General features: G+C 44.5%; 12 protein-coding genes across 26 annotated transcripts; 5 read left to right on the top strand and 7 right to left on the bottom strand.

Moving 5' to 3' along the window:
• The first annotated feature begins 3,954 nt into the window (after window positions 1–3,954).
• VWA1 (von Willebrand factor A domain containing 1) lies at window positions 3,955–25,672 on the top strand. Of its 2 annotated transcripts, none has more exons than XM_066563867.1 (7): window positions 3,955–4,443; window positions 8,918–9,481; window positions 17,614–17,892; window positions 18,958–19,230; window positions 20,592–20,743; window positions 21,253–21,370; window positions 23,834–25,672. In XM_066563867.1, the coding sequence occupies exons 1-7, from the start codon at window positions 4,299–4,301 to the stop codon at window positions 23,881–23,883; spliced, it is 1,581 nt and encodes a 526-aa protein (XP_066419964.1). In that variant the 5' UTR covers window positions 3,955–4,298; the 3' UTR covers window positions 23,884–25,672. The 2 variants fall into 2 exon arrangements, with proteins under 2 accessions (XP_066419964.1, XP_066419965.1); XM_066563868.1 differs by lacking the exon at window positions 3,955–4,443 and adding an exon at window positions 4,511–4,604.
• Window positions 25,673–26,686: 1,014 nt separating this feature from the next.
• LOC136565466 (ATPase family AAA domain-containing protein 3) lies at window positions 26,687–55,461 on the top strand. Its single transcript, XM_066564065.1, has 16 exons — window positions 26,687–26,900; window positions 28,452–28,528; window positions 29,257–29,358; window positions 30,701–30,760; window positions 31,542–31,611; window positions 32,429–32,594; window positions 34,277–34,346; window positions 37,287–37,442; window positions 37,643–37,699; window positions 38,626–38,751; window positions 39,788–39,912; window positions 42,588–42,639; window positions 44,010–44,080; window positions 46,275–46,442; window positions 47,087–47,195; window positions 55,089–55,461. Exons 2-16 carry the CDS (start codon window positions 28,484–28,486, stop codon window positions 55,266–55,268), a joined length of 1,557 nt encoding a protein of 518 aa, XP_066420162.1. The 5' UTR covers window positions 26,687–26,900; window positions 28,452–28,483; the 3' UTR covers window positions 55,269–55,461.
• A 1,441-nt stretch (window positions 55,462–56,902) lies between these two features.
• TMEM240 (transmembrane protein 240) lies at window positions 56,903–75,907 on the bottom strand. 3 transcript variants are annotated; one of them, XM_066563947.1, is made up of 4 exons: window positions 75,767–75,907; window positions 74,433–74,539; window positions 64,776–64,984; window positions 56,903–61,184 (listed from the first exon to the last, which is right to left on the bottom strand). In XM_066563947.1, exons 2-4 carry the CDS (start codon window positions 74,522–74,524, stop codon window positions 61,036–61,038), a joined length of 450 nt encoding a protein of 149 aa, XP_066420044.1. In that variant the 5' UTR covers window positions 74,525–74,539; window positions 75,767–75,907; the 3' UTR covers window positions 56,903–61,035. The 3 variants fall into 3 exon arrangements, with proteins under 3 accessions (XP_066420044.1, XP_066420042.1, XP_066420041.1); XM_066563945.1 differs by lacking the exon at window positions 75,767–75,907 and adding an exon at window positions 74,826–75,027; XM_066563944.1 differs by lacking the exon at window positions 75,767–75,907 and having other exon boundaries at window positions 74,433–74,689.
• A 3,969-nt stretch (window positions 75,908–79,876) lies between these two features.
• Window positions 79,877–102,613, bottom strand: SSU72 (SSU72 homolog, RNA polymerase II CTD phosphatase). Its single transcript, XM_066563943.1, has 5 exons — window positions 102,462–102,613; window positions 96,108–96,251; window positions 83,543–83,682; window positions 81,645–81,763; window positions 79,877–80,512 (listed from the first exon to the last, which is right to left on the bottom strand). Exons 1-5 carry the CDS (start codon window positions 102,539–102,541, stop codon window positions 80,411–80,413), a joined length of 585 nt encoding a protein of 194 aa, XP_066420040.1. The 5' UTR covers window positions 102,542–102,613; the 3' UTR covers window positions 79,877–80,410.
• Window positions 102,614–104,517: 1,904 nt separating this feature from the next.
• FNDC10 (fibronectin type III domain containing 10) lies at window positions 104,518–107,415 on the bottom strand. The gene has a single exon (XM_066563897.1). It carries the CDS (start codon window positions 107,260–107,262, stop codon window positions 106,588–106,590), a length of 675 nt encoding a protein of 224 aa, XP_066419994.1. The 5' UTR covers window positions 107,263–107,415; the 3' UTR covers window positions 104,518–106,587.
• Window positions 107,416–112,643: 5,228 nt separating this feature from the next.
• Window positions 112,644–131,225, bottom strand: LOC136565319 (Golgi integral membrane protein 4-like). 3 transcript variants are annotated; one of them, XM_066563839.1, is made up of 13 exons: window positions 130,586–131,225; window positions 126,941–127,015; window positions 125,936–125,985; window positions 125,161–125,214; window positions 123,391–123,541; window positions 121,740–121,822; window positions 120,892–121,044; window positions 119,675–119,835; window positions 118,660–118,841; window positions 117,803–117,864; window positions 117,068–117,232; window positions 115,064–115,135; window positions 112,644–113,163 (listed from the first exon to the last, which is right to left on the bottom strand). In XM_066563839.1, the coding sequence occupies exons 1-13, from the start codon at window positions 130,770–130,772 to the stop codon at window positions 113,053–113,055; spliced, it is 1,506 nt and encodes a 501-aa protein (XP_066419936.1). In that variant the 5' UTR covers window positions 130,773–131,225; the 3' UTR covers window positions 112,644–113,052. The 3 variants fall into 3 exon arrangements, with proteins under 3 accessions (XP_066419936.1, XP_066419939.1, XP_066419938.1); XM_066563841.1 differs by having other exon boundaries at window positions 113,031–113,163; window positions 115,051–115,135; XM_066563842.1 differs by lacking the exon at window positions 120,892–121,044.
• Window positions 131,226–142,232: 11,007 nt separating this feature from the next.
• On the top strand, window positions 142,233–188,662 carry MIB2 (MIB E3 ubiquitin protein ligase 2). Of its 3 annotated transcripts, none has more exons than XM_066563910.1 (19): window positions 142,233–142,482; window positions 155,158–155,481; window positions 157,226–157,397; window positions 163,939–164,045; window positions 166,423–166,617; window positions 168,336–168,478; window positions 170,228–170,335; window positions 171,398–171,502; window positions 172,400–172,562; window positions 174,125–174,258; window positions 176,017–176,165; window positions 176,801–176,957; window positions 178,006–178,160; window positions 178,642–178,768; window positions 179,378–179,608; window positions 181,022–181,200; window positions 182,323–182,483; window positions 184,337–184,402; window positions 186,072–188,662. In XM_066563910.1, the coding sequence occupies exons 2-19, from the start codon at window positions 155,235–155,237 to the stop codon at window positions 186,311–186,313; spliced, it is 2,841 nt and encodes a 946-aa protein (XP_066420007.1). In that variant the 5' UTR covers window positions 142,233–142,482; window positions 155,158–155,234; the 3' UTR covers window positions 186,314–188,662. The 3 variants fall into 3 exon arrangements, with proteins under 3 accessions (XP_066420007.1, XP_066420008.1, XP_066420006.1); XM_066563909.1 differs by having other exon boundaries at window positions 142,234–142,482; window positions 182,299–182,483; XM_066563911.1 differs by lacking the exon at window positions 171,398–171,502 and having other exon boundaries at window positions 182,299–182,483.
• Window positions 188,663–193,981: 5,319 nt separating this feature from the next.
• Window positions 193,982–208,106, top strand: MMP23B (matrix metallopeptidase 23B). The gene is made up of 8 exons (XM_066563793.1): window positions 193,982–194,286; window positions 197,688–197,797; window positions 199,189–199,328; window positions 200,241–200,408; window positions 201,928–202,092; window positions 203,236–203,346; window positions 204,831–204,957; window positions 206,125–208,106. Exons 1-8 carry the CDS (start codon window positions 194,116–194,118, stop codon window positions 206,297–206,299), a joined length of 1,167 nt encoding a protein of 388 aa, XP_066419890.1. The 5' UTR covers window positions 193,982–194,115; the 3' UTR covers window positions 206,300–208,106.
• Window positions 208,082–227,495, bottom strand: LOC136565290 (cyclin-dependent kinase 11B). 5 transcript variants are annotated; one of them, XM_066563787.1, is made up of 20 exons: window positions 227,441–227,495; window positions 226,067–226,198; window positions 224,767–224,882; window positions 224,344–224,468; window positions 223,042–223,180; window positions 222,414–222,544; window positions 220,517–220,639; window positions 218,841–218,939; window positions 218,608–218,736; window positions 217,801–217,866; window positions 216,717–216,892; window positions 215,979–216,069; window positions 215,646–215,767; window positions 215,090–215,195; window positions 213,892–214,013; window positions 213,643–213,750; window positions 212,239–212,355; window positions 211,725–211,873; window positions 210,343–210,532; window positions 208,082–208,853 (listed from the first exon to the last, which is right to left on the bottom strand). In XM_066563787.1, the coding sequence occupies exons 2-20, from the start codon at window positions 226,175–226,177 to the stop codon at window positions 208,761–208,763; spliced, it is 2,313 nt and encodes a 770-aa protein (XP_066419884.1). In that variant the 5' UTR covers window positions 226,178–226,198; window positions 227,441–227,495; the 3' UTR covers window positions 208,082–208,760. The 5 variants fall into 5 exon arrangements, with proteins under 5 accessions (XP_066419884.1, XP_066419886.1, XP_066419885.1 ...); XM_066563789.1 differs by having other exon boundaries at window positions 216,717–216,886; XM_066563788.1 differs by having other exon boundaries at window positions 218,841–218,936.
• Window positions 227,496–228,610: 1,115 nt separating this feature from the next.
• On the bottom strand, window positions 228,611–241,547 carry SLC35E2B (solute carrier family 35 member E2B). Of its 4 annotated transcripts, none has more exons than XM_066564033.1 (10): window positions 241,437–241,547; window positions 240,346–240,679; window positions 238,411–238,933; window positions 237,390–237,525; window positions 236,405–236,532; window positions 235,266–235,386; window positions 234,734–234,787; window positions 233,962–234,034; window positions 232,814–232,959; window positions 228,611–231,138 (listed from the first exon to the last, which is right to left on the bottom strand). In XM_066564033.1, the coding sequence occupies exons 3-10, from the start codon at window positions 238,724–238,726 to the stop codon at window positions 230,898–230,900; spliced, it is 1,215 nt and encodes a 404-aa protein (XP_066420130.1). In that variant the 5' UTR covers window positions 238,727–238,933; window positions 240,346–240,679; window positions 241,437–241,547; the 3' UTR covers window positions 228,611–230,897. The 4 variants fall into 4 exon arrangements, with proteins under 4 accessions (XP_066420130.1, XP_066420133.1, XP_066420131.1 ...); XM_066564036.1 differs by having other exon boundaries at window positions 228,611–231,096; XM_066564034.1 differs by having other exon boundaries at window positions 240,346–240,567.
• Window positions 241,548–241,638: 91 nt separating this feature from the next.
• Window positions 241,639–251,996, top strand: LOC136565476 (uncharacterized). The gene is made up of 9 exons (XM_066564080.1): window positions 241,639–241,724; window positions 241,877–241,958; window positions 243,108–243,261; window positions 243,870–244,015; window positions 247,000–247,176; window positions 248,197–248,310; window positions 249,527–249,613; window positions 250,428–250,575; window positions 250,941–251,996. Exons 1-9 carry the CDS (start codon window positions 241,714–241,716, stop codon window positions 250,970–250,972), a joined length of 951 nt encoding a protein of 316 aa, XP_066420177.1. The 5' UTR covers window positions 241,639–241,713; the 3' UTR covers window positions 250,973–251,996.
• A 1,133-nt stretch (window positions 251,997–253,129) lies between these two features.
• NADK (NAD kinase) lies at window positions 253,130–275,884 on the bottom strand. The gene is made up of 12 exons (XM_066564110.1): window positions 275,831–275,884; window positions 271,638–271,932; window positions 267,732–267,815; window positions 264,086–264,215; window positions 263,267–263,375; window positions 262,917–263,002; window positions 262,551–262,653; window positions 261,598–261,749; window positions 260,323–260,422; window positions 259,318–259,475; window positions 257,627–257,709; window positions 253,130–256,568 (listed from the first exon to the last, which is right to left on the bottom strand). The coding sequence occupies exons 2-12, from the start codon at window positions 271,808–271,810 to the stop codon at window positions 256,421–256,423; spliced, it is 1,326 nt and encodes a 441-aa protein (XP_066420207.1). The 5' UTR covers window positions 271,811–271,932; window positions 275,831–275,884; the 3' UTR covers window positions 253,130–256,420.
• Between the last annotated feature and the right edge of the window lie 588 nt (window positions 275,885–276,472).

The raw sequence follows: 276,472 nt of genomic DNA, 5'->3' as shown, positions 1-276,472 counted from the left end.
AAATGAGAAATGAATTTTTTTGTGAAGAACTTTTGAAGCCCTAAGAGAAGGCCCGGTGGTTCCTGCTGCCCTCTGCATCCCTGCAGAGGAAAAAAAAGCAAAATAAACAAAAAAAACCCACCACAAATTGTTGGGTTTTGGGGGTTTTTTTCTCTCTTCCAGATGCACAAATGATGGAGATCAGAACTCCTGAGGGAGGCCGGGAGCTCTCGGCTCCTGACGTGGGTGGAAATTCCTCAGGAAACTCAGTCCTGAGGAGATTCTCCTAAATTTGGCTTTTCCAAGTGCTCTGGGCTCTCCTGACAGGATGGAGACAGGACAAAGCAGTCAAGAAATAAAGGAAATTATCCAAAGAATAGGCTGGGCTAAAAATGGAGCTGTCCCTGCAGAGCTCCTTGGGCTGCTCACAACTGAATCCAATTTTTGGAGCTGTTTGGGTTCCTGGCGAGGAAAGGGGAAAAAAAAGGGACTCAAATCCTGCTCCTGAAGGAAATGAAGCAGGAATTTCAAATTTTAAGGATTTTTTTTTTTTTTTTTTTTTTGCTGGAGGTTCTCAGGGTGGAACGTGAAAGGTTGGGTTTGGATTGAAAGAATGATGAGCTGCATGGAAAAGTCGGTTCAGGCAGATCTGAATCAGCCTCTCCTCCCTCAGAAACTTTCAACACAGTCTTGAAGCCTTTGGAAAGAGGGGAGGCAACTCAGAGAGGTGCAGTTTATTAAAATTTAATATAAATTATAATTTTATGTTAAAATTATACTATATAATGTAATATATAAATTATAATTATTAATTTAAAATAGAATTTATAGAATTTAAATGGTAAATAATATAAATTTTAATCTATTAAATTTAAATGTATTAAAATCAAAATATAAATATATATTCACTATATAAATTTATTTTTATATATTTATAGTATATATTAATATTTAATATGATGCTTATACTATATATTAATAATTATATATTATATTATATTATATTATATTATATTATATTATATTATATTATATTATATTATATTAATTTAATTTAATTTAATTTAATTTAATTTAATTTATTAATATAAATGTTAATTAGGATTTAGTTCATTATTATATAGATTATTCATTATGTATTTATAATATATTATACTATAATATAAAATATATAATAGTTATATATTAATATATTGTAATACTAATAATATTATGTTATATAATATATAATATGTACTATATAATAGTATATATATTAATATATATTATATAATACATAGAATTATAATATTAATAACACCTATTATAATATAATATATATTATATTTTAACATATTATTTATAATATTTATACTATTATTCAATTAATAGCTTTATAATAGTAATATAAATTTTAATATAATTTTAATATAGACATTTTAAAATATACATTGTAAAAATCTAGCAAATCACTCAAAATCTGTTCACAAAAACAAGGAAGAGTCATTCCCAGCACTGCTCATCCTCTGAGAAACATAAAACTGGTGTTTGTTAGATGTAAACACATCTATTTTTGTAGTTTGTCTTCCAAGTCAAACAAAAATAAGAGATGACTCCAGGCTGAGCCCTGCATGACCTGGTGGTAACTGAGAAGTGACAAACCCAGGCCTGACCCCAGGCTGGCATTTCTGGGGTCAGGGAGATGAAGCTGGAGCCCTTGGCCTGCAGCTGAGCAGAAATCAATTAGCAGAAATTAATTAATTAGCAGAAATTAATTAATTAGCAGAAATTGATTCATTAGCAGAAATCACCTTCAAAGTGGGCGAACTTGTGAGAAGTGCTGCTCGCTTCCAAAAAAACTGAGAAAATCAAAAATACAACAGAAGAATGAATGGAGAAAATACAACAGAGCCAGGAGCAGAAGATTTTTCCCCCCAGGATTTTTTGCCTTTTAACCCTTTAAATTCTGCCCCAAAATTCCGCCCCAAAATTCTGTCCATCAGCTCCTTCTTGCCTGTCCGTGGTGGAGTTGAAACCCTTAAATCTTGATTGTTGATCAGGTGCTGCCACAGTGCCAACCCCACCCTCCCAAATGTCCCAAACCCTGATAACAACACAAGAGGGGTAAAACGTAACTAAAAATCTATAAAATATAACACAAAACCTATAAAACATAACAAGAAATCTATAAAATATACCTATACATCTATAAAATATACCTATACATCTATAAAACATAACTATAAATCTATAACATATAACTTTAAATCTATAACACATAAGTATAAATCTATAACACATAACTATGAATCTATAAAACAAATCTAAAAATCTATAAAATATAACTATAAATCTATAACACATACCTATAAATCTATAAAACTTCTCCTAACACCTATACATGATATTTGCCTTTTAACTGTGAGAGGGATCTGGATCAGCCTCTCCTCCCTCTGAAGAGAGAGGGGCTGCAACTCAGAGAGGTGCAGTTTATTTAGTATTTAAATATATATTGAAATAAATTAATATTTATTATTAATAATATTATTTAAATTACTGTTTAAATAAATATTTAAAATTTAGTAGAAATTATCATTTTAATTATAAAATTGGGAAAGGAGGAATGGAAGGAAATCATCTCCATGGATCCAGCAAGGGGCTCTGGATGGGTCTGGAGAGGATGGGATGGGATTTGGTGGGATCTGATGGGATTTGGTGGGATGTTATGGGATATAATGGGAGCAGGTGGATGTCTGGGTTAGGGATGCAGGAATTTAGGGATCTGAACCCCCCTCCTCCCTCTGAAGCTTTCAAGAAATCCTTTGGAAAGAGGGGCTGCAACTCAGAGAGGTGCAGTTTATAAAAATTTAATATTAACTATTTTTAAAAATGTAATAAATTTTTATTAAAATAATATAAATCAATTAATAATTTTTATTAAACTTATTATGAATTACAATTTTAATTATTAAATTGGGAAGTGAGGCATGGAAGGAAATAATCTCCATTTATTCAGCAAGGGGCTCTGGATGGGTCTGGAGATGGGGCAGGAGGAGGATATGGTGGGATTTGGTGGGATTTGGTGGGATATGGTGGGATTTGGTGGGATATGATGGGATTTGGTGGGATTTGGTGGGATTTGGTGGGATATGATGAGATTTGGTGGGATATGATGGGATTTGGTGGGAGCAAGTGGATGTCTGGGTTAGGGATGCAGAAATTCAGGGATCTGAATCAGCCTCTCCTCCCTCTGAAGCTTTCAGCAAAGGGGTTTGTGCATTAACTTTCTGGTGTTTGTGGATTAATTTTCTGGTGGTTTTGGATTTAATTTCCTGGTGTTTGTGCATTAATTTTCCTGGTGTTTGTGCATTAATTTTTTGGTGTTTGTGCATTAATTTCCTGGTGTTTGTGCATTAATTTTCCTGGTGTTTGTGCATTAATTTTTTGGTGTTTGTGCATTAATTTCCTGGTGTTTGTGCATTAATTTCCTGATGTTTGTGCATTAATTTTCCTGGTGTTTGTGCATTAATTTTTTGGTGTTTGTGCATTAATTTCCTGGTGTTTGTGCATTAATTTCCTGGTGTTTGTGCATTAATTTTTTGGTGTTTGTGCATTAATTTCCTGGTGTTTGTGCATTAATTTCCCTGGCGGGGGGACGCAGGGGCCGCAGCCCCGCGTGTCCCCAGCGCTGGGAGGGCCCCGTGGGCAGCTCCGAGCTCCCCGTGCTCCTCCCAGCAGATTGGCCAATATTCCCGGGGCAGGGCAGCTCCCTGCCTTCCCCACTCTTCCTTTCCTTTATAAACGCCTTTTTCCCTCTTCCAGCTCATTCCAGACCAGCAGGACTTTGGATTTCTCTCAGTTTTCTTTCCCTTTTTTTTTCTCTTTCCTTTTTCTTTTTTTTTTTTTTTTTGGTTTTTTTTTTTTTTTTTTTTTTTTTTTTTTTGTTTTCTTTTTTTTCTTTTTTTTCTTTTTATTCCCTGTAGTTCCTGGCCTGCTGCCAGTGCCTCTCAGGTCCAAAGTTTTATCTACAGGGACATATATATATATATATATTTTTTATTATTATTATTTTATTTTTATTTTTTTTCCAAGCCAAGCCCAGCTGCACACGGACGAAACCCCCGCTCCTGGGGCGAGCTCAACTCGGCAGAAGAGGAGGAGGAGGACGAGCACAGCAGGAGCTGCCTCCCCTCCAACCCTCCCTGTCAGGATGGATTTATGGCTTTAAAAGGAGTGGGGGGAGGAAGGAAAATTCCCTGCAGGAGCCAGAGCTCGCAGCCCAGCCCAGCCCAGCCCGGACGGAGCTGCAGGATGGCTCTGGGGGCCGCCGGACCCGGACTATGACTGAGCTCGGGCTCGGCCGGGCCCCCTCAGGTGGATTCAAGGCGGTTTGGGCAGGACCAGGCTCTGCTATGTTGGCCAAGGTGGTGTTTTCACTTTTTCTGTGGCTGCATTTTGCTGCAGGACAGGACACACCTGAGCCAGGTGAGTGCCTGAAAAGGGAAACGTTTCTGCTCTGCTTTTCCCTGTTCTTTGCCTCCTGCTCGCCTCAAAAACCCTTTTTAGAATAAAAACTCAAGCTATGGTGCTGCTTTCCCTTTTTCTGCCACTGCATTTTGCTGCGGGACAGGACACACCTGAGCCAGGTGAGTGCCTGAAAAGCAAAACATTGCTGCTCTGCTTTACCCCATTCCCTGCCTCCTGCTCGCCTCAAAACCCCTTCTCAGAATAAAAACTGAGCCCAAGGTGCTGCTTTCCCTTTATTCTGTGGCTGCATTTTGCTGTGGGACAGGACACCCCTGAGCCAGGTGAGTGCCTGAAAAGTGAAACGTTCCTGAGCTGCTTTTCCCCCTTCTTTGCCTCCTGCTGGCCTCAAAAACTCTTTGCAGAATAAAAACTGAGTATAAGGTGCTGCTTTGGGTGTTTAGAAGTAGTTGTGCGCAAGAAACCTGTCTGTAATCGCAGCAAGAAATTAATTAGAATGTAATTTTGTCGCTTTTGCTCCCGGCGGGGAAGAGGAAATTGTTCAGAAATTTACAGAGTTAAAGCAATCCCATGGAAAAGTGCTCGCTCCTCACTGAGGGCTCTGAGAGGAGCCAGGCGGTGATTAACGCTCTGTTCTCTCCTGATCGCTGTAATTCAATCACTTCGGCCTTAAAACTTCAGCTTTTCTTTCTCCTGGGAGCTGCTGATGGGAAATGATAACGGGGCAGTCCTGCAGAGCTGGAATTGGGAAAGGGATGGACGGACAGGGATGGATGGATGGACGGACAGACACACGGATGATGTCCCAATCCTGAATCAGGGCAGGATTCACCCTTCAGCGGTGGCTGAGCTGCTGCAGTTCAGTCTGTCCTGGTGTGGAGAAGGTTCTGAGGCTGCAGGGATGGTTCTGGTTGGTTTTCAGTGCCTGTAGGGATGGTTGTGTTTGGTTCTGAGGCTGCAGGGATGGTTGTGTTTGTTCTGTTTGGTTCTGTGGCTGCAGGAATGGTTCTGGTTGCTTTTCAGTGCCTGCAGGGATGTTGTGTTTGTTCTGTTTGGTTCTGTGGCTGCAGGGATGGTTCTGGTTGGTTTTCAGGGCACCTTGGAACTGCAATCCACTGGGGAACCAGAGGGAACCTCGTGTCTGTCCCTCCGTGTCCCACTGGGGTCTGTCCCTCACAGGGTGCTGGCTTCTGTCCCTCCGTGTCCCACTGGGGTCTGTCCCTCACAGGGTGCTGGCTTCTGTCCCTCTGTGTCCCACTGGGGTCTGTCCCCGTGTCCCAGGCTGGATTTTATCCCTCAATGTCCCAGCTGGGTTCAGATCCCTCACAGGGTGCTGGGGTCTGTCCCTCAGTGTCCCAGCTGGGGCAGGAACAGTGCTGCAGCTCCTGCCATTGTCCCAGCTCCCCAAGTCCACCCCGGCAGCAGCAATTCCCATTGTCCTGCCCTGCTGCCACCCTGGGAGCCCATGGCACATTCCCATTGTCCTACCCTGCTGCCACCCTGGGAGCCCGTGGCATTTTCCCAACCCGTGGCATTTCCCAGCTCTGAACAATGCTCAGGCCTTCAGGGGCTGTGACAAGGCAGCCTTGGCATTCCACAAGGGTTGTGCCCTGCTCCAGAGGCTGGGTGTGGGCTTGGGGCGAGCTGAGCTGGGTTCAGGGGGATCAGTGTTTGGGATGAGCTGGGTTTGGGGCTGAGCTGGGTTTGGATGAGCTGAGTTCAGGAGGATCAGCATTTGGGATGAGCTGGGTTTGGATGAGCTGGGTTCAGGAGGATCAGCGTTTGGGATGAGCTGGGTTTGGGATGAGCTGGGTTTGGGATGAGCTGGGTTTGGGATGAGCTGGGTTTGGGATGAGCTGGGTTTGGGATGAGCTGGGTTTGGGATGAGCTGGGTTTGGGATGAGCTGGGTTTGGGATGAGCTGGGTTTGGGATGAGCTGGGTTTGGATGAGCTGGGTTCAGGAGGATCAACGTTTGGGATGAGCTGGGTTTGGGATGAGCTGGGTTTGGGATGAGCTGGGTTTGGGATGAGCTGGGTTTGGGATGAGCTGGGTTTGGATGAGCTGGGTTCAGGAGGATCAACGTTTGGGATGAGCTGGGTTTGGATGAGCTGAGCTGGGTTTGGATGAGCTGAGCTGGGTTTGGGGCTGAGCTGGGTTTGGGGCTGAGCTGGGTTCAGGAGGATCAGCGTTTGGGGCTGAGCTGGGTTTGGGGCTGAGCTGGGTTCAGGAGGATCAGCGTTTGGGGCTGAGCTGGGTTTGGGGATGAGCTGAGTTCAGGCAGATCAGCGTTTGGGATGAGCTGGGTTTGGATGAGCTGAGCTGGGTTTGGGGCTGAGCTGGGTTTGGGGCTGAGCTGGGTTTGGAGCTGAGCTGGGTTCAGGAGGATCAGCGTTTGGGGCTGAGCTGGGTTTGGGGCTGAGCTGGGTTTGGGGCTGAGCTGGGTTTGGATGAGCTGGGTTCAGGAGGATCAGCGTTTGGGGCTGAGCTGGGTTCAGGAGGATCAGCGTTTGGGATGAGCTGGGTTTGGATGAGCTGCCTTTGGCCTCCCCCTCTCTGGGCAGGAGATGCCCATCCCAGCCTGGCACAGCTCCTGGTGCTTGTCCAGAGGGGCTGTGGTGCCACGGGCACAGGAACATTTTACCCATGGAGAAGAAGAACAACCTGCCTCCACCCTAAAACCTCCATCTTGCTTCATATTTATTTCCATATTCTAAAACCCCAAACTCTCAGTTTTCCACCCTGTGATTTTACACACTTCTAACCAACTCCACACCCACAATCCCAGTTCTGTCACTCCATTTTGGAACACTGCATTGACCTGGGGATGTGGAGAAAGGTTCTCTTTGGGGTCTGTACATTTAAAAGCACAGAAAACTTAAAACCCTCAGCACCCAGAGTTCCAACACGAGCAGTGAGAGAAGACAACAGTGGGATGTCAAGCAGAGCTACCCCGGACAGGAGCAGGTCCCTGCTGGCTGTGAGGGAGCCCCAGAGCCCGGGGCTGTGTGAATCAGGCTGTCCTCAGCTCCCAGCCCGGATCTCTCCTGTCAGCATCAGGGGAAGCCTGGCCAGCTGCTCTCCTCCTCCTGGAAAAGCCAGCAGGCAGCGTTGTGTTTCCATGGGGACATTTTGCTTCCCAAATCCAGCCCTTCAAAACACTTCTGAGCTCGGGGCATCGACCCAGGCTCACGTAGGGGGTGACAGCAGGACCCTGCTGTGTCCCTGTCCCTGCCCAGGCTCCAGCAGAGCTCAGGGATCACATCTCAGTTATCCCTGACACTCCAGGAGGCAGGAAAATGCTCATGGGTGCTCCAGATCCCCCCTGAAAATGAGAAATCCTCATCTGGCACCTGGCCACGCCGTCTGAAGCGCCCGAGAGCAGCAGCTGCTTGCGTGAGCAGGGATTTGGTGGTTGCAAACCTCCACCTCTGGCACGGATGGCATGTTTGTGCTGGATGCAGGACAAGGAGCAGGAGGAAGGATGAGGGAATTGGGAGCCTGGACCTGCTCAGGATTTCAGTGTCTTGGTTGCTTTGTGAGCCTTGCCACGCTCCTGATGGGGGCAGAGCCTTTGTCTCGATTTTTTTTTTTTTTTTAATGGATTCTTTCTGCTGAACAGGAGGAATTTGTTTCCATCTCATGCAGGAGTCAGCGTCACACATGGGATGGGGTTGGTGGGGGCAGAGCCTTTGTCTCGATTTTATTTATTTATTTTTAATGGATTCTTTCTGCTGAACAGGAGGAATTTGTTTCCATCTCACAGGAGTCAGTGTCACACATGGGATGGGGTTGGAATGAAGGAGAAGCTTCTGCTCGGCCCACAGAGGGTCCCTTCAGCTCCAAACACCCCCCTGCCCTCCAGCTGCTGGTTTGGTTAACCAGGGCAGGGCCCTGTGGGGTCAGGATGGGGCTCTCCCTAATTAACAGCAATGAGTAATGGAGAAAACCAGCATTTATGGGATGGTGCCCCCAGAGCTGCAGGGTACAGGAAAAAAGGACAGAGCTGTGATTCCCCAAACCTTTGTTTTTTGGGGTTTTACCCAAAAGGACATGGCTGTGACTCCTCTTTGTCCTTTTGGGGTCTCACACAAAAGGACACAGTTCTGACTCCCCAGATCTTTGTCCTTTTGGGGTTTAACCCAGAAGGACACAACTGTGTCTGTACTTTATTCTTTTGGGGTTTCATACAAAAGGATTTGGCTGTGACTCCCCAAACCTTTGTTCTTTTGAGGTTTTACCCAAAAGGGCATGGCTGTGACTCCTCTTTGTTCTTTTGGGGTTCCACCAAAAAGGACACAGCTAGGACTCCCCAAAGCTTTGTTCTTTGGGGTTTCACCCAAAAGGACACAGCTGTGACTCCTCTTTGTTCTTTTGGGGTCTCACCCCAAAGGACACGGCTGTGCCTCCCCAGCCTGTGCAGGTTTTGGCCTCACAGCACTCCACTGATGCAGTTCCCTCTCTCTGCCCTGCCAGCTCCCCAGCCATCCACCTCCAACACCGAGGGCGACCTCCTGTTCCTGCTGGACAGCTCTGCCAGCGTCTCCCGCTATGAGTTCTCCAAAGTCAAGGAGTTCATGTGGGACCTCCTGCACCCTTTCACCTTTGGCCCTCGGGATGTGCAGACCAGCATCATCCACATCAGCACCACGCCCAGCATGGAGTTCCCCTTTGACCAGCACCTGAGCAGGGACTCCCTGAGGAAAGCCATCGGGGGCACGCGGCAGCGGATGGGTGACACCAACACGGGCAAGGCGCTGTCCCTGGCCAAGGAAAAGCTCTTCAGCAGCGAGGCTGGGGCCAGGCCAGACGTGCCCAAGGTGCTGGTGTGGGTGACAGACGGCTTCTCCACGGATGACATCTCAGAGCCCATGCAGCTGCTGAAGGACATGGGGGTGACCGTGTTCATCGTCAGCACCGGCCGCGGGAACTTCCTGCAGCTCTCGGCGGCTGCCAGCCCGCCCTCGGACACGCACCTGCACTTTGTGGACGTGGATGACCTGCCCATCATCACCCAGCAGCTCAGGGACGCCATCCGAGGTAGGCTGGCACGGCGAGGGGGCAGCAGGGCCCGGCGTGGGGCTCGGATGGTGCAGGTTGATCGCTGTTGGTGTAGGTGATCACCCGGCTCTGGAATAATGCGCTCTGACCCCGTGGTTCAGAACAATTGCTTCATTAAAACTACATGACGTTAATACTGTATTATAACTACACTAAAGAGAATAATTTGCTCTGACCCCATGGTTCAGAATAATTGCTTTATTAAATTGTATTATATGACATTAATACTATATTATAACTATACAGAAGGGAATAATGTGCTCTGACTCCATGGTTCAGAAGGCTGAGCAATTGCTATATTATATTATACTATTTAACACTATTTTAATACTATATTATTTTAATACTATATTATATTAATACTATTGATATAGTATTAATATAATATGGTATATATATAGTATTATATTAATTGTATTATATATTATATATAATATATAATATATATTATATATGTATTATATATTATTATATATATGGTATATATTATATGTAATATAATATCTTATAGTAATTATGTATATAGTATTATATTAATACTATATTATAACTATACTAAAGAGAATAACATGCTCTGATTTCATGATTCAGAACAATTGATTTATTAAAACTATACTAAATAACATTAATATTATATTATAACTATATTATAACTATACTACAGAGAATAATGTGCTCTGACTCCATGATTCAGAAGGCTGAATAATTGTTTTATTAAACCTATATTATATTAATAGTATATATACATTAATAATATACATTATACTACATATAAATATTATATAAATATATAATATACATTAGTATATTGTTAATGTATATATTATATATTATATACCTATATAATATACATTAGTATATGTATATAATAATATATGATATACATTAGTATAATATAGCTATACTAAAGAGAATAATGAGCTCTGACTCCATGATTCAGAAGGCTGAACAATTGCTTTATTAAAACTATACTATATTACATTAATACTATATTATATTATTATATATATTTATTATATATTATTAGTATTATATATTATAACCATACTATATTACACTAAAGAAAAATCTGTGACTGTCTCCAGACAGGCACAGCTTTGAGTGATTGGTTAATTAATATAAGCAATTATCACCAGAATCCAATTACCAAATCCCTGCCACAGGTCTGACTACAAACCAAGGCTTCTGGGAGGTCTGGGATAAATATTTGCCCTTGGAATATTTGTGTGAGTGGGACAGGTTCCCTTTGGTGAGGTGAACTTGTGTTTGTGAGGAACTCAAAATATCTGAATTCCTTAAAACCCCACAAGTCTTTGGGATGAGTCATGCAGGTCAGGCATCTGCACACCCCAGGCAGAGCTCAGAAATGCCCCACCTGCACAGGCTGTTAACCAAAGATTTCCCAAACAGGAGTGATTTCACCTCAGTAAATTGTGGACACAAAGTGCCTGAGCCCCCTGAGCTGATTTTCACACTCAGAGTGGTTTTTATTTTTTCCTCTCAAAAGTTTCTGTCTCTGTGCCAGCTGATGGAGGAACACAAACGTGTTGAGCACATCTAAAACGGGATGTGTGTCCCTGGCAAGGATTTGGTCCTGTCAGCTCCTTCCAGCTCTTGTTTGGGATAGATCTGACTCCCTAAAATTCACCATCAGGGGCTGAGACCTCCAACTCCTGCAGTTGTTCTCTTACAAAACACAGTTCAGGACAGTGCCTGCTGTCAGCATTGAGGCTATAGGAAAGGAATGTTTTTGTTCCATAAATCCCTGTTCTAACGTGTTCCACATCTGCCAGATCCCTGGACTGACTTGGCCAGCAGAGCCTTGGAGGAACAGCCCAGCCCTGCCTTGGCAGGCCAAGGTTAATTCACAGGGCTGCAGAGAGGGAAATGCCACTGGAAATGCCCCTGTGCCACAGCTGCCTGCCCTGTGAGACCCCAAAAGGGCAAAGGGGAACCACAGCTGTTTCCTTTGGGGTTAAACCCCAAAAACCAAAGATTGGGGCAGTCATAGCCATGTCCTTTTGTGTGAGACCCCAAAGAATGAAGGTTTGGGGAGTCCCAGCCATGTCCTTTTTTGTGAAACCCCAAAAGAATAAAGGTTTGGGGAGTCACAGCTGTGCCCTTTTGTGTGAGACCCCAAAAGAACAAAGGTTTGGGAAGGCACAGTCATGTCCTTTGGGGTTTCACCCCAAAGGAATAAAGGTTTGGGGAGTCACAGCTATATCCTTTGGGGTGAAACCCCAAAAAACAAAGGTTTGAGGAGTCCCAGCTGTGTTGTTTTATCTGAAACCCCAAAAGAACAAAGGAGATCTAAAACCTGCAGAGGTCAGGACTGCTGTGCCTGAGGGTAATGTTCATTCTGTGAATCCAGCAAGCCCTAAAACCTCCTGGGCTGGGATTTTAATGCTGGGTGAGATTCCCACAGGAACCCAGGGCTTGCAAAGTGCCAGGTTTTGGTCACATCACCTGATTTCACCTTAATAAAGCCACTTAATCCACTGCTCCCTACCTGGAGGAGGCAGCCCTCAGCCAGCACCCCTCCTGGCATGGCAGGGACTGACAGCATCTTGGCAGGCAGGAATTAATTAATTCCAGCTCTGGAATGGCCCAGACTGGTTTAATTATCACTCCTCTCTTATCTTCATCTCCTGCTACTCTTAAAAAAAAAACAACAAAAAACCAAAAAAACCCAAAAAAACAGTGGAGGCTTTTGGAGAGGCACAAACAAGCTTTGTCAGGAGCTGCTCTCCTCCTTCCATCTGCTCTCCAGGCTGGGCTGTTTCCTGCCTGCTCCGCAGAAATTCCAAACCAAGGCTCCCTGCCAAGCTGCTGCTGCCTCAGGTGGGCCCAGCCTGCACAGGGAGACACCCCTGAGATGTGGTGGAGCTGCAATGGCTCCAGAGATGCCCTGGGAGGGGGGCAGGACAGGGGCTGGGGGTGCTCACTGCCTGTTTTTCCTCAGCCCATGCAATCCTGGAGTCCCTCCTGCTTTTTCACAGCTTTTCCCACAGTTGTGTTTATGGGCCATGTCAGCTTATGGGGTATTAGTTTAAGGATGAGCTGTTCAAGAGCAAATGTTCTCTACATCTATTTCTGAAATCACCTTCAGCTCTGAGAGCAGAGATCTTCTCCTCCTCTCTGTGAGGGCACAGAGTCTCACCACTCTTCTCTTCTTCTCTGTTCAAATTTCTCATGGCATCACAGCTACTTTAACATTTGCTTACTTTAGCCTGGAGCTCTTTGCTGAACAAATCATTGCCCCAAACTTTTCAAGGCCTTACAAGGAAAAGGGGACTCTGATGTATCAATTGCATCCGTCTCCATAGCTTTACAAGAGGTTTTCAGTCCTAAGATCAGGACATCTCTTTTTTTTCCCTGCAGAAAGCAGCTCCCAGCCAGCCTGGCTGTGGCACAGCTGGCTCCTGGCAGGCACCTCCACCCTGCCCAGAGGGAGGGGAAGGTTCCCAGGCTGTGCAGGAGCTCAGGCTCCTTCTGTTGCATCTCAGATGTGCCCAAAGTGTGGCATTTGGTGCTGGGGAAGGACCCTCAGTCTTGTGAAAGCAAGGCATTCCTCTGAGCTGACATCAGCCCCGTGCCTGCAGCCACTTGCTCTGTGCTCAGCCCAGTTAAGCTGGGGCTGCTGACTCCTGCCAGCCTTTGGCACCAGCTCCTGAGCCAGGCTTTGCAGGAGCCTGCAAGCCCTGAGCATCACCACGTCCCACATGTGCTCAGAGCAGAGCGTTTCTGACCCCAAATGGGTCCTGGGTGAGTCCTGCTGCAGGGAAGGCTTTGAGCTCTGTCCCCCCTGCCAGAACCAGAACCTTGCCCCACTCACATCAAACAGAGCCAGAAGTGATTCCTCCCAAATCCCAGCTGCAGCTTCTCTGACCCAGTTTAGGACAGGTTCTTCTGTCTGGCTGCAGGAGAACCTGTCCCAATCTGGGTCTGAAAGCTACAGGAGAACCTGTCCCAATTTGGGTCTGAAAGCTACAGGAGAACCTGTCCCAATTTGGGTCTGAAAACTACAGGAGAACCTGTCCCAATTTGGGTTTGGGAAGCTGCAGGAGAACCTGTCCTAAACTGGGTCTGAAAGCTGCAGGAGAATCTGTCCTAAACTGGGTCTGAAAGCTACAGGAGAACCTGTCCCAATCTGGGTCTGAAAGCTGCAGGAGAACCTGTCCTAAACTGGGTCTGAAAGCTACAGGAGAACCTGTCCCAATCTGGGTCTGAAAGCTGCAGGAGAACCTGTCCTAATCTGGGTTTGAGAAACTGCAGCTGGGATTTGGGACAAATCTGTCCTGTTCTTGCTGTTCAGCTGTTCTTCCTGCTGTTTTGTTTTTTCCTTACCCTCATCATGAGGCCAGCAGCATTCCTGCAAGTCTGATTTTGTGAGTCCTGCTGCAGGGAAGGCTTTGAGCTCTGTCCCCCCTGCCAGAATCAGAACCTTGCACCACTCACATCAAACAGAGCCAGAACACAGATTTGATTTGTCCCAAATCCAAGCTGCAGCTTCTCAGAGCCAGATTAGGAGAATTAGAAATAGAATTAGAAATAATTATTCTAGAAATAATCTAGAATTAGAAATAATCCAGAGATTAGGACAGGTTCTCCTGGAGCCAGGCAGAAATCCTGGCTAATCTGGGTCTGAGAAACTGCAGGAGAACCTGTCCTGATGTGGGTCTGGGAAGCTGCAGCTGGGATTTGGGACAAATCTGTCCTGCTCTTGCTGTTCAGCTGTTCTTCCTGCTGTTTTTTTCTTACCCTCATCATGAAGCCAGCAGCATTCCTGCAAGTCTGATCCTGATCTCTGCAGAGCTCCTGGCTGCAAAATGGTGTTTGGAGTGCCCAAGAGGCAGGAGGTGGAGGGAGAGTGTCACCAGCTGAGTGTCACCAGGCAGGCACTGCCTGGGTCCTCTACAGGATATTAATTATTAATTATTAATAATTATTATTAATTAATATTAATTAATATTAATTATTGCTGCTTCCCTCTGGGAGCAGAGGGGTTGGGAAACACTGTGTATTGGATTCAGCTTTTTTCTGACTTAGAGATGGAGCAACTGAGAGGTGTTTGAAAAACTTTTATTTTATTTTCAGTCTCATGTGAATGGTGAGACAATACAGATGTTATAATTCATGCTATTACAACCAGAAGTTGATTATTTCTTAATTATAGTACATTGTAAGTGGTTTTTTTTTTGCTTATTTGCTTTAGCTACACTATGTTGTACATGTTTTAAGGCCAATCATCTAAAATTACCCCTCATGGCTCCTACTACAAGGCATCTTTCATAGTTCTATTTCTCCAAAGTGTCTAATCTTTTCTGTAAGGTTATCTTTTGAAACTTTTTTTTTTCTTGTTCCATTTCTCTCTCCACAATGTCTGTCCTGTTCCATGGCATTTCTAAATCAGCATTTCTTATCTCCAGGTTTGCACACAGATGCACACTGTGTGAGCCTTGTGTTTGAGAACTCTCTATAAATCCATTTCTCACAATTGTGGGCTTTTATTTCTCTGTTTTCTGTGCTTTATTGCCCTCTTTATATGCTGAAACTTCCAGGGCTCTGGCAAGAAGGGGCAGAGCTGCTTGCTGTGGGCTCCCTGCTCCTTGTCCTTTGATCTGCCCCCTCCATTCACAGTTTCCCTGCTCCAAGCTCACTCATTTCCACTCCCTGAGCTTTTGGCAGGATTTTTGGCAGCACTGAGACCTTTCCTGTGCTCCCTGTCCCTTTGTGGCTTGGCCCCTGGGGTTTGTGGGGCTCCCAGAAGGGTGCAGGGCCCCAGGACATGGGATGGGATGGGATGGGATGGGCAGGGCACAGAGCAGGGAAATGTTCCTGCCAGGGAACAGCTCAGAGGAAAAACTGAGCCTGTTTTATTTGGTACAGGGAAGCTGGCAGGGCTCAGAGCAGCTCAGGGGAGGAGAGCTGATCCTCTCCCAGCTAAAGGACGAGTCTGGGAAGGCAAAGCAGCCCAAATTTGCAGCTTTGGGAGGGATTCTGTGCCTCCCTTCACCTCTGTGCAATGGGGAGCCAGAGAGAGCTACCTGAGCTTCATGAGCTGGAAGGTGCTTTTATAAGGATTTAGGAGCACTTCAAAGCTCTTAAAAATCATTGAAAACCAGAAGAGATCTCCATGCCACTCCCCTGGAGTTAGAAACAAAGTCCTGTGTGTTTGTGCCCCTCTGGAAGACCAGAGAACGGTGGAATTGTGCCCAAAATGGACACGTCAGAAGGGCCAAGGAGCAGAGGGAGCTGCCCAGCACCACCAGAGGGATTTGTGCCTGGAATTTGTGCTCTGGAACTCCGAGGTGGCACAAAAAAAAGGCTCAAAAAGAAGCAGTCACCATCCCTGGGTGTGTTTAACAAAGCCTGGGTGTGGCACTGGGTGCCAGGGCTGAGTTGAGGGGTTGGGGCTGGGTGGGACTCCGTGGTCTTGAAGGTCTCTTCCAACCTGGTAATTCTGAGAATTCTGTGGTTCTGAGAGTTCTGTGATTCTGTGGATTCTGTGATTGTGTGATTGTGTGAATTCTGTGGGTTCTGTGGTTTTGTGCATTCTGTGATTCTGTGGATTCTGTGATTGTGTGAATTCTGTGGATTCTGTGATTCTGTGGTTTTGTGCATTCTGTGATTCTGTGGATTCTGTGATTGTGTGAATTCTGTGGATTCTGTGGTTTTGTGCATTCTGTGATTCTGTGGATTCTGTGATTGTGTGGATTCTGTGGTTTTGTGCGTTCTGTGATTCTGTGGTTTCTGAGAGTTCCGTGCCCAGGGGCAGGGAGAGGTGAGGTGGCACAAGAGGGCCCTCTCTGAGTGTCGAATGTCACCGAACAAGGGAGCTCTGTGAGCCCGGCAGGAGGGAGTGACCTCAGCTGGGCTGGCACTGCCCGGGTCCTGCCCTCTCCCCTGGGCACAGAGCAGGAGAAATGGAGCTCTCCACGCTCTGGGCTGCTTCTTGCGCAGGGCTTTGCTGGTTTGGTGTCACTGGTTGGGGATTTCCACAGGGAAATTAATCTGTAGAGAATTAATTCTCTACCCTAGATTAGAGATCCAGACCAGATCTCTCGATCTAGACCAGATCTCTCAGATCTAGACCAGATCTGTAGGCTGGGTGCTTCAGGGAAATAGAAATGTAAAAATACATTTTAATATGACTCATAAAAGGTAATTTTAGATAATTAGCTGTAAGATATTTACAGCATTTTATTTTAAATAAAAATGTACAAAATATTAATACATAAAATAAAATATAATAAGGTATATAAATACATTTAAGTATATATGTAAATATATATTTAAATAAATACACAAATATATAAATTTAGTGTTATAAACACTTATAATGTATTATAATTAAGAAATAGTTGGCTTCTGATTGTGATAACGTAAATTATAACATCTGTATTGTCTCATCCTTCACATTAAACTAAAAAATAAAAATGAATTTTAAAATATAAATATGTAAATAAAATATACAAAATATAAATATATTAAATAAAAATATAATAAGGTATATAAATATATTTAAATAAATATATATTTATATATTTAAACATAATATAAAATAAATATAAATATACATATATAAAATATATAAATATAATAAATATATAAAATATGTTAAAGTATAAATATCAAATATAAATAGATACGAATATATAAAATAAAAATAAAATTATGAAATATAAAATATTGTTAAAATATAAATGCATATAATAAATATATATTAAATATTTATATATTGAGTATATATAAATTATAAAAATAAAGTAGACATAAAAATATATTAAAAATTACTATAGAAAATATAAAATATATTAAAAAATAAAACATATTAAAATCTATTAAAATATTAAATAATATATTAAAATATAAATATATTAAAAATAAAATAAGATAAAAATAAAAATATAAAAATAAAATAAAAGTCTTTAAAACACCTCTCAGTTACTCCATCTCTGAATCTACAAAAACCCTTAATCCACCACCGCCCCTTGGTGAGTCAGGGCTGCTGCCAGCTGCATCTCTGACCCAGAAGGGCGGGGACTGCAGCTGCTCCTGCTCTGGGGGTTGATGCCCGCAGTGATTTCTGTCCCCTGTCCCTTTTCCAGATGTCATCCAAGCCAACCGCCTGCACGCCACCGACGTCACCTCCAGCAGCTTCCGCCTGGTGTGGCCGCAGCTGCTGTCCCAGGACAGCGGCTTCTACAGCCTGGAGTACGGCCCGGGGGGGGACCCCGCTGCCAGGAGCACCCTGCAGGTGCCCGGGGCTCAGAGCAGCCTCGTGCTCAGCCAGCTGGCGCCAGGAACCACCTACGAGGTGGCGCTGATCCCCGAGTCCAACGTGCACTACTTCCCTCCCCAGAGAACCAGGGTCACCACCCTGCCAGGTAAAGGGGCATGGCTGGGACCAGGGTCACCACTGTGCCAGGTAAAATGGGCATGGCTGGGACCTTGGGGCACCAGGGTCACCACCCTGCCAGGTAAAATGCCATGGCTGGGACCTTGGGGCACCAGGGTCACCATTGTGCCAGGTAAAGGGGCATGGCTGGGACCTTGGGGCACCAGGGTCACCACTGTGCCAGGTAAAATGGGCATGGCTGGGACCTTGGGGCACCAGGGTCACCACTGTGCCAGGTAAAGGGGCATGGCTTGGGCCAGGGTCACCACTGTGCCAGGTACCTGGGTCACCACCCTGCCAGGTAAAGGGGCATGGCTTGGGCTGTGGGGACAAGGACAGGATCCCACCTGGGGCTGGAGGTGGAGATGGAGGATGCTGGGATGACCTAAGGGAAGTCTGGGTTTGAGAGGGGAAGAACTCGGAGCAGGATCATCCTCTCTGTGCAGAAAATAATAAAAATCAGCCTCTCTGTGCAGAAAATAACTCAGATTTATGCTGGGGACAGACTGCACAGAGGGGGCAAACTGAAAACTGGGCAGGGATGGCAGAGTCAAGGTGGACTTGTACACAATATTAATTTTCTGCATGTGAGAACAGCTGTGGCTGAAAGGCAGAGAAACTCTTTGCTTTGGGCTGAGCTGTGGGATGAGCATCAACATCTGCTTGCTGGGCTGATTTGAATTCCTTGCTGGGCTGATTTGAATTTCAGTGTGCTGATATTAATTCCACTGGGTTGATTTGAATTCCTTGCTGGGTTGATTTCAATTCAACTCTGTTGATCTTAATTCCTTGCTGGGTTGATTTTACTTCCTTGCTGGGCTGATTTCAATTCCACAGGGTTGATTATAATTTTACTGGGTTGATTTGAATTCCAGTGGGTTGATTTTAATTCCACTGGGTTGATTTTGAATTCCTTGCTGGGTTGATTTCAATTCCATAGGGTTGATTGTAATTCCACTGGGTTGATTTGAATTCCACACCCCTGAACCCCAAGATGCTGCAGGTCAATAATTCTCATTAAATCCTCATTCTCACCTCTCTCCACTGTTCCCAGAGGAAATCAGCCCAGTTCAGGTTCTCATCTCAGACTCTGGGCCCCGCAGCTTCCAGGTCAGCTGGGCTCCTGTGCTGGACAGCGTGGCCTCCTACCAGGTGCTCTATGGGCCCCTGCCAGGGAACTCAGCCAAGCTGCTGCAGGTGGATGGGAGCCACAACAGCACCCTGGTGCAGCACCTGGCACCCAACACCACCTACCTGGTGACAGTGACGGCCATCTACAGGTCTGGGAAGGAGAAATCCCTGTCAGCCAAGGCCTGCACCCTGGAAGGTGAGCGGGGGCAGCACAAGGAGTGCCCCTAGAGGGTCTCCTGCCTCAGGGTGGACTCAGAATCCAGTCCCTGGGTGGATTTTTGTTATTCAGAATCCAGTTTTTTATTATTCAGAATCCAGTTTTTTATTATTCAGAATCCAGTCCCTGGGTGGATTTTTATTATTCAGATTCTGTAAATAAAAAAATGTAGAATCCGTTTTTTTATTATTCGGAATCCGGTCCCTGGGTGGATTTTTGTTATTCAGAATCCAGTTTTTTATTATTCAGAATCCAGTCCCTGGGTGGATTTTTATTATTCAGAATCCAGTTTTTTAATTATTCAGAATCCTGGTTTTTTTTATTATTCAGAATCCAGTCCCTGGGTGGATTTTTATTATTCAGATTCTGTAAATAAAAAAATGTAGAATCCGTTTTTTTATTATTCGGAATCCGGTCCCTGGGTGGATTTTTGTTATTCAGAATCCTGGTTTTTTATTATTCAGAATCCAGTCCCTGGGTGGATTTTTATTATTCAGAATCCCCAGTTTGGAAGAGACCTTCAAGACCAACCCAGCCCCAACCCCTCAGCTAAACCCTGGCACCCAGTGCCACACCCAGGCTTTGTTAAACACACCCAGGGATGGTGACCCCAGCACCTCCCTGGGCAGCCATTCCAGAACTTTCTCACCCTTTCTGTGAAAAACCTTTATCACCTTTCTGGAAAAAACTTCTTCCCAATATCCACCCTGTATTTCCCTTGGTGCAGCTCGAGGCTGTGTGCTCTGGTTCTGTAATTTCCTGGAGAAAGAGCCCAACCCCAGCTGAGCACAGGCACCTTTCAGGAGCTGTAGGGAGTGACAAGGTCACCCCTGAGTCTCCTTTTCTCTTTTTTCTGGAAGGGTTTGGTATTCTGCAGTGCTGGATGGGTGGTTCTAAGAGCCTGATTTTCCCTGGAATTTGTGTGGATCTCAAAGGTCTTTTTCACAGAATTCTCAGAATCCCCAGGTTGGAAGAGACCTTCAAGACCATGGAGTCCAACCCAGCCCCAGCCCCTCAACTCAACCCTGGCACCCAGTGTCACACCCAGGCTTTGTTAAACACACCCAGGATGGTGACCCCAGCACCTCCCTGGGCAGCCATTCCAGAACTTTATCACCTTTCTGGAAAAAACTTCATCACCCTTTCTGTAACAAACTTTTCCCCCAATACCCAACCTACATTTCCCCTGAGCCTGTATCCTCTCATCTCCTCCAGCGGGAAGATGCAGAGTGATTTTCTCTCTGCACCAAAGCCAAGCTGTGTTTCCAGCACTCCCCGGGGCGGGATCGGGGATCCCTCTGGAACAATCCCCTGCACCAACAGGGATTTTCTCTCCGCAGAGGGCTCCAGGGTGAGGCACCTGCGCTTTGAGGACGCGGGTCCCAGCAGCGTCAGAGCCTCCTGGGACTCGGCGGCCGGGGCCGTGCGGGGGTACCGGGTGCGCTGCCGGCGCCAGAGCGGCGCCTCCTCCGTGCTCAGCGTGTCCCCGCAGGTGCGTGAAACAAGGACCGAGAACCTCCCAAAACATCGGCTGTCGGGAGGTTTGCCTGCAGTGAAATGCGGGGAAATCTCGGGGAGTTCGTGGGGAGGGAAAAGCCCGCGTGTTACGGGTATGTGTTATGATGTTGGGGGGTTTCTGCAAATGTTAAAATGGATTTTATAGGGTGACGTGTTTTGGGTTTGGTTTTGGGTTTTTTGTTTTGTTTTTGTTTGTTTGTTTTTTGTTTTGGGGTTTTTTTTTTGGTTTTTTGGGGTTTTTGTTTTGTTTTGTTTTTGTTTGTTTGTTTGGGGGGTTTTTTTGGGGGTTTTTTGGGTTTTTTGGGTTTTTTTGTTTTGTTTTTTTTGTTTGTTTGTTTGTTTTGGGGGGCTTTTGGGTTGGTTTTTTGTTGTTGTTGTTTTTTGGGGGTTTTTTTTTGTTTTTTGGGTTTTTTTTTTTCTCTCTCTTATTTTATCCCCTACTAAAATTTACCAGAATTCTCCCTGTCCCGCCGTGTTTCCCAGGTGCACAGCGTGCTGCTGAGCGACCTGCCCCGGGGCAGCAGGGGCAGGGTGTGCGTGCAGCCTCTGTACCGCAGCCAGCCCGGCCCGAGGCTCTGCCGCACCGTGCGCAGGCACCCAGGTGAGCTGGGGCACCCTTGCAGTCACCAGAGGGTCTGGGTCACTGGGCCGGGCTCTCTGCACAAATCCCCAATGGGATGGGACTGCTGGGAACGGGCCTGGGGCTGTTTTATTGTCCAGCATCACTGGAAATTCCATGGTTATGGCAATGGGAAGATGCCAGCAGGTCACGTCCCCGGCAGCAGGCAAAGAACTTCATGTTACAACTCACTTTATAAGTTTTTTGACCATTCACACAAAGCAAAAGCACATTGACAGTATTTATATCTGTATAGTATATATTCTGTATTGACAGTGGTTCCATCCAACCATTATAAGCACAAATCCCTTTGGTTAAACAGCGCTTGCTTATTTTGAATACAATACCTGCTTGTAAGCCTTAAAACACAATGCACAGAGCTCCATTATCAAGCTTAAAACTTCCTAATATCTTGCTAGATAAACTTTTCTGTAGCTTAGGGAGTTATTCTAGCCAAGCGTTAATACACAGGCCATTGTTCTATTTGTCCTTATTTTCTACATTTCACATTTCTGCTGCGCAATCTCATGGCTCCTGCTTAGCTCCAATCACAGTTCTGCTGTCTCTGAGGCCTTTTGCAGCTTTCCCGAAACTTTCTGATTTTATGGATTCCCACAGGTTTGGTCTCTTCAAAGAGACAGAAGCTGGTGGTTATAAAGTTGTTTATTGCATGAGGATATCAGTTGTTTATTGCATGAATACCTCAGTTCTTTATTGCACAAGTGTGGTGGTGTCTGCAGGGGTCCCAGGATGAGGGAAGAGATGAGAATCTTGACTCCATGTTTCAGAAGGCTGATTGATTATTTTATGATATATATAATATTACAAGAAAATGATCTATTAAAACTATACTAAAAGAATAGAAGAAAAAGATTTCATCAGAAGAATAGAAAGGAATGATTATAAAATCTTGTGACTCTCAGAGAGTCTGAGCCAGCTGGACTGTGATTGGCCCTTAATTAAAAACAACCACATGGGACCAATCAAAGATTCACCTGTTGCATTCCACAGCAGCAGATAATCATTGTTTACATTTCATTTCTGAGGCCTCTCAGCTTCTCAGGAGAAAAGATCCTAGCAAAAGGATTGTTCATAAAATGTGTCCGTGACAGAGGCATCCTTGCAGTCAGGAGAGGGTTTTTGGTCTTCAAAGAGACAGAAGCTGGTGCTTATAAAGTTGTTTATTGCATGAGAACATCAGTTGTTTATTGCATGAATGCCTCAGTTGTTTACATCAAGTGAATACATCACTCGTTTATTGCGAGCGTGGTGGGGCTCACAGGGGCCCCAGGACGAGGGAAGAGAGGAGAATCTCGACTCCATGTTGCAGAAGGCTGATGTGTTATTTTATGATATATATCATATTAAAAGAAAATTAGATATTAAAACTATACTAAAAGAATAGAAGAGAGGATTTCATCAGAAGGCTTGAAAGGAATAGAAAGGAATGTAAGCAATTTCATTATGTCTGGAGCTAAGTTAATTTTGTGAAAGGGAAAACTACTGAACTTTAAACTGGGCTTTAGGGCTTTTACTCATTAACACCCTCTCTTAAGACACTTAAAATATATTTCTACTTACTTAAAATGAAAACTTCCACTCCTACTGTGTGGCTGAATATATTTCAGTTTTTCTAAAGGTTCCAATTCAAACCCTGCATTCTTTTCTCTCTCTGAGGGGAGAGAGAAATTCTGCTTCATGCATTCCAAAAGCACAGAGGAGCCCCCAGGGCTGGGATATTCTGTGCCCATCACCGCTCTTGTTTCACCACAGGGACTGATCAAAATTGGGTTTTTTCCCCTGTTTTTAGGAGTAAGACTCCTCCTAGTGGAGTTTATTGCAGGCAGGAGGAAGAAGAGTAGAGTGGAGACATATGCATAAAAATATATTTATTCATTTATTTATTTTATTTACTATTTTGATATTATTTAATATTATAGTAATTATTATTAATATTATTTAAATATTAAACAGATAAATTTATTTATTGAAATTTATTTTTGCATTTAATGCATAAAAATACATTTATTTATTTATTATCTTAATATTATTTAATATTATATTATTGTTATTAATTTAGTAATTAATATTGTTAAAATATTAAATAAATAAATTTATTAAAATTTATTTGTGTTTAATGCATAAAATGCATAAATTAATTTATTCTTTAAACATTATTTCATATTATATTAGTTATTATTAATTTAATCATGAATGTTATTTATTAATTAATATTATTAAAATATTAAACATATAAATTATTTATTAAACTTTATTTATGCATCTAATGGATAAAAAATAAGGGGTGAGATCTGTGACTCAGATGTGGAGAATGGGTGGCTAAAGCTGACATTTGTATTGCTCATGTCCTGACATTTTAATTCCTTGTATTCTGACATTTTAATTCCTTGTATTCTGACATTTCCATTCCTTGTGTCCCTCCAGCCACAGAGGCCCACGGATACAGGCACAGAGAGCAGGACAGACTGCAGTGAGCTCATTCCCAGCACAGCAAAGGTCTGGAATGGACAAAGATTTGGACAAAAAGGAGGAGTCAGGGGAGGAACCAGCTCCTGTCCCAGGCTGTGCTGTCCCTGCAGGTGTCCAGCCCAAGCCTGGCCCCAGCCAAGCTCTCCCAGGTTTAAAGGCTTGGCTGGATGCATGGAACGACCAGTGTGACTAAAAACGTGACTAAAAGATGCCAAATCTGTCCCCATTTCACAGAAACACGAGTAACAAACAGAAGGCAGAGTTGGTGGATCCTCACTCTTGCTTGCTGTTCTCTATTTATTCAAGGTTGATGCAGGTTTCTTTTTGCATGAGCACATTCAGGATTTGGCTGTTCATCTTCCACCTGGCCAAATCCAGTCCTGCATCCAACCCATCCCCTGCAGGTTCCCTGGAAGGAATGAGAGAGCAGGAAACCCAAATTCCTGGGAATGTGCTTCCCTCCAGGAGCAGCTGAGAGCTGATTCCAGATTTCACAGAAACACGAGCACCAAACAGAAGGCAGAGTGGATCCTCTGGTGGATCCTCAAAGTGGATCCTCACTCTTGCTTGTTCTCTATTTATTCAAGGTTGATGCAGGTTTCTTTTTGCAGCTCATGAGCACATTCAGGATTTGGCTGTTCATCTTCCTTCTGGCATTCCTGAATCCAACCCATCCCCTCCAGGTTCCCTGGAAGGAATGAGAGAGCAGGAAACCCAAAATCCTGGGAATGTGCTTCCCTCCAGGAGCAGCTGAGAGCCCAGAAAAGCCAGACAAAAGCATCTAAAACATTTATTTTTTGTTTCTGTGCTCCTGCCTGGATCATTGCTCTGGCATTCCTGCAACCCCTCTTCAACGAAATGGGAGTGCTGCTGTCCTTGTGGAGATTAATTAGCCTGTTCTGTGACTAATTACAGGCAATAAGTCTCCAGCACTATCATTCCTCTGCACTCTGAACACACACAGCACATCTCTGGTGTCTTGTCTTGGGCTTTCACCCAGTGCTAAGCTTGAGCTACACTTAAAAATCAGGGTTTTTAAGGTAAAAAAGAGTAAATCTGATTATTTGATTATTTCCCTTTGCCCCTAAGTCTGAACTCGCCGCCTCTAAGCCACTCTGGAAAGGGGAGCTGGGAAAAAAAAAAAAAAAAAAAGAAAGATAATTAATTATAAATACCTGGTGACCAAGCAAATGGTTTCAAAGTTCAGGGCTTAGGGCTGTAAAGAAATGTAGATATTTCTCTGCTAAACGCCAGCATCAGTGGGAACACCCTCCCTCAGTAACTCTTGCTCTATTTTAAATTTATTGCTTATTTTCCCTCCATGTGGAACTTGGTTTTGAAGCAGAGCTGTTTGTGGAGAGCCCCATTCAGCCTCAGAAACCCTTCTTAAAACAGCTTAAATCAGCTCCTTTTGGGGCTGAGAGGAACTTTTATCCCTGACTTTGTCTCCTGAGAGCTGAATCCTTCATCTCCACCTTTCTGGAGCATTTTTCCTTGGGCTGTCTTGTTCAGGAGAGAAGGGAGGTGAGTCATTCATTAACTCTATAAGGAGATTTTCACGTGATTTTTGTCCTCCTCTGAAATGTGCATTTGTGACTGATTAATCTCAGTGTTGAAAGGATCACAAAGCCCCTGGAACTGCTCATGCAATAAAATGATTTTGTTTCTTCTCGCTGTAGGACAGAAATTAAGTTTGCACAAAACTCACTGCATAGTTTATTAATGCATTAATTTTCATCCCCCCCAGTTGTAACACAGCCTTTTGAAGACAAATAAATATAAATACAAAAGCTACTGAATGTTTCCTTTGTGCTTGCTGGAAAACCTGTGGGGTTTTTGGGGGGGGAATTGTGGGGTTTGTTCCAGGGGTTGAAAAGCTGGAATTCATAGAATCATAAAAATTGGGAAAAGCTTCTGAGATCACCCTGTTAAATCATAATTTTAAATGAAGAGCCTGTTCCACCCATGCCTGAATAACCTGATTTACTCCAAACTTTACTCCCATCCCTCAAAAAATGTGTGGGAAATGTAAAAAACAGAAATATGTTGGTATTGATGATTCCAAAATGATGATTTCCATGGGAAATCCTGCTCTTTATCCCAGATAACCGCAGCAATGGGTTTCTCCTCACTCCCCTTTTCTGCTTTCTTATCCTCTCTGCCATTCCAAGGAGAGAATTTTGAGGGAAATCCAGGATAACCCCAAGAGAAACCGGGGGTAACTCCAAGAGAAACCTGGGATAACACCGGGCTGGGGCCGATTTAAGAGGAAATCCGGGATAACCCCAGGGGAAACTCGGGATAACGCCAAGGAAAACCCGGGATAACACCAGGCTGGGGCCGATTTCCAGGGAAATCTGGGATAACGCCAAACTGGGGCTGATTTCCAGGGAAATCCGGGATATTCCCAATGGAATCCCGGGATAACCCCAAGGGAAACCCGGAATAACGCCAAACTGGGGCTGATTTCCAGGGAAACCTGGGATAACCCCAAGGCAATCCCGGGATAACGCTCAGGGCGCGCCGCCTCGCGGCCCTTAGCAACGCCCCTCACTCCCGTTGCTATGCGGAAGCGCCGCCCGCCCCATTTGTCCCTCCTGGCTCTCCGTCCCTCCACCCTCCTCTCCCGCCCCTCCCGCCTCTTCCCACCAATCAAACCCCACACGCGGCTCCCCTCCACCAATCACCGCGCGGCGCGGCGCTCCGTCTGCCCAATGGGAATCCGGCCCTCCTCACCGCGCATGAGCAGTGACCGCGGCGCGTCCTCCGCGTGCAGCCGCCGCCGGCGCCGTCCTCATGTCGTGGCTGTTCGGGCTCAACCGCGGCGCCGCCCCGGGCGGCGGCGGGGACGCGGCTCCTCCGGGCACCGGCAGCGGCCTCTCGCTGCCGCCCGGCCCCGCTGCTGGTGGCGGCGCTGGTGGAGGCGCCGGGGACCGTCAGACGCCCAAGGACAAATGGAGCAACTTCGACCCCACGGGCCTGGAGCGCGCGGCCAAGGCGGCGCGGGAGTTGGACGCGTCCCGTGCGTGAAGGGACGGGCGGGAGGGCTCGGTGGGGTGGAGGAAAGGGGTCTGTGTGAAAAATGCGTGTGTTTTATGATTGGCTTTTCGCAAATATTCAAATGTATGTTATATGTGTTGTGTTAGGAAGTAATGCTGTGTTAATTCTCTTTAGTAGTGTGTAAAATATATTTTAGGTTATAAAAAATGTTCAAATAGAAACTGTGTTATGGAGGATACTTTTCTTTAAAGAATAAGGGATTGAGGGGTTATTCCACTCTGGAGCAAAGAGCACAGAGGGTGTGTGGAGAATCAGACAAATAGAAACTCCCACAGATACTCAAGGATTTAATCGACAGCCTTGGAAGAAGCTTAGATTGGTGTAAAACTACGATACACAGACATTAAGCAAAAAAAAAAATTCATAAACTTATGCTTCTGTAGTTATAAGAAAGAATATGCCTTCCCTTATAGAAAAGGCAATGATGCATTAATTATCCCTTTCATTATCACATTAATTAATTATTACTTTTTGGAGAAAAGGGCTCTGGGGGTGTTCACAGGTTGAGCCCCCGTTGTGTCCTGGCTTTGTGATGTTGAGCTGGATTTTTAATCGTCCTGGACTTTTGTTCCCAAGTTCTTGAGCATCCAGAGGAATTGGTGGCAGCAGTTTCTGTGCTCTCACTGTGAAGCCCTGTGAAGGCTGAGCCAGAACAGAGTTAAAGAATAAAGCAGGGATTTATGAAAAGTTTCTCCTCCATGGATCCACCTTGGGCAGCACAAGAGCCCAGCCAGGGCTGCACCCAAGATGAACCAAAATGGTCCCAGGATGAACCCAGGATGAACCAAAATGGTCCCAAAAATGGATGATCAGTCACAAAATTATAAGTTCTGCTCCATTTGCATCTTGGAGTGTCCCATTCCAGCTTTAGCCCATGCAGTCCCATCCTTGTTTTTCTCTCTCCAGCCCACGGTGTTTGTGCTCCTGGGCTGAGATTTGGATCATTTGTCCTTGGTGCCCAGCTGGAGCAGGAATTGTTTTGTCTCCCTGCTCTGTGCACAGAGCTCACCATCCCATAATGTGAACCCAGACCCACACACTAAAGCAGCACAGAATGTGAAAAACAGAAAATCTAAAACCTGAGACATCAGCACAGAATCTGGAAAATAGAAAAGCCAAAATCTGAGATATTTGTACAGAATCTGAGAAATAGAAAAGCCGGAACCTGAGGCATCAGCACAGAATCTGGAAAATAGAAAATCTAAAACCTGAGGCATTAACACAGAATCTGGAAAACAGAACTGTTAGAACCTGAGATACCTGTTCAGAATCTGGAAAATAGAAAAGCCAGAACCTGAGATATCAGCACAGAATCTGGAAAATATAAAATCTAAAACCTTCGGCATCAGTACAGAATCTGAAAAATAGAAAAGCCAAAACCTGAATCTGGAAAATAGAAAATGTGGAAAACAGAATCTGGAAAACAGCAAAGCTAAAACCTGATCTATCAGTACAGAATCTGGAAAATATAAATCTAAAGCCTGAGCCCTGCCCTGTCTCTGTTCCCCTCCAGGCCATGCCAAGGACGCTCTGAGCCTGGCCCAGATGCAGGAGCAGACCCTGCAGCTGGAGCAGCAAACCAAACTCAAGGTGGGTTGGGATTCCTCACCTTGGAACTCCTCAGGCAGCTGCCAGCTTTGGGAGGGACAAAAATTAAAATCTTTCCTTTGCAGAGGATGATCAATTTGTCTTTCTGTTCAGCTTCGGGAAATTGTAGTTATTTGCCTTTAGGAGAAAAAAAAAAAAGTAATTCTGGAAGGTGAATCTCAGCTAATTTGGCCAATTTTGACACATTTTTTGTGGCTTTGAATATCACTGCTATGAATATCATCATATTATAGTATCATTTTATTATAATATTATAGTATAATATTTTATTATAATAATTATTATCATAGCTTATTATTCATATTTATTTTAATTATTTATATTTACTATCATATTTTAACTTTTTAAAATTTAATTACTTATTTTTACTATCATATTTTAACTGACACTTTGTGTCAGTGGTCATCTTTTAAAGGTACCCCTCTAAATACAGAGGGATTTCTTGGAATGTGATTGTCAGCAGCATTTCTGTACAGATGATCTGTGAATTTCTGGTGATGAAATTTCTGTACAGATGATCTGTGAATTTCTGGTGATGACATTTCTGTACAGATAATCTGTGAATTTTTGATTATTAAATTTCTGTACAGATGATCTGTGAATTTCTGATGATGACATTTCTGTACAGATGATCTGTGAATTTCTGATGATGAAATTTCTGTACAGATGATCTGTGAATTTCTGATGATGAAATTCTGGTTCTGCCCCAGGAGTACGAGGCTGCCATAGAACAGCTGAAGAATGAACAGATCCGGGTGCAGGCAGAGGAGAGAAGGAAAACACTCAATGAAGAAACCAAACAGCATCAAGCAGTAAGGGAATGAGGGGGAAAAGGCAATGATGCATTAATTATCCCTTTCATTATCCCTTTCATTATCCCTTTATTAATTATCCCTTTATGGGGAGAGGGGGTTCACAGGCTGAGCCCCTGTTGTGTCCTGGATTTGTGATGTTGAGCTGGATTTTTAATCCTCCTGGACTTTTGTTCCCAAGTTCTTGAACATCCAGAGGAATTGGTGGCAGCAGTTTCTTCTCATTTTGTGTTTTTTTGGGGTTTTCCCAAAGAGCCTTTCAGGGAAATGTTGAGAAATGCTGCTTTATCAACTGTTTATGTTAGCCTGGACAGTGAAATGGCTCTGAAGTTATTTGGATTTCAGTCTTAAGTATTCTATTTCTTCTGAATTAAACAGGAAAAAATATCTTAAGAGGAGAAGTGATGCAAATCTGAGTTGTTGTGAGCAGTGTTGGTGCTCCCTGGTTCGTTTTAGCTTGAGTGGCTGATGTGGCAATAATCCTGAAACAGGGAAAACAAAGGCTGGCCTTAACGTTAAAAATTCCCTAAATTATGGGGATTTCTGCCTCTGAGAGCACAGGAGATGAAGGAATTGATTAATTCTAATGGATTCTCCAGCTCGGGGAGTTTGCTAGAATTGTTTATTTGGCACGTGGTGCTTTTACCCTGGCAGAGTTTGGACTTTGAGCAGGGCTGGCCCAGGAAGCAGCTGCACACTCAGGGGTTGGTTCTGCACCTCCTGCTGCTCACAGGGCATCATTTGAGGTCACAGCAAACTCAAATATTCTTGGTAAATAACCAAAATAGACTTGGTTTATTCCATGATGTTTTGCTGTTCTGCTGTGTTTGGAATAGAGAATGGTGTCACCCGCTGACATGTGGATCCTCATGTGGATCCTCAGCCCCCTTCCAGTTCAGTGGAGATGATTTGGGTTTATTTGGAGTTCCAGTGATTGATAAGGGTAATTAATGAGGAACAAGTAAATCTTCATCAAAACCAGCAGCACATCCTGACAGTTCTATTGCTTGTAGTCACCAGTCCAGATAATGTGGTTTAGAACATGAAAGCCTTATTTTTCCCACTGAAATCTCCTTTTGTGGGCCAAGAAACCTTTGCTTTTTATTTTGGCATCTGTGGTACCCTAAAATGAAGTCAGACTGTAGAGATTCCTCAGCACAGAGAAGTTCTTAGTGCTGACTGAGGATATTTTCCCCCGTTCACATTCAAATCCAGGATAACTTTTTATTTGTATGGATTTCCCCATTTTATTTGCTTTTTTTACCTCCTGAACCTCATTTCCCTGAGGAGCAGGCTGTTTTTTAACTGCCTAATCTGTGTTATTCTGTTTTGTTTTTTGAAGAGAGCCCAGTACCAGGACAAGCTGGCACGGCAGCGCTACGACGAGCAGATGAGGCAGCAGGTAGGGTGGGTTCCTGCTCTGATCCAGCTGGGAACGGGCTGGGAGCCCTCTGAAATCCCAGAGATGCTCTGGAGCTGTGCCCTGTCCTGCTGGGCACAGTTTATCTCTGTTATCTGCTCTGCAGCAGCACTGCACATCAAGGCTTGGGCATTAGGAGGAGAAATCTGGGAGATGGGGAGAGGAAAACACACTTCAAGCTGAGCAGCAGCTTCTTGGAAATATTTGTGAAGGCTATCCTAGAACAGACCAGACAGATTTAAAGAATAAAGCAGGGAAGTTTCTCCTCAATGGATCCACCTTGGGCAGCACAAGAGCCCAGCCAGGGCTGCACCCAAGATGAACCAAAATGGTCTCAAAATGAACCAAAATGGTCCCAAAAATGGATGATCAGTCACAAAATTATAAGTTCTGCTCCATTTGCATCTTGGAGTGTCCCATTCCAGCTTTAGCCCATGCAGTCCCATCCTTGTTTTTCTCTCTCCAGCCCACGGTGTTTGTGCTCCTGGGCTGAGATTTGGATCATTTGTCCTTGGTGCCCAGCTGGAGCAGGAATTGTTTTGTCTCCCTGCTCTGTGCACAGAGCTCACCATCCCATAATATGAAACCCAGACCCACTAAAGCAGCACAGAATGAGAAAAATAGAAAAGCCAAAACCTGAGACATCAGCACAGAATCTGGAAAATAGAAAAGCCAAAACCTGAGGCATCAGTAGCACTTCAGTTTACACTTGATGGAGTCATTACAACATCAACATCTCTTCTGCTGTCATCTCTCCCTGCAGCAACTTGCTAATGAGGAGAATCTGAGGAAACAGGAGGAATCTGTGCAGAAGCAGGAGGCCATGAGGCGAGGTGAGTGTTGAGTTCAGCTGCTGAGGGTGTGAGGGCATTGTGGAGTCCTTGTGCTGATCTTTGTGTCCTTGCTGGGTTTGGTGGCAGATTGGCAAAAACAGGTAAATCCCAGGAGTGCTAAAATTACCAATTGCTCCCAAGGTTAGTTTTAGAAAAGGCTGCACTCCTAAACATCTGCCCTGGATGTTTAGGAGAAATCTGAGAAATCTGGATTTCTCAGTGAACTGTCAGCATCTCCTGAAATTCTGATTTCATACTGGAATTCTTATTTCATACCTGAAATTCTGATTTCATACTTAAGAAGAGAAAAGAAACAAAACATCTTCTGGGAGGAGTGGTTGAATCTGTGTCACCTCATCTCCATTCAGTTTCCTGCAGAAAATAAAAAAGTTGTGGTGTGAAACTTGCTTAGCTTCTTTTTGTTGTTGAGAATTGCCAGAATTCCTGGGTTTGCACAACTCCACTGGGGTGCAGGTCTCAGAAATGTTAAGAAATGTTAATGTTAATTAACTGAATGGGATGGGAAGGTGGTTTGCTCCAAGCACAGATGTGGCCTCCTCCAGTGAGGGAAGTGTAGCCTGAATAACACATCCCAGTGGTGAAACCCTGTAGGGTTGGGTTATTTCACTCCTGAGTTTCTCATTCATTCTCCCTTCACCACAATTCCATTGAATTTTGGTGAAGGGGGCAGCAGCGCTTCCAAAATCCCCTTTGGGACCATTTTGCTTCTCTTCCTTCCAGTACACAGCAACTTCCCTGGGGTTTTCCTTCTCCCAGGCCAAAATTTGACCTCTCTGCTGTTTATTTTTCCCCCAAGCTACCGTGGAGAGGGAGATGGAGCTGCGGCACAAGAACGAGATGCTGCGGGTGGAGGCGGAGGCGCGGGCGCGCGCCAAGGCCGAGCGCGAGAACGCCGACATCATCCGCGAGCAGATCCGCCTCAAGGCCGCCGAGCACCGCCAGACCGTGCTCGAGTCCCTCAGGTGGGGCACAGAGGGCTGGGGGTGCTCTCTGTGTGTGGGGGAGGACCTGGGGTTTGTTCTTCTGGAGCTGCTCCACGTGTGGGGGGAAACCTGGGGTTTGTTCCTCTGGAGCTTCTCCAAGTGTGGGGGAGGACCTGGGGTTTGTTCTTCTGGAGCTGCTCCACGTGTGGGGGAGAACCTGGGGTTGGTTCTTCTGGAGCTGCTCCATGTGTGTGGGAGAACCTGAGGTTTGTTCTTCTGGAGCTTCTCCAAGTGTGGTAGAACCTGGGGTTTGCTCCTTTGGAGCTGCTCTGTGTGGGGGGAAACCTGGGGTTGGTTCCTCTGGAGCTGCTCCACTTGTGTGTGGGAGAACCTGGGGTTTGTTCTTCTGGAGCTTCTCCAAGTGTGTCCCAGCACATGGGAGAACCTGGGGTTTGTTCCTCTGAGGAGTTTCAGCCTGGTGCTTTTCCCACATGTGGGAAAACCTGGGGTTTGTTCCTCTGGTGTTTCTCCAAGTGTGTCCTCACATGTGGGAGAACCTGGTGGTTTGTTCCTCAGCAGCTGCTCCACGTGTGTCCCAGCACATGGCAGAACCTGGGGTTTGTTCATCTAAGGAATTTCAGCTTGGTGCCTCTCCCACATGTGGGAGAACCTGGGGTTTGTTCCTCTGAGGAATTTCAGCCTGGTGCTTCTCCAAGTGTGTCCCCATGTGTTGGAGAACCTGGGCTTTGTTCCTCTGGAGCTGCTCCAAGTGTGTGGGAGGACCTGGGCTTTGTTCCTCTGATGCAGTTTCTCTCTCCCAGCCTGTGGGAGGACCTGGGGTTTGTTCCTGTGGTGCTTCTCCAAGTGTGACCCCACATCTGGGAGAACCAGGAGTTTGTTCCTCTGAGGAATTCCAGCCTGGTGCTTCTCCCACATGTGGGAGATCCTGGGATTTGTTCCTCTGGTGCTTCTCCAAGTGTGTCCCCACGCCTGGGAGACCCTGGGGTTTGTTCCTCTCAGGAATTCCAGCCTTGTGTGACCTCTCCTGCTCGTCCCGCTACATTGTCACCTGAAATAGCAACCAGAGACATTTAGAGTGATACAATTTTTCTAACAGATTATTTCAAGCCTTTTCCTCCAGTCCTGGAGCTCAGTAGCTCTGAGAACCCCACAGTTCTTCCAGAACATCCATCACAAAGCTGTCATGCAGTTTGGCTCCTCAGGGCTGGCTGTTTTACCTTTGGAATTGGTTCATTTTAGGTCCTTTGAGATTTTGAACAAAAAGAGCTTTCAATACATCCAGTTCAACACAAATAATGCATTAAAGTAAATTGATACCATCTTAGGGCCAGGTGCTTTTCTGGACTTAATCCCAGCTCAGGTGTAGGCATCAGATGATTATAAATATGTTTTCAGATGGTTATAAATATGTTTTCAGATGGTTATAAATTTATTTTCAGATGGTTATAAATTTATTTTCAGATGGTTTTAAATATATTTTCAGATGATTATAAATATATTTTCAGATTATTATAAATATATTTTCAGATGATTATAAATATATTTTCCATGTTCACATTCCAATTCCGACGTGAGCCTTCCCTTTGACTCGTTCTGAAGAAGATGAACAACTTTAATGCAATCTGAAAGCCTGGTTTAAAATGGATCAATTCATTGAATTCCCTTTCTCTCCTGCTTGCTTTGCTGTTTGCTTGCCACAGGACAGCTGGGATGCTCTTTGGGGAAGGATTCCGTGCTTTCGTGACAGACTGGGATAAAGTCACAGCCACGGTAAGCTTGGGAAACCTGGCAGAAACTTCCAGAAAAGCCAGGTTGTAAATGTGTGTTAAACTCCTGATTGTGTCACAGCTTTAAATCTAATTTTGATGTAGCCTAGAGAGCACTTAGAGAACTGCTCTATGTGCTAAATAAATTGATTAAAAGCCGGAGCAGCATCTTTTCACAGGACAAAAGAGCTTGGGAATGGAATCTTGGGGACAGAAAGTTGTTTCTCAGTGTAAAACTAAACAAAACAACAATGAAAATATATTTTTGGTAGCATGGCTGGTTAAAATAGAAATTCTGCTTTGAATCAGTCACCACCATCTGCTCCACCCTCTGATTTTATACACACAGGCTGATACAAAACATCCTTTGAGAGCTCTGGGGAGAACAAGACAAGCTTTTAGTGGCTCCTTTTGTCATCTGCAGCATTCAGAGCCCTTTGTAGATCAGTGCTTGGTGCTTTGAGCTGTGCATTCACTTGACCCACATACAAATTGTCATTTTTGCTTCTGACATGTTCTTCTCTTGTGAATTTGGGACATTTAGCTTAAAAAAAAAAAAAGAAAAGAAAAAGGCAGGTGTATTTTTGGAAAGGAGATAACACAGCTGGAAGTCATATTTTCCGTTGCTTTAAAAAGTTTGGAATTACTATAAGGTAAGAACCAGTCAGTTATTTTAAGGTTCTTGTAAATGAAACCTGAATTTTCAGCTCTAAGTGCTGCTCTTTCTCTACCCCTTCCCAGCCAAGCAGAGCCCCAAAGGTTCTACCTTGAGATTTTTGGTTCATTGTGGTTTTAGTGTAATTCACTTTTTTACTGATCAGAGACCCATTCCTTTGATACTTTATGATAAAAAGGTGGGTAAATGTCTCCCATGCAAAACCATGACACCCTGTAATCAGACTGATTTTTTAGGGTGGTCAGTTGGGTTCTTGCTTGATACAGAATTCATTTTTAAAGCTCTGCTTCTCTGTATCTTGTGACATGAACATCATCAAAAACCTGAGAAAGTGACATCAGCTCCATCCAGGCACAGGGAACTTTGTGCTGCATGGTCTGGGAGAGCATGAGATCATGGCTCTGTTTTTAGAGGGAGGCTGCTAAAAAGGTGAAATCTGTTCTGTGTTCTGCATCTGAGCTGAGCTGAGCATGGAGATCCCTCACTCTTTGCATCCTGGAACTCACAGTTCTGATCCCTTGGTGTTCCCACCCAGAGCAGAGGTGATGTCCCACATTCCAGCAGAGTGAGAGCTACCAGATGGTGCCTCATGGTTTATTGAACAGTGCCACCCTTGTTGTCCTTGAGGCTTTTCACCCTGCTCTGTACTTGCAGGAGAAGTCAGCTTATTTTAAAAGCAATTGCTGCAGTTTGCTCTTTTCTCTGATATAAATTATTGGCATCAGCTTTAAGCTGACTCCAGAGCCTGGAGTCTTTCTGCTTCACTGGCAGATCGATGGGAATGGCTCATTTTGTGGGGTTTCTGGAGGAACAGCCCAGTGAGTGATGTCATTCCCATTCTATGATGGTAATTCCCATTCCCATGGTGGTAATTCCCACTCCATGGTGCTAATTCCCATTCCATGGTGGCAATTCCCATTCCCATGGTGATAATTCCCACTCCATGGTGATAATTCCCATTCCCATGGTGGTAATTCCATTTCCATGGTGATAATTCCATTTCCATGGTGCTAATTCCCATTCCCAGGGTGACATTTCCCATTCCATGGTGATAATTCCCATTCCCATGGTGGCAATTCCCACTCCCATGGTGCTAATTCCCATTCCATGATGGTAATTCCCATTCCATGGTGACAATTCCCATTCCCATGATGGTAATTCCCATTCCATGGTGATAATTCCCACTCCCATGGTGACATTTCCCATTCCATGGTGACAATTCCCATTTCTATGGTGGTAATTCCATTCCATGGTGATAATTCCCATTCCCATGGTGATAATTCCCACTCCCATGATGGCAATTCCCATTTCCATGATGGCAATTCCCATTCCCATGATGTTTTTTTGGTTCTCCTCTGGAGCCCCTCATTCCCTGTGCTGTTGGGGCTGGCACAGCTGTCACCTTTAGCAGAAATTCCCTTTTTTGTTCCCCACTGTGCCCTGCCTTGGTGGCAGCCACAACTCAGCAGTTTCACCTTGGCACCTGAAATTCAGCTGGCATTCTCTGGTGTGGTGAGGGGCATTCTGGCAGGCAGCACCTGCCTGAGGGGGCTGGTTTATCTTCATTACTCAATTCACTTGAAAATTCAGCCCCACACTTTTTGGTTTATCTTCATTACTCAATTCACTTGAAAATTCAGCCCCACACTTTTTGGTTTATCTTCATTATTCAATTCACTTGAAAATTCAGCCCCACACTTTTTGGCTGATGGGGCTGTTTAATCTTCATTACTCAAATTTACTTGAAAATTCAGCCCCACACTTTTTGGCTGCTGTGGCTGGTTTATCTTCATTACTCAAATTTACTTGAAAATTCAGCCCCACACTTTTTGGTTTATCTTCATTATTCAATTCACTTGAAAATTCAGCCCCACACTTTTTGGTTTATCTTCATTACTCAAATTTACTTGAAAATTCAGCCCCACATTTTTGGCTGCCGTGGCTGGTTTATCTTCATTACTCAATTTACTTGAAAATCTGGACATCCCCTCACATTTTTTGGGCAGGATGTAGTTTTGGATTCAGGACTAAATGCTTCACTTGTGCTTCCTCTGCTTTTTTTGCTGTGCAAGAGCAATCAGTGAACAGGGAGTGTGAGACCTTGACTGTCTGAGCAGGGATAAAAAACACCTTACCAAAAATAAACCCCTCCTGCTCAGCATTTGTCCTGAATCTTAATTCCCCACCACAGGGCAGCCTGCACACAGCAGCACTGCCTTGCCAAGTGGTTTTTTCTCATTTTTCTCCTTTTTTTTCCTTTTTTTGCAGGTGGCAGGCCTGACCCTGCTGGCAGTGGGGGTTTATTCTGCCAAAAATGCCACGGCTGTAGCGGGGCGTTACATCGAGGCAAGGCTGGGCAAACCCTCCCTGGTGAGGGAAACCTCCAGGATCACAGTGCTGGAGGCTCTGAAACATCCCATCAAGGTAAAATTCACCTTTGCTTCTGTGGTACACGCAGCAAAACTCAGGCTGGGATTGTCTGTGGGTCTGGACAAACAGAATAGTGGAGGTGGAATGGATGGGCTGAGCCCGCTGGTAATTCTGTAAGGTGTTTTAGTCCAAGTGAGTTGTTAAAATGTGGGGGTTTTTTTCTGCCTGTGAGTAACTGAATTTGTCCTCTCAAGGTCGGTAAACGTCTCACCAGCAAGGCTCAGGATGCCCTTGAAGGAGTTGTTCTCAGTGTGAGTACTCTGTTCTCCTGCCTTGGGCTGTCAAGGATGACTTTGGATTCCAAATGAGAGCTGCTGGTGCCTTAAACTCCCTTCTAAAGCTGTAATTCCAGCAGTTTTGGAGGTTTTTTGTCCCTTGGGACACTGGGACCATCAGTAAGCTCCTGTGTTCACTGTGACATGCATTAAGCAGCTTGTTCACCTTTTTTCCCTCTGTGAAAAGCAGTTGGAAGTCTTGGTTCAGTCCTTGCTCTGCTGCAGTTTCTCTCTGTGGTCAGCATGTGAAGATTCAGAATTCCACTTGTGCCCTCTGAAGTTAAGGATTACTGAACCCAAACCAGCTTCTAGGCAAAAAAAAAAAAAAAAAATCTAAATATTCTGTGCATTTACCCACCCTGAAATTGGTTCTTAACTTGCTAATTAGTGCTACTTCTGTGTATTTGCTTCTGAATTGAAATCCTGGTTATCTGGCAAATTTAAGAGCTGCTTGAAGCTGCTGAGAGAAAATGCTCCTGCAGGAATATCTCTCTCCCAGTATCCCCAAATGCAGTAGGAATATAAATATGAATTTATGACTTGAGCAGGAATTAGCACTGCAAAGAGTTGCTGATGTTTTGACATATCCCTCCCAGGGCACCCATTAGGAAGTGAATATTTAGGTGTTATCTGTTCCTAGAGTAGTCACTGCACTCCTTCCTGCACTGCTGCTTTTTCTTATGAAAGAATTGTAGCCAAGTGGACAGAAAATCAAGTAAATCCTCACATAGGACAGGAAATGACCTTGGTGTGGAGTCATGAGCAGCTGAAGTTAAGACTTAAAAGCTTGAGCCTGGAGTGCTGCCTCCTTCCTGCAGGTACTGATTTGGGAACCTGGTAGGTGCAGCTCTTTTTGGTACCTTCTGATCCTTAAATTGAATTTTTTTTTTTTTTTCCTGCAGCCCCAGCTGGAAGCACGTGTGAGAGACATTGCCATAGCAACAAGAAACACAAAAAGGAACAAAAGCCTCTACAGGAATATTCTGATGTACGGTCCCCCTGGCACTGGAAAAACTCTTTTTGCCAAGGTAAAAACCCTGCCAAGATTCTGCCAACCTTGCAAAGTGTTCTGAGAATTCCAGGGCCTGTGGAGCTTCCCTGGGCTGGAATCTCCTGCTGGAGTGTTGCACAAACATTTTGTTCCCGTTGGGGAGGGAGGGAGGAAGGGGCAGCCTGCCCCAGCTCTGAATCACTGCAGCCACTTGGATCTGGATTTTCCACCTGGGAAAGGCCCTTGGAACTGGGATTTATTTGTGGGAATCCCTTGGAACTGGGATTTATTTGTGGGAATCACAGCAGCAGCCACTTGTCCACGAGTCCTGAGGTTTCATCAACTTTTTAGCAGTGGCAGATTTGCCAAACTGGTGCAAGTTGATTTTTTTCCCCTCTCTCAGTACATTAAACCCCTACCCCAGCAGTTTACTGAGATTATGGCACCTAAAGCTTTCTATGGCACCTGCTGGATTTCTAAAACCACCTAGTTTGGGTTTCTAAAGCCCATAGAGATGGATAGAAATGGAACAAATAAATAAAATCACAGCAGCAGCCCCTTCATATCCACCTGTGTTGGGTTTATCCCCTTGGCCTAATGGCTCTTTCCTGAGAGAGGCAAAGGCACTGCCAGGCTGATTTTTACATGGATTGCAGTCAGAATTTGATTTTTTTCCTTGCTTTTTACTGCTTGTCCACAAGACCTGAGGTTTCATCAACTTTCTAACAGTGGCAGATTTGCCAAACTGGTGCAAGTTGAATTTTTTTTCTTATATCAGTAAACTAAACCCATATCCCAATAGTTTTCTGAGATTATGGCACCTACTGGATTTCTAAATCCACCTAGTTTGGGTTTCTAAAACCCATAAAGATGGACAGAAATGGAAAAAATAAACAAAATCACAGCAGCAGCCACTTCCTGGCCACCTCTGTTGGGTTTACATGCTTTATTTTTTGTCCTAAACAAAAAATTGCAACCAAGTGATGAAGAACACAAAGAAGCCAATACTCCCCTCTGCAAACCAGCACTGACAGGACTAAATGTTGAATTTGGTGGTTTTTGTTTCCTTGCAGAAATTAGCTGTGCACTCAGGCATGGATTATGCCATCATGACAGGAGGGGACGTGGCCCCCATGGGCAGGGAAGGGGTCACAGCCATGCACAAACTCTTTGACTGGGCCAACACCAGTAGGAGAGGGTAAGTTGAGCTTTGCTTTAATCCTCAGCCTGGGTTTTTGTCTAAAAGACCCTCACCCACAACTACAACAGTGTAGTTCAGCCCTAATATAATATATAAAAATTATATTGTATTATATTATATTATATTATATTATATTATATTATATTATATTATATTATATTATATTATATTATATTATATTATATTATATTATATTATATTACATTACATTACATTACATTACATTACATTACATTGCATTATATTGTATTACATTATATTATATTACATTACATTCTATTTTATTACATTATATTACATTATCTATAATAGAATATATTACATCTAGTATTTTATATTATATATTATATATTATATATTATATATTGTAAATTATATATCATATGTTGTATATTATATATTATATATATTTATGATATATAATAAATGTATAGTATATATTTATTATATGTAATGAATATATATTTATTATATGTAATAAAGGAATATTTAATGAATATTTCTTTATTAAAATAAATAAATTTTATTTATTTTAAAATAAATAAATTCTTAGAAAGCAAGATGTTGATCCTGCAAAAGAACCTTGCTTTTCCCTTTGAGGGGACAGCAAATCTCTTCTGAAATGATCCATGGAGTTGCTCTATAAATTGCTCAGTTTAATTATTATTATTTCATCATATTTGCAACAATAATCACCATAAATGAGTTGCTGTTATTGAGTGACACACAGAATCTCCTGAAGATTTTAAACACTGATAGTATTTGAATCCAGCTTCTGGTTTACTTTGGAGTCTCAAGCAGGAAAAGTGAATAAAAGAAATAAAAGAGGATAAGGAGGACATAGATGCTAAAGGTATTGACATAAAAATCACAAACATATATAAAATATCAGGTATAGAAAACACAAGCACAAAAAAGAACTTTTGCTTTTTCAGTCACCTTTAAAATCAAATTTTTATCTGCAGAGACTCCTCAGGTTGAGGCTGAATTTTGCTCCCTGGTTTTGTGTGGCTGTGTGGTTCATTTGCTCCTACCAATATAAATGGATTTTTGATTTTTGCACTGCAGAGATCCTTGTCCAGCCAGGATGGTAAAATTCAACACTGAACTTTCAGGGGTTGTCACTTTGGGTTTTGTGCTGGTTTGAGCTCAGATCTGTGCGTGTGGCTGCCCAGTGATTTATGTGTTCTCTGATTGCCCCAGATGGACATCATCTTGCAGTGTCTCTTTTAATCCTTGCTTCATTCATCACCTCAATCTTTCTATTTCCCCATACCAAGAAAAAAAGCAGGGATTTAAAAGCAGGATTGAAATTTTTAAGCTTCTATTCTGAGGAGCTATAGAAGGGAAGGTGTTAGAATTTAAGTGAGCTTGGAAATTAAGTGAGAAGTTGGAAGAGATGTGAGAATACTCAGCTGGATGCTCCCATCAAGGAATTCTCTTACAGCACTGCCTGGCTCTGAATTTCTCTGCTCTGATAAAAAATTTCTGTGCATTTCAGCTCCCTACACTGCCTGATCAAAGCTCACATGTGTCCATAAAATCAATATTCTCACCTCCAGTAGCACTGAAGTATTTAAGCACATTTAATTCTGAATATCCACCAGTGTTAGCTGTTTCTTATTTAGCTGAAATTGTGCTAACAGACATTTTCTGCAGAGAATATTTGGGAGAAGATGTTAATAGGCCTGAAATGCCCTGGAAAAAATGCTGGGTTTGAAGTTAGGCAGGGAGGTAATACAAGCTGTGACAGCTTTATGAGCAACCTGCTTCTGTTATTGATAAACATCTTTACAGGCTCAGTCCCTTGGGAAGAGCACTGCCCTTGGGTTAGAAGTGAATTTATTTTGGTGAATAATTCATGGGCTTTATTAATTCACTTCTCCACAGGTAGTAAAGCCATTACATTAGTGCTGCTGTGGTTTGGGAAAGAAAAACCTCAGAAAACAACAAAGCAAGCTGAGGACAGGACTCTGCTTTGAGTTTTTTAGAGTGGCATAAGGAGGAAAAATGGCAGGGAGGTGTCACTGTCACCAAGATTTCTGTACTGTGCCCTGCACACATCTCTGGAAAGAGGAGGGAATGCTAAAATAGCACTCAGACTTGAGCAGGTCTAAATTTCTGCATTTGAGGCTGTGGAGAAGCTTCTAGAATGGAATGATGGAGCTGGGATTGTGGCTGTGGAGTTTGGGTAGAAGGGTGTGAGGTCACAGGGTGGGAAGATTTTGGGGCTTTAGAATATAGGAATATATAGAGAGCAAGATGGAGGTTTTAGGGCAGAGGCTGGGTGCTTCTTCTTCACCTTCTCCTCCTTCTCCTCCTCCTCCATGGGTTTGGGTGGTTTTGTGCAATTGGATAAAAAACTCCACATTACAGACCACAGGTGGTTGGTTATTTGGTTAAAAGTAAAAATAATTGAGGTGTCATTTCTTAATTGGAGAGTTTATCCTTAAAAGGCCTTGTAGAGAGAGAGACAGGGCTCCATTTTTAGTTTGTTAAAGTGCTGCAGAACTCAGGGCTTGTGAGACCCTAACATAGATAAGAACTAAAAAACATTTGAGTCCAAACACAAAATTCCATCTTGTCCATTTAATCCCAACCCTGGCTAAAAAAGAAGCAGAGGCTCCCCAGGCCTTACCCTGTGCTGTCACTGTGGTGCTTCCCTTTTGCAGCCTCCTGCTCTTCGTGGATGAGGCAGATGCATTCCTGAGGAAAAGAGCCACAGTAAGTGCTGGGTGTGTGTCTGCTCCTGCTCCTGCTGCTCCTGCTGCTCCTGCTCTGCTCCTGCTGCTCCTGCTCTGCTCCTGCTGCTCCTGCTTCTGCTACTGCTACTGCTACTGCTCCTGCTCTGCTCTGCTCCTGCTCTGCTCCTGCTCTGCTCCTGCTTCTGCTCTGCTCCTGCTCTGCTCCTGCTCTGCTCCTGGTCCTGCTCTGCTCCTGCTCCTGCTCCTGCTCTGCTCCTGGTCCTGCTCCTGCTCTGCTCCTGCTTCTGCTCCTGCTCTGCTCCTGCTCTGCTCCTGCTTCTGCTCCTGCTCTGCTCCTGCTCTGCTCCTGCTCCTGCTCCTGCTCTGCTCTGCTCCTGCTCTGCTCCTGCTCCTTCTGCTCCTGCTCCTGCTGCTCCTGCTGCTCCTGCTTCTGCTACTGCTCCTGCTCTGCTCCTGCTGCTCCTGCTGCTCCTGCTTCTGCTACTGCTCCTGCTTCTGCTCCTGCTCTGCTCTGCTCCCGCTCTGCTCCCGCTCTGCTCCCGCTCTGCTCCTGCTCTGCTCCTGCTCTGCTCCTGCTTCTGCTTCTGCTCCTGCTGCTCCTGCTTCTGCTTCTGCTTCTGCTCTGCTCCTGCTCTGCTCCTGGTCCTGCTCTGCTCCTGCTCTGCTCCTGCTTCTGCTCCTGCTCTGCTCCTGCTCTGCTCCTGCTGCTCCTGGTCCTGCTCTGCTCCTGCTCTGCTCCTGCTTCTGCTCCTGCTCTGCTCCTGCTCTGCTCCTGCTCTGCTCCTGCTCCTGCTCCTGCTCCTGCTCTGCTCCTGCTCCTGCTCTGCTCCTGCTGCTTCTGATCTGCTCCTGCTCTGCTCCTGCTCTGCTCCTGCTTCTGCTTCTGCTCCTGCTCCTGCTGCTCCTGCTCTGCTCCTGCTCCTGCTCTGCTCCTGCTCTGCTCCTGCTCTGCTCCTTTTCCTGCTCTGCTCCTGCTCTGCTCCTTCTCCTCTTCTGCTCCTGCTCTGCTCCTGCTCTGCTCCTGCTCTGCTCCTGCTGCTCCTGCTCCTGCTCTGCTCCTGCTGCTCCTGCTCCTGCTCTGCTCGTGTTCCTGCTCTGTTCCTTCTGCTCCTGCTCTGCTCCTGCTCCTTCTCCTGCTTCTGCTCTGCTCTGCTCCTTCTCCTTCTCTTCGCCTGTTTTGCTCCTGCTCCTGTTCCTTTTCCTTCTCCTTTTCCTTCTCCTTTTCCTTCTCCTTTTCCTGCTCCTTTTCCTGCTCCTGCTCTGCTCCTCCTTAAATAAAGGAATAGAAATAAATAAATAGTCAAATACCAGAATTCCCTTTGTCCTTAATGCTGATTAAAGCTCTCCAGCCCTCAGCAGCTGATTCTCCTTTGGGTTTCATCTTTGCAGGAGAAAATCAGTGAAGATCTCAGAGCAACTTTAAATGCATTTCTGCACAGAACAGGGCAGCACAGCAACAAGTGAGTACCCAGTTCCAGCAGCTGATATTTCCCTGGGTTGAGGAAAGTCTTTAAAGGGTCTCTGGTGTACAAATGGAAGTTGGAAATGATCTGTGCTGCTGAGGGATTGAACAAAATCTGCAGAGAATTTCCCCCTTTCCCTTTATGTGCTGGATGTAGCTTGTTCCTCCTTCAGCTTTTGCTGGCATTTGGAAATCAGAACAGAAGGAAAATTTTTCCTGAAACTTTGATGGTATTTGGACATCTTGAGTATCTTGATGTTTGTATTTTCTCTCTTGGCGAGTTCCTGTTTATACAAGAGCCCAGGAAAATCACTCCCACAAAAATTCAGAGTTCTCCTGGCTGGGAGCTTCAAATTCCCTGGAAAAACACTTGAGTGGTGCTTGCTCCTCTGCAGTGACCTCTTCCCATCTTGTGCTTGTGTGAGGCAGCTGAGTTTCCATTTCTTCCCCCGTGTTTCAAATCCCTGTGGGGATTTTAAATTGCCTTGGAAGAGCTCTGGGAGTTTTTTGGGGGTGCTGGGGATGTTTCATTCTTTCCCCTGATGTTAAATTACCTCAGAAGAGCTCTGGGCTTGCTTTTTGGGTGCTGGAGATGGCTTTTTCTTTCTTTCCCCTGCTTTTAAATTGCCTTGGAAGAGCTCTGGGGATGTTTTTTGGGTGCTGGGGATTTTAAATTGCCTTGGAAGAGCTCTGGGGGTTTTTTGGGGTTGCTGGGGACGTTTCTTTCTTTCCCCTGATATTAAATTACCTCAGAAGAGCTCTGGGGATGTTTTTTGGGTGCTGGGGATGTTTCTTTTCTTTCCCCTGATTTTAAATTGCTTTGGAGGAACTCTGGGGATGTTTTTTGGGTGTTGGGGATGTTTCTTTCCCCTGATGTTAAATTGGGGATTTTTTTTTGGGTGTTGGGGATGTTTCTTTCCCCTGATGTTAAATTGGGGATTTTTTTTGGGTGCTGGGAGCTCTGGGGGTGTTTTGTGGGGTGCTGGAGATGCTGAGAACAGCTGAGTTCTCGTTTGCAGTGAGCTCTGCCATTGAATTCAGCCCTGATTTCACCCATGAGCCATCTGAGGACACTGAACATGCCCTGGTGATTCATGCACTGCTTTTTACTTCTGAGCAGCCTTATTGCTGCTCTGGGCAAGGAGCAGCCCTGCATCCATCAGTGGGAGCTCACTGGGGTGAAATGGGTGAAATGGGCTGTGTAAATGGGGTGCTTTGGTGAGACCCTGAGGAGAGCTCTTCCTTCAGCAGGGAATTGGCACCAGGACTGGGAACTGCTGCTTTTCAACTTCCCAAAAATCATTTGTGGGGTAGCAAAGCGCTATATATATATATAAAAATAGATATATATATATATTTTATATATATATATATATATAAAATATATATATATAGATATATAATAATATAGATATATATACAGATATATATAATATATATGTGTATATATATAATTTATATATATAAAAATGTATATATATAAAATTTATATATATACATATAAAATATGTGTACATATATATATAAAATATGTGTGCATATATATATATGTATACATATAAAATATGTGTATATATATATATATATATAAAATATAATATAATATCAGGCTGCATGGCAATCCTTAATCCAGGCTTGTTTCTGCAAGTTTTGATGGTAAAAATGCCACAGTGTTGGCTTGGCCAAGTTATCTCCAGAAATGACAGCAGAGAACACGGCCCCTTGTAGGCAATGATTCAGCCAGACAGCAAGAACATCAATATTCCAATAGCTGTGCTTAAAAGCCCATTTCAAATTATTAGGCACTGTTAAACTGGTGACATCAATTAGAGCATTAAAGTATTGGCACAGGGAAGGAGCATCATTACAAAGCAATAAAAAAAAAAAGAATTTCCAGCTCCAAAATGCAGCAGGACCTGGAGCAGCACATCTGTCCCATGGAGCAGAGCTTGGTCTGCACACTTCAGGCTGTTCTAAACTGCCCCAAACACATTTTATTGTTTTTTATTTTTTATTTTTATTTATATGCTAAGCAATTTCTAAGGAATCCAGGTTTATTTTTTTCATGTGATGAAACATCTTTGATCCCAACCACGGCAGCTCCCCACGTTCAAACTCAGCTCATCGATTTTGATTTTTAGGGCTTTGTCAGTCTATCCTTTATTGATTTTTTTTTTTTTCCCTAATTCCAGGTTTATGCTTGTTTTAGCAAGCAACCAGCCAGAGCAGTTTGACTGGGCCATCAATGACAGGATAGATGAGATGGTGAACTTTGAGCTGCCCCAGCTGGAGGAGCGCGAGCGGCTCGTCAGGATGTATTTCGACCAGCACGTCCTGAAGCCAGCCACAGAGGGCAAACAGTGAGTACCCCTCACAGCTCTCATACCCTGGAGAATTCCCTTTCTTTTTTTTTTTGATTTTTCCTCATCCCCTTTCTTGTGTATTTTGTCTATAAACCCTCTTTCAACAAGCAAAAGACTTGGGAGGTGCCTCTCGCTGTGAGGTCATCCCAGATTTTTTGTTGTGCCCTGTGGTGCTGTTCACAGGGGTCCCAGGAGGAGGGAAGAGATGAGAATCTTGACTCCATGTTTCAGAAGGCTGATTGATTATTCTATGATATATATACGATGTTAAAATGATAGATTAAAACTATACTAAAAGAATAGAAGAAAGGATTTCATCAGAAAGGAATAGAAAGGAATGATAACAAAATCTTGTGACTGACCAGAGTCTGAGCCAGCTGGACTGTGATTGGCCATTAATTAAAAACAACCACATGAGACCAATCAAAGATTCATCTGTTGCATCCCACAGCAGCAGATAATCATTGTTTGCATTTCATTTCTGAGGCTTCTCAAGAGAAAAGATCCTAGCAAAAGGATTTTTCATAAAATATCATGCCTACAGTGCCCTTAAAATTCAGGAGGCAGAAATGCAAGCAGGAATCTGTAGGAACTCCTGTGGTGTGGCTACACATCGACCAGAAGCTCGTTCTGCCTTTCAGGAGGCTGAAGCTGGCCCAGTTTGATTATGGCAAGAAGTGCTCAGAGATTGCCAGGCTGACCGAGGGCATGTCCGGCCGGGAGATCTCCCAGCTCGCTGTGGCGTGGCAGGTGAGAGGGGCTTTTCTCCTTCCCTTCCCCTTTCCCTTCCCTTTTCCCTTTTCCTTCCCCTTTTCCTTCCCCTTTCCCATTTCCTTTTCCTTCCCCTTCCCTTCCCAAACCTTCCCAAACCTTCCCTTTTTCCTTCCCTTTTCCCTCCCTTTTTTCCCTTCCCCTTTTCCTTCCCCTTTTCCCTTCCCCTTTTCCTTCCCTTTTCCCTTCTCCTTTCCCTTCCCCTTTCCCTTCCCCTTTTCCTTCCCCTTTTCCTTCCCCTTTTCCTTCCCCTTTTCCTTCCCCTTCCCTTCCCTTCCCTTCCCTTCCCTTCCCTTCCCTTCCCTTCCCTTCCCAAACCTTCCCAAACCTTCCCTTCCCTTCCCAAACCTTCCCAAACCTTCCCTTCCCCTTTCCTTCCCTTTTTCCTTTCCTTCCCTTTTCCTTCCCTTTTCTTCCTTTTTTCCCTTCCCCTTTCCTTCCCTTTTCCCCTCCTGGGTGGTTTCAGCCTTTGACTCTGGAGTCCCAGCTCATCTCTCCCTGTGAAGGTTTCCCAAACTTGGGATCAATTCCTTCACTCATTGTCCATGGGGTGCTCCCAGATCGATCCCTGCTGCCTCTGGGGTGGGTGTTACAATATCAGCTCAATTCCTCATCCCATACATAACAGCAGTGTTGATAATTCCCAGTAGGAAATCCCTCATGGGATTTAGGTCAAGCAGGTGAGTTTGGGCTCAGTTTGGGCTCAGTCTGGGCTGGCCACACTCCTGCTCCAGCTCAGGAAGCTCAGCAGAAGAGAAACCTGATTTTGGTGCCTTCATTAGTGCCCTGAACCATCCTCCTCCTCCTCCTCTCCTTTGTTCCAAACCCTCTCAGTGCAGTTTGAGCTATTAAAGAAACAAAACTGGAATTGGAGCTGAAAAAAAAAATAGATATTTGTACATTTTATTTATACATAAATTTTGTACATTTTATTTATACATAAAAATAAGGAATGCAGGACCTGGAGTACAATTATTCACATGCTCAGCAAGCTTTAGTGTTGTTTTTTTAATTTACATCAGGTTTTCACCTTGTTTTGTCACAGCTGCCAGTTTCTTACTGGATTGTGGATTTTCATAAACTAACCTAGAAATATCAAGTGAAGGAATGTGCTCCCATTTGTGTGTCATGTAACCTACTCATGTCAGCTGCCTTGTAAAAACAAAGTGGCTTCTTGTTTGGTTCTTAAATTTTTAATTTACTTTAGCAGCTCACAAACATCTGAAGAAGTTTGTGCATTTCATTCCTTCTACTACTGATTTTCCACCTTTTAAGGAACATAAATATTTGTCCTTTCTAGTAGGAATTAATTTTAATTGCAGCAGTCATCAGCTGAGGTCCAAATTTGAGTGCTGTTAGTTCTTATTTTATTCTTTGGTAGCACACAGCTGGTTAATTTTCCTGTATAATTTTTATGATATTGAATCATATTTCAAAATACACGCTGTCATCTATGAAAGGCTTTGCTGCCAACTATTTCCTGTAATAAGAAGTTGTGATAAATGACGCTTTGCTTTTTATCACCCCTTATCAGCAAGTTTGTCATTTCTCCCCAGGAATGACCTCAGCTTTTATCATTTCTCCTTTAAGTGCTGCTGAAGGAAGGAAAAAGGTGGGGGTGAATAATTTTCCCTGACAGCTTTTAAAAATGTACCTGGTGCTGCCAGCACTGTTAACAGGGTTTGGTGTCAAACTGCAGCAGGAAGTTGTTGTGCTCCTCTCTGCTCTCATGAGACACTCAAAGGGCTTAAAAAAAAATATAATACTCAGGAGAGGGGAGAAATATTTGAGTTGGTTGGATGGAGCAAGAAACTTCATTTGTGGGAAAATCAGAGTGGGAATCAAGGTGGAAATTAGAGTGGAAATCAAGGTGGAAATTAGAGTGAAAAGTGAAAATTGGAGTGGAAATTAAGGTGAAAATCAAGGTGAAAATCAGAGTGAAAATCAAGGTGAAAATTAGAGTGGAAATTAGAGTGGAAATCAGAGTGAAAATCAATGTTAAAATTAGAGTGAAAATCAGGGGGAAGATTAAAGTGGAAATTAGAGTGGAAATTTGAGTGGAAGTTAGAGTGGAAATCAGAGTGAAATTGGAGTGAAAATCAAGGTGAAAACCAGAGTGGAAATCAGTGAAATTACAGTGAAAATCAGGGTGAAAATTAGAGTGAAAATCAGGGTGAAAATCAATGTTAAAATTAGAGTGAAAATCAAGGGGAAGATTAGAGTGGAAATTAGAGTGAAAATCAAGGTGAAAATCAACATTAAAATCAAATCAAAGTTAAAATCAAGGTTCAAATCAAAGGGACCTCATTAAAGTTAAACAAAAATGAGTTTGGAGGGAGCAAACTTGGAATAAATTCCTTCATTACCTCAGGCTGTAATTGGAAGATTAAACCCCAATATGCAAATGGATGAAAATGATAAAAATATGAAAACCTGTAACCTGTGGTCCATTTTTTGGGTGAATTTGGAGCTGGGACCAACTGGAGCTGCTGTTCCTGCCCCAAAAAGTGAAACAAAAATGAGTTTGGGGGGAGCAAACTTGGAATAAATTCCTTCATTACCTCAAGCTGTAATTGGAAGATTCAACCCCCCAGTATGCAAATAGCCCAAACCTCTAAAAAATCCATAAAAAATATGAAAACCTGTGACTTGTTGTCCATTTTTTGGACAAGGAATTTGGAGTTTGGAGCTGCTGTTCCTGCCAGCAGCCCTTTGGCTTTTTCTGTGTGAACCCTCAGCATCTTTGGGGAGAATCCCCTCTCCAGGCAGGCGAATTTCCTCACCCCAGCTGCTCTCCTGGGTGCTGCTTTTATTTTATTCCCCTTTTTTTAGCACTGGTGACTCTTTGTAGGATCAGGGAAGGTTTAAAGGTGCATTTTCAAGCCTTTCTGGCAGTGTTTTCCTGCCTCCCAGTCTCCTTCCCGTGGTGCTGGTGCACCCCTGTGGATGGCTGTGCTCTGAACTGGGTCAGGGAGCTGAGCAGAGATAAAAATAACTTGGCAAGAAAAGTGTGAACTGCACAGCTCCAGTGCTCAGGGTGGGAATTTACTCCAGAATTTCTTCAGGAACCAGAAATTACTCCAAAAAAAAAAAAAAAAAATCCTCACCAAGCTGGATGCAGCAGCTGCAGGGTGTTGTGCACCACAGACACTCTGAACTATATCAGTAGCTCATTTTTGGTCTTTTAATTCCCTGTTAGTTCAAGGTGCTGCCTGAAAAAGGTGGGAAATAATCTGATATATCAATATCTCATTTTTGGTCTTTTAATTCCCTTGTAATTCAAGGTGCTGCCTGAAAAAGGTGGGAAATAATCTGATATATCAATATCTCATTTTTGGTCTTTTAATTCCCTTGTAATTCAAGGTGCTGCCTGAAAAAGGTGGGAAATAATCTGATATATCAATATCTCATTTTTGGTCTTTTAATTCCCTTGTAATTCAAGGTGCTGCCTGAAAAAGGTGGGAAATAATCTGATATATCAATATCTCATTTTTGGTCTTTTAATTCCCTGTTAATTCAAGGTGCTGCCTGAAAAAGGTGGGAGATAATCTGATGACAGAATAATCTGGTTATTCTGTATTTTTTATGTCTCATATCAGTATCTCATTTTTGGTCTTTTCATTCCCTTTTAATTCAAGGTGCTGAGTGCCAAAGGTGGGAAATAATCTGATATATCAATATCTCATTTTTGGTCTTTTCATTCCCTTTTAATTCAAGGTGCTGCCTACCAAAGGTGGGAAATAATCTGATGACAGAATAATCTGGTCCAGAGAGTCCGAGACAGCTGGACTGTGATTGGCCATTAATTAAAAACAACCACATGAGACCAATCAAAGATTCACCTGTTGCAGATAATTATTGTTTACATTTCATTTCTGAGGCCTCTCAGCTTCTCAGGAGAAAAGATCCTAACAAAAGAAAAATTCTCTATTTACGTATTTTTCATAAAATCTGTGACAAATTCCCATCTCAGTGAAGCCGAGCAGGAGCTGCAGCTCTCAGAGCCCCTCACTCCACCCTGAGCTGCCTGGAGATGGATTTGCTGTCACTCCCATGCAGTTTTACCCCACTGCTGCCTCAGGCTGGCTCTGGCTGTCCTGGATTTACCAACAGAATTTCAAAATAAGAAGCAGGAAAGCCAAGGGTGTAACCTCCAGCACTGGGCAGAAACATTGCTGGCACAGGCAAGGGTGTGCGTGCTAAAAATCCATTTTAATCTCTCCTGCAGGAGCCTGAGCATTCCCTTTTGTCCTTGTGCTTTGCCATTGTCCTTTGTGGCCCTAGCATGGACTCAGTGCATTTTCACCTTATAAATTCCCCTCAGGAAAAATGGAAAAATTCCCTTGCCAGCCTTGTGCAGACTTCCCAGCCCTGCACTCAAAGCTGCTGATGTGCTTTAGATAAAATGTCAAAAGCTAAAAGCAAAAAGCAACCTTTCACTATTCCAAGCTGTAATCTTGGAAAATTGTTTTGGCAGCACTTCAGGAGAATTCCCAGGAGTTTTATATCCCAGTGGGAGCTTCCTGTCATTTCCTTGCCTTTTATGCCACTGACATAAATGCCTTTTTTTTTTTTTTTTTTACTCCCTTGTTTATATTTTAAAAATAGCTGTTGTATTTTTGTGGGATGATTTATTTTTTTTTTTTTTTTCATCAGGCTATTTTCATTATAAATGGGATTTAAATGATACAGATGAGTCTGGCCAGGTTCAAATAAACCACGAATCTTGGCTGGAATGAAACATGAGGTCATTCAGGCTGGACTTGTCATCTGTTCCATCCTCACCAAACACAATTATTTCATAATTGGCTTGGAGGGCTAAAACAGGAATTGCTGCACTGGAGAAAATGGGTTAAAATTTGCCCATGCAGGAGGCAGAGGTATGAATATAAATGAAGCTTGGTGCCATTTTTATGTGTGTGCAAGCTACTCCCAGAAGGGGCAGCTGCTTCTCCCATTTGCTTTCTTGACAGTGAGGGCCTGAGGCTTTCTAAAAATAGAAAGTCATTGAGAAAATCAGCAGAGCATGAACTGCACAGCTTTGCAGGAGGTTCCACTGTGGGCTGCATGGGCTGTGCTCTGGCAGCACAAAAATCCATCCCAGAAAAGCTCTTTTTTTCATTTTCAAACACCCCACAAGGGCTGCATTGAGAGCCCTGGTTTTATTTTTATTTTACCAAAAAAAAATTTACAAAGAATTTTTATTTTACAAAAAATAAAAACGTCAAAGGGGGGTGAGGGAGGTCTGAACAAAACCTTTGCAGTGGTTTCAGGGCTGCATTGAGAGCCCTGGTTTTATTTTTATTTTACCAAAAAAAAAAAATTATGAAGAATTTTTATTTTACAAAAAATAAAAACGTCAAAGGGGGGTGAAGGAGGTCTGAACAAAACCTCTGCAGTGTTCCCCTTTTTGCAGAGAGGACAGGAGAGGTGCTGAGGGAATATTTGGCAGCCTCAGTGCTCAGGATCCTGCTCAGGCAGTGAGAGCAGCACAAGAACCTTGAAGAATAAAGAAATAGAGAATAAACAGAAAATAAATAATAAATAAATAATAACTTGAAAATTCTCTATTTACAGACCTGCTCCTTCTCAAGGCCAGGCTTTACTCCTGGTTTTAAGTGTCAGATTTTGCAGAGAGGACAGGAGAGGTGCTGAGGATCCTGCTCAGGCAGTGAGAGCAGCACAAGAACCTTGCAGGATAAATAAATAGAGAATAAATAATAATAACTTGAAAATTCTCTATTTATAGACCTGCTCCTTCCCAAGGCCAGGTTTTAGTCCTGGTTTTAAGTGTCAGTCCTGCCTGGAGGAAGGATTGCAAAGGGTTTGCTCAGGGAAAGGATTTTGCAAGAAAAACCAGCACCTGCCAGCTCTGAGACCTTTTGTGGTGTAACCAGTTCTCCCCCTAAAAAAAGGCTGGAAATAGGTTAGAGGACCTGAAAAGCAGCCTGAGGAACCTCTTGCTTATTGCTGGAAATGATTATTCCTCCTTCCATCTCCTCAGTGATGCCAGGGGCAGCTCTGGCCCTGTGGCGGTGGCAGAGCTGCAGCTCACCCTGGGCTTTGTGTTCTGCCCCATGGACACCCCTGAGGTGTAGAAGGGTCACCCTTGAGTTGGTTCCTGTGCTGCTTTTGCTGTCAGGCTCCTTCCTTGCTGGAATGGATGTTTTGCAGCATCAGTGATGGATGGAGCCTGTGTGTGATGCCTCAGGATCACTGCAGTGTGTCCTGAATCCACGTCAGACTTGCTGGGACACGGGACTGAAGGGTTGGCACTGGAAATCCGGGATGGGGGAGAAGTTTGGGGTTCTTGGGGTCAGGCAGGGTGGCTGGGGGGAGCTGCAGGGCTCCCAGCCCTCACCCCAATCCCTGTGTGCATCAAAGGGATCTGTGTGCATCGAAGGGATCTGTGTGCAGCCAAAGGGATCTGTGTGCATAGAAGGGATCTGTGTGCATGGAAGGGATCTGTGTGCATCAAAGGGATCTGTGTGCATCAAAGGGATCTGTACAGCCAAGGGATCCCTGTACAGCCAAGGGGATCTGTGTACAGCCAGGGGATCCCTGTACAGCCAAGGGGATCTGTGTACAGCCAAGGGGATCCCTGTACAGCCAAGGGGATCTGTGTACAGCCAAGGGGATCTGTGTACAGCCAAGGGATCTGTGTACAGCCAAGGGGATCCCTGTACAGCCAAGGGATCTGTGTACAGCCAAGGGGATCTGTGTACAGCCAAGGGATGCCTGTACAGCCAAGGGGATCTGTGTACAGCCAAGGGATCTGTGTACAGCCAAGGGGATCTGTGTACAGCCAAGGGATCTGTGTACAGCCAAGGGATCTGTGTACAGCCAAGGGGATCTGTGTACAGCCAGGGGATCTGTGTACAGCCAAGGGATCTGTGTACAGCCAAGGGGATCTGTGTACAGCCAAGGGGATCTGTGTACAGCCAAGGGGATCTGTGTACAGCCAAGCTCCCTCGTTCCCTGAGCTGCTCACGGGAGCACTTGCAGAGGGAGGAACCAGATTTAGAAATCTGCAGCTCGGGGGCTGCTCTGTTACCTTGGAGATGGGTGCAGCTGACAGCACCAGCATCCAGCATCCTTCCCTTGTGTGCTGAGCTGGCTGTGCCCGCCCTGCACAGGGGACAGTCCCTCTGCTGCCCCACAGGCCTGCTCCCCTGGGGGATGAAGGTGGCAGGAGCTGCCAGGCCTTTCCCCAGGGAGCTGTGCTCGCCTTTGTGCTGCCCCTGCCAGCAGAACTGCACTGGGGAGCTGGGATTGGAGTGCAGGGTGGGAGCTGCCACAAAAGGGATGCAGGGGAGGTTCCTGAGGGAGTGCACGAGGAAAGCAGGATAAGGCACATTCAACATCATTCTAGAGGCACATTCAACATCATTCTAGAGGCACATTCAACATCATTCTAGAGGCACCACGTTGCCCATGTTGCCCCCAGCACTGCTGTTGGTTCTGCTGTGCAAGTGTTCAAACAATTTTCTGTAGCTTTGGATGGAGTGGTTCCATCACCCTCCTGCACCCACCTCTCTTCACTTTATTGACTTCACATGTGCGGCTCTTTTACAGCAAGAGAGGAAATTTAAAGGACTCTAATGTGGATTTTTTCTTCTCAAAACCAGGCTTCTGTACAGCACTTTTAGAGCAGGAGAGGAAATCTAAAGAAGCCAAATGTGGTGTTTTTCTTCTCCAAACAAGGGCTTTTATTCCCAGGAACCCAGAGGTGGGCAGAGCTCGTTGGCGATGCCCGCGCGCCGCAAGGAACGAGAGGAAAACCCACATGGGGGAGGGCACAGCAGCCTGAGGTGTGCCCTGCCGGTGGCCCCTGCCATCCCTGAGGTGTCTGAGGTGTCCTTGTCCCCGCAGGCTGCAGCCTACGCCTCGGAGGACGGCGTGCTGACCGAGGCCATGATGGACGCGCGCGCGGCCGACGCCGTCAGGCAGCACCGGCAGAAGATGGAGTGGCTGAAAACAGAAGGTGCAGAAGCAAACAAAGAGACTGCCAGGAACCCCCTGCTGCCTTTCCCCAAAGGGACACCAGTGTGAGGAACCTGCAGGATTCACCTGAGCAGAGAAAAGGCAAAGGTTTGGTGGGGTGGCCCGTGGAGAGCAGCCCCTGGTGCCAGGGAGGGGCCGCCGTGGGCCCCCCGTGGGTTTGAAGTGCAAAACCAGAAAAGCAAAATGGGTTCAAAAGGCAGAAACAACTGAATTTATTAAAGGACCCCTTGGTGAAACACCAGTGGCTGTGTTGGTGTCTGTGGCCTGACCTCAAATCCTTCTGAGCTGTTCCTGCACGTGTGGGAACCCAGGGATTATCCAAGCCTGACCTCCCATACATGTAAATCTGTAGGGTTTGTGCTCCAGCAGAGCCATTTCTCACCCCTTTATCCCCAAATCCTCCCTGTGACACAGCTCCTTGCTCACTTGAGTTGCCCTTCCAAGTAAATTTTTCTTAAAAAAGTGGATTTGGGGGGGATTCACTGTTTACCAAAAGTGATCTGAGAGCAGCCCCACATATTTTTCCCCCAAGTAAATCCCCATATTTTTCCCCCAAGTAAATCACTTTTCTCCATCGAGAGGTGAGTTTGGGGCACACAGATGCAGCATGGGCTGAAGAGAGAGATGAGTGGAGCTTGTTTGCTCCCACTGCTGCCATCAAGCTGCTCTTGCCACACAAATTCTCTGCAACAGCTGGGAAAATGTGCCATTGTCAAGCCCTGAACACGAGCCTGTCTTGATGAGATGACATTTGTTCTTCTGTGCATATGAGAGACAGGTTAGAAAATCTCCTGATTTTTTTTTTTCTGTGTTTGAACTGGATTTGAACTCTGTGCTCTGCTCTGAGGCCTCTTGTGTAGCTACACAGCTCCAGCACATTGGCCTGACCTAAATCTGTGCCCTTGCTGAGCTGTTGTGCTCACCCAGGAGCTGCCACCAGCTCCACTTTGTCCACCCTGAGCTGTTCCCTGGCACTTGGCCTGAAATTCCTCCTTTTCCTGCTCTTCCTGCCCTTCCAGGTAATGGGCACCAGAGGCCCAGGCTCCTCTCTGCAGGCAGCTTGCACCCAGAATTGAACAAAATTGAAATATTTTCCTTTGAAATCAGTTTTGGATCTCGGAGCTTCCCTGTTTTCCCAGCCAGCAGGAGCCAAAAATGTCCCAGAATGTGGGGAAATCTCCCAGCCCTTCCTCAGAGGTCAGGAGAGCTCTCCCCACACTTTCCCAGCCTTTTTGCACCCCCCTGCCCAAAAACTGGGGAGCTGCTGCTCTGGGGTGCCCACTTTGTCCACCCTGAGCTGATCCCTGGCACTTATCCTGAGATTCCTCTGCTCTTCCTGCTTCTCCTGCCCTTCCAGGCATTGGGCTTGAGAGGCTCGGGCTCCTCTCTGCAGGCAGCTTGCACCCAGAATTGAACAAAATTGAAATATTTTCCTTTGAAATCAGTTTTGGATCTCGGAGCTTCCCTGTTTTCCCAGCCAGCAGGAGCCAAAATTCTGTCCCAGAACTTGGGGGAATCTCCCAGCCCTTCCTCAGAGGTCAGGAGAGCTCTCCCCACACCTTCCCAGCCTTTTTGCACCTCCTCCTGTCACCCCCTGCCCAAAAGCTGGGGAGCTGCTGCTCCCAGAGGGAATCACTGACTTCAAAGGGTTGGGGAAAAAAAAACCACTCAGATGCAAAACATGCAAAAAACTATTTTACTGACAAACAGCAAAGGATGGGCTTAGTTCCAGGAGCTGAACTGGTTCTCTATGATACAAACATCTTCTTGAAAGGGAAGGAATGGCTGAAGTACACTCACTTGTTGACCCAAAATAAATCACAGTGTGCTTTTTTCTATTGCCTCCCCCAGCCCAAGCTCTCTGCACCTTCAGCTGCTCCCTTCAGCACAGGCTGGAGAGCACAAAGCCCTGGCTGAAATCTGCCTGTGCAAGTTTTATTTGATAAAAAATAAAAATGAGCCATTATTATTGCTTTTCAACCACAGTAGAGATGATTCTGTGATAGACCCAGAGCAGAGTTGGATCTCTCTGGTAGAGTCTGGGCTGTGCCTCTCCCTGCCTGATGCATGCAGAAGTGGTTTGGGTGCAGGAAAAAAGAAATAAAAGGATGGGAACCAGGGCAAGCAGCACTGCAGGCTCTGTCCTGGTGCTCCAGGGGTGAAAATCCTCCCCAGTGAGAGCAGGGCCTGGGCTCACCCTGCTGGGAGAGCCAGGAGGGGCTGGGGACCCCTGGGGACAGAAACGGGGGTGCCAGAGGGAGGACAGCTCCATGCAGGGGACAGAGAGACACAGACAGAGCTCAGGACACACGGACACACAGCAGGGCCCCACAGCCCAGCTGGGCTGGGCAGCTCCTCCTGGCTCCTCTGCTTCCTCTCCTCTGCTTCCTCTCCTCTGCTTCCTCTCCTCTTCTTCCTCTCCTCTGCTTCCTCTCCTTCTCTTCTGCTTCCTCTCCTCTTCTTCCTCTCCTCTGCTTCCTCTCCTCTTCTTCCTCTCCTCTTCTTCCTCTCCTCTGTCTCCTTCTCTGCTTCCTTCTCCTCCTTCCTCTCTTCTGCTTCCCACTCCTTTACTTCCTCTCCTCTTCTCCTCTGCTCCCTCTTCTCTGCTTTCCTCTCCTCTTCTTCCTCTCCTTTACTTCATCTCCTCTTCTTCCTCTCTTCTTCCCTCTCCTCTGCTTCCTCTCCTCTCCTTCCTTTCCTCTCCTTCCTCTCCTCTGCTTCCTGTCCTCTGCTTCCCTCTCTGCTTTCTCTCCTCTCTTCTTCCCTTTCCTCTTCTTCCTCTCCTCTTCTTCCTCTCCTTTAATTCCTCTCCTCTGCTTCCCTTTTCTCTTCTTCCTCTCCTTTATTTCCTCTCCTTCCTCTCCTCTACTTCCCTCTCTGCTTCCTCTCCTTCCTCTCCTTTACTTCCTCTCCTCTCTTTTCTCCTCTGCTTCCTTCTCCTGTTTCCTCTCCTCCTCTTCCTCTCCTCTCCTTCCCTTTCCTCTTCTCCTCTTCCCCTCCTCTGCTTCCCTCTTGTCATGTTGGTTTTTTTTTTTCAAAATCTCTTTTTATACAACAGGAACATTTTTATTATGTAGAAAAAATTTTTCCCCCCTCTTCCAGATCCTCAAATTTTTGTGGAATTTTGCCACGGATCAGCCGGATCAACCCTAACAGGTGTGAGCCACCACTTCACCCTTTCCAGCTGCCTAATTTTTAATATTTCTGCTTAAATTTTTAATATTTCAAACAAGCTCAGCTTCTAGAGCAGGGCAGAGCCAGGCTTTACATTCAGTCTGAGTTTAGTCAGTGGAAATTTTGATTTAAAGTGCTTTTTTCTCCCCTTTTTTTTACATAACCAGTCCCAGGGGCTCAATATTTTGTCCTTATCCCGATGGAATTTTCTCCCCTACAAAATGCTGTCCCCACTTGTTGATAACTGCTCAAGGAAAAGTTATTCCTTAGATCCTAAGGAATTTTGGACATCACGGCCAGGAATGACAGACAGACAGACAGACAGACAGACAGACACAAATATGCACCAGGCAATTATTGAGGTCCAGAAAAAACCTGGGGCTCCAAGACAAGAGGCACTAGGGAATAGCAAAAGTGGGAATGGCAGAAAAATGGGAATATTTGGGCAGTTTGGGGGGCTTGTAATTAACTGAACTGGGCGTAGGAAATTAAAAAATGACCCCAAAACACAGAAAGTGGAGCAGGGAGGAAGAGCAGGAGTTGGAGTGTCCTTTTCCCTGCCATCAAACAGCAGGAGGCCACTGAGAGAGTCATGGAATCCATGGAAAAAAAAAAAGAGATTTTTCTGGCAATGCTCAGCATCCTTCAGTTTTGGGTTTTTTCCCCTTTTTCTGCACCATCCCACTGGATACAAAAAGATGAAAGGAAGGGAAATATTGAGGGTTCTCAGATTTCTGGGGATGGCATTTCCCTCCTTCATCCCTGCTCACAAATCCCAGGACAGGATAAAACACCCCAAACCCCCCCAGCTGCTCCTGCAGGCCCTAAAGGAGGTTTTGGGGTGGGGACGCTGCCTCCAGAGCCTTGATCCCAAAAGATCAGACCCCAAAACCCACACAGGAGCAGCACCACAAAACCACTTTGGAGCTTCCTCACACCTGGGCTCAACTCTGGGGACATTTGGGGTGTGTGGGGAGGAGTTTGCTGTGGGTGTCTGTGGTTTTGGGGTTTTGCTCTGGGTGTCTGTGGTTTTGGGGTTTTGCTCTGGGTGTCTGTGGTTTTGGGGGTTTGCTCTGGGTGTCTGTGGTTTTGGGGTTTTGCTCTGGGTGTCTGTGGTTTGGGGTTTGCTCTGGGTGTCTGTGGTTTGGGGGTTTGCTCTGGGTGTCTGTGGTTTTGGGGTTTGCTCTGGGTGTCTGTGGTTTTGGGGTTTGCTCTGGGTGTCTGTGGTTTGGGGTTTGATCTGGGTGTCTGTGGTTTGGGGTTTTGCTCTGGGTGTCTGTGTGTCCCCAAAGCCCAGCCCCACAAGAAGGGGGTGCAGCAGGGGTGAGGCTGCTCAGGGACCCCTCTTGCTGCTCTTTGGGGTTTTGGGGTGTTTGAACCAGGCTGACCCCGCTCAGGACCCTCTTTTGCTGCTCTTTGGGGTTTGGGGGTATCTTAACCAGGTTTTTGGGGTGTTTGAACCAGGCTCACCCTGCTCAGGGCTCCCTCTGTGCCGGGTTTTTGGGGTTTGGGGTGTTTTAACCAGGTTTTTGGGGTGTTCTAATCAGGCTCACCCTACAAGAAGCTGCTTAGGGTCCCCTCTTGCTGCTCTCTGGGGTTTTTGGGGTGTTTTAACCAGGCTCACCCTACAGGAAGAGGACAGAGCAGCTCCTTTTTTCCCAGGCAAGGGCTGGGGTTGTGATGGTGCCGCCACCAAAAGTGCCACCACCAAAGATGCCACCACCAAAGGTGCCACCACCAAAGGTCCCCTTCCAAAGGTGTAACCTCCAAAGATGCCAGCACCAAAGGTACCACCAAAAGTGCCACCTCCAAAGGAGCCACCTCCAAAGGTGCCACCACAGCAGCAGCCCCTGTCCCCTGGCTCTGAGGTGGGCGTGCTTAAGGCAGGTTCAGAGGGCAGCAATGCAAACACAAACCCTGACCCATCCCCAGCCCTTCCTTCCCCCACAGCAACTCCAGAACATGAACCAAAGTAAAAAAAAACCCAAAAAAAAAACCAAAAAGGGGACTCTGTGAAACCTGTGAACCAAAGCAAAACAAACCCCAGAAACCCCAAAAAGGGGACTCTGTGCCTTCCCCCATCCAAGCCTGTGAACCAAAGCAAAAAAAAAAACCCAAAAACCCCAAAAAGGGGACTCTGTGCCTTCCCCCATCCAAACCTGTGACCAGCCAGGCCCTTGTAGCCATGGGAGGGTCAGAGCAGCCAAAGGAGCAAAGAAATTTTGTGGGGCTGGAGCTCCTGGAGGAGACATTTGCATCTTCTTGCTGCTGTCCCACCTCCATCCCCTCGGCCACCATTCCCAGTAGGATGTGCAGGACAGCCAGGAAAATGAGATGAGGGTTGAAATTATAATGCAAATCTTTTGTTGTTGTTGTTGTTGTTGTTGTTGTTTGTCTGCTTTTTTTTCTTTTTTTTTTTTTTACATATTTACACCAGTCTGACAATAAAATGTGGAACACAGTGCAAAGCCTCGGCTGCAGAGCGCCCAGCCCCGGCTCTGGTTGTGCATGGCTGCGCGTCCACCGCGGCCATCCCGACAAAACCGCGACAATCCGTGTCCCCAGCTGGCCCGGGAGCAGAGCAGCGGCTGTCCCGTGAGGAAGAGGAGTCCCGGCTGTGGTTCGGAGGCGCTGCAGTCCCTCACAGGTGCCGCGGGCTGGGGTGCCCGTTGTGGTAGAGCTTCTGTTTGATGTGCACCATGTTCCCCGTGGGCTCCTCGTACTGCCGAGGGTGGCGCTTGCGCAGCTCCTTCAGCTTACACAGCCTGGGGATCCACCACCAGGGCGTGTCTGCAACGAGGGACACCAGCGTCAGCCCTGTCACCCCCCCGGGCTCTGCGTGTCCCCAGGGCTCTGTGTGCCCAGGGCTGTGTCCCCAGGGCTGTGTCCCCAAAGCTCTGTGTCCCCAGGGCTCTGGGTGTCCCCAAAGCTCTGTGTCCCCAGGGCTCTGTGTGCCCAGGGCTGTGTCCCCAGGGCTCTGTGTCCCCAAAGCTCTGTGTCCCCAAAGCTCTGTGTGCCCAAAGCTCTGTGTCCCCAGGGCTCTGCGTGTCCCCAGGGCTCTGTGTGCCCAGGGCTGTGTCCCCAGAGCTCTGTGTGCCCAGGGCTCTGGGTGTCCCCAGGGCTGTGTCCCCAAAGCTCTGTGTGCCCAGGACTCTGGGTGTCCCCAGGGCTGTGTCCCCAGAGCTCTGTGTGCCCAAAGCTCTGTGTCCCCAGGGCTGTGTCCCCAAAGCTCTGTGTGCCCAGGGCTCTGGGTGTCCCCAGCAGAGCTCCTTGACTGCAAGGCAGGGAAGGTCAGGGCTCTGTCCCCAGGGCTGTGTCCCCAGCAGAGCTCCTTGTCCCCAGGATTTTGTGTCCCCAGGGTTCTGTGTGTCCCCAGGACTCTGGGTGAGTCCCCAGGGCTGTGTGTGACCCCAGCAGAGCTCCTTGACTGCAAGGCAGGGGACAGCAGGGTCACAGCTCTGTCCCCAGGGCTCAGGGTGTCCCCAACAGATCTCCTTGTCCCCAGGATTCTGTGTCCCCAGGGCTCTGGGTGTCCCCAGGGCTCTGGGTGAGTCCCCAGGGCTCTGGGTGCCCAGCAGAGCTCCTTGACTGCAAGGCAGGAAAGGTCAGGGCTCTGTCCCCAGGGCTCAGGGTGTCCCCAACAGATCTCCTTGTCCCCAGGATTCTGTGTCCCCAGGGCTCACTGTCCCCTGCCCAGCCCCTCGTCCCCCTGCCAGCACAGCCAGGGCAGCTCTGCTGCTTCTCCTCCCTCCTCCTGGCACCCCCAGGGTCACCCTGGGGGAATTCTCCAAGCTTGAGAATTCATTCTACACCTTGACTAAAGGATAAGTTTATATTCTCTAATATTTATACTGATTAATAATTGATACTAATTAATATTCTCAATATTAGATAATATTTATAATAATTGAAAATTTATAATAAGTAATATTTTATCTCATATTATATTTTATAGTAATAATTTGTAATAATATTTATACTAATTGCTAATTTATAATTTATACCTTATATAATATATTATATAATTATATATTAAACATTACATATAATATATAATCTCATATTATATATTATATATTATATATTATATATTATATATTATATATTATATATTATATATTATATATTATATATTATATATTATACAATACAATACATATCTTATATTACATATATTAACACTTTGTAATAACAATTATTATAATTGCAATTTATAATAATTAATATTTTATATGCTATATAGGTTTGTATTAATAATTCATAATAATAATATTTATAAGAAATATAGTAATTAATACACGTTTCAAATACTAAGTAATTACTAAATATAAAATATGAAATTCATTACTAAAAATAGAAAATACTAAGTACTTACTAAATATAAAATATGAGATTAATTACTAAAAATAAAATAGAAATTGATTATTAAAAATAAAATACTAAATTAATTACTAAAAATGTTTAAAATACTAAATTAATTACTAAAAATTAACTACTAAATAATACTACTAAATTACTAAATAAACTACTAAAATAAACTACTAAATAATTGCTAAGAATAAAAAATACTAAATAATTACTAAAAATAAAATACGAAATTCATTACTAAAAATAAAAAACACTAAATAATTACTAAAAATAAACCACTAAATGAATTACTAAAAATAAAAGCCTCCCATCACAAGGGGCAGGTGATCCCAGCTCCAGGAGAGCTCCTGGCAGCCCTGCTCTGATCTCTGGTGAAATCATGAGTCACAGCCCCAGAATTGCTTCTCAGAGGCTGAAATCTCCCAGGAAAATCAGAATCCCAGCTCAGAAACGGCTCCTGGAGCCTGCTGGGGTTTTGGGAAGATTAATGGGAAATTAATTTCATTTTTATCTGAGTTTTTAGAAAGAGACTGCACGTTTCTAATGAGAATTTCTTATGGGCCTGCAGATAAATCTTCCTGCTGCTCCTTTCCCTGAGCTGGGTTTAGCAGCACCATCAGTCAGGGGTTGGAGAAATGAGATTTTTTGGCACATTTGGAGGGAATTTCCAGTCATTCCCTAATTTTCCTGTCATTTTTATCTCCTCCAAATACGAAAACCCACGGGCTGAGGGGGGAATGGGGCAGAGGGAGGCTCTGAAGGGGCTGCTGGTCCTTCTTGGTGTTAATTCAGGATTTTACTGCTCCAAACCTGGCAACTGTGCCCAAGGTTTTTGTTTTTGATGACACAAGTGAATAAAAACCTCTCCACATCTGGCCAGGGGTGAGGGGTGGGAAGGGATGGAAATGGGAATGGAAATAATGGGAATAATGGAAATGGGAATGGAATGGGAATGAAAATGGAAATAGGAATGGGATTGGGAAGGGAATAATGGAGGACGAAAAGGAGAAGAGGAGGAGGAAGAGGAGGATGAAGAGAAGGAGGAGGAGGAAGAGGAGAAGATGAGGAGGAGGATGATGAAGATGAGGAAAATGAGGAAGATGATGAAGAGAAGACGAGGACAAAGATAAGGAAGAGGAGGAGGAAGAGGAGGAGGAAGAGGAGGAGGAAGATGATGAAGAAGAAAAGATGAGGAGGAAGCTGAGGAAGGGAAGGAAGAGGAGAAGATGAGGAAGATGAGAAGATGATGAGGAAGATGAGGAGGATGTGGAGGAAGAGGAGAAGAAGAGAAGATGAGGAGCAAGAGGAGAAGATGAGGAGGAGGAGGATGAAGATTAGGAGGAAGAAGAGGTAGGTAATGAAGATGATGAAGGTGATGAAGATTATTAAGATAAGGAAGATGATGAAGATGAGGAAGAGGAGAAGATGATGAGGGAGATGAGGAGGAAGAAGGTGATGAAGATGAAGGTGAGAAGATGAAGATGATTATGAAGAAGATGAGAAGATGATGAAGATGGTGAAGGTGAGAAGGAAGATGATGAAGATGAGAAGATGATGAGAAAGATGAGGAAGAGGAAGAGGAGAAGATGAGGAGGAAGATGACGAAGATGAGAAGACGACGAGGAGGAAGATGAGGAAGAGGAGGAGGAGATGATGAGAAGACGATGAAGATGAGGAAGATGAGAAGATGATGAGGAGGAAGATGATGAGAAGATGATGAAGATGAGGAAGATGAGAAGACGATGAGGAGGAAGATGATGAGAAGATGATGAAGATGAGGAAGATGAGAAGACGATGAGGAGGAAGATGAAGAGGAGGAGATGATGAGAAGACAATGAAGATGAGAACAATGCTGAAGAGGAGGAAGAAGAGCAGAAGACGAGAAAGATGAGGAAGAAGAACAGAAGATGAGGAAGAAGAACAGAAGATGAGGAGGAGGAGCAGCAGATGAGGAGGAGGAGCAGCAGATGATGAAGATGCTGATGAAGATGAAGCGGGGTGCGGGGCCCGTACCGTATCGGCGGCTGGCGCGCCAGGCGCGCACGGCGTAGTGCAGGACGCCGTCCATCCACACCAGGAACCAGCTGATGCAGAAGCCCAGCAGCAGCCCCAGCATGAGGTCGATCTCCTGCTTGGTCACATTGTCGGTCACAAAGTAATTCTCCGAGGAGTCCACCACCGACTGGTCCCCGTCGTAGGGGATCACGTAGTGCACGTGGTGCCTGGGCGAAAACGGGGCGGAAAACAGCAAAAATCGGTCAAAACTCTTCTTTTGGTTTCTATCCCACCGTCCCCAGCAGCAGAAGGGCTGCCCTGGCTCTTTGTGCTGCTGGCAGCAGAGGAAAGCATAAAAAAGGAGGGAAAGCACAAGCAGTGCACAGAGTGCCTGGGCAAAACCAGGGCAGAAATGGGCGAAAATCAGTGAAAACTCTTATTTGTTTTTTTTTCCCAGTTCTTCCCACCATCCCCAGCAGCAGAAGGGCTGCCCTGGCCCTTTGTGCTGCTGGCAACAGAGAGGAAAGCATGAGAAAGGAGGGAAAGCACAAGTATGGGATCACATCGTGCATGTGGTGCCTGCCAGGAATTGGGCAGAAAGGGGAAAAATCAGTGCAAACCCTTATTTTGGTTTTTCTTCCAGTTTCTCCCACCGTCCGCAGCAGCAGAAGGGCTGCCCTGGCTCTTTGTGCTGCTGCCAGCAGAGAGGAAAGCATGGAAAAGGAGAAAACACAAAAAAAAAAGGGAAAGCACAAGTAGTGCACAAGGTGCCTGGCCAAAAATTGGGTTTAAAAGGGGAAAAAATCAGTGAAAACTCTTATTTTGGTTTTTCTCTCACCATCCCCAGCAGCAGAAGGGGCCCTGGCAACAGAGGAAAGCAAGAAAAGGAGGGAAAGCACAAGTAGTGCACATGGTGCCTGGGCAAAAACCGGCAAAAATCAGTGGAAATTCTTATTTTGGTTTTTCTCCCAGTTCTTCCCACCGTCCCCAGCAGCAGAAGGGCTGCCCTGGCCCTTTGTGCTGCCGGCAGCAGAGAGGAAAGCATGGAAAAGGAGGGAAAGAATAAAAATCCCTGAGCCCAGGCCTTTTATCCTTATTGGCTGTAATGGTTATTATTATTATTGTTGTTATTATTATTATTATTATTATTATTATTATTATTATTATTATTATTATTATTATTATTATTATTATTATTTAAAACAAACAAACAAAACCCGCAAAGACAAACAAAAACCCAAACAGAAACCCCAAAACTGCCCCTCCCCAGTGGGCACAGGTGGCTCTGTCCCTGCCCAGGAGTGACCACACACCCATCCAGGTGATGTCCAGCCCCAGGTGCCCTCCACCAGCACAGCCCTGGCACCCCCAGTGCCCCCAGTTCAGGCTGTGCCAGCCGTGCCCAGTGTCCCCAGTGCCCGTCCCTGTGTCCCCGTGTCCCTGTCCCCGTGTCCCCCAGTGTCCCCGTGTCCCCGGCCTTGTCCCCCTGTCCCTGTCTCTGTCCCTTTCCCTGTGTCCCTGTCCCTGTCACACAGAGCAGAGCGAGGCAGTCCCCGAGGCCTCTGAATATTCATGAGGCTCAGGTTGCTCCATAATCACGCCTGAGAAACGTCCAAATATTGACACAAACAAAGCTGCACTCCAAGAACCTTCCCAAAAGAGCCCCAGTCCCAGCCATGCCCTCACGGGGCTGGCACGGGGCTGGCACGGGGCTGGCACCGGCTCCAGGGTGGCGACAGCCCCGCCAGCCCCCATTGTCACGGGACAGGGCAGGGACAGGGGGTGGCAGCTCTGGGGGCAGCTCTGCTCCCGGTGCCGCCCAGTTGGGAACTGGGATTGTCCCTCCTCGGGCACTGGGAAATCCGGGCAGGGGCGGCAGGGGGGAGAGGGGACCCCAAAAGGAATGGGAGGGGTGCCATGGGCACAGGCAAGCACTTCCCGTGGGCCACTGTCCCCAGATCCCTGCCCCAGGTTCTGCCTGTGATTAAACATCTCCCGCTGTCCCCAAATCCCCGCACAGAACTCACATCTCCCATTGTCCATGATTTCCCAAATCCCTGCACACGTTTCCCATGTCCCACTGTCCCCAAATCCCCGTGACAGAGGTGCCACTCGTGCCCTGGGCTCTGCCCATGATTATTTACAAGAGAAGGAGGAACTGAACAATTCCTGAGGGCAATTCCTGGGCAGCCCCAGCTGCTGCCGGGTCACCCTGTGCCACCTCCTGTCCTCAGCTGTGCCCACCCGGGAGGATCCCAAAACATCCCAAGCTGTGCCCACCCTGGCTGTGCTGGAGCTTCCACAGGGGACAGAAATTGAGGGACAAGAATCCCAGACACAGGAATCCCAGGGACAGAAATTGAGGGACAAAAATTCCTGAGACAGAAATTGAGGGACAGCAATCCCAGACACAGAAATCCCAGGGACAGAAATTGAGGGACAGCAATCCCAGGGACAGAAACTGAGGGGCAGAAATTGAGGGGCAGAAACTGAGGGACAGATATTGAGGGGCAGAAATTGAGGGGCAGAAATTGAGGGACAGGAATCCCAGCCCAGCTGGGCCATGAGCTCCCGGCGGGGCTGGCTCTGCCCTGCTCTCCGGCTCGGGTGACACACAGACAGACAGACAGACAGACAGACAGACGGACAGACAGACGGACGGTCCGTGTGTCTGCCCGGTGTCCCCAGGCCAGGCTGTGCCACACGGGAGGCTCGGGCTCTGTCCCCAGCGCTATTGTCCCCTGCGGTGACCTTGGGTGAGCGCCACCACCGCTGCTGCTGCTGCAGCCACAGCACGGAGAGACACCGGGGCTGGGACACGGGGACAGCGACAGGGACGGGGATGGGGACGGGGATGGGGACAGCGATGGGGAGGGGACAGCGATAGGGACGGGGACAGGGATGGGGGAGAGGGGCGGGGTCAGGGACAAGGATGGGGACAGTGATGGGGACGGGGATAAGGAGAGAGACAGGAATGGGAACAGGGACAGAGAACAGGGATGGGGACAGCAATGGGGGACAGGGATGGGGACAAGGATAGGGACAGCGACAGGGACAAGAATGGGGACAGGGATGTGGACGGCAATGGGGGACAGGGACAGGGATGGGGACAGGGACGGGCACAGCCACGGGGACGGGGACAGGGACGGGCACAGGGACAGGGACAGGGACGGGGAGGCGCCGATGCTCCGGCTCAGCCCCGCTCCCTCGCGGCAGGTGACAGTGACATCACGGCCCAGCTCCCGCCGCAGCTGCCACATCCCGGCCGGACCAGCCCTTCCCGGGCTTTGGGGCTGATCCGGGCGGGGCTGGGGGAGGCAGCGCCACCCCCGACCCCTCCCCGCCCGAGCCTGGGGCCGCTCCGAGCAGCCCCGGCCGGTCCCAGCACGGGCACGGTGCCCAGAACGGGGCTGGGAGCCTGGCACCGGAACCTGGGAGAGCCTGGGGTTCGGAGAGCCTGGCACAGGGGTTCGGAGAGCCTGGCACAGGGTTTGGAGAGCCTGGGGTTTGGAGAGCCTGGCACAGGAGTTTGGAGAGCCTGGCACAGGGGTTTGGAGCCTGGCACAGGGGTTGGCACAGCCTGGAACAGAGGTTTGGGAGAGGCTGGCACAGGGGTTTGGGAGAGGCTGGCACAGGGGTTGGCACAGCCTGGAACAGAGGTTTGGGAGAGGCTGGCACAGGGGTTTGGGAGAGGCTGGCACAGGGATTGGCACAGCCTGAGGTTTGGAGAGGCTGGCACAGGGGTTTCGGAGAGCCTGGCACAGGGGTTGGCACAGCCTGGAGCCGCCACAGGCTGGCATGGAGGGTGCCAAGCTGCCCCAGGGATCTGCTGCAGCTGCCACATCCCTGCAGGGAGCGTGGCTGCCGCCCCTCCCTGTTGCCCCCGACTGTCAATGCTCGTTGTCACCTGTGGCTGTCACCCCTGGCTGCCGCCGCCCTTTCCTGAGCCAGAAGTGCCCCAGGAGCTGTCCCTGTCACCCCCAGCCGTGTCCAGGTGCCACCCTTGGCTCTGTCCTGGTGCCCCCCAGCCCAGCTCCCCTTCCCCAGCATTGCTCTCCCATGCCCTGGGGGGTGCTGGCAGCTCTGCCCTCCCTGCTCTGCTGCTCTGGAGAGGGAAAACCCAGCCCAGCCTGGTGGCGGCACCTCACCTGCACAGGTGACACATTTGTCACCTCTCAGAGCCCAGGGGAACGCCCAGCTCAGCCACCAGAGCAGGCAGCAGAGCTTGCCCAGCCCAGGCTCACTCAGGCTGCAAACAGAGGCTCAGAGCACCCCAAAAACTGCGAATTTGGGCACCTGGGCAGCTGCAGGCAGCCCCAGCTCCCCCCAGGCCAGGGCAGCCACTCCAGCTCTATCCAAAGGCACAAAAGAAATCACCAAAATCCTGCAAAGAATAAAACAAAATGCCAGTCACCACTGGGGGGATGTGATCTTTGGGTGGTCACCAACTGCAAATGGGATCTTTGATGAGTTGTGTCATCCTATGGTAGTTTTGTTAATATTATTGGAGTAAGGTTAGGGTTAGGGTTATCATTTATAGGGTTATCATTTTAGGGTTATCATTTATAGGGTTTTCATTTTTGGGTTATCATTTAAATTGCTAATTTAGAATCCTACACCTGTGTTCACCTCCCCATCAAACACACAAGGAAAGCACAGGTGCCACAGTGTCACCATGATATTTTCTGAACAATCCTTTTGCCAGGATTTTTTTTCTCCTGAGGAGCTGAGAAGCCTCAGAGGAAAAGAAAAACAAGAATTATCTGCTGCTATGGGATGCAACAGGTGCATCTTTGATTGGTCTCGTGTGGTTGTTTTTAATCAATGGCCAATCACAGCCCAGCTGTCTCAGACTCTCTGAGAGTCACAAGATTTTATTATCATTCCTTTCTATTCCTTCCAAGCTTTCTGATGAAATCCTTTTCTTCTATTCTTTCAGTATCGTTTTAATATATCGTTTTCTTTTAATAAAATATATATCATAAATATAATATATATCATAAATATATACAATAAAATCATAAATCAGCCTTCTGAAACATGGAGTCAAGATTCTCATCTCTTCCCTCGTCCTGGGGCCCCTGAGATCACCAACACACCACAGCTCCCTCCTGACACCTGGACCTCAAAAGCACCTCCCAAAAATCCCTCCTGTCATGAACTGACACAAACAGCCCCAGCCCTGGTACCCCTGAGCCCCAGGAGGGGACCCCAGGGCCCCCCGAGCTGTGCCCACCCTGGCTGTGCTGGACCTTCCACAGGGGACAGAAACTGAGGGGCAGAAACTGAGGGACAGAAAGTGAGGGGCAGAAATTGAGGGGCAGAAATGGGGGGACAGAAACTGAGGGACAGAAATTAGGGGACAGAAATCCCAGGGACAGAAATTGAGGGACAGAAATGGGGGGACAGAAATTGAGGGGCAGAAATTGAGGGGCAGAAATTTAGGGGCAGAAATTTAGGGGCAGAAATGGGGGGGCAGAAATTGAGGGGCAGAAATTGAGGGGCAGAAATGGGGGGACAGAAATGGGGGGAGTGCCCTGCTGGCCGTGCCCCTGGGTGACCCCAGAGCCCCCAGGACGTGGGCACAGCCTGGGCACAGCTGGTGCTGCTGCCTGCCAGCACCCCAGGGACCAACAGCAAATCCTGGGCACAGGGACAGGAGACTCTCAAAGGGGAGCTGGGACCTGGCAGGGCCATCCCAGTGCCAGGGGAAGGGGGATCCAGGCTGAGGATGCACCCAGGGCCCCCTGTCAGGGCTCAGCTCCCCATCCCAGTGCCAGGGGATTGGGGATCTGGGCTGAGGATGTACCCAGGGCACCCAGGGCAGCCTGGCAGGGCCATCCCAGTGCCAGAGGATTGAGGATCCAGGCTGAGGATGGAGCCAGGACAGCCTGGAAGGACTCAGCAGAGTTTTCCCAGCTGAGGATGCTCTCCCACGGCCCTGGCACAGCTGGCATAGCTGGCACACAGCCCCAGCCCCTCCTGGAGGGCACTGCCAGGGCCTGGGCTCACACCCAGCCTGGCTGCAGGACAGCTCCACCCTGAGGCAGGAGACAACCAGGAGAGGAGGGGAGAGGAGGGGAAGGGAGGGGAGGGGAAGGGAAACCTTTCTGCCTGAGTTATTGGGTCTGCCCAGCACTGTGACCCAGGCTGGGGCAGAGGGAGATCATTAATTGCAGCAGCCCAGCCCAGCCCATCAATCTCCATCCACCCATCCCAATTCCTCCTTCCCTCCCATTTCTGCCACATTTCCTGATTTTCCCCATCCCTTCCTGCACCAACACCGAGCTGCAGCTCCCTCCTCCTCCCTCCCCTCTGCTTTTTGGCAAATTCAGTTTCCTTTTCTTCATCAAGCCCTGCCAGGAGGCTCCAGGACCCAGCCCAGCCTGGGGGAGCCGCTCCCGGCCCAGGGCTGGGCTCAGGGCTCCTGGGCAGCTCTCACAGGGCACAGCCTGGAAACCAGAGGGCTCCAAAGGCTGCCAGGGGGGCAGCAGGGCAGGACAAAGAGGTGGCACAGCCCAGGAAGGGTTTGGGACCTCCTGGTCCTGCCAGGGCAGGGCAGGGCTCAACATGAGGGTGGCACAGCCCAGGGAAGGGTTTGGGATCTCCTGGCAGGACCAGGGGGGCAGCAGGGCAGGAAAAAGAGGTGGCAGAGCCCAGAGGGAAGTTTGGGATCTCCTGGTGGTGCCAGGGGGACAACAGGGCGGGAAAAAGCTCAGGATGAGGGTGGCAGAGCCCAGGGAAGGGTTTGAGATCTCCTGGTCCTGCAAGGCAGAGCTCAGCTCAAGGTTGCCCAGCCCAGAGAGGGTTTTAGGATCTCCTGGCAGGAACCAGGGGTGCAGCAGGGCAGGACAAAGAGGTGGCACAGCCCAGGAAGGGTTTGGGATCTCCTGGTCCTGCAGGACAGGTCAGGGCAAAGCTCAGGGACGAGGTGGCACAGCCCAGAGGGGAGTTTGGGATCTCCTGGTGCTGCCAGTGGGGCAGCAGGGCAGGAAAAAGCTCAGGACGAGATGGCAGAGTCCAGGGAAGGGTTTGGGATCTCCTGGTCCTGCAGGACAGAGCTTAGCACAGGGTGGCACAGCCCAGGGAGGGGTTTGGGATCTCCTGGGGGTCAGCACAGGGTGGCAGAGCTCAGCACAGGGTGGCACAGCCCAGGGAGGGGTTTGGGATCTCCTGCTCGGCGAGGAGCAGCTCCCAGGCAGCTCTCAGAGCCTCCTGAGCTCTTTCTGTGGGCAGGAGCCTCTGCTCCCACACGCCTGAGGCAAAGGATAAACTCTGATTTTTGTCTCCTCTCCCATCCAGTCTCGGCAGTTTGGGGAGGTTTTTTTTGTGCCCTCTCCAGGAAATGACCCCGTGGTGTTTGTGGGCAGTGCCAGGGCCGGGTTCTGTGCCCCAAGAGCTCTGCAGGCACAGAGGGAGCTCAGAGGGGTGACCCTGGCACCTCCTCAGCCCTGGGCACAGGGGACACTCAGAGAGCCCTGACACTGCTCAGCCACTCCAAACACCCCAGCAGCTCCTTTCCACCAGCACTGAAGCCAGCTGGGAGCAGGAACAGAAAAACTGGTGGGAGAGGCAGAGGAAAACTCTCAAAACTAGCAAAAAACATCGAGGGAATAAAAAAAAAAAGCAGCTCAGAAAAAGCAAATCCTTGCCCAAACCAAGTGGGAGACACTCTGGAAGTTTTTTGCCTTTGAAATTTGCCTTGAGAGGAGGTGCCCCAGGAGCTGAGGGTGCTGCCACATCCCAGGCCTGGCTGCTCCTGGGCCTGAACAGAGGAGCACCAGGAACAGTCCCATGGAGCAGGACAAAATTCACCTCCCCATATGTATTTGTTTATAATTCTGGGCCTGAACACAGCCCAGAGCAGCATGAGGAACAGTCCCACACAGAAAGGCAGAATTCACCTCCCAGTATTTATATTTTTATAATTCTGTTCAGCCCTGGGCCTGAGCAGACTCCAGAGCAGCATGAGGAGCAGTCCCTCAGAGCAGGGCAAAATTCACCTCCCAGAGCTCAGCCCTGGGCCTCAACGGAGCCCAGAGCAGCACCAGGAGCAGTCCCACAGAGCAGGACCAAATTCTCCTCCCCATATGCATTTTTTTATCATTCTGTTCAGCCCAGGGCCTGAGCAGACTCCAGAGCAGCACCAGGAACTACAGGAACTACAACCAGTCCTACAGAGAAGGGCAAAATTCACCTCCCCATATGTATTTTTTTTATAATTCTAGGCCTGAACAGACTCCAGAGCAGCATGAGGAACAGTCCCACACAGAAGGGCAAAATTCACCTCCCCAGTTTATATTTTTTTTATAATTCTGTCCAGCCCTAGGCCTGAACAGAGTCCAGAGCAGCACCAGGAGCAGTCCCATAGAGCAGGGAGAAATTCACTTCCCAGAGCTCAGCCCTAGGCCTGAACAGAGTCCAGAGCAGCACGAGGAACAGTCCCACAGAGCAGGGCAGAATTCACTTCCCCAGTATTTATATTTTTATAATTCTGTTCAGCCCTGGGCCTGAGCAGACTCCAGAGCAGCACCAGGAGCAGTCCCTCAGAACAGGGAGAAATTCACCTCCCCAGTATTTTTATATTTCTGTAATTCCGGTCAGCCCTGGGCCTGAGCAGACTCCAGAGCAGCACCAGGAACAGTCCTATAGAGAAGGGCAAAATTCACCTCCCCATATATATTTTTTTTATAATTCTCTTCAGCCTTGGGCCTAAACAGAGTCCAGAGCAGCACCAGGAACAATCCCACAGAGCAGGGCAGAATTCACCTCCCCAGTATTTATATTTTTATAATTCTGTTCAGCCCTGGGCCTGAGCAGACTCCAGAGCAGCATGAAGAGCAGTCCCACAGAGCAGGGTGGAATTCACCTCCCCAGTATTTATATTTTATAATTCTGGGCCTGAGCAGAGTCCAGAGCAGCACCAGGAGCAGTCCCTCAGAGAAGGGCAAAATTCACCTCCCCATATATATTTTTTTTATCATTCTGTTCATCCCTGGGCCTGAGGAGACTCCAGAGCAGGCAGATCCCAGTTCCAAGCCGAGCACTCCAGGGATAAGGCACAGAGATGCTGCTTGGGAGGATGAGGAAGGTGTTTGTGTCCAGGCATAAAGTTGTGCACAGCAGAGGCAGCACTCCTGAAGCACAGCCCGGCCTCTTCAGCGTGCTGTGTCCAGCAGGAAAAGCCACAGGGAATGAAAATCTGATCAAAGATTGATTGCAAAGCCTCCGAGTGACTGTCCTAGGTGGCCACATCCCAGCCTGGACAGGGCCAAGCCCCATTCCATTTCTGAGCCACAAAACCAGCACCAACTGCAACACCCAGACCACAAACAGGCTGGGGAACCAGCACGGCCCAACCGGCGACAAAAGGCACAATGACAAACGCTTAAATCAAAGTTTCTCGCTCCCCCAGGGCTCCCAAATGCCTGTACACAAAGGAAAACGCACTTCCAAGCCCACAGAAAACTCTTCTTCCAGAAAAAAACAAAACAAATTTAAAAAAACAACAACAAACAGCACCCCACTCCCTCACCCTGCTCATGCAGGAGCTGCTGAGGAAGGTGAGACACGGCCAGGATGCAGAAATGGTGGCACAGCTGCCACCCTGTCCCTGTCACCTCGTCCCCAGGTGGGCAGGGCGGGCAGGGGGGATGCTCTGCAGGTAGAACTCACCTTCCACAGTTGCAGTGACAAACTCGGTCCTCCCCTCGGAGGTGCGGTAGGATGTAATTGTGAAATCTGTCCAGCAAGGCGTTCATGTCCATCAAGCAAGCTATTGCCTGTAAGAGCCCACAAGCGAGGCACGGGGTCAGCTCTGGGCGCTGGGGTAAAACATCCACTCCAGTTTGATTGCCGGGCACCGAAGCAGTCATCAGGAAAAGACGCGTGTGTGGAGGGACACACACGCACACACAGAGGTGCTCGGGCTCAGGGACAGCGCGGGGGGAAGGTGGAAAGGAGGCGGGGGGGTGGCGGTGCTGATGGAGAGGAGGAGGAGGAGGAAGCGGGGGGGGGGGGGGGGGGACACCATGGATGGGGAGGGGAGATAAGCAAAAAATCTCTTACCATAACGATAGAGGCGCCCAGGATCATGAAAATCATGGTGTTTGCATTCATGGACATCAAGAGGGAACGGCCAGCGGTCGGGTCCGTGCGCCCGCAGCCCGCGGAGCGGCGGCCGCGCTATTCCGCAGCGCCGAGCGCGGGGCGCATCGCGCTCGCTGCCCGCACGCTGCGGTGCGGCGGGGGGCGGCGGGGCGGCGCGGAGCCCCCCGCGCACACCGCGCACCGAGCGCTCCCCCGTGCCGGGGCTGCCGCGGGCTCCCGCGCCCTGCCCTGCCCGCGTTATTATTTTGTAATTCTAAGGATGGATGTGATAGGTAAAAAAAAAAAAAAAAAATTAAAAAATTAAAAAAAAAATTAAAAATATTAAAATAATATTAAAAAATATTTTTAAAAAAAATTAAAAATAAAAATAATAATTCCGGCCCCGGGCTCCCCCCGGCCGCGGTGGCGGCGGGTGCGCGGCTCCGGGAGCGGGCACACGCCGGTGCAAGCACAGCCTTCATGCAGCAACTGGGAAGCGAGGCAGCCAAAGCCGGGGTGGGGGGGAGAGGCTGGGGGAGGAGGAGGCAGGCTGCAAAAAAATCACCCACTCCGGGGGAGCCTCATCGCATCCTCCCCGCCGACCCTCCCCAAAATCATCCCCGCCGCCGAGCGCCGCTAAATAAAAATCGGCGATGAAAAATAAATAAAATAAAATACCCCAGCCTCCAAATCACCGCGCCCACCCTCACCCCCCCTTCACCCCAAAAAAAAAAAAAAAAAAAAAAAATCAGCCCCACAAGCCCTCCCGGCTCGGGGCTGCGCTGTCCCCGCGGGCAGCCCCCGGGCCGGCCCCGCTCGGGGGAGGGATGCGGGATGCAGGGGAGGGATGCGGGATGCAGCGATGGGGAAGATGCGCCCAAGGCAGCGCCGGCCGCCCCCTCCCCACCCCGGGCATTTACCTACGTGGGGAGGCGCTGCTCCGGGAGCGGCTCATGGCGAGCGGCGGCTCCAGCTCTGCGGGCCGGCCCTGCGGGGCTCCCCCCGCCCCGCAGCCGCACGCCGAGCCCCGGCAGCGGCGCTTGGCCGCGTTTCCAGAGCCACACGCCATCCTCACCCCGCCCTTCCTCCGCCCGGGGTCGGCCCCGGCCCCCTTTGCCCCTCCGGGACCCCTCCCCGGGCTCTCTCCGCCCGGGGGTCCGCGCTGGGAGCGGGGCGGGCCGGGGGTGAGAGCCCCGCGTTCCCCCGCGCTGCCCCCGGAGCCTCCTCCGCCCGCGCCGAGCGCGGGAACCGAGCGGGGATCGCGGGCACCGAGCCGGGGATCGCGGGCACCGAGCCGGGGATCGAGGGCACCGAGCCGGGGATCGAGGGCACCGAGTCGGGGTCGCGAGCACCGAGCGGGGATCGTGGGAACCGAGCAGGGATCGAAGGCACCGAGCGGGGATCGAGGGCACGGAGCGGGGATCACGGGAACCGAGCAGAGATCGCGGGAACCGAGCGGGGGTCGCGGGCACCGAGCAGGGGTTGAGGGCACCGAGCGGGGATCGAGGGCACGGAGCGGGGATCACGGGAACCGAGCGAGGGTCGCTGGCACCGAGCGGGGATCACGGAAACCGAGCGGGGATCACGGGAACCGAGCGGAGATCACGGGCACCGAGCGGGGATCACGGGCACCGAGCGGGGATCACGGGCACCGAGCGGGGGTCGCGGCCCCGCGGGCAAAGGGAGGCAGCGGAGCCGCCTGGAGCGGGGAGCAAATCCCAGCCCGGCTGGAAATCCTCCCTGGGAAAATCCTCCCTGGGAAAATCCTCCCTCGCTTGGCCCCCCCCGAAAGGCCGGGCTGGTGCGGAGGGACCCCGGCAGGGCTGTGACACAAAGAGCTTTGTCCCCTCTCTGTCCCTAAGGCCAAGGGTCCGTTTGTTGCACACCGTGCTATCGGTCTGTCCAGTTTAGGAGCTGCTGTGGAAAAATGGAAAGAAAAGGAAAGGAAAAAAAAAAAAAAGAAGTGACCAGCCGGTAACTTTTTTGCTTGTTGGGTTGTTGTTCCTTTTACAGCAAACGGGGCGAGGTGCAGGGAGCAGCACGTGGGGAATGCGTGGCAGCTCAGCTTGGGTGTCCTGCAGAGCCTCCCCTCCATCCCCAGCCTTCCTCAGGGTGAGTTTCTCCTTGCTGGAATCCAGGTGTTCCTTTTTTTGGGCTTCTCAGAGTGACCAAAGCAGAATTTGCTGGTGCTGGGTTTTGCATTTTTGCAAATTTGTTTCCCTCCTGCTCCTCAGGCCACAATCAGCCTTCTTATGTAATGAGTGGTGTTATATAAACTCCATTCTTCAAGGAACAGTCATTAACCTACTACTGGGTATTGAAAATACCAAAATACTGTCACACAATTAAAATCACTAAATGGTGTCCTCAAATTAGAGCACAGATTGCATTGCAGATTTTTTAAATTTTTTTTTTTTTTTAATTAAAACACACACATGAAACATTTGACAAGCCAGGCTCTTCATGCAAAGGAGCAGCAGGGCAGGGAAGGCACCTCTTGCTTTATCCTCTGTCCTGAGCTCCTTCCACTTCTCCCTGAGCTCAGAAGTGGATTCTGCCATGGAAATGCAGAGCTCAGAGAGGAGGCAGCTGGTTACTCTGCCTGCTGTAGGAAACAAAACGCTTCTAAAGTCACAGCCGAATAACACAAGAGGAGGGAACAGTTTGAGGACAAGTCTCAGGGAGTTTTGTGGAGCTGAAGTTTTCCCAGCCCTCCCACAAGCCAGGCTGGGTCAGTCTCAGCTGGCTTCAGGCACTGAGGAGAGATTTTGTTATTGGCTCGGGTAAAGCCATTTCCCTCCCTGTGCTTCTGGAGCAAAAGTCCCCCAGGAATCCCTGTTGTGGTCGGTCCTGGCTGCTGGGGATCCCAGACATCTCTGTCCTGATCAATTCTGGCTCCCAAACATCCCTGTTGTGGTCAGTTCTGGCTGCTGAGAGATCCCAAACATCCCTGTCCTGATCAGTCCTGGCTGCTAAAAGATCCCAAACATCCCTGTCCTGATCAGTCCTGGCTGCTGGGGATCCCAAACATCCCTGTCCTGGTCAATTCTGGCTCCCAAACATCCCTGTCCTGATCAGTCTTGGCTGCTGGGGATCCCAAACATCCCTGTCCTGATCAATTCTGGCTGCTGGGGATCCCAAACATCCTTGTCCTGATCAATTCTGGCTCCCAAACATCCGTGTTGTGGTCAGTTCTGGCTGCTGAGAGATCCCAAACATCCCTGTCCTGATCAGTCCTGGCTGCTGGGGACCCCAAACATCCCTGTCCTGATCAATTCTGGCTGCTGGGGATCCCAAACATCCTTGTCCTGATCATTCCTGGCTTTTGGGGATCCCAAACATCCCTGTCCTGATCAGTCCTGGCTGCTAAAAGATCCCAAACATCCCTGACAGTGACAAACTCCAGCCTGGTCGTGGCCCGAGTGGTGCTGCCGCAGCTGCTGTGAGCCAGGGACGTTCACACCTGAGCTGCCCCCACAATGGGTTTGTTAAACTCGTTCCTAATTAACAACGGGCTTGTTAAACTCCCTCCTAACCACAACGGGTTTATTAATCTCGTTTCTAATTAACAATTAGCAGCACCCCCGCCCTGCCTGTGGCTCCTGCTCAGCCCCAAGCTGTCACCAGCACCCTCACTCACCCTGAGGGGTGCCCGGGTCCCAGATAGGATGCAGTGACCCACGACCCCTCTGGAGATGGGACAGAACCTGGAAAACAAACTCTGAAACCTCACCAAAGCTGCTGATCCAGGTCCCATCCCCTTGCAGAATTCCCGTTTTAACTATTAAATAGCCCAAAAACCCCAGCACAGGTAATTCAGATTATTACACATTCCCAACCCCAAATATGATGCAGTGACCGATCTGGAGACAGGACAGGACCAGGAAAAGAAACTGCAAACCTCATCACAACTGCTGCTTCAACACCCATCCCTGGGCAGAATTCCTGCTTGAAGTGTTTTTAACATCCCAAAAAACGCAGCACAGGAAATTCTGGGTTATTAAAGATTCACAGGAGCCAAATAATGATAAAAAGTTTAACAAATGAATTTGATGCAGTGACCCATTTGGAGCCAGGACAGGACCAGGAAAACAAACTCTGCAAACCTCATCACAACTGCTGCTCCAACTCCCACCCCTGGGCAGAATTCCTGTTTTAACGATAAAACAGCCCAAAAAACCCCCAGCACAGGGAACTTTGGGTTATTAAAGATTCCCAAACCCAACTGTGATGCCGTGACCCATTTGGAGAGAGGCCAGGAAGGCTCGGAGCTGGCACAGGCTGAGTTTCAGAGCAGAGAGCACAGCCAAGCCCCAGGAGCGCAGAGGTTTCATTGAGGGCTCCACTCAAACCTCAGCAGCTGCAGCTGCCAAGAAGGACTTTTATAAAATATTAGAATTATAAGCATCATTATCATAATTAATTATTGTGATTGTTGTGTTAATCCCAATTAATATTATACTTGTTATTTAATGTTAGTTCTTATAATTTTAATTATTTATTATAATTTCTATAACTGTATAAAATTATTTTATCATGTTATGATATATTTTTCTATTATTTATTATAATTTTAGCATATATTAATATAATGTATATCTTATCTCTATATAATATATAAATATATTTATTATCTTCTATATATTATATAAATTGAATATAATAGATAAAAACTTTATATATTCTATTTATTGTATAATATAAATTTATATTTTTATATATTTTATAAATTGTATGTCGTATATAAGTTATAGAAATGTAAATTATTTAAAATTATTTATATATAAAAATTATATATATATTATATCACAATTAATTAATTATTCTGATTAACTGTGATAATAATAATAATCATTACTGTGATGCCACCTAATCACACCTTTAAATTATTTCTATTGACAGGAGTTTGCCCCCAGTTCCCTAAATCCAGTTAAAGCCTCACAGTCTCATTCACCTCACCCAAATATTCCATGTTTTACCCCAAAAAGAACAGCCACACTTCCTCAGTTTCTATTCTGAAATGAGACAAACTTAAAGGTTTTTTCATTTTTATTCGATGCTTCCAACTTTATAGCTAATAATATACAGATATTCAGTTTTTTCATTGTTCCATTCACATCCTCACAGAGTTCAGCCATTCTGTCACATTGAAATAAAATAAAATAAAAAAAAAGAGCACAACTGAAATATAATAAATCAAATAAATCCAAAGGCTGGAAAAATACATTATAAACTTATATTCAAGAAACATTCTCTTTATAATTAAAAACCTACTTGTAATAATTAAAGTAGGATTTAAAGAAAAACTTGATTTGAATTTTTAAATAGGTGGCTTTTGTGTATAATTTTAATTTTATATGTACAAGCCCAACCAGTATCTCTGCCTACCTGTGACAGAATACCTGAAAAAAAACAACAAAAAAAAAAAGACACTGAAAAGGAGTTTTTAAACAAACAAACAAACAAACAAAAAAGATCAATATTCATTTTCCAAAGTACAGTATAATCAGAACTTGAAACACATGCTCCCCTCATCTGGGTTAAGGCCTAAGAGACAGAGGTGCTTTAATAAAAGCAGACAGTATGAAGAAAAGTCCTTCCACTTTTCTCTTCAAATTCCTGTAACAGCTCATCTATTTCATTTTCCATGTCTTCTGTGTGCTGGATCTGGAAGAGAAAAAAAGTCTGAGCAAGCAAACTCCAAGGGTTTGATGGTCAGAAAACTCCAATAATCCCAATTTTGGGGTTTGCTGGGAAATCTCACTGGGCAGGCTGCACCCAGCTGGGCTCTACTGCACTTTATTGAGATCCCCAGCACTGCCAAATTTCTGATTTTATTGAGATTTCCCAAAGGCACAGATATCCTGGTTTTATTGACCATTCCCAAAGGCACAGATATTCTGTTATTACTGAGATTCCCAAAGGCACAGATATTCTGATTTTATTGATAATTCCCAAATGATCAAACATTCTGTTTTTATAGAACAGATTCTGTTTTTACAGAACAGACATTCTGATTTTATTGATCATTCCCAAAGGCACAGATATTCTGATTTTATTGAGATTCCCAAATGATCAAACATGTTTTTCAGGTGAATATTACTGTCCACTCTATAGCTGTCCAGTCTCTGGACTTTACTGAGCAGCAGTGAAGTCCTGAAGGCTGGGAACCCCACAAACACAAGCCAGGAGAATGTGGAAATTTGCATTTTGACGTGGATTTTAATGGAACAACTGCAAAATGCAGGGATTTTCTGGAGCACAAGCAAAGGCCATTGGTGGCAGCTCCAGAATTGGAGTCAGATTCATCATCCACATTCTCCTGGCTTTATCTGGGAACCCCACAAAGCCAGGAGAATGTGGAAATTTGCATTTTGACGTGGATTTTAATGGAACAACCTCAAAATGCAGGGATTTTCTGGAGCACAAGCACAGGCCATTGGTGGCAGCTCCAGAATTGGAGTCAGATTCATCATTCCTGCCTTTGTCTGGGAACCCCACAAACACAAGCCAGGAGAATGTGGAAATTTGCATTTTGACGTGGATTTTAATGGAACAACTGCACATTGCAGGGGTTTCCTGGAACACAAGCACAGGCCATTGGTGGCAGCTCCAGAATTGGAGTCAGATTCATCATTCCTGCCTTTGTCTGGGAACCCCACAAACACAAGCCAGGAGAATGTGGAAATTTGCATTTTGACAGAGATTTTAGTGGAACACCTGCACATTGCAGGGGTTTCCTGGAGCACAGCACAGGCCATGGGGGCAGCCCCAGCCCTGGAGGCTCTGCTGTACTCACACACTGGCAGAGCTCACAGATGAGGAAGGCCCCCAGCGTGGCCTCCTCGTGGTTGTCCTGGATGTCCACGTTGATGACATGCACTGGCTGACACGTCTCCTGCTCCCTGGAGTTCAAATCTGGACAAAACAAAGCAAAACTTGGGGTGGGACGGGGTCGTATCTTACACAAAAAAAAGTAATAAGTAGTAAATTAGTAATAAGATTTTTAAAAATACATAGGTGTTGTCACAATCCAATTTTCCAAAGTATTTTTTAGAATTTATTTCATATTTTCTTAATAATAACAACTTCTATATATTTATATTATTTTTATATTTTATATTGTATATTACATATTTCATAAATACAAATATACTGTATGGATATTTCTATTAAAATATTTCACTATATATTATTATTTATTTTATATGATTTTATAAACATAAAAATAATTTTAATTAACAAATATATATTTTGGTAGATATTTTAAAATATAATTTATAATATATATGAATATATCATATTATATTATATCATATCATATTATATCATAAATATAATATAATATAATATAATATAATATAATATAATATAATATTATATTATATTATATTATATTATATTATATTATATTATATTATATTATATTATATTATATTATATTATATTATATTATATTATATTATATTCACAATCATATAATATTGTGTATATTATATTCTATATTATATTTTACATATAATATATTTTATATATTATATAATCTATAAAATATATTATTGTCTTAATAATCCCTTTTCTTTCAAAAAACAAGAGGTGGATTTTGAAAACCTATGAACTCAGATTTGTGAAATGCTCGTGGCAGTTTATTTTCCCTGCTCAAATGAATTTATTGCTCCTCTTACTCTGACAATCTTTAAAGATCAAGAATCCCAAAAGTCAAGAAGGATTTTGGGCTTCCTCACCTGGAATGTTTTAACTGCTCATTTTTAAAAAAAAAAGCACTGAAACATGGATTTTACAGGACATGGAATAATGGAAAAGAGCAGGACCGTGGATTTTAAGGACATGAAGTGTTATAAAGAGCAGGACCATGGATTTTACAGAATATGAAATATTGTAAAAGAGCAGGAACGTGGATTTTTCAGAATATGAAATATTGTAAAAGAGCAGGAACGTGGATTTTACAGGACATGGAATAATGGAGAAGAGCAGGAAGATGGATTTTCCAGTATATGAAATATTGTAAAAGAGCAGGAACCATAAATACACCTGGCTTCTAAGAATAACAGAACCATGAGGAAGACTTCTTACTTCCTCCTCAAAGAACCCCCTGACCCATCTCAGAGCCCACCACCCCAATTAAAGAGGATAATTGGGCAGCTCAGCTAATTATAACCCACTGTAATTAGAACACAAAGTGGGGCCAGGCAATCATGATGTACCTGGATATGTAAAACCTGCTTGGATAAACACAGAGCAGGAGTTTGTGTTTTTTACATTTCTTTGGGAGGTCATTCCCATGTTTCCAGCACTGTGATAATTAAACCCTCTCGTTAACTTTAATTAGCTGCTGCCTGTGCTTCCCTCCACTGCCCAGGAGGTGTTTCATGGGGATGAACTGCTTGGGAATCCTGCAGGGAGGGCAGCTCCCATCTGTTTTTCCATCAGCTCATCCCCAGTTTGCTCAGTTTCTGAGATCCACGAGCATTTCCAAACCAAACATGGAATTTCTCTGCATTTCCCTGCTGTGCACACGCACTCTGAGGAGCTGCCAGCACCTCTGGGGACAACGATCACTTCTGTCAATAAATCTCCATCAACAACTGCAGCTCCTGGAGGTTTCCAGATTTTTTCAAGGAAGAGGGGGGAAAAAACCCCCAAAATTAATTTGATTTATCAGTTCAAGCTCCTTACCTTCTACTACTTGATCATAGACTCTTTCTTCACACGTTAGGATCAAATCAAAAACGTCTTTGCAGTTCTGGAATCTTTCTGGCCGTGGCTTGATTCTCTTATTTCTGTCCAACATGTGTAAAATTCCATTCTGTGTGTATCTGAAGTTGCTTGAGTTAAGTATCTTTACTTGAAGGAAAAGTCATGGTTTTGAGCAAATGAGCAGCACAAGGTCAATTATTCATTTGTCTTTAAAATAAAAGATTTTGTTGGCAAATCTACAAATCGGTGACCACTAAAGAAATTCTTAAGGTGTGACCCCCATCTTGCAGCTGCTTTTTACAGCTTTAAAAGGCTCTCTTGGGAAATTATTTTTATATCCATAAATATGTAACCCCCCAAACCTTTTTTTAAAGAAATTTTAAGAAATTTAAGAAATTTTTTTTTAAAGAAAAACTTCCTGGCCTGTGCTGTTCTGTGAGCAGATGTCCCACATTCCTCCCAGCCACTGCTCCTCACCCTCCCAAGGCCACCCTGAGGTGTTTCAGGTGCCACCTGCACAAAGCCCTACCTGGAAATGTGGATTTCTGTAATTCTGTGGATTTCTGCAAGTGAAATTCCAAAGGAACCCAAAGAAACCACAGCAGCACATCCCATAAAAATATCCTGAGCTGCATACATAGGGAGGAATGAAGAAAAACAGATTTTGTGCCTGTCAGAGCCTCATCACTGTGCGAAAGGAATCTGTGATGCTGCTTGGGAGCTAAATTTATGCTGCTGCTGTCACCTTGAGGCCCTGATTTGACATCCTGGAGCCCCTTTCTCAGGCAGGGCTCTCTAATCCCACTGCTTTGCCCCTTTCTGGGACTGCACTTCCTTTGGGAGCACTCCAGGCCTGGCTGTCACATAGAGCTGCTGGCTGGAGTGAAACCAAACACCCTCTGAAGGGAAAGTCTGAGGGGGAAATTTGGATTGAGAAAGCCTGGAAGGGGATGCATCTCTGCCTGACTTGACATTCTTGTTTTTCAGCTGTATTTTTAGCCATCTGAGGAGATGATTTTTACAATGTAGCACTGAGGATAACAGCCTGTAATTTCTTGAGATAACAATTCTGAGAATAAAACAATTTCCAGTATTTGTAGCAATATGTAAGAGGTCATCTGGGCTTATTTCCTGGCTGAAAAGGTGACAGACAGGTATTTCTTTTCAGAAACCATTCCTGCTATTTTTATAACAAAGGACAAACAATTTCCTGCCTTCCTTTTAGCAGGAGCTCAAATTCTGCTGCCCAGATGTTCACCTGTGTGCTCACAGAGCTCCTGTTCAAGCAAACACCCTCCAAAGCTCTTAAATCCTTCAAGTGTTTAATTTATATTAAAATTTTCTACCTACAAGAGTCTGCTTCATGTTGGAAACAGATTCAGTTCCTCTGTGTCTGCCTCACTGCACTTCAACTCCTCATAATTTCAATTTTGCAGCCCTGACTGAGTGCTGGGATGTTTATCACAATTAAATCTTGTCAATTAGCCTGACTTCTGCTGCATTGCTTTTCCCCACTTCACTCCCAAGCCTTTTTTTACTCTTTTTTTCCCCAAAGATTTCTCCTTATTTTCTTAAGGAATTGTCCTTTACAGCCCAAAGCTCTCACCAGCAGCAATTGCACACCAGCACCCCTGGGAATTTTCCTGGGGTTTTGTCATGTTTGGGAAAAAAAAAATAAAATAAAAAATAAGAAACACTTGGATGGAGCCATCTCAGCCTTCTGGTTATTTGCAGAGCAGGAAAACGAGTGCATTTTCAAAATGCCATCTCCGAAATATCTGCCATTTCCAAAAGATGCCAACATCTGCCCGCCCAGCTGGGAGGGGAGCTCTGCACTCCTCATTTCTACATCACCGCAGTTCAAGAGGGGGGCAAAAAATAAAATCCACAACATCCCCCACACTTCTCTGGGTTCTCTTCTTTCCTTTCTAGGATAAAACGTTGCTGGCATCCGTCCCCTCGCTTTCCTGAGGGAGCCTGGAGACAGAATTACGCAGATTCCCAAACCCACACAAGATTTCTGTTCCCAGCCCAGCTCTCTGCTGCCAACTTACAGCTATTTTTTAGGTTTTATTTTTTATTTTTTTTTCCAAGGGTCCATCTGCCTATAAAAGGAGACTGAGAGAAGCAGTGAAGGTTTATGGTGCTTTCCTATTTGGTTGCCTGAGATCTTTTTTACCTGGAAAAAGCCAGGAAAAGGGGGGGGGTGTGCACATTATTCATGTGCAGGAAGGCTCTGCACATTCTTATTATTCCAAGGAATTTATTATTTATTAAATTTATCACTTATTATTTATTAAATTATTAATAAATTTGTTAATTTGCTACTTAAAATTTATTTGGTTTATTATTTATTAAATTTACTTTTCCAAGGAATAATAAATAATCCTTTTTTTTTTGCTCTTTGAGAGCTCAGGTAAATGAGAGATTTTAAATTATTTTTAAATGATTAATAAATTTATTATTTTACTAATTTTAAATGTATTGTTTTTATTATTTTCAAAGTTTTTATTCCAAGGAATAATAAATAATCCAATTTTTTTTTGCTCTTTGAGAGCCCAGGTAAATGCAGATACAACAATTTATGAATGGTTTCCACCACATTGGCAGGTTTTGGGTCATTTCAACTTTTTGCTCTTTGGGAGCTCAGGTAAATGAGAGATTTTAAATTATTTTTAAATGATTAATAAATTTATTATTTTACTAATTTTAAATGTCTTGTTTTTATTATTTTTAAAGTTTTTATTCCAAGGAATAATAAATAATCCTTTTTTTTTTTGCTCTTTGAGAGCTCAGGTAAATGAGAGATTTTAAATAATTTTAAAATAATTTTAAAATTATTAATAAATTTATTAATTTACTATTTAAAAATTTATTTGTTTTATTATTTATTATTAATTGTTATCCCAAGGAATAATAAATAATCCTTTTTTTTTTGCTCTTTGAGAGCTCAGGTAAATGAGAGATTTTAAATTATTTTAAAATTATTTTTAAATTATTAATAAATTTATTATTTTACTAATTTTAAATGTCTTGTTTTTATTATTTTTAAAGTTTTTATTCCAAGGAATAATAAATAATCCTTTTTTTTTTTGCTCTTTGAGAGCTCAGGTAAATGAGAGATTTTAAATAATTTTAAAATAATTTTAAAATTATTAATAAATTTATTAATTTACTATTTAAAAATTTATTTGTTTTATTATTTATTATTAATTGTTATCCCAAGGAATAATAAATAATCCTTTTTTTTTTGCTCTTTGAGAGCTCAGGTAAATGAGAGATTTTAAATTATTTTAAAATTATTTTTAAATTATTAATAAATTTATTATTTTACTAATTTTAAATGTCTTGTTTTTATTATTTTTAAAGTTTTTATTCCAAGGAATAATAAATAATCTTTTTTTTTTTTTTGCTCTTTGAGAGCCCAGGTAAATGCAGATACAACAATTTATGAATGGTTTCCACCACGTTGGCAGGTTTTGGGTCATTTCAACTTTTTGCTCTTTGGGAGCTCAGGTAAATGAGAGATTTTAAATAATTTTAAAATTATTTTTAAATTATTAATAAATGTATTATTTTACTAATTTTAAATGTCTTTTTATTATTTTTAAAGCTTTTATTCCAAGGAATAATAAATAATGCATTTTTTTTTCTCTTTGAGAGCTCAGGTAAATGAGAGATTTTAAATTATTTTTAAATGATTAATAAATTTATTATTTTACTAATTTTAAATGTCTTGTTTTTATTATTTTCAAAGTTTTTATTCCAAGGAATAATAAATAATCCAATTTTTTTTTGCTCTTTGAGAGCCCAGGTAAATGCAGATACAACAATTTATGAATGGTTTCCACCACATTGGCAGGTTTTGGGTCATTTCAACTTTTTGCTCTTTGGGAGCTCAGGTAAATGAGAGATTTTAAATAATTTTTAAATGATTAATAAATTTATTATTTTACTAATTTTAAATGTCTTGTTTTTATTATTTTCAAAGTTTTTATTCCAAGGAATAATAAATAATCCAATTTTTTTTTGCTCTTTGAGAGCCCAGGTAAATGCAGATACAACAATTTATGAATGGTTTCCACCACATTGGCAGGTGTTGGCTCATTGAAGTCAGGCTCTGCTTTGCTCCCAACAGATTTTAACTCCACTCTCCCTTTCCTGTGCATCCCTGCTCTTTCCAGGACTGAATTTTCCCTGATTTTCTGCCCTGCCACATTTTGTAGCCCTGCCATGCTGAGGACACCAGAACTCGCCTGCATTTCCCTTCACCCACTGGAAGCTCTTGGCAGAGTAAACCCAGCACATTCTGACAGAGTGCAATTCAGATTTCACCTTTAGCAGAATAACTGTGCTGAACAGGCCCACAGTGAGCTGGAATTCAGGCAGAAGGCTCAGCAGTGGGAAGGTTTGATATAAAAGGATGTTGCAGCACAAAATTGGGTTTTTCCAACAGGCACAGCATTGCTGGTCATTCTCATGGAGAATTTCTGGTACTCACTGTGCATGCTCCCCTTTGAGCTCAGGTTATCCCACACTAGTGATGAAGATTTATTGTAAAAAATAAAAAAATAAAAATGTGTTTAGCTAAATCCCTAAAGTTTTCACTGCTTTCACTACCCGAATTTAAAATTCCTGTCACGGGCACCAGAAATGCCTTTACCATCCAATGGATGGGTCCCTGCTCCAGACATCTGGGTAAGCACCCCTTCCTCACCCCTCCAAATTTTATCATTATTTGTCACTGACCCAAAAATCACTTTTAGCCATGAGCACCAGCCTAGAGATGGCCAAGAGATTCAAGTCTCTATCCTGTAGGATTAAAGAAAAATGATCTCACTGATCCAGGCATTTCCTTTTAACTCCCATGTGAAGCTGAAGCTCACAAGTGATTTGAGCTGGGAGTGTTGGGGTACAGAAATTAATGATACAGATGAATCTATGAATTATATAGATTTAAAACTCCCATCCCTTGAAGGCCCAAGGGCAGGCTGGGTGAAGCTCTGAGCATCCTGCTCTGTGCAGCTGCTCCTGCCATGGACAGGGGTGGAATGAGATGATATTTAAGGTCCCTTCCAACCCAGGCCATTCCTGAAAATATAAAAGCCAATTTATTAAACCTAACTGGGCAAATGATATTTGCTAACATGTACACAACCATGTTAGGGGGAAAAAAATAAACTTTAAAGTAATGGCAGGCACCCAAAGCTTCTACATCTTCAAATAAATCTGATTATTTCCTCAAAAACTGCATTTCTTCTTTGGGAAAAGCAGAGCAGAGCAGAGTGCTTCTCACCAGAGCATGAGTGGCATTTGAAGGTCTCTTTTCCAAATAATCTTTTTTTATTTGTTAGTATCTGCATTATAAACAGAACACCTTGTGTTAGAGTTTGTCTAGAACTTGATGTTGCCTAAAGTGAAATGTGTGAGGGGGGTGAGGCTGCCCAAGCAACTTCCACCTTCAGAATCAGCTCCTTTTGGAGGGAATGAAAGCCTGGAATGGGCACAGGCACCACAAATTCCACTTTCCAGGCACACTGGTTATGGCTGCAGGGCTGCCTTCACTCCACACCCAGGGAACGCTGCCTGTGCTCGGGAATGGAAACTGGGCAGTCTGCAACAGAGCAGAGAGAACTCCCAAGTCTTTTGTTGGTCCTTAAATTAATGAAGCCTTAATGCTGAACCATTCTATTGGATTGAAATAGAAACAGAGCAGAAATCAGAAAAAAATTCCTAATGCAGTGTCCTTTGGAATTGAAACTGGGTAGTTTAGAATGAACCAGAGATTGTGCACAACTTTTGTTGGTCCTTAAATCAATAGAGTCTTAGTGCTGAACCATTCTATTGGATTCAAATGGGAACAGAGCAGGGTGAGGTGGGATATTAAGAAAAAAACCCTAACACAATTCTTGTCCTTTGGAACTGAAACTGCAGTTTGGAACAAACCAGGTATTTTCACAATTCTTCTGCTTTTCTTTAACCTGATAAAGTCTTAAGCTGAACCATTCTATTGGATTCAAGTGGAAACAGAGCAAGATAAGATGGGATATTAAGAAAAAATTCCTAATACAATGCCTGTCCTTTGGAACTGAAACTGCACTTTAGGACAAACCAGAGATTTGCACGAGTCCTTAAATTAATAAAGTCTTAGTGCTGAACCATTCTATTGGATTCAAATGGAAACAGAGCAGGGTGAGGTGGGATATTAGGAAAAATTCCTCCCTGGGAGGGTGGGGAGGCCCTGCACAGGTTTCCCAGAGAAGCTGTGGCTGCCCCTGGAGCTGTTCCAGGCCAGGCTGGATGGGGCTTGGAGCGACGTGGGACAGTGGGAGATGTCCCTGCCCATGGCACAGGATGAGCTTTAAAGTCCCCTCCAACCCAAACCAGTCTGGGATTGTAGAACATGCCATCCAAAACGATCAGGAAGATGCTAAGCTGGGCTCCATGACATTTCTGCACCATTTGTGCAAAATGCTGCAAAAAACCTGCATTGTTTTTCCTAATGAGGGACAAGCACCCAGCATCTGAAATCCACGAGCTGCAAGGATAAATCCAACTGCTCCTAGGAGCTGGTTCAAATCTAAATAACCATAAATATAAATAACAACAAATATAAATAACCACATGGCAGCCCAGCCTGGCTGAGCCCAAAGGTGAGGGGTCTGTCCCCACACATCAGTGAAGGCAGAAAATACCTTGAATTTAGCCCTGAGCTCAAGTGCCAGACAAGAATTTATCAGTGCTGAGCACCTCAAGCTGTATTTGGGGTGAGAATGGACAGATCCAGCTGCCAGAGGGGAAAGAGAAGCAGTAATGGCCAAGGGCACTGGCAAAGAGAGGAGCAGGGATGTCACAGATGCACTGCAGAATGACAAGGGTGACAAGATGACTCGAGGATGTGGCACTGTGTCTGACTGTGCCATCAAACAGCTGAGCCTGCACCTCATCCAAGTGCAAATTCAAGAGGAGTTGGGTTTGGATTGCTGGGATCCAGAGTTTGATCACCTGGCAGAGGTGACACAGAGATGTCACTGCTGCATTCAAGAGTTTGGATTGCTGGGATCCAGTGTTTGATCACCTGGCAGTGCTGACACAGAGATGTCACTGCTGCATTCAAGAGTTTGGATTGCTGGGATCCAGTATGATCACCTGGCAGAGGTGACACGGAGATGTCACTGCTGCATTCAAGAGTTTGGATGGGATTGCTGGGATCCAGTGTTTGATCACCTGGCAGTGGTGACACGGAGATGTCACTGCTGCATTCAAGAGTTTGGATTGCTGGGATCCAGAGTTTGATCACCTGGCAGTGGTGACACGGAGATGTCACTGCTGCATTCAAGAGTTTGGATTGCTGGGATCCAGAGTTTGATCACCTGGCAGTGGTGACACGGAGATGTCACTGCTGCATTCAAGAGTTTGGATTGTTGGGATCCAGTGTTTGATCACCTGGCAGAGATGACACAGAGATGTCACTGCTGCATTCAAGAGTTTGGATTGCTGGGATCCAGAGTTTGATCACCTGGCAGTGCTGACACAGAGATGTCACTGCTGCATTCAAGAGTTTGGATTGTTGGGATCCAGAGTTTGATCACCTGGCAGAGGTGACACGGAGATGTCACTGCTGCATTCAAGAGTTTGGATTGCTGGGATCCAGAGTTTGATCACCTGGCAGTGACACGGAGATGTCACTGCTGCATTCAAGAGTTTGGATTGCTGGGATCCAGAGTGTTTGATCACCTGGCAGAGATGACACAGAGATGTCACTGCTGCATTCAAGAGTTTGGATTGCTGGGATCCAGTGTTTGATCACCTGGCAGAGGTGACACGGAGATGTCACTGCTGCAGTGACTCCAAGGGGCAGCAGGTGAGGGCTCAGGGGTCACACAGGACCTGGGGCTGCTCCCTCAGCTCTGGGAAGCTGGGCCAGGTTCCAGAGAGGAGCAGCAGATGCAGGACTGGGAGGGTGGAAGTGTTTTGAGGAGAAATCTGAGGGAAAGGATGAATGAAACAGGAGCTTGCACCATCATTCCCAAACTGCCTCTGGTGCTGCCACCCTTGTGCTGTGAAACTCAGAATTCCCAGTTACAGCTGAAGGTACCTCAGACAGAGCAAAGCACAAACCCTAAATCGATTAAAAACCATTTAATTGAGCACATTTGGGAAACCTGAGAATACAAACAACAGACAACAGGGCCACTTGGCAGCAGGAGCCTGCAGAGAATGCAGCACTCTGGGTGAGCTGTGCAGGAAACATTCCTGGCCTGCCATCAATGCCAGTCTAAGGAATTACACTTGAAATGAAAATGGGAATTGGTTTGGAATAAAGAAAAGAGAAGCATAAGCATCCCTAATGTTGGCACAGAAGTTTTGTGTTCATGGGAGGGAACTTCAAGGCAAGAAGCATCGACTGTCACCTCGCTCCCTCCCTCAAACTGGGATGAAAGTGCCAAAGAATGAAATCACTGCAGCTCTAAATGGATTTTCCAGAAGTCATCAGCCTCAGACTGGATCCTCCAGTCACAATTCCTCAGAGCATGTTTGGACTCACCTTGGATAAGGAACAAACCCTTCAGAGCACCCAGAAGAGACAGGATGGCAGAGAGTGCTTTATGTTGGTGAAAAGCATTTGCTGTTACATCTGAGTCTGGAGTTTCTGCCACGTGCCACAGCTCAAACAGTATTTAAATAATAGATCTCCAGCTCATCTATTATTAATAATTTGATGTATTTCCTTTTTAACGCGAATGAAGCCAAGATTAAAGGCAGTGTGATCAGAAGGCAGATGAAGAAGCGCTGAAAATTTGCTGCCTTTGAAAGGACCAAGATTTTGTGAAGCATTTTACAACCCTTCACGGAGCAAAAGGGATTGGAATGCAGCCTGTGGCTGGAAGCATGTTGATTTGCAGAAATGTGCCTCTCAGAAGCCTCTTTAAATCCAGTTTAAACACTTCTTTCCACCCTCATCCCTTCTCTCTATTTCTTGGAGCACTGAAGTGCTTTGTAAGACATGGTAAGGAAGAAAATGAGACTTGTACTGCTCTGCTTTTGGAAGAAGTTTTGCCATTGACACCCAGGCCATGATTTTAACTATTTTTAACTATTGCAAGGTTAGGCTTAAAAAAAAAAATGGAGAAGAAAATATCCAAATTTAGCCAAAAAATATAGAAAAAAAAATCCCTCAACAGATCTACAATGAAACATTCCAAAGTGGCTTCCAGAGACACAGCCCCCCTGGAATGACAGCTCAGGAGAGAAGCTGACAAGTGCTTAGCAGTTCAAAATCCATGAAGAAAAACCAGATGAAAATGTTAAGATAAAGACATGCATGAAGAGCTTACCTGAAGCAGAATTTGGGTCAGGTACTCCTCAAGACTGAGCTATACATAAAATATCACATGGGCATCCAACTTCAACAGGAGCTCCCAGAGTTAGAGCCAGATCCCATCACCAAGATCAGCACTACTTTTTGGGGTTTTTTGGACAGAAAAGAATCAATGGCTTCAAGGCAGATGCACAGAGTTCTTCTTCATTTCTGGAATTTTCCTCCTAACTGAAGCAGCTTTAGGGACTTCTTAAGGACACGTTTTCCACCCTCCCCTCAATGTTATAACCTCGTGGAGCTAAGGAGCTAAAACTGGAATCCTGTCTGAAGTTAGGAAGGACAAATTAAGAGAGGAGGTAAAAAAATGTCAGGAGCAGAGTAGGAGGCCAAGATTGCAGGGTAAGTGCAGGCTGCCTAGAAATCCTAATTAAAAATACTCCCCCCCATCTGTGAAAATCAGCTTTAATGTGAGGGTCACAGACACAGCAGTGCTGAGCAAAGGAAAGGAATCAGCCATGGAGTTACTCACATTGCTCAAGAACCCAGGAGCAATTCCTGCAGAATTCTGGCCAAATTTCCACTTGAGCAGCTCCTATCCCTGGGCACAACATCAACTGCTGATGAAGATTTAAACTGAGTTCAAATTTAAACTGTTTAGCAAGTTTCACTCTTGACTAATTTCTGCCTTCACTTGAAGGCAAAGCTCACCAGCAGTTTTGCTCTATTTTTGTTTCAGCTTTAAGGTCACCACCACAGAATTAGAATTAAGTCCTCAAACCTCTTCAGAGAGTTGTAAGGGGCAAATAATAATAAGGACAAATAATCCTGTTGTGGGAAAGGTGGGTTACAAATGCAATACAAGGTGGTGGATGAGAACTACAGACCATGGCTGTGCCTTGCTCAAACCAGGAGCAGAATTCTCTATTGTTGTCCTAGAAATAACAGAGGAATGTTTTAAAAAGCAACATTCAGAATCTTAAATGGTTTTGGGGCAGTCCTTGATTGGGGCTCAGGGAACTGAAATGCTACATACAAGGTGGTGGATGAGAACTACAGACCATGGCTGTGCCTTCCTCAAATTACAGGCAGAATTCTCTATTGTTGTCCTAGAAATAACAGAGGAATGTTTTAAAAAGCAACATTCAGAACATTATTAAATGGTTTTGGGGCAGTCCTCAACTAAGGCTCAGGGAATTGAAATGCTACATTCTAAAAACTCAATGGGAGATGCTGATACTTATTTTAACTCTAAGTTTTAACTGCCACATCTTAAAAGGCTTTGAAGTGCTTCCATTTCAGATCTACTGTAACCACCTACTCAACTGAATCTGTATTCCTGGCTCCATTAATCCCCTATTCCTGTGCTGCTGAAATTCAACATATGCCTTCAAGGTATGAGAGGCTGTGCTCTGTATTTCCCTAATTAACTGCAATGAAGGTGCTTTTAATCTCTGCAGAGTGGCTTTTCAACTGTTGTTGCCCCTCCTCACAAGTGAGCAGCAGAGGCTCAGTGATCTCTTCTCTCTAACCTTGCTCTGAGTGAGGTCCAGCAGCTCAGTTTTGGCTGGAGGCCACAGCTTTCTGAAGCTGGGGGTTGTTTATTTGGGCAGAGGATGCTCCCTCACAGGCACAGTGTCCCTGAGCAAGGAGAGCACTCAAACCTCAGGTGTCTCCTCACTGGAACGTGGGAACAAGCAGAGAGTGTTGGCAGCAAGACTCAAAATTTCCGAGCACAGATGATGAAAGCAAGGCTGGGAAACAGAATAATCAGCTCAGTCATATGGAACCACCCCTCCTTTTGTACCCCCATCCCAACCCCACTCCAAGCCCACAGGTAATTCCCATCCCCTCTCTGAAGTTATGCTCACCCAACAGAACTGAGAGCCCCTGGGACACAAAAATCTCTTGCACAACTCGCTGATGAGAGCAGGTGTGGTTTTGGTTAAAATCTTTACCCTCAAAACCCACTTCTGGAAATGGAGTTACTTTCTGTGCTGCCAGTCTTCAGTCTGAAAACCTTAAATCATCTGAGAATCAAAAAAGCAAAGTCACAGAGGTATTTGCTGTTGCCCTATTTCCCTTGCAGTGGCTTTTGTTTAAAGCTCCTTTATCCTGAGCAAAGGTTTAACTGTTCCACTGCAAAGATATTTGGGGAACACAGCAAAGCATGGGGCAGAACCACGATGGTGCCTCCAAATCATGCTCAGAGGGGGGAACAGGTTGGCTTCCTGTTCTTTTGGTTTTTCTTAAGTACTGCCATATTCAGCACAGCAGCAGTGAAGAATTCAAAAAGGAAATCTCAAGTCGTTGGTGCTTGTTAAAATTAATTCTCAGTTCAAGGGATTTTCTTTTAAGCAGTTCTTTTAATCAGGATATGGATATGGCATACCTCATTAAGATGGGTTTGCAAGATTTTCCTTTTCTCTATAGGCAGAGGGATAAAAAAAAAGAATCAAATAAACCAGCACATCGCATGTGATATATTAAGACCACATCCTACATTTAAAAGGATCCTTGTTGAAAAAACATCTAGAATGAGTTCCCCAAGTTTTGTTTGTGGGTTTTCTTATTTTAAAAAATCAACTTTAAAGGCAGGTACTTTAAAATAATGCAGCTGGGACATTTTTAGTAGTGTGCCTAGCCCTGATCACCTTTGCTCTCCAGGATTAAATGTTACTGGGCCCTCTTCTGTCCATTCTTTATAACCAACTACTGAGTTATTTTTCCTCGGTGCACAGAGCAAATCACATATCACAAAATCCTCAGTGAGAAGGGTGAGCTCTTTAATGAAAGGCATCCTCTCTCCCAGAGAAAGTATTCTGTAAGCCTTACCTGGCAGTTTGTCTGAGCTAAATACAACATTAAAGTCGAGGTGGTCGCTCTTCCCAATCCACACTCAGGACAGTCTTTGCACTGAGAAGGATCCACAGTGCAGGGGAGGCAATGGACAATCTGAGGGTACTGATGTGATCATTCAAGAGCTAAACATGGTAACACACTACAAAAGAGCATTTGGGATGTGTGTAACAATTTACAAGGGAGCATTAGAGGCCCACTGTTTAAAAAAAAAAAACAAAAACAAAAAAACCTCCTATAAACTTAAAATCATTTAAAGTTCGCCAGGCAAGCAACTCTAAGAGATTCTTAATGCCAACTAATGAATTACACCTTTCAAGGATGAACCACAGTGGATTTTTTAAAGAGGCCGTGCCACAGGGATACAGTTCTTTGTCTTTCCTAAGCAGATCATTGTACATCTGATCATATGTTGTTTTGAAGTCATAAACATTTGGCTTGTCCGGGGCTGGTCCTGGCAGTTTCACGTGAGTCCCTGTGCCAAAGGATCGGACGCTGAATCCTCGTTTGCTGAAAGACACAAGGGAGGGGGAGGAGACAGTGAGACTGCATGGACTTGGAGATTCAAGTGCTGACAAATATTAGAGTGAACCTTAAAAACACCTCAGCCAGCAGCAGTTGAGCAACCAAGCTGCCTGGAGTTCCCAATGTGTACTTTCCTTGCAGTCACAATCTGAACTCACACACTATTTCAAGGGAAGCACCTCTATTTGACAGGAATATCCTTACAATTATGGTACAGAGCTATTTGTAAATGTCATTTGTGCTTTCCTTTTGTGCTTTCCTTTTGTGCTTTCCTTTTGCATCCTGGATTTGCAACAAATCCCTTCAGTATTCATGACAACACAGACAAAGATGGTTCTCTCTTGATACAAATAAATAACTGCACTACTGAGCAATACTTCAGTGTCCTGCTGAGACTCTTGGCCTAACTGCATTATTCTTCTCACTTTGTTGCCCAAAGTGTAATTTAATTAGCCCAGGACAGACATTTGTGTGCCTGCCCCTGAAAACCATGCAGTGCAATTACCTTTACACAAGTGCTCTCTGTAACTCTTGGCTAAAGCAGGGATTACTTCATTCCATTCTTATGAACAACTACTTGTTTATTGTTTAAAAAGAGGCAGGAACCTGCTTGTCCTTAGGAGCAATGCCAAAATGTTCTTGCTGATTAACTGAGACACTCAAACCTCAAAACCTCCTTCAGTATTATTAAAAAACACAGCAATCTATGGAATAATGGGAGAAAAAAGAGATTTTCCTGGTGGTCTAATGGACAAAGTTACATGGTAAATTAGTGTTGCTATCACCATTTGGGTCTGTAATGACAACATAGCTTGAAACAGCCAGACCAGGAGTTAATCTGGTTTTTATTCAATTCCAGCTTGAATGATTTTAGCAGAGCCTGAATGGAGTGAACAATGCTGAAACACAAATCAAGTGAGCACCCCCAGCCCCAGAAACAACCCCAGATGTGCAGTGCTTTGCTCTGAGGGCAGTGAGCACAACTGGGGCCCAGGGCAGAGCTGGCCCCAGGCTCCCTGGCCTGCACATCCAGGGAAACTCAGCAGAAAACACCGACCCCAAACTGTCACTTTGCCTTCAGAGGTGTCCCCAAAGTGACCCCAAATGCTTCAGGGCACAGACTGTGATCACCTCCTGCCCCAGCCTCAGACACAGCTCCGCAAGCACCAACACTTGGTTTCCTGCAGCTCCTCCTACAGGAGCACAGCCCCTCCTTTCCCTTCTCTTGCTCCCCACATTTTTCCTCCAGCACCTATTTATAGGAGCCTGTTTCTGTACACAGACAAAATACACGAGGGGTTTTTGCTTCTTTCTGCAGGACTGGTGACTGAGAATGGATACAAGTGGAAAAAAGTGCAATTTTTCTGTCCCTCCCAGCCCTCCATCACATGTAACTGGTGCAGTTATGAGTCACTGTTCATTTATTTTGCCTGCAATACTTGCAGATTCAAGTTTTGATTCTGCTGCTTCTACTGGACGTGGAGAGAGACATAATATGTACAGAAGAAATTGCAGTGCTAAAAAATTCATGTTTCAATTTGATCTTTTCTTCTATGGTTTCATTTTCTTTCTCTTTGGAACAGATCTGCTTGGATCACACACATTAAAACCTCCACCTCTGGTTGCTGTAGATGTCCCTGAAGTTTTTGCATGATCTCATATAAAACAAATCTGAAATCTTTGACATTCAACACATCAAAAATTTGTGCCTTGAAGGCCCATGACCCATTTAAAATTAAATTTAAATTACTTCCCTGAATAGCTGCAATTTGAGTTCCTCACATGGAATTTCATGTTTTGTACCTTGCTGAGTGGTAGTGTCAATTTTTTCCACTATTTATGCCCCAGGTACAATAAAATGTTCTAAAAACATTTCTTGCAACAACTGGGGCACAGGAAAGGGAAAATGCCTGCAGAGAGCCATTAATTAGTCAGGAGCTTTTATGAAATGTTATTCAGCTTTTATAAAATTGCTGGGCACATCCAGTGTAGGGAATCATCAGGTGTTTGTGGAAATGTGGCAAATCTGTAAAAATGAACAATTCCTACAGGACAATGGGTTTGGGTTTGACCTGGTGAAACTACCCAGAAGATGGGAAAAAATGAAGAGTAGGACAGACAAACAGACTGTCTAAATGAAGGTAGGACAGACAAACAGACTGTCTAAATGAAGGGTAGGACAGACTGACAGACTGTCTAAATGAAGGTAGGACAGACAAACAGACTGTCCAAATGAAGAGTAGGACAAACAGACTGTCCAAATGAAGGTAGGACAGACTGACAGACTGTCCAAATGAAGAGTAGGACAGACTGACAGACAGTCCAAATGAAGGTAGGACAGACAGACAGACTGTCCAAATGAAGGTAGGACAGACAGACAGACAGTCTCCTGCGAATGTGAGCTGACCCTTTAACAGGCTAACAGTGACCTTCCTTCAGGGGGTTCTTTCTGTTAATGCCATTAAGGCTGATGTGGATAAACCCCAGTTTAAGGCCAGAGTCAGTGCCCAGAGCTCACCCCAAGCTCATCACAAAGAGGGGCTCAAGTGCCCCTGAGCACTTCCCCCAAAGATCTCAGAGCTCACTGAGAATAATTCTGAAATCAGAAACCAACCTGGACTGCACTGACTGGGACCACTGGAAATAATTATTATTATCATTTCTTCTGGCAGAGTAAATAACAGTAATTTGTGCAGCTTCAGACAGGAACTTTTGTCCACACCTTTCTTTTATTTCAGTGTTATTTGTGGATCTCACAAATTCTTATTAAATAGAATTTAATTAAATCTTCTTTTCAGTTGATTGTATGTTCCTTTCCACAAAAGCTGAAGGAAATATTGCTAAATATTAAAGCAAATGTAATAAATCCTGCAGTGCCACTGCACTCAGAGTGGGGAAGGATTTCAGGGCACAAATTATTAACTTTACCACATCCCTTTCCACAAGAGGTAGCAGGAAAATAACCAGCAACCCCTGTAGGTTATTTAAAAAATATCTCATGCCACCCAATCAATATTAAAAAAACACCCCCCAAAACAAGCCCACACTGCTGAGCAGCAGGACTAAAGCACTGTTAACTCACTTTGAATACCAACAACTTCACAGGAGCAATTTAAGTTCTCTTACACCTCAATGTTGGACTGCAAGTCTTAACATCAATATGAAAACTACATTTTTGCTACAAAGGTTGCAATATTTTAATTTCTCTGCCACTAAGACCTCATGTTCATACTCTTGAATTTCCTGAAGGTTGGTTTTCTAAACCAAGGGATGTGTGGCAGAAGTGTGTATCAGCATTTTAGAACTTTTTATTGCCAGTAAGTGACACAGAGAACTTGAACTCAGTAACTTCCTTCCAAAGCCATCAGGGTACAATCAACCAAACAGAAATGTGGAAATTGCTGCTTAAAAAAAGCTTGGCTGGAAGAGATTCACCCTTCTGCCTTCCTCCTTTGAGGGAGAACAAGTGACCTGGGTCTGCATGCTCTATGACAAAATATAAAATCGCTGATAGACCCAGCTGGTGTTGGCTGGGGTAGAGTGAATTTCTGTCCCAGCAGCTGCGGTGTGGATTTGTGTTTGCAGAAATGTGGAAACTGCTGCTTAAAAAAAGCTTGGCTGGAAGAGATTCACCCTCCTCCTTCCTCCTTTGAGGGAGAGCTGTGACCTGGGTCTGCATGCTCTATGACAAAATATAAAATATAAAATATAAAATCACTGAGAGACCGGGCTGGTTCTGGCTGGGGTAGAGTGAATTTCTGTCCCAGCAGCTGCGGTGTGGATTTGTGCTTACAACAGAGGGATGTTTTTGTTATTGCTGAGCAGGGCTCGCTCAGCAGCCAGGCCTGCTCTGCTTCTCACCTCACCCCGCCCCAGCAGAGCCTGCAAATCAAACAGTGCAGGGCGAGCCAGACCTGGCCCAGGGCGGGGTTCCCCACAGCCACTCTGGCAGCTCCAAGGAGGGCCCGTGGCTTTCTGGCTGCTCTTCCTGCTCCCCTCGGCTTCCTCGGCCCTGTGGTGATGGCTCTTACTCCATCAACAAACTCCTGACAGCCCTTCAGGCTGACTTCTGCTGCAAAATTGCAACAAAGTGTTTAAAACTTGGTTAATTACAAAATAGGCAAGCACACGCTGGACCCCAGGTTTTGTTTTCCAGCAGCACACAGAATTTGTGTCTTTTATAGTCTTGGTCATCCACTAACAAAATACCTTAAAATTTTGTAATTCCTCAGCTTCTTTTGCTGGAAAATTGGAACAAAGTGTTTAAAACTTGGTTAATTACAAAATACTCAAGCACAACTGAATGCTGGACCCCAGACTGTTTTCCAGCAGCACACAGAATTTGTGTCTTTTATAGTCTTGTTCATCCACTAACAAAATACATTAAAATTTCCTAATTCTTCAGCTTCTTCTGGTGGAAAACTGGAACAAAGTGTTTAAAACTTGGTTAATTACAAAATACTCAAGCACACGCTGAATGCTGGACCCCAGACTTTGTTTTCCAGCAGCACACAGAATTTGTGTTGTTTAAAGTGTTGTCATCCACTAACAAAAGACATGAAAATTTCGTCATTTCTCAGCTTCTTCCTGTTTTAATCATGTGTTCTTTCCAACTGCATTGCAACACACTGCCCTGAAGGGGTGAGGCAGCCTGGCTTGGAGCCAACTCAGACATTTTCCTCAAGTTTACTGCAAACGGGCTGTTATTTCCTTTGCTTTGCCATTTATGCTACTGGTGCTGCAACTACAAAAGATGTTAGTAAAATGAAACGTTTTCTAAATAATGTTTTTGTTACTTTTAAATTCAAATCTCCGGGGAGAACAGACTTTTAAAAACCACCCTGCCACGTTTGGGGAACATCAGTCCCACCGGAAGTGATTGATTTCTGCGAAAACACGGGGCAAGGAAAAGGCCAAACATCAGAAGTAAATTTAACTTTATCCTTAACGCTCAGCTTTCAATTCCAACTCAGTTCCAGCATTTTCAGAGGAAAAACAATGTCCTGTTTTCACAGATAACATCCGATGCCAAGAGTGAGCGTGAAGTGCATGAAATGCTGTTACAGTAAGATGGCTGCCAGACCAAATGCTTTTATTATTTATTCCTTTCAAAGCTTTTATTTTTATTTACATGTAGCACACAGCTTACTCACAGTTGTTTTGCTTACTATGCCATCAACGTGTAATTCTAACGTGAATGTTTCTTTGCATAACTTTAATAATAAACATCCTTATCATGTTCCTGCCGTGCAAAGGGAAGATTCAGGGACACGATTTCAGGCAGATCAGGTCTCTCCTGTCCATCTGTCTGTCCCAAGTCTCCCACCTCACCTCTGCAGCCAAACTGAGAGCAGTGGAAGTGCTAAACAGATTAACACTCCTAATCTCAAAGACATTTAGCGCTCTGAACCGAATGTTCTGGTTCTCCTGTGAGAGGAAAGGGTTCCCTTTCAGGGCACAGAGTGGCTCAGTTTTCACAGTGTTAAGGGGTGGGAACGGACCTTAAAACCCAACCCATGGGCAGGGACACCTTCCACCATCCCAGGATGCTCCAAGCCCCATCTAACCTTGCCTTGGACCCTCCACCAGGAATGGGACAGCCACAATCTCCCTGGGCCAGCGTCTCACCACCCTAAAAAAATATTTTTCCTAACATCTAACCTAAATTTCTCCTCTTTCACTCTGTACCTATTACACCTTGTCTATCACTCCAGCTCCTGAGGAAGAGTCTCTATGTCTCTATCCGGCTTCCCTGTGGGGCCCTTTCAGATGGACTCAAGAATTAAAAAAAAAAAAAAAAAGGGGGAAAAAACCCAGGAAAAAAGGGAAAATTTAAGTTTCCACACGGCGAGACACAGGCCCGGCTCCACCCAAGCGCCCGGCCCGTGTTTCCAGCCACAGCTCCGTCAGGAAGGGCCGGGACCCCACCGCGGCCTGGAGCGGGGCGCGGAGGGGACGAGATAAAAACGGGGTAAAAAGCGGATAAAAGGGGGTGAAAAGGGCGTACAAACAGGGTGGCAGCGAGGTGAAAAGCGGGTACAAGCGGGATGAAGGCAGGGTGAAGGCAAAGTGCTGCCCCGCAACCACGGGCCTGCCGGGCCGGGCGTGAGCCCCACCGCACGGCCCCATCCATCCGCGCCTCCCTGACAGCGGAGCGCCGGCCGCACGGGGGGTGAAGCAGGCAGCAGCGGTTACCTGAGGATGTTGTGCGCCTCCATGCTGCGGTTCTGGTTGCTGGAGCACACCACGGCCACGCGGAGCGGCGCGGACGGCATGGCGGGCACGGCGCTGGGGCTGCCCGTGCCTCCCTCCCTCCCGGCCGCCGCTCCACAAAATGGCGGCGGCAGCGCGGCGGGCGGGGACGGGACGTGTCAGCAGGGCCCCGGCGCAGCCAACCGCGGCACGGCGCGGGGGAGGCGGAGCGGCCGCGGCCGCCGGCAGGGGAGTGCCGGGAGAAGGGAACGGAGGGTGCTGGGCGAGGGCGAGCGGAGTGCGAGCTGCCGGCGAGCTGTGGGAAGCGTCGGGCGCAGCGTGGAGGGGGAGAGGGTTGTGCCGCCTCACCCCCGAGGGCGATAAATAATATATTAAAAAATGATATTTTGAAATATGTGATATTGATATATAGATAATGATATATTAATAAGGTGTTGGTGCTCAGAGGAGGAGGAGCGTGAGGGCTTGTTCAGCCTGGAAGGGGCTGGCCTCATTGCAATGTAGAACTTCGTGAGGGGAAGAGGAGGGACAGGCACTGATCTCTATGGGGACCAGCGGCAGGACCCCGGGAATGGCTGGAGCTGTGTCAAGAGAGGTTTAGGTTGGATTTTGGGAAATGTTCTTCCCCCAGAGGGTTCTGTCTTCTCCTCAGGAAATGGTCCCAGCCCCAAGAGCTCCAGGAGAGTTTGGACAATGCTCTCAGGGATGCACAGGGTGGGATTTTGGGGTGTCTGTGCAGGGTGAGGGCTTGGACTCTGATCCTTGTGGGTCTCTTCCAGCTCGGGATGTTCCATGGTTGTAAAGCTTCTCCTTCACCTCATCCAGGAAAGGGAACGGGGCTGGGAAGGGAATGGAGCCCCAGGAGAGGCTGAGGGAGCTGGGAAGGGACTCAGCCTGGAGAAAAGGAGGCTCGGGGGGACATTGTGGCTCTGCAAAACTCCTGACATGAGGGGACAGCCAGAGGGGATCGGGATTTCTGACATGAGGGGACAGCCAGAGGGGATCAGGATTTCTCCCAGGGAACAGGGACAGGAGGAGAGGGAACAGCCTCAGTTCCCTCAGGAGAGGTTCAAGGTTGAAGATTAAGAAGATTTCATCACATAAAGAGCGATGAGGCCTCCACCGCTCCCACCACCAAGCAGCCATTTCGTGCCAATCCCTGAACCCCGCTGCCTCTCGGGGCTGTGGGATTAAAAAGCCCATCAGAAAAGCGGGTTTTTAGGACAAATTTCGCTCAGTTTGGCGCTAGATGGCAGCCGAATGCCGCGGCGGGGCTGGGAGGATGCCGAGGGCAGCGTTTGGATGCAGGATTGAGTCATCCCGAGGAGGAGAATTGGGCTGGACACCCTGGATGAGCCCTGGGCCCAAGGGGATCCACAGGGAGCAGAACGCTGCCAACACTGTTAGGAATAAATTATCACGGTCCTCCTTGCTCAGTCCAGCCCATTTTTCTCTGAGGTTTTTGTCATTTTTTCCCTTTTCCACTTGTCTCCTGACACTATTTCAATGGCAGGAGGAGGTAATGGAGAAGGAGAAATACAGGAGATAAACCAGGACATCAAAGGAACAAATCTATTCCCCAGCTCAGCTGAACTTCACTAGTGAGGCAGGACTCTCACATCAGTGCTTCCTGAAAATATTTTCTGCCCTCCCATTGATATTTTTTTCCCCTTTGTGCTTTCTGAGGATTTTTTCCCCATTATCACCACAGCACTTCCAGAAGAGCCTTTTCCTGCTCCCACCACCACCATTCTCCTCTCCTCCTCGTAAAACCTCTCCCTCTCTGTTGTATTTTCCATCATCCATTAGGGTTATACCATTATTATTATTATTATTATTATTATTATTATTATTATTATTATTATTATTATTATTATTATTATTTAGGGTATCCATTATTACCTGCAAGATGTCTTACTGAAGACAGTCACGTTCCAAACTGTAAATTAAATTTCCATCTCCTCAGACTAACATCAGTGTTACCACCTGAATTACCCAGTTATCTATAATCCAAACCTCTAGTAAATAAAATCAAGTATTCAGAGAATAAATCTGTTATTTTCCCATTAATCCTGTCATAATTTTACAGTAGGCAACGGAATATTATTATGACCAGTTTGGGCAGACTCACTTTGAAGTCAAGCAAGATCTTGAACATTTAAATTTTTATGGAATTTTCATTTCTTTTCATCATCCTCTTAATTTATTAAATTCAATGCCAAGGTGGTACAAGGCTTATTGTTTATACAGCTGGTTTTCACATCTGGCAATTCGTGACAAGATGAGGAACAGAACAGTGACATTGCTTGACAAAAGGTGACAGAAATGTACAAAATCAGTGGCACTCCAATGCTCCTGTGCTGAACTGGCTACAGCAAAAAAAAAAAAAAAAACAACCCTGAAACCTTTAAAAGACCAAAATTTGTCTTAATGTTCTTCAAAATTGCCTTTTCTTCCAGCAGTCCATCTCCTTAGGGATAAAAACCCAAAAATGAGGCATCAGTGAGGTGCTTAAATCCAGCAAGGTAATAAACACAGAACAGCTCGGTGGAGTCAGCTGCAGGTGAGAATGAAACACAGCAGGAATAACAAACAAAGGAAAAGCTGGTGGTGAAATGCAGACCTTCAGCTCCTCAGCCACTCCCAAGTTCTTGAAGAGGGGATTATGTTCAGTACAAATACTGAGTAGTATTAAGGATTCCACACATTTCCTATATTAACCCTCTACCACCAAGTTGAAACTTCACAAACGACTTTCACAAGGAAAAGCAAACAGGTCGTTCACCAGTGCTAAACATTTACACAAACAGATCACACTGAACCTGACAGTCCCTTTACAGAAAAGCCTTCCCCCTACTTTTCTTTTTTTTTTTTCTTTAAGTGCACAGTTCCTAAGTGATAATAAATTAATTTTTTCGTGTTACAGCAGTTAACTACATACAAACAACACGTACTAAAAACTACCTCACTAAATACCTCTCTGAAGGTAACTACTTTGTGTATATATTAAATTTCAAGTAATGCTCAGCCCAAGTTGGTTGTTTGTTTTTTTTTCTTAAAGAAAACAATCAGACAAACCAACAACCACTAATTCCAGAGACGAGAACACGAGGGAGACACACTTAAAACTACAAGGACTACAGGAACAGCTACACCAATAGAAATGGGACAAATTCTCAGCACTAAGGCACAATAGAATCAGTACTAGAGTATGGCTAAAACCTTACTTCACTACAGCATCAAGTGAGGAGTTACCAGGGAGTGTTCCTACGCTCAAAACACTCGGCTACAACATCAGTGAGTTCTGTGGTCAAGAAGCTTCTACCTTAGTGCAGCTGCTTTGCTAAAGGAGGGGATTTTAGGGGGCGAGGGGGTGCTCACTTCTATCTTATAATTAAGGGTTGGTTCCTACTCGCTCAACGAAATGGAGTTTTCTTATTCAATTTATCCCTTTACCTGCACTCTTCGTGAAACTACAACACAATTCTGATGGGAGAAAAGCAGGTGTTGGATGTTGATGGTCGAAAACCCTCGACCAGAAAACCCCCGTGGTTTTTGGACAGTGGCCCCAAGATTTGTGACCACCAAAAAGCCTAATACAAAACCCACCTAAACCACGAGATTAAGTGGGCTTTGCATCAAACACACGCTTAGCTATGGGGTTTGTGGTCCCACCAGTCAGTCCTCCTGAACTTTAAACAACTTTGCCCCACAGGAAAAAAATCAAGCACGGCTCTAAGACCAAGAGGTTTTAGGCTTAAAATAAGGGTGCTCTGGAGAGTCTTTTCAAACAGGCCCTCGGTAAGATCTGCCTCTTGCCCTTAAAAACAGACGATTTCTGGCACTTGGGGACCTCTGCTATTGTTTTTTGATCCGCTGAGATGCCGCGAGTTCACCACGAACGCCTCCGGCCGAGAAGCCACCCCAGGAGGAAGGAGAGCTCCGAGCTCCGCTGGAAACGCGCATCCTGCAAATGTGGGCACAGCGCTGCCAGAACAGTCTGGAAAACCTCTTCCCTCGCCGGAGAGCGCCGGGCGCCGCATCATCATCATCATCATCATCATCATCATCACCATCACCACCACCATCGCCACCATCCCCTCCCGCACTACGCGCGGCGCGCAGCGGCCGCCGCGTGCCCTCCGCGGGCGAGCGCGGGGCTCATGAGGTTCTCGGTGATGTAGGCCACGAGCAGGCAGATGAAGACGAGCATCACGCAGATGGATCCCCCCACGGCCGTCATGGCCACCACGATGTCGCGCATGGCCGCGGGCTCCACGCGGAACTCCACGCACTGCGCGGGCGGCGCGGGGCGCGGCGGGGCGAAGCGCGGCTGCAGGCACAGGCGGTAGCGCACGCTGCCGTGCGCCTCGGCCAGCAGGTAATCGCGACACGCGGCTCCCAGCTCCACGCTGTCGCAGGGGAAGCGCGTGTAGGTGCCGTCCCAGGAGCAGTTGAGCGCGAAGCCGCGCAGGGCGGCGGCGGGGCGAGCCGGCGGCCCCCAGTGCCGCATGCCCCACTGCAGCAGCACGCTGCCGTTCCGCAGCACGTTGGCCACCAGCGCGCCGCCCGCGGAGCGGTGGGCGCGGCACCCCCGCGCCGAGCACTGGAAGCCGCGGGCCGGCGGGCGGAAGCACAGCCGCGCCCCCGCCGCCGCCGCCGCAGCGCCATCGCCGCCCACCTTGTAGGGGCACCACGGCTCGTCGGGGTCGGGGTTGGGCTGGGCCAGCCCGAGGCACAGCAGGGCGAGCAGAGGAGGCAGCAGGCTGGGCGTGCCGGGCATGCCGGCGGCCGCGGCCGCATGGAGCCGCGGAGAGGCGCGGAGCGCGGGGCCGGTGGATGCGCGGGGCTCGGCAGCCGCCGCGGGGCCGCCAATGGAGAGGCGGTGCCGCCGTTAACTCTCGCCGGGCTGAGGAGCACCCGCCCGATGCGGCCGCTGGTGGCCGCCCGGACGCGGCTCTCGGGGATCCGCACGGCGAACGGAGCGCTGAGACCCCGCGGGGGCGGGTACGGGGGTGCTGAGACCCCGCAAGGACCCGCACGGGGGATGCTGAGACCCCGCAAGGGTCGGCACAAGGGGATGCTGAGATCTCCTGGGGGATGCTGAGACCCCACAGGGATGGGCACGGGGGATGCTGAGATGCCGCAAGGGGGGGATGCTCAGACAAGGGTTGGTACAGGGATGGTCAGACGCCAGGTGGGGGCACTGGGGATGCTGAGACCCCTTTAGGGTCGGCATAGGGGGATGCTCAGTCCCCCCAAGTGTCGGTACAGGGATGCTCAGACCCTACAAGTGTCGGCACAGGGATGCTCAGACCCTCCAAGTGTCGGCACAGGGGATGTGCAGCCCCTCCGTGCCTCCCCCGGGCTCTGCTGTGCCCACTGGGGTCGTGTCCCCCAGGACTTGGGGGGCTGCTCAGTCCTGTCTTGGTCGAGTTGCAGATTTCATCCCATACAAAAAAAAAAAAAAAATTATATATTTTTTTAAAATTTGTTTGTGGTTTCGATCTGGTTTTACATAGCATCCTATTTCAACTTTTATAGCAGAACATAAGCATTTGTTCATATTTAACCTGTAAAATACACTCATTCTCACGTTACGTGGATTAAACCCCCCAAAAATGAGCTGGGGATGGCCGAGAGGTTCCTCTGTGCCCGGGGGCTGACACCAGCAGGGCTGGGGAAGGTGACAGAGCTCCAGCTGATGCAAACCTTGTTGGAAGAACCGGAGCTCACACGGATTTTATTTTATTTTATTTTATTTTATTTTATTTTATTTTATTTTATTTTATTTTATTTTATTTTATTTTATTTTATTTTATTTTATTTTTAACACGGTGATAACCACACACCCAGGCTGCTTCAACCTCTTGGCTTTGGGAATTTAAATAAACTCTGCGAGGATGTACTTTAGACCCTCCCAGGAGGTCAGCTGAGAGCAGGAATAGCTCTGGGTCTTAATGCACGCCCTGAGACAGAAGGAACGAGGATATTCCTCTTCCTGCCTTGTCCCAAATTCCCTTTCCTGCATCCCCCAAATTCCTCCTCCTGCCTTGTCCCAAATTCCTCTAATTAATGTTCTCTGAACGACCTTGAGACAGGTACATGAGAGTATTGACTTGTCTAAATGGGGAGAGAAAAGAGCTCTAATGAAAGAATTATAAAAATACAGAATTAAACAATGTTTGGAGATCCTTCGAGCTGTTAAATTGGTAAAAGTTGCTTTAAGTCCTTTTCTGAGTAGCAGGGGAAAAAAAAAAGCAACGTTTCTTTTTGGTTTTGATCAGGTTTTACATAAAGTTGTGCTCCAGATTTTATAGCAAAACAGAAGCACTTGTCTATATTTAACTTGTGAAATAGAATAATTAACATATTATTTTGTTAAAAGCCTCAGAAATGTGCCTGAACACGTTGCTGTAGTTCTTCACTGTTACCTATTTAGAAACACATTGCAGTTTCCTGTGCATGTTTCCTTTAAAAACAACATTTGAATTATGTAACTTGAAAATACAACAAAAATAAGATCCCAAGGCCTATTTTTATTTCACAGCCTGAACAAAACCAAACCCAAATCATACCTGGAAGGTGATGCTTGCATATACACAAAGTATAATTTGAAGCAGTGTGGAATTTGTTTAAATCATTTTGCTTTCTGATGCATTGAACATGAATGTTCTGACATCAGGACACCTTTTCCTGTTGGAAATACTGGATTTTTCAAGTGTATGTTTCCTGAGGAAATCTTTAATTTACCAATATCAAGTATTCCACATCTAATTTTTCACCAGATTGAATGGAGGTGTCTGCTAGCCTATGGAAAATTGCCAGAAATCTCTTTTGATACCAAGAGGGATCAATAAAAAAATAGGATCAGCATAGAAAAGGATGCTGAAGGTGCAGTTCTGGCTTGGAGAACACTCAGATATTGGAGCAGGAAGCGGTGCTGTGCTGCTGAAGGCACTTCTTGGCAAATTTACGTGTGGAATTCAGCCAGGATGCAGAAAACTGGAGCTCTGACAGCCCTTCCTGAGCAATGGGAGCGTGTTCAGCGAGGGGCTGGAGCCAAACCAAGCAAGATTTTCCTCCTTCAAACTTTGTGTCCTCCTCCTGATAGCAGGGAGGAGATCTGGCACCAACCTCTGTGGCTGCTTGTGAGGAACAACTTGTGATGGACAACTTGTGATGGATAACTTGTGATGGACAACTTGTGAGGAACAACTTGTGAGGAGCAACTTGTGAGGAACAACTTGTGAGGAACAACTTGTGAGGAACAACTTGTGATGGACAACTTGTGAGGGACAACTTGTGAGGAACAACTTGTGAGGAACAATTTGTGAGGAACAACTTTTGATGGACAACTTGTGAGGAGCAATTTGTGAGGAACAATTTGTGAGGAACAACTTGTGAGGAACAATTTGTGAGGGACAACTTGTGAGGGACAACTTGTGAGGAACAATTTGTGAGGAACAACTTGTGAGGAACAACTTGTGATCAACAACTTGTGAGGAACAACTTGTGAGGGACAACTTGTGAGGAACAACTTGTGATCAACAACTTGTGAGGAACAACTCACCCTGAGTTCTGCTGGGAGATCCAAGGGTCTAGAGTGTGCTGCAGGGAGGGAAAATGGTTGGTACAGCAGCGAAGGCCCTGAACCCATCAAAAAAATTATAAAACTATGGGTTAACTACACTTCTGCACTTTTTTTGGCCTTGCACTGTGGCTGAGCAAAAATTCAATCATTTTTGCAGAGCCAAGCAGGCCTCCATGCTTTGGCCTGGTCAGCCTGGCTGTGCTGGCTCCCTGAATCCTTTTTTCATTGTTTGCTCTGGTATCAATCCATCTGTTTCCTGAGACTTGTTCTGTGCAGTAAAACCCAGCCTGGGCTTTCTCCTGGCATTGCTTCAGCATTCTGCTGCTCAGACTAAACCCTGTGATGTGCCCAAGCTGAGAAGCCCCAGCAGGATCCCAGATTGCTTCAGAGCCTCCAGACAAACCCAGCACCACAGGCTTTGGCCTTTCTGCTTCTCCTCCACTGGATTTATTGTCTCTTCTCAAGGAAACACTGAAATAGTATCAAAACTCGCTGTGGGCCAGGCAGTGAAGCACTGACAACCTCCAGCCTCACAATTTATGCAGCACTCTGCTAATTTTAGTCTCAGATATGGCCAGGGCAGACAGTCCCCAGGGCAGAGATGTTTGCTCTCAGCTGAGGGCAGCACATGACATATGGTTCCTAAAGCATCCTCCGAGCTGGGAGCTTTGTGTTCAGTTGAGTTGCTACGCTTCCCTCCAAGTCATAACTTTGAGGATTACTCACCCTAGACATGCAAACACAGAGAATCTGCCTCCTAATTTAGATTTTTTTTTTCCTGCATCCTGAATCCACGAGCAGCTTCATCCCCACTGGGCTTCTATTTGCAGTGCTTGATTCACTCCCAGTCAGGGCTGAACCTGCCAGAGCCAGGGAGGGAGAGCTGAGCTGAACACAGCTGGGGTGCTGGAACCCTGGTTGCTGGGAGTTTGAAACTTTCTGTTTAAAATGAAAACTTTCTGTGCTGACAGGCACAGAAAACTGCATTTGACCCGAGGCTGTGGAGAAGAGTTCCAAAATGGAGTGACAGAACTGGGATTGTGGGTGTGGAGCTGGTTAGAAGTGGAATACTTAAAAGAGTTTGGGGTTTGGGGATCAACGGGTGGAAAACTTAAGAGTATGGGGGTTTAGGATATAGAAATAAATATGAAGCAAAATGGAGGATTTAGGGCAGAGACAGGTTGTTCTTCTTTACCTTTTTGTCCTTCTTCCTTCTTCTCCATGGGTTTGGGTGGTTTTGTGTAATTGGACAGAAAAGTCCACATTGAGGATTTCGAGGGATCAGTTATTGGGTTAAAAGGAAAAATAATTGAGGTGTCATTTCTTAATTGGATAGTTTATCCTTAAAAGACCTTGTAACAAGAGATAGTTGGCCATTTTGTGCATCTTAAACCCCACCAGGGTTTGGTAGTGAGCTCATTACTGGGCTCCATAAGCAGCTCTGGCACTTGGCTAAGAGATAATTTCCTAAAATTGTCCCTTTCCTTATTCTGCTCTACTCCATGCCAGAGTTGGACTTGTACAGCTGATTGTGCTGGTAAGAAACACAAGCAGAATGAAAACAAAGAACCAAAAAGTCCTGTGAAATGTAAATTTCAAGCTCTATTACAACCAGTGGAAGAAAACAAAAAATAATCAATGCTGTCAGAATGAAAAAGGCTGAGCTTGTTGGGAAATAAATATTGTTTTCCCCAGTGCCTAAAAGTGCTTGCAAAATATGCCACAAACAAGGGATTAAAAAGAGCTCAGCTAATTCAAATCCAGAACAATAATGCTCTGATTTTTTAGCAGGTGATGAGATTCAGGCACAATTCCCTGTGGTTGGTGGTTGAGGTCCCCGAGTCTGGTGATGAGGAAGGAGGACACAGGGCAGGGAGTGGGACAGCTCTGCCCTGTTCTTATCACTTCAAACAGGTTCTGGGCTCTGAGATATCGTGATGAAACCCATTCTCTTTTCATTTTAAATTCCAGCTGACTGTTCCTTCTTTGTCCCTGAGGTCAGCTAAGTCTTTTGGAGGCTGAGTAAAGTCCCACAGGATTCAACCTACTCCACCAACAATTCCCATCTTGCTGATCAAAACCTCTCTAGAAGAGACAAAATTTACCTTAGCACCTGTTAGGAGACTGGAAATAATCCAACCAGGCTGGAACTGCATTAGTTGGGCTGCAAATATTCCTTTTTTTTTTTTTTTTTTCTCCTGTTTCTTGGCGTGGCTGTCCCTGTCCCCATGGGAAAGAGCTCAGGGCAGCCCTCACCTGCAGCAGGGAGGAGGCACAGAATCCCAGGGGACACCCTGAGGCCAGCAGGAGTGTCCCACAGCTCAAAGGCAGGGCAGGGAGGGCTCTGCAGGGATCTCTCTCTCTCTCTGGAGGGTCTCTGCAGCAGCACGGGGTTCACATCCACACACACACGCTCTGCTCTATGGAATTCCTCCTCTAATTCCTCCTGTGACTGCTCCTCTGCTGGCTGTGGTCGGTGCTCGTGCACAGCTCCAGGGCAAAGAACAGGAAATTTCCTCTGGTGCCCTCCCCACCCTGCTCAGAGGATGTGTTAAAGAAACACAAAATCATTTATGAAGACAGATTCCTTTGTATTAGAGTGAGTTCCAGGGACCAGCTCAGGCACCCCTCTGCTGCCCGGGGGGGGGTAAAAAACACCCCCAAAACCAGCCCAAAAAACCCTCTCCAGCTTAGAAAGGGGACGTGAAGAACAAGAGGGCGAAGAACACAGTAAACCAAAAAGTGCTTCTAAGAAAAGCAGCAGGAGAAGATCATTCCCAGTCTGAGAGATCTCTGAGGCAGCAGTGGCCCCACACTGAGATGGGATTTTCATATTTTCATGTGCAAGCCCCCTGCCAGGGCCTGCGGAGAGTTCCCTCCTGCTGCCTTGGCTCTGTGGGCAGTGTTTCATTGAGGAGGCAGCTCCCAGGAGGAGTTCCCATCCCCTCATTCCTGGAGTTCGTGGTGTTGCAGCAGCTCTCAGAAGTAGTCATCCTTCTTGCCAGCAGCCCCCTGCCTTCCCACAGGCTCCTTCTGCTCTTGGACAAGCTCCAGGTCATCGTTGTCATCCACCTCCCCTCCATGGTCCTCCTGGGGACACGGGGAACAGCCAGGAAGGAAAAAAAAAATCAGCCAAAAGGAAATCCTGGAAAATGAGACCCTAAAGCACACCCCGCTGTCCCTGAGCAGAACTGTCCCACCAAACCAGCCCAGCTTTGGAAACCTGGGAAAACAGGGGAGGACCCACCTCTGGTGGCACCTTCAGGTGTCACTGGCAGGACACAGAGATGTTTGAGGCACATTTTAATGTCCTGGCAGGGCAATGCAGCTTTGGCACCTCAGCCTGTTACCTCTGCTGCGTGAGGGGCAGATGTAAAGAGCAGGAGCTGATATTTTACATCCTCCACATTTCAAACTGTGCCACCAACCCACCCAGGCCATGCAGCAGCCAGCACAGCCTCCAGGGATGATTTCAGCTCCAGCCATCCATTGGAGACACCTACAAGAGGCCTGGAATCACTCAGGGAAAGGAGCCCTGGCACCAACCCTGCTCTGCCCACCCTGTATTTCCTGTCATTCCCAAACCCTCAGCTCCTCAGCAATCCTGGGGAAACTGCAGGAAAACCCCTCAGGAGCCACTCACAAAGGGCAGGGAGAGAATGAATGAGACTGGGAGAGAATTCATTTCTGTCTCTGAAGGTACCAGGGTGATCCTTTCTAGCTCATGCTTGAAAAACACTGATCTGGTATTGCTGCAAGGCACAGCCTTGATTCCTGCTGTGATTGATTCCTCCTGTGATTCCCCCTATGATTCCTCCTGTAATTTCCCCTGTGATTGGTTCCTGCAGTGATTCCTTCTATAATTCCTGCTGTGATTCCTCCTATAGTTCATCCTGTAATTCCTCCTGCATTGATTCCTCCTGTGATTCCTCCTATAATTCTTCCTGTGATATAATTCCTCCTATAATTCTTCCTGTGATTCCTCCTATAATTCCTCCTGTAATTTCTCCTATAATTCTTCCTGTGATTGATTCCTGCTGTGATTCCTCCTGTGATTCTCCCTATAACTCCTCCTGTGATTCCCCCTATGGTTCCTGCTATAATTCCTCCTGTAATTTCCCCTATGATTAATTCCTACTGTGATTCCTCCTAAAATTTCTCCTATAATTCCTCCTGTAACTCCTCCTGTGATTCCCCCTGTACTTCCTCCTATAGTTCCTGCTGTAATTCCTCCTGTGATTCCCCCTGTAATTCCTGCTATAGTTCCTGCTGTAATTCCTCCTGTGATTCCCCCTGTAATTCCTCCTATAATTCCTCCTGTGATTCCTCCTGTAACTCTTCATGTGATTCCCCCTGTAACTCCTCCTATAGTTCCTGCTGTAATTCCTCCTGTGATTCCCCCTGTAACTCCTCCTATAATTCCTCCTGTGATTCCTCCTGTAACTCTTCATGTGATTCCCCCTGTAATTCCTCCTATAGTTCCTGCTGTAATTCCTCCTGTGGTTCCCCCTGTAATTCCTCCTATAGTTCCTGCTGTAATTCCTCCTGTGATTCCCCCTGTGATTCCTCCTATAGTTCCTGCTGTGATTCCTCCTGTGATTCCCCCTGTAATTCCTCCTATAGTTCCTGCTGTAATTCCTCCTGTGATTCCCCCTGTGATTCCTCCTATAGTTCCTGCTGTAATTCCTCCTGTGATTCCCCCCAGCTGCTGTTTGGGAACACCCCACAGCTCAGCTGCTGCAGGTGGGTGCAGACAGAAAGGAGGAGGGCACAAAAAGCACAAAGGGGGCTCTGAACACCTGGAAAAGGCAGCAGTGGGCTCCAGCTTTGTTCTGGACACCTCACTGAGCAGGCAGAGGCACACCTGGAGCCCCTGCTCACCCCTGGCTCCCCAAAAGCTGAGTCCCCCCAAATTCCTGGCTGCCAACCCCCCCCCCCCCCCAGGTGACCCCACAGCAGAGAGGAAAGAGGAAGAACCTTGGTGCCGTACAATTTCCTGCTCCTGATCTTCTTGGTAATCCTCCAGTGGGTCTTCCCTGGGCTTGGCAGCTCTGCCAGCATCCTGAAAAACACAGGCAGGCAGGGTTGGGAGTGCCCAGCTGCTGGAATTCAGGACATCCCCCTGGCTGTCCTGTCCCTGCCAGGGGGCTCAGAGACCCTGGAACAGAGCCCATGATTCTGTGGCTTCGATTATGACCCATGGAAAAAATGACCAACCTTATATGAGGATCTGCAAGCCATGAAAGGCTAAGTAGAATAATAGTTAGTTTGTCATGGGGTGAAAAATAGATTTTTTTGTGGTTTTTAGAATGGGGGTTCAGGGGGCAAGGTGGAGGAATCTGGGCATATCCTGTCCTTCTTCTTCTTCTTCTTCTTGGCCTCCATCTTCTGCTGGGTTGGCACTTTTGGATTGGTTTAGAGTAGAAGCTCAGTGTCTAACATAGGTGATGGGTATTGGAAAATAATTGTAAATATTGAACAGGTAGTTTGTAGTATAAAAGATAACACCAGAGTGCCTCTGTCTGTCCTGCTGAGCAGACCTTGGCAGGTCAGGAGAAAGAATTTTATAGATAAGAAACAATAAACAACCTTGAGACTGAGAACTGAAGAGCTCTGACTCCTTCTTCAAGTGCCAGGCTGGGAAAAGAGACTTTGTGACACATTTTGGGGTGGGTAAAAGAGACTTTGTGACACATTTTGGGGTGGGTAAAAGAGACTTTGTGACACATTTTGGGGTCAGTGTGAGCAGCCAAAGCCCCAAGAGCCAGCCCTGCCAGGACCCAGCTCCTGCCTCACAGCCCCAGGGCTGATCAGGGATCAGGGGCGGCAGAGGGACAATCAGGCAACACAAACTCCATTTATTTTTTCCATCCAGTCTCTTTTCCCACCTGCTGGCAGGAGGGCCCCAGGGCTGTTGCCTCTGGAAAACTTTGGGTTATTTAGGGTAGAGCTTTAGGGAGCACCGCACAGCCAGATCTGAGAGCCAGGTATTTATATCACTAATTCTTTCCACATTTTCACTAATCTCAAGGAGGTGCCAGCATCTCTCTCTTATTTGATTTCATTGCCCTGGATTTCTTTTTTTTTTTCTTTTTTAATCCCCCCATTAATCATGGTTTTAGAGCCTGACAGATAAAACACTCATTTTTTTTTAAAAACAAGCAACGTTCAGCTGCTTGTCAAAACAAATGAACATTTCCCTGATGCAGAGTCTGGCTTCAGGCAGCAAGAAACACTTGGGGAAATAAATGGATTCCATCTGCAAGGAAGCAAACAAGGAGGCAGAGCTCTGAAATGCTGCCAGCAGCCTTGGACAGGGCTGCACTGACCAGAACCCAGCACAAACTCAGGTTATTGTCTCTGGTTCTGCTCCCAAGTGCATCAAAGTCCCTCATGCCACATCTCCCCATCCCTAAAGGTGTTGCAAGTGCCAGGGGGGGACTTCATAAACAGAGAGGACAAGGCCAAGAGCAAGTTCTGGTGCATGGCTAAAAAATAATTCCCTAAACTCTGGCACTTGTGCTTATTCTGCTCCTCTTTGTGCCAGAGCTGGACCTGCACAGCTGATTGTGCTGACAAAAAAACCACCAGCAGAATGAAAACAAAGAACCAAAAATGAAATGTAAATTTCAAGCTCCATTACAACCAGTGGAAGAAAAAATACGTTGGTTTTGACCAACCTGCCAAAGAGATTTCTGCCGCCTGCCACATCTCCAAGGGGGTTATGGATCCAGCAAGGGATCTGGATTATGGATCCACACGGGAATTTGGATTATGGATCCACATGGGAATTTGGATTATGGATCCACATGGGAATTTGCATTATGGATCCACCAGGAATCTGGATTATGGATCCACATGGGAATTTGGGTTATGGATCCACCAGGAATTTGGATTATGGATCCACCAGGAATTTGATGTTTCCCTTCCTTCAGCTCTCTGCCCACCCATCCATCCCCAGCTGGGATCCCTCCCTGGCCCTGCTGGTTGTCACCTTTGGTGGCTTCTCCTTCCACTCTTCTTTAACTCTGGGCTCCTTGAACTTCTCGGAGCCTCCCACCTTCTCCTCAAAGTCAGGCCTCTCCAGCTCAGCCTCCTCAAACTCATCCTCCCCCTGGTTGTTGGGGTCCTGGGCAGGATCTGCAGCATCGTCTGGCATCTGGACAGGAAAAGCCTCTTGTGGCTTTTATTTATTTATTTTATTTTATTTCTTCCCTCAGGAGGCAGCAACCTGCCTCCCCCAGCAAACCTGGAGCACTTGCACCTCTCCAAGCCTGTTAGAGTTTGTTAAAAATCCCCCAAACCATCTTTGTTATCCCTCCACACCCAGGGAGCTTGGAGTTTACAGAAACTTCTGGGTAATTATTGACTGACTGGGCTCTTATTCCGAGCCAGGGTCGCATCCAGGTGAAACAGGGCAGGATGAGAAGATGAAAGCTTCTCCCAGCCAGGCTGGGCAGGGCTTGGAGCACCCTGGGACAGTGGGAGGTGGGCTCAGATGAGATTTAAGGTCCTTTCTCAGCTTTGGAGCAGTGGAAGGTGGGCTCAGATGAGATTTAAGGTCCTTTTCCAGCCTTGGAAAAGTGGGAGGTGGCTGGTGATGGGGTGAGATGAGATTTAAGGTCCTTTCCCAGCCTTGGAGCACTGGGAGGTGGCTGGGGATGGGCTCAGATGAGATTTGAGGTCCCTCCCAAGCCTTTTGGGGGTTTCTGATGCTCTGGTTGCTCACCATGGGCTCCTGGACCACCGGCTCCTTCTGGGACTGCAGCTCCCTGTCGATGACTCCTGCATCTGCCAGGCACAGGGACAAGAATATACAATATAAAAATATAGAAATAGAAATATATAATAACTAATATATCAAAATATAGGTAATATAGATAAATATATATTATATAGTATATAGTATATATTGTATAATATATGTTATAATATATAAAATTATGTGGTTATAATGATATATTATTATATCTATGTAATAGATATAATTATAATATATAATATATAATTGTAATATAGATATATAATATAAATAGAAATATAGAAATATATAATAACTAATATATCAAAATAGAGGTAATATAGATAAATATATACTATATCGTATATAGTATATATTGTATAATATATCTTATAATATATAAAATTATGTGGTTACAATGATATATGATTATATCTATATAATAGATATAATTATTATATATAATTGTAATATATATTATAATAGAAGCACACGTGTGTACATGTAATGGTAACCCACTGGATAAACTATACCCAGTGCAGTAGAATTAGGTAGAGGTGATAGGTTAGAAAAGCAAAATAAACTGTTCCATTGTACTATAATGTTATATATTGTAACAAAGAGACTTGTGACTACTTTTGAGCTATGGCCGTCTGCTTTTAAAGCTTTCAAATCTCATTTTAAATTTAATTTTTTAAAAAAATATTCAATCTCCCAGCATTTGAGGCCGATGCTTCTCTGTAATAAATTGTTTTTAGCCCGGCAGTAGTGGCACCCCTTCAATTCAAGATCACAGCCGGTGTCTCCAAGATAGCAAAGGAATAATAAAGGAATAATTTCCATACCCATTTGCAGCTCCTCCTGGTCGGCCCCGTCCCCGTGCGCTGCCCCCGTCCCTGTCGCTGTCCCGGGGGTTCGGGGGCTGCCCCTGTGCCCGGCCCCGGCGCTGTCCTGGGCACTCCTGGGCTGGCCCCGGGCTGGCCCCGGATCCCTCTGGGCATTCCCGGGGCTCACAGGGCCCTGCCAGCTGCAAAACACCGGGAGTGGGTGGGGTTGGCACGGAGGAACGATCAGCATCCACTCCATGTGCCGAGAAGGCTCATTTGTTATTTTATTATACTATTTTATATTAATGTAGTATCATAAAATAATGATATATAATATAATATAATGTAATATAATATAATGTAATATAACATAATATAATATAATGATATATAATGATATATAATATAATGTAATGTAATATAATATAATATAACGTAATATAACATAATGTAATACAATGATATATAATATAATATAATATAATATAATATAATATAATATAATATAATATAATATAATATAATATAATATAATATAATATAATATAATATAATATAATATACAATGTAATATAATATAACATAATATAATGTAATACAATGATATATAATATAATATAATATAATATAATACAATATAATACAATATAATAATGATATATAATATAATGATATATGATGATATATAATGATCTATAATATAATATATATAATATACCATGACATTTTGAAATTAGCATTTCTTATCTCAAAATTTACATATAAATCCATACTACATAAACCTTCTATACAAATTTTAAAATTCCCTACCAATCCATTCCCCACATCTGTACAGCATCCACTGGATGCCCAGAATCCCAGGAATTCCACCACAACCAGTAAAAAAAATCCCATTTTTCAAGCAAACCCACAATAAAAACAAGAAGAAGGACGCTCCTTTTGGGCATCTTTACCCCAAACACAAAGTAGAAGAATTCTGTGTCACCAAAACCAGTAAAAAAAACCCCATTTGGAAGAATTTTGTGTCACCAACCTGTGCAGTGGCACCGTGTCCCTGCTCCCTGCTGGGGGCTGCCTGCCTGGCACTGGGGCATTTTCTGCTGCAGGTTTTTGTCCTGGCTCAGGCAGGGCCAGCCCAGGAGCCGGGCTCTGCTCATGGCTCCTCACCTGGATGTGCATCACCATCTTCACATCCTGCAAGGAGACAGCCCTGGATTTATAGAAATGTATCTATTTAAAAATATATAGATATAGATATAGGTGATATAGATATAGATATAGATATAGGTGATATAGATATAGATATAGATATAGATTATATAGATATAGTAGATATAGATATAGATTATATAGATATAGATTATATAGATATAGTAGATATAGATATAGATGATATAGATATAGATTATAGATATAGATATAGATGATATAGATAGATATAGATATAGATATAGATATAGATTATAGATATAGCTATAGATATAGATATAGATTATAGATATAGATGATATAGATATATATAGATATAGATATAGATATAGATATATAGATATAGATATAGATTATAGATATAGATCAGCCCCAAATCTGGGCCAGAAATTCCTTTTTTATAGAAAAAACATCCTCAAGTGCTCCAGAAGAAATCTGCAGCCCTGCCCACCCTGCAGTAGAAGACCTCTCCTCTCATGCAGCCAAAAAGGAATAATTCAGATCCAGATTTGGCTGGGAATAATTCAATAATTCCGAAAAAGGAAAAATTCAGATCCAGCTTTGGCTGGGAATAATTCAATAATTCTGAAAAAGGAAAAATTCAGATCCAGCTTTGGCTGGGAATAATTCAATAGTTCCAAAAAAGGAATAATTCAGATCCAGCTTTGGCTGGGAATAATTCAATAGTTCCAAAAAAGGAATAATTCCAAAAAGGAATAACTCAGATCCAGTTTTGGCTGGGAATAATTCAATAATTCCAAAAAAGGAATAATTCCAAAAAGGAATAATTCAGCTCCAGTTTTGGCTGGGAATAATTCAATAATTCCAAAAAAGGAATAATTCCAAAAAGGAATAATTCAGCTCCAGTTTTGGCTGGGAATAATTCAACAGTTCCAGAAAAGGAACAACTCCAAAAAGAAAGGAAGGAAGGACAAGAGCAAACTCTGAGCTTTGTTCGTTTAAGGCTCCAGCAGCCTTGCAGAATGTTCATCCCGGGGCTTTCCAGGGAATGCCACAGGGAAATTCCAGGGAATTCCACACCTTGTGCCTCCCTGGCTGCAGCTGGCTGCTGGCTGGCACCAGGGGCTGCTGCCCCTTCCCTGCTCCTCCTCCTCCTCCTCCTCCTCCTCCTCCTCTCAAGCCTGGCATCTTCTGCAAAGCTTCCTTGAGCTGCCTGAACTCCTCCATCTGGGCCTGAGGGGAGAGAAGGACACAGAGAAACCTCACAAGGGGTTAAACACCTCCCTGCTGGGAGCTGGATTGATTATTTGGAGAATATTTATCATTTAGAGAACATTTATTGCTTAGAGAATATTTATTCTTTAGAGAATGTTTGCCCAGGTGGTTACCTGGGCACTGAGGGGAGGAGGAGAAGGACACAGAGAAACCTCACAAGGGGTTAAACACCTTCCTGCTGGGAGCTGGATTTATTATTTGGAGAATATTTATCATTTGGACAATATTTATCATTTAGAGAACACTTATTGGTTAGAGAATATTTATTCTTTAGAGAATGTTTGCCCAGGTGGTTACCTGGCCATTGAGGGGAGGAGGACACAGAGAAACCTCACAAGGGGTTAAACACCTCCCTGCTGGGAGCTGGATTTATTATTTGGAGAATATTTATCATTTAGAGAACATTTATCATTTAGAGAACATTTATTGGTTAGAGAATATTTATTCTTTAGAGAATGTTTGCCCAGGTGCTTACCTGGGCACTGAGGGGAGGAGGAGAAGGACACAGAGAAACCTCACAAGGGGTTAAACACCTCCCTGCTGGGAACAGGGACCTCTAAATATTCTCTGTTATTTAGAGTATGGATCATTCAGAGAACATTTATTATTTATACAATATTGATTCTTTAGGGAATGTTTGCCCAGGTGCTTACCTGGGCACTGAGGAGCTGGGAGTGAACCTCCAGGTGGGCTTTCCTGAGGAGTTTGCTCTCTTCTCTGAGTTTAAACACCGTGTCTGCAGCAGGGAGAAGAAGAAATTCGTTTAAAAAGAGATGATTTTTTCTTTTTTTTTTTTTCCAAGTGTGGCATCTCCCTTTCTCACCACAAATCCCTCCTGACCTCACAGACCTCTCCAAGCCCAGGGATCACAAACCTGCTCCAGCAATTCCTTCTCTCCAGGCTCTTTCCCCGCTCCTGCTCTCGCTGTGTTTGCCACAGGACTCAGATAATTCGATTTTCATTTCCCTTTCCCTTTTGCAGCTGAAGAAAAGGGGGAGCAGGGACCCAGTGCCCCTTCCTGGGGGAACTGGGAGCTTCAGGAAAAACCCTGTAAAGGTTTCCCAGCTCCCTGAGCCCTCAGGTTTCCTCACCCACACAGAGAAACTCATTTTTGATGCCCTCCCTTTGTGGGGAATGGATTTGTAGGGAATTCCCCAAGGCTGGCAGGAGGCTCACACCGTGAGCATCTGTGGGCAAATTTTGAAATAAAAAATGCTGATTTAGAAATGCCATGGGATGGGACAGACGTTGCTGAGAGAGGAACGGAACCAGAAACAAGTTTCAAAGGATGGCCTTGCAAATAAAACAAAATATTTGGAGAAACATAACTATGAAAGATGTTTGTAGTAGGACCCACAAGGGGTGATTTTAGATTATTGGCATTAAAACATTTACAATATTGTGTAGCAAAACCTGATAGGCCAAAAAATGTTTATAATGTATTATAATTGTAATTGTATAATTGTGTTTATAATACATTATAAACATTATAAACATTTATAATGCATAATAATTATTATAAATAATATAACACTTAATAATATTATAATAATTAATACAATTATTATAAATAATATTATACATGTGTATAATGTATTACAATTAAATAATATTATAAATGTTTATAATGCATTATAATTGTAATTGCATAATTATAATTGTATAATTGTGTTTATAATACATTATAAAGATTATAAGCATTATAAAAGTTTATAATGCATTATAATAATTATAAATAATATAATTAATAATAATATAATAATAAATATATTGTTAGATTATTATAAATGTTAAATGTTAAATATAAATTTAAATGTTTGTAATCTATTATAATCAAATAATATTATAAATGTTTATGATGTATTGTAATAGTATAATTATAATTGTATAATTGTGTTTATAATACGTTATAGATATTATAAATGTTTATAATGTATTATAATTATTACAAATAATAATATAATAATATAATTATTAAAAATAATATAAATGTTTTAAACATATTTTTATTATTATTATAAATAATACAATAATTCATAATAATATTATAATAATTAATAGGATTATTATGAATAATATTACAAATGTTTATAATGTATTACAATTAAGAAATAGTTAACTCCTGATTGTGATGGTGTCAATGATAACACCTGCATTGCCTCGCCCTTCACATGAGACTGAAAATAAACCAAAACTGTTTAAACCTCCTCTCAGCTCCCCCATCCCTGGGTCAGGAAAAGGCTCAATCCAGCAAATCCCGCTCCAGCCCTCCTCAGCCTGGCGCTTTCTGGTTCTGCCCCTCACCCTGCAGGTTGGAGACCTCGCTGTCCCTCTCCTGCTGCAGCTGGGCCAGTTTCTGGCTGTGGCTCTCCAGGCTCTTCCTGTGCTCCAGCCTGAGGCTGTTGTGCTGCAGCTGCAGGTCCAGCAGCTGCTTCTTGACATCATCGTGCTGGTTCTGGGGGGAAAAGGGTCAGGGTGATGCTGAGCGGGAAGGGAGTTACAGAATAAAGCAGGGATTGGTGGAAAGGATCTCCTCAGTGGAGCCGCCGTGGGCAGCGCAAGAGCCCAGCCAGGGCTCCACCCAGGATGAACCAAAATTAACCCAAAATGAACCCAGGATGAACCAAAATGGTCACAAAATGAACCCAAGATTAACCAAAATGGAACCAAAATGAAACCAAGATGAACCAAAATGGTCACAAAATGAAACCAAGATGAACCAAAATGGTCACAAAATGGTCCCAAGATGACCCAAAATGGTCCCAAAATGAACCCAGGATGAACCAAAATGGCCTCAAAAGGAACCCAAGATGAACCAAAATGGTCCCAAAATGAACCAAAATGGTCATAAAATGGTCCTAAAATTAACCCAAGATGAACCCAAGATGAACCAAAATGGTCACAAAATGTACCCAAGATGAACCAAAATGGTCCCCAAAAGAACCCAGGATGAAGCAAAATGGTCACAAAATGAACCCAAGATGAACCAAAATGGTCACAAAATGTACCCAAGATGAACCAAAATGGTAAAAAAATGAACCCAAAATGGTCCCAAAATGAACCAAAATGGCCCCAAAAGGAGCCCAGGACGAACATGCCATTTCCCGGGGGGGACAATGACATTCCTGGCAGCAATGCTGCTCCTGAGCCAGCCAGGTCCACTGGGAACATTTCTGCCTGGGCTCCAGTGACAGAAGTGTTACCCACAGCCTCACCATGGGCTAAAAGCTGCTTTTTCTGAGAAAAAAAAAAATCCCTTTTTTTTTGGAAATCTCCCACAATCCAAGGGCTGGTTTTGTCTTTCAGCAGCTGTAAATGTAGTTAAAAATAAAAAAAAAAGGAGATGGTTGGGGTTGTTTTGTACATTTTTTTTTTCCCACTCCTCCAATAAAAGGAAGCGAGAGAAAAGGAGCCAGGAATACAAAAAAAAAAAGCTCTGAGTGTCCCCTTGAGAGAAGCAGAGCAGAGCGTTCTGCCCAGGCTGCAGTTGCTATGAGGAGGAATTTTGCATTCCCAGAACCCACAGGGCTGGAAAATGCCCAAGAGGCAGAACTGTGCTTCCTTTTTCCCTGCTGGAATCCAAACCCAGCCCGGCTCGGCTCAGGAAATCCAGCCCAGGGGTGCTGAGGGCTGCTGGAACCCAGCCCTGCTTCCCCATCCCAGGCTTCAATCAGCATTTCACTGCCAAGACTCAAAATGGTTTTAAAAAGCCACCCCAGCAGCCTCCAGTTGCGTTGCTCCAAAAAAAAACCCCAAAACTGAACACCAAGATGTGCTTCAGGTAGGGCAGGTGATAAGCTAAAAAATGCTATAAAAATGGTACAAAGTTGTACAAAATGCTATAAAATGCTTTAAGCTGAGCCTCTTCCATGGACTGGAATATTTGGTAGGAGCCCAAAGGTGAACTGCAATGAATAAATCCCATTTTCACACTGAGAGACCTGGGAAAAAACAGCCAAACCCTGAGTGATAAAAGTGCTCAAGGGCTGACGTTGCAGTAAGAAAAATGGTAAAGAAAAACAGAAAAATTATAAAGAAAAACCGCCTGAAACTCATCAGCCAAACCTTCCTTACCTTCAGGATCTTGTGCTGGGAGCTGAGGGCCCCATATCTGTTCATGGAGTCTTGCTGGGGAGAAAAACAAAGATCCAACAGTGCCATTGGAGCCCAGAGAAATCCAGGGGAGGGAGAAAAACCCCACAGAGAAACCCCGCAGAGAAACCCCACAGAGAAACCCCGCAGAGAAACCCCACAGAGAAACCCCACAGAGAAACCCCACAAAGAAACCCCACAGAGAAACCCCACAAAGAAACCCCACAGAGAAACCCCACAAAGAAACCCCACAGAAAAACCCCACAGAGAAACCCCACAGAAAAACCCCACAGAGAAACCCCACAGAAAAACCCTGCAGAAAAACCCCACAGAGAAACCCCACAGAGAAACCCCTGCCCAAATCCACCCCACAGCGAGGGCCCTGCAAGGCAGGAATTTTTATTTTCTTTTTTGCCAGGCTTGGGATGAAATGTGTGAGATGGAATTTCTTGTTTGGACTCAGATGGCACCAGAAAAAAAAAAATTCCCATTGTGGGGGCAAATATTTCTCATTGTGGGGGCAAATTTCTCATTGTGGGGGCAAATATTCCTCATTGTGGGACAAATATTTCCCATTGTGGGGACAAATTTCTCATTGTGGGGGCAAATATTTCTCATTGTGGGGGCAAATTTCTCATTGTGGGGGTAAATATTTCCCATTGTGGGACAAATATTTCCCATTGTGGGGACAAATATTTCTCATTGTGGGACAAATATTTCCCATTGTGGGACAAAGCCTGGCACAAACCACACTCACCTTCTCCTTGTTGAGAGCTTCCTGAGCTTCCAGCTTGTACACTAAAAAATCTGGAAAGGGAGAAAAGGAGGCAGTTGAATGGGTCAAAGAGCTGTAATGTTTGAATACAGCATTGTTCAGCATATATATATATTTATAATTATAGTAATGTTATAATGTTTGAATAAAGCATTGTTCAGCATATATACAAGTATTTATAATTATAGTAAAGTTGTACTGTTTGAATAAAGCATTGCTTAGCATATATAAAAATATTTATATTTACAATAAAGTTATAATGCTTTAATAAAGCATTGTTCAGCATATATATAAATATTTATAATTATAATAAAGTTGTAATGTTTGAATAAAGCATTGTTCAGCATATATATATATTTCTATTTATAATAAAGTTGTAATGTTTGAGTAAAGCATTGTTCAGCATATATATATATTTATAATTATAGTAAAGTTGTAATGCTTTAATAAAGCATTGTTCAGCATATATATATTTCTATTTATAATAAAGTTGTAATAAAGCATTGAATAAAGCATTGAATAAAGCATCGTTCAGCATATATATATATTTATAATTATAGTAAAGTTGTACTGTTTGAATAAAGCATTGCTTAGCATATATAAAAATATTTATATTTACAATGAAGTTGTAATGCTTTAATAAAGCATTGTTCAGCATATATATTTATAGTTATAGTTATAGTTAGTTATAGTTATAGTTATAGTTATACTTACCATTATGGTTATATTTATAATAAGGTTGTAATGTTTTAATAAAACATGGTTCCATTTATATTTATATTTATATTTATATTTATATTTATATTTATATTTATATTTATATTTATATTTATATTTATATTTATATTTATATTTACAGTCATATTTATATTTATATTTAACTTGTGATGTTTGAATAAAGCATTGTTCAGCATTTCTATATTTCTATACATTTCTTCAGCCACCTTGGGGCGCCTTTGGGGACAGCTGGGGACAGCTGGGACTGACCTTCCTTGGTCTTCTTGTGCTCTCCCCTCTCCTTCTGCAGGGAGCGCTCCAGCCGGGACCGGTGCTCGTACACCACTGGGGAGAGAGGCACGGCAGGACCAGCTCCATTTATCCCCACTGATATTTTCCCCACCATTGAAAAAAAAATCTGATTTTTTCCCCCACCATTTAAAAAAAAAATCAGATATTTTTCTCACCATTTAAAAAAAAAATATCATTTTCCCTACCTATTAAAAAATTCAGATATTTTCCCCACCATTAAAAAAAATCTGATTTTTCCCCCCACCATTAAAAAAAAATCAGATTTTTTTTCACTATTTAAAAAAAAATTAGATATTTTTCCCCACCATTAAAAAAAAAATCAGATTTTTTTTCCACCATTAAAAAAAAATTAGATATTTTCCACACCATTAAAATTCAGATATTTTCCCCACCATTAAAAAATGAGATATTTTTCCCGCCATTAAAAAAAATTCTGATTCTTCCCACCTTTAAAAGAATTCAGATATTTTTTCCACCATTAAAAAAAATTAGATATTTTCCGCACCATTAAAAAAATTCAGATATTTTTCCACCATTAAAAAAATTCAGATATTTTTCCCACTATTAAAAAAATTTAGATTTTTTTCCCACCTTAAAAAAATCTGATTTTTCCCCACCATAAAAAAAAAAAAAATAAAAATTCAGGCATCCCTGCAGTGCCAGCATCACTCCCAAGAGCATCTCTCCCCTCTGGCCCTTGCCAGGCTTCCCCCAGCAGCCAAATCCCAAAAACGCAGCTTTGCCTTTGTTACAATCATTGGACAAGTGAGCGTCTGCTCAAAATAAAGAAGGGAAACCATGGCAACAGCTGTGTTTGGGCATGGCAGCTCTGACAGGCTGAGCTCCCACTTTGGGTGCAGAAAAGGTGATTTTGGCTCAGTTGTGGGGCTGCTGTTCCCAAAACTGGGGTTCCCCGAGGCTGCCACTGTGCAGGAGGAGCAGGAGATGCTGGCACGGCAGGGAGGAAAAATTGGGGTTCATTCCTGCCCTGCTGAGCTCTGCACACCCCAGGCTGGGGCTGCAGGTGGGAGCCTCTCACAGACATGGAAAACTTAATGAAAAATTCTGTCACTGATTTTATGGAAAATCCTTTCCTCAGGATATTTTTCTCCTGAGAAGCTGAGAAGCCTCAGAGGAAGAGAAAACCAATGGTTATCTGCTGCTGTGGGATGCAACAGGTGCAGCTTTGATTGGTCTCGTGTGGTTATTTTTAATTAATGGCCAATCACAGTCCAGTTGGCTTGGACTCTCTGAGAGTCACGAGATTTTATTATCTTCCTTTTCCTTTTCCCCTTTTCCTTTCCATTTCCTCCTTTCCTTTCCTTTCCTTTCCTTTCCTTTCCTTTCCTTTCCTTTCCTTTCCTTTCCTTTCCTTTCCTTTCCTTTCCTTTCCTTTCCTTTCCTTTCCTTTCCTTTCCTTTCCTTTCCTTTCCTTTCCTTTCCTTTCCTTTCCTTTCCTCTATTCTCTTAGTATAGTTTTAATACACAATTTTCTTTTAATATAATATATATCATAAACTAATAAATCACCCTTCTGAAACACGGAGTCAACATTCTCCTCTCTTCCCATGTCGGGAAATCCCTCCAGACCCCAAATCCCCAAATCCATGTGAGGCGTTCCCAGCAAACCTCACACGGGGAGCTCAGCAAATCCCTGCAGAACCCCCAAATCCTGTGACAGCTGCCGGGAGCGGGGCCTTGGCAGCCCCGGGCAGGCTGGAGAGAAGAGAAAGGACAGGACAAAGGAGATGAGAGTCCCACCGCGTGTGCTCGGCCCGCCCCGAGGGCTGCGATCCCATTTTCCCACAGTCGGAGTTTATGCAAGGAGGACAAATGAGGGGAGGGAGGGGAGCAGGAATCCACACGCTGGGTTCGCCTTCCGGCCGCTCTGGCCAGGGGAGCCAAGTGCTGGGGGCAGAAAGGACAACTCTTCCTCCTCCTCTTCCTCCTCTTCTCCTCTTTTTAAGCTAAAATCAGCAGCAGCCATCAGCCCCAAAATGCTGGCACGACTTTTTTAGTCCCAGACTTTTTTAGTCCCAGACTTTTTTAGTCCCAGACTTTTTTTAGTCCCAGACTGTTTTAGTCCGGACCAACGTCTTGAGAAGGAGGTGGGTTTGTCAGTGGGATCAGAGAAGCCAATTCTTCCTCCTCCTCTTCCTCCTCTTTCCCCTCTTTTTAGGCAGCTAAAAACCAGCAGCATCCATCAGCCCCAAAATGCTGCCACGACTCTTTAAATCCCAGATCAGCCTCTCGAGAACAAGGTGGGGTTTGTCAGCGGGATCAGAAAATCCAATTCTTCCTCCTCCTCTTCCTCCTCTTCCCCCTCTTTTTAGGGAGATAAAAACCTGCAGCATCCATCAGCCCCTAAATGGTGCCACGACTCTTTTAGTCCCGGATCAGCCTCTCGAGAATGAGGTGGGTTTGTCAGCAGGATCAGAGAAACCAATTCTTCCTCCTGCTCCTCCTCTTCCCCTTCTTTTTCTTTTTAGGGAGCTAAAAATCTGCAGCATCCATCAGCCCCAAAATTCTGCCACGAATTTTTTAGTCCCGGACTTTTTTAGTCCAGAACTTTTTTAGTCCAGACCAACCTCTCTAGAACGAGGAGGGTTTCTCGCCTTGCAGCAGTGGCTGGGACAAAACTTCATGGGAAGATCAGATCCCTTCCCTCTCTGCTCGCTCCCACACGGGGCAGAGAGAGCGGAGGCGCCTCCCTGAGCCCGCCCCGCGTTTTTACTGCCTCACATTTGGCCTGACAGGGGTTGGGATTTGCGGCCAAAGGGAGAAGAAATGGAACAGAGGTGACACAGCTGGGCTCGCCCACCCAGCTCCGACCCCCCTTTGCCAATTCGCACTCAAACGCGAGCTTGGATTCCTGACATCCAAATGGGGGAAGGAAACAGCTCAGCATCTTCAAAGCCAAGGGATGGACGGGAATTGTGGATGGCAGGGAGAGTATTGGGGCAGGGTGTGCACACAGGGACAGCTCCGGAGGGGTCACTCACCCTTGGGGTCACTCACAGGGACAGCTCCAGAGGGGTCACTCACCCTGGGGTCACTCACAGGGACAGCTCCGGAGGGGTCACTCACCCTTGGGGTCACTCACAGGGACAGCTCCGGACGGGTCACTCACCCTGGGGTCACTCACCCTGGGGTCACTCACAGGGACAGCTCCGGAGGGGTCACTCACCCTGGGGTCACTCACAGGGACAGCTCCGGAGGGGTCACTCACCCTGGGGTCACTCACCCTGGGGTCACTCACAGGGACAGCTCCGGACGGGTCACTCACCCTTGGGGTCACTCACAGGGACAGCTCCAGAGGGGTCACTCATCTTGGAGCTTGGGAGGGGTCACTCACCTTGGGGTCCACTCACCTGGGGCTCACCTTGGAGCTCCAGAAAGGGTCACACCTTGGAGCTTGGGAGGGGTCACTCACCCTGGGGCTCCGGAGGGGTCACTCACCCTGGGGTCACTCACAGGGACAGTTCCGGAGGGGTCACTCACCCTGGGGTCACTCACAGGGACAGCTCTGGAGGGGTCACTCACCCTGGGGTCACTCACCCTGGGGTCACTCACCCTGGGGCTCCGGAGGGGTCACTCACTCACCTTGCAGCTGTGCTGACAGCGCTTCCTGCTGCTGTTTGTATTTCTGCGCCAGCGCCTCGGCGCTCCGCACCTTGTGCTGCAGGTGGCTGTAGAGGAGCGCCCCGGAGGCCAGGCAGGCCAGGGCGAGCAGGCAGAGCCCGGTCTGCAGCAGCCCCTTCTGCCTCCTGGAGCACATCCCGGTGCCCATGGCGGAGCGCAGCGCGCTTCAGCCGGCGCCGCTAAACCATCCGGTTATTCTGGCCCAGCGGCTCCTTTCCTCTCGGATCCCTGCGGAAGATGCGGCCGCGGGCTCGGCTCCGCTCCCTGCCGGGCCTGGGGGGCTCCAGCCGGGCTCTATTCCCCGCTGTCCCTCGGGACATCCGTGTCCGAGCGGAGCCCGAGCATCCTCGGGGGGCGAGGGCAGCGGGCGGAGGGCACCGAGCAGCGGCGGCAGCAGCAGCAGGAGGAGGAGGAGGAGGAAGAGGAGGAGGAGGAGGAAAACTTTTGCTTCCCATGTGCTGCGGCGGAGAGGGAGGGGGGGGCGGGAAGGGGGCACCGCCGCCTTTGGCTCTTCCCACCTCCCCCGCTGGAGCAAGCACCGGAAAAAATAACCCGGCGAGAGGAGGAGAAGCCCTTGGGCCCCCTCCCCGGCGGCGGATCCTGGAGGAAGCGGAGGCAGCGGGGCCGGGAGAGCGGCCAGGAACGCAGGAACGCGGCGGCGGCGGCATCCGGGCTGCGGCGGCCGAGAGTCCGCCCTCGGCGGCGGGAGGGGCTGCGGGGACCGGGGGGACACGGGGGGACACGGGGGGACCGGGGGGACACGGGGGGACCGCGGGGACAGCAGAGGGACGAGACAGGGGGGCTGGGAGCCCGCATCACCCGGAGCCCCCCGGCCGCGAGTCCCCTCCCTGCTCCGGCGCCTGTTGCTAACGGGACCCGGGAAGGGATGGAGCGGCAGAGCATCCTCACACGAGCAGCCTCACACAGCCAAAAGCTGCGGGTTCTTCTCGGGAAAACAGGAGCTGATGAAGGCAGGAGGGAGGGAGGAGGGGAAAGCTGAGTTTGGCTTTTTCTCAATGGTGTGGGTTGGAAGGGACCCTAAAGCCGTGGGCAGGGACAGCTTCCCCTGGCCCAGGTGGCTCCAAGCCCTGTCCAACCTGGCCTTGGACACTTCCAAGGTGTTCTGGACATGCTGTCCACGTAGGCTCCTGCGGTATTCACATGCCCTCTGAACAGAGAGAAGTTGTGAGACAAGCAGAGAAGAAGGTTTTTACCTTCTGTGTGTGTGTGATGATTACAGTTTTACCAGGTGTGTGATGCTCATGGTTTTCCCAGGTGTGTGATGCTCATGGTTTTTACCCAGGTGTGTGATGCTCATGGTTTTCCCAGGTGTGTGATGCTCATGGTTTTTCTCAGGTGTGTGATGCCCATGGTTGTACCCAGGTGTGTGATGCTCCTGCTTTTCCCAAGTGTGTGATGCTCATGGTTGTACCCAGGTGTGTGATGCTCATGGTTTTACCAGGTGTGTGATGCACATGGTTTTTACCAGGTGTGTGATGCACAAGGTGACCTGTAAAGGTCCCTTCCAACCCAAACCATTCCATGATTTTGTGCCTCAATGGGACAGACCAAGCTCCTGGAGCCTTGCCCGGGTTCTGAGCTCAGATCCAAGACCCCCAGGTTTGTAATGAACCTTTGACTGCGAGCTTGGCTCATCTCTTACCTGAGCTCACCAGGATATTCCTCCTGGAGTTCTGCCAAGCTCCCTCTTCCAGGCACCTGGGGAATAAGCAACAACCACAACAGTTCTCCAGCAGCAATTCCCCTCTAAGGGTTGGTGGTGGTTTCATGGATGTTCATCCAATGAGCTCCACAGCTCTGCTGGGAATTGCCTGAGTGGCGCTTCTGTCACCCCCACCTGTCACTGGGAGAACTGAGGCCCAGTGTTCCTGTAAGGTTATGATTTATCCAAAATAGCTTTGTTATGGTAGGATTTTTTTTCCCCCTCCCACCTCCCCAAGCATTTTAAGTGGATTTGGTGGATTTGTTCTGCCAGACCTTGCTGGAAATGGGGTGATTTGGCTCTGATACAGCTCCCACTGTACATTCCAGGCTTTCCTTAATGAATTAACTGATTACTGCAGCTCCTTCTGGACACCAGAGCAGCACTGATGGGGTGTTTCATGACAGCACTTGTCTGCCATGGATTGAGTGTGTAGGAGCAGGGATAACCTCATTCCTATTCCCAGATATTCAGTGCAGGACACTCCCCTGTACCAGATTTACTGCCCAGCCGTGTCTTTACAGCAATGCCCAGCTCTGGGGCTTGCTGAATGCTCCAGCACCTCCCCAGGCTGTTTGTCAGCAGCTGGAATGTCCTTTCTGCATCCTGAGGACTGAGCAGGCAGCCCATGGGATGAGGGGTTTCAGTCTCAATTTTGCCTCTATTCAGCACATTCTTATTTTTTCTCTTTTTTCTTTTTTTTCTTTTTTGTTCCCCTCCTGCACTCATTAATTACTTCCTCATGTGCTGCCTGAGAAACGCTGGGAGTTTTTGAGCTTTTTGACATAGAGGAGTCTGGAAAAGGTTAAAATCTGGATGAGGGAATGCTTATCTGAGAAAGATTTGATTGACAGAATGTCTGTGAGCAGGCACTTCACTTTTGTAACAAATAACTCCTGCAATAAACTCAGGCTTAGATTTAACTCCATTTTTCTGCACCAGATTTAAGGCCAGCGAAAGCTAAAGGCTCCATGCTTGTGTTTTACCAATATTTAAATGATTCAGAGGATTCTTCCTCATACAAACCCCTACAACAATCCCACATCTCTAAAGGTCTGCACGAGTGTTTTTGATGAAGATACAGAGGAGGAGAAACCCCTGAGCTAAACCAATCGACCAAAGGTGATTTCCAGCTCCCTGGAGACCCAGCTCCAAACGCTTTGTGCCTCAGGGATTATCTGATCATCTCCTTCTGCTCCCTCTAATCCAGGGGTGAGTACATCTGATGACAGCTTTAAAATAATAATCTGAGCAGAACAAGCAATTCCCACGGGAAAGCCCAGGGTGGGGGTGCCTGTACAGAAAACGCCACTTTCCCCCCTGCAGCACAAACTGTGAGCATTAAACCACCTGTGCAAGCAGCCCAGCCTTTGAATCAGGGCTTTGGGTCCCACAGCAGGATCTAAGCAGCTCTGGGGGTGTTTTCAGCCAGGTTATGTAAACTCTGTCAAGGAACCGAGTGGCTGAGAGGGATGGATGGATGGATGGATGGATGGATGGATGGATGGATGGATGGATGGATGGATGGATGGATGGATGGATGGATGGATGGATGGATGGATGGACTGTGCTGGGAGGAGGCTGCACTGTTTAGGGGTTGAATTTTTGTAAAGATGCAGACAAATGTGCCACATTTCACAGCCGGACACCCAGCCTAAAAGGCTTTGTGGGGTTTGGGTCTGCCTTGTAGGGAACCCCAGTGCACAAATGTGGGAGGGAACAGGGTGAGCAGGGGAGGAGAAGGCAGAGGCAGGAGTCCAGAGGATGAGAAATGCCAGCCACAAATGGTGGAAAGTGCTCCAAGTGGATCTGGAGCATGAGAGGAACCGGCCCCCCTGGAGCTGCCCTTCCCCACACAGAAATTCCCAATCCATCTCCTCCAGCAGCAAAAATGCCCTAAAACTGAACCATTCCTGGGGCCCTCGGCGTCTCCAGGGTTAAGGGGTGGGAGAGCCGGAGCATTCCTGTCTTCCCACAACAAGAAGTGACAGCTCCTCATTAGAATTCATCGGAGGCAGCCCCGGGGAGCTGATGGGACCATTTCTCAGGATGTGTTGCTGGAATTATTTTTCATCTGACGACGACAACTTGGCTCAGTGCTCTGAGCTCCCTTCCCCGAGCCTGCAGACGTCACCTGTGGGTCACCTGTGCCGTGCCTAAATCCGAGGAGATGAAACCCCAGAACCCCCAGCAAAGCCTGGGCACGGCCATGGAGCAAGAGAAGGGGAACGGGGAGCAAAATGAGGCAGAAACATTGGGGTTTTGTTAAAGTTACAAGGTAAAATTCATCATCTAGGTGAGCATCCCATAGAAACTGGAGCACAAGGAGATCCACAGTTACTGAATGTCTGGGTATTCTGGCAGTTATTTGGTATCTACCTTAAAATACCTTAATATATTTACCTTAAAATAATAATATATTATTATATATTACCTTAAAATTATATTATTATATATTTATAAAATATATTATTATATATTTACCTTAAAATAATATATTTACCTTAAAATATATACCTTATATATATTTACCTTCAAATATATACCTTATATATAATATATTTACCTTCAAATAATAATATATTACTTTAAGGTAAATATATTCACCTTAAAATAATATATTTACCTTCAAATAGATACCTTATATATAATATATTTACCTTAAAACAATAATATATTATTTTAAGGTAAATATATTTACCTTAAAATAATATATTTACCTTAAAACAATAATATATTATTTTAAGGTAAATATATTTACCTTAAAATAATATATTTACCTTAAAATATATACCTTATATATATTTACCTTCAAATACCAGCTCCCAGAGTCAAAGTATTCTGAGAAAAACTCTTTTTATTCTTTAAAAAAAAAAACCTCTTTATTCTTTCAAAAAATTTACTGCAAGAATTTACAGTGCAAAAAACTTCCACCATGTGAATCTTAGGTCCAAGTCAAAATATTCTGAGAGAAACTCTTTATTCTTTCAAAAAATAGTCTTTACTCCAAGTGCAAAAAACTCCACCATGTGAATCTTAGATCCTCTGGGGAAAAACCCATCTATGCCTTTTAGTTCCACCTCATCTTTTACAGTTTGGACTGGGAATCTTCCTTCCTTTGAGTCCTGGACCAGTGTGTGATTCTGTGTGATTTGGGTTAGTTTTTTACTTAAAAAAAAGCAATAAAACACCAGGCAGGATTCTGGAGGTGCAGACCTCCAGAAATTACAATTAATAAAACAATTCTATTATTTTCCCTGCTGTGGGTGAAGCACCATTTGCCACTGTGTTGTTGTTGTGGGGGGGGTTTCTGGGGAAAATAAAGAACATTTGGATTGCTGTTAATGAATCAGGCTGGAGCCTGAGCAGGCGATGGTGGGAGGAGAAGGCAGCAGCAGCAGCAGATCCGTTCTGGTGCCTCCTCCAGGATGTTCTGCTGCTCTGTGGCACCTCAGGGTGCCAGGGAGGTGAGAATTGCTCATGATCTCCCTGCAGTGTTTTTCCCTCACGCCTGCACCAGCATTCTGTGGGATCAGCCGGCCTCGTCATCGCCTGGGCTGCTCTGTCCGACCTCATCTCTGCGGATATCCATGACACACCCAGCTGGAAAGATCATTGATGAGCAGCTCAAGCTGGCATTTCTGCACAGAAGGTGTCAGCAGGGAGATTTCAGCCTGGGTTTTAAAACCCCCATAAGCCAAGAGCTGAAATCATCTCTGCTTCGTCACTGTGTGTTAACTGTGCCCATGGACTCACTGAGGGTGAGATTTTAGACATTGCTTAATCACTGTTGGTTTTAAATGGAGCAGACTTTCCTGAGCCATGCATTTGGGTGCTGAAAATCCCCATTCAGCATTTTTCTGCTCATGGAACATGGGAGCACATTCCAAGGGTTTGGGTCCTGAAAATCCCACTCAGCATTTTTCTGCTCATGGAACATGGGAACAAGACCCAAAGGGTTTGGGTCCTGAAAATCCCCATTCAGCATTTTTCTGCTCATGGATCATGGGAACAAGATCCAAAGGGTTTGGGTCCTGAAAATCCCCATTTAGCATTTTTCTGCTCATGGAACATGGGAACAAGATCCAAAGGGTTTGGGTCCTGAAAATCCCCATTTAGCATTTTTCTGCTCATGGAACATGGGAACAAGATCCAAAGGGTTTGGGTCCTGAAAATCCCATTCAGCATTTTTCTGCACATGGATCATGGGAACACATTCCAAGGGTTTGGGTCCTGAAAATCCCATTCAGCATTTTTCTGCTCATGGATCATGGGAACAAGCTCCAAAGGGTTTTGTCAGGGAGATGTGGAGTCTGAGGTTCACATCTGAATCCAGAAGTGATGAGAGGATCTGGGAATCTTCCTGAGGTGGATTCAGCAGCCTCCTTCCAGGGATCCACCTCCAGCTGGCAGGAGTGGATGTCTTTAGCAGCAAGATTTTGATAAGGAGAACACCACAAAGCCATAAAAATGGAAATCAGCTCCTGTTCTGTTAAATTAACCTGTCAAAAATTCTCTCTGTGGCCAACAATCAAGCTAATTACAGAAAGACCTCTAAACACAAAAAGAATCAGATTTATTGAGTTGTTACCTGCCTGCATTTTCCTGCCTGAGCAGCCCACAGATCTTCATGCACGTTGTTGATTTGGTCCCTGTGTGATCCCAGGGGCTGTGTGGGGAGATAAAATCTGCAGGAGCGCCATAAAATCTGTGACTCTCCCACATCCTGGGGCTGGAGGCACCGCAGCCAATTCCCCTGCACAAAACACTCCTTGCACAGAAACATTCCTGCACAAAAACACTCAAAAACACTCCTGCACAAAAACACTCAAAAACACTCCTGTACAAAAACCCTCCTGCACAAAAACACTCCTTGCACAGAAACATTCCTGCACAAAAACACTCCTGCACACAAACACTCCTGTACAGAAACATTCCTGCACACAAACACTCCTGTACAGAAACACTGATCCAGATTTCCTCATTTTTCAGCGATGCTGATCCAGTTTTCCTCATTTTTCAGTGATGCTGTGCCCTGGAGGGATCCTGCCTTAAATATTGTGTGGAGCAGCCACAGGAGGAGGAGAAGGAGGGGACTCCAAATACCCCTCAAAAATCAGAATTGTTGCCACAGGTTCAGGGTCTGTCCCTGCCTGCTCCTGCCACCCTTAATTATTCTTTTTTTGCTTCATTTTCCAGTTGTTTTTCAGTGCTAAAAATAGGGAGGGAATAGAGAGGAATCCCCCTTGGGCTCGGATCCTATTAAGCTGTATTTCTGTTCAGAGGAGAAAATAAAAAGTGGAACTGAATTTCCTCAAAGTTAATTCCCAAAGCTGGGCCCTGGAGGGATGTAGGTCACTTTGCTTTGTTCTGAGCTATAAATAAATTGGTTTTTCCCTGAAAAGTGGGAGCAGACCCGTCCTTGCTGCTTTATCCAGGTCACTGCCTCTGAAGGTAACTGCAGAGGCTCCTGCTGCCACTTCCAGGCTCTGCTTTTAAGGACAGGATTCTCCAAACCAATTTTTTTTTTTCTGTATTAAGTGTGCAAAACAGCACTGCAGGACATGCACTTGGATTAATTTATACTTTATTATTTTTTATTATAGATTTTTTATTAGATTTTTATATTTTTTATTTATTATTTTATAATAGATACATTTATATATTTTATATATTTGTATTTTATAATATACTATTAAATTATTTTATTTATTTCTACAATAATTGTTATAATATATATTTATTATAGTCTATGTTCTATATTATTGTATATTAGTATATATCATTATAACAATAAATTAGTATATATTATAATAGATAATAATATAAATTATATTTTATATAATACATATTATATCAACTATTATACATATTATATTTTATATATTTTATATGAATATAATACATAATATACAATATGCAATATATAATATATAATATATAATATATAATATATAATATACTATATATAATATAGTATATACTATATATAATATACTATATATTATATATAAATTTTAATATATCTATACATAATACATTATTTTATAATTTCTATTTTATAGAGATATTTTATACATCTACAGATCCATAAACCACAAAATTTTTGGCAGCCTATTTTCCCCTCAATCACCAATATATTTTTATCACACCAACATATTTTGATCCCATGAAATATTCACCTTCAAAAAACATCACTAAGGGATCAAGTGGCCCAAGTTTTCCACGTGGAAAATGCAAAATATTAAGGAGATTTCTTTTTGGGAAAAAAGTCTATTATTATTATTATTATTATTATTATTATTATTATTATTATTATTATTATTATTATTATTATTATTATTATGTGTAATATTTTAAAATTTAAATTTTTAAAAGAAATCCACCTATCCTGGCTGACCCTGGAGTGGCTTCCATGGCTGCCAGAAGGTGCTGAAGGAATTTCATGAATATTTCTGTGGAACAGCGGCATCCAGTGGGCAAAGAGCAATTCCTGCTGATTTCCTTGGAAAACCAGGATAGGGCCACAAAAACAGAGGTTTCTCCCCAATATTCAGTGCTTTGCAAACAGTCAATTTTATTTTTATTTTTAATTTTATTTTTAAAAGAGAGAGTAGCTTGAATTTTTTTTTCTGTTTTAAACAATTAATTTTAATTTTTAATTTTGTTCTTAAAGAGAGATTAGCTTGAATTTTAATTCTTTTCAATTTAAATATATTTAGGTTTTAATTTTTATTTTTTTATACAAAGGAGGCTTGAATTTTAGGAATTTTTTTTTTTTAGTCTTAAAACGTTTTTCATTTTTATTTTTTAAAGAGAAATTAGCTTGGAAAAAAAAAAAAAACAACCTGACATAACTCCTGTGCAAGCTCCTGTTTGGAACAAGTAAGTTCTAAACAAAAGTAAGTCCTGAATGATCTCAGTATTTATTGAGTGAGCCCAAAACTCAAAAATAAATGCTGAATTATCTTAGTATCTATTGAGTGAACCCAAAACTCAAATTTAAGACCTGAATTATCTCAGTATCTACTGAGTGATCCCAAAACTCAAAAATAAATGCTGAATTATCTCAATATTTATCGAATGAGCCCAAAACTCAAAAATAAATGCTGAATTATCTCAGTATCTACTGAGTGAACCCAAAACTCAAATTTAAGTCCTGAATTATCTCAGTATTTATTGAGTGAACCCAAAACTCAAATTTAAGTCCTGAATTATCTCAGTATCTACTGAGTGAACCCAAAACTCAAATTTAAGTCCTGAATTATCTCAGTATCTATTGAGTGAACCCAAAACTCAAATTTAAGTCCTGAATTATCTCAGTATTTATTGAGTGAACCCAAAACTCAAATTTAAGTCCTGAATTATCTCAGTATCTATTGAGTGAACCCAAAACTCAAATTTAAGTCCTGAATTATCTCAGTATTTATTGAGTGATCCCAAAACTCAAATTTAAGTCCTGAATTATCTCAGTATCTACTGAGTGATCCCACAACTCAAAAGGAAATCCTGAATTATCTCAGTAAATCCTGAATGATCTCAGTATCCATTGAGGGATGCCAAAACTCCAAGAACGGATCTTCACAATTGGAGCTGGCTGCACTCACCTGCCTCTGATTTATTTTTTTTTAATTCAGATTAACACAAATCCGCCTGGCAACACCCGAGCTGAGGGAGGGAACACCACTGACCCCACTCCAAAACATCCCCCAGCACTCACTTTCCCCCTGTGGCCAAAGGCTGACCTGAGCTGCAGCTGTGTCAGGACCAAGGCAGATCAATTCCCTCACAAATTCACATTTTTTCCCCGGTTTGTGTGCTCAGCTGGCCAGGCCAACGTCCCTTTGACGCAACACAGAGGACAGGGGACACCGAGTCCTGCTGTTTTCGTCAAGTGCCAGTGACCAGCTTGGTTTTGGACAGGTCCTTTGTAGCCACAAAACTCAGGGTGGCAGCTGCTGTGCCCTGACGCTGTCTGAGAAATTTGCTCTCTCCAGCCTGCAGGAGCCCCAGGCAGCGCTGCTGCCCTGATGTCCCCCTTCCCTCAGTGCTCTGCTGGTGCTGGGGTGGCACAAGGGACGGTTTTGGTGACCTTGCTGCCACATTCCTGCTGGGTGTTAGTGCTGGCAAGGTTTTACCTCATTTAACCAGAGTTTTCAAGGTGCCTCTGAGCTCAGCAGGGGCAAAGTCAGTGGAGTTTGTGTCCTGCACCTGACAGGAGAGTGCAGGGTATTAAAGCTGCCAAGGTTTTACCTCATTTAGGTGTTTGTGAGCTCAGCAGGGGCAAAATCAGCAGAGTTTGTGTGTCCTGCACCTGACAGGAGAGTGCAGGATAAAGCTGGCAAGGTTTTACCTCACTTTAACAGAGTTTTAGGCAAAATCAGCAGATTTTGTGTGTCCTGCACCTGTCAGAAGAGTGCAGGATAAAGCTGGCAAGGTTTTACCTCACTTTAACAGAGTTTTAGGCAAAATCAGCGGAGTTTGTGTGTCTTCACCTGACAGAAAAGTGCAGGATAAAGCTGGCAAGGTTTTACCTCACTTAACCAGAGTTTTCAAGGTGTTTCTGAGCTCATCAGGGGCACAGTTAGCAGAGTTTGTGTGTCTTCAACTGGCAGGAGGGTGCAGGATAATGCTGGCAAGGTTTTACCTCACTTAGCCAGAGTTTTTAGGCAAAGCCAGCAGAGTTTGTGTGTCTTTACCTGACAGGAGAGTGCAGGGTATTAATGCTGGCAAGGTTTTACCTCACTTAGGTGTCTCTGAGCTCATCAAGGGCAAAGTCAGCGGAGTTTGTGTGTCCTGCACCTGACAAGAGAGAGTCACATGAACGCTGTCATCACTGTTAGCATCACAGACGTGACACAAACTCCTAAATTGCCTCTGAAGGTAATTACAAAAGTAGTAGTCCCATGATTTAAGGTTCAAGGCCAGGCTGGATGGAGCAACCTGGCCTTGTGGAAGGTGTCCCTGTCCACAACAGGGAGTGGAGCTGGGGGATCTTTAAGGTTGCCTCCAACCGAACCCATTCCACGATCCAGGTGTTTGAATTCACCTCTGGTGGCCCTTCCGTCACCCACGATCTCATTCCAGGCACAAGGCTGGGACAGGAGGAGGAGTTCAAAGCCCACCTGCTGAACAAAAGCATCAATTCCCTTCATGGAATCACAGAACAGTTTGGGTTGGAAGAAGACCTTGAAGATCACCTCATTCCACCCCCTGCCATGGGCAGGGACACCTTCCACTATCCCAGCTTGCTCCAAGCCCTGGCATTCCAGGGATGGGTGATCTACACCTCTCCTGAGCGACCTCTCCCAGTGCCTCACCCCCTTCACAGGGCAGAATCCCCCCCAATATCCAACCTAAACCCACTCTTTTAACAACCAATCCTGCTAAAACAAGCACTTGTCGTACTGAGTGATCCTAAAGACCCCGAACACGCAACCCACGAGCATCCCTCCTTCATCCCCTCCGCCCGGGCAAACCGGGCACTGCCCCGAACCTTCCCGCTCACCGCCGAGCCGGGCCTGGGTCTCCCCGTGGGAGATATTCACAGGGCAGAATTCCCCCCCACCACTCTTTTAACACCCAATCCCCCTAAACCAAGCACTTGTTGGACTGAGCGATCCTAAACACCCCAAACACGCAACCCACGAGCATCCCTCCCTCATCCCCTCCTTTGGGCTGCGCGGCCGCTCCGCCCGGGCAAACCGGGCACTGTCCCGCACCTTCCCCCTCACCCCCGAGCCGAGCGGGGCCTGGGTCTCCCCTCGGGCTCCCCTCGGGCTCCCTGCGGGCTCCCGGGAGTTGTAGTCGGAGCGCCCGGAGCGGAACTACGGCTCCCGGCTGCCCGCGGGAGCGCAGGCGGGGCGGCCCCGGGGCCGAGCTGCGGCTGCGGCAGCAGCACCGCGGGGACGCGGCGGCCGCGGGGACACGGCCCGGCTCCGGGGACACGGCCCGGCTCAGGGGCCACAGCCACACCGGGAGGTACCGGCATAAGGGCGGATCCCAGCCCCGGTGCCCAGCTTCACCCGCGTTCTCCGCCCGCCCGGGCGCCGCTGTGGGCATGGAGGAGGGACGGCGGCGAGCGCAGCGCTGGGCTTGTGGCTCTGGGGATCCTCGGCTCTGCCTTGGCGCTGAGGTACGTGCCTGGCTTTCCCCGGGGTGTTCTCCTCGGGATGGGGCAGCTGGAAGGGACCGGGGTGGTTCTGGTGTCTTTAGCCGGCGTGATTCTGGCCCCTCTGTTGGGGTGGTTCTGGCCCCTTTAGCCTGGATGGTTCGGGCAGCTTTAGCCGGGATTGGGGCCCCTTTACCGGGGTGGTTCTGGCCCCTTTAACCCGAGTGCTTCTGATAGCTGTAGCCGGGATTAAGGCCCCTTTACCGGGGCGGTTCTGGCCCCTTTAACCCGGGTGGTTCCGGCAGCTGTAGCCGGGATTAAGGCGCCTTTACCAGCATGCTTGTAGCCCTGTCAGCCGGGATTGAGGCCGCTTTAGCCGGGGTAGTTCTGTCAGCTTTAGCCGGGTTGGTTCCCGCACGTTTAGCCCGGGTGGTTCTGGCCCCTTTAGCTGGGCTGGTTCCAGCACCTTTAGCCGGGATTGAGGCCACTTTAGCCCGGGTGGTTCTGGCCACTGTATCCCGGCTGGTTCCGGCACCTTTAGCCGGGATTGAGGCCCCTTTATCCCGGGTGGTTCTGGCCGCTTTTGCCAGGTGGTTCCGGCACCTTTAGCCGGGTTGGTTCCAGGACCTTTAGCCGGGATTGAGGCCAGTTTATCCCGGGTGGTTCTGGCCGCTTTTGCCGGGTGGTTCCGGCACCTTTAGCCGGGTTGGTTCCAGGACCTTTAGCCGGGATTGAGGCCAGTTTATCCCGGGTGGTTCTGGCCGCTGTAGCCCGGGTGGTTCCGGCACCTTTAGCTGGGACTGGGGCTGCTTTAGCCCGGGTGGTTCCAGCAGTTTTAGCCAGGATTGAGGCTGCTTTAGCCCGGGTGGTTCCGGCCCCTGTAGCCGGGCCTGGGGCCGCAGCGGCCCCGCTGTGCTCCAGCCCTGTCGGTGTTTCCCTGGCGGGTGTGAGCTCCGTCCTGTTCCCGACAGGTCCCGCAGGTGAGGCCTGGCTGCCTGAGCGGGGAGCGCTCATTCCTGCCGGGAATTTATTTCATTTTCCCTGGAGCGTGTGGGGAAGGAAGCTCGGAGCTGAGGCACGTGTGGCTTTTTCTCTCCCGTGTTTCTGTGTTTCCAGTCTGCCTGGATGGAGGCCAGACTAAACCCAGAATAAACCCAGAGAAGTTGGTGCAGCTGCGCTGGAGGCACTGGAGGTGTTTGCTCTCATTTCACTGCCCGTGCTCAGCTGCAGAATTACTTTCTGAATGTCACAAATTCTGATTTCTACCTCGCTGGGAAGCAAGTGAGCCCTGGCTCACCTTCATGGAGGTCACTTGAGCTTGGCTTTAGTGCTGAACCTTCTCTCTTTTTGGCTAAGAGCCTCATGACATCCTCTGCACTCCTCTGTTGCTATAGGAGGAGTGTATTTGGCTCAAATGAGATACCATTTTTATTTCTGCTCTGTTTAGCAACTCCCTGCTTTCCTGAAACTGTTTGCTATGAAGAATGATGCAGTTGTTTGTCCTTCTAGGACCTTCCTCCGTGCTTGATAACCTGTTGAGTTTTTCATTCATGGTTTCAGGATCTGGAGGAGTGAATTGTCAAGGGATGCAGCCGCTGTAAATAACTCACATCCCCCATTTTTATGGTGGGAATGATGCTGTGTGACAAATAGATAATGGAGATGTGAAAGGGGAAGCTTCCACAGCCTTGGCAGAGCTGGAGAGGTTCTTGCCCTGCTTTGAGCTTTGCTTTCTGCTCTGAGTTGTAGGTGTCCAGGTTTGTGTCTGGAGCAGGTGACATCTTTTGGGCACATGGTGGTTCCTTTGAAAAATTCTTTTTTTGACTTACGGGGCAGTAGTTGGGTAACTCTGTGTAGTCTCAGCTCTACCACTGGTGTATCCTCAGTACCTTGTGCCTGTTTTTCCAGACTGATTTAATTCTGTGCTGGAAGGGCAGGAGTTCTTTAGGGTGCCTGCAGCATTATTAACAGACTGTCATTTAACAGCATCACCACAGGCTCTGTTTTATTGAAGAGTTATTTCCTTTTTAGGCTTCACAAAGGTGATTGTGTTTCCCATGCCTTCCTCTTTGCACAGCTCTGTGAGTCACTGCCATCAGAAGGAGCTTCATATTTGTGTGATACTTGGCTCAGCACAATTCTCTGCTTATTCTGATTTTGCTGTACAGCATCATATGTTTTGACATTTATTTTGAGTGCATGTTTGGAGCTCTGTGGCTGCGAAAATCCTGTGCCAAATTCGTGCATGAAGAATCTGTTATTCTCCTGCTTTGGTCTGCAATGGGCACTGCTGGGATTGTTTGGAAGAACTGGGATGCCTTTTCCACTGAAACTTTGTCAAACGTCTGGGAAACTGCAAAAAAAACCGTGGGAGCGCTGTAAGTGTGGTGGTTGCAGTTGTCTCCTTCCCTTTTTCTTGGGAAGAGGGATGTCCATGGCTTTTTCAGCTGCCTTGATGTGGAAGTGGGTGGCTCCAGGAGCACAGAATGCTCTGCTGCCTCGGAAACGAGCTCATCCCCTGCCTGGTGCTTGTGCAGGTTTGATTTTGCTGCTCACAGAGGCTGGTCCTGGTGCTTTCTCTGGAGCTGAGGGCTTTGAGGTCGTGTTGTCCCTGCGTGTTCCCATCAAATCCGTTTGCCTTGCTCATCATCCCTGCTCCAGAAGTGCTCCCGGGCTCAGGCAGGATTCAGGGCTCTGCTGAATGGCAGCTCTGGTCCTGCCCTTTCCCTTCAGTTCCTGTTTTCCAGGGAGAGAAGGGAGAGTCCTGTTGGAGTGTTGGATGTTTTTCAGGGATTCTAATTCATGGCTTGTCAAGGGCGTTTTTGGAGGGGCCAGAGTTGTAATGCAGTGTTCTCTCACCTTTCCATGCACTCTCCTTGGGAGCTCTGATGGGAGAGAGATCATTGAATTCTCCTTAAACAAAGAGAAAGTGCAGTCTGTGGTTTCTTGGGTGACTTGCAGAATTTAAGTATTTCTTTTCCCTCTGTACTAGTGTTTGAAATTTCCAAGAACGCAGAAAAAAATCCTCCAGAATTCAGTTTGGAATATGAAATCAGCGAAGTTCCACTGATGTGCTGGCAGAATATTCAGCTGATTGATCCTAGACCTTGAGCCACGTTCCCTGATGGAATCCCAAGGGATTTAGGGCTTGAAACTTCCTTCTTTTCCTGTGACCAGGCCGTGGAGAGCAGAACTTGGGAGTTGGGATGAGCTTTGTTCCTGGCTCTGCCACCAACCCTCAGGCTGCATTTCCCATCCGCAGGGTGCTCTTGGATTCTCCAGCACAAAAGAAAACATTTGGATTTGTGAAATGCACGGGCCTGGAGGTGAACTGATGGACATGCTGCCCCTCAAACCTTACTGAGCAAGGAAGCAGGAGCTCCTCCTCACTTTGCTCTGCTCCCACACGGCTGCCTGGCCAGAGGCATGTCAGCAGAGATTAGATTGAAAGCTCCTGATCTGCTTTCAGAGCACACAGAGGGCAAGTTGCAGGCTGAAAGCAGGCAGGAGTGCAGTGCTGACCCTTCTGGGAGCCTGAAGGGGAATCTCAAGTTGGTAGGATGAGCTCTCAAGGCTCATCAGGGATCCAGCAGGTTTTATGCTCCAGCTCCCTCATGCCAGGCTGAAGGAGCTGCTTTTCGTTTGGAAAAATTGGAGGAGGAGGAAAAATTGTGTTCCTGACTCAGAGGATTTGTTAATAATCCCTTTGTGCCACCAGTGCTGAGGGTCCCAGTGTCTGTGAGCCACAGCTCTGTGTTCCCTCAGCCCCACTGTTCTACCCTCAGGACATCAGAGTTAATTCCCCTTGATTTTTTCACTGTTGCAGTAAATCAGGATTTCGATTTTTGAATGGCTTTGGGGGGACACTGCCTGACTTTATGGACAGGCAAGGCAATCATGTCATTAGACTGGGGATTTGTGAACTTTTAAATGCTTGAACTCAGGTTTTAGTGGTAAATAGGAGTTGATAGCTGGTGTGAGGGAGATGCAGACCTGAGCTTTAGCAGGGCTCCACACCATCAGCTCTGGGCCAGATGGTCTTGCCTCTGAGAAATACAGCAGAGCAATGTCAAGGAAGAGCACAGCTGAAATCCTCTGCCAAGACAGATTTCTCACTGTTGGAATATGTTTCTGTCTGATCCTCTATTTCTAGATGATTGAAAATAGTTCTGGAAGGGATTTTGCTGAGGCCACCTAGTCCATCCTTCTCCCCAGGGCATGATAAAGAGCACTGAAACCCTTCCTGATGGATCTGTGAGCTTCTTCTTACAGCAGTGGAGATTTTCCAGCTGCCCTGGGTGGTTGTCTTTGACTTTATTAAACTGTTTTTGGTTTTTTTTTTTAATATTGTGGCTTTGTCACTGTTCTGGGCACAGAAAGAAGGATGCAGGTGGTTGATTGTTGACCACTTAGTGCCAAGGGCTAGAAAAGTGATGGTGATTCCTGGCAGGAAATGCAGAAGAATCACTCAATGCAATAATATTGAGTTTTTGTTTCTTTTCTACAGAGATCTTCCATGGAAAAGTCTAAATACCATTCTCCCTTTTTTTTTCTGTGCAAAGATCTTCATTCAAACTTAGCAAATAATTGGGTTTTTCCCTTAAACAACATTACCTAGTGGTTGTGTGTGTGTGGGCAGGGAGTATTTGTTTTTATTGTAAAGCAATATAAATTTAACTCAAGAGATCTGCTATTGAGGAAAAAGTGGATTCAATGCAGAAGAATCACTCAATGCAATAATATTGAGTTTTTGTTTCTTTTCCACAGAGATCTTCCATGGAAAAGTTTAAATACCATTCTCCCTTTTTTTTTTTCTATGCAAAGATCTTCATTCAAACTTAGCAAATAATTGGGATTTTTTCCCTTAAACAACATTACCTAGTGGTTTGGTGTGTGGGCAGGGAGTATTTGTTTTTATTGAAAAGCAATATAAATTTAACTCAAGAGATCTGCTATTGAGGAAAAAGTGGATTCTCATCAGCTGCTGAGCTTTTTCAAGGCTCCAGGCTCAAATCTGCAAACTGTCAGCTCCAATTAAAGCAAAGGGCTGGAGCTGTTTTTCCTCCCTCCTGGAAAGAACACAGTTCATCAAAAGCCAGAAGGAAATTTCATCATGAGCAATGAGCAATTATCTCATGGGATGTAATAAGAGAGATCCACGAGATGCCCAGTGTGAACTTGCACTTGTAATCACTTTTAATTCTCCACTGGCCACACGAGCACTGATCTCAGCAATTTGGGAGCCTGAAGTTTTCCTGTGGAGCAGGAGCTGGTGGAGGGAACTTGTGCTTTTGTGGGGTTTGATGTGAAAATGTGAAATTTGAGCATCCCTGAGCTGGCAGGAGATAACCCACCCCACACAGAAAGGTGGAATAACCCTGGCAGGCAGCTCCAGTGGGGCAGGGAACAGGACTGGAAAGGTGGAATTCAGGAATTCCTCAGGTGCAAGGATTATTTGGAGAGACAAAGAGACTCCAAACATTCCCCTTTTCTATTTCTTCTCCCATTTTTTATTGCTGAGCACCTCAGGGTGCTCCCTGTGTGATCTTTCACTTGAAATCACTTAATTCTCCACTGGCCACACGAGCACTGATCTCAGCCTGAAATCAGCCTGAATTTGGAGCCTGAAATTCTCCTGTGGAGCAGGAGCTGGTGGAGGGAACTTGTGCTTTTGTGAGGTTTGATTGATTGTTTGACTGATGTGGAAATGTGAAATTTGAGCATCCCTGAGCTGGCAGAGGATATTCCACTTTGCTGTGTGGGGTGGGTTAACCCTGGCAGGCAGGGAACAGGACTGGAAGGGTGGAATTCAGGAATTCCTCAGGTGTAGGGATTATTTGGAGAGACAAAGAGACTCCAAACATTCTCCTTTCCTATTTCTTCTCCCATTTTTTATTGCTGAGCACCTCAGGGTGCTCCCTCCCAGATTCCTGTGCACCCTCAGCCTCAGTGGGAGAACCAGGGAAGGTTTGGATTGTTCAGGCCCGGTTTAACCCCCCTGTCAGCCCTGGTTTGGTCACAAACCCAGAGCAGTGAAGGAAATGGAGGAATCCCAGCCAAGCCCAGTGCCCAGTGCTGTGCCACAGCTTCTGCTGCTTATTTATGGTTTCTGCTGGCGTTTCCTAAAGGCGCTGTTTGCATTTCAGTGTTTTAAAGCAAATATTGACCATTGTGCAATCCAGATTCATTCCATGCTTTAGTCCTGCGCTTAGCAGGGAGCTGATTCATGAAAAACACTGCGCTGTGTCTTTGCTCCTGGCTGATCACTGTCGCTTTCTGTTTAATTAATTCTGGTGCTCGCTGCTCACAAAAAGCCCTTTTTGATCCACAGCTCTCAGTGGCAAAGCCACTTTGGGTTTAGTGCAGATCAGTGTTAACATTTTTGGAGCAGGTTCGCTTTTCTGTGCCTGTGGTCAGCACAGGGGGGTGAAATCTGAGTTAAATTGAAGGTTCAAGGCCAGCTCAGTGCAGGTTTTGTGTCCACTGTAGCCTTTAGGTCCTGCCATACTCACACACAATGAACCCAACATTCAGGACGTGTAAGTTCTCTCTAACTTCTTCCACCTTTAGGTGGGAAATAATTTATTTAGATCATTTATTCCGAGGTTGATGTCCATTTTTTAGGAAACCGGAATGCTGAAATGAGGATTTTGCACAAAGCTCCTGAATATTAAATGTACTGGTGCTTCCTTTAGACCTACAATCCTTTAACAAGGTGAAATTATTAAATTTAAAGGTTTATATCCATTTATTTTTTAGGGAACCAGAATGCTGAAATGAGGAGTTTGCACAGAGCTCCTGAATATTAAATGTACTGGTGCTTCCTTTAGACCTACAATCCTTTAACAAAGTGAAATTAATAAATTTACAAGGTGAAATTAATGAATTACTGGTGCTTCCTTTAGACCTACACCCTCTAACAAGGTGAAGAAATAGCTGAAAAAAACAGAGTGAGAACCACTCAAATATTACTGAAAGGGAAAGAAACAACTCAGTGCCGGTGTAAAAATGAAATGGAAAATTCAGTTTGGGCAGAACAGATCAATGGGCTGGCATTTGTGTAAAGGCCAAGTGTTGATTGCAGAGATAAAATGCTCGGTGGGGACTGAGCCTGGCTGGTTATTTTTAGCATTTCCTCCCTTGTGTTTCAGGATGTGCCTGTGCCTGCTCTCCTGCTGGAATGACAAGATATTAATGCCTGAGCAGAGGCCCATTAATCACCTGCTTTATTCTGTTTATGTCATACAGTTAAATATACTCTGGGAGCACGTGAGGTTTGGGCCCTGGAAATTATTTCACCTCACTCAGGATTTTATTTATTTATTTTTTTTATTATTTTTATTGATTGGTGTCACCACTGGCAGCTGCCCCATATTTGATTTTTTTTTTATTATTTCATCTCAGACTGATTTTATCATTAAAATGGCTTCATTTATCTGCTGTTGGTATTTAAGCCACAAAAGCAGCATCTGCTCCTCTCTGCCTCCCTCCCTCCCTCCCCTGTGCCAGTGATGCCATTTTGCACAATTTTGGACCAAACAAAATTCCTGACTGCACAAGGAAAAGGGAAGAAAAGTGTCCTTGTGGTTTTGCAGGGGAATCTCCTGCAATTCCAGGCTGGAAGGGACATTAAAGCCCATCCTAATTTCCTGCTCCAAACCCTGTCCAACCTGGCCTTGGACACTTCCAGGGATGGGGCAGCCCCAGCTTCTCTGCTGCAGGGTGGGTCAAAAATATTGGTTTTCTGTGTGTTTTGCTGCTTTTCTGCTCTATTTCCATCTAATGGCAACTGTGCTTGTGTGAATTTCAGGTTTTTGGCATGAATGCTAACCTGGGTAATAAACTTAGCAGCTGTAAGCCTTGAGCAGAGGTATTTGATGCTGGTTGTGTTATTATTAAAGCACACAAAAGGGTTTATTTCTGCCTTGCAGGTAGGGAACAATAATTGATGGTGCATTGAGCTGTGAAATTTGTGTCAGGAAAGGGGGAGAACCCTGCTGAGCCTTAATTCTGTAGGGAAATACTCACAGGAGTACTGGGGAAAGTGCTAAAACCCAGCAGATTTTAATTCAATAGGAGCTGGTTAATTCATCCAGGACACCAAAATCATGTTGATATTTTTGGTGTGAGGACATGCAAAATTAAGTCCTGAAATAGTGGAAAAAGTGCTAAAACCCAGCAGTTTTTAATTCAATAGGAGCTGGTTAATTCATCCAGGACACCAAAATCATGTTGATATTTTTGAGGATATGCAAAATTAAGTCTTGAAGCTTTACAGTGGTGGTAGCTGATTAATCTGCACTTCCAATGGCCTCATAAGACTTTATTTAATGGCACTGGAAGAGTCAAAGAGAATGAAAAGAGTAAGAAGTGGACAGTGGTGTTATTTTCAAATGCTCAGTGTAATTCTGGCTGATTTGGGGGCTGATCAGTTGGGGAAATTGGGAATTTTGGGGAAATGTGTGGTTTGAAATGACCTGAGGAAGCATCTCCTGCATGGGCAAATCTCTCTAACGTGGAGCAATTCACCTCAAGACAATTCAAACTGTAAAATATGTGTAAAGGGAAGAAAAAAGCTCTTTTTTTTTTCCTTTTTTTTTTAATTTTTCTTTTAAAGATGTCCTCTGTTTACCATGCTGTTCAAATAATGTGATCACCAGGCACTGATTTTTGTCAGCTGCTTCCAGCACTGGCTTCTGTTTGCTGTGAGGCCACACCAGCAGCAACCTTTGCCTCCCACCAGGTGGAAATTGGGCTGAAATATTGAAATATTGGCAGAAAGTTGCCACAATTACTGCAGCAAACATTTCTGTGGGCTGAAAGCTGGAGTATTTCCCTTTTTTTTCCAATTAACTTTTAGTGGGATTTCCTAAAAGTGAGAGGCTGCTCTTTCCCGTGTCACAGCAGGCAAGGTCAGAATGTTAGATGAGGATTCAGAAATCGGGATTATTCCTTCATGGTTACTTGAAATTCCCATGGGAAACTGATGTTTTCTTGCTGAATTCTTTCTGTCAGCTCTACTTGGAATATAATTATATAATTACAGCCCAGGCAGCATCAAGGGAGGACAATATTTGCTTCAGTGAGTGAAACATTTCCACTCAGGGAAGTCGATAATGCTGAGATTTTGAGCAGCCTTTTCCTCCTGTTCTGCATCTGCCCTGAGGAGAGGAGATGGGAGTGCAGGATGCACTTGTGTGGAAAATGGAATATTCAGGTTAGGAAGGCATCCTCAGGGCACCAGCAAGGGCTGCTGCTGCTTTTTGCAGCACTGACAGCTCCTTTGAAGGATTTCAGCGTCACAGGAGCGCAGCTGAGCTCCAGCAGCATCCAAAAGCTGTGGGAAAAGTGCACAGGGAAATGTGGGTTTATTAAGGATATTCTTGGGTAATTCCTGCTCTTCGTGGGGCACAAAGGATATTCTTGGATAATTCCTGATCTTTGTGGGGCACAAAGGATATTCTTTGGTAAATCTTGCTCTTTGTGGTGTACAATGGATATTCTTGGATAAATCCTGCTCCTTGTGGGGCACAAAGGATATTCTTGGATAATTCCTGACACAAAGGATATTCTTGGATAATTCCTGCTCTTTTTGGGGCACAATGGATATTCTTGGATAATTCCTGATCTTTATGGGGCACAAAGGATATTCTTGGGTAATTCCTGCTCTTTGTGGGGCACAAAGGATATTCTTGGATAATTCCTGACACAAAGGATATTCTTGGATTATTCCTGATCTTTGTGGTGTACAATGGATATTCTTGGATAATTCCTGCTCTTTGTGGGGCACAATGGATATTCTTGGATAAATCCTGATCTTTGTGGTGTACAATGGATATTCTTGGATAAATCCTGATCTTTGTGGTGTACAATGGATATTCTTGGATAATTCCTGATCTTTGTGGTGTACAATGGATATTCTTGGATAATTCCTGATCTTTGTGAGGCACAATGGATATTCTTTGATAATTCCTGCCACAAAGGATATTTTTTGATAAATCCTGCTCTTTGTGGGGCACAAAGGATATTCTTTGCTAATTCCCGCTCTCACAAAGACAGCGCACACCGGTGCACCCCCAGCTCAGCAGTGCCACATCCACCCCCACAAAAACAGATGAAAGATCTGGATGTGGAGTGAAAAGAATGATGTGGAGTTCACAAGGACAGCTGGCTTTGATGCTGTCCTGCTGTGCCAGGTGTTTGGGTGTCACAGCAGTGAGGACAGGGGCAGGCTGAAGCCGCAGAGATGCTGAGGCTGAGCACAGATCATTTTTTCGTGCATCTTTTTTTTTTTTTTTTTTTGGTGGTGGTTTTGCATCAAACCACTCCTCCATGCATTCAAAAGGGGATGTTTGGCTGGAGGATGGGTTTATTTTTAGGGTTTGGTGGTTTCAGATGTTTCTGTTGGTGGGTGGCAGCGTTGGCAGCACATCCCAGGGCCCAGAGCTGCTGCTGGGGCTGCGCTCATCCCCTCAGCTGGAGCAGCTCCCCACCCTCTGTGTCCTGGCACTGGGGCAGCTCTGCTTGTGCCATTTTCATCCCTTGGCAGCCTCTTGGGCCTTTTTTTCCAATTTTTGAGAAAATCTGGGTGTTGTGGATAGCTCAGGAGGAAGATCCAGTGATACCCAAGGATGCTACAGGAGATTTTTCCAAGCTCTGCATATTGAAAGCCACATTCCTCTTCTCTGTCTTGTGCTGGTAAAGAGAGAAACAAGGATTTGAGAATCTGCTTGGTTTAAGAATCTGATTTAATTCAGAATTGAGGATGTGCTGCGTCTGTGTGGTGTTCACCTCATTGTCATGGCAACACTTGGGAAGGCTGGCCCTGTCTGACTGATCCCAGCCCTAAATCTGCTGGGTTTAGTGCAGGTGGAGCAGCCCTGCCCTGTTCCTGCTCTAGCTCGTGGGTAAATAACAGGAAAGGACTGAAATTATTCGGACATTCACCATGGTTTTGAAGCACTGCCCTTACTTGGGCAGGCAGACAGGCAAATGCTTTTTACAAATTTTAAAACTTCCCGTGTCCTCAAATCAAAACCAAAACTGACTTGAAGGGCAAGTGAAACTTGACAGTGCTGTAAAAAGATGAGATGCATGTGAGGAGACTTCCTGAAAAATTGACTGAAATTCACTTTTATTGCTAAAATCCTGCTGCTGGTGCTTTCTTGCTCATTTCTTTCGATTTTATTTGCTGTGCTTGTTTGTTCCGCTGCTGTTGTGTCTCTGTGCTTATTCTTGAGTTTGGAATCAAGGGCTGGCACTGGAATTTTGTAGACTCCTTGCCCAGTTCTCTTCCCTCAAGCACAGCTCTCTGGAAGAAGTTTTTGGATATTATTGGAGATGCTGATGAGCCTTGGAAGCCTGGTTAGTTTTTGTATCACTCCCATCAATGCTAAAGCTGTGAGAATCCCATTTGTGAATGTGAAAAACGCCAATCAATTGTTTTTAAAATTTTCAAAGTTTAGTAATAATAAAATGGTTGTAAAAATAGCAGTATAATTAGAGTAATAATAGTTTGGACAATTTGGATTAGGATAATGTGAGACAATAAAAACAAAGAGTTACAGACATCCAGGTACCTTTTTCTGAGCAAAATAAGCCTGAAAAAGGACCCACATTAACAGAGGATTAACCCTTAAAAGCAACAGCCTGTTGCATATTCATACACCTCATACATGATGCATAAATCCCATTTAAATACAGGATTCTGTCTGGGCAGTGTCAGCTTTTTCCTCTTAATCTTGAGGGCATCTTCATGGCTGAGTGAGGCAGGAGGAAGTTTCTTCTAATAATGGAGCAAAAAATTCTTTTTCTCTGAAAGATTCAGGTGTCCTGTGGCTGCTATCTCACTGTGAGTCCTTTCTTTAGAAAAAAATATCTTACATAGCACAGTTTCTATTTTAACATTATGTTATGACCTAAACCAATAACCTGTTGCATATTCATGCATCTCATTAGTGATGCATAAATTCCATTCAAACACAGGATTCTCTCTGGTCAGTGTCAGCTTCTTCCTCTGAATCCCAATGGTGTCTTCATGGCTGAGTGAGGCAGGAGGAAGTTTCTTCTGATAATGGGGTAATAAATTCTCTTTCTCTGAAAGATTCAGGTGTCCCGTGGCTGCTATCTCCCTCCAAGTCCTTTTTTTAAAAAAGTATCTTACGTATCGTTTCTATTTTAACATTTTGTTATAACCTAAAACAATAACCTGTTGCATATTCATGCATCTCATTAGTGATGCATAAATTCCATCCAAACACAGGATTCTCTCTGGTCAGTGTCAGCTTCTTCCTCTGAATCCTAACAGCATCTTCAGGACTGAGTGAGGTGGGAAGAAGTATAAGAGAGCAATAAATTCTCTTTCTCTGAAAGATTTGGGTGTCCTGTGGCTGCTGTCTCAGTGCAAGTCCTTTCTTTAAAAAAGTCTCTTACATATCATTTCTATTTTAACATTATGTTATAACCTAAAACTATATTTAGCACACTACTAAAGAAAATTAATACAGCATCACTTTCTGACATAACACGTATAATATTCATTTGAATATTTGCCAAAAGCCACTCATAAAATACACATTTTTCACAGCGAGTAGAACAGACTTCTCTCAGCAAGTCAGGCTTTTTTTGCAGGCAGATCATGCCGGGGGGGAGATGTGATGTGAGGAGCGGCACCCCTGACCTGCTGTTGCTTTCCCCCAGGTGTGCTGACCATGCTGAGCCCGCCCGTCTGCGAGACGCCTGCGCAGGAGCGCTTGTAGGGTTTGCTGTGCAGATCCATGGACCTGGACCCCCATGCCAGCATGCAGGTGGGGATGAGGGTTGTCCGTGGAGTGGACTGGAAGTGGGGCAGCCAGGACAGCGGCGAGGGCAACGTGGGCACCGTGGTGGAGATCGGCCGTGCGGGCAGCCCCACCACGCCCGACAAGACCGTGGTGGTGCAGTGGGATCAGGGCAACAGGACCAACTACCGCACGGGCTTCCAGGGCGCCTACGACCTGCTGCTCTATGACAACGCCCAGATAGGTGAGCACAGCAGGGCACAGCCCCTGGCGCTGCCATTCCTGCCCCCAGCACCCCTGCCCCCGTGCCAGCCTCTGCTCGCTGCCTGCACGGCGATGCTGGGGTTTGTTGGTGGCCAAATAACCCAGCAGTAATTTAGAACCTTATTTGTGCGTGTCTGTGTGATTTGTAAAGAATTTCATTTCATGTTTCTCTCTGTGTGATTTGTAAAGAATTTCATTTCATGTTTCTCTCTGTGCTGGAGCAGGGCATGGGCAAGGGCACAGCCCCTGGTGCTGCCATTCCTGCCCCTGTGCCAGCCTCTGCTCGCTGCCTGCACAGCAATGCTGGGATTTGTTGGTGGCCAAATAACTCAGTAATAATTTAGCACCTTATTTGTGCATATCTGTGTGATTTGTAAAGAGATTAATGTAATGTTTCTCTCTGTGCTGGAGCAGGGCATGGGCAAGGGCACAGCCCCTGGTGCTGCCATTCCTGCCCCTGTGCCAGCCTCTGCTCGCTGCCTGCACAGCAATGCTGGGGTTTGTTGGTGGTCAGGGCGTTCCTGGGTTTTTTTGCACGCCCCAGGGGTGTGAAAAATAACTCAGTAATAATTTAGAACCTTATTTGTGCATGTCTGTGTAAAGAATTTAATGTAATGTTTCTCTCTGTGCAAAGGCTCTGCTGGAGCAGGGGCACAGCCACCTCCTGTCCCTGTCCCAAGTGCTGGGACAGCCTTTGGCACCTGGGACACCTTTGGCACCAGAGTGCCAGATTTGGCACTCTGCAGTGCTGGAAGGGTGCTTCTAAAATCTTGATTTTCCCTGGAATTCCTGTAGATATCAAACGTCCTTTTCTGGAAGGGTTTGGCACTCTGCAATGCTGGAAGGGTGCTTCAAAAATCTTGATTTTCCCTGGAATTCCTGTGGATCTCAAAGGTCTTTTTCTGGAAGCGTTTGGCACTCTGCAATGCTGGAAGGGTGGTTATGAAAACTTGATTTCCCCTGGAATTTTGTGTGGCTCTCAAAGGTCCTTTTCTGGAAGGATTTGGCACTCTGCAATGCTGGAAAGGTGCTTCTAAAATCTTGATTTTCCCTGGAATTCCTGTGGATATCAAAGGTCTTTCTCTAGAAGGGTTTGGCACTCTGCAATGCTGGAAGGGTGGTTATGAAAACTTGATTTTCCCTGGAATTTTGTGTGGATCTCAAAGATCCTTTTCTGGAAGGATTTGGCACTCTGCAATGCTGGAAGGGCGGTTCTAAGATCCTGATTTCCCCTGGAATTCCTGTGGATATCAAAGATCTTTCTCTAGAAGGGTTTGGCACTCTGCAATGCTGGAAAGGTGCTTCTAAAATCTTGATTTTCCCTGGAATTCCTGTGGCTCTCAAAGATCCTTTTCTGGAAGGGTTTGGCACTCTGCAATGCTGGAAGGGCGGTTCTAAGATCCTGATTTTCCCTGGAATTCCTGTGGATCTCAAAGATCTTTTTCTGGAAGGATTTAGCATTTTGCATTGCTGGAAGGGTGGTTATGAAAACTTGATTTTCCCTGGAATTTGTGTGGCTCTCAAAGATCCTTTTCTGGAAGGGTTTGGCACTTTGCAATGCTGGAAAGGTGCTTCTAAAATCTACATTTCCCCTGGAATTTATATGGATCTCAAAGATCCTTTTCTGGACGGATTTGGCACTCTGCAATGCTGGTAGGGTGCCTCAAAAATCTTGATTTCCCCTGGAATTCCTGTGGATCTCCCTTTCCCTTTCCCTTGCGCAGGTGTCCGACACCCCAACATCATCTGCGACTGCTGCAAGAAGCACGGCATCCGCGGCATGAGGTGGAAGTGCAAGCTGTGCTTCGACTACGACCTCTGCACCCAGTGCTACATGAACAACAAGCACGACCTGGCGCACGCCTTCGAGCGCTACGAGACCGCGCACTCCCAGCCGTGAGTGAGCCCTCCCGCCGCGGCCACGGGAAAGAAAAAGAATAAATGGACAGGAAAATGATATAGTAAATGTTAGTAATAGTAATAGTAAAGCAAAAATAATAGAGGAAATGGATAAAAAATGATATAGTGAGTATTAGTAATAGTAGTGATAATAAATCAGAAATAATAGAGGGAATAGATTAAAAATAGTATAGTAAATAGTATTAATAGTAATAGTAATAAATCAAAAATAATAGAGGAAATAGATAAAAAATAGTATAGTAAATAGTATTAATAGTAATAATAATAAATCAAAAATAATAGAGGAAATAGATAAAAAATAGCATAGTAAATAGTATTAATAGTAATAGTAATAAATCAAAAATAATATAGGAAATAGATAAAAAATAATGTAGTAAGTATTAGTAATAGTAATGATAATAAATCAAAAATAATAGAGGAAATAGATAAAAAATAGTATAGTAAATAGTATTAATAGTAATAGTAATAAATCAAAAATAATATAGGAAATAGATAAAAAATGATATAGTAAGTATTAGTAATAGTAGTAATAATAAATAAATAATACAGTAAATATCATTAATAGTAATAATAAATCAAAAATAATATAGGAAATAGATAAAAAATAATGTAGTAAGTATTAGTAATAGTAATGATAATAAATCAAAATTAATATAGGAAATAGATAAAAAATGATATAGTAAGTATTATTAATAGTAATGATAATAAATCAGAAATAATAGAGGAAATCAATAAAAAATAGTATAGTAAATAGTTTTAATAGTAATAGTAATAAATCAAAAATAATAGAGGGAATAGATAAAAAATAGTATAGTAAATAGTATTAATAGTAATAGTAATAAATCAAAAATAATAGAGGAAATAGATAAAGAATAATATAGTAAGTATTATTAATAGTAATGATAATAAATCAAAAATAATAGAGGAAATAGATAAAAAATAATATAGTAAGTATTATTAATAGTAATGATGATAAATCAAAAATAATAGAGGAAATAGATAAAAATAATACAGTATTATTAATAGTAATAATAATAAATAAAAATAATAGAGGAAATAGATAAAGAATAATATAGTAAGTATTATTAATAGTAATAATGATAAATCAAAAATAATAGAGGAAATAGAGGGAATGAGGCAACTCAGAGCTGTCAGGCCCTGCCTCAGGCACTGCAGATCTTTTCAAGAACTGAAATTTTCTGCCTGTGGCTCACTGGGAACGTTGCTCACATCACTCATCTCTCTTTTCTCTGTTCTCTTCTTCTTTCTTTTCCTTCTAAATCAAGTAGGCAATAAAACCTTTGGCAGTTCCTTCAGGACAAGAAGAGAAAATCAGAATATTTTCTTTTTTTTCCTCCTGAGTAAAGTAGAAGAGAAAAAAAGAAAAGAAAAAAAGAAGAAAAGAAAAAAAATAAGAGAAAATCAGAGAATTTTCTTTTTTTTTTTCTAATTAAAGTAGACAATAAAACCTTTAGCAGTTCCTTAAGGATAGGAAGAGGAAATCAGAGTATTTTCTTGTTTTGCCTTCTAAGTTAAGTAGAAGAGAAAACCTTTGGCAGTTCCTAAAGGACAAAGAGAGAAAATCAAAGTATTTTCTTGATTGGGGTTTTTTAAGTAGTCACAGGCAATTTGTCTGGCAAATTATGGTGGGGTTTTTTTCCTAAATTAAAATACAAATCCATTAATAGATTAAATCAAATCCAAATTGATAAATTCTTTTGATTCCAAATATTCCTCACCCAGATTTCTTAGCTCAAACTGCCCCTGCAGTTTATAAATGCCTCCTGCTGGGGAGGTTACAGTGTAAATAATTTCCATTATTTGTATTATTGCCCAGAAATCAAACACCCAGCAGTTGTCACCCAGCTGCTGGATCAGCTCAGCTCTCAGAGCCACAGATGGGAATTGGGATTATTAAAACTGCACAGACCTAAATCAGAGCACACACTTGTTCCTGGATCTGATTTCCAGCTCCACCAGCCAGAGCTGGTTTAAGAATTACAGCTGAAAATAACTGCAATTTCTGTTTTGACTACAGGATAAAGCACAATGGGAGAAAATATTTGTATTTCTTGTGCTTGATTACACAAAACATTTCCCTGTGCAGCTCGCTGGCTCCTCCAGCTCCATTGTTTGCCAGCGAGCCAGCTTTGGGGGTTACCATAAAACCACAGTTTTTACTGATAAAGATGTGGATATAAGGATATCCACATGTATGATATAAGGATACAGCTGGTTTTGTCATGAACTGTGTCTTGCCAAGGATGGAGAGGATTGGAAAGGAAAAAATCTGAGTCAAGACAGTTCCTGAAATAAATAAATAGGTTTCTGTGATCCAAATAAATTAGTTTAGGGTTATCAAAAAACCACTGGTAATTAAATATGTTCTAAGGATACAGCTGGTTTTGTCAATAAATGTGCCTTGTTAAGGAAGAAGAGGATTGAAAAGGAAAAAATCTGGGTAAAGGCAGCTCCAGAAATAGGTTTCTGTGATCCAAATTACTTTTGGGGTTACCATAAAACCCACAGATAAATGAATGTGTTTTAAGGATACAGCTTATTTTGTCAATAAATGTGCTTTGTCAAGGATGGAGAGGATTGAAAAGGGACAAAATCTGGGTGAAGGCAGCTCCTGAAATAGGTTTCTGTGATCCTGATCTTAGCCTGGTTCCTGCTTGAGTAGCCAGCAGCCATCTGTCAGAAGTGCCTCCTTTATCCTCTGCTGGAACAGTTTCAGGAGAAGCTTTGCTGGGAGGATTAAAAACCTGGGATTTCTTGCTTTGAGGTCACTTCTGCCTGTAGCTCCTGCAGGATCTTCGTGTTTTGGCCTTTCTGGAGGTGGACCTCGGTGTGTCCTGGCTGGGATGTGGGTTTGTGTCTCCCACGAGTTGAAAATCTGGTTTAGAGCTGTGCCTTTATGAAGGGTTTTGTGTGATATTTATTTATTTATTATCACAGGTTTATGGGCTGCCACTTTACAGGGTGAGCATCCCTTCTACTTCTTGGTCCTCTTAGTTATGTTTATTTCTTCAGATAAGAACTTTGTGCAGCAGAAAAATCCCACTGAACACATCAGCCATGCCTGGTGTGAAGGAGCTCTGCTTGCTGCTGCAAATTTAAAGTAGTTTTTGTTTTAATTTCTCCAGATCAGTCAATTTGGAGGGATTAATGTGATATTTATGGGCTGCCACCTTACAGGGTCACCATCCCTTCTACTTCTTAGTCCTCTTAGTTATGTTTATTTCTTCAGATAAGAACTTTGTGCAGCAGAAAAATCTCACAAAGCACATCAACATGTGGTGTGAAGGAGCTCTGGCCTGCTGCTGCAAATTTAAAGTAGTTTTTGTTTAAATTTCTCCAGATCAGTCAATTTGGAGGGATTAATGTGATATTTATGGGCTGCCACCTTACAGGGTGCCCATCCTTTCTGTTTCCTGGTCCCTTAATTGTGTTTATTTCTTCAGATAAGAACTTTCTGCACCAGAAAAATCCCACTGAACACATCAGCCATGCCTGGTGTGAAGGAGCTCTGGCTTGTTGCTGCCAATTTAAAGTAGTTTTTGTTTGAATTTCTCCAGATCAGTGGATTTGGATCTCCCATCCCTCTCTGTAAAAGCAGGGGTGATGCTGCTGTTCCAGATGCAGCTCAGGGGTGTCAAAACCCAAATCAGCGCCTCAGAGAAGCTGGAGCAGGCAGAAGATCCCCAGGGAGTGGTTCCCAGGGAGCCACAACTTCATTCTGGACACTTCATGCTCCCAAGTGCTCTCTGGGCCCTGCAGTAATTTAATATCCTTGGAATTTGCAGGGCAGAAATGGCTGCAGACTCGTGCTGTCATAATTAAATCTGTTATTACATTTGTTATTAAAGGCAGCACCACAGTGATTAAATTTATCCCAGGGGTATTTTTGCGTCACACTGGGTAACTTTGGTTGTTAGCCAGTATTTGAAGCAAAACATTGAATTAGATTAAAACCTTGATAAGAATCTTTGGCCGAGGAGATTTGGTGCTTGCATCAGAATCGGGGTCAGAATTTTGGTGAGGCACTTCTGGCCCCAGAATTTCAGCAGGACAGGAGATGGAGTTTCTTACAATTTCCTTTTTTAAGGAAACTCAGCTTTCTAAATTGATCAGCTTTGTTTTTTTGGTCTCCATCCACAAATTTCAGAGGAGGTGGCAGGTTAATGTGAGAGGGTTGAGCTGGGGAATGACTGCTGTTACATGATAATCCAAAAAGGGAACTTCTGCTAAGAATAGAACGAGGGGTGGATATTTTGCTACTTAAACATCTTAAGCTCAGCTTGGTGCTTTATTTTACTATCACTAAGAATCTTTGCATTGAATCCCATCCCTTGTGAGAGGAGGCTTTGGAAGAGAGAGTTATATTTTTATCACTTTGTCTCAGGGCTTGGCTCGGACATCTTTGATAAATAATTAGAAAAAGCATTGAACAAAATGCAGTGGAGACATCCAGGCTGTTTCAGAGGCTGTACCCAGATCCATGCTGGTTTTTGAAGCCAGTCTGTAGTGCCTGACAGTGCAATGAAATGAATGCTGAGCACTGGCTCTTTATAGCTGAGCCTTTCCCTCCACTGTCATTATCTTCTTTCATAACAATATCCAGCCTTGATGGTGCTCAAAGCAGACAAAATCTCAACCCTCCAAACACAGGGCCTTCATTTTCCTCCTGCTGAGCTCCAGCCTGGCTAATGAATGAATATTAATTATTATTCATTATAACAGCAAGGCATAAATGGTCCCTCCCTCTTTTGAAACCCACAGGGTTGTAAACCACAGGTGGGAGATCTGCTAACAGGTTCAGAAAAGTAAAAGATTTAAGCATTTGCTGGATAAGTAAACACTTAAGTTCAAGCCTAAGCTTTTTATCCCCCTGAGTCTCCACCTTCCCTCTGGAGGTATTAGAAGGAAAAGAAATGCTCTGAGGTCAGCCCTACCCCCAGGAAGCTTCCCCTCCCCTTGCCCTGTGCAGCAGCTGCTGAACTTGGGCTGCCCTGTCTGGGCTGGGGCTTGCCAAGAGCCTGTCTGGCTCCAGGGGCATGGATTGGGGCACCTGGAAAAGGGATTGGGGCGCCTAGAAAAGGGATTGGGGCACCAAGAAAAGGGATTGGGGCACCTAGAAAAGGGACTGTGGCCTGAAAAGGGATCGGACCCTGAGTGAGCAGCCAGGCAGGACCCTGTGGATTTTGGTGACTGATGAGAAGGCTTTGTGGATTTTACCTCGAGAAGGGATTGTGCCCTGGCTGAGCAGCCAGGCAGGACCCTGGGGTATTTTGGTGGCTTTGTGGATTGTACCCTGAACCTGAGCAGCCAGGCAGTCCCCGTGGATTTTGGTGGCTTGGTGACTCATGAGGCGGATTTTTGGATTGTACTCTGGCTGAGCAGCCAGGCAGTCCCCGTGGATTTTGGTGGCTTGGTGACTCATGAGGCGGATTTTTGGATTGTACTCTGAGTGAGCAGCCAGGCAGGTTTCTGTGGATTTTGGTGGCTTTTTGGATTGTACCCTTGCTGAACAGCCAGGCAGGTGCCCGTGGATTTTGGTGGCTTTTTGGATTGTGTCCTGAAAAAGGATTGTACTCTGAAAAGGGACTGTACCCTGGCTGAACAGCCAGGCAGGTTTCTGTGGATTTTGGTGGCTTTTTGGATTGTACCCTGAAAAAGGATTGCACTGTGGGTGAGCAGCCAGGCAGTCCCCGTGGATTTTGGTGCCTTGCTGGCTGGTGAGGAGGATTTTTGGATTGCACTCTGTGTGAGCAGCCAGGCAGTCCCCGTGGATTTTGGTGCCTTGCTGGCTGGTGAGAAGGATTTTTGGATTGCACTCTGTGTGAGCAGCCAGGCAGTCCCCGTGGATTTTGGTGCCTTGCTGGCTGATGAGAAGGATTTTTGGATTGCACTGTGGGTGAGCAGCCAGGCAGGTTTCTGTGGATTTTGGTGCCTTACTGGCTGATGAGGAGGATTTTTGGATTGCACTCTGTGTGAGCAGCCAGGCAGTCCCCGTGGATTTTGGTGCCTTGCTGGCTGGTGAGGAGGATTTTTGGATTGCACTCTGTGTGAGCAGCCAGGCAGGTTTCTGTGGATTTTGGTGCCTTGCTGGCTGATGAGGAGCCTTTGTGGCAGCCTGGGGACAGCAGAGGGGCTGTCTCTGTGACATTATGGGCATTGGGAGCTGCTTTAACAGGACATCAGACCCCCTCTTCACCATCACGTAGGTGCCTCTCTCCTTCTCCCTGCACTGGGGGGTCTGTGCTGGGCTGGGAGTGCAGGGCAGAGCCTGGAACGTTCCAGAATTCCACAGCCCTGCTGCTCTGAGCTGCTCTGAGCCTCTGCTTGCAGAAGGTGCTGGGCTCCATCCCTGCCTCCCTGCAGGGCCACCCCAAAAATGTCATTACCCTCAAGTGAGGGGGGGTCCTCGTGGCCCAGCCCTCAGCTGGAACAGAGCTTTGGCACTTCTGCAACAACAACAACAAATTCATTTCTTCCTCTGGTTTTGTTTTTGCAGGGTCCTCGTGAGCCCTCGGCAGAATCTGACTCGCATCACCCTAAAAGGGACTTTCCAGGGGGCTAAAGTGGTGCGTGGGCCTGACTGGGAGTGGGGCAACCAGGATGGTAAGCTGCTTTTGGGATGGCCTGTAGAATTTGATTTTTTGTATATATTTAAATATATCTATGTTAAAAATATTTAATTTTAAAATAAATTTTTATTTTATAGTTTATAGTTTAAGTTATTTAATATTTAATGTTTTTATTTTCTTTTTATTTAATATTTGATGTTTTTATTTTCTTTCCATTTTAATTTATATTTTATATTTATACATTACTTTTTATATTTCATATTTTAACTTTAATTCATATTCTATATTTATATTTTCTTTTTATAATTTAAATTGTAATTCTTATTTATATTTTATATTATAATATTTAATTTATATGTTTACTATTTATATTTACATTTCTAAGTTCATATTTATATTTTTGTATTTATAATTAATAATTATATTTTATTCCTATTTTTATATTTATCTATTTTTAAAAATATATAGCTATTCATTTATATATGGTTTTTTAGCTGATTTTGGGGTGTAGTGCCTGTCCTGCTTTCTGTAGGAATTGAAACCTTCAGGCTGAGACTCCAGTGGGACACAAATATTATTTTAACTGTTTTTGGGGTGTAGTGCCTGTTCTGCTTTCTGTAGGAATTGAAACCTTCAGGCTGAGAATGCAATGGAACAAAAATGGGTTTTTTAACTGATTTTGGGGTGTAGTGCCTGTCCCCAGGTCAGTGACAGCAGTTGCTGAGTGCTGCTCCAGGGCTGAGGGAGCTTTCCTGCCCCTTTGTCCCAGAGCCCTGCACACACCCTGTAATGTTTACAGCTCCTTTTCCCCCTCAAGAATTAAGTCAAAAGTTCAAAGGTTTCCAGAGTTGACTCTGCCATTTATTGCAGCCCTGGGTTCAGGGGAGGATGTGGATCCTTGCAGGGCCTGAGAGTAAATAATCAGCTTATTCTCAATACAGCTCATCCATCCTCTGGAGATCACAGCAGCATTTACATGTCTGAGACTTGTGTTGCTGACAGTGCTGCTGACCTGAAAGCAGCTCCGTGAGCAGAAGCAGAGAGAGGAGCCCTGAATCCACCCCTCAGCTGCTCTCTGCTGGGAAAAGAAGAAATTAAGAATTTAGTTTCTTTAAATGGGATAACTTGAATCTGAAATTAAACAGAATTTAAATAGGATAACCCAGAATTTAACTGGGTAACTATAGCTCCAGCACTGGTTCTGGATAAATCATTTAAATGTCTTCCTGGGAGTGAAAAATAAGCTGTTGAGATACACATTGCAAGAATTCTGGCTCTGGTTTTGGTGGAGCTGCCCCATCCACAGCCATGGGCTTGTCATGAGTAGAACTGCCAGCAAACCCCAAAAACCTTTACATTGTGCTGATGAATGAGGAGTTCAGCTCCTTCAGGTGTTGGATTTCAGGACTTTGCAGGTAATCAGGAGTTCCTCAGTGAGACAGATCTTGCTGTCCTTGTTTGGAGAAGTCCTGGGGAAGTGTTGGGACTTGCCCAAATTGGGAATCTGCAAGCCCTGATTGCCTTCACTGCGTTGTCTCTTGGATCAGAGTCCCAGTGCCCAGCCAGATCCACCTCCCCACATCCATCCTCCTCTTCTGCATCCTTCAAGCTCCTTTCACGGGGAAAACCAAGTTTATTTGATGTTCCCCCACCTGGATGGGGTTGGGGAGGGATTTAAAGATCCTGGGTGGATCTCTAAAAGTTAGAGCTTGGATCTTGCACATGGATGGGGTTGGGGAGAGATTTAAAGATCCTGGGTGGATCTCTAAAAGTTAGATCTTAGATCTTGCAGCACATGGATGGTGGTGGGGGGATATTTAAAGATGCTAGATGGACCTTTAGCACTTGGATCTTGCAGCCCATGGATGGGGTTGGGGAGAGATTTAAAGATCCTGGGTGGCTTTTAGCACTTGGATCTTGGATCTTGCACATGGATGGGGTTGGGGAGAGATTTAAAGATCCTGGGTGGATCTTTAGCACTTGGATCTTGGATCTTGCCCGTGGATGGTGTTGGGGAGACATTTAAAGATGCTGGGTGAATCTTTAGCACTTGGATCTTGCAGCACATGAATGGGGTTGGGGAGAGATTTAAAGATCCTGGGTGGATCTTTAGCACTTGGATCTTGGATCTTGCCCGTGGATGGTGTTGGGGAGACATTTAAAGATGCTGGGTGGATCTCTAACAGTTGGGTCCTGGATCTTGCAGCACTGCTGAGTATTTTTGTTGCCACAGTGTGGTGCCATGACACCACGTGTGCGTTCCCCAGCTAGGCCACGCTCCTGCACACCAGGAATCCTCCACAGAATCATTCCAAAATCAACTTTAACACAGAGATCCCCTCCTAATCACCCAAAAGGAGTTGTCTCATGATCCAATTTTCCTGATTTACCTTTTCTTTTCCTCCCCTCAGGGGGTGAGGGCAAGACGGGCCGCGTGGTCGATATCCGGGGCTGGGACGTGGAGACCGGCCGCAGCGTCGCCAGCGTCACCTGGGCAGACGGAACCACCAACGTCTACAGGGTGGGCCACAAGGGAAAAGTGGACCTCAAATGTACCGTGGAGGCTTCTGGGGGCTTCTACTACAAGGAGCACCTCCCAAAATTAGGTGGGTTTGGAGACAAATCTTTGCTGGGTGAAGTCTTTGTTGAGGGGTTGTGGTTCGCGCGGCCGTTGGCGCTGCTGGAGCCGTTTTTTTGTTTGGAAGACAAAACCACCTCCTGGTTTTCTAAAGTTCCCACATAATGAGCAGCATTTGAGAGGATTTGGTTTGTGTGTGAACATCCTGCTTGATCTCAGAGCGATTGATGAAATAGTTTGGACTTTCAGTGTTAAAACCATCAGATGCCCACAGTTCTATCCCAAGGAATGCAACCTCTGCTGGAAATGCAGGAAATTCCCACTCTGCTACAGAGAACCCAACTTTTCTCACTTTTGTCACATTTGTCAATCCAAAGCTTTTCATTCTTCAGGCAGGTTGGTGTTCACTGTGCTTTTAGGGAGCAAACACTCTCCTGGTGGAGCCAAAAGGGGGAATATGACCAAAGGGAGAGTTTGGAGAATGGAACAATCAAAAAAATTAGAAAAAGTGATGTGAAAAAGTGATGACTGTACTGGCAATTTGCTGCAATCCCCCTTTCCTCTTAAGTCCAAGGAGACTCCTTGTGTTTTTGGACTTGAAGCTTTTTTTTTACTCAGTTGTAGTTTAGCTGTGGGGTTGTTTTTCTTTTAATGAGGTGCAGGGACCATCTTTGGCTCCCCTGAAGGAAAACAGAGGGGGCAGTTCTGGTGTTTGCAGCAGCACAATCAGGGGCTTTTATCAGATAAAACTTTTCAGGCAGATTTTTCCCAGCCCTTCTCAAACTTTTCTCTCCCTGAGCACCTTGGCCAAAGGCATGAGGGGAGGGAAGGGTTGGATGAGGAGCTGAATTCCAGGGGTGGGGATGCATGGGATGGGTGGGAGGGGAAGGAACTGCTCAGAGTGAATTCTGTGCCTGCCTGTGGTGGGGAGAACTAATTTTGGGTGCTGTGTGGGCATGTCTGAACAGCACTTGTGGGTGAGTGGATTGCTAAGAACAGCTCCTGGTGTCTGCCACGGCCTGAGAGGCATTCAGAAGGGACAAAATGGCTCTTGCTGGAGCTGTTTTATTAATATAGTGTAATTGCAATAGAATTGTAATTGTAAAATTGTAAATTGTAAAATAGAATTGGAATATCATGTAATTATTAGTATAATTAGAGTTAAATCCTACTGATTTCTCTGCTGCCCTATAGAGTGTATAGGGCATGAAAAGGGGTTTTAATATAGTGTAATTATAATGGAATTGTAATTGTAAATTGTAAAATAGAATTGGAATATCATGTAATTATTAATATAATTAGAGTTAAATCCTACTGATTTCTCTGCTGCCCTACAGAGTGTATAGGGCATGAAAAGGGGTTTTAATATAGTGTAGTTGTAGTAGAATTGTAATTGTAAAATAGAATTGGAATATAATGTAATTATTAATATAATTACAGTTAAATCCTACTGATTTCTCTGCTGCCCTACAGAGTGTATAGGGCATGAAAAGGGGTTTTAATATAGTGTAATTATAGTAGAATTGTAACTGTAAATTATAAAATAGAATTGTAATACCATGTAATTATTAATATAATTAGAGTTAAATCCTACTGATTTCTCTGCTGCCCTATAGAGTGTATAGGGCATGAAAAGGGCTTTGCTCCATTCTGCCCCAATTAAAGTTAATTTTCAGCCCTTGTAAGGCACGCAGGGTGAGTGAGTGCACCCTGCATGCCTGTGGGTGCTGTCCTTGCTGTCCCCAGGGAAGCCAGCTGAGCTGCAGAGGAAGGAGAGCACAGACAGACATCCCTTCCAGCACGGGGACAAGGTGAAGTGCCTGCTGGACATCGACATCCTGCGGGAGATGCAGGAGGGCCACGGGGGCTGGAATCCCAAAATGGCTGAGGTGAGTCCCTGGGTACCATTGCAGCCTCTCCCTCCTTCTGCACTGCTCAGGAAATTACCAGAACATCTTTGTGTGCCCTCAGAGTTGAACTGAGTCACAAATGCAGATTTTTTTTTTTTAGTGATAGGACGCTGGAGTCAGAGTTATTTTTAGGCTCTGTTGGATTAAAATGGCCTTGTGGATCTTTGCAAAAGTCTTGGAAGCAAAAAAGAAAAACCAAAAACAACAACAGTCTAGATTGTTTGTTTTTAAATGAGCCACGAGTCTTTCCTTTGCTGTTCTGGATCCATTCCTTGTTTGGCTTTTTTTACTGGTAATTAAAGTTTATGTTTTATCAACACTGGGCTCTGTCCTTGGCCAGGGATAAAATTTCTCAGCCCATATCAGAATTTTGGAGCTTAATCTTGCCTTTAAATTAAGAGCCATCAGTCTGCTGTCACCTGTTGTTTTAAAAAACCACAGAGAGTGGAGGAAATAAAGATAGAAATGGCACTTATTACTGTAAATAGCTTGAATAAATACCATAAAACTGTAAGATATGTTAAATATCTATCCTGGCCTGACCTCCCCTATAGGTGAGGAGACTTTTTGAAACCAGGCTTTGAATTAATGTCAAGGCAAACTCTGTTATTTCAGTTTCAATGTGGAAACCTTTTAACTGAAATCTTTTAACTGAAATATTTTAACTTTTAACTGAAATATTTTAACTTTTTTGGGGGTTTTTTTCAGCCTGGCAGGCAGGGACTTGGCATCTTCTGATGAACTTTAATAAAGCTGCCAGTGGAGCTGTGAGATTTTTAATTCCAGCTCAGGAATGCACCCCCAAAGTAGATTTTGGGTGTTGCTGTGTCTGTTGCTGGTTATTAAATCTCCGTGCTCCTGAATTCCTGTTTTTTGGGCAATGCAGGGGTAGAGAGGGATATTAAACAGAGAAACAGGAACCTCTGTCACCTCAGAAATTGGCATTTTTTACCTCTTTATAAACCATGAGCTTCTCAGGACCTGATCTAGAGCCCTGCACCACCCAATCCTGTTTTTATTTTGTGTGCCTTGCCCCTTTTTCCCCTCTCAGAGTTTGCCTTGCTGGTGTTTTATAATGCAGAACAACCCTGGGTTCCCTGCCCACCCCTGTCCTTTGCAAAGAGGACGATTTGTGCTGCATTTTCAAGCATTTCTGCACTTTGTATTCCTGTCCCCCTGCTCCCTCAATGTGCTGCTCTTTTAGAGGAGCTTTTAGAGGAGCCTTTCCCTTCCTTTTCGTAGAAAAAGAATGTTTGTATCTCATGCAGGTGTTGGAAATTACGGGATTAACAGGAAAATCCAGAATTTAGGGCTCACCGGAATTTAGGACTCGGAAGTGTTGGGGTTGATGGGAAAATGCAGAATTTAGGATTGGGAAATAATGGGATGAATGGGAAAATGCAGAATTTAGGACTCACAGGAATTTAGGACTTGGAAATGTTGGGATTGGTGGGAAAATGCAGAATTTAGGATTGGGAAATAATGGGATGAATGGGAAAATGCAGAATTTAGGACTCACAGGAATTTAGGAATTGGAAATGCTGGCATTAACAGGAAAATCCAGAATTTAGGACTGGGAAATGCTGGATTTGTATGAAAACAGAATAAAGATTTGGGAGCAGCGTGGATGGGAAGTGCTGGGTGATTTACCCTCGATACCTTCTCTCCCCGCTGTGAACCGAGGTGATTTCTTTAGAAGCTTTCCCCTGTTCTGTTTCTCGCCCCAAGTTCATCGGGCAGACGGGCACCGTGCACAGGATCACGGACAGGGGGGACGTGAGGGTGCAGTTCAACAGTGACACCCGCTGGACCTTCCACCCCGGGGCCCTGACCAAGGTAGGTGCTGGGAATGCTGCAGGAGCTCACTGGTCCTGCTGGGTGGAGCCCAGAGCGTCCCCAGAGGTGCTGAAGGAGCACTCAGCTCTTCTAAACACGATTATCCTGGGTATTTTTTAATTTTTCTATTTGCCAGTCCTGAAGGTAAACTGCATTTCTTAATTCCAGCTTCCAGTCCCTCATCCTTCTGCAGCTGCCTTGCCCTTGTGATGAGCCTCTTCTCCAACAATTTCCCTTTGGTTTTTTCTTTTTGTTCTTCCTTGTTTTGTGTCTCCACGTTGTTCTTTTTTGCATCTTTGTCTCTTTGATTTCTTCTGAGTCTTTAATCCAGCCCTTCTGATTTTGTGGCTGCATTTCTAAAGCTCGCAGCTCTGGCCTTCCCCAGAGGTTTGAGGGCTTTGAGAAGTGGATAATTAGAAATAGAGGTAATTAGGTATAGAAGAAGCTGCTGGAAGACCACAAAATTCTGACCTGAGCAAGGTCACAGTGCTAAAAACTCCCAACACCAGTGGAAAGTGCAGTGTCAGACTGTTCTGCACAAAATCAGTCTGCTCTGAAAAGTGTGTTTTGACACGGCTCCCTTCCTAGCTCAGAGAGCAGAGGGAGCATCTGGCAAATTCCCAGCACAGATGAACCCTGCTTTCCCTTTTCTGTTTGAAACAACAAACATTTCACTTCCTTATTAGAGTGAGTTAAAATCTCCAGGGCCAAGCCAGGTGTAAGGAGGAGATGGACCAAGAAAACTTCTGTGCTTTATCTGGTGTTAATAATAAACCTTTTGGAGCAAAAGAAGCTAGGAAATTGTTCCAAATTATTGGAACAACTGTTCCCAATTATTTCCCTACTTAAATGTTCACTTGGCCTAAAAGAGAACTGGACTGTGTTGATTGTCTTGGTAGCTGCATTTATGTTTTGCAATTCTGTTTTTTGACTCAGTGGGTGTCTCGTTTGTTGGGATTTTTGGGAGTGGGGTGGAGGGAGCTGATCACTGTTAATTTTTTGTCTCTGTGTGTGTGTGGTGGCTTCATCCCCCAAAAGCTTATGACTTTCTTTTTCTTGTAGCTCAACACCTTTTGGGTTGGTGATGTGGTCCGGGTGATAGATGATATGGAAACGGTGAAGCGCTTCCAACCTGGTCATGGGGAGTGGACAGATGAGATGGCACCTGTGAGTGTGCTCCAGTTCCAGGACAGTCCAGTAACCTCCTGACCTTCCCCAAGAAGGACATGGGCTTGTCCCCCACCCCAAAATTCCTGCTGGGAAGTCCCTGCCCAGCCCCTGCTGCTGGTGGCTCTCGGTGACGCCGTCATGGCCGCGGCGCCCAAACGGGACAAGGGCGAATCCAACAAAAAGGATTTGGCTGCCACCAACTCATGGGAGAGGTTTCCATCACCAAAGTCCTCTTATGCCCTCCCTGACTCTCTGGAGTGAGGCAGGGAGGTGGAAAAATCAGCCCAGCATGGCTAAAAATTGGGATGCAGGTTCCTCCAGGAGCAGTTAAAGCCCAGAGGAAACCATCCCCAGTCCCAGCTTGATCAGTTTTTCTCAGCACCTCCCTCCCAGCCATTTCCAGTGTGTCTGGAAAACCCTTCCATGGACAAGGGGGAATCCAGCAAAAAGGATTTGGCTGCCACCAACTCATGGGAGAGGTTTCCATCACCAAAGTCCTCTTACGCCCTTCCTGTCTGAGGCAGGGAGGTGGAAAAATGGCCTGATCAACCCAATATGGCTAAAATTAGGATGCAGGTTCCTCCAGGAGCTGTTAAAGCCCAGAGGAAACCATCCCCAGTCCCAGTTTGATCAGTTTTTCTCAGCATCTCCCTCCCAGCCATTTCCAGTGTGTCTGGAAAACCCTTCCATGGCAAAGCAGTGAGAGAGGAACTGCTGAGAACCTTTTGGTGTCCTCGAAGTTGGAGCTGTCTGTGAATGTGTCACTTGTCCAGGTGCTTCTTTTCACACAGCAGGAGCTGCAGCTTTACAAAAAAAAAACCCAAAAAAATTAAAACATTAAAACCCCTGGTTTTGGGTCTGGGAATTTTTGCATTTTTTTCTTTTCCCTTACAGACCCTGGGGCACATTGGGAAGGTGATCAAGGTCTATGGTGATGGAGATCTGCGAGTGTCAGTGGGGGGACAGTCCTGGACCTTCAACCCTGCCTGCCTGACAGCCTACCAGAGGGAGGAGGAGGCCAACCTGATGACCACAGAGAGTGCCAAGGAGCCCAAAAGTGAGGGACAAACCTGGTCCCACCAGGCCTGGGAGATCTTTGGTCCAGCTCTTGGGGTGGTGGCAAAATCCAAGTGTTCTTCCCTGGGTGGAGAAGGGAAATTCGGCTGTGCTGTACTGGGCAGGCAAAGCTGGGCTTTGGGAAAATGCAGGATTTGGGATTGGGAAATGCTGGGATTAATTGGGAAATGCAGGATTTAGGACTTGGGAATGATGGGATTAATGGGGAAATGTAGGATTTAGAACTCACTGGAATTTAGGGCTTGGAAATGCTGGGATTAATGGGGAAATCCAGATTTCAGAACTCACTGGAATTTAGGGCTTGGAAATGTTGGGATTAATGGGGAAATGCAGGATTTAGGACTTGGGAATGATGGGATTAATGGGGAAATGCAGGATTTAGAACTAACTGGAATTTAGGGCTTGGAAATGCTGGGATTAATGGGGAAATGCAGGATTTAGGATTTGGGAATGATGGGATTAATGGGGAAATGCAGGATTTAGAACTAACTGGAATTTAGGGCTTGGAAATGCTGGGGTTAATGGGGAAATGCAGAATTGAGAACTTGGCAATGATGGGATTAATGGGGAAATTCAGGATTTAGAACTCACTGGAATTTAGGGCTTGGAAATGCTGGGATTAAGGGGGAAATGCAGGATTTAGGACTTGGAATGCAGGAAAATAGACAATAAAAGTTGGCTGTGCCTTACTGGGCAAGCAAAACTGGGCCTTAGGAAAATGCAGGATTTAGGGCTTGGAGATGCTGGTGTTAATGGGGAATGCAAGATTTAGGACTCACTGAAATTTAGAACTTGGAAATGCTGGGATTAAAGAGAAAATACAGAATTTAGGACTCAGTTGAATTGAGAACTTGGAAATGCTGGGATTAATGGGGAAATGCAGAATTTAGGACTTGGAAATGCTGGGATTAACAGGAAAATAGAGAATAAAACTTGGCTGTGCCTTACTGGGCAAGCAAAGCTGGCCTTGACAGGAAAACACAGATTTTAGGGCTTGGAAATGCTGGGTTTAACAGGAAAATACAGAATTTAGGCCTCAGAATTGCTAAGCACAGCTCTGCCCTAGGTTCAGCATTTGCCTCATCCCTGCTGTGTCTCAGTTCCCTGCTCCATCCTGTTTCCTGTACAAGGACACTGATCCTTGTGAAATACTCCAGGTCTGTGCGTGGAGCTGTTGTGAAATCAGCAATTGTTTTTGCCTAATCTGCCCTAAAATCGAGTTTGGGATCACATGCTGCATGGAGGGGATTTTTTTTTTTTTTTTTTTTTTTGGTGCTTTTCACATCTGCTCAGAATTTTTTTTTTTTTTGTGGCCTGACCATCTTTATTTCCTCTGAGTGTCAGGATCATGTGGGAGAGAGCACAGACTTTGCCAGGACTTTTTTTTTGTTGTTGTTGTTTTTTCTGATATAGATGGATCTGGAACTGTTTGCTCAAATCGGACTTGAGGCAGAACTTGCAAATTTTTTGACTTTGCACTTCTGCCACCTGTGTCCCCTCAAACACTGGGAGGTGTGGGGTGAATTTTTGTCTCTTTTTCAGGTACTTTGGTGACTGTCCTGGAGAAGCTGCTGTCCCAGAGGACAGAGTCAGAGCATGCAGGGTGCCTGGTCATTTGTGCAGCCCTCAACAATGCAGCTAAAATCCGGGAGCTCCTCCAGAAATACCCAGACAAGGCAAGTTTGGAAGACAAAAATGCTTATTTTTCCTTTGTTTTTTCTCTTTAAAACATCGTAATCAAATTTTGTACTCAGGCAGGGAAAAGGATGTGAGGAAAACAATACATCTGTCAGGCTTAGTGATATCTCCCAACAGCTGGAATATTACTTTGCTGGAATTTCTGCAAGGAGTGCAGTTGCTGCAAGGATTAAATTCACAAATTAAATGTGCATATTTTATGCCTCTAGTTCGTGGCAATAAATCTGAACTAAAGTCCTTGCAGTACCTTTGCCAAGCTGGCTTTTCCCAGATTTCCTTCAGCTGTGGAATGAGGGAGAGAGGGGTTTATCTATAGGAAAACAGGAGCAGAAATCAGAGATTTGCTGGAAAAGAAAGGCAGGGCTTGTGTCTGGCTGTGCCTGTCCTTAGAGGACCTTGTAAAATCACAGTGTTGGAATCAGGAGGGAGAGAAGCTGCCCAGATCTGTGCAGTGCCTTATCTCACGTCTGACTGGAGCAGGGAGCTGGGCTGGACTCCTCGCTGGACAATTGCAGAATGCCAAAATATCAGGATCACATCTCCAAAACCTCCTCCAGGGAGGGGCTCTGGGTTTAGGAATAGGGCAAACAAAAAAAAAAAAAAAAAAAAGGAACCACCAAATCTTGTGTCCTTGGAAACCATGAGTAACAAAAAGAGGTTTTGTTGGGGGTGTGGTTGTGGGGCTGTGACCCAGGATCAGCTCTGAAGAAGCTGATTTAGTGGTTATTTGTCTGGTATTTATTATACTTCTTTATTTATAAACTTCAGTTTAAGTTTATAAATAAATTTAAGTTATAAATAAACTTCTGGGATGGGAAGGAGACACAAATACCTGCAATTCTCACATTGATCCCAGATAGGAAGGTCCCAAGAGTAAGGAATCCATTATCTGATCAGTTATTTTAATTATACTTCTATTTCTATTTAATACATATATTAATAAATTAGCTGTTTCTGTTAGAGTCTTACAGAGAGATCAGGCTGGATTTGAGGCTGACTCAGAGCAAGTTGGGATTTCTTGGCAGGGTTTTTCCAGTTTATCAGCTCTGTCTGCCTGGTGTAGGTGGAAGAACAGCAGTGACCTCTAATTCCTCTTTGCCCAAAGGACTCTCCCATCATTTTGAGCCTGTCCAGGGAAGTGCTGCCTCTCCTGTGCTCTGACTGCTGCAGGGATAAAACCTTGATTATCAAATTGTTCTCCTTGCCAACCCGCTGAGGTTTTGTGCCTCCTTCTCTTCTCCTTATCCTCCACTGCTTTCAGAAGCTGCTTTGCCTTTTCTGTTACCTCTTTTCTACAGTGCCTTTAATTCTCCAGAACTCTCACTGCAGCACTTGAGCCCTGAGGTGTCCCCTGCAGCCCCTGAAGTGCCTGCAGCAGCACAGCACAGCACAGCAGGGACTTGGCACCTCCAGAGCTTTATGCAAAGCTTCATTTGATTTCCTCACCCATTTTCCTCTGGGGAAGGGAGTTGTTGGCAGAGCTATCAAGGAGCATTCTGCTCTCAGGCACAGAGTGATTTGGCAGCAGGGCTCTGCAGTTACAGAGCTCTGTTCTCTCTAAACATGCTGCCCTCTTCCCCTTCCAGAATATTCTGGGACAAGCTCAGCTGGGCACTGCTGAGACCCAGTGGTCTCGGTGATCCCCAGACCCTGTGGGATTTCTGCGCTGTTCCCACCCTGCTCCAGACACAAATCAAACTCGTCCCTGCATTTCTGTGTCTCTGCCCTTCCCAAAGGTGGATGCCAAGAACCAGGGCAGGACTGCCCTGCAGATTGCCTCTTACCAGGGGCACCTGGAGGTGGTGAAGGCTCTGCTGCAGGCCCATGCCAACGTGGACCTGCGAGACGACGAGGGGGACACGGCGCTGCACTATGCGGCCTTTGGGTAGGACACTTCTGCCACTGCCATGTTTCATGAAAAATCTTCTTGTGAAGGTTTTTTTCCTCTTGAGAAGCTGAGAGGCTTCAGCTTCTCCATGTTTTGTTGTTTTAGAATGTGATTTGGAGAATTGTGTACTTAGAATTGTTTACTTAGCATGTAAAATTGTTTTTACTTGGTGACCGATGACAGCTACTTGTGTCGAGGCTGTGAGCAGTCACAAGATTTTATTATAATTTTATTTTTTTTTATTCTTTGCTAGGTTTTAAAATGAATTTTTTTCTATTCTTTTAGTATAGTTTTAGTATATAATATATATCATAAATTAATAAATCAGCTTTCTGAGATACTGAGTTAACATTCTCATCTCTTCCCTTGTACTGGGAGCACCACCACACACCTCCCCACTCCTGCTGGCCCTGATGGAAATAATAATAATAATAATCCCAACTCTAACAAAACAAACAAACAAAAAAACCCCAAACAAAACAACAACAGCAAAAACTTCCCAAAAACCCCCAGTTTTTTTAACACTAAAAGGAAGCAGGGTGTGGCTGAGAGGATACAAAATTTCTGATTCCTGGAGAAAAAATTGACTGGAATGACTCAAATCTGCTTTTTTTTTTCCTTGCTTTAAACAGAAACCAAGCTGAAGTTGCCCGTGTGCTGCTGGCCAAGGGGGCCAGTGCAGACCTGCTGAACAATGCCAAGTGCACAGCCCTGTACGTCGCCGTGAGCCAGGGCTTCACCGACATGGTGAGAGCCCTCTGTGAGCTCAGCTGTGATGTCAACCTCCCAGTAAGTTTGGGGTTATTGCAGGAATTCGGGCCTGGGAGGTGTTGGAGGATTTTTTTGAGGTGGTTTTTATTTTTTTTTTTTTTTTTGAGGTGCTTCTTCGTGAGAAAAATTTGATTTACAGCCTGGAGGGAAGCTTAGATGAATGTAAAAATTCATGAATAGGCAGACATTAAACAGAAAAATAATAAACTTATGTTTCTATGGTTGTAAGAATATACCTTAAGTAAGAAACTCTATTGATAAAATAGTGAAGAGTTTATAATGTAAAAGTGTAGTTATATAAAATAAGCTAAGAATTTAGAAGTTATAATAGAAACATTTATATAGACATGAGACAGAAAGCCATTAGATAAAAGTGCAACAAAATGAAGTAAAGGTAATAAGTTAGAAAAACAAAATAAACCTTGTAACAACTATTTTGATCTATTTTAATCCAATATATATTAGATTAAAAATTATAAACTATCTTATAACAGAATTTGTGGCTACTCTTAAGCTACTGCTTACTCCTTTAAAATCTCACAACCTCTGAGATTAATGTTTATCTAAAAAATATATCATTCTTAGCCCAAAAATAGTCCTATCCCTTCATTATTAACAGCAATAATAATATTTCTTTATGTCTCACACCATCTGTGGCTTGGAGAATCCAAATTTGTCCTGTGAAAAGGCACGGGGAAATATTCCTGAATTTCAGTACCTGGAATTCCAGCTTTGATTCTGCCCCTTCTTCATCACATCAGCATTTTCTGCTCTGCTCAGCCTTCCAGGGAGAGCTGAGCTGCTGTTCCTGTGTGTTGTGCCCACACTCCTGTTCCCAAAACCAAGATTTTTTAACATTTTTAATGCAGGCAGTGATAGTGACTTGGACCCAGCCTATTTTGAGGGTTTGTTGGTTTTATTGCTCATTATTTATTTGTAGGTTTTATTGTACTGTGTGCTGGGCCATCCCTCAGAGGAGCTGGTCAGGAGTTCCAGCAGCTCCCAGGGGGATTCCTTGGGGTTCCTGGGGTTGGTAACCTGGGTTTGCTTTGCTCTCCACGTGTAGGATTCCCAGGGAGACACCCCCCTGCATTATGCCATCACCCTGGACTACAAAGTGGTGATTGAGATCCTCACTGAAGTTCCAAATATCGATTTCACCGTCCAGAACTGTCAAGGCTTCAACCTGCTCCACTACGCTGCCCTGAAAGGCAACAAGCTGTAAGTTACCTTTATTTTTTTTTTCCATTTTTATGCCTTTTTCAGGTGTTAATTTGTGCTGGCTGGCTGAGGAAGTGGCAGATGTGGTTCTGGGTAGTTGGTTAAACATTTTTTTGGGTTTGGATTGGCTCCTTCAGCCCTTCACAGGAAACTCCTGCCTGCTTTCCCCATCCCATCTTTCTCATGCCTTCCCTGGGCTGGGAAATCTCTGTTTCTGGACAGTCTCAGATATTTGGGTCTTAGTTAAGCCTCTGGAACTCTTCCAAAAATAAATCTCCTCATTATTTTCAAAGCAATGTGGCCTTCCCCTACTTTATTAAATAAGAACTGAAGGGTTGTGTTGTATTCCTGTGATTGTTTGTGGGTTTGAGGGACTGCTCCTCATTGCTGGTGTCATGGTAAAACACGGACCTTGCTGGCTCCTGAACAGGAGAGGCAGAAATTCATTCTTCCATCTTTAATAACCTCTCCAACTCTGCAGAGCCATAAAGAAAATTCTGGCCAGGGCTCGACAGCTGGTGGACTCCAAAAAGGAAGATGGATTCACTGCCCTGCACCTTGCTGCTCTCAACAACCACATGGAAGTGGCTGAAATTCTCATCAAAGAGGTAAGAAATTAAACCAAAATCAAGAAAAAGTTTGTCAAACACCCGTCAGTGAAATTGTCTGACAAGTTGGTGCTCCTTGTGAGGAGCAGATAACTCAGCTGAACCCAGCAAAGGTGCAGGGGGGTTTGGGAGCTGCCAGCCCCCACACCCTGAGTTCTGCAGCCCAGCCCAGCAGCCCCGTGCTGCAATTCCTGCCCCACCTGCCCTGGTGCAATTCCTGCTTTCCCAGGGTCCCCCGAGGGGTGATTTTACATTATTGACTTCAAAGCATCTACAGCATGGTAGAACTAAAACTGATGAGCCAAAAACCACTTATTGCTCATTGTAATTAGGAAATAGTTAACTTCTGATTATGATGGTGTGAATTATAACATCTGTATTGTCTCACCCTTCTCACGAGACTGAAAATGGAATAAAAGTTTTTAAAACATGTCTCAGCTGCCCCATCCCTGGGCCAGAAAAGGATATTATTGTCTGACAGATCAGTGTGAGGAGCAGATAGCTTGGCTAAACTGTCCAGCAAAGGTGCAGTGGGATTTGGGAGCTGCCAGGCTCCACACTCTTGAGTTCTGCAGCCCCATGACCTCAGTGCAATTGCTGCTTTTGCAGGGTCGCTGTGATGTGAACGTGAAGAACAGCAGGAAGCAGAGCCCCCTGCACCTGGCAGTGATCCAGGGCCACGTGGCCATGGTGCAGCTGCTGGTGAGCCAGGGCAGCGATGTCAATGCTGAGGATGAGGATGGTGACACCGCCATGCACATGGCCCTGGAGCGGCAGCAGCTCATGGCCCTGGCCCTGGAGAAGAGGGACGGGGAGATGGGAGCCACCCTCCTGGCCAAGGTGAGCACAGGTCCAGCAGGACACCTGCAGAAGGTGGTGTTCTGGTGATTTTTGGGTGATTCTTTTTGGTATTATATGTGATATATATTTTAAAGTATATATTAATATATGTATTGTTGTTGTTGTTGTTATATTATATTATATTATATTATATTATATTATATTATATTATATTATATTATATTATATTATATATACTGTATTATATTATATATACTGTATTATATTATATATACTGTATTGTATTATATTATTATTATATAGCATAATATATATTATTATAATATATATTATATTATATTATATTATACTATATTATACTATACTATATTATACTATATTACATTACATTATATTATATGTTATTATTATATTATATTATATTATATTATATTATATTATATTATATGTATTATATAGTATATATGTTGGGTTTATATATTATATGTTATTGTATTGTATGTTAATTATCTATTTTATTATATGTCAATGATTTTAATGTTTAATATTATTAAATTTCATAATGTTATTAATTTATTTTATTATTTTTTTTATTTTATTTTTACTTCTACTCTTTTTATTGTTGTTGTTATTATGTTTTATTCTAGCTAATTATTTTATTATTAGTTTTTTTATTTTTATTCTTTTATTCTTTTATTTATTATTGTTGTTATTGATGATGATGATTATTATTGTTATTATTATTATTATTATCATTATCATTATCATTATTGACTATTACTATTATATTTGAAATTATTAGAATAAGTGCAGCCACCCACTGCTCTTTTTTACCTGTTGGTGCCTGGAAAAGCCCAGTGCATTTCTCTCCCATCCTGCTCCTCCCAAACCCCAGGAGATGATGGCTCCAGTGCAGGCCCAAACTCCTGCAAGTCCCCAAGAGGGCTCTGTGCCTGTCCCTCCCTGTATTAATTACAGCATTAATTACAGCAACACCATCTCCAAGTGCTGTAGATTCCTTCCCAGCTAATTTTACTTGCCCTGACTGCCCCACTCTGGCTGCTGAGGTCAGTGGAATTTGTGACTTGACTTTGAATTATTTGGGATCGTGCGCATCAAAATTTGGCTCTTGAGTTTGGCTGTCACTGAGGGCCCTGCAGCAGCAGCTGCTCTGTGGGGCCTCCAGCTTCTTCATTTCAGAGAAATAAATGCCCATTTTCTCTGATTTGTGGGGATCAGCACCAGGTAGGGTCACTCTGAGGCACTCCTGGCCCTGCAGTGTAAAATTTGAACCCATTCTTTACAAAAAGAATCTCTGTGTGCTTTCAGAAAGATGCACTTCCAAGTTTTAAGTACAAGGTTTAAGACTTTATTTAGGTTTTGGTGCAAATCACAGCAGAAGTTTAGAAGCTTGGGAGTATATTTGAGAGTATTTTTCTCAATTTCTTTTAGCTGCAGGCCTCTGGCTTCCTGGGAAATGTGGAGCTGAACGTTGGGACTGCCATTGCCTGCTACTTAGCACAAGAAGGAGCAGATATTAATTATGCAAATCATCGGGGAAAGTCTCCTTTGGACCTCATCACAGATGGGAGGATTGTCCAGATCATCAAAGACTTCTCACAGAAATTCAGGTGAGCCTCAGGAAACCTTGGAAATGAGAGCTTCCCCCAGCCCTGGTGTCTCTGCAGGAAATTCTTAAAATGTAACAGAAAGTTCACATTGTATGCATCTGTATGTAAATTTTGAGGTAAGAAATGTTGATTTCGAAATGTTATAGAATAGAACAGACAATTCTTGAGAGAGAAGCTGAATTAAAAACAAGCTTTAAAGGATAACTTTACAAAAAAAAATATTTAATACTTTAGAGAAATAGAACTATGCTCCAGGAGGGATGGAGAATCTCTGAGACCTCTGCAGGTGCTCCAAGAGAAATGGATTTGTAGAAAATTCTTAAAATGTAACAGAAAGTTCACATTGTATGCATCTGTATGTAAATTTTGAGGTAAGAAATGTTCATTTTAAAATGTTACGGAATAGAACAGACATTGAATTAGAAACAAGTTTTAAAGGATAACCTTACCAAAAAAAAAGGATTTAATACTTTAGAGAAATAGAACTATGCTCCAGGAGGGATGGAGAATCTCTGAGACCTCTAGAGCTGCTCCAGGAGCAATGGATCTGTAGAAAATTCTTAAAATTGAACAGAAAGTTCACACAGTAAATTTTGAGGTAAGAAATGTTAATTTAGAAATGTTATAGAATAGAACAGACAATTGTTGAGAGAGAGAAACTGAATTAGAAACAAGTTTTAAAAGATAACTTTACCAAAAAAAGGATTTAATACTTTAGAGAAATAAAGCTATGCTCCAGGAGGGATGGAGAATCTCTGAGACCTCTAGAGCTGCTCCAGGAGCAATGGATCTGTAGAAAATTCTTAAAATTGAACAGAAAGTTGACACAGTAAATTTTGAGGTAAGAAATGTTGATTTAGAAATGTTATAGAATAGAACAGACAATTGTTGAGAGAGAAACTGAATTAGAAACAAGTTTTAAAGGATAACGTAACAAAAGGGAAGATTTAATACTTTAGAGAAATAGAACAACGAAAGCCGAAATAAAAATTTTTAGAAACGCCTTTTGAGTTCCCCCACCTGTGAGTCAGAGCAAGGCTCCATCCGACATTCCCCATGGCTGGGGGAGCTGCTGGCTCACCCTTGTGCCCTTTCCAGGGACCAGCAGGTTTCCCCCGACAGCTCCAGCGTCACCTGCAGCCTTCGCCGCGTGCACACCACGCCCAACACCATGACCAACCTCAGCGTGGCCAGCGTGGCCGTGCCCTCCGAGTGCCTGGTCTGCTCAGAGCTGGCCCTGCTCATCCATTTCTTCCCGTGCCAGCACAGCATCGTCTGTGAAGGTCAGTCCACAATGGGTTTTTTATTTTTCCCCCCCATTTTTTTTTGTCACAGACGCATTTGATGAACAAATCTTTTTGTTAGGATCATTTCCTCCTGAGAAGCTGAGAGGCCTCAGGAACAAAATGTTAACAATGGTTATATGGTTGTATTATTTACATAATATAATTATAAATTATATATAATACTACTACATTATTTGTATAATATAAATATATCTCTATACTTAAATATATATTAGGAAATATATATTATTTATATATATAATATATAATATTATATATTTTATATTGATAATATATATATTATTAATATATTAATATATAGTAATATTATATGTATTAAATATATATTTAAATATATAATAGGAAATATAATAAAAATATATAATATATAAAATATGTAATATTTTTATATATAAAAATATGTATATACATATACATATTTTATGTACATATACATATTTTATGTATATACATTTACATATATAAAAATATGTAATATAAAAATATGTAATATATATAATATTAAATATATATCAATATATAATAGGAAATATTTATTTATATAATATATCTTTCCTATTATATATATTTATATAATATAATAGGAATGATATAATTATACATATATAATTATAAATATGCTGCTGTGGAATGCAACAGGTGCATCTTTGATTGGTCTCATGTGGTTGTTTTTAATTAATGGCCAATCACAGTCCAGCTGGCTTGGACTCTCTGAGAGTCACGAGCTTTTATTATCATTCTTCTCCTTTTCTTGCAAGTCTTCTGATGAAATCCTTTCTTCTATTCTTTTATATATAATATATTTTATATACATATATATATATATAATATTATATATTTTGTATTATATATATAAAACATATATTACATATTATATATCGTATATTTTAAATAATATATATTTACATTATATATTATATATTATATATCATATATAATATATAATATATTTATATTTTATATTATATATTTATATATTATTTTATATATTATTTTGTATAATATATATCTCATAAACTAATAAATCAGCCTTCTGAAACACGAAGTCAAGATTCTCAGCTCCTCTCTAGTCCTGAGACCCCTGCAAACACCCCCACATTTTTTTTTTCATGGTTTTCTTCCCAGCCTCCCTCTTTGCCCTGTCAGAAACCCAGCCCTGCTCAGACACAGAGCTTTTTTTGTGCTGTTTGTGTCCTGAAGCAACCCCGGCGTGATTTCAGCATCTCGGCAGCCAAAGTTACCTCTGAAGAACACAGAATGTTCTGCCCACCTGCTGCTCGGGACTCCTGGGGAATTCAGAGGGAAAATTCTGGCTGGCCCTGCTTGATCCCCCAGAAACCTCCTGAGAGGGATTTCCCTCTCCTCTGGCTCTCCCAGCTCCTCATTCCTCAGGATTTCAGCTGATTTAGGGGCAGCCTGCTCAGACTTGTCAGCAAGTTCATCTCACAAGAGGGAGTGAGCACGGGGAGCTTGCTCAGAACTCTGGGCCAGAGCTTCCTCCTCTTCCCCCAGAGCTGCAGCAGCTCCAGGGGCTCAGGGCAGAGAGGATTTAAAGCTGTTGTGTTTGCTGCTGATCTGATTACGTAAAAGAATATTAAATAAATAAATTTAATTAATTTATTTAATACTCTTTTATTTAATTAAATATAATTTTTAAAATTTAAATTAAATTAAAGATTAAATAAAAGAGTAAGGCACAGGTCAGAAGGCAGGTAGTGGCCTCATTCCATGCAGGAGCAATCCCTCAATCACCCAGAGAAGCCTCAGGTTGTTCAAATCTCATCTCCTTGAGTCTGTTGTGGTTTAATTGTCATCTCTCCTTGTGGCAGAGTGCTCCAGGAGGATGAAGAAGTGCATCAAATGTCAAGTGACAATAACCAAAAAGCTGAAACAAGGTATGTCCTGCCCATCCTGCTGGTCAGAGCTGTGGGGAGGGTCCTGCACAGGCTTGGTTTGAGGGGCAGCAATGATTTTCAGTCAAATAGGAGTTCATTTATTTTGGCTTTTTGTTTGTGTGTGTGCCTGTTGCATTATCCACCTTTAGAGAGGAAAAATAAGTGGATTTTAATCGATTTTCTCAGGTGTCCTAAGCCAAGCTCAAGCTGCATAGACAGGACAGGACATTTAAGGGAGCTTTGCCTGGGCCTGGTTTATTTTGTGTACTGAAAGCAGTCAGGTTTCACATGGGGTGGTTTAACAGTGAAAATTCATGAGGGAGAGAAAATCACAGCTTGTGCCAGCCTTGCTTCTCCCCTGGCTGAGAAATCAGTGTCTGTGCAGGGCTGGCATGCAGAAATCTCAGAGCTGGAGCATTTCAATAAATGTTTTGAGCCCAGATTTATCTCCTGTGCACATTTCCAGCGTCAGGAGGAGCTGGGATGTCAGCAAGGTTTGATTTTTGCCATGGGGTTGATGCAAGTTGCCCCTGAAACCTTTCCCAGAGTGGTTCTGAGGGCTGAGATCACTCTCAGGGCACGTGAGGGTTTAACTGCATGTCCTGCTGCTCGTGACTGAGCACTGTGGGCTTTGGTTGGAGTCAGCCTTGTGACTTGATGCCTGGAAAAAAAGCGGGAATCAGCCCCGTGGTACTGGACATGTACAGCTGGCAGAGCCAGAGCTCCTCTTTGCAACTCCCATCGTGCCAAAAATTCCACTTTGACCTGACACTGGACAGGAGCATTTGTCTTTGCTGCAGACTGGCAGCAGAATAAGGATGGGAATTCCAAAGAGGACATTTGCAGGCAAATTTCCAGTGGAGGAGGAACATCGAGGGCTCTGAAATACCAGCAGGATTTCCCTGGCACTGATGTCTTCAGTGCTTGCCTTTGACGAGCTCCCTGTCCCCAAGGACTGGGTTGGAAATCCCTTCTTGCGCCACTGATGTGCAGCTCATTCCAGAATTAGGAATGGGACATCTGTAGGGATGTAATTCAGTAAATCACAGTGTAAACCAGTGATTCAGGAGCAGAAAATCAGCAGTGAGAGCTGCTCTGAGAATATTTACCCAAACTCCAGTTATGCAGGATTTGGGATTCTTTCACTTCACAAAATCAACCAGATGACTCTTATTTATGTAAAACTCTTCATTTATGTAAAACTCTTCATTTATGTAAATGAAAACTGCTTCATTTGTGTAAAACTCAACACAGGTGTTCAGACCGTTTCTTTTCGTTTAACCATGTGTGTCCTGAAAGACAAACACACATTGCTTAGACATTTCTTAGGCAGATATTGGAGTCCCAAGTGTGACCAGGAGGCTGAGAGAACACAGTAAGGATCCCTGTAAGGATTCCTGGATTAGTGGGGCAGAATATCACAACCAACTTTGAATATTTGCACTTAAATTGATCAGCGTATTCCAGAGCACCGAGGCAGGAATCTCAGGCAGGATTTTAAAAAACCCAAACACACACAAACCACTGAGCAAGTAGAAAAAAATGCATCACCCCAAGGATTTTTATTTGATCCCTGGCCGAGGCTGAGTGCGGTGTGAGTGGGATGCTGCTGCTGGGAGGGGCAGAAGAGGAGGTTAATGAGTTAATTAAGGCTGAGCTCTGCCCACAGACAGCACGGAGGTGGAGTGCAGCCCCAGCTCGGAGTGCACGGAGCAGAGGAAGCTGATGGAGGAGCTGCAGAGCCGCTACCGGCAGATGGAGGAGAGGATCACCTGCCCCATCTGCATCGACGACCAGATCAAGCTGGTGTTCCAGTGCGGGCACGGCTCCTGCCCGGACTGCAGCACGGCGCTGACCGTGTGCCCCATCTGCCGCCAGGCCATCCGCGAGAGGATCCACATCTTTGTGTGAGGGTGGCTCTGCTCCTGCCTGTGCCCCATCTGCCCAGGAGAGGATCCACATCTTTGTGTGAGGGAGGGTCTGCTCCTCCCTGTGCCCCATCTGCCCAGGAGAGGATCCACATCTTTGTCTGAGGGTCTGCTCCTGCCTGTGCCCCATCTGCCCAGGAGAGGATCCACATCTTTGTCTGAGGGTCTGCTCCTGCCTGTGCCCCATCTGCCCAGGAGAGGATCCACATCTTTCTGTGAGGGAGGGTCTGCTCCTCCCTGTGCCCCATCTGCCTCCAGGCCGTCCAGGAAAGGATCCACATCTTTGTGTGAGGGAGGATCTGCTCCTGCCTGTGCCCCATCTGCCCAGGAGAGGATCCACATCTTCATCTGAGTGAGGATCTGCTCCTGCCTGTGCCCCATCTGCCCAGGAGAGGATCCACATCTTTGTCTGAGTGAGGATCTGCTCCTCCCTGTGCCCCATCTGCCCAGGAGAGGATCCACATCTTCAGCTGAGTGAGGATCTGCTCCTCCCTGTGCCCCATCTGCCCAGGAGAGGATCCACATCTTTGTGTGAGGGAGGATCTGCTCCTCCCTGTGCCCCATCTGCCCAGGAGAGGATCCACATCTTTCTGTGAGGGAGGATCTGCTCCTCCCTGTGCCCCATCTGCCTCCAGGCCGTCCAGGAAAGGATCCACATTCTCGTCTGAGGATCTGCTCCTCCCTCCACCCAGGGGAGGATCCACATCTTTTGTCTGAGAGAGGATCCACATCTTTGTCTGAGGATCTGCTCCTGCCTGTGCCCCATCTGCCCAGGAGAGGATCCACATCTTTGTCTGAGGATGCTGCTCCACCTCCCATCTGCTGCCAGGCCATCGGGGGAGGATCCACATCTTCACCCGAGGATGCTGCTTCTCCCTGTGCCCCATCTGCCCCAGAGAGGATCCACATCTTCTTGGAGAGGATCCACATCTTGTCTGAGGATGCTGCTCCTCCACAGCCCCAGCCCTGCCGTGCTTCCCCACCTCCCTGCCCTCTGCAGGGGTTGGGCTCCCTGGGAAAAGGAGGGAAGCACAGGAGGGATGTGCCAGGGGAGGAGGAGGAGGAAGAGGAAGAGGAGTCCCCTCTGGGGTGTCCCTCCCTCACCTGTGCTGCTCATCCACCGCCAGCACCGGACCGAGCGCGCTGCAGAGCTGGGCTGAGCATGAACAGATCCTGGGGTGCTCCAGGGCTGAACATGAACAGATCCTGGGGTGTCCCAGAGCTGAGCATGAACAGATCCTGGGGTGTCCCAGGGCTGAACATGAACAGATCCTGGGGTGTCCCAGAGCTGGGCTGAGCACGAACAGATCCTGAGGTGCTCCAGGGCTGAGCATGAACAGATCCTGGGGTGTCCCAGAGCTGGGCTGAGCATGAACAGATCCTGGGGTGTCCCAGGGCTGAACATGAACAGATCCTGGGGTGTCCAGGGCTGAGCATGAACAGATCCTGGGGTGTCCAGGGCTGAGCATGAACAGATCCTGGGGTGTCCCAGGGCTCAGGAGATCCTGGGGTGTCCCAGAGCTGAACAGATTCTGGAATGTTCCAGAGCTGAGCAGGCCCTGGAATGTTCCAGAAGCACCCAGGAGTGCTCCCAGCTCCCGAGAGGGTCCCTGGCACCAGTGGAGGTGACAGGGACAGGGACAGGGAGGGGATGTCCCCAGGAGCCCCCTCTGCGCCCTGGGCAGAGCTGGGCTCAGGAGTCCTACAGACAGAGTGTGTGCCTTAGAGAAAAAGTAGTGAACACTGATTGATTGGAGAAAATCTGTTACAACAAATATTTCTGACCTCTAAGTGACACTCTTCTTCTTCTTCTTCTTCTTCTTCTTCTTCTTCTTCCATATTTTATTTTATTTTTTTTTGGCAGAGCCGTGTGTTCAGAGACTCCTGAGCTTTCTATCCATAATGCCAAAGGCAGGTGTTCAATACTCCAATCAAAGTGTAAAGAAAATAAATAGTAATAATTAAGATATGAGGGGGAGGAGGGGGGGAAAAAAAATAAAAAGGGATTTCATTTTTGTTTCTTTGTTTTGCAGCAAAACTTAATAAAATAAAAATATATATTTTCCTGAGCATTAAAAAATGAATGTACAAACAGTAGCTGTATTGTTTTCCAGCTGAGTGAAGAATCATCCCCCACTCAGTCATCCTGTAAAGTGAATTTTGGTGGAAGTGTGGCTGTTTGTCTGGGTGCCCAAACCTCCTGTTTGTTGCATATTGGAAGCAATATTTAAACAAACAAAACAAAACAAAATCTCCAGTGTTCCTCTACTCCCTTTGTTCGTTAGCAAAGAGGTGGAAAATCTTTTAAAGAAATGTGGAACTGTGTAGAGCGTGTGGTGGTTGTGGGAATATTGATTATTTATAACCCTGTGGTTTATTCAGAAAGTTAATTCACCACTTCTTGACTTCTAGAGATAACATTTATCCAAATATTCACTTGAGTTTGTTGCAGTTTCAGTAGATTTTTTTAAAATCTGTGAAAATGGGTCAGATTTAACCCCTAAATTATTTGTGTGGCTCCTACTTAACACCCAAACAAGCTAAAGCTGAATTTCAGAATCACCTTTGGTGTAAAAATCAGAGGTGCAGATTCTCAGGATCTCCTAGAAATCCAAACTGATGGGAATCCCTTTGGAATAATCCAGAAATTTCCCCAAAATCTTTGCTGGAGTAAACACAAGTGCTCAAAAATACAAATCTGAGCCAACTTCGTCCTTTTTTTGTCCTTTTCTACCTTTTTACTGTTGGATTTCTTGTCGGGTTTTGGATTTTTTGCTGCTTTTTGGATTTCCTGCTGGTTTTTTGATTTCTTGCTGGTTTTTTTTTTGGATTTCTGGTTGGGTTTTGGATTTTTTCCTGGTTTTTGGTCCTTTGTGGTCCCAGTAATCTGTGCTGCTCCAAGAGGACTTTTCCACCCACAAATGAATTATTAATATTAAATTAATAATATTATTTAGATTATATTTTATTATAATTATAGTATAATATATAATTATAATTAAATATAATTCTATATATTATAAATATATACAATATTATATATAATTAAATATAGTTTAAATTAATTCGTATTGTATAAATTATATTAAAATTCTATCACATTAATATTTATAATTTATATTAATATTATTTATATTAATAGTTATTAATTTATAATTTATATTTATAATTAATACTTATAATTTATATTAATAATATTAATTAATAATACATTGTGTTATATATAATATAATATATAAAATATATTAATATAATAATATAATATAATAATATATACTATAATATGTATAATGTATTTATGTATAATATAGCATATAATATAATCATATATTATTAATATTTATAATTTATAATTATTAATACATCCCACCAGAGAGCAACAAAAAAAAATCCCCACCCAGGGGAGCAGTTCTTAGTTTACTGTGGATTCACTTTGTTATCTGTGTTTTGGGAAACATTTTTCCCTGATTTCACCCCAAATTTCTGCTCTCAGGTCCTGCCTGGGCCAGGCCAGTGCAGCATTTCTGTGAGCAGCAGCTCAGACTGACAGTGAAGCAAAATATTCCTCTTGCTGTGCCAGCTGGAGCTGCTTTCAGCTCATTTGTTACTCATCAGAGCATGGATTTTTCTAGGAACATCAGCAGATGCTGATCACGAGGGGCTGCAGGGTAAAAAATGGCAAAATTCTCTTTATTAGGCCCCAAACATTCCTGTCCTCCCCTCCCTGGGGAGCATCCAGCACACAAAACCCTTTTTTTAGCCCATAACCCACAGAAAAAATCCCATTTTTCAGTGCCATTCCCACAGGAACCCTGCAGGAATGTTGAGTTGTTCATTTATTTTCTTTTCCCCCCAAGCTGGGGTTGTTGGTTTTATTTTCTTTTCCCCCCAGGTTGTGCAGTGTGTGGTGATTATGGGAATATTGATAATTTATAACCCTGTGGTTTATTCAGAAAGTTATTTCACCACTTCTCGACTTCTAGAGATAACATTTATCCAGATATTCACTTGAGTTTGTTACAGTCTCGATAGATTTTGGGTTTTTTTAATCTGTGAGAGTGGGAGAGAGGCTTCCAAGTGGAGTTGGGAGCTGAAGGGTGAAATCTCTTAAGTTGTTTTTGAGGGAAATTTTCCTGATTCCTGTGCCATGGACCCAGAGGTCAGACAGAGGCACTCTGGTGTTATCTTTTTATACTAAAAAATACATGTACAATATTTACAATTCCATCCCAATATCTATCATCTACGTTAGACACTGAGCTTCTACTCTAAACCAATCCAAAAGTGCCAACATCACAGCAGAAGATGGAGGCCAAGAAGAAGAAGGAGAAAGGCTGGACATGCCCAGATTCCTCCATCTTTTCCCCTGAACCCCCATTCTAAAAACCCCCAAAAATCTAATTTTCACCCTGTGATAAATTCACTCTCATTCTACTTAAACTTTCGTGGCTTGCAGATCTTCCATCTTAGGACCCTGAGCCCCCCATTCTAAAAACCTCAAAAATCTATTTTCCACCCCATGACAAACTATTATTCTACATAAACCTTCTTGACTTGCAATTCTTCATATAAAGGTTGGTGATTGTGTTTTTTCCAAGGGCTAAATCAAAGGCACAGGGGTCTGGGGCTCTGTGCCAGAGTCTCTGAGCCCCCTGGGCAGGGGCTGGAGCTCTCCAGTGCAGCCAGAGGGATCTCCTGGGTTCTGACAGAGTCCAACCCAAACATCTGCACCCCAGGACCTCTGCAGCTGAGCCTGGGGAGGTGTGGGAGCATCCCCAGCAGGGCCCCCAGGGTTCTGTGCCCTGGTGGCTCCAGAGGAGCAGGGATTTCACCAGCAGAGCTCCCCAAGGGTTTCCTGAGGCTCCCTCAGCTGCGTCTGGGAGTCCTGGATCCTCTCCTCAGCTGACTCTCATTGCCCTAAAAGCTGAGGTTTGTCTTGGCCTCAGTGCTCAGCTGGTTTCTCAGCAAATATTTGGCTTGAACTGGAATAATTCTGCAAGCTCCCTGCAGCCAGGGTTTGGTGGGGTTGGATGTGCTGAGTTTCCCTGTGGATGGGCACAGTGGGCAGAGAGAGCAGAGTGCTTCCCTGCTCACCCTTCTGATCCCCCCAGCATAACCTGACAGGATCCTGGAACGTCCCAGAGGTTTTGAATCAGCTCTGCAGGCCCAGGTTCCCATTCAGGCAGCACAAGATAAAACAGATCATGTGCAGCACGGTCTCTTCCCATTCAGAACCGCCTGTGACTCATGGAAAAGTCACAGAACTTTCCTTGGCTCTGCTCGCCCTCGGTGGCTGCATGGAGAAGCATTCAGGAACACTGAGGTCCTAAAAATGCACTTTGCTGAAGCTCTGTGCGCTCACTCAGCTGTGCTGAGGTGGATTCCACACAAACTTTTACTTTATGAAGGGAACTCTTGCTCCCTTCAGGCTCTGCTTGTGTGAGTCCCCAGTCTCTGCTTAAAATTTGGGCTCTTCACAAAAATGAGACCTGAAACCCTCCAGGAATCCCCTCAGTGCCACAAAAATGAGGTACTGAGGGGATTCCTGGAGGGTCTCAGGTCCTGCCAGATTCCACATGGACCTTGGGCAGATCTCCTCACCTGCCCAGTGCTGGTTTATAAACCCAGTTTAATCCTGCCTGTCCAAGGTGCAGGATAAAGCCCTGCCCTAGGCCAGGATTAAATTGCCCTAAATTGGGATTAAACTGCCCCAGGTCAGGATTAAACTGCCCTAAATTTGGATTAGACTGCCCTGGGTCAGGATTAAACTGCCCTGGGTCAGGATTAAACTGCCCTAAATTGGGATTAAACTGCCCTAGGTCAGGATTAAACTGGCCTGGGCTGCTCCAGGGTGTGCAGTGCATGAACTGAAATCTCCCTCCAGCTCTGCTGAGTCCTCCTGGCTCTGGGAGAGGCCCTTGAAGCTGGGACTGAAACTCAATGTTCTTCCAGCTCTGGGGTTGATAACAATATTTTTCTTTCAAGCCAGTGCTGCCTTGCTGGAGAAGAGCTCTTGGCTGGAGGTCTGGAGCCCCATTTCAAGGCAAGTTTTTCCTTCAAGATTCCCCTCTCCATCAGCATTTTTCTGTTCTCTGCAGGCTCTGAAAGAAACCGAGAATTCAGGCATAGCTCAGTTGAGTTTCCCCCTTGGCTGTGATTGCAGCTCAAGCCACCAGCAGGGCTGAATGTGCATCTCTGGAGCTCCAAATGCAGGATTTGTGCAGAGCCATGCACAGGCAGCGCTGCTGGGGAAGGAGGAACCGTCCCTGGAAAGCAGCTGAGGGCAGCCAATTCCACGGGAGGGAGAGCTCGGGACCCTGGGATTCTGCTCTTCCTCCCCTCTGTAATTCTGTCCCTTCTTTCCTTGCCCGCCCCTCCTTATCCTGTCCTTTTCCTGGGGTCTGAGCCACTGCTGCACTTTTCTGCCCTTTTCCTGTTGGATTTCTTGGTGGTTTTTGGATTTTTGTGGTGGTTTGTCTTGGTGAGAGTCGAAAATGTTCATGGAATTGCACACCCAGACTCCCTGGCCTTATTTCTCCTGAGCTGTTTGACAGCTCCAGGCCACTTTGAGACTGAAAATATATGAAACTAATAAAACATTGCAGGCTTGATTATGAACTAGGGTGGAAAAAATTCCAATTCAAGCCTTTTTCATTATTAAAATTACAAGGCTTTTCTGAAACCCTTCGAGTGCCTCAGATGCCCCCAAGGAATTTTTACATGACCTTCCCCCTCCCTGGCATTCGCTGGTGGAACTGGGGAGAATTCCTGCAGAATTCCTTTTCCTCTGAGAGGGCAGAACTGGGGCTGAGTTCACCCCACCTCAGGATGAGACAGAAAAGTGCAGCTGTCTCTGAAAACCTGAAGATTTCTGAGTGAGATTTTTCAGCTGTCTCTGAAAACCTGAGGATTTCTGAGTGAGATTTTTCAGCTGTCTCTGAAAACCTGAGAATTTCTGAGTGAGATTTTTCAACTCTCTCTGAAAACCTTAAAATTTCTGAGTGAGCTTTTCCTAAAAGCCCTGAATGGATTTGGAGATGCCTCAAAGAACCTCCCAGGCAAACCCTCCAAGCCTCTTTGGGACCCAAACCCAGCGGGACACCAGAATAACCCAAGCCCAGCAGAAACTGCAGCTCCCAGCCAGGTTTTCTGCAAGAGGGGCTGCTGTTTATTTCTGTGGGAGTTTCTCATCTCCCCGAGCAGTTTCCCAGCAGAGAGAGCCCAGCCTGCTCTCGTTTTTCACCCAGGGCAGCTGTGACAAATGACGTGGAGCATCCCCAGTGACACATTCCAAGGGGCTGATTCCTCTGGATTCCTCTTGCTGCCCTCTTCCCCCGGTTTTATTTGAGGTTTTTTTCTCATTACACGAAGCTGACAACTGCAGATTTGCCCTGTGTTGCTCACAGAGTTAAAGAGAAGAGTTCACGTCCAACCCCAGCTTGTTTCACTTTGCTGCTGCTCCTGGGCCAGCCCAAATTTCAGCTGCAGTAACACGATCTCACTTGGCAGAGCCTGAGAGAATCTTTGGCACATTGCAAAGAGGCTTAATGTAAAGTCTGCTTTTTTTTTTTTTCCTTTTAGAAAAATCTTTTTCTTTTTTTTTTTTTCTTTTTTTTTAGGGCTTTTTGAAACTCCTCTGGTTGTGCACAGCTCTGGCAGCAGCTGCAGGGCTGCTCACAAATGCGAGCTCAAGGATCACAGATGCTTTCAGTGCAGGGAATGTCTTGAGTGCCTGTCCCCAAAAAAAAAAAAAACCAAATCCTCCAGAAAGCCCTGGAGAAGGACATGGCCCGGGCCGAGCAGCTCCCTGCAGGCAGGAGGAGAAGCTCCCTGGGCCTGCAGCAGAAGAGGAGCAGGGGCTGCGGGACCACGCTGGGGTTCTTGTGTCTGGTGCCTGTGCTGGCCTTGCTGGGAGCTGTGGAATTTCCAGCTGGAGCTGCAGTTCAGGAAATTCAGGTGAGGAGGAGGAGGAGGAGGAGGAGGAGGAGGGATCTGAGCCTCAGATGCCTGGGAGGGGAGGGGGTTGTCCAAGAGAGGTGCAGGTGTGCTCTGGATAGAGGCTGGAACCTAAATATCTACATGTCTAAATAGATAAATATCTAATCTAAATGGATAAATGTGTCTAATAGCTCTATAGATAAATATAGATAAATAGATCTATAGACAAATAGATCTAAACAGACTTAAATAGGTACAAATAGATCTAAATAGATAGTGATCTAAATAGATAAATAGATCTCGATAGATCTATAGACAAATAGATCTGAACAGAACTGAATAGATCTCAAAATAGATCTAAATAGATAAATATCTTAATAGATAAATGTCTAAATATCTAATCTCAACAGATAAATAGATCTCAATAGATCTATAGACAAATAGATCTAAACAAACCTAGATAAGTATCTAAACAGATAAATGTCTGACTATCTAATCTAAATAGATAAATAGATCTGGATATAGAGACAAATAGATCAAAGTAGATAAAGATCGAAATAGATGAATGTCTAAATGTCTAATCTATAATAAATAAATAAATAGATCTCAATAGATCTATAGACAAATAGATCTAAACAAACCTAGATAAGTATCTAAACAGATAAATGTCTATCTAATCTAAATAGATAAATAGATCTGGATATAGAGACAAATAGATCAAAGTAGATAAAGATCTAACTAGATGAATGTCTAAATGTCTAATTAAATAAATAAATAGATCTCAATAGGTCTGTGGACAAACAGCTCTAAATAGATAAGTGTATAAACAGATAAATGTTTTAATGTCTGTGTTTTAATTTAAAGAGAGCAGAGCCCAGGCAGGAGGGTTGGGCTCAGCCCTGCAGCTCCTTTGATCCAGCAGTGATTGATGCTCTGCTTTGGATTTCAAGCAGAAGTCACACATTATTTTAATTTTTTCCCTTTGTTTGTTCAGCCCTAATGGCTTGAAGCTTTTATTCTCAGTAGTTATAGAAAATAAAGTCATTTTTCTCCCCTGGGGCTGCAGTTTTCCCTGCAGCAGGAGGAGCCAGCAGGATCTTCCTGGCTGGAATTGTTCTCTGCTGGTGCCCAGGGGGCTGGGAGAGCTCAGGGTTCCCTCTGTGCTGGAATTTAATTATTTTCATTAAATATAAAATATAACGCATCAATAGATAATAGATAATAGATAATAGATAATAGATAATAAATATATAATATATAATATATAATGTTTATATATAATGTTTTTATATAATGTATTGTATATTATATATTATATAAATATAGTACAATTTATTCTATATTCGATATTATAATATAGAATATCTTTTATAAAATATATAAAATAGATAATCCATATTATATATTATCTATTATATGTATAATGTATGAAATAGAATATATATTACCTATTACATTATATATAATGTATATAGTATATAATCTATAATGTATGATCTATAATATATAAAATATATTATATGCAATCTATAATATGTAATACAAATCTAAAATATGAAATATAAAATGTAAAATAGCTATATTATATATTAATATATTAATGTATAGAATATATATATATAGTATATTAAATATAGAATATTTTCACAAAAGAACTGTCCTCATAAAGCTGCTGCTGCTGGTCTCAGCTGCAGGAAAATCTGAAATTTCTCCTTGAAGGAGAGAAAAATGCTGAGATGTGGTCAGAAGAGAGGGAAATGGGGCTGTCAGCCATGGGCAGGAGAAGTTTTCCAGCCTTTCAAGCCATGGAAAGTTCCTGTGCTCTTCAGGCCCAGGTGACACCAGGGATGTGGTTTGGCCACTGCCTTGGTGCCTCTGGAGCCCAATTTCCAACGTTTTAGCCCCAAAAAAGGGGAGACAGAGCTGGAAAACTTCCCAAAACCCCACGTTGGGTCCCATTCATTTCCCTCCAGGTTCTAAAAGGCTTTTCCAGCTGGAGCCAGGCGTGTCACACGCAATTCCAGGAGCCCCTGGGCTGTTCCATGCTTTAAAGGCACTCCAGGCTTTCCAGGGCTTCTCTTGGCTTTGAGGGCATTTCAGAGCTCTCTGAAAGAGCTCCCTGCACAAAGAGCTCCCTGTTTCAGTCATTTCTCAGATTTACAGCTGGGCAGTGATGGAGGAAATGAGAACTTTCCAGGCAGAGCTGCAGCACTTGCTGTGGCCAGGAGCCTCCTGAGGGCTCATTCCTGCTCTCCAAGAAGGAGAGGGGATGGTTTGGGATGATGCAGGGCTGGTTTGGGATGTTTTGGGCTGGTTTGGGCTGGTTTGGGATGATGCAGGGCTGGTTTGGGATGTTTTGAAATGATGCAGGGCTGGTTTGGGATGTTTTGGGATGATCTGGGATGTTTTGGGCTGGTTTGGGATGTTTTGGGCTGGTTTGGGATGATGCAGAGCTGGTTTGGGCTGATCTGGGATGTTTTGGGCTAGTTTGGGATGTTTTGGGATGATGCAGGGATGTTTTGGGATGTTTTGGGCTGGTTTGGGATGTTTTGGGATGTTTTGGGATGATGCAGAGCTGGTTTGGGCTGGTTTGGGATGTTTTGGGCTGGTTTGGGATGTTTTGGGATGATGCAGAGCTGGTTTGGGCTGGTTTGGGATGTTTTGGGCTGGTTTGGGATGTTTTGGGATGTTTTGGGCTGGTTTGGGATGTTTTGGGGTGATGCAGGGCTGGTTTGGGCTGGTTTGGGATGTTTTGGGCTGGTTTGGGCTGATCTGGGATGTTTTGGGCTGGTTTGGGATGTTTTGGGCTGTTTTGGGATGTTTTGGGGTGATGCAGGGCTGGTCTCATCCCTTGGATACCCCTCAGGTAGAGCCAGAGCTGCTCCCAGCCCCAGGTTTTGCTCCATGGAGGTTTTTATTCCGCCCTCTGAAGCCCCCTAGAACAGAGGCTTTAAGAGAATAAATTGGGATTTATTCAAGTCCTTCAAGAGGTGCCTCCTGGGCAGTGAAAAACCTCTGAGAGTTTTCAGAAACCTCTGGGTTTCCAGCCCAGGGTGGGTGATGGTCACAGGTTTTTTCCACAATTAAAATTTGGTCCATTTACATATCAGGGGTTAACCCTCCAATTACAGCTTCAGGTAATGAAGTCATTTACCCCAATTCTCCCCCAGAAATTTAATTTTATTTATACTTTTCATGGCCTGAGGCTGTGGGGTGTCCTTGGATCTCAGGCCTGGAGGAATTGTTGTGTCTGACAAAATGTGAAAACACTGGCTAACACTTTATCATGAAATTTAGAGTCATGCAGTGCAGCATTTGAGAAATAGAGGCTAAATGAATTAAATATAAAGTCTAAATCTTAAGGCATGGCCTGTCCTGGGTGTCCTGGAGCGTCTCCCATCTCCTGTTTTGTCTTTAAGGAAGATGTGCCAGGCCCAGCTGTGCCCAGCCCGGCCCCTGCCCAGCGCAGCCGGCGCTACACCCTGACCCCCGGGCACCTCCGGTGGGACCACTTCAACCTCACCTACAAGTAAGGCCTGGGACAGCCCCAGAAACCATCCTGGGCCTTCTCCTGCTCTGAAACCATCCTGGGCCTTCTCCTGCTCTGTCTGAAACCATCCTGGGCCTTCTCCTGCTCTGAAACCATCCTGGGCCTTCTCCTGCTCTGAAACCATCCTGGGGCCTTCTCCTGCTCTGTCTGAAACCATCCTGGGCCTTCTCCTGCTCTGAAACCATCCTGGGCCTTCTCCTGCTCTGAAACCATCCTGGGGCCTTCTCCTGCTCTGTCTGAAACCATCCTGGGCCTTCTCCTGCTCTGAAACCATCCTGGGCCTTCTGTGCTCTGAAACCATCCTGGGGCCTTCTCCTGCTCTGAAACCATCCTGGGCCTTCTCCTGCTCTGTCTGAAACCATCCTGGGCCTTCTCCTGCTCCATCTGAAACCATCCTGGGGCCTTCTCCTGCTCTGAAACCATCCTGGGCCTTCTCCTGCTCTGAAACCATCCTGGGCCTTCTCCTGCTCTGTCTGAAACCATCCTGGGGCCTTCTCCTGCTCTGTCTGAAACCATCCTGGGCCTTCTGTGCTCTGAAACCATCCTGGGGCCTTCTCCTGCTCTGTCTGAAACCATCCTGGGGCCTGGATGCTCCTGCTCTGTCTGAAATCATCCTGGGATATTCTCCTGCTCTGTCCAGTGGCTTTGGGTCTTGGTCCTGTGGTTTTTGTAAGAATCTGCTGCTGGGGTCCTGTGGGGTCAGCAGCAGGTGGGGAAAACCACAGAGAATGAGAATGAGAATGAGAATGAGAATTCACAGGTGGGGAAAGTCACAGGAGAACGTGGAGTCAGATTCATCATTCCTCCCTGCCACCATGGGGCACCTGATAAACACCCCAGGTGTGCTGTGTGTCCCTGCTGTATAATATAAATATAAATATAAAATAACATAATGTGATATAATGTGATATAATGTGATATAATATGATATAACATAATATGATATGATATGATATGATATGATATAATATAATATAATATAATATAATATAATATAATATAATATAATATAATATAATATAATATAATATAATATAATATAATATAATATAATATAATATAATAATAGCCTTCTAAGAACATGGAATCAGATGCATTCCTCCCTGTCATGGGGCACCCCATAAATACCCCAAGTGTGCTGTGTGTCCCTGTTATACAATACAATACAATACATAATATATAATATAATATAATATAATATAATATAATATAATATAATATAATATAATATAATATAATATAATATAATATAATATAATATAATATAATATAATATAATATAATAAAGCCTTCTGAGAGCATGGAGCCCGATGCACCGCTCCTCCCTGCCCCTGGTAAAGCCCGTGGGTGTCTGTCTGTGTGTCCTGCAGGATCCTGTCCTTCCCCAGGAACCTCCTGAGCCCCAGGGCCACGCGCCGGGGGCTGGCGGCCGCGTTCCGCATGTGGAGCGAGGTGTCCCCGTTCAGCTTCAGGGAGGTGCCCCGGCACCTCCCCAGCGACCTCAAAATCGGTGAGTGCCCCCCTGGGTCCTGCCCGGGGCCAGGGAGCTGTGGGTGGGGTAATTCCAGCAATTCCAGGCTCTAACGCAGGGTTTGGGAGGCAGGAGAGCCCTCCTGAGCTGAGTGAGCTCTTGGGTAGATTTTGGGGTGTCCTTTGCCTTTAGCCAGGCAAAGAAAAAGTAATTTTGTCTGCTCAAGGAAATATTAATGTCACAGTTAACACCTCTTGTGAAGCTTCAGGCATTTGCCAAGAATAAACCCTCAAATTCTGCTGCTGGGAAAGCCACAGGAGAATAAGAATGAATGAGAATAAGAATGAGAATAAGAATAAATAATAAGAATCCACAGGTGAGGAAAGCCACAGGAGAATGAGAGTAAGAATAAGAATAAAAGAATAAGAATAAGAATAAGAATAAGAATAAGAATAAATAATAAGAATCCACAGGTGAGGAAAACCACAGGAGAATGAGAGTAAGAATCTACAGGTGAGGAAAGCCATGGGAGAATAAGAATGTACAGGTGGGGAAAGCCACAGAACAAGAATCCACATTTTCTCATGTTCTCATGGACATGAGAACATGGAGGTTTTTTGTGGATGACATTTTTGATGACATTTCTGTGGATGACAGATTTTTTGACGATTTTTTTGTGGGGAATTTTAGGGATTGGTTGTTGGTTTGCTGTGATTTTTCTGCAATTGTTTTTTTTTGACTAATTTTTTGGGAGCACCTCATTTTTTTTCTTTTTTTGTTGATGTACTCAAATGGGATTGTCAGTCTTTAAGGTCAGTTTGAAGGTGGTGAGTGCTACAGTGCTATGTCCAAGAAGTGGACGAAGTGTTTTGAGAACTTTTTGAGAATTTCCCTGTCTCCCCTGACCCCCAGGGGCACAGAAAACCCTCAGGCTGCTGCTTTTCCCCACAGGTTTCTACTCCATCAACCACACGGACTGCCTGGAGTCCCTGACCCACCACTGCTTCGATGGCACCACGGGGGAACTGGCCCACGCCTTCTTCCCTCCCCATGGGGAAATCCACTTTGATGACCACGAGTATTGGATCCTGGGCAACACCAGGTTCAGCTGGAAGAAAGGTGAGCACAGGGAGAACGTGGAATAGCTGGGGTTTGGATTTTAGCCTGGGATTTGCCTGAGCTGGGAAAGTGGCAATAAGGAATAGTTGGGGTTTTTATTGTGTGCGGGGTTGGAAGTTGTTGTTCCTCTGCCCTGAGCCCCAGCTGAGTGGTGGAAATTCCATCTCTTGCTGAAATGATTGGAATTAGTGAAATTATTGGATAGTTCAGCCTCATCCATCAGTTAAAATCCACGTGCTGGATGCTGCCAAGAGGCTCGAGCTGGACTCCAGGCTGGGGAGGTCAAACAAGAGCCTCTTTCAGCCTGGAACCTTCCCAAGCCCATTTCTGCAGCTCAGGGCTGTGGGAGCAAAGAGCAGGAAGCTGAGGAGGGTCAGTGGGTCAAACATTGCTGCCCAGAGCAGCTCTCCTGGAGCCTGGCACTGCTCTGGGAATTAGAACCACATGGAAATCATTGGCTGGATTTGGGCCCAAGGAGACACAGAGGAGCTGAACCTGGGGCAGTGTTGCCCATTCTAGTGCTGAAATTGATGCCTTGTGAAGGCTGAGCTGGAACAGGGACTGGACAGAGTTAAAGAATAAAGCAGGGATTTATTAAAAGGCCTCAATGGATCCACCTTGGGCCTGGCCAGGGCTACACCCAAGATGAACCAGAATGGTCCCAAAATGCTCGACCGCTCGTGGGGTCTGTCACTTTTACAAGTTCTGCTCCATTTGCATATTGGAGTTAATTGTCCAGTTATTCATAATTCATTCATAATTCATAATATTCAGCTTATGAAGTCCCACCCTGCTTGTTTTTCTCTCTCCAGCCCATGGTGTTTGTGCTCCTGGGCTGAGATTTGGATCATTTGTCCTTGGTGCCCAGCTGGAGCAGGAATTGTTTTGTCTCCCTGCTCTGTGCACAGAGCTCAGCATCCCCTGATGTGAACCCAGATCCACTCACTAAAGCAGCACAGAATGTGAAAAACAGAAAATCTAAACCTGAGGGATCATCACAGAATCTGGAAAATAGAAAAGCCAAAATCTGAGGCATCAATTTGAGCACAGGTTGTTCATCAGTGCCATCATTGTGGGGAGTCACTGCTCAGTTTTTGGGTCCAGCCTCTGGGCCCAATATATAAATCTTTATATAATATTATATATATATTATATCTTTATATATTTATACAATATATAAACTTTATATAAATATATAAAGTTATATCTCTAAGTTATATCTGAAGAAGGAATTGTTTTGTCTCCCTGCTCTGTGCACAGAGCTCACCATCCCTTAATGTGAAACCCAGACCCACACACTAAAGCAGCTCAGAACCTGAAAAACAGAAAATCCAAAACCTGAATCAGCACAGAATCTGGAAAATAGCAAAGCCAAAACCTGAGTGAGGCATCAGTACAGAACCTGAACAATAGGAAAGCTAAAGCCGAGGCATCCAACCCTTTCCTCTGGTTCCACACCAGGCAGAGCTGCTGCTAAAGCTGCTGTGCAGCCCAGTCCCAGGTGGTTTCCTCTCCCCAGGAGTGTGGCTGACTGACCTGGTGCACGTGGCTGCCCACGAGATCGGACACGCCCTGGGCCTCATGCACTCGCTGAACCCCAGCGCGCTCATGCACATCAACGCCACCCTGACGGGCAGGAAGAGCATTTCCCAGGATGAGGTGTGGGGGATCCACAGGCTCTACGGTGAGACACCACCTCCATCCCTGCAGGTTTTGCCTCAGGTGCCAGCTGGGTGCTGTGGAGCAGTGGTGGTGTCGCATCCCAGCCCGGGCTCCTGTATCGTGGGTATTTGAAATGATGGGGAGGAGTCCATGGATATTTATATACTGTATTATTCTATATTATATTACATTACATCTAAACTGAATCTCCCAAGCACTCAACTGCCCAGAATCTTGTGACTGTCAGCCAACAGTCCCCACACACACACAGACCTGGCCCTGACAGGCCAAGGAACAAAACTCCATCACTGTGGGTAAACAATCTCCACACTGCATTCTGCTTTGGCACAAACACAGGCACAGCAAATGCTAAGAATTGTTTTTCCTTTCCCTGAGGTTCAGAGAATGTGAACCTCAGAAATATTCTTGGTGTTAGGAAAATTAATCCACAAACACCAGAGGTTTATGTCCAAAAAGGAGACAGAGGAGCCCTTGTACTTTATTCCAATACAGGGAGAGGCCATGGGGCATTCCCCTGGGGTCTCTCCAATTTTTGGAGGATGCAGCCTCCTTTTTATCCCAATTTCCAGCCACATTTCCCTTCTCTCTTTCCCCATTTCTGAGGTACTTGAGAGGTTCAAGCCTGATACACCTGATACCAAAGATTTCCCTCCCTTTAATTTTTAATTCTTATGGAATTTAGGGGGTTTTCCCCATTTCTGAGGTACTTGAGAGGTTCAGACTTCCTGATACCAAAGATTTCCCTCTACTGTATAACCCTCCCTTTAATTTTTAATTCTTACTGAATTTAAGGGTTTTTCTTCCCCATTGTTTCTTTCATCTCTCAATGTCTAATTTCATTTATCAGCAAACCTAAAGTTTATTTCTAAAAGCAAATATCTCTTTTCATTCATCAATCGGTGGAATCCTTCCCATTGTTTCTTTTATCTCCCAGAGCTGGTTTTTTTATCTACCAGCAGCTGGTTTGGAAAGACAAATCCACCTTTCCTCTCATGGGGAATCGCTGTGCCTTGCTTTTCTCTGTGAAATGTGGTGTCACTCCTGCTTTGGAGCCCTCCCCATCCCAGCTCCTCCTGGTCCCTTCTGACGTTTCACCTCCAGCTGGTTGTTCAGCCTCCCTGACAGCTCCTCTGCTCCGCTCCAGGCTGCAAGGACAGGTTGTTCATGTGCCCAGCGTGGGCTAGGAGGGGATTCTGTGAGCAGCGCAGGAAGCTGATGAAGAAGCACTGCCCGGCCACCTGCGACTTCTGCTACGGTACCGGGGCTGCTCTGGGGCTGGGGAGGGGGGAAATGCACAGAGAGGGGGGAAAAATGCACAGGGAGGGGGTAAAAATACACAGGGAGGGGGTAAAAATACACAGGGAGGGGGAAAATACACAGGGAGGAGGGAAAAGTGCACAGGGAAGAGGGAAAAGTGCACAGGGACAGGGGAAAATGCACAGGGAAGAGGGAAAAGTGCACAGGGAAGAGGGAAAAGTGCACAGGAAGAGGGAAAAGTGCACAGGGAGGAGGGAAAAGTGCACAGGGAAGAGGGAAAAGTGCACAGGAAGAGGGAAAAGTGCACAGGGAAGAGGGAAAAGTGCACAGGGAAGAGGGAAAAGTGCACAGGTAGGAGGTAAAAATGCACAGGGAGGGGATAAAAGTGCACAGGGAAGAGAGAAAAGTGCAAAGGGAGGAGGTAAAATGCACAGGGAGGAGGTAAAAGTGCACAGAGAGGGGGTAAAAGTGCAAAGTGCACAGAGAGGGGATAAAAGTGCACAGGGAAGAGGGAAAAGTGCACAGGGAAAAGGGAAAAGTGCACAGGGAGGAGGTAAAAGTGCAAAGGGAAGAGTGAAAAGTGCACAGGGAGGAGGTAAAATGCACAGGGAGGAGGTAAAAGTGCACAGGGAGGGGGTAAAATGCACAGGGAAGAGGGAAATGTGCAAAGGGAGGAGGTAAAAGTGGGGCTGGGACAGGCAAAATCTTCATTTCGTACCAGGGATCAGTGACACAAATGATCCAGCTCCAAGCAGCACGACACAACAGAGATGGAGTTTTGTACAGCTGAGAGCAGATCCAGGCCTGGAATGAGGAATAATCCAGCATTTCTGGAGTGGAACATGAAATTCCTCTCTGGAATTTAATTCCTCTCTTCAGCTGAGGCAGGGAATAGCAAGGCAGAGAGAGGGGCTGCAGGGATGGGGCAGAAACAGGACAGAAACATCCCCAGCACAGGACAGGACAGAAAGGTGATTAATAGAGGGTGTTAATCACCTTCTCCAGCCCCAGCTCATGGATCCAGGTAAGGAGCTAATGCAGGGCAAGTTGCTGCAGCTGTGGCAGATAAATTGAGTTCAGATAAAAAATTGCTGGAATAAAAAAAGGAATAAAAAATGGAATAAAAAATATTCCTTAGGATGTCCTGGATAACCACTGCATCTTCAGCACAGGGGGTTTTGGGGTTTTTTGGGCCACATTAATGAAAGATGCAATTGGATAATTACAAAGCCAGATATTCCATACACTGGACTGTTCACATCCTCTTCCACAGCTGTGAAAGGGACAAGATGATTTTTTATTACACCACAAAATTTTTATCTTTGCGCATCAATCGTGTTCTCTGTCCACCCAAGAACCGCTCAGGAAGAGGAGGCGCTTTTCAATTTATACTTTTAAAGCTCCTTAAATGATGATTTTCCGAAAGGCTTTTGGGGGGAGAAAGCTCCTTCACTGCTGCCATTTCCTCCTCTCCCTGCACAGAATTCCCATTTCCAACGGTGCCCCCCACTCTGCCCCCACCAAGGACCAAAACCAAGACAGTGTCTGAGGGCAGGAACGTCACCTTCCGCTGCGGGCAGAAAATCATCCACAAAAAAGGCAAAGTCCAGTAAGTGCTGTCCTCATCCAGGCCCTAGGAAACTGCAGATGCCAAAAAATCCAGGAGGAAAAATCAGAAAAATAGGGTGAAGAAGAATGGAGTTTATAATCTGGAGCTCAAGGAGGATAAAATCCAATATATATATATTTATTTCTTTATATAAATATAAATATATATATTTTGTATATAGCACAAAGCTATTTCCTACTATCAAACTGAATTCCCTGGCTTGAATATTTATATTCTTTAAATTCTGCAAAATAGTTATTAAAATGTTATATATATATATATATACGTCTATATATAATATATATAAATAATATAATTATATAATATATAGTATAATAAATATCTATAAATATAATAGCAATAAATGTATAGTAATATAAATAGATATAGACATAATAATTATGTCTATATATATACTATATATTATAATATAAAACTGAATTCCCTGGCTTGAATATTTATATTCTTTAAATTCTGCAAAATAGTTATTAAAATGTTATATATATATATATATATATATATATATATATATATATATATATATATATATAATATAATTATATATTATATAGTATAATAAATATCTATAAATATAATAACAATAAATGTATAGTAATAGAAATATATATAGATATAATAATTATATACTATATATTTTATATAGTTTATACGTATTTATATTTTTATAATTTTATTTTTAGTATTTTAATATTTCTACAATTTTCTATTTTTTAAATATAAATATTTATATTCTTTATATTCTGCAAAAAACCTGTAAAATTTGAAGTTTACCCTTTCAGGTTTTAATTAGTTGGTTGTTACTGAAGTATGAACAGGTTCTGGATGGATCTAAAATTTAGGTTGGCTCAAATCCATGAGGACCCAAATTCCCATCAACTTTCAGAGATTCAAACTCCAGAATCACTCGTGATTATGCCCTGATTATCCACCTGAAATAAAGAGTAAAACTCAACTGTGTTTTGCTAAAGACTCTGCTCTACACTTATTCAGCAAAATTTATGAGTAGAAATAACTAATATTAGTAGAAATAAATAATAATATTTCTATGAGTAGAAATAACTAATATTAGTAGAAATAAATAATAATATTTCTATGAGTAGAAATAACTAATATTCATGTTTAACTTGAATATTTTTCTTCTGCCAGCTGGTATAAAGATAAGGAACTTCTGGAATATTCCTACCCAGGTTATTTATCCCTAAATGAAGATCACATGAGCATCATTGCAAACGCAATCAATGAAGGAACTTACACTTGCATAGTGAAGAAAAAAGAAAGAATCCTGACTACTTATTCCTGGAGAATCAGACTGAAGCACTGAGCCAGCCCTGGATTCAGCTCCTGCTCCTGTTTCCAGCTGGTTTTTTGGCATTTTAGATTTAATCTCCAATAGTGCAACTGAATTCTTCATCAGCTGCTTTGGTACCTTGGGCTAAGCAGCCTCTGGGACTGGTTACTGGAATGTCAAACTCCTCCAGATTCCTTCGAATGATAAAGAATTTATCAACTATTTGCTGTACAGAGAATTAAAAACGGTTTTTTTTGTAAGAAAAGCGTCAGGTGGAGCTGTGTGAACTGCTGCAAACCAGGAGCAGACTCTGCCCAGCCCCTGGCACAGTGGATGGCAGGAAAAGGACAAATGGAACACTCTGAGTGTTTTCCTGCCATTTTTACAGAACAAATTACACTGCTAAGCCTTAATATCACTTTTCTTTCACTGGTCAGGAGGATGAGGGTCACACAAACCCTGCTTTGCTCCTTGTTCCAGCATGTTCAGTTCAAGAGCCCACAGAGCAGCTCTTCCCCCAGGTGGATTCCTGTGGTTTGAGGGTTTTCCTCTTACCCCAAGAGCCATTTCTTGCTCAGAGTTTGGTCCTTGAGGGGTTTGAGCTGCTCAGTTTGGTCCTTGAGGGGGCAGCACTGCCCAGTTTGGAAATTAAGGGTCTGCACTGCCCAGTTTGGTAATTAAGAGTCTGCATTGCTCAGTTTGGTAATTAAGGGGTCTGAGCTGCTCAGGTTTTGGTCCTTGAAGGGTCTGCACTGCCCAGTTTGGTAATTAAGGGGTCTGCACTGCTCAGTTTGGTTCTTGAGGGGGCAGCACTGTCCAGTTTGGTAATTAAGGGGTCTGAGGTGCTCAGAGTTTGGTTCTTGAGGGGTCTGCATTGCTCAGAGTTTCGTAATTAAGAGTCTGCACTGCCCAGTTTGGTCCTTGAGGGGTCTGCACTGCCCAGTTTGGTAATTAGGGTCTGCACTGCTCAGAGTTTGGTAATTAAGGGTCTGCACTGCCCAGTTTGGTAATTAAGGGTCTGCACTGCCCAGTTTGGTAATGAAGGGCTCTGAGCCTGGAGCCCTGTGGGCCTGGGGTGATTTCCTCCCTCAGGAGGAGGGGACAGTGCCCCATGCAGTGCCCATGCAGTGCCCCATGCAGTGCCCATGCAGTGCCCCATCTGTGCCCCATGCAGTGCCCCATCTGTGCCCCTTGCAGTGCCCCTTGCAGTGCCCCATTTGTGCCCATGCAGTGCCCCATGCAGTGCCCCATGCAGTGCCCCATGCAGTGCCCCTGCAGTGCCCCATGCAGCTGGAGAGGAGCTGGGGCAGGGAAGCTGGGAAGGGAACAGCTCCATGTAAACCCAAACCATGCACTGGGGTCAGGCTTGAATCCTCCACAGCTTCCCTGCACTCCTGGCTTCCTGGGGAAGCTTCTGGAATCAGGAATGCTCAGCTGTTTCTCCTTCAGGCTGAGGGGAACGGGGAGTTTTGGTTTCCCCCACAGGAAAACATCCAGACTGCTTTCCCCAGCTCAGCCCTGCCCCTCTCCAAAACGGACTGAAACTGATAAAACGTTCAGGACTGCAGTCAATCCTGGCTGGCCTGGTGCCCAGCTGTGGCTGCAGGACAATGTGGTGTTTTCCAGATCTCCCTGTTCCCAAAACAAAGTGACAGCTTCACAAATCAGGGGCTCCAGAGGATGAGATTCCAGCAGGATTCCTCCTCTCCTCTTTCCCCAGAAAGGACTGGAATGTGGCCTTGCACAACCACTAAAGCTGAGTTCTTCTCTGGATGGAAAAAGGGCATCTATAAAAAACCAAACTTGCACAGAAAATAAAGTTTCAAGTCTCCATATTAAATCTTTTTGATTTATAAAACAATAGAGTAATTTGTTTTGCACCACTGTAAATACATTTACAGAACAACAAAAAAGAAAAATCTGGTGAGGGAGTATCAAACCCAGCCCAGCTCTCTCCAAGGATACAAACCTCATCATTGTAATTTTTCTTTTTGCCCCAAATATATTCAGACACAAACAATTTATTACTTAAAATAAAAACTCAACTCTCTTTACTGTCACCAACATCCCACTTTGCTGCATGTGAAGCAATGAAATCCTTCACACTATTAAACAATTGAAAATGTGTTTTAATTCTACAAATTTACAAGGAAAAAAAAAACCCAAAACAAAACAAACTCAACAAAAAAATAAACCAGAAACTGTTCTAGGACTGTTTTTTCAAGTTGTCCTTTGTCACAGTTTGTGATGATCTGGGGTTTTCAGGTAACTCCAGTCCTCTAATGGAATGCAGCAGTTGAACTCCACATTGATTTATAAAACAAGAGCCTTGGAATCCGTGATAATCTCTGAGGTTTTTTCACAGGGAAAAACATTTGGTGCCCCTGACACAGAACAGAACTGGGGCACCCCAATCCACTCACATGAATGGTGCTTTGTTTTTGTTTTGATTTTTGGGGATTTTTTTTCCCCCCTCCTTTTTTTAATGTTGAGTTCAAAACTTGAGGCTGAAGCCAGGTCCTGCAGCAGATGCTCCTTGATTGGTGGTGGTCAGATGGAAACCTGTGTCCTTCAGGTCATCATCACCCTGTGAAAAGCAAGCACAGGGCACGGATCAGCTGCATTTACCCACCCAAAAATCCAAACAATCAAAATAAAGTATCTCGAGATGAGAAAGAAATGTTTGATTTAGGGCCATCACAGTTAAGGTTGATACTGGGTTATTCATAATCTTTAAATATTGCTGTTTCAAAATTTGCCATTGCTAAAAGCAGTTGGAGTGTTCCTAGTTCTGAACCCACTTTTGACTGCATGAGAAAGAGAAAAAAATGAGTCTAAATAAGTGTAAACTTCACTCATTGAGATTCTGATCCAACACTCAGTCTCCATGGCAGTGTTTACACCCTGAAAAATCAAGGCTAAATCAACTTTTTGTATTATTTAAACTGTAAACTGACTTTGGAAAGGGAAGCTGGACTCTCCCTGGGCTTTGGGAAGGAGACCTGGACTCTCCCTGCCAGTCCAGGTGAATCTCAGGATCCCAACAAAATCCCAGGGCAGGCCCTGCAGCTGTGCCCAGCTCACCAGCAGTGACTTTGGGAAGGGAAGCTGGACTCACCCTGGCTTTGGGAAGGAGAACTGGACTCTCCCTGCCAGTGAGGATCCCAGGCAAAGCTGAGGCCCTGCCCTGTTCCACACTCACAGTGCCTGTAACCCTGTTCCACACTCACAGTGCCTGTAACCCTGTTCCACACTCACAGTGCCTGTAACCCTGCTCTGTTCCACACTCACAGTGCCTGTAACCCTGCTCTGTTCCACACTCACAGTGCCTGTAACCCTGCTCTGTTCCACACTCACAGTGCCTGTAACCCTGCTCTGTTCCACACTCACAGTGCCTGTAACCCTGTTCCACACTCACCAGCTGGCTGTAACCCTGTTCCACACTCACAGTGCCTGTAACCCTGCTCTGTTCCACACTCACAGTGCCTGTAACCCTGTTCCACACTCACCAGCTGGCTGTAACCCTGTTCCACACTCACAGTGCCTGTAACCCTGTTCCACACTCACAGTGCCTGTAACCCTGTTCCACACTCACAGTGCCTGTAACCCTGCTCTGTTCCACACTCACAGTGCCTGTAACCCTGTTCCACACTCACAGTGCCTGTAACCCTGTTCCACACTCACCAGCTGGCTGTAGCCCCTGTTCCACACTCACAGTGCCTGTAACCCTGCTCTGTTCCACACTCACAATGCCTGTAACCCCTGTTCCACACTCACAGTGCCTGTAACCCTGCTCTGTTCCACACTCACAGTGCCTGTAACCCTGTTCCACACTCACAGTGCCTGTAACCCTGTTCCACACTCACCAGCTGGCTGTAGCCCCTGTTCCACACTCACAGTGCCTGTAACCCTGCTCTGTTCCACACTCACAATGCCTGTAACCCCTGTTCCACACTCACAGTGCCTGTAACCCTGCTCTGTTCCACACTCACAGTGCCTGTAACCCTGTTCCACACTCACAGTGCCTGTAACCCTGTTCCACACTCACAGTGCCTGTAACCCTGTTCCACACTCACCAGCTGGCTGTAGCCCAGCCCTCCCTCGGGGGGCCTGGGGCTGGTGCCCCTCTTGACCCTCTGCTGCTCGCTCTTGGCTGGCCAGGTGGGGAACATGGAGGGGTCGATGGGCAGCGGGGTCTCCCTGAAGTACTCGTGCTTCAGCCCGTCCTCGGCCGTGATGCGCCGCGCCGGGTAGTACGTCAGGAAACTGCCAGGGAGCACAGCAAAAGGAGACTGGAGACCCCAAAACTGCCAGCAATGCTCCTGAGGGCTTTGTGATGAACAACAGGATTCTGGCATTGGGTACTGGGGATGGTTCTGTTAATGGTGTTGGGTGGAATTCCATTGATTTGGTGGAATTCCATTGGTTGGGTGTAATGGGGTGAGCAGGTATTGGGTATAATTCTATTACTTGGTATCATTTTATCACTGGGTATTGGTTGTAATTTATTGCTTTGATATCATTTTATCCCTGGGTATTGGGTATAATTCCATTAATTTGGTATCATTTTATTACTGGGTATTGGGTATAGTTCTATTACTTGGGTATCATTTTATCACTGGGTATTGGGTATAATTCTATTAATTTGGTATCATTTTATCACTGGGTATTGGGTATAATTCTATTACTTGGGTATCATTTTATTACTAGGTATTGGGTGTGATTTATTACTTGGGTATCATTTTATTACTGGACATTTTGTATTAATTTAGTGCCATTTTATTACTGGGTATTGGTATCATTCTATTAATTTGGTACATTTTATTACTGGACATTGGGTATTAATTTGGTATAATTCTATTACAGGACATTGGGTATAATTCCACTCATTTGGTATAATTTTATTACTGGGCATTGGGTATTAACTTGATATCATTTTATTACAGGACATTGGGTATAATTTCATTAATTTGGTATTTTTTTATTACTGGACATTTTTGTATTAATTTGGTATCATTTTATGACTGGGTATTGGGTATAACTCTATTACTTTGGTATAATTTAATTACTGGGTATTGGGTACAATTCTATTACTGGGTATTGGTATAATTCTATTAATTTGGTATCATTTTATTGCTGGACATTTGGAGACATTACCTAGTCTCAGAACTATACCCAATACCCAGTCATAAAATGATACCAAATTCATAGAATTATACCAATACCCTTGGACAGACAGACAGAGCTCCAAAGGGACCCAGGGTAATTCCATTCGAATATTTTACAATTTTTGCTGTTTCAGAGAGATTTTAGCCATTCTCCTAACACACCAGATACTCCTGTAACACAGTGTTAACCACACAGCCTGGGCTTGGCTTTTCAAACCTTTCCCAACACAGAGAACATTTCTGTTTTCCTGCCCAGAAACGCCCAGGGATGCCTGGAGTCTGGCACTCACTTGTTCATGAGGTCAAAGCCCTGGTCAGAGAGCAGAGCCCCGAATCTCTTGCGCAGGTTGTTGTAGGGATATTCTGTGAAGGTCATTTTCTTCACTGCGGGCAGCTCGTTGTAACCAGGCCAGATCTTTTCACTGGGAGTGCCCAGATCCTGCAAATTAAAATTAAAATACCCCTTTAATAAAGGATTGCACTCTTGAGTGTATTAATTTATGTATTTATTCATGAGGAGTTGGGAATTATCCAGAGAAAACAGACAGAACAAATCGTGGTCTCAGCCTACTCAAAGTGTGGTAAAGCAGATTAAATGACTTTTTATTAAATGCCTTTTCATTCAATAACTTTTCATTCAATAACTTTTCACTAAATAACTTTTCATTCAATAACTTTTCATTCAATAACTTTTCACTAAATAACTTTTTCTTGAGGCTGAATCTCTGTTAAAGAACAACAAGCACTACTCCAATGCTCCTGTTTCTAGAACCAGTCAAAATCCCCAAATATTTTGAAAATTACCTTAAAAACTTTGTTAATCTGGTCGATTTCTGACTTCCCTGGGAACAGAGGCTTCTGTGTCAGCAGCTCCCCAAAAATACACCCCACTGACCACATGTCTATGGCTGTGGAATATTCCTGGAAAGAAGGGAAATCAAATTGCACCTCAGGAAAATCAGGAAGATATTTTCCCTGAGTTGTCTGTAGGGATGCTGTGGCTCCTGGGGGTTTATTTGGGGTTTTTTTGAGCAGAACACACATAAGCAGTCCCATACCCAAGGGCCAGGTCTCAATTATTCTCTCAATTAATATCTGACTGTAATTATTTCAAGTTTCTAATGATGGATTATGAGCCATGTCCACCAATCTCTCAGGATGAAAGGTGAGAAGGCTCCTCACTGATCCCTCTCTTTTCCACTCACAAACAAAGCAGCACAGCTGACAAACCAGGAATTTTCCTGGCAGGGCTCTTGAGCCCTGATTTCACCCAGGTTTCAGTTATCAGCAGAGAACATTCCAGAAGAGTGCCACCACCTTGTCCTGCTCAGATGTCACAGGTTTTAGACGAATTTAAAAGGACATTTAGAATCCATCAGCACCGAGCACATCAGCATCCCAAGGGAGAAAACCCACCTGTGACCCTCCCATGCTCTGTGTGGGGAGGATGGAAGGGTTTTAGATGTCATTAGGAGGAAAAATTATTATTATTATTATTATTATTAGTAGTAGTAGTAGTAGTAGGAGTAGTAGTAATATAATATTTCCATTATTAGGAAAAATATATAATATACTAATATATGATAAAATTATATAATGAAAATAATATTATAATAATAGATTATATATTTAATAATAGATAATAATTATATATTTTAAAATATACAATAATTATATATATAGTAATGTATAATAACAAATCATATAATAATAGTGATGATAATGATGATAATGATAGTGATGATAATGATAGTGATGATGATAATAATGATGATAATAATGATGATAATGATAGTGATGATGATAGTGATGATGATAGTGATGATGATAATGATGATCATAATGATGATGATAATGATGATGATAATGATGATGATAATGATGATGATAATGATAATGATAATGATAATGATAATAGTGATAATAGTGATGATAATAGTGATGATAATAGTGATGATAATAGTGATGATAATAAATAATGATGATAATGATGATGATAATGATGATGATAATAATGATGATAATGATGATGATAATGATGATGATAATAATGATGATAATAATGATGATAATAATGATGATGACAATCAGGATTTACAGCTATCCATCCATAGCATTCACTGCTCCCCTTGGATCCTGCTTTCTCAAACCCAGTCAGGCGTTCCACAGCTGCATTTTCCCTGCTCCAGCAGCCAAAGCAGAGCTCACCTTTGCTCCCAGCAGGAGCTCTGGAGCTCTGTACCACAGGGTCACCACCACGGGCGTGTAGGGCTTCAGGGGAGAGCCGTATTCCCTGGCCAAGCCAAAATCTCCAACCTGGAAGGAGAAACAGCAACACCTCCAGCACTGCTCATCACCAGCAGCGCCACCGCACAGGGATCTGGGCACAGCTCTGCCTCTGCAGTTCTGCAGAGGGAATTTATCCTGATTTCATCTTTTTTTTCTCCTAATTCTTACTTTTAAAATGCCTGAATGGCTGAGCAGCAGGTTGGAAGTTTTCAAGTCTCTGTGAAGGATCCAGTTGTCATGGAGGTGTTTGACCCCTCGTAGTAACTGAATCATCAAAGTCTTCACTTCTCCTGGAATGACAAAAAATGGGTGGGAGAAATGAAAGAAAGAAAGAAATGGTTAAAAAATGCACTGAAGAAAATAAATAAATAAATAAATGATTTAAGAATGTATTGAAGAAAATAAATAAATAAATGATTTAAGAATGTATTTAAGAAATAATTCAATAAATGGTTAAAAAATGCACTGAAGAAAATAAATAAATAAATGATTTAAAAAATGCATTGAAGAAAATAAATAAATAATGATTAAAAAATGCACTGAAGAAAATAAATAAATGATTTAAAAATGCATTGAAGAAAATAAATAAATAAATGATTTAAAAATGCACTGAAGTAAATAAATAAATGATTAAAAATGCATTGAAGAAAATAAATAAATGATTTAAAAAAATGCACTGAAGAAAATAAATAAATAAATGGTTAAAAATGCATTGAAGAAAATAAAGAAATGATTGAAAAAATGCATTGAAGAAAATGATGAAAAATGCACTGAAGAAAATAAATAAATAAATGATTAAAAAATTCACTGAAGAAAATAAATAAATAAATGATTTAAAAATTCATTGAAGAAAATAAATCTACCTTTAATTTGTGTTTTATTGGTTTGGAGGGCAGGAAGGAGTGGCCAGTTAAAGCACAGGAAAGCCTGCACTATCAAAATGTGTCACAGAACAGCAAAATTCATTTGGGCAGCTGGAATCCATCCCAACTGTGCTCAGAAATGACTGTCCCTGGTAGGAAGCAGCCAAAATTCAAGGCCAATGGCATTTTCCAGCCCAGCACAGGTGAAACCCCCCCAGTTTCACCCCAAACTGGAATCACCCGCAGCTCCCAGCACCAGGCTCAGCCCACACCTTCAGCTGGGGCAGCTTGTACAGAATAAAAGCACAGGCTCTGTCCTGGATTCCTTTAGGAACTCCATGAAAAACCAACCCCAAAGGCTCCTTTCTGCTCTGGTTTGTAGCTGAATTTCACCAGGGAAAGCCAGGAAACCTCAGTTCCAAGGAAGCCAGGACACGGCACAGCAACACCAGGCAGCGCCCAGGCCCAGCAGGGCCGCCCTGCAGCTCTGGGAGCGCCGGTACCTGGCAGGAACGGCTGCTTCATGGTCTCCATCAGGCTCTTCAGGTCGTGCTCCACGTAATTCATCACAATGTAGATTTTATCCATGTTGCTGCCCACAACGATCTCCTGCAACGCACAACCAGGTGAGCAAAACCCACACACGGCGTTTAAAAAGCACCCAGAGTCAATGTGGGAAAGGTACTGGAAAGAGGGGAGGGGCTGCCATTGGGAAAATCCTGAAAAATGGGATTTTTTCTATTAAAAACCAGCTCATTTTTGGTAAAGCATCAGATTGTGCAGCCTGGGGTGTCTCTACAGCCTTATGAGCAGCACACAACTGTAGTTTTTCTAAAATGTAAATAAAACTAATTTTTTTTTTTTCTAAAATGTATTTTTTCTATTAAAAACCAGCTCATTTTTGGTAAAACATCAGATTGTGCAGCCAGGGATGTCTCCACAGCCTTATGAGCAGCACACAACTGCTCACAGCAGCAAGATCTGCCAGGGTTGCTGATATTTTCATATTTAAAAGGAATATTTCAACCAAATCAAAGCCATCAAAGATTGCAGCCTTACTCTGACAGTGACAATGTTCAGGTGCTGTGCTTTCAGAATTGTATTTATTTCTCTCAGAGATGTGATGGGGAAACCTTCCTTCTCCTTTTCCATTTTCAGTCTCTTCAGAGCCACGATTTCATCTGCAAAGGGAACACATTTCCCATCCCACAGTTAAAAATTCCCATTACCAGGTGTTCTCTCACTCATTGTCTGTGCTGCTCTGCCTCGAAAATCAGCAGCTTGCTGGTGAAGAAATATTTGCAAATCATATTTGAAATATTTGAAATAGCAGAATGGTGATTTGCAGCCCTAAATAAATACCCTGAGGAAGAGGAGGGCTCTGATACCCACCAGTCTTTTTGTCCTTTGCCCTGTACACCACACCATAGGTTCCTTCTTCAATCCTGTTCAAGCACTGGAATTCCTCCACGCTGCGGCATCCCTGAACAAAACCACAGGGACAGCATTTACCCCTCCAGCATTTACCCCTGCAGCATTTACCCCTCCAGCATTTACCCCTGCAGCATTTACCCCTGCAGCATTTACCCCTGCAGCATTTACTCCCCCAGCATTTACCCCTCCAGCATTTACTCCCCCAGCATTTACCCCTGCAGCATTTACTCCTCCAGCATTTACCCCTCCAGCATTTACTCCCTCAGCATTTACTCCCCCAGCATTTACTCCCCCAGCATCTGGGAGAAGGTTTTGCATTTCAAAAACTTCAGCAACTTCCCAGTTAAAATTCACCAGAAGAATTCAGCTACAAACCAGAGGATAAAGGAGTCTTTGGGGATTGTTTTTCATGGAGTTTCTAAAGGAATCCAGGACAGAGCCTGTGTTTCAGCAGATTAATTCAATTATTCCATTCACTTCTGCACAAAGGCAGCAATTCAGCACCTTTCACATGATTAATTAGTAAAAATCTGGTTTTTATTAGTATTTTTACACTTTGCTGTTGGCTACATAAAGAAAAACCAGTTTCTGTTGATGGTAACAGAACTCTCCTCTCACAAGGACCCATTTCCAGACAGCAATAGCAAGATAAGAGATCTCAGTGGTATCAGAAATGCTGAAGGGGTGATTCCCTACCTGCAGGGCAGGGAGATACTTGGGAAGCTCCTGCTTCAGCTCGATGGGGGAGGAGGCTGGAGAATCAGGAATGTATTCCCCTTCTGTCATGGCATTGGAGTGAGGGGAGCCTTCCCCCAGCTCCTCCTCCTCCGCCTCGCTGCCCGCAGAATCCCGGTCAAACCTCGACTCTGGAACTTTAACAGTCAGAATCAGTGCTGGAAAGAGGAGCTGTGAGGATGAAATGAACTCAGCCTGAGGTAAATAGAGGTGGTGACATTGAGCACTGCGGGGCAGAGGAGGGTGGAGAAGCCAAATTTCCCCTCTTGGCAGAGGTGACGCTTTCAGAATTCACCTGCGGTTCCCAGTGTGAATGCAGCAGGTCAGAAAAATCAATCTTTGCACCAGAATGGAAGAGAAAATTTACTAAAGATGTCTCATTCTCATTCTGGGTCTCATTCTCTGATTTTGATTCCAGTGTGAATGTATCAGGTCAGAAAAATTAATTTTGCACCAGAATGGAAGAGAAAACTGACCCAAGATTCTCATTCTCATTCTGGGTCTCGTTCTCTGATTTTGATTCCTGTGTTAATGCAGCAGGCCAGAAAAACCAATCTTTGCACCAGAATGGAAGAGAAAATTTACTAAAGATTTCTCATTCTGGGTCTCATTCTCAGATTTTGATTCCAGTGTGAATGCAGCAGGTCAGAAAAACCAATCTTTGCACCAGAATGGAAGAGAAAACTGAGCCAAGATTCTCATTCTGGGTCTCATTCTCTGATTTTGATTCCTGTGTGAATGCAGCAGGTCAGAAAAGCCAATCTTTGCACCAGAATGGAAGAGAGAATTGACCCAAGATTCTCATTCTGGGTGTCATTCTCTGATTTTGATGAGAAGACAAAAGAACACAAAATGAAAGAGAAGGAAACATCAGCTCATGAGATTGATTCCCTCTAAACACAAAGCTTGAAGCAGATTTCAAGGAGTTTCTGAGTTTGACATGAGAATAGCACTCTGATATTTGAAGTATTTGTAGAAACAGGTTTGTCTAGCTGCAAACACCCAGCCCAACACTTCCTTCAAGCATTCAGTATTTGCATTGTACCAACTGGGATGTGGTTTCCATTCTCCCGTTCCTCCTCTTCGCTCATTTCCTCCTCGCTCACCTCCTCTGCAAAACAGAACCGAGTTTGAGTGGGAAAAATCCCCATTTCTGCAGCTCCCTGGGAGGCAGATCCCTGCTGGAATCCTCTCCCCTCTCACCAGGCTTCTGCACCGTCAGAAATTCACAAACAGAAATTCTGTTTCGCTCCCAACAGGGAACACAACTTTGACCAATTCTCTGGGAATTGGGATGCGGGCAGGTAAATAAATAATTAATATTTCCTTATTCATTGTAATTATTTTAAAGAAAAACACCCAGCCATCAGAGCCTCTACTCTTGTGCCTTTTCTTTACTAATTAATGACAAGAATGGCTGCACTTTTCTGAACTTTGTGTTATTATGCTCATTCATTTGGAAAAAAAATAAAAAAAAATCTGAAATTTGCAACAGAAAAGAATTCAAAATGACAAAAATGACCAAGACCTTTGGATTTCACCACCCCCCAAAGAAGGGCAAATTGTGCTCTGCAGGGTATTTGATGTGTCCCAGAACCACCTGAACTGCTGACAAAAATGGCTCTCAGCTTTCTGCTCTGGCTTCTTAGATGAAAATTGGTATTACCTCTACCAAAAGGATAGAATGGGACTTGGACTTGGGTGTTTTCTTTTTAGTTATCTTGACCTGTGAGGTCTCAGCCTAGCCTAGACTAAGAGAAAAGGAAAATGTTCAAATAAAACAACCAACAGGATGAGGAAAATAAAAATAAAATCACACAGGTCCTGCAGGCCTGCTGGGTGAAGCCCTCACCTGCTGATTGCTCAGACACCTCCTCAGAGTTGCTTCCTGTCTCCTCCTCCTCCTCCTCCTCCTCTCCCTCCTCCTCAGAGCCTTCGCTGCTGGACTCTTCCTCCTCCTCTTCTGAGCCTGATCCAGATTCTGTCCAGGAATAATCAGGCACTTTACACTCACAGTGTTTGCTCAGCAGAGACATGAATTACACCTGTACAGTTAATTACAGCTCCTAAATTGCATTTCATCACCTGAGGAGGACTCTGCTGAGCTGGTTTTTCTCTCACTGTCACTGATGTCTTGCAGGTCTGACAGAGGATCCCTCTCTTCTGGTTTCTCTTCTTTTACTGCTGAAACCACAAAAATTAAAAACACAGTGCTAATTGAGTATCCTTTCCAAGCCTCTGAATTCCCAGCTAACTGCTTCACTTTCTGCTGGCATTAAATCAGTGCTGAATATTCAGTATTGGAAATTCAGAGCACTAAAAGATAATAATAATAATAATAATAATAATAATAATAATAATAATAATAATAATAATAATAATAATAATAATAATAATAATAATAATAATAATAATAATTTCACACTCTGCTCAATGACAAACAGCTTTTCTGAACTGCAGTGGTGCAGGATCAACAGCCAAAAATATGGAATAATACTGACCCGAATTTTAAACACGAGGTGTTCCTAAGATGAATTAAAATAGGGGAAAAAGGGGAAAAAAGCACCATGGTGACAAAAATCACCAGAGCAGGGTCCCTACACTCTGGTTACTGTCAGTGCCCACTGCTCCAGGGAGCACCACGAAAAAAAATCCCTGGTGCTTGATGGGGCAGGAGCTTCCCAGGCCTTGCTGCCTGCCTGCAGCTGGAATTGCAGATGATTCCATCCTGCTGAGTGCCTGCAGCTGGAATTCCAGATGATTCCATCCTGCTCTGAGTGCCTGCAGCTGGAATTGCATTGATCCCATCCTGCTCTGAGTGTCAGAATCTGGAATTGCACTGATCCCATCCTGCTCTGGGTGCCTGCAGCTGGAATTGCACTGATCCCATCCTGCTCTGAGTGCCTGCAGCTGGAATTCCAGATGATTCCATCCTGCTCTGGGTGTCCACATCTGGAATTCCACTGATTCCATCCTGCTCTGGGTGTCAGAATCTGGAATTCCACTGATTCCATCCTGCTCTGGGTGTCAGAATCTGGAATTCCACTGATTCCATCCTGCTCTGGGTGCCTGCAGCTGGAATTCCATCTCTACAATTAATTCCACTGATTCCATCCTGCTCTGGGTGCCTGCACTTCTTTTCAGAGCTGGACATGTCAGCAAGGCAGACTCAGAGCTTTCCTCCTTCTAACAAAGGCGTTTTGGTGTCCCTTGTGCAAATTCCCCACCCCCAGAACCTTCAGGTGGGATCATTTTCTGACTTGGAAAACAAAATTCACCATCTCAGCAGAACTCTGCATTCAGAATTTAATTCTCCTGCAAGATGACAGAACCAGCGATGCTCACACTGATCCCTGTGAGGTCACTTTTTAAGGTAATTTAGCTCCTAACCACAAATCCAACTGGAGCTGGAGTAACCAATCCCTTTTTAACCTGCAAGGCAATTCAACTGCAGGATTTTAAAAATTCAGTCAGCTGCTTCTTTCACCACTGAACAGGGGCTTAACTCCTTTTGAAACTTTTCCAATGGCTCCTCCTACCCCTAAATATCCCATTTATCACTTGTGCATCTCCTGCAAAACCAGCACTGCTTTAGGGAAGAGACATTGGTGAAGATCCCAGCCTTACAGCGAGGGGCTGAGCTGGACAAGATTGAACTGAGCACCTGGGATGTTTGGTTGAGACTAAAAATGAACTGAATTGGATTGGATTGGATTTTTTACCCCAGCTGTCCCCCAGTAGTGTAGAGAGGCAGATGCTACCTGGTTTCCTGCTCTCTCCTTGCTCAAGCTTGTCTCTCTGCTGGCGCAGGGGGCTGCGACTCCAGGGTCTCATTTTTACTTTGTCTCCATATTCTTCCCTCACTGTTCTATGGTGTGCAGAAACTAGGGAAAACAAAACCACAAGAAATTGTTACATCTGCCTAATTAGAGTTGTCCTGGCTGCCACAGCCACCTGATTGGAATGATTTTTTTTTTTTATTTTTTTTTTATTTTTTATTTTTTAAACAGGGTAATAGGGAAGAGTGGGAGAGGAACCTACTTCAATCTGGGAGAATGAAGGGTTTTGGTTGATCTCAAATAAAATATGGATTTGTACTGCTTAGAGAAAGCTGCTGCCACACTTAGAAACAGAAGCAAGCTGCCCTGTAAGTTACACAATAAACACCCTAAATCTAAAGCATTAATGCCAGAGAAAGAAGTGGAAAATATGTAAAAGAATAAAACCAGCTGAGGTTTAGAAGGAGCTGACAGAACATTCAGAACAATAAAATCAATGAAATTAAAAGTTACACAGATTGAGCACTATCAGCATAAAGGCAAGCACAAAAAGGAGCTGTTTGGTATGAGCTGAGCAAGAAAGAGAAAGCAAAAAATATGGTTTGTTCTGCTATTCCTGAATAATCTCTATCACCTGAGCACAGGAATGGGCTCTGATTTTTACCTCTGAAAGCTGGGCCAGAGATCCTTGAACCAAAAATGATCTGAGATTGCAAACACCCAACATGCAAAGAGTTCAGGTGCAGAACCTAAACTGCTCAGGCACCAGATAATCCCACCTGAGCCCCACTGCAGCATCTTCCATGCCTGGAGCACTTACATGACCTCTCCCCCTCTGCAATTTATTCCCCCAAATCCTTAAAACATTGAATTTTGAGGTTTCAACCTCTATCCAACTGAGTTAGACTCAGCCAAAGAGTTCAGAACCACTGGGGTTGTGCTGGGTGCACACAGTGGCACCTCCAGAAATCCTGATTTTATGGGAAATAACCCCTCAGAAATCCTGGTTTTATGGGAAATCTCCCCCTCAGAAATCCTGGTTTTATGGAAATCTCCCCCCCTCAGAAATCCTGGTTTTATGGGAAATAACCCCTCAGAAATCCTGGTTTTATGGGAAATCTCCCCCCCTCAGAAATCCTGGTTTTATGGGAAATAACCCCTCAGGAATCCTGGTTTTATGGGAAATCTCCCCCCCTCAGAAATCCTGGTTTTATGGGAAATCTCCCCTCAGAAATCCTGGTTTTATGGGAAATCTCCCCTCAGAAACCCTGTTTTTATGGAAATAACCTCTCAGAAATCCTGGTTTTATAGGAAATCTCCCCCTCAAAAATCCTGGTTTTATGGAAATAACCCCTCAGAAATCCCTTTTTTATGGAAATCTCCCCCTCAGAAATCCTGATTTTATGGAAATAACCTCTCAGAAATCCTGGTTTTATGGAAATAACCCCTCAGAAATCCCTTTTTTATGGAAATCTCCCCCTCAGAAATCCTGATTTTATGGAAATAACCTCTCAGAAATCCTGATTTTATGGAAATAACCCCTCAGAAATCCTGGTTTTATGGAAATAACCCCTCAGAAATCCTGGTTTTATGGAAATAACCCCTCAGAAATCCTGGTTTTATGGAAATCTGCCTGACAGGGGAGGCAAGGACTCACTGACTGATCAGCTTCTCAGGATATTTCAGGCCCACAACATCATCACACCATTTTATCTCCCCATGTAAAACTTACATTTCCTTTTCCCTCCCACGTCCCCACTTTAATATTTTTTAAATTCTGGTGCTGCTTTAATAGAAACCACTTTCTCCCCCTCCATTGCAGCCGTGTGTAAACAGGTGGGAAAGCGATAGTAAATATGATTTATGCAGAGGGAGTCACCTTCTCTCCTGGCCTCCCTCTCCTTCCTCCTCTCCTCAGCTCTCCTCTCTCTCTCCTTTTGCTCTCGCTGCTCCTTCTGCTGCTCCCGGATTTTTCTTTCCCTTTCTCTCTCCAGTTGCTCCAAACGATCTCTGGAAAATAATTTTTGTTGCTTACAGATTCAGCCGGTGAAGAGAAGGAAAACTGGTGTGCAGCACCAAACCACTGAGCTCAACTTCCTTCTCAACACCCACAGTTGTGCATCAGCCAGGAACAGGGGGAGTTTTGCAGCTGATCCTTTAAAACCCAGGTTTAAAAGACCCAGACCAGGAGTTCTCCACCCTACCAGGATTTAAGAAGAAATGAAGCCAGTCCAGTTAATCAATCCCATGATGATCCAGATAATTAATCCCCTGTGCAAATCTGGTTTGTACTTATTTTTTCAGGTTGATAAAAACCTCTAAGACCATCCCATCTTTTTATTCCAGTGAATTCACCTGGAATATCCACGGTAATAAAGCACTTAAAAATAACTAAAGTGAAGAACCCATTCCCAGGAACACACAAAGTTTTCCCTGTGGATTTTTTTTCTGGTTATTTCCCAATGCTCAGAAGAGGCAGGTGCTGGGGAGGGGAGGGATGGATGTACCTCTCCCTTCTGGAATGTTCCCTCGCCATCTCTCTGCGTTTCTGCCTCTCCCATTCATGCCGGGCTTTGTCCTGCTCTTCTCTGTGTCTCTTCCTACGCTCGTGCTCCCGTTCTTTCTCTTTCACTCTGGCGTGTTTCCCTTGGACAAACACAAATCAGCTTCAATTCCCGACTGTGACTGCTCCAAATAATCACAGAAAGCAAAACTCAGGGGCTGAAACCGATGGGAACCATTGCCATGAGCTCTGCTGTTTTCTCAAAGGGAAATTCCTGCTCTGAAAGGGGGATGGAAAGCCCAAAGTCTGTCAGGCTTTGCATGAATAATTAAAGTAAAAAATGGTTGTTATTGATGGGAATGTCCCTAGAAATGATATCTTTTTCTTTCTTGGCAGGTTCAAAGATCAGAGATCTTTCACTCAGTGAAAGCAGAGAAAATACTTGTATTAAAGTAACAAATGGCTGTTATTGACAGGAAGACAAGGGTAGTATTTCTAGAAAGGATATTTTTTTCCCTTGGCAGGTACAAAGATCAGAGATCTTTCACTCAGTGAAGCCAGAGAGAATCTTATCAAGGAGTAAAAGTGACCTCAGTGTCCCTGGCCCAAAGTGATTTCTGTCCTACTGCCATGAGCTCTGCTGCTTTCTCAAAGGGAAATTCCTGTTCTGAAAGGGGGATGGAAAGCCCAAAGTCTGTCAGGTTTTGCATGAATACTTGTACTAAAGTAAAAAATGGTTGTTATTGATGGGAATTTGTCTAGAAATGATATTTTTTCCCTTGGCATGTACAAAGATCAGAGATCTTTCACTCAGTGAAGCCAGAGAAAATACTTGTATTAAAGTAAAAAATGGTTGTTATTGATGGGAATTTGTCTAGAAATGATATTTTTTCCCTTGGCAGGTACAAAGATCAGAGATCTTTCACTCAGTGAAAGCAGAGAAAATACTTGTATTAAAGTAACAAATGGCTGTTATTGACAGGAAGACAAGGGTAGTATTTCTAGAAAGGATATTTTTTCCCTTGGCAGGTACAAAGATCAGAGATCTTTCACTCAGTGAAAGCAGAGATAACCTAATCAGGCTTCAAGGAGTAAAAGTGACCTCAGTGTCCCTGGCCAAAGTGATTTCTGTGCTCTGAACCAGGCTCACAGCCCCGCCATTCCCCCAAGGGCACTAGAACAGCCACAGAAATGAACATTTTCAATTCCTCTGTCTACATTTTCAATTCCTCTGCCTATGCCCCTGCTGGGTTCCCTCAGCCTGAGTCCCTGCTGTTTGTTCCACTCCCAGGGATGGCAGAAGCACCTTCTGCAGAGTGGCTCCTGTGCCTGCGTTTCTCTTTCCTCTTCTCATCCTTCCTGTGATGGGTTTTTTCCTTCCTGGACATTTGCTGGGGTGGTTTGATGGCCAAGGAATCGTCTTCTTCTCCCCTGGAAGGCAGGACAGCAGTGAGCTCAGGGAGGTGAAAGGGCAAATCCACAGATTGCCTTGGTTGGGAAAAAAATTCCCGTTTTATTTTGAGTTTCCACAATAAATCAAAACTGGAACACGACACTTCAATTGGTTACATCTGGTTCAATCCTAACCAGAGCTTCAAAAACGTGTTCTAGAAAAAGGATTTTCATTTCTAAAAGTTGATTTTCCTTTCAGATATTTGAAACCCTTTTCTCAGGATGTTGAAACGGTAATTTCAGGAATTTTTTCCTTGTTTTATTTCCTCATTCTCACCTGTCTTCCATGGAGTCCTCCCTCCTGTAGGGTGAGTTCCTGATGGTGATTTCCATGCGATGGTCCCTCAGCTCCCCCTCCTCAAGAGAGTCCCTCTTGGAGTCCCTGTCATCTGACTGAGGGAACAGGGGGAAAATCCATTCATTTCTATGGCTCAAAATGAATAAAAATTAAACATTCCTGAACTCTTCCACTGGTGGCTCAAAAATTCAGCCTGGACCGGTCACTGCTGTCAAATCCATTGATTTGTGACAGCAGCACTTTGAGCTGAGGTGCATTAATTTGAGATAATTAGGCAAAATTAAACAATGAGGAGGAGTGTAGTAATTATTGTGTGGTATTTTCTACAATAATTATTTTGCACACAGCTGTACAAAACCAAACAGCAACAGAAAAGTGATTCCAAACCCATCATTTTAACCCATTCTTCTGTAAAACCTTTAAAAGTTATTCCTTCAACTGCAAGACCCAGTTGATTACTTTATTTATATATTTTTTTATTTATTTTATTTTATTTATTTAAACATTGATTATTGCATATAATTATAAATAATTATCTAAATTTAAATTAACTACATTGGGTTTTTTTCTGACCAATAACCAGACAGGAAGATAAAATTTATTCCAAACCCATCATTTTAACCCATTCTTCTGTAAAACCTTTAAAAATTGTTCCTTGAACTGCAAGACCCAGTTGATTACTTTATTTCTATTTTTTTAAATTTATTTAAAATTAATTTATTTTATTTATTTAAACATTAATTGTTGCATATAATTATAAATAATTATCTAAATTTAAATTAACTACATTGGGTTTTTTTCTGACCAATAACCAGACAGGAAGATAAAATTTATTCCAAACCCATCATTTTAACCCATTCTTCTGTAAAACCTTTAAAAATTGTTCCTTGAACTGCAAGTCCCAGTTGATTATTTATTTTTATTTACATATTTTAATTTGTTTAAAATTAATTTAATTTAAACATTAATTATTGTATATAATTATTTGTAATTATCTAAATTTAAATTATTAATTAAATTAATTAATTCATCTTTTCTGACCAATAACTATAAGAAATCACAGGACATAATGCAAGACCAATGAAATCTTCACAAAGCATCACACAAAGCGTTTCTGTTAAACTTTGGAATCAGAGACCACACAGAAAAAACTTCAGCTGACAGAGCATCAGAAAAAATCACCAGAAAATGAGGACACAGGCAGTGCACCCCATTAAAATGCAGTTTTCTATTAATAAAGCAAATAATTTAATTAAATGAGTCCCAAAGGGCAGCTTACATTTTTCATACGTTTGATCTCTGCCTTCTCCTCTTGCTCCTTCCTTCGTTTCTTCTCCTGGAGAATCTCATCTAAAGTCTTCACCTTCCAAGAATCCTTTTCATCACCCATTTGAGTTCAAAGAAACACCCTCTGTAAAAGAAGGAGACACTGCCAAACCCCACAAATAAATCGAAATAAATCCATTTTACACCCATTTATTTATTGCTCTGGTTTTGAGTAAAGCCACCATAGAGTTGATTTATGGTGGACCAAAAACGTTGGTTTCAAACCCAAAGGAAAGACTCTGTAAGAGCTCAGGGAGCTGCTGAAGGGCACAAAAACCAATTTATGGCCAAGGTTTGGTGTCACACATTTAATAATGACCTGAGGGAACAAAGCTTGGGGGAAAAGGACACAAAGAATGCAGAATTTATGGGATATGAGGCAGAACACCTGAGAGAAGGAAGAAAATAATGAAGCCAACTGTGCCAAAATCAGCTGTCACTGAGGAGAAGGTAATTCCAGCACACCAGATAACGAGCATGAGAAGAAGAAGAATAATTAACCCATAGAAGACAGAATATTTAGGTTTGCTGATAAACGAAATTAGACATTGAGAGATGAAAGAAACAATGGGGAAGAAAAACCCCTAAATTCAGTAAGAAGTAAAAATTAAAAGGGAAAGTTGTACATTAGAGGGGAATCTGTGGTATCAGGAAGGCTGAACCTCTCAAGTACCTCAGAAATGGGGGACAACCCCTAAATTCCATAAGAATTAAAAATGAAAAGGGAGGGTTATACATTAGAGAGAAAACTTTGGTATCAGGAAGTCTGAACATCTCAAGTACCTCAGAAATGGGGAAGAAAAACCTTAAATTCTGTAAGAATTAAAAATTAAAGGGAGGGTTGTACATTAGAGGGAAATCTTTGGGATCAGGTGTTTTGGGAAGTCTGTAACTCTCAAGTATCTCAGAAATGGGGAAAGAGAGAAGGGAAAAAAATAAATTGGAGAGACCCCAGGCCCCACGGCCTCTCCCTTTATTGGCATAAAGCAAAAAGGAACTCCTCTGTTTCCTTTTTGGACATAAACCTCCCCTCAGAGCCCCCGGTGTGCCCCCAGCCCCGGGTGTCCCCTCAGAGGCCTCGGTGCCCCCCCGGTGTCCCTTCAGCGGCCCCGGTGCCCCCTCAGAGTCCCTGCTGTCCCCTGAGCAGCGCCGGGTGTCCCCCCGGTGTCCCCTCAGAGGCCCCGGTGTGCCCTCAGAGCTCCCGGTGTCCCCTCAGCGGCCCCGGTATCCGCTCAGAGCTCTCGGTGTCCGCCCAGCAGCCCCGGGTGTCCCCTCAGAGCCCCGGTGTCCCCCCGGTGTCCCCTCAGCGCCCCCCGGCCCCGCTCACCGCCGCCGCCACCGGGGACTGCGAGCAGCCGCGCGCGGGTCACGCGTCACTTCCGCCCGCCGCCGCGCGCCGATGACGTCAGCGCCGCCTCACGGCGCCCTAATTAACGCGAATCGTTAATGAGGCGTTAATTGAGCCCCGCCCGTCAGAACGGCCGGGCTGAGGGGCGTTAATGAAGCCGCGGGATGTGGCGGGGCAGCGATGAACGCAGCGAACGGAGGCGTTGTCAGCACTGGGCCGCATTTAATTCCACATCAATTAAAGCGCGGAGTTTGATTGAATAAATTAAATTTGATTGAATAAATTAAATTTTATTGAATAAATGTAATTGAATAAATTTGATTCCAAACAAAAAGCTGCAATTCTTACATGGAAATGAGTGAGAGTGCGAGGGAGGAGGTGACAGAGGTGACACGGCCCAGAACAGCAAAGATCCCTAATTATGATCTCTAAAATCACTAATTATCCATCCCCCATTGGAAATATGAGAATATAAAGGGAAATAACGGTATAAAATGGGAAATAATTGGAATAATGAGAATTTAGAAGCACAGGGAGTGCTGTGACACCTTCCACCTGCACCTCAGTGTATCAGGAATCCGTATTTGAGGAAAACAAACACCCTCTGAGTGAATTAAAAATGTAAAATAAATAAAATGCACAGCTTCAGAGCTCATCTTCATCACAGGTACCTGGGTGCAGCCATGTGAAATGCAGGGAAACTCTAAAATGTTCCCAAAAATTCGATTTTTTGGTCACAGGAAGAGCTGGGGTGGAAAATTCTTAACAAAGAGCAAAAAGTTCCTTGTTTACACAAGAGAAAAGAAGATTTACTGGTCTGACTGGAGAATAAAAAGGTTTTTGGTTTGTTTAATTGAAGGAAAGCAAAGGCTGAAAAGATGGCAAAGAAAAATCCACCAAGGAACAAAGCCCAGTAGAGCAGGAGGGGTTAAAATCCCAATCCCAAATCGTCCCAGGATCACAGAAAAACAAAAACCTGCTGGGAATTTTTAAAAATAATTTTAAATGATGGGATTTATGTGAGAGCAGAGCCACCTAAAGCAGAAATAGGACACAAACCACACTTTTTTTCGGTTTTCCTTTTTTTAGTTACACTTTCAAAAATCTCAGTGTATTTGGCAGAAAAGAAATTAAAAAAAACCACAGAGCTCCACAGTCCACAGCTTTTATAAAAGTGACAGGAGTACAAAAGAAAACAAAATACCACAGACATATCACATACACAAGGATGAAAAAATTGGCATTTTTCTCCCTCAGATCTTTGGGGAATCTGCCCCAGGCAGCCACTGAGGTGTGGAAATGTGATTTTACAGGAATTCCAATTATAATTTCCTGATAACCATTATTTTTACCATTATACATCCATGCTCCAACCTTCAATTATTAAAATGCACTCATTTTAATTTAAATTTTGTTCCCAAAAATTCCATGTGAATGTTTTTGTAGCTACATGTGTGCTTTTTTTTTTGGTCAAAACGGACTGTTCAAAAGGAAAATGAACTTTTAATCTTTGATCTACCACAAAAAACAAATTTCCTTTAAAAAAAAAGGAAACTTAAAAGCAGCAGAAATAAAGATTTGCCTCAGTTTATGGTTAATATTCCTCCCATCTGTCACAGATGCATCTGAGATTTCTTTATTAACCAGAAATTAGATATTTTACACACAGGTCAGACTCATAACCCTGAGTTTCTAAAAGGCAGCCTTTTGTTGCACTCTTAGAAATAATATAAAAAAACCCATCAATTTCTTGCCTCATGCATAAAAAATGAAATTAAAACAACAAAATATTTTTTTACAGAAATACAGAGATCCTGCTTCCTTTGCCACCACAATTTTCAGTGGCTTTTTTTACCTCTAAGCAACTACAAATACTGAATTCAACACTCCATTTACACAGGGTATGTGTGTGAATATTTGCATTTCAGTTTTGTTAATAAATGATCAGAATGCAATATTTCCACATTAAATTTTTACACTTTAAACCACTACAAATCCTGGATTTGTAGCCAGCAGCAGGAGCTCACCACAGCTCATTTCCCACAGTTTGCTTCAATAAAGTTGGGGTTTTTTTTTGGGAGAGAGGGTGGGAATTCCAATCCCTCTTGGAATTCTGGAATCTCCTGAGTGGGAGGGGACCCACAAGGACCATCCAGTCCAACTCCTGCCCTGCACAGAAATCAAAATCCACCCCAAAATCCCTTCTTGTGCTGTCACAATGTTCCTGGAGCTCTGGCAGGGTTTGGGGGCCCTCAGGGCTTGAGGCGAGGCCCAAGTGGGACAAATTCCCTCCTTGGACTCTTCCATCTCTGCACCACAGCTCAGGAATGAGGGAGAACACCCAGAAACTTCCACGAGGCACCAACTGCATCCCTCTGCCAGCAGAATTCAGTGGTGGGGCCATATTTTCACATTGTTTGGATGGGGAGGAAACAGGAATTGTTTTAATTCCCACAGGACACCAAGCAGCACAGGCTTGGGTGTGATTTGGTGTAAGACACGACAATTTGGAGTTAAGGAAAGACAACAAAGCCCAAGTTTGCCACGTTCCAGGTCCTCTCTTTGGGCTATCAGGTTCTCAAGGTTTTCCTGAATCCTTCCCAGCTCCTTTCTGCTTCAAATCCTGGGTGAGACCTGCCAGGAACTCAAAGGAACCAGAGGAACAACCACAACTAGGAGGAATTCAGGATCTCAGAGGAAGAACCACGTCCAGGAGGAATTCAGGAACTCAGAGGAAGAACCACGTCCAGGAGGAATTCAGGATCTCAGAGGAACAACCACATCCAGGAGGAATTCAGGATCTCAGAGGAACAACCACATCCAGGAGGATTTCAGGAACTCAAAGGAACAACCACATCCAGGAGGATTTCAGGAACTCAGAGAGGAGGATTTGAAGAACAACCACATCCAGGAGGATTTCAGGAACTCAGAGGAACAACCACATCCAGGAGGATTTGAAGAACAGCCACGTCCAGGAGATTTCAGGAACTCAAAGAATCAGAGGACAGCCACATCCAGGAGGATTTGAGGAACTCAGAGAAGAGGATTTGAGGAACTCAGAGGAACCTAAGGAACAACCCCATCCAGGAGGATTTGAGGAACAGCCACATCCAGGAGGATTTCAGGAACTCAAGGAACCAGAGGAACAACCACATCCATCCACATCCAGGAGGATTTGAGGAACAGCCACATCTAGGAGGATTTTAGGAACTCAGAGGAACCAGAGGAACAACCCCATCCAGGAGGATTTTAGGAACTCAGAGGAACCAGAGGAACAAGCCCATCCAGGAGGATTTGAGGAACTCAAGGAACCAGAGAACAGCCACATCCAGGAGAATTTGAGGAACTCATAGGGGAGGATTTGAGGAACTCAGAGGAACAACCCCATCCAGGAGGATCTCCATGGAGCCACGCTTGGCTGTTTATAATTAACCCATTAGTCATAGGGCTCCAGCTCCTTGGGGACGAGGGGCTCGGTGTCCTCGGTGGGCCCTGGGGGCTGTGGGGCCATGGCCAGGCTCTGCAGGGTGTCCTGCTGGTGCTGCTTGGCCTTGTTGTAGAGCAGGACGCCCACGGTGACCAGGACGGTGCCCACGGCCGACAGGCTGGTGATCTTGTTCCCAAAGACAATGATGCTGAGCCAGATGGACAGGGCGTGTTTGACAGTGCTGGCAACGCTGCGGGGACAGCGGGGACATCAGGGGACAGCAGGGGACACTGGGGTTGTGAGGGGACATGGGGAATGTGAGGGGACATGAAGGGACATGGGGGATGTGAAGGGACATTGGGGACGTGAGGGGACATTGGGGACGTGAGGGGACATGAAGGGACATTGGGGACGTGAGGGGACGTGAAGGGACATTGGGGACGTGAGGGGATGTGAGGGTTCACTGGAGATGTGAGGGGACATTGGGGACATGAGGGTTCACTGGGGATGTGAGGGGACAGCAGGGGACATTGGGGATGTGAAGGGACATGAAGGGACATTGGGGATGTGAGGGGACATTGGGGACGTGAGGGGACATGAAGGGACATTGGGGACGTGAGGGGACATTGGGGACACTGGGAATGTGAGGGGACGTGAAGGGATGTGAGGGGACATTGGGGACGTGAAGGGACATTGGGGACGTGAGGGGATGTGAGGGGACACTGGGGATATGAGGGGATGTGAGGGGACATTCAGGACGTGAAGGGACATTGGGGACGTGAAGGGACATTGGGGACATGAGGGGACATTGGGGACGTGAGGGGACATTGGGGACGTGAGGGGACGTGAGGGGACGTGAGGGGACGTGAGGGGACGTGAGGGGACATTGGGGACGTGAGGGGACATGAAGGGACATTGGGGACGTGAGGGGACATTGGGGACGTGAGGGGACATTGGGGACGTGAGGGGACGTGAGGGGACGTGAGGGGACGTGAGGGGACGTGAGGGGACGTGAGGGGACGTGAGGGGACATTGGGGACGTGAGGGGACATGAAGGGACGTGAGGGGACATGAAGGGACATTGGGGACGTGAGGGGACGACAGCTCTGCCACATCCCACAGCCAGGCTTTAATGTCAGCCTTGCCCCCAAACACCACCTGAAATTCCATGTCCAACTCCCACCATGCCATGATTCCCCTCATTGATTTCTTTGCAAAAAAATTAATTTTCCATTTTTTTTAGCACCACCTGAAATTCCACTTCCATCCCCATCCATCCTGCAATTCCCCTCATTCATCTCTTCACTAAACACCTTAAGTTTTACCTGATTTTTTTAAACATCACCTCAGACTCCATTTCCAACCCCAACCATTCTGATTCCCCTCACTGATTTCTTTGCAAAAACCTTAATTTTCCTTTTTTTTTAGCACCACCTGAAATTCCACTTCCAGCCCCTACCATTCTGTGATTTACTTCATTAATTTCCTTGCACAATACCTTAATTTTCCTTTTTTTTTAACACTACCTCAGATTCCACTTCCAGCCCCAGCCATCCTGTGATTTACCTCATTAATTTCTTTGCAAAATATCTTTAGTTTTCCTTTTTTTTTAAACACCACCTGAAATTCAACTTCCTGAAAAGGAATATAAAATAATGTTCCCGACAAAAAAATAGAAAACAATGTTCCTGACCAAAAAATTATAAAAATGGTGTTTCTGGCCAAAAAAAAAAAATATAAAATAACGTTCCTGAAAAGGAATATAAAATTGTGTTCCTGACCAAAAAATAGAAAATAATGTTTCTGATTTAAAAAAAATATAGAAAATAATGTTACCTGATCAAAAAATACAAACCAGTGGTTTTGATCAAAGAAAATTAAATAATGTTCCTGATGAAAAAATAGGAAATAAAACTCAATTTTACCTGAAAGTGACAGGGGAGATTTTGCCCATCAGGGCATAGGCTGTGACACTCTGCAGGTGGAACAGGACCCCATCAATCAGCAGCAGAATGACAATGTCCTGGTTGTAGCTGAAGCTTCTCCCACTTTTCCCAATCACAGGCACGTCCTAAATTACCAAAAAATACAAAAACAAAAAAAGAATTTAAGGGTTTAGTTCATAAAAAAAAAATCTAGAAGTGATTTTTCACCCAACTGTTGGAAGGAAAGTTTTACATTTAAATTTTAGCCCAATAAAACCTAAAGCATACAGGAAATTTAAGTCTCAAAAAGACATTCAGACCCTGTAATGTTTTCTACAAAAGAATAAAAAAATTGCAGATCTTAAAATTAAAAAAAAAAAAAGAATTTAATTTTTTACTTCATGAGAAAAATCTAGAAGTGATTTTCCACCCAACTGTTAGAAGCACAGTTTCATATTTAAATTTTAGCCCAAAAACATACAAGACATTCAGATCCTGCAATTTTTCTTGAAAAAAAATTTACACATCCTAAAATTAAAAAAAAATGGAATTTTATAAAATAAAAAAAATGGAATTTAAGTGTTTAGTTCATAAGAAAAATCTAAAAGTGATTTTCCATCCAACTGTTAGAAGCAGAGAGAGTTTTACATTTAAATTTTAGCCCAATAAAACCTAAAACATACACGACATTCAGATCCTGTAATTTTTCTCCAAAAAAATTTTGCTTTCAGAGTTGATATTCCTGTGCTCAACATGAATCTCAAAAAAAACCCCAACAAATATTCCAGATTTTCTTTGCAAGTCTTTATCTCAAAGCTCAAATGCACTGAGACAAAAATCATGATTTGAACCAAAAAATGCTGATATAAATTCAGGTTTTGGATGAACTCATGTCTATATTAAATGATTTCTTTTATAAATTTCTCTTTTTTGCAATCTCTTGCAGATATTGGATGGAATTATATTTCAGGCTGATTTTTTTAAAAATCAAAATTTAATTTTCCAAATATTTTTTTTTTAATGGGAAGGATAAAAGGTAAAAATTAAGATTAAACTTTGTTGCACATTCTGCTCACGATTAAAAATACCCAAACCCTAAATTAATTTTAAAAAATCCCTAAATTCATTAAATAATGAATTTAAATTACCATGAAAAATATCCAAGCTGGAATGAGCATAACCACAGCAGCAGCACTTGTGTAGAACTGAAGCTCTGGGGCTCTACAAAGGAGAAAAATAATATTAAAACTTAAAAAAAAAAATAAAATATTAAATTAAAACTCCATTTTCGAAAGCAAAGACAGAATGTTGCTCTCAGGGACTGAAGCTGAAAGGCACAAAAAACCAAAAGCAGCTTTTTATTTCATGGTAAAATACAAATATGTTATTAAAGGTGGTTTTTAGCACAAGAATTTACTCTTGGTTTAAGTTTCAGAGTTAAAAAATTGTTTTCTGCACAGCCAGCAATGTTAAGGATGGTTTCTGATTGCAGAGTAAAGACTGACTGCTGTGAAAATATTATTTTGGGGGCTTGAATTTATATTTTTAAATATTTATAACATCTTTAAAAATTTAATATACAATAATTTAAAAATATTTGCATTATATATTAATAATATTAATATTTTTATATATATATATATAATAAATACCTATAATTATATATAACCATACATAGTTATATAAACATATAGATATTTATATAAATATTAAAATTTTTTTATGTTGCTATTTTTAAATATTTATTTCTGGGAGTTGTAGCTGATTATAAAACTTGCAGTTGGAGCTCAGGGGAGTTTTCTTACCCTGATAAAATCATCAGAAGTGATGAGATTTACACCTTGGTGCAATACAATGATAAATATTTTATTTATTTATGCATCCCTAATAGAACCAAACCTGAAATATTTGAATACTTACGAAAATCTGTATTTATCTCCACTGAGTAGTTTTTTGGAAAAGACGTTTTGCAAACTAGAGAAGATAAAGAAAAAAAAAATTAAATAGTAACAAAAAAAATTTAATTTTTTAAATGTAAAAAAAAAAATGCAATTTTTTAAAATGAAAAATTTAGAAATATTAAAAAAAATAAAATCCACCATTTAGCTGTGTTTTAATTAGGACAAATCAATCAATTCATCAATCCTCAGGTGGATAAATGTTTCTACAAATAATGTTTCTTAGGTGGATAAATGTTTCTACTGTTTCTACAAGTACAGAAAGGAGTTTTTATTTAATTAAGTCTAATTAAGCTTTATTATTTAATCTCAATAATGTTGTTAGACACAAGAGAATAACTAAGAATAATTTTTCATAACAATTCATTAAAACCCCATTTTCAATCCCAACATTCAATGCACTGTCCGCAATGACCGGTGCTGAACAATTTGCTTTCCTCTCCTAATTACACTAATTGCTCTTGCCCGCCGCCCCAGCGCTGCCTGCTGCTCACCAGTCCATGATGTTGGTGGACAGGGCTGCAGAGAAGCCCAGGATGTTGAAGCTGATTTCAGTGGCCGTGCACAGAGCCAGGCCCCCCATCACGGGGATCAGGGAGAGATTCACCAGCAGCCCTGCAGGGACAAGGGACAAAATCACTGCTTCTTTCTGCGTTTGGGAGAATTTGAAATTCTCAACAGCAAGGAAAAAGGGCCACGATGAATTCCAGTTTATTCAAGCCGCAATCATTTCTTGACAGAAAAAATAACAACAATCCCCTTCCACCAAATCCTTTTAATTCTACTTGTTGGAGATTCTTCCAGAGGCATTTATTATATTATATATTATATATTTTATAATACATATATTATATTATATATTATCTATATAATGTATTACATATTATGTATATTATATATTATCTATTATCTATATAATGTATTACATATTATGTATATTATATATTATCTATATAATGTATTACATATTATGTATATTATATATAGCATATGGTATATATAATATATATTATATATTATAAATATAATAAAATATAATAAAATATGATAGAATTTGATATTATACAATATAATGATCTACCATCATGATATAATATGATATAACATGATATTATATAATGATAATATATGATATATGATATATTATATGATATTATATAATGATATTATAACATGATAATATATAACATATAAAATGCAATATATAATATATATAACATATAAAATGGAATATATAATATGTAAAATGTAATATATAATAGGTAAAATATATGTAAGATATATAATATGTAATATATAATGTGCAATATATATAATGTGTATTACGTGGTAACATATAATATATATAATATGTCTTATGTGGTAATATATAATATATTATACATTATACATTATATATTATATATTATATATTATATATTATATATTATATATTATATATTATATATTATATGATGACTGTTGAAAAATGAATATTGAAAATGAATATTGAAAAATGAATATTGAAAAATGAATATCTACATCATATATGATATTATTACATTCTATTTATTATATTTTATTAATTTTAGTGGCCAGACTTTCACCACAGCCCATAAAAAAGAGATTATTGCAATCTCATTGCAGGCCTCACCAGTGTATTCCCCCAGAATCATCCGGGACATGATGACAGTGAAAATGGGAGCTGAGCTCTTCACAGTCTCTGCAAATGAAACTGCCACGTTCTTCAGGCTCACCAGCCCCAGGACCACTGTTGCAAATCTGCAGCAGGAGAAAAACCACAAGAAATTCATTTGAAAAATGAATGAATTCATGAGTGCACCAGAAGAAATTAAAATGATGCTTCAGGAGCTACTCTTGGACACCCGGCATAGCAAGAATTGCTCTGGGATTTCTCCTGCCCCTGCAAGGTCAGATCTTTCAACTGTGGCTTAAACTTTATTTATTTAAAGCAAATAAAGGTACCCTTGGGCAATGTGGAATGTCTTTGGCTGCAGAGTGGATTTCCAGAAAACAAATTTACTTTTTAACACCCTCCAAGGTTCAAGTGACCATTTTTTAAGTCCAAGTTTTCAACAGGCTCAGTTAAAAGAGTGAAAATCTGAGAAGCAGAAATTCACCAAGGAAACCTTATCTGCAGTTATCCATCTTTAGTGTAAATTAGATATGCTACATAATTACCACAGTTTAAACTCTGAAATTAATTGAATTTATCACTTATTTGATTTTCTTTATCAGTTTTGCAGGGCAGAGGAAACAAAACCAGGCATTTTTATTCCCTCCTCCACCACAAACTAACACAACCCCAGCACCCAGCAAATATTTACTTTTCAAAAGATAAATTTGAATAGCCTGGATGACTTTTGAGGCAAAAGGCTGATAAATATTAATGCACTCAACAAACATCAGCCTCAAAAGAGAGCAAGAAGAAAATAAATGGAAATAGAAGTGAGGCCTGAAAAAATGGGCCAAAAAATTGACATCTGGGTAAAGGAACAGCAAATGAAAATAAGATTATTCTGGGATATTTCTTGGGAGGGGAGGACACAAGAACAGAACTTTGGCTTGAAAAAGCAGAAATATTAGCAAAGATAGAGCAGGGAATGTTTTTTATTTGCCTCATTAATCCAACAAAGAGCATGATCATGATGAAATTTGGGGGGTAGGAGATCCTGGTCTTGTGCTGGTACAGACAGCAAGGGACAAACATCTTGATGCAGCCAATGAAGGTGGTGGAAAGCATCTGAACAGCACCTGAAAAAGGATCAGAGAGGGGAAATCAAGTCAGATCCCAAGCTGGAACACAACAAATGAGGAAATCTCTTACACAAACATCTCTGTGGTGGTTTTGGCAGTGTATGTTTTATATAATCTCACAAAAGCCCTTTACTTCTATAAACCCAACGTTTATAAACCTGGTTCACAGATAAAGTGTTCTTTGTTTGCCTCTTAAGAAGAAAAAAAAAAAGAACTAAAATATTGATATTTTAGTTGATATTTTAGGCCGTTGATAACAGAGATCACCAAAGGCAATTCTTGCACTGCACAGCTCTGGGGACCATCAACAATTTACTCAGAATTTGACTTTTTGTTAAACCCTCCAGCAGAGAAAAACTAAAAAATTACTTTTTTTTTTTCCTCTTAAAGCTCCTCTACAAGGAAAATTTCATCTTTCAGCAAGTGGAGGAAAGGACAGTGTCAGAAACCACTTTAAAGGCCAAAATCCCAAGATCCCTCCCACACCAAACATTTTTCACTTCAATTGATCCATTCTCTCCCTCAGCTTTAGATGGGATGATCTGGAATTGTGAATCACAGGATGATGGAACTTTAAAGCCCAAAGTCCCAAGTTCCCAGCCCCAAGATCCCTCCCTGCACCTTCCAAACCAAACATTTTTCACTTCAACTGAACCCTTCTCTCCCTCAGTTTTATATGGGACAATCTGGAATTATCAATCAGAGGATGATGGAACATCCTGAGCTGGAAGGGATCACCCAGCCCAATTCCTCCCTGCACTGACACCCCAAAAACCCCACCCTGTTCGTGCCAGCATTACCCAAATGCTCTGGGAGTTTTTTGGGGCTCCCATTCCATTAAATAAACCCATTTTCCCCTGGAATTCAGGAAAAGCAGGGTACCAAGCATGCTGGGCTCTCCCTCCAGCAAGGACAGGATGTATTTGTTGAGGAACAGAGTGCAAAAGCTGAAGAAGAACCACAGAGTGAGGTAGATGAGGGCGTGGGAGTTCCAGATGCCCAGGTCAGACTCGATGACCGTGGTCTCTGTGATTGTGATTTTCAGGACATTCTCCTCTGGCAAGCTGTCACTGCGAGCAATCACAAATTTCTCACTCCTGTTAGCAAAGAGGGAGCCCAGCTGGAACAGGGATTTCCCTTTTGGCTTCTCCTCCAGCTGGGGAGGGCTCGGGGCCTCTGGGGTCAGGGCGCTGCTCATGGTGAGGTGAAGAAATCAATATTTCCAAATATTCCTGGTCCTTCACGCAGAGCAAGGCTGAGAAAGCACTTGTTGAAATAAAAACGTCATGTGGTCAATGCTTCATCTCCCAGGGGCCTGGAAAACTGGGTTTGGTCCTTCAGAGAACATCTTGTAGGAATAGGAACTCCACAGGATCCTTCATATGGGCTGCTCCATGTTTTCTGCCTGAGGGGGAAAAAAAAGGAAAAAAAAAAGATGTGTGACATTTTATATCCCTAATGCAGCAAAGACAGCACATTTCACCTGCACTTCATGAAAGATAAAGAGACTTCTGTAATCCCTCTGGCTGGATTTTGAACTCCTGATGCCTTCATGCCAAGATTAAGCAAAAAGAACTAATCTTAGGGAGGTTTTTTATTCTAAAATAGCACCCACCCACCCACCAGACTTTGTGGTTTTATGTCCTTTTCCCTCTGGAGCACCTCAACACAGCCTTTCCAATTATAACTAACTCCTCTTCCAGATTCCACAGTGCCTTTGATCTCAGTCTGGCTTGAAACACTCCCCAGAAAAATCTTCCCAACCCAGCAAATCCAGGCAGGAACCTCTGCCCTTCAGACTAATTAACCTGTAATCAGCCTGAGCCAAAGAACAATAATCAAGGGCTGTAACTCCCAGTAATCCCAGAGCTACCCTGGTAAATGTATCCAGGTGAAAAAAGCAGGGAAATATGTCCAAGAGCTTTCCAGAGTGGTTATCTATTTAATTACATGGGAATAATGCAACATTCCTCATTTTGCTACACCTTCCAGTCCAACATTAGCACTTGCAACTAAATTCTTAAAGCCTTTTTAACAGATTTGGCAGCAAAAGCATTAAATGATTTGCAAGCAGAGCATTTTCCTTTTACAAATTACACAAAATGTGGCAAGTTACAGTAGCAGAGCAGAGGGAACAAGAAAACCACCCTGTGAAAGAAAGAGAAATACCTACAAGAGCTACTGCACCTGCCCTGATTTTGTGACCAGTTCATTCTATTTAAGGTTTTTATTTTTAATGCTTTTTAAATGCCCAATGTGGCACCTCAAATAAATCACAAAGAGGTACTGAGGAGTTCAATATCTGGTGTCAGTCTCAGTATCCTACACAGCAGCTGCCTGAAATGTGAAATTTTCCATTCCTCACATTCTCTGGTTACTACAGCCATGCACTGAAGATTTCCATCCCCCTGCCCTTATCTCTTCCCGTTTTTCCAGGAATTCATGCCAGCAGCACACTGAGGAATGGTCAGTGATCGCATTAAATGATCACATTAAACCACAAAGTTGCGCTAACCCAGTTTAGCACAAAACTCTGAAAAGAGACACGTTCTCCAAGAGAATTTGCTCAGAAAAAAATGGATTCTTGACTCCTCCTCCTCCTTTTCCAGGTCATTAAAAAATACCCCTCTACATTCCAAACAGTTAATTATCAGAGGGTTTTTTTCTGTTTATACAAGTTAATTAAGCACAACCAAAGCCCCACCCTCAGCAGAGCTGTGATATCAGCTTTGATATCAGCTTTGATATCACTGATTCCACACACGGCACAGAGCAGAACAGCAAACAACAACAAAATTACTCCCCTAAATTACTGACCTGCTGGCTTTAATCAACTGGAAAGTCTAAATGGGCTGAAAGAGTTCTCCATCTGGAACTAATTCAGTCTTCCTCCCTCAAGGCCAACCAGCAGCTGATGTTTACCAACAGATGAAAACGTGGCAATGGTTGGCAGTTGTTTCTCTTGGATTACTCACAAAGAACCAGCAGTGCGAGTGCCTCTCACTCTCCTTGTACCTTCTCCCACTCTTAACTCCGCTCCTAGTAAAAATTACGGTGGAAAAAATATCCACGGAGAACTTTAGAAAGTCGGCTTTCCACAAATAGAAGCTAAAGCTGAAATATGTTGCAAGGGCTGGAGAAGCTGAGGTTGCTGTGATAGGGAAAAACCAAAGGTTTGTGTCCATGACCCTTCATCTGTTATGCTAAAGGTCACTCAAACATTGCTCCCATTGCAGCAAAAGCACAAAATCCAGCACCCTGAGCAAGCCTCGCTCATTAACACCGCTTCGCTAATGGCAACGAGAGCATCCAAGGTGTTACAAACACCGCAAATACAGCAGAAGAGGCTGAAAGACTGGAACAGCTCAGCCCTTTGTGCCACTCCAGCGGTGTTTCTGCTCACCCACTGCCCGAGCATTCCCAACCGCGCTCCATCCCCATCTCCATCCCCGGTGCCCGCAGCTCCCGCAGCATCCCCCGCACCGCAGCGGCTTCGGAGCCCTCCCGGGAGCACCGAGACCGTTCCGGCCCATCCTTCGGGCCCAGGGGCTCCCAGCACGGCGATCGCCCTGCCCGGGCCCGGATCGGATCCTCCTCTGCGGCTCGTCCGCCGCTCCCATCCCTGCATCCCTCCCTCCATCCCCTCAGCGCATCCCGGCCGGCACCTGCGCTCGGCGCTCGCTGCTGCCGCAGCCCCGGCGCTCCCACGGCTCCGGCAGCACCGGGCTCCGGTAACACCGGGCTCCGACAGCACCGGGCTGGGTAACACCGGGCTGGGTAACACCGGGCTCCGGCCGCTCATCCCCTGCCGTGCCCGGAGCCCCGCGCTGCAGAGCCGGGTCCGGGCGCGCACCGCCGGGCCCCGGGCTCGCCCCTTTGTCCCCGCGGCGGCGGGGAGGCCATTTTACCCAAAGCACGAGGAAACCGAGCCGAGCCGCGGGGGTTACGGGGCGCGCAGAGCCGCGCAGAGCGCCTCGCCGCGGGCCGCCCCTCCATCGAGCCGGGCGGGCTGCCCAGCGCCGAGGGGACCCCCCGGGGCAGAGGGGCGGGAGCGCGGCGGCCCCGCCGCCCGGGAGGAGCCCGGCAGCGCTTCCCGCCCGTGCCGGGGAAGTGACGCGGAGCGGGCCGGCCCCGGAAGCGCAGCCGGGACCCCTCTGCAGCCATGTAGGGCCCGCGGCCGCCGCCATGGACGGCAGGTACGGGCGGGCCGGGCCGCACCACGCGCGGCGCGGGGGCGCCTCCCCGCGCTCCCCCGGAGGCGCCCGTGTTGGGGATGGGGGGTCGCGGGCGGTTCTCCCCCGCGGTGGGGGTGGTACGGCCCCTGACGGCCCCGCTCTCTCTCCCACAGCGGCGCCGCGACTGCGGCGGGGCCGAGCCTGCCCAACCTCACCCCGCGGCACCGGCAGCTCATCCCCACGCCCTGCGGCCCCGTGAGTACATCGCCGCTGCTGCGGGCGGCTTGCCGCTGTCCTCCGCGCTTCTCTGCCCCGGGGGTGGGTGTGGAAAAACATGGCTTAAATCCGCTTGCTAAGTTAGGCGGAGCAGGGAGGTCCGCTCGCCGGGGCTTGGCACACCTCTGCTGACAGCACCGTGGAGTGTCCTGAGCTGGAAGGGACCCTCAGGATCATTGATCAGCTCCTGGTCTGCTCAAACACTCCAAAATCCCACCCTGGGCACCCCTGACAGCTCCTGGGACCCTCAGGATCATTGATCACCCCAAAATCCCACCCTGGGCACCCCTGACAGCTCCTGGGACCCTCAGGATCATTGATCACCCCAAAATCCCACCCTGGGCACCCCTGACAGCTCCTGGGACCCTCAGGATCATTGATCACCCCAAAATCCCACACTGGGTACCCCTGAGAGCTCCTGGGACCCTCATTATCATTGATCACCCCAAAATCCCACCCTGGGCACCCCTGACAGCTCCTGCAGCCTCTGTGCCCATTCCTGGGCAGCCTGGGCAGTGCCCAGCACCCTCTGGGGGATGAACCTTTCCCAAAATCCATCCTGAGCCCCCCTGGCCCAGCTCCAGGGGTTCCCTGGTGTGTCCCTGTCCCTGCAGCCCCTCAGGTCCCCCTCAGTCTCCTCCAGCTGAACAAACCCAGTGTTAAATCTCTGCCAGGATCTTGCTCCACCTGAAGTATTTTAATAAAATAAGAGAAGGACTTTGCCTTCCTGGGAACGCTGACCCTGTATTTACACTTTTCTAAAAGTGAAAATGTGGGAAAATGTTATTTCTGACAGGCGTGTATGTGGGCAGTGTCCATGTGGTGAGCTCTAACACTGCGGCCTGTGAGGCACAAAGTCAGGCTGTGGGTATAACTTTATTTCATAATTAATCTCAGCCTAGATAGTCCTGGGTATAAAACAGGACGATCTAGGCTGAGATTCATTATGAAATAAAGTTACACTTCCCCCTTCCTCAGCAGTTTGGGAGTTTCAGTTCAATAGTGGAGTTTCTCTTCCCAGAGGAAACCCTGCCCTGTCTCATTTACCCCACTCGCCTCATTGTGACTTTTAGGAATATCAACAAGTTCATTCTGTGTGATGTGGTAAAGAATTTTCTCCCTTTACAGATAAAACCATGCTCAGAGCTCTCATTCCCTGTGAAGATCTACTTCTGTGTCACTATTTTGTCCCTGCTGAGTGTCATAGGGCTGACCATCGAGACTCTGGTGCGCCAGGCTGAGGAGGATTTCACCATTTCCTTTATTCAGCTGGTTGGAGCTGGTAAGAAACCCAGTTTGGGTGGAGGAAATAATGAAAATAATAATGAAAATTAAAATAGTAAAAATAATGAAACAGTAATGAAAATAATGATAAAAATGAAAATAATGAAAATGATAATGGAAACGAAAATAATGAAAATGAAAATAATAATAATAATAATAGTGAAAATAAAATAATGAAAATAATAACGAAAATAATAATAGTGAAAATGAAAATAATGATAATGAAAATAAAATAATGAAAATAATATTGAAAATAATAATGAGAATAATAATGAAATATAATACTACTACTACTAATAATAATACAATCTTGTGATCAAGCAGCAACTGAAATTTCTTATATAAGAGATACTGGATGTTCAGATTAATAATAACAATAACAATAATAATAATAAGAAGAAGAAGAAGAAGAAGCAACTAATAATACCTAATTATTTAGTTTCTTGTGTGCTAAACACAGCAGGGAGTGTTTTACTGACCTGACTGGAGCCCCTTGGTAAGAGCCAAGACCGAGGAGCCTCAGGGCCGCTCTGGGCCTTGACTCTGGTGCAGAATTGGGAGTTTTGCCCCTGTTTGAGCTGGCACTGACGTTGCCTCTCTCCCCAGTGTTCTGTGTGTACTATGTGAGCAGGGGCATCCTGCAGGAGAACCGCCAGGAGCTCGTGGTGTTCGTGCTCTCCATCCTGCTGCTGATGCTGCGCTCCATCATCAACTTCACCCTGCTCCCTGCTGGCCAGAAACACCAGCTCCTGGTCAGTGCCTGCTCCTCCTCAGCTCTGCCTTCCCAAACTGCCTGGGGCTGGAAATGCAGCATTGGGAAGGCAGGATGGCTGTGGTAACACAGAGCATATTTTATTTTATATAGATAGATTTATTCATTTATTATATATTTATATATAAAATCAAATATTATATATATATAAATTATTCTATATTAAAAATCAATTATTTTAATTATCTATTACAATTTTTAAAATCAATTATTATATATTTTAATGCACATTACTACATATTATTATTTTATTGTATATACTAATAATTATCTATACTATATATAGTATTTTGCATATGATTATTATATTTACCTATGTATTATATTCATATATGATATGATAAATATCATATTATATTCATATTATATATGATATTTTAAATATTTGTTTTACTATATATTATATATTATTTTATATTTTATTTATATATTGCATTTCTAGGATTTTGTTTATTTATTGTATATTATTATTATTTACATCTATATCTATTACTATATCTCATATATGAGATATAACAGATATATATCTATTGCTATATCCCATATATAAGAAATATATATTGTATATAATAGAAATATATATAGATAGAAATATACAGATAGATCTGATAGATAGAAATATATATATTATATATTTGTATTTATTTGTAGTTTTTGCATTTAAATGTTTGTATTTGAAATACAAAATTTGGTGGGGGTTTTGTGTTTATTTTTGTATTTTTGTGGTTTTTATGTATTCATGTATTTTTGTTACTGATAACAGAGAATCAGGCTTAGTTATCCCTACTGCACAACAAAACATGCACAGCCACAACTGCAAATCTTCTCTGAGCTGATCTCTGAGTTTCCTTATGGCAGCACCCAAAAATAACAGAAATATCAAAGAATTACACAAAATTACTGCAGAGTTTGTCCTTTACTTCACCTGCCCTCCTTCAGCTCTCCCTCCCTCTGTGAAGTGTCTGGCTGAAGTAAACAAACCTAACCTAGGCTAGGCATTACCCTGGGCTCTTAAATGGGATTTATGAGATTTCTGGGAACCTGCAAGGAAAGTGATGCCACCCCAGGTTATCTTGTTTGCATTTCATAGCAGTAAAATTCATTAAAGGACTGTTTTCTAACCCTTACTAAGCTTTGGCATTAAATTCCCCCTTGCTGTGCTTCTAGGAAGTGCTTTCTCTTTATCCCATATTTCTCCAAAAGCTGTGAAGTCATCCAAAAATTACTGTTCAGAAATGGCAGGGAGAGGGAGCAAAGCAGCTTTGCCAGTTCATTTTCTTTATCATTCATTTTCTTTATCATTCATTTTCTTTATCATTCATTTTCTTTACCATTCATTTTCTTTACCATTCAGTTTCTTTATCATCCAGTTAAACACACTTTACCTGCAGCAGGCTGGGTTGGTCAGGCCAATAAGGAAAAGGCATCAAAGCAATGCAGGTTCCTTTTAAGATGTACAGCCAAGCCATCAGTTTAAGTATTAAACAAGAACTTCAAAGTAAAGCCTGCTATGGATGTGAAAAGGAATTTTAGGGTTTTTTTTTTTTTTACTGTTTTTTTTTTACTAACTGTAACTTGGATTACTGTAACTCTGCTTCCTGAGCCAGAATCATTTCTAGTTATCAATATTTTCATATCACTGTAACCTGTTGTATTTTTGAGACAGGGAAGGAGTGATGAATCTGACTCCATGTTCTCAGCAGGCTAATTTGTTATTTTATATTAAACTATACTAAAGAATACAGAAAGGATACTTACTGAATGCTAAAAAGATAAAAATGAAAACTCCTGACTGCAGTCCAGGCACAGATTGAGTCAAGGAGTGAAAACAGCTCCCAGCAGAACCCAACAAAAGAATCACCTGTGGGTACACAATCCCCAAACACATTCTGAAGGAGCACAACAGGAGAAGCAAATGAGATAAGGATTTGTTTTCCTTTTTCTCTGAGGCTTCTCAGCTTCCCAGGAGAAAAACCCTGGCTGAAGGGATTTTTCCAGAAAACATGAATGTGACAGTAGCCCTGAAGGACATTTTGCCACTTGAGCCTGTTCTTAAAGCAGGAATTTCCCTGCTAAAATTGTGCTTTTCAAACACATCAGTTTTGGGTTTAGGGGGAGCCTGGTGCTGATCAGATGCATCAAATCCAGTCCTAAACTGAGTGTTAATTCCAGCAGGGTGGATACAAAGAGCCACAAACCTGGGTTTGTTGGAATTCTGCAAGTCCAGCATGGAGAACCCCCTGTCCCCAGTGGGGAAGGGAACTCAGAGCCACTCTCTGTGAGGGGTTTGTCCAGGAGGGAACTCAGAGCCACTCTCTGTGAGGGGTTTGTCCAGGAGGGAACTCAGAGCCACTCTCTGTGAGGGGTTTGTCCAGCAGGGAACTCAGAGCCACTCTCTGTGAAGGGTTTGTCCAGGAGGAAGCTCAGAGCCACTCTCTGTGAGGGGTTTGTCCAGCAGGGAACTCAGAGCCACTCTCTGTGAGGGGTTTGCTCCAGCAGGGAACTCAGAGCCACTCTCTGTGAGGGCTTTGTCCAGGAGGAAGCTCAGAGCCACTCTCTGTGAAGGGTTTGTCCAGCAGGGAACTCAGAGCCACTCTCTGTGAAGGGTTTGTCCAGCAGGGAACTCAGAGCCACTCTCTGTGAGGGGTTTGTCCAGCAGGGAACTCAGAGCCACTCTGTGTGAAGGGTTTGTCCAGCAGGGAACTCAGAGCCACTCTCTGGGAAGGGTTTGTCCAGCAGGGAACTCAGAGCCACTCTCTGTGAAGGGTTTGCTCCAGGAGGAAGCTCAGAGCCACTCTCTGTGAGGGGTTTGTCCAGGAGGAAGCTCAGAGCCACTCTCTGGGAAGGGTTTGCTCCAGGAGGAAGCTCAGAGCCACTCTCTGGGAAGGGTTTGCTCCTCCTGTGTGTTCCCAGCTGGGTTCCAGGTGCCAGCCTGGTGCCAGTCCCTGCTTTTCCCCCCCTCAGGCCCGTTTTGTGCTGATCCTGCTGGTGGGCTCCTTCGATGTGCTCTGTGCCCTGCTCCTCGTGCAGAGCCAGTCCATGATGGCGTTCCGGGTGGGGGGAGCCCTGGAGAGCCTCCAGGCCCAGTACTTCATGCTCAACCTCTGCTTCTCCATGCTCACTTTTGATCTGCAGGCACAGGTACAGACATTCCCTTTTTTCCCTCTTCTTGATGATATCTTGGGCTGGCTGAGTTGAATTATTCCTTTCCAAAATCAACCCCTCTCTTACCTTTCTGATATTGTGCAGTGTTCACAGGGGGCTGAGGACGAGGGAAGAGGTGAGGATCTGACTCCATGTTTCAGAAGGCTTGATTGATTATTTTATGATATGTATTATATAAAAACTATACTAAAAGAATAGAAGAAAGGATTTCATCAGAAGGCTGGCTAAGAATAGAATAATAAAGAATGATACCAAAGGCCTGTGGCTGGGACAGAGAGTCGGAGCCAGCTGACAGTGATTGGCCATTAATTAGAAACAACCAACATGGGCTAATCAAGAAATACTAATTTATTAGATTTACCTGTTGCATTCCACAGCAGCAGATAACCATTGTTTACATTTGTTCTTGAGGCCTCTCAGCTTCTCAGGAGAAAAAAATCTTAAGGAAAGGATTTTTCAGAAAATATCATGGCTACATTATATTAACTTAATAATGGGTACATTATATTAACTTAATAATGGTTGTAGCTCCATGTGTTTGTCATAGCTTAGCTAAAATCCGTCAGAATGAATCAAAGTAGATTTCATCATTGTTCTGCACAAAAGGAGCTTATTTTGGGGGAGTTTACCCATTAAACAATTGCATCCAGGAGCTCCAACACACCCTGAAGAAAGCAAGGCCATTCCTGCCCATCCCAGCCTCCAGACTCCTGCACTGAGGAAATGATTCTGGAGTGGGAGAGGGGAACCCACCCAGCAGGGCAGTGAGACAGAAAATGAAATTACAGCTGGGGAAAGTGGGCCCAAGACCTGTAACTGCTGTAAGCACCCCTCATCCTTATCTTTGCTTTCCCTGCTCTGTTACACAGGGAATGATTTCTGCCCTTGCTCGAGGAATAATTCAGCTTTTAGACCCGAGCTGCTGTTGCAGGGAATTTGTGGCAGGTATTTTTTTTTTTCCCAAGAATGATTTCATGCAATGTTTGCCTCCCCCAGCTGTGCCTGTGCATCCTCCTGCTCAGCCTGCACGAGGTCACCCTGCTGCACAACATCACCTCGGCCACGGGCATCGTCTGGGGCTGCCTCAAGGTCACCGTGGGCATCACCGCAGTGAGTGGCAGCTGCAGGGACACAGGGACAGCCAGCCCCTGGCTCTGCCCAGGCCAGGGAGCCAGCACGGAGGGAAGCAGAGCAGCAGCAATAGTGAAGCCAGGTTTTGTTGCAATCTGTCTGAGCTGAGCACAGGGAGTGAAACAAAGTCACCTTGTCATTCTGAGGGATGGTTTTAGTCTCAGCCCTCGATCACTTCAGTGAAATCTGGAGGATCACACTGGATTCAATATTTCTGCCTCTCTGCCAAGGCTGGGTGAAGCAGGGAGCAATTCTCCAGGCCTTAAATCCTTAGGAAACGACACCAAAAAGATGAGGGGTCCTTTGTTGGGGCATCTCCTTCCAAGCTCAGGGACAGTTTCCAGGTTAACCTAAGGATTTGTGAACTTGAAATGACATTTGTCATGTCAGACTGAACCTCCTCTGAAATCCTGAGCCTCTCTTCCAAGAATGATTGCAGAATCAGGGCCAAAGTACATCAGATAGGGAGGGTTTTATTACCAGGAAGCAGTTGAGGGGTTTTTGGGGGTGGATGTTGGTTTAGGCTCCTGAGGTGTTTGCTTTAGCCTTTCACACCAATTCCTGACAGCTGAAGTACAGCTCCCTGTGTCTTTTGATGGCTTTCTTGCTAAAATTGTGCTTTTCAAACACATCAGTTTTGGGTTTGGGGGAGACCTGGTGCTGATCAGATGCATCAAATCCAGTCCTAACCCTGGCACAGTCACTGCTCCCAGCCCCAGAGGCTCAGCTGCTTTTCCTTCCTTTGCTCAGACCTGCCCTCCCAGCCCAGGGCTGCTGCAGCCCCTTTCTTCTTCCCCAAGCCCCTGGGGAATTGTGAAATTAAATTCTCCTGGCACTTCAATCCTCTTGCTTCTCCCACATTTCCCTCCTCAGTGACTGAACTTCTGTGTAGCAGAAAGAAAAGTGGGGAAAAAGCCACAGGGAGCTTTCAGTCTGTTACCTGTGAAAAGATTCACTGCTAGAGAAAATGAGTGTGCCCAGAGAGAAAAGCCATCATCACTCCTGGCCCAGCTCAGGGAAAACAGAGCCTGAATTTCCTGCTAAAAATCTCAGCTGGAGAAGGGAAATGCAGAGCAAAGCTAAAATTCAGAACTCAGCTTGGCCAACACTTGGAATGCTATGAAAAATCAACTCTATGTAGCTTTTGTAGAATATATAGCTCCTAAAAAAAGCTGTATCTCATCTTATTTTGCAGATTTTAAAAGAGCTGAAACCCCTGGTGTGGGTTTTCCTGGTGCAGAATGTGCCTGAGGTGGTTTATCTCATCTACCTGCTCTACACGGTAAGGGAGCAAGGCTGGGGGCTCTCACCCTCATCCTCCTCAGGGCCCAGGGCTGTTGCTTTACCCTTCCCTGCAGCTCCTGCTGGATTTCAAGGGAGCAGAGCCCATCCTGCCTCTCCAGGATCAACTTTCAGCACAGGGATGAAGTCAAAGTTGCTCCTGAACTGATGGGAGGGAGAGGCTCTGGGAGTCCCTGCAAAGAATGATGAGGGGAAAATGAAACAAATTCTTGTTCAAGATACAAAACTCCTCAGCAATGCCTCCCCTCCTTCACACAAGCCTCAGGTGGTGCCAGAGCATTCGACCAGGGCTCAGTTGTTGTGTTTTAAAGGATTTCTTAGCAGCACCCACAGCTGTTTGTCCTGCTGTAGCCAAAACAAGGCAGTGCAAGCCCAGCAAACCCCAGTTTGGGGCAGATTTTGGCTCGGTAACCCTGATAAAACCTTTATCAATGAACACCTCCCACAAGATGTGTGAGAGGAGGGCAGGGGGAGCCAGGCTGTCCATGTTGGGCAGGGCTGGAATGCTGAGAGGGGCCAGGGCTGCTCATCCCTCCCACCACAGCCCCAGGGATCCATTTATCAAATGCAGCTTCCCAGGCTGTTGGAGCTGGCAGGGCACAGCAGGACTCCCCACTGTCTGAACATCATGAAATCAGAAATCCCAATGCTTCCAAAGTGACTGTTGGGTTTTTCTTTTTCCTCTCCCCACAATTCCTACCTGGTGACTCCTGTCAGAAATCCCAGCTGCACGCTGTGGCTTCAGGGCTTTGTGGCAGCAGTGGTGATGCTTTGGTGTCTCCCTTTTCCTGCAGGTGATCAGGGAGTGGGGCAAGGGCAATTCTTACACCCTGGAAGCTGCTTTCATCACTGGCTCCTGCATTTCTGTCACAATAAAATCTGTTCTGTTCTGGGCCCTGCTTCACGTCTACCGCAGCTTCGGGCAGGGGCTGAGGGAGAGAAGTAAGTACCCAAAAATGCTCTGGGACAGTGGAGCCTGTTCTGCCCCACTCACAGGGAAACAGCCAGGAAAATCCTTAACAGATCCCAAATCAAGCAGCTCTGCAGCCCCAGAATTGCCAGGCTGCCAGAGCTCAGAGGTTTGGTGGGACAGATGTGGCTTTTCCACATCTGGAGAAAGCTGATGCCCGCCTGAGCAAAGCCTGCTGCTGTCCAAAGAATCACCTCAGTGTGAGCAGATCTGTTCACTTGCAGCATTTCTATCACACCCACAGGGAAGGGACACTGATGTGACACGACCCAAGGCTCCTTTCCCCAGGCCCCTGAGCCCTGCAGTGCTGCTGACTGAGCTCCCTCTCTTCCCACAGTGTTCTCCTCCTATGGAAGGATCGACTCCTGAGCCTCCCTGTGCAGCTCCCACGGAGCGGAGCCACCCCAGGAGCTGCTGCCCAAGGAGCTGCACTGGGGGTGGCCAGAAAGTGTCCCAGGATGGAGGGCAGGAAGGTGTCACACGGTTCTTGGAGCACTAAGGTGTCCCAGGATGGAGGGCAGGAAGGTGTCACACGGTCCTTGGAGCACTAAGATGTCCCAGCACAGAGGGCAGGAAGGTGTCACACGGTCCTTGGAGCACTAAGATGTCCCAGCACAGAGGGCAGGAAGGTGTCACACGGTCCTTGGAGCACTAAAGTGTCCCAGGATGGAGGGCAGGAAGGTGTCACACGGTCCTTGGAGCACTAAAGTGTCCCAGGATGGAGGGCAGGAAGGTGTCACACGGTCCTTGGAGCACTAAGGTGTCCCAGGATGGAGGGCAGGAAGGTGTCACACGGTTCTTGGAGCACTAAAGTGTCCCAGGATGGAGGGCAGGAAGGTGTCACACGGTCCTTGGAGCAGTGCAGGTGGGACAGAGCTTAAAAAGCAAAACCTGTTTGGGAAATTCCCAGCTGGGACCAAGCACCTTTCACTCCTTTCCCTGCTGTTTGGAAGCCCAGGGGTCACTCACCTGCATGTGAGTGGGGAATGCTGCTCCTTTCGGTGCTTTCTGCCTGCACAGACACAAACATGAAGGAAATTTGCACACCCACCTTGTGCACCTGGGTTCAGAAAGGGATTGTGCTGCCCAGCCTGGCTCTCCTGCAGAGCAGCTCCAGCCCTGCTGGTTTGGTGACAGTGCTGTCCCCTCTCTAAGGCTGCTTTTCCTCCTCTGCCTTCAGAACATTTCCATTATTTTTGGTTTTTGTTAACCCCAGCTTCACATGGAAAATACTCCCTGTAAGCTCACCCCTCCCTCAGTGTAACCAAGGTGCCATTTCATACCAGGGGGACTGTTACAATTAAGCCTTTAATATTGTAATTTAAAAGTTTGGTATTTCATTGACTGGAACCTTTAACTACTGGCTATTTTGTAATAAAGCATAAGCACAGTTTGTGTTTGGATAATTATTTCCCATGGAACAGCACCAATAAAATGGGAAATCCCTTCCAAAAGTGGACAGGGAAGAGGTTGGGACTGGAATTCCTGGGTGCTGTGGACATTGCCTACACTTCTAAGACACAGCTTTATCTGCAGCTGGACACTGCAAAAAGCAATTAAAATTAAAAATTTATTACAGCTTATTAGGGAGATTTGCAAGGATTCTATAAAACTGCTGTAATCTTTTTTCCCCTCATCCTAACCATCTAAATCACAACCTCTGTTACAAATACGTATTTTTCTCATCTTGATCTCCTAAACCTGAATCAAATCTCCTTTATGTGCAGCCCCAGGGAGGCATTTAGAGGTTCATGTGTGCAGGGGCTGACAGAGCAGCAGCTGCCCCTGACTTCATCCCACAAGTGCCAGTGGCAGCAGGGATTGTTGCTGGAAGAATGAAACATTCAAACATCCCAACAAAACCTTTGCAGTCCTTCCCTCAGCCAAGCCCAGTGGGAAACCCTGTCCAAGGTGTCCTGGAAAACAAAAACTTCACTTTAAATCAGCTCCTTCACCTGCAGAAGGCATCTCCTTGTCAAACAAAAACTCCATTTGAAGGCATCTCCTCACTTCCCTCTCAGCTGCTGGAATGAGTTACAGATTAATTACAAAATCAAAACCCTCATTAATCCCAAGTTCCATGGGAGAAGTGATGAAATGCACCTGAGGCGTTTCAACCCCGTTTGCAAGTGTGCAAATCCAAGTGTGCCACAGGCACTCAAACCCATTTTTAACCCTCAACTTCTGGATATAAATTACCAGATTATTTGACCAGTTTATCTGACCCTTACCTATTTAACCCTTAACTCTTTCTTTCCTCACATTTCTGTCATTGGCCCTTTAAAACACTATTTAAATGCAGCCCAGCTTGTACACAAGATTTGTTTCAAGTTGCACAGCAAATCCAGCAATTATTTTGAGACTTTTGAGGAAAACCTGGTACCAGACATGCAAAAAAAGCCTTGGGTGTATTCCCACAAAACAGACCCCACTTTTCCATAAGAAATGCAAACCCCACAAAATTCAAGCAACTGACTGGGAATTCACTGTTTTCTATTCTCCCCAAACAAAGGGCAAATCGACCAATCCAACTTTACAAAAAGGTTTTATTGAAAGGATTGAAAAATATTTTGTTTCTCAACAATATTTAAAACCAAGTTTTCAATATGTTAACAGTATGTAACAGGATTTTTTTAGCTTTTAAAAATTCAGTACACTGCTTTATTATTCCCTACTACAGCTGGTAACAACTTCTTCCATTTCTACCAGAGGATAATCTTTTTTTTTTTTTTTTTTAAAAACAAATTAATTTCCCAGCTTCCATTTTGGCCCTTTGTAGATGAAAGGATCTGGAGGTGCCAGTGACTTGCAAACCCTTTTATTAAAAGCTCTTAATCAGCAAACCCCCGTTTTTTAGCACAGTTTGACCAAGTTATTCTGAAGAAGCTACATGAGCAAGAGGAGGGTTTATTGCCAATAAAGTGAGGTGCATTCCAGCCTTTTGCTGCTTCAGCTCCCCCACTCCTGGAGCAGGTTAAATGCACAACTCCAGGGCTGCTGCAGCCTCACTTTCCTGCAGTTTGCAGATTAAAAGCCTTGGAAAGGGACTTTGCACACTCAGATTTGTGATGGATTAACACAGCCCAGGCTGTGAGAGCTGGGCCAGGGAGAATCAAGGCAGCTTTTGGAGGAAAAGCCAGGCCTGGAGTCCCTGAGCCAGGGCTGCAGCTCTGCCTGGGCTCAGCAGCCCCAGAAAATTCCTTTTCTCAGAATTCTGTACAAGCAAAGCTGCAGCAGCCTCAGAGCCACAATGCAATTGCAGCAGGTGAGGAATTGAAAGAAGAAATTTCAGGCCAACCCCTAATGTAGATCTAAAGTAGCTCAGTACACTTTGATTACAGATTTAATTTCCTGTGCACTCTGAAAATTAAAAGTTCGGCAGTTTAGTCGAGAATAGCTTTACTATTATAAAAAGCATAAATAAAAAGTGCTGAATATAGTTTTATCTTTAAAAAAATACTAGATAAGGCTCATAAATCATTTCACCTCTGCAAAATGATTTTCCACTCCCCAGTGTGCCTAGAACTGCTCATTCTCCACTCATGCACACATTTCTCTAGACACCATACCCTGTTCCTTCTCTCAGTTATTGCATGTTAAATAAAAGAGTTCCAAAGCAAACAAGCCTGACAGTTCTCTAGTTCAAAAAGTAAGCAGTTATCAAATAACTGAATACTCCACTCAGGAAACCCGTAAGCAGCTTCAAAACAGTGATAAAACAATTACTGCAGATTCAAGTGAAAGAGAAATCCCAAAAGCTCTCTGGATATTCTCCAAGATATCCCAAAATCCATCTGGTTTTGACCAAATCAAACCAATATTCTATGTTACAAAATGTACAAAGCAAGTGTTCATTTATAGCAACGCTGTTCATTGAGATTTGAATCGTCACCAAGAGTTTGTTTCTCTTTTCTGGACAAGTGCTCTCACCTGCATTTCGTGAGCTCAGCCTCCAAAAGGGAAGGACATGACTGAAGCCACCAGAGGACAGCAGGGCAGGCAGAGGCTGGAAATGAAACCATTTCCCATTTCCACTTTGGACCACAGAAACAACGTAAGACAATCATGAGAAACTTCAGCAGAGATTCTGCCTGGGTGCCCCAGGAAATCCCAGCCCAGGCAGGAAATTCATCCCTGGGCAGCTCTGCCTCAGGCACTGAACAGCTCCTGTCCCTTCCTGCAGTGAGCGATGCAGCAAGACTGGAAAACGCTGAAGTTTGGATAAAATGCTCAAGAGACTGCACCACAGAGAACATAAATGTAAACATTTTCCTTGGCTTTGCTATTCTGCACTTGAAGTACAGGGCAAACCCTTTCCCCCCACCCCAACCGGTTCTTTTGGTGGGGTTTGGTTTTTGTTTTTTGTTCTTCCATAAAAGCACATACAATAAAATATGTACAGAGAGAAGTTAGAAAGATTTGAAAGCATCTTAAAAAAAGTAAATGTGAGACTTAGAATAATCTTGAGTGTGCTGAAGGCACCGTTGCTACTCCACTGGGAATGTGTCCTCTCATTTCTCCAGTCACCAATGCAGAATCCCACCCTGGGTCACTCAGCACCGAGAGCTGGAAGGTATCCATGGAAGTTGAGGGCATTCAGGATCTTAGAACAGGGTATTTTCTTCAGGACAACACTGAATTCAGTAGCAACTGAGGTCCAGATTCTTCTTGAACACTTGGAGAATTTGTTATTATTATTATTTTAACATGATAGTCTCTAATGCTACCATTTATCCCAGGGAATCAAACAAAAATAATAACAAAAAACCAACACATGGATGACTCCCACCAAGAGGAAGGGCAGAGCTGTGAATTAGCTCAGCTACAAATAATTCATGCTCATCCCTGCTGTTTGTGGCTATTTCCACAGTGCTGACAGCCAAGGGTCAACCACTGCTCTAATGGGCACAAGAGAAAGAAATGTATATATAAAAAATATATACTTTTTATTACTAATTCCATCTATTAATAAAAAACATCCTTTGTGGGTGTTTCTTCAGTGTGTCACATTTGCAAGTAAGAAAGTATTTTCTGGGCAAGGTGTGTTTAAGATAACAAAGAGGAACTTTTTTTTTTTTTAAAGAAAACTTCTCAGAGCCTTTCTGTTCCTAGCAGTGTTAAATGGAGTTATAAACGATCAAATGGAAGATTTTAATGCCACTTTTCTGCTGCCACTTTTCCCTGGTGTAGCTACATTCAGCCTACCATGAACTGGTAAGTCAGAAGTTACAATCAAATCTGCAGATGTGGTTTTGGACAGCAGTCAGGAATAATCCACTGCTCATTTGGAAGGAAATTCACACTGGATCAGAACCATCAGAGCCTTCCACTCCCCCTCCTGGTGCACAGGAAGGAGCACAACCCTTCCCAACCCTGAGGGACATCAGCCACAAGCACAGGGCAGCTCCAAAATCCAGCAGAGGGGAGGGATTGGGATTCTGCCACATCCCAGGGCTCCAAAATGCAACAGAGGGGAGGGATTCTGCCACATCCCAGTGAGGGGAGGGATTCTGCCACATCCCAGTGCTCCAGAATCCAGCAGAGGGGAGGATTCTGCCACATCCCAGTGCTCCAAAACCCAGCAGAGGGGAGGATTTGCCACATCCCAGTGAGGGGAGGGATTCTGCCACATCCCAGTGCTCCAGAATCCAGCAGAGGGGAGGGATTGGGATTCTGCCACATCCCAGTGAGGGGAGGGATTCTGCCACATCCCAGTGCTCCAAACCCAGCAGAGGGGAGGATTCTGCCACATCCCAGTGCTCCAAACCCAGCAGAGGGGAGGGATTCTGCCACATGGCACTGCCAGAGCCCTGCTCCTCAGAACTCCTCCTCCTCCACAGCGAAGTTGTTCTGCTTCTTGCGCACGTTCCAGTGCAGGCACTGGGCCAGGCTCTCGAACCAGTCGCTGACGGGGTCCCGGAAGCAGATGGAGGGGAGGGGGTAGCACGAGGTAGTGATGCTGATACTGCAACAGCACAGGGCAAGTCAGGCAGGGACAGCAACAATGTGCACAGCCCCAGCCTGCTCCCACCCAGCACAGAGCTGACTCGCTGCCAAACAGCAGCCTGCCATGCCCGGTGAACACAACCACAGCCGATCCCAAAAGAACCAGCAGAGCTCTGGGGACACTTGTGTGACGTGTCTGGGAACCCTCCACGGCATCCTGCACCCACACAGGGACAAAGGAAACCCAGGGCACCACCTTGGCCTTTGGGTTTCCAATTTTAAGCAATAAACCCAGAAATTCCAGAGTGTAACTGAAGGCCAAACCTTGAGTTTGAATCTTTACTGGGCACCTTTCAGTTTCAAGTTTTATGCAACAAGCCCAAGGATTCCAGAGTGTAACCGAGGGCCAAACTTTGTGTTTGGATCTTTATTGGGCTCCTGACTCCTTTATAGATGATCCAAGCTCAGAGGGAATGAGCCCTGCTCAGGATGGAGGGTTACACCAGCTCTGCATTTCCCTTCATGGCACCTCGTGTGGGCCAAGAGGAAAAAGGGCCCCCTGAAGAGCCCATCTGCCAATCTCCTTCCCAGAGCTGCCTTTTAACACCTCCACCAGCACATTCTGGACACAAAACTGAGGGACTGCTCACCCTTGTGCTCACTCAAGGCCACAGCAAGTGACCACAAGCCCTCCCAGTTAACCCAGTTTAAAGCACGGGGAGTGTTCCAGCACCTGTGCTCACAGGCAGCTCCTGTTAGTTTGTAGCTTTCAGAATTGCTAAGATTTATCTTGAAGTTAAAATTTAGAGTTTTCTAAAGATATGCACTTCCTCCCTGCCAAGCATGCAATGTTTACAGAGTCTGAACATTTCCCTTGCTTTTATGGGAAGATCCAAAGAACTCAAGTTAGAAATTAAATCCTTTTAGTGCAGTCTGTGCTCTAGGAGGTGTTAGGGCTTAGAAAAGCTTCTTCCTTCATTGCCAAAAACCCTTTTGGCAGATGTTAGAGAATGAGGGAGCTGCATGAATCAGGATTTTCTATACTTAGAGATAATAGAATCAGAAGAAAGGTCTGACCTGTCTCCATGGCAGATTTCCTGCCTCTTCCTCCCATCAAAGGAAACCCACGCTGTGTTCCTGGCATCTGGGGAGAGCATGATCTGAAAAACAGGAATGGTCCAAAACTGAGAGCAAGGAACAAACACCTCCTCCACCCTCCCTCTGACGCAGCACTGAGTCCTTGGAACTCCACACTGCACTGGAATCCCTCAGCTGTCCATGGCAGCAGTGCAGTAACACCACTCACGCTCCAAAACTTGATTTTTTGTTTATAATTATATGTTCTTCTATATGCAGTAAATCCCCTTTTTATAAGTACAAGGTCATAACCCACACAGACCTTCCAGTTCCAGCCTGTGTCTTCCTTCCAGTTCAGTTCCTGTAACTTTAGTTCAGTTACAGGAGCTGACCTTAGCTTTTCTTTCAAGAAAAATAATGAAGTTAATCCAGAAAAATACATTTTAGTACATAATGAATCCAAAGGTATCAAATTTAGGAAGTTTGCCTCCTATTTAAATTACATTCCTAATTAAAAGAATGAACCACCACTGGCCAGTAACACCCACTGACACCAAAGTGTGGGCTGAGAGCTGTGCCATGAATAAACATTGAATTTGTGTTGTAAAACAGGAACAAAAAGTCCAGAACACACTCATTTCTCAATGCTAATCCTCCAACACCCCCAGGACAAAAGGAGAAAGAGATTCTTCCTTGCACAAGAGTATTTGTCCAAAATACCCATTAACCAAGTCTATTTTATATTCAGTATTAAATGTCTTTTTTTCTGCAAGACAACATTAAAAAAAACTAAATACTGAATTGCAGATAGTGCTACCAGTAAATACTTAAGATCTGCAATATTTCTGCATGAAAGGAGAATTTTTGATTCCCTTCACTGATCATTTACAGGCACTTTAGCCAAGATTCTGGAACATTTTTCAGAATGCAAATGCAGGAATTCCCATTTTGTAGAACGTTACAGAGCTACAGTCCAGTAGGAAAAGTGTAAAATATTCCACTTAAATTTATTAAAGTGGGAAAAATCTTCAATTTTAACTGGGCCAAATCTTCAATTTTAACTGGGCCAAAATCTTCAGTTTTAACTGGGCCAAAATCTTCAGTTTTAACTGGGCCAAAATCTTCAGTTTTAACTGGGCCAAAATCTTCAGTTTTAACTGGGCCAAAATCTTCAATGTTAACTGGCCAAAATCTTCAATTTTAACTGGGCCAAAATCTTCAATTTTAACTGGGCCAAAATCTTCAATTTTAACTGGGCCAAAATCTTCAATTTTAACTGGGCCAAAATCTTCAATTTTAACTGGGCCAAAATCTTCAATTTTAACTGGGCCAAAATCTTCAATTTTAACTGGCCAAAATCTTCAATTTTAACTGGCCAAAATCTTCAATTTTAACTGGCCAAAATCTTCAATGTTAACTGGCCAAAATCTTCAATGTTAACTGGCCAAAATCTTCATTGTTAACTGGCCAAAATCTTCAATGTTAACTGGCCAAAATCTTCAATGTTAACTGGGCCAAATCTTCAATTTTAACTGGGAAAAATCTTCTAAAGAAAGGCACAATCTTGAAGCAGACTTGGTGTGATCCAGCCCCAAGTGAGAGGACGCAGGAGCCACACGACACCTCCCACCCTCCTCCCATTCCTGAAGTTCTTAACCCACAAAGAGCAAGAAAATGAGAGAAAAGCCCACCTTGAGTTCCACTCCAGCAGGAACCACGATGGGCCTGAAGGACAGGGAGTGGGGGCAGATGGGGGTGATCATGATGGCCGGGACGTTGGGGTGGATCATGGACGCTCCGGCCGCGGCGGCGTAGGCGGTGCTGCCGGTGGGCGTGGACACGATCACCCCTGGGGACAGCAACAGGGCAGGGACATCAGCATTGAACAGGGATTGCTCTGGGGACACCAACAAACCCTACTGTCACCCCTGGGGACAGCAACAGGGCAGGGACATCAGCATTAACAACCAGGGACTGCTCTGGGGGACACCAACAAATCCCACTGTCACCCCTGGGGACAGCAACAGGGCAGGGACATCAGCATTAACAACCAGGGACTGCTCTGGGGACACCAACAAACCCTATTGTCACCCCTGGGGACAGCAACAGGGCAGTGCCAGCAGCACTGAACAGGGATTGCTCTGGGGACACCAGCACACCCTATTGTCACCCCTGGGGACAGCAAACAGGGCAGTGCCAGCAGTTTGAACCAGGGACTGCTCTGGGGTCACCAGCACACCCTGTGCCAGGAATGTGAAGCTCCCCCTGCATTTCACAGCCCCACTGCAGCCCAGCACACACACACACACAGAAGCTGCCCCTGACCCTGCCATGTGCTTTCAGGAGTTGCACAAACTCAGCTTACACAATTTTCTAATAGTGACTTTCATTTTTTTCCTTTAAGAGCTTTAAGGATAACTCCTGCTGTTCATGAGCTGAGATTGTTTGCCTTTAGCAATCCCAGGTACCAGGCCAACCCTTCGGAGCTATTTCTTCCCCTTAGCCTGAAATACAATACTCCAAAAAAGAGCTACTTGCCCTCACATGCCCAGCAAGAAAATCTTTCAGCACCTCCAGCCTCACAGTGTGGACCACACCCTGTCTTTGCACCCTCCTGCTTGCTGGCATCAGTGACTGGAGCAGCGTTTCCAGGAGAGGAGATGCCCCAGGAGGGGCTGGCAGGGAGCAGCACTCACCGTCCCCCTGCACCGTGGTGATCAGGTGCCCGTCCAGGAACACGTCCACGTTGGACAGGTAGGAGGAAGGGCCACGATCCACCACCACCTCGTTGAGGACCTGCCACGACAGCAAGCATTACTGCAGCCTGCTGCTGCTGCTGCCTTGCATGTCAAATAAATGGCAGAAACTGAACATGGCTTCCAGATCTCCTAAAAATTCAAGCTTATTTAGTGCCTGCAAATGAAAGTCTCTTTACATTTCTGTGCTATCGAGAGCCAGCTGAAGTTTAAGAATTTAGTTTTGAAGATTTAATAGATTTAATTCTTAATTTTAAGAATTAAGTTTTGAAGTTTAAGAATTAGTCCCCAGGAGCTGGTCACTAACAACATGCAGAGTTTTTCTTATTTATAAAAACGTTTGGTGTGTCTGATTTTAGAACTACTGCTTTGTCTTCAACATAGAAGGAAGGCTGGACTCAAGCTTGGAGAGATCTCCCAGCCTAAACAATTCTGTGAAATTATTTCTATTTTAAATTATTTTAAGGATTGCTCCCCAGGAGTTGATCACTAACAACATGGAGGGTTTTTCTTCTCATTTATAAAAATGTCTGGTGTGTCTGACTTTAGAATTACTTTGTTCTCAAATAGAAGGAAGGTTGGACTCAAGCTTGGAGATATTTCTCAGCCTAAACAATTCTGTGAAATTATTTCTATTTAAGGATTGCTCCCCAGGAGCTGGTCACTAACAACATGCAGAGTTTTTCCTTCTCATTTATAGTTTTTCTTCTCTCACCAGAAGTATCTGGTGTGTCTGGCTTCAGAACTACTGCTGCTTTGTTTTCAAATACAAGGAAGGCTGCACTCAAGTTGGAGATATCTCCCAGCCTAAACAATTCTGTGCAATGATCTCTATTTTAAGGATTACTCCCCAGGAGCTGGTCACTAACAAAGTGCAGGGTTTTTCTTCCAATTTATAAAGGTGGCTGATGTGTCTGACTTCAGAACTACTCTGTTCTCAAATAGAAGGAAGGCTGGGCTCAAGCTTGGAGAGATCTCCCAGCCTAAACAATTCTGTGCAATTCTTTCTAGAGCAAAGTGTGAGATTACAAAGTGTGAGATCAGCACTTGTGATTGCACAAAGGAAATTGTGCAGCAGCTCCTCAGCATTTAGAGCAAACTGGGAGCTCAGCCCCACACTGCTGGGGCAGAGCTTTAATGAAACAAATACAAATTACAAACAATAGCTTGGGGATTTTGGTTTGGTTTTTTTTTTTGCTTGTTTTTTCCCCTGACCTGATATTGCATAATTTGTTTGCCCACTTCTTTCTCCAGGTTTGCAGGCACGAGTCCATTCTCCTCTATCCCATTCTGCACTGAGCTCTTGTCCCTGTGCTCCTTCACCACCTTCACCTTGAGCCTGCTCCGCAGGACCAGGGCGGCGTTGCCTGGAGGGAAAAACGCAGGGAGAAGACTGAGGAAAGGAGGTGCTGGCACAGGAAATCACCCCAGCAGTGACTGACACACTCCAGCAAATGCCATCCAGCCAGCCCTGAGCTTCCAGCACTCCCAGTCTCATTCACAACACAACTGGCTGCACTTGGCTGAAGCTCAAAACTGATTTTTAGCAGCAACGAGGAAAAAAAATCAAAGCCAAATTTTAAGCCAGTCCCTTCCCGCTTTTCTTATTATGTGAAAAGAAAATTTAAGTTTTGTATAGACATGATTAAAATGGGAAAACCCTGTTGGGCTCATGTGATCTTCAGTAAGACAAAAGCTAAGCTCCAAGAAAATTAAAGCATTAGAAACGTGTTAAAAGATAATATTCTAGTGAGAGTTTTGGACATCTTTGCAGGATCTACTTTGGATGCAACTCAAAAGAATTTATTTCCTCAAATATTTTGCCTGACTTCTCAGTATTTAAACACTGCCTTTTATTTCTACATTTAGTTGCAATTTAACACAAATTCTACATTATCTTCCACTTATTTACTCCATCAAGTTATTTCTTAGCCCTTTTTCTTTACAGAGCAGCACTGGATGGGTCAATGCAATGTAAAACTTCTGACAATTTAAGGTACATTTCTGACAATTTAAGGTACATTTCTGACAATTTAAGGTACATTTCTGACAATTTTTCTCTCAATTTCAGATACATTTCTCAAGTTTCAGATCTTAAGGGCTGACCTGAAAGAATTGATTAAGAAAAAGTAACAAACAAACACCACACCTTGTCCCCTTAAATTTACCTTCTATAACCTGAGTGACTTGGGACTGAAAATTCTCAAAATTAAATGGAGTAAGAAATCCAAGGGATCCCAGATGAAAAGCCATAACTGGAGGTACACTACCCTATCAATAAAGAAAAGAGTTTTAAAGCTCCTCAGTCAAAGCAATCCACACTTCAACTATTTGCCTGTAAATATTGTGACTATTGATGAAACTTCAACTGTGCTTCATAAAAAACAACACATTTGGCATCATTTTTACAAGGTAAAAAAGAGGGAATGAGGAACAAAAGACAAATGCTGAACTCAGGAGAAAAGAGAGGGGAAAAGCACTTTTAAACACTTGCAAAAGAAGAGATTTATGGGTTATTTCCAATAAGAACCAACCTGGAAAAGTGAAGAAGCATAAAGTAAGGTCCCATCTCCTCCCAGGCATATGATAAAGTCTATCTGATTGGAGATATCATCATAGTCTAGGAGAAACATTGAAATCAAAAGTTTTCAATTCCATTTTATCTCCCATCTTAATTTCCTAACAAAAATTAGGAGGGAAAAATTTCAATGTGCAGCGTGCAAATATTCCCTCACAAATATATAAAAAAGCACATTTAAGATGTAACAACTGTCTGCAAAAGACACAAAAGTTTTACAAATTTGACCCAGCAAGCAAGAAAACACCAAGACAAAAAAAAAAAAAATTCCACTCCAACTGTCCTTCCAAGAAATCATTTCCATACCTTCTCTAAAGGTGCAAAATTTTTTCTTCACTGGTCCAAAATTCTCATCATTAGCTATAGCAGGGTCTTCCAATACCTTTTTCTCCACATACACAATCATGTTGTTCTCCTGAAGAGACAGAAAATAAACTTGTGAGGGACCTCCCAACACTTGACTCTCTCCAAAATTTCTATTAATTTATTAATTTCATTATATAAATAATATTTACAGGAGTGTTCTGCATCTGCTGGCTCTTTTTAATGTGTGGTTTGATCCTGATGAGAATTTTGCAGCCTGCACAGAACATTTAATAAATTAAACCTTGGAATTTGGAATATAGATTACAGACACAGCAATAATGCTGTGTTTGCTCAAGGATTAAAGGTTTTTAAAAATTATATCTCATTCCTGTAATTCAGAACTGCAAACAGAATGAAATTTTTTACTTTAATAATTTTAATTCATTTAATAAATTTAGTTTTAAGCTTCACACTGATCTTAAATTCTGCAACAAATTTTAGCACAGCCAGTGGCAGTGGATATGAAAATTTGATTGCACAAATTCTGTACAGAATCAGCAGTAATTTCAATTTTCTCACCTCAGTGAGGTACACACAGAGCTCTCTGAAGGGCTGCAGCAGACTGGCATCACGGATCTTCTTAATTTTAATTCATTTATTTTATAATTAATAATTTTAATTCATTTAATAAATTTAGTTTTAAAGCTTCATACTGATCTTAAATTCTGCAACAAATTTCAGCACAGCCAGTGGCAGTGGATACAAAGATTTGATTGCACAAATCCTGCACAGAATCAGCAGTAATTTATATTTTCTCACCTCAGTGAGGTACACACAGAGCTCTTTGAAGGGCTGCAGCAGACTGGCATCACGGATCTTCTTAATCACAAGGACACTCTTGGGAGGTTTGTTCCATGTCAACCGCTGGCTTGCTGGATCCTGAATGTGCCTGGGGGACAAAACAACCCCAAAGATCAGCACAGCGTGGTCTGACACCTTCCTGAGCTGGTAAAAACCCATCCTCCAGTGTGGAGAGCACAGCCCTGCACAGCAGGCAGGGAAAGGCAATAATTCCCATTGCAGGGATGTTCCTGAGGGAAATGCAATAATTCCCATTGCAGGGATTTTCTGAATGAAATGCAATCATTCTCATTGCAGTGATGGTCCTGAGGGAAAGGCATTAATTCCCACTGTAGGGATGACTCTGAATGAAATGCATTAACTCCCATTGCAGGGATGTTCCTGAGGGAAATGCAATAATTCCCACTGCACTTGTGTTTCTGAGGGAAATGCAATAATTCCCATTGCAGGGATATTCCTCAGGGAAATGCAATAATTCCCACTGCACTTGTGTTTCTGAGGGAAATGCAATAATTCCCATTGCAGTGATGTTCCTGAGGGAAATGCAATAATTCCCATTGCAGGGATGTTCCTGAGGGAAATGCAATAATTCCCACTGCAGGGATGTTTCTGAATGAAATGCAATAATTCCCACTGCAGGGATTTTCTGAATGAAATGCAATAATTCCCACTGCAGGGATGTTTCTGAATGAAATGCAATAATTCCCATTGCAGGGATGTTTCTGTGCTTTACTACCTGCAGGTGTTCACACAGAATTAGTAATTCTGGTCCCTGCTGTCCTGTGAATGCACTTTGCCAACAGAAGCACCACAGCAGCTCTCAGACAAATTCCTGAACTGCCACCACTGCTTCCTCTTGGTTTAGTGCAGGCTCCAAGGGGAAACAGCCACTCAGAGGATCTGAAAACGTCACAGCATCGTTCTTCCCCATCCCATACTCTAACTCAAACTGCTCAATGCAAATTTGAAATCCACTTTATTTCAGTGCCCACATTTGAGATACAAACCCAGCAGAAACTAAAGGGTAATGCAGGGCTCTAATATCAAAAATGCTGACAAGAAATAGGGATTGCAGCACTGAATACACCCAGAATTTCACAATAAACCCAAACTTCATTCAGACAGCCAGCCTGCCTGTTTGAGCTGTACTCACCAATTCCATGGAGTCCTACTGAATGAAAAGTTATTCATAACTTGCTTTAAGATCTTCATGTTTCTTTCCAGGGCTCAGGCAAATGCAACAGCTCCGAATAAAATGAAAGGCTGAGGCTTTTATCACTTATTGATAACTGCAACCTCAGAAGAATACATTTTTCCCTGAAAAATGTTTTTTTTTTCTTCTACTGAAGATTTCAATCAATTCCAATAAAAAGTTGTGAGGCTTTACAAAAAATCCTGTGTAAAACTTGTACTCCAGATCCTCGAGGTAAGGTTTCATAAAGAAAATCCCATTTCAAGAAAAATAAACAGGGATTTGATTTCTTTTTCTCTCAAGAGCACAAGCCCCTGATCCTTTCTTCACTGAGTATTCATCCAATTCATCTGCTCACCAAAAAGCAGATTTGCAAGCTCTAGAGCTGCTGGTTGTACTGAAAGAGACACCCAACCTTCCCTAACTTCAGCCTGCACATAAAAACTACGATTTTCTGTTAAAAATAATCCCTCCAGTGAGGAGAGTTCAACAAAATTACCCACAGCAGAGGAGAAAAAAACCACCAACAAGGTTTTGCTTGTTTTTTAAAACCCACAAAACCTTGTGTGCAGCAAAATTAATTTCTAATTTGCTTTTCAAACAAGTCCTTGCCTTCAGCAGCCCGGGGGCAGCTCTGCTCCCTGCCCTGCCTGCCCAAGGTTTTCCCTGGCAGGATCCTGTCCCTGGTTTTATATCCCAGTGCTGGGCCAGCCCCTGGGAGGAGCAATTCCCCAGTCAGGTGGGTAAACACGACCTGGGCTGGCCTGCGGGGCTCTTTACAAGCACCAGGGGAATGAGGAAGCTCTGGGCTGCCCAAGGGAGGGATCTGGGTTAGACTTTCCCAGGAAAGGGTTGGATATCACCTGGAAGGTTACAGTCTCCAGAGGTAGAGATTTGGGCAAATAAATATTGACTGCAATCACTTACAGTTAACTGGAAGAGCAATTCAATATTTTTTTTTAAAGGGGCAAAAAGTAGAATGGTTTGGGTTGGAAGGGCCTTCAAGCCCATCCAGTCCCACCTTCCACCATCTCAGGTGGCTCCAAGCCATGTCCAACCTGGTCTTGGACACCTCTGTCCCAGGGCCCCCCAAAACCAGGGACCAAGGCCTTGGTTAAACCCTGAAATTCCTCCCCAATTGTTAAGTATAGAAAGCAACACTTGAATTTTGTCAACCTACAAAATTAAAATGTTTCTTTGCCCACTAAGCAGAAACCAGCCCTTGTTCCCACATTTATCAACAGTCTAAAAGCAAACTTGCTTTAACTGAAAGTACCAGAGACCAAAGAGAAAAATTGAAAGCACAAATTTAAACATCATCACCAAGGGAGGGAGAAGGATCCCCTCAGATCTCACAGTTCCTCTTCCTCCCCTTTTTTTATTGAGTTGGAAATATGGGAGTTGCCCTTTGAGACACCAAACTCTGGACTGCAGACTGTGCCAGCTTGGCAAAGCTGACCCCAGGGTGGCAATCACATGAAAACCTCTAAATACCAGGTAAAACACAAACACAGTGCTGAGGGAGCTGGGGGTGCTCAGCCTGGAGGAAAAGGAGACTCAGGGGTGACCTTGGCACTCCCCACAGCTCCTGAAAGGTGCCTGTGCTCAGCTGGGGCTGGGCTCTTTCTCCAGGCACTGACAGAACCAGAGCACACAGCCTCGAGCTGCACCAAGGGAAATACAGGGTGGGTATTGGGAAGAAGGTTTTCACAGAAAGGTGAGAAAGGTTTTTTCCAGAAAGGTGATAAAGTTTTTCACAGAAAGGGTGAGAAAGTTCTGGAATGGCTGCCCAGGGAGGTGCTGGGGTCACCATCCTGGGTGTGTTTAACAAAGCCTGGATGTGACACTGGGTGCCAGGGTTGAGTTGAGGGGTTGGGCTGGGTTCGACTCCATGGTCTTGAAGGTCTCTTCCAACCTGGGGATTCTGTGATTCTGAGAATTCTGGGAATTTGGGGAATTCCCCCAAATTTGGGGATGTGCTGGAGTCACCATCCCTGGGTGTGGCACTGGGTGCCAGGGCTGAGTTCAGGTGTAGGGGCTGGGTTGGACTCCATGGTTTTGAAGGTCTCTTCCAACCTGGGGATTCTGAGAATTCTGGGAATTTGGGGAACTCCCAGGAACTGGGGATGTGCTGGGGTCACCATCCTGGGTGTGTTTAACAAAACCTGGGTGTGGCACTGGGTGCCAGGGTTGAGTTGAGGGGTTGGGGCTGGGCTGGACCTTTTGTCTGGAAGGTCTCTCCCAACCTGGGGATTCTGAGAATCCTGATGAGGGGGTGAACCAAGTGGAAGCAGTGGGAAAGCAAAGTGGTTTTCTCTGCCTGAGCAGAGAAATACAGGTTGGATATTGGGAAGAAGTTTTTCACAGAAAGGTGATAAAGAAGCAGAGTGGCACTGCTGGAGGAATACTCACATAATGGTTTTGGGGTTCTGCAGCATGCAGGCCTTTGGTCCAAAGGTGGTCACTGGGCATGGTCCATGCAAGGAACGCGTTCTCCTGAGGGCAGAGAGGACAACAGTGAGACTGCTGACAGACTGGGCCTGCCTGGCTGCTGCAACACAAACCCTGCACACACGGACTCGGGGCAAAGGGCATTTCCTAAACCCCTGTGTGCTCCCCATTGGACAGATCAGCTCTCACAGCCCCAGGGGCTGCAAAGAACATCTGTATTCTGTGCTTCTCAAAGCACTACATCTTAGCTAAAAGCACATTTTTTAGAAGGGCTGAATCTGGTGTAAATACAGCTGAACCAGCTCAGTGAGTGCTCTTCCCCTCACCGAGGGCTTTGGCTTTCCCAGTGTGTGACGTGACAACACCTGTCATGGACATGTTTCATGAAAAATCTTTTTGTTAAGATTTTTTCTCTTGAGAAGCTGAGAAGCTTCAGCTTCTGCATGTTTTGCTGCTTTAGAATGTGATTTAGAAAATTGTTTTTACTTGATAACTAATGACAGCTACTTGTGTCAGAACTGGGAGCAGTCACAAGATTTTATTATCATTCTTTTTTATCCCTTTCAAACTTTCTGATAAAATCTTTGTTATCATTCTTTTTTATCCCTTTCAAACTCTCTGATAAAATCTTTGTTATCATTCTTTTTTATCCTTTTCAAGCTTTCTGATAAAATCTTTTTTATCATTCTTTTTTATCCTTTTCAAGCTTTCTGATAAAATCTTTGTTATCATTCTTTTTTATCCTTTTCAAGCTTTCTGATAAAATCTTTGTTATCATTCTTTTTTATCCTTTTCAAGCTTTCTGATAAAATCTTTGTTATCATTCTTTTTTATCCTTTTCAAGCTTTCTGATAAAATCTTTGTTATCATTCTTTTTTATCCTTTTCAAGCTTTCTGATAAAATCTTTGTTATCATTCTTTTTTATCCTTTTCAAGCTTTCTGATAAAATCTTTGTTATCACTTTTTTATCCTTTTCAAACTTTCTGATAAAATCTTTTTTATCACTTTTTTATCCTTTTCAAACTTTCTGGTAAAATCTTTTTTTCTAGTCTTTTAGTATAGTTTTAATATATCATTTATTTTAATATAATATATGTCATAAAATAATAAATCAGCCTTCTGAAACATGGAATCAAAATCCTCATCTCTTCCTCACCCTGAGACCCCTGCAAACACCACCACAAACCCCTCCAGATGTTTTTAAGTCACAGTGTCTTGGTCATTTAAAGACCCTTAATGAATTAATCAAACAAATTCTTCAGCTCTAAGGCCCATGGAGATCTGTATCTCCAGGATCAGGCTGCCATGTTGAACAGGCTGAAGAAGAATTGCTGTCCCCCCCCCATTTATTTCTCTAATAAAATATTTGTCTTCAGATAAACGGGGGCTCTGAGGTGTCCTTTATGCTCAGAATTGAATCCCCCAGGAGCCAGGGTTACTCCTGGCTCTAGGATGAGATCAGCTGGAGGAAGTCAGAACTCTTCTGCCTCACCTCCCTCCCAAACTCCTCCAGCAAAGCTGCAACTGGGAGCAAAACCTGCTCAAGCCATGGGACTGCTGAAGCATGATGTGACTGCTATTAGAATTATTCCATTATAAAAAAGAGAGAAACATTTATTTCCTGGGCTTAATTCAATCACATCTTGCTTGCAACAATCAGCACTGCAGTGCCTTCTATTGTGTGTTACAAAGTAGCCCAGAGCAGCCTGATGACTCAGTCCTAGAGCTAAAAAAACCCTCAGAAATTTAATAAAAATCAAAACCAGATCACAGGTTAAACATGGAATTAAGGAACAACAGCAACATCTTATTTGTTCCTTGCCTAATAAAATAGGCCAGTCGAAGATTTGAATTCCAATAAGATAAATAGAATAATTTCTTTTCCATTTGTAAGTCCAGGCATGACTGACCCAGTCAGATAAGAGCATTACTCAGTGCTTTACAAACTTTACCTCAATGATATTAGAACAGGAAAATGAGCAAGGACCGACATAACAAGAGATTAACGTGTCTATCAATGTGGGCAAAGGGAAGATAAGTCTTGATCTGCTTGTGACCAATTACCTTTGGCATTAGATTGGTTAAATAACACCCAGGCAGCATCACCTCCCACTTCTTGCTCCACTCCAGCTTCTCCCAGGTAACTGCAATTTTTGCCCTCTCCCAGCACAGGTCATTATTTGATGCCACTCCCAGTAATTGGCCAAATTCTGCTCCCATGTGAGGCTTTAGAAATCCAGGTCTGACCTTCATGACATTCCAAAAGTTTCCTCTGCAAGCCCTAATTAGTAAGTGGTGTAAATTCTCCCTGAGATTCCACGTGGTTTTATTAGTGCTCAATAAAGAGTGAACAGAATTTCAGGTTATTCCTAGCCAGGCTGCCTTTGCTAAGGATGAGCAGCAATGCCCTGGAAATTAAACCTCTTTGAGGAAAATCTATTTATCAGTTCCCAGCAGCTGGGCAGCTACCTGGAGCTGAAGAGCACAGAGGAAGCCTGAGAGCAGCATTTCCTGCCAGCCTACAAAATGCCTTGAGACAATTGAGCTCTGCAGTGAAGACAGCCAGAGAACGACTGCAGAGCATCCTAATGAAGGAAAATCTCAGAAGCAATTACCCTGATTCAAACCCACAACAGACAGAGCACTTCTGGTTGGAAAAGCAGCTGTTTAGCTGGAAAAGAATACACAGAAATTTAGACTTTCTATGCAGACTGATTGAAAGGTTTGAGTAGAGAAGGGAAAACCACCCGGTTTTACAGCACAATTTAAAGATCAGATCTTACACACTGAGCAGAGCTCCAGCCGTGCACAGCCCTCAGAAGACACTTCCCAGAAGCATCAAACACAATGAGCCACACACACAGAGCAGCTCTTTTCCTAAAGCATCAAACACACTGAACCACAAACACAGAGCAGCTCTTTCCTAACCTTTCAAGGCTTTTACCTCCCTTCACCACGAGCCACCCCCTGTGCCCTTCAGCCTCACCCGTGTGTTCTCTTGCCTCCCAAGAACATTCCTACCAGCAAAGCGGGAGCTCTGAACAGGAATTCCATCTGCTGAGCAGCTTCCTCGTGGCTCTGCCCGTGTTTCAGGGACAGTCCCAGCATAAGGAAGGTGAGGAAGTGCTGCTGTGCCTCCCACAAGATCGAGACATGGCGCTGCCCCTGCCCGCAGTTCAATATTTACAGCGGGTCCAAAGATCAGAAGCTCTACCCACCCTGCCCACACGGCAGGAGCCTTGCAATGACATCAGAAAGTTGGCTCCAAAAAGAGAATGGGTGTTTCTCACTGCTCTGAAACCCTCTGCAAGCACAAAGTTGCTTTTTGCTGCCTCGCACACAGGTTTTTAACACACAGCACTAAAGCTTTTACCAAAGTCTGAAGAATTGCCTCTACTGTTGACTGATAATCTTTTGGAGACTGTGAGCTCTGCAGACACCTCTTTTGACAAGCCATGAAACTTTGATTTGAGCCTGCTCTTAGTCAACACCCCACCTTCATTTTGAACCTTCCAAGGTGCATTTGTAGAATGAGATCAGAAAGTTGGCTCCAAAAAAAAGAATGGGTCCGAAACCATCTGCAAACACAAAGTCACTTTTTGCTGCCTCACATACACAGCCCTAGAGCTCTGGCTTGAGCTTTTGTAAAAGTCTGAAGAATTGTCTCTACTCTTGACTGATTATTTTTTGGAGACTGGACCTGATTTGACAAGCCATGAAACTTTGATTTGAGTCTGCTCTTAGTCAACACCCCACCTTCACTTTGAACCTTCCGAGGTGCATTTTTAGAATCCCTCGTGGCCATATTTAAAAAGTATTAGAATCTGGTTAATTTTAGCAGCAAGGGCAAGAAGCAGGGGCCTCACCTGAATTCTTTGGTGCTTCCAAGGGCAGGTGAAGCTGACAGACTCCGTGACTTGGCGCGGCCCCGGCTGGTGCTGCCCCAGTCCTGGTCGCCGTGGCACGCCGAGCACTGGTAGGCAGAGTCAGAGCTGCCATCAGCCTTGCTGGCACACAGCTTCTCCCGACTCATCTCCATGCTGGGACTGCAGGAACCTCAGCCAGACACAAATTCAACCCCTGCAGGGGAGAGGAACGGGCAAAGCCTCAGTGTCTGCGAAGGGAACGGAGCTTTCCTTCAAATTCCGATGGCGGCTGCAGCTGGCTCGAGGAAAAACAGAAATTTGTTATCACAACATGCTGAACATCAAAAAAACCCTGCAGTAATCCTATAAGCAGGATGATTTAGGGCAGGGCATTGAACAGAAGAAGTTTGTTATGAAAGAACAGCTTACAAAGATGGGCATTATAAAATAAAATTCAATCCCTTGGTGATTTGCTGCTCTTTCAGGGACGTCCTGGGGTTGGATAAAGGTGGTTTGATGAAACCCTTGGGAACGTGGAGTGCAATTAAAAATGGGAAACTGCAATCAAACTGGAGTTGTGCTCAACATCAAGACAGTGCTGGAGTTGTCCAGATGAGCGTTGCTGCTGAGATGAGCTGGTGCTTTGAGCCATTTCCGTGCTTTCTGCAGAGCTCCTGCTCTGTGCCCAGCACTGCTCACCAAGGTGGAATTTTGCCAGGGCCCCCACAGTGGTTTTTATAATTGTTTTTCAGCAATTAAAGTGTTTTAAAGTCCCTGCAAGAAAATCTGGAGGAGCATGTGATGCTAAACACAGCTTGCACACACTAATAAAGACCTCTCCAAAAAATCTGGGAAGTTCTTCAAGGGAATCAGAAGTTCCTGGAATTAAAAATGACCACTGTGTTCCCAGACTGAGAAGATGCCCAGCACAGATTTAGTGTCTTCAGTTACACAAGAGATAAAATTAATTTCTTTTAGCTATTTAAGAGAAAGAAAAGCTTTAAGTATGTGCCAAGCAATCAAGGCACAGGAAAACTAAAGTCAGGAAAAACCATAAAGTCTCCTATGAGGTGATACATATATTGAATAGATAAAACAAAATACTCAAAGAGAAAAAATATCCAAAACCACCAACCCCTGTCAGATAATGCAACAGAAATAACCTTAATAAGCCCCAGCTTTAGAAATAAAAGAGGAGAGACAAAAACAAGCTGGAGGACAATTACTCATTTCTGACAAATTGGGGAGATGATCCAAAACAAACAGGACAAAAGGAGGACAAATGTGCAGTATTTCAGTTCCACGAAGAACCAGCACAAATGAGAGATAAACAGCTGGTTAGAGCCCAGCTTTGTAGAAGTACAAAAACCAAAAACCACAAAACCAAAACAAAACTCGAACTTGAAATAACTGCAGAAGTTGTAGAGATCTTGTGGGCAAGCTGTCATCGTTACTTGAAGCAATAGAGAAGAAATCTTAGCAGAATAAAAATAGAAACCAACTTTCAGTGTATGAACAAACACCAAACCATAAACAAATGGTATCCATGAGAGTGCAGCACATTCCTCAGTTGATTCCAACACACGGGGGGAAAAATTGGTTCAGTAAAAATTTGTTTTTCCCAATGGTTTCATCACTTTGGATGAAGCTCCCACCTCATCCTGCCCAGAGAGAGAACCAAACATTGGTGCAAGGATGAACACGGAGTGTGGCTCTGGGAAATCATCACCCACCCAGGAGATCTGGGGGAAATCCCCCAGAGAATGGCAAAGGCCATCGTTTCACCAGAACCCCGCCCTGCAGACAACAAAACCATCCACAAAACACAGCTGCAATTTCAGACTCATTATAAATTAGACAGCAGCACCACAGAATCAGACAAGAAAGTGTTTCTGCTGTAGCTGAGGCTTACCCGAGGAGAGCATCACTACAAAGAGGTGCAATTAATGCCAGCCATTAATGATTTATAGCACCCTGCCCTTGAAGGGTATCAATGTTTAACTGGGGGTAACTCGTTGCTGGGTCACCTCTGACGGCCACTGCTTGGGAAACAGCCATTGCAACAGAGCTGCAATTGTTTCCAGCTAAGATTAGCAAAATGTACCTCGATTTTTAGGCAATTTGAGCTGATACATAAATTTTGTGCCCATTAGTTGAGCAAAGGAGGCAGAGAATAATTGATGTAATAAACAAGGTGTGCTTCCACGTGACTTTGACTGAGGAATGTTCATCTGACAGATGCTGACAGTAAAGAAAATCAGATTAGCACAAAACTGGAAGTGAGAAGTGCACAGACATACTAAATACAGCCTAAGAACTTGATATTCCCTCCATGTAATACTTTCCAATTCAGGATGTTTTAACTGCAGCTTACACCATGTACTGTTTAATTAACATTCCCTCACAAGACCTTTATTGAATAAGCAGACTTGACATAAGACAAAACTGCCACTGAACAGCTTCCAGGATGGGATCCAAAAAAGCCTTTAAGCACATGGTAACAAACTAATGAAAAGGCTGCTCTGTTTTAAATCATGTCCAAAATAAAAACAACACAAGAAAAGCAACTATTTCAATGTCCAGCACTGCAGAATGAAGGACAACTGAGAAAGTGTCAACATTTAACAACAAATATCTGTGATGGTGACACAGCAGCCGGGTGAATCACCTCTCACACATATCCAACTCCAGTTTTATTGCAGTTTCCCATTTTTAATTTCACTCCACGTTCCCCTGAACAAGAACTTCCCAAGGGTTTCATCAAACCACCTTTATCCAACCCCAGGACATCCCCCAAAGGAGCTGCAAAGCTGCAAAGGGATTGAATTTTATTTTATAACGGCCCTGCTTGTAAGCTGTTCTTTCATAACAAACTTTTCCTGTTCAATGCCTTGCCCTAAATCATCCTGGTTATAGGATTACTGTAGGGTCCATCCTGACAAAACCCTCACAGTGCTTTAACCCCACACCGAGTGATTTCTTAGAAATTATATCAGCAATTCAAAACTCATTTTGTACTTTATTATTGCCTTTCTCTTGGGGCATAAGAGGACAATGTTCTATCCAAACCTGCAGCTCTTGTCCCGTTGCTACAGAGCACTGTGTGCTTGATCGCTCTGCTCTGTGGAGCTTTCTTTTGTTGAATTTTGCTGAATAAAGCACTCCAGCAGAGGTTACATGCCTATGACTCCGTCCCCAGGCACTAAACCCCCTCTCACACACACAGAAATGAAGGAACAGACAGACAGACATCACCAGACAGACAAAGCTCGGTTTAGTTCAGAACTTCGTATCCCAGCGAGCCTGCAGAAAACCACAACCCCTAATAAAAGCCGGCAGCCTGGCAGCAGTAACAATTTTAGGTTTTGATTACACACCCAAATGCTATTTCCACCAAAAACCCGGGCAGTTTGAGCATCACGTGTGCACGGCCCAGGCAAAACAAAACCATTTATTAACCCTTCATCTGAGGAATTCCTGCACGGACCGGGCACCCGAACCCAGGGTGGCACCCTCGGGGGGGCAAACAGCAAATCCAGCCCTTGCTATAATGACAACACAGAGAAGGGGTTTTTTCTGTCCTGTAATTAACTTCCACTCCCTAACAGATAGAAAATGGGAGAAAAAAAAACCAGCATTCCAGGATGGAAAGATGGAAACAGGATCCACACACTGTCCTGGCCGGCACAAACTGCCCCAGGATGAGCTCGTTTCACCTCCCGAGATGTGCAGGGAGAGCAGCCCCGAGGGTCTTCCCTAAAAAGCTGGAATTCACCGCAAAATTCAGTCCCTAAAAACCTGAGATTCACCCCAAAATTCAGTTCCTAAAAACCTGGAATTCACCGCAAAATTCAGTCGGGAAGCGTTATCCTGCCTCAGGGGGCAACCAGCGGGGCTGGCCCGTGATCCAGCCCTGCGGGAAGGGGTCCCCGGCCTCGGGGCTGCCCAGCGGGTTCCCCCGGAGCCACTGGGATGCGGGAATGCGGGCACTTGGGACACATGCGGGCACGGAGCGGCCCCGGCGGGGACAGACACCGGGCAGGGGACACGGGGACACGCACTGGGGACGGGCAGCGGGGGGACAGGGGGACGCGCACCGGGGACACACACACGCGCACCGGGGACACCCGCACCGCTCTCCCCTCAGGACCCCGCGGGCCGCCCCGCGCGGCTCCCCCGGGGCCCCGACTCACGGCGTGGCTCAGGGCCGGGCCCCGCGGCGCTGCTGGCGGCGCTGGGCGCTGTGAGGGGCGCGGGGCCGGCGGGCCCTGCGCGCCTCCATCGTCCCCTCCCCGCCGCCCCCGCGCAGGCGCGGTTCGGCCGCGGGCCCGGCGCGCAGGCGCGGGCGGTGCGGCTGCGCGGGGCCGCCTGTGGCCCGCGGGGTGATTAGCGATAATTAGCGGTCATTAAGCGCGGGGGAGCTGGGTGGGCTCTGGGTGTGTAGCAGCCGGGATTGCATCGGGTTATAGCCGCGTTGGAGGTGCCAGCGAGGGATGCGGGCAGCGGACGCGTTCAGCCAGCCCACAGCCCTCACAGCACCCCACAGTTACACCTTCAAATATCGGCCATGCCATCCCTCCAGCCATCCACAGCCCTCACAGCACCCCACAACCCCCGGACTGTTACACCTTAAAATTCGGGCCATCCCAGACCTTCACCTCCAGCCATCCCATCCCTCACACCATCCCACAGCCTCCCGCCATACACCTCCAAATTCCGGCCATCCCATCCCTCCGACCACCCCACACCCCCCAAACTCCTCCAATTTCCAACCATCTCACACCTCTGGCTATCCCTCCTCTCCCGCTATCCCACCATCCCACCCCTTCAGCAAT

This window comes from Molothrus aeneus, chromosome 21 (genome assembly GCF_037042795.1).
Source record: "Molothrus aeneus isolate 106 chromosome 21, BPBGC_Maene_1.0, whole genome shotgun sequence".
Lineage (NCBI taxonomy): Eukaryota > Metazoa > Chordata > Aves > Passeriformes > Icteridae > Molothrus > Molothrus aeneus.
The sequence above is the reverse complement of the archived record's forward strand: the minus strand, read 5'-3'. Positions and strand labels throughout refer to the sequence as shown.

Bases quoted from the DNA above. Each gene is read 5' to 3' on its own strand.
- SSU72 (XM_066563943.1), bottom strand. From the start codon at position 102,541: ATGCCGTCCGCGCCGCTCCGCGTGGCCGTGGTGTGCTCCAGCAACCAG. The intron at 83,683-96,107 runs GTATCCCTGTGG...AAGCAACTTCAG, and splicing joins CTTAGGAAAGACAAAGAACT to ATACACACAGAATGGAATTT. The intron at 80,513-81,644 runs GTGAGTACAGCA...TTTCTCTTCCAG, and splicing joins TCTGTGAGCTCTGCCAGTGT to ATCCAGCACACAGAAGACAT.
- SLC35E2B (XM_066564033.1), bottom strand. From the start codon at position 238,726: ATGAGCAGCGCCCTGACCCCAGAGGCCCCGAGCCCTCCCCAGCTGGAG. The intron at 235,387-236,404 runs GTGAGGCCTGCA...TTGTCCCTGCAG, and splicing joins GATTCTGGGGGAATACACTG to GGCTGCTGGTGAATCTCTCC. The intron at 231,139-232,813 runs GTAAAATTGAGT...CTGTCCCCGCAG, and splicing joins ATCTCCCCTGTCACTTTCAG to CGTTGCCAGCACTGTCAAAC.
- LOC136565466 (XM_066564065.1), top strand. From the start codon at position 28,484: ATGCAGGAGCAGACCCTGCAGCTGGAGCAGCAAACCAAACTCAAG. The intron at 29,359-30,700 runs GTAAGGGAATGA...TGTTTTTTGAAG, and splicing joins AAACCAAACAGCATCAAGCA to AGAGCCCAGTACCAGGACAA. The intron at 42,640-44,009 runs GTAAGTGCTGGG...TCATCTTTGCAG, and splicing joins TCCTGAGGAAAAGAGCCACA to GAGAAAATCAGTGAAGATCT.
- FNDC10 (XM_066563897.1), bottom strand. From the start codon at position 107,262: ATGCCCGGCACGCCCAGCCTGCTGCCTCCTCTGCTCGCCCTGCTGTGC.
- NADK (XM_066564110.1), bottom strand. From the start codon at position 271,810: ATGGAGATGAGTCGGGAGAAGCTGTGTGCCAGCAAGGCTGATGGCAGC. The intron at 263,376-264,085 runs GTGAGAAAATAT...CTGTCTCTTCAG, and splicing joins TCTGTGTGTACCTCACTGAG to GAGAACAACATGATTGTGTA. The intron at 262,654-262,916 runs GTTGGTTCTTAT...CTTTATTGATAG, and splicing joins ATGCTTCTTCACTTTTCCAG to GGTAGTGTACCTCCAGTTAT.
- MMP23B (XM_066563793.1), top strand. From the start codon at position 194,116: ATGGCCCGGGCCGAGCAGCTCCCTGCAGGCAGGAGGAGAAGCTCCCTG. The intron at 197,798-199,188 runs GTAAGGCCTGGG...TGTGTCCTGCAG, and splicing joins CACTTCAACCTCACCTACAA to GATCCTGTCCTTCCCCAGGA. The intron at 199,329-200,240 runs GTGAGTGCCCCC...TTTTCCCCACAG, and splicing joins CCCCAGCGACCTCAAAATCG to GTTTCTACTCCATCAACCAC.
- MIB2 (XM_066563909.1), top strand. From the start codon at position 155,235: ATGGACCTGGACCCCCATGCCAGCATGCAGGTGGGGATGAGGGTTGTC. The intron at 155,482-157,225 runs GTGAGCACAGCA...TCCCTTGCGCAG, and splicing joins CTATGACAACGCCCAGATAG to GTGTCCGACACCCCAACATC. The intron at 174,259-176,016 runs GCAAGTTTGGAA...CCCTTCCCAAAG, and splicing joins TCCAGAAATACCCAGACAAG to GTGGATGCCAAGAACCAGGG.
- TMEM240 (XM_066563944.1), bottom strand. From the start codon at position 74,632: ATGACTGCTTCGGTGCCCGGCAATCAAACTGGAGTGGATGTTTTACCC. The intron at 64,985-74,432 runs GTGAGTTCTACC...GTTTTCGCCCAG, and splicing joins TGTCACTGCAACTGTGGAAG to GCACCACGTGCACTACGTGA. The intron at 61,185-64,775 runs GTACGGGCCCCG...CCCTCGTTGCAG, and splicing joins GCGCGCCAGCCGCCGATACG to ACACGCCCTGGTGGTGGATC.
- LOC136565319 (XM_066563839.1), bottom strand. From the start codon at position 130,772: ATGGGCACCGGGATGTGCTCCAGGAGGCAGAAGGGGCTGCTGCAGACC. The intron at 118,842-119,674 runs GTTGGTGACACA...GGTGTTTTGCAG, and splicing joins GACACGGTGCCACTGCACAG to CTGGCAGGGCCCTGTGAGCC. The intron at 115,136-117,067 runs GTGACAACCAGC...TGTGTTTTTCAG, and splicing joins GGAAGGAGAAGCCACCAAAG to GATGCTGGCAGAGCTGCCAA.
- VWA1 (XM_066563867.1), top strand. From the start codon at position 4,299: ATGACTGAGCTCGGGCTCGGCCGGGCCCCCTCAGGTGGATTCAAGGCG. The intron at 20,744-21,252 runs GTGCGTGAAACA...CGTGTTTCCCAG, and splicing joins TGCTCAGCGTGTCCCCGCAG to GTGCACAGCGTGCTGCTGAG. The intron at 21,371-23,833 runs GTGAGCTGGGGC...GTGTCCCTCCAG, and splicing joins CACCGTGCGCAGGCACCCAG to CCACAGAGGCCCACGGATAC.
- LOC136565476 (XM_066564080.1), top strand. The intron at 243,262-243,869 runs GTAAGAAACCCA...CTCTCTCCCCAG, and splicing joins TATTCAGCTGGTTGGAGCTG to TGTTCTGTGTGTACTATGTG. The intron at 250,576-250,940 runs GTAAGTACCCAA...CTCTTCCCACAG, and splicing joins GCAGGGGCTGAGGGAGAGAA to TGTTCTCCTCCTATGGAAGG.
- LOC136565290 (XM_066563787.1), bottom strand. From the start codon at position 226,177: ATGGGTGATGAAAAGGATTCTTGGAAGGTGAAGACTTTAGATGAGATT. The intron at 224,469-224,766 runs GTGAGAATGAGG...CCTGCCTTCCAG, and splicing joins GAGGACTCCATGGAAGACAG to GGGAGAAGAAGACGATTCCT. The intron at 223,181-224,343 runs GTGCTTCTGCCA...TGTTTGTCCAAG, and splicing joins CAGGAGCCACTCTGCAGAAG to GGAAACACGCCAGAGTGAAA.